This window comes from Colius striatus, chromosome 10, assembly GCF_028858725.1.
Source record: "Colius striatus isolate bColStr4 chromosome 10, bColStr4.1.hap1, whole genome shotgun sequence".
NCBI classification, from domain to species: domain Eukaryota; kingdom Metazoa; phylum Chordata; class Aves; order Coliiformes; family Coliidae; genus Colius; species Colius striatus.
In genome coordinates, this window is record NC_084768.1 from 13,438,496 (window position 1) to 13,722,332 (window position 283,837).

At 37.3% G+C, this 283,837-nt stretch overlaps 1 protein-coding gene across 1 annotated transcript; it reads left to right on the plus strand.

Annotated features, from left to right (window-relative positions):
* Positions 1–3,551: 3,551 nt before the first annotated feature.
* Positions 3,552–220,655, plus strand: ST6GALNAC3 (ST6 N-acetylgalactosaminide alpha-2,6-sialyltransferase 3). Its single transcript, XM_062003958.1, has 5 exons — positions 3,552–3,631; positions 103,253–103,447; positions 151,321–151,730; positions 218,773–218,880; positions 220,469–220,655. The coding sequence occupies exons 1-5, from the start codon at positions 3,614–3,616 to the stop codon at positions 220,653–220,655; spliced, it is 918 nt and encodes a 305-aa protein (XP_061859942.1). The 5' UTR covers positions 3,552–3,613.
* The last annotated feature ends 63,182 nt before the right edge of the window (positions 220,656–283,837 follow it).

Genomic DNA, 283,837 nt, shown 5'->3' on the forward strand with positions numbered 1-283,837 from the left:
GTTCAACAGTTAGTGAGAAAATGATAGCTTTCAGACTTTCTCTAAGCATGCCTTTCTAAAATACAGAGTGTGAAATTAACTAACTTAATGTTTAAGTCTGTTACCGATTTGTGAGGTTTGTGATTTGAAGTTGTTATTATAGGCGAAAGTACAGTTTCAGCAGTTACCTGATGTTCATTCACCTAACAAACCAGTGTGCAGTATTCATAGCTCAGCTTAGCCCAGCATAACTAGCCATATTAGCAGCAAAAAGAAACTCTTACTTGAATGCTGCTATTATGTAGCTTTATTAATCTTTGCAAAGTAAGATTCAATCAACCTTCTGCACAAAGAATTGATTTATTATGGTAGAATTAATATTTAAGACCTAGAATTGAGAAGGATTGCTGCCCAACCAACCAGTTTTTCCTCAAGGTTGTACCTCCCTAGGAATGTGCTAGAAGGATTTGAACTGGATGGCAAATGTGCAAGGTCTTTTGTCTTTAGAATTAGAAATAATGACTTTGCGTGGTCTGTCCTGATGACTCAGACTTGAAAGCCAGTTTCATACTGCCTTTGACATCCCCCCCAGGCACGAACAACCATGCTGAGTTTGAAAAGAAAGTTGCAGACATGACTGAAATTTGTGTGAACTACATTTGACCTAAAGTGGATTTCAAGAACATTTTAAGCTCAAGTGAAACATTTCACTATGCTCATGAGAAAGATGTGCTTGCAATGTTTGTTTTCTTTATCACTGAGTCGATGCATTTCTCCATGTAGCTTCTATGTGGTGAAATTAACTCAGCCTGGGCTTTCTGCTGCAGTTTATGGTGATCTCAACTAGAGTCACCCATTCAGTACTTGTCCCCAGGGCCAAATAAAGTGAAATCTCATATCCCTCCTTAAAGAAAAGTGCTTATTTATTGGAAAGGCAAAGGGTTTAGGTTTTCTCTGGTTTTGGAAGAGAAAAAAAATCAAGCTTCATCTTCATTTGCAGGGCACAGAGTTTTACATGGCTTCCTGACAAGCACCAGCAGAGCATTTTCTGAAAAAACTGCTGCTGTAACAAGATCTGTGTCTCTGCACACTATGAGCAAATCATGGGCACTTTGAGCACTTTTGGTATTCCAGAAAATCTATTTGACTGAATTTCACTAAGAAAATTTAGATAGGCTTTCTTTAGCTGCCTGTTGGACAATCTAAGAAATTATTTTTGTTATGCCCTTAAAAAGATGTCATACAAGCATCCCAGCAAGCAGGTGAATGTGAGGTGGTTGGATTGTGGCGACTGGCTGAGGGAGGAAGGGAATGATGACTGCTGCTGGAGTGAAGTAACAATGAAGTGTCTTTAAGATAAATGTCCTTTTACGAAAAGTCTAAAAGTTAAAGGTCACCATACTTTGTCTGAAGTGGTGTTTAGAAACAAAGCATATCAGAGAAATGCTTACAAGAAGACACTTGCTCACGTCTCTGCCTTTCCTGAAGGAATGTAATTCCCTAAAAATCCTCCATGTTTTGGACATATTGAAATGGTTGACCTTTTCAGGACACTTTCTCCCCAGTCTTATTCCTTTTGTTCTTTACAGAGTTGGTAAGGCAGGTGGTGGGAAGAGGATGGAATGTTTTTCATTTGTCTTGAATGGGAAATTTTTCCTATGTCCACCAGACAAATGAAAGGCATAGTTTTAGTCCCAGAAAAACTAGATGTTTCACTGATAGAAATAGATTTTTTTTTTAATTTGGGGAAGAAAGTAAAATTGAGCATCTTAATCATTAAAAAACAGAGCTTTGTTACAGAACTGCTTCTGAGTAACTAATCTTTACAGAGGTATAAACTGCAATTTGAAATGATGTAACATTGATTGGTGGTAGCTTCTAATAATAAAAGACTGTAGGTCCCTCTTTCACAAGCTTCTTCCACTGATATTTTTTGTTTAGATGTTTCGTTGTTAGACAACTCATAGTTAGAAGTTTCAATAAGAGGTTTTTTAATTAGTCTCCCCAACAACACTACAGGTTTCAGCTCAAGAGCTTTAACTTGTGGCTGTAGTTGAGCAAAAAGGTGACTTTCCAGTGGTGAGAGCTGCTGAGGAGCTTGCAGAACCTATGTAAAACTGTGGTGTCCTGAGTGGTAGTGCAAAGGCCAAACAAAAATTGGCATCATCTTTGGAAGAGCACAGGGAGGCAGCCAAGCAGTGTCAGATGGAAAAAGCCTTTCCCAGTATTCTTCGTATTCTAATCTTTCCCAGTATTCTTCGTATTCTAATCTTGGGAATGATTGGCATCTGCACAGAATGAGGACAGCTAATTCCTTTAGTTTCCACCTACTGTCTTGTTGGATTGTGTCTGGATAGGAGAGCCTTGCCAGACAGGGACAACATAGGTTATGAAAAAAGCTGCACAGTACTAGCCCCTTCTGTATTATATTATATATATATATATTATATATATAGTATATATATTAGGAGCTCTGTGGTAAGCAGTTTCAGAACATTGACTAGAGTGTATTGACTGCATCTAAACAGATATCTTGAGTTACTACAGAGGATGGAGACATTCACTACAAGGAATTTATTAAGGGCATGGGAAAGCTTCGGTGTGTATTAAAGCAGCAGGAGTGAAGCAATGGAGCACACAAGGAACACAGGGAAGGTGCCAAGTACAGAAAATTAAAAGGGTTCCAAGATGTAGCGACGAAAAGTATAGGGAAGTGTAAAAGGGGGAGAAAGAGACTGTAGGAGAAGAGACAAATATGAAGCAACACCTTTATAATATATAGAATATGATATGTAAGAGAAGAATTTTATGAGATAATGTAAAGTGAAAGATTTCTTCAATAGCTGAATGTATTAATCTGCAGTTATTCCCACTGCAGAGTAAGAAAGTACAAAGAAAGTCCAGAGTGCCTTTATCAGACTTGTACAAACAAAAAACCCCAAACAAACCAACCTACGCTTTTCATTCCCTGTCTTGTATACCAGCCCTTTACACAAAAAGGGATGCACAGCACAACACAAGCACCTCTGGTGGGATATTTGTGCTAGTTGCTGATTAGCTTTCCTAGGGAAGCACCTGCAGCCTTCAGACAAAGGGAACTCTGCTGTACAATGAAAAGGGCTGAACACAGTATGATATTTCACAACTAATAAGCAGTGTAAAGATTTTTAGAGCCCAAATAAAAGTGAAAGTTCGGACTTTTCTGACCAGCTAGCACCATCTCCTGAGAGCCTTTAGAGAGTTGCATGGGGATTAATTATAAACATACTGCTTGATTTCCAACGTTTGCAAAATGTGCAAGGTACAGATTGCCATTTGTACGCACAGTATTGCGCGAGAGCGTCCTGGAGCTTACAAAAATACATGCTGGAGCCATGAATCAAATTCGGTCATGTGACAGAGGGGAGGTACTGGGCTGGCTCCCAGCCAGTGGTAGGAGCTGATGGGTGGAACAAACGGGGCATAAAAAGACTAATATGACTAACGGATCCTGGATGCGTGGTACCCTTATTTGGATCTACAGGAATGTAGACTTTAGCAGTTCTGCAGCTCACCAGCCTCTTGCCTGACACTGGAACTGCTGCTCACAAAGTAGAATCCTGCTGCTCTGTGGTAGGAAGGATAGAGAAAGAACATGGCCTGCATTTTGAAGGTAAATCGCTGTCTGTTGCTTGAATGCATTGTTAGAGAGCCCCTTGCTGCTCAGAGGCATGGATTCGGTATGGTCCTTTTGCATCTTTATTGTCTTTTCGAATACTAGCTTTGTTTGGCGAAACGGATAGGGAGAGCTTCTGCAAGGTACAGCTGTGCTCTGCTTCCCTCTGCCATTCTTTTCCTCTTTCCCTGCATTGTCAGAACTGTGAGCTAGCGGGAAGGGAACTGTGCAGTGAATAATAGGAGGGGGGTGAGGGGCTCTGATTTGTCTGAGCTGACTTTGTTTGAGTGGAATTCCTCCAGGAGCAATAGCATATGGGCAACAGACTTTCAGTACAAAGGACAAGACAGGGGAAACTATTTTCTTTTTCTGACCGTGCAGTATTTACTGCTTTTAAAGCAAAGGTTGCAGATGTACACGGCTGTCCCAGTTGCTCCTTAAGCACACACTCCCCTGCTGAATTTACCCAAGATCCACGTGCCCCACACAATTATACTTAATATTTAGTTGCATTTGCTAATTAAGCAACCTATTTGATAGAGGGTTCCCCCCCTTCACGCCAGCAAATACCACTGTAAACTTACCATGTGATCATATGGTTTCTTCAGCTGCTTTCCTCACCGAGATAAAAGTGTTTACAGTGAGCATGTCACGGAGATGGAGGGGAGCATCACTAGCACTAAGTATTGAATGGAAGGGGAGGAGGCGGAAGTGCAGTCAGTTGAGAACAAACAGCGTTTGTTTCCTTGCACTGTTGTCACTTGCAGGGAGTGACACTCCTGTGCCTGGCTTGAAAGTGATTTGTTTCAGATTCCTTTGCTATTTGCCTTGCTCCTTTCTGTGTATATTTTTAATACATTTGCACTCTGTTCCTTTTACTAAATAAAAATGATCTGTGAATGCTTTGTTATTTTTAGTCTGGTTAACAAAGGGTTGATTATGCCAAACTTCTAGATGGCCTCTCACAGCAGTTGCCTTCAGTATATCAGCAAAGTGGATAAATTGCAAAGCTTTAAAGCAATAGCCAAATAAAAAACATCCCTGTGTGTCCTTGAATCCAGTTCTTTTAACTTTTTTGTGTTCAACATTAAAAATAACCTTTTATTTGGCTACAGCATTTTCCCTTTTCATTCACTACTGGTGGGTCTGTGGTACTTGGGACATTCTTTGAGTTTTCTGAGCATGTAGAGTGTGGCAGCTCATATTAATAATTATGGAAAAGTCTACCTCAAGTGTAGAAACTTCGTTAAACTATCAGATTCTGCTTGGAGATGATAGTAACAAAATCCTCTAATCAGACAGCACTGACACAATTGAGAGTGAAGTTGTGTCTTACAATTAGGAGATAGGAGCGCTGTGAAAGGAGTCTGGTTTCACAATGATAAGCATGTGCACTCCTTTTTAAACAGTACATGAATGACTTAGTTTGAATCTGCAAGTGATACAGAACACAATTTCTTCACTTGTTTTTGACTATGTGGAGACATCATGTGCAAAATCTTCCCTCTGGCCCTAACAGCTAAATAAGAATATTCTTCTACAAGAAAATGTTTATGTCTCTTTCCCCTTTCCAGTTGTTTCCTTACATAGTGTGGTGACACAGCCTTCCACAAGCATGACTTCTGCAGGGTTTTTCTTTTAGAGTTTGAATTATAACACAATAAACACTTTCCCTTTGCTCAGACTTGGAGCTCCATTTGGTTGTAATTCTGATGATTGGATCGATACGTAAGTTGATATTCCTTGACAGAGAGCCCTCTGCCAGCTTAATTCTTAATCTTGTTATTACAGGCAGGTGTAAGGATAAAAAGTGAAAGAGATATGTGAAGATTAGTTTTGCAGGCTGGACTTCTGAAGGCAGACATCCCAGAAGAGTAATTTAAATGTCTAGATAAGACACTTTACGGTATATAAGTTTTTATTTAATATAATACCTGTTGGTACTCCTCAAACTTTTACCATAACAAGGAAATTCAGAATATGCATGTGTTTTGATGTGACACCAGGCTAATTCCTTCCTGAAATTACAAACCTGTTCGCTACACCCTCCTCCTTTCTCTTAGGTTTGTTCTGATTCTTTTGTTTGTTCAGTCAGTAGCCTAGATGAAACATAAAATAAATGAATAAATCTGTACCATAGGTATATATTTTAACTACGTGATGGCAGAGCAGATGGTAAGCCAGAACAACCATGAGCCCTTGTCACTTCAGCCCTGAGTGCCTCTGTGGCTCTGCCTTGTGGCTTGCCCTGCCACTGCTCCTAGATTTTAAAATTCAACTTCTCTTCGCACTCATTTCTCTCCCTCATGAAGATATTGGGACTTGTGGAATGTTGGAGTTCTCTATGAGAGTTTAATATAAATGAGATTGGATAGAGAGTTCTGTAAAGTGCTAAGAACAGAGGTGGCTATTAATTATTAACTGGAGTTACTTACAGTGTTTAAGAATGTGTCAGAAAAAGTGTACAACCTTCAGATACCAAGACCTCTTTTTACTATGACTGCTACAAGAAAAAAATCTCTCTGTGTAACCCTTGCAGAAATGCCTGGGAAGGTGATTCTGCCTAGGGCACTTGCCTTTCTCTGTGGTGTTTGTTGTGCTCTCTCCCTAGATAAGACTGGCAGGGCTGTCAGTGATCATGGCTTCAGAAACTTTGTCCCACTACTGACTGGGAGACATTCTCATTAAAACCAGTGAAACTCTCCTGAGCCATTCTCTCTTCTGTTGAGGAAATTCAGAGAAAGAGGCGAGTCCTAAGATGCAGGATGTGTTTTTCTTTTTTCCATCATGTCTTTAAAAACTGTGTCAGAATAGCTGAGTGAAGTGTTGACATTCTTTGGAAGCAAACAGTTGATCTTAGGCTTGTTACTATGGTAGCTACATGCCACCTTGCTGATTACCAGATTAGCAGTGATTAACTATTTGTGTAGTCAGTATTATCGCTAAAGATGTTGAACTCCCTAACTTTCACCTTTTCCCTTTCACTGACCCTATAAAATGATGACAAATGTTATTAAATAAATTATTTCAAAGAAACAGTAGCTTTTGCATAATTGAAAAATGATACTTCAACGTACTTGCTGTCTTGCAATAAATACAGCATGACTGATAACAATACTCTGCGAAGTGTTGGTACTCTTCACTGAGGACTGGACCATGATATTTTAGAGCAAATAGAACTGGGAACTTAGTTCATGTATGCTGCACTTTGCAGGGGATTATGCCTTCCTGTATTTTCAAACTCTTCTTTTTCAATGTATGTTTAGAATAAGATGGTGGAGATGGATCATGTTGGTATCATAGTACAATTTTAACTGTATAGACTTCATGTGGCAGAATTAGATCAGAAAAAAAACAAACCTTGTGCAATGGGCCCATACAGTGAGGACTAAGTGTGACATCTAGAAAGAGGTTTCCTTCTGTTTTGCGTGCTGGGTATTTACGGTGAACAAAAGAGATTTAATGTACCTATAGGCTTGATGTGACCTTCTACCAGCAGAGAACACAAGTGAGTTGAAGTTTTCAGTGAAATTCTGTGCTCGAAATGGTATTATTTATATAATGTGAGACAATGTTCTTATTACCACAACTGATTGTGAGTTCTTCTCTCAAAATAAGCAGGTGACCAACTAAAATCCATAGCTTCTTGAATATGTGTTTTTTCTAATGCAAAGACTGAAAGAACTGCTTTGCAAAATGTAATTTGTAAGTTTTAGACAAACAAAATTCCTCAGCACATCTTGTCAGTTTTCTGCAGGATGCTTTCAAAGTTGACCATGTGTGTGTTCACCTACAATTATATTGCATGTTCCCCTCCCTGGTTATCTCAGCTGGTTTAATTAAGTCTATAGGTTGCATTTTCCTCTTAATTCACATGCTAAACTGGTTCTGGCAGGAATTTTCTTTGAGAGTTGTCTGAGTGTTCAATGGCCTGCATCTGATTTGGGTCTTCAGACACTGCAGTAATCCAGATAACATTACTATCTGTAGACATTTTCTCCATCTGCACTTTTGAGACTAAAGTAGCAAAGTTGATCTCATGATATTAAAGTTTCCACCCTGGCACGTAACTGTTCAGAGTGGAGAGGCAGAAGGTCTAAAAGGATCTAGTCCTGGTGTTTGGATGCTTGTCATTCTGGATATATACTTTTTAACCCATCAGAACATCATCAAAAGCGCATTCCTTGTTGCAGTTCAGCTCTGTTTCCAGGGTAGGCTTTGTGTCTCACCATAATTTCAGTTGCTTCTAGAGATTTGCAGGATGCAGGGCCTTCCATAGAGATGATCTCTATATGCTGCTTGGATTAGGTCCAAGGTAACTCATATACTGCTTGGCTGTTCAATTGACTGCAACAATGTTTATGCATGGCATCCATCCATTCTCCTGTGCTGAGAATTGTACTTGGGTCCTGTTTGATTTTCATGCTGTATTCCTTCCTCTGATGTGACAAGAGACAGAGAGATCCTAGGGAAAGGAAACAAAGATGACTTCCTCTCCTCATGGGAGGATGCCCATCTGATGGATTTATTTCCCAGAAATGTCTAAATTTGCTGCAAGTTCACAGTAATGCAAGCTTCTCAGACTGTCTCAATCTGATGGTTAACAGTTTTGTGGGCTGCAGCATTTCTAGTGTGACTGGAATAATTCTTAGGAGTTTGGAGTTATATCTCTAGGGATGGAAGGTGAATACACAAAGGTGCCCCTTATGAGGTATGCGCAAATGAGTTGGGAATTAATAGGCAGATAAAACAAGGAGGTAGAGAAGAATTAGGATTTCTGAGGCACTAACTCTGTTTCTTGTTGGATCACTCTACCCTCTTTGCTGAGGTTGTTTAGCACTGACAAACAAAACTAGCAAAACTCCATAGTTAGTTTTCTCTGATGCTCCTTCTATGTTGGATATTTCTATTTAAAATAGATTTCTTAAAATCATTCTGTTTCTGACTAAAAGACTTTTGTTGCTCTACGTTGTTTACCTCTAAATAGCTCCAAAGTGAATGAAGTTGCATTAATGAATCTGGCAATGTGCAGAGCTAGGATTTGCTGTAACATGGTCCAGTGGTGTTCAATTACCATGTAAGATTGTTATGGAGTGTAGTACACGGAAATTTGTAATATGTCTTTTATTATGTTGGCTTCTTGAAGATTTAAGGAAAATTAAATTCTAAGTAGTATAAAAACACGTTTCATTCTTGGTTGCAATGATCTTAAACTAATTATACTTCAAGGAAAATATACTAGCCCCCTCCCAAGTGGAAGGAGATGGCAGTCTAATCCTACAAGAAGACTTACTGTGGTTGAATGAATTTGATATTGATGCTCAAGTAGCTAAACCAAGACAATCTCCAGTGTAAGCATACTTCAGTTGGTTTAAAACTGGTTTCCTGTCTGAATTCATTAGAGGTGTAAAAACTAAAATCTCAAAACCAGCATCAAATTAGGAGTTCTCTCATATTTAAAAGTTTTACATTTAAGTAGTCCTGTGATAAAGCAGTAATGGGGGAAAGCTTTTTGTTTTGCAGTTTGTCTTTAAGCAATGAAGCATGTGTCATCCAGATGTTTTAGACTTCCTTCCCTGCCAGGGATATGCAGTTGCTGTGCACATTATCACAGTTACGGAATTGCATATTAAAGGTAATCTTCTCAAAATTCAGCCCCTTTGCAGACTTGTGTGTGAGCTTCAGTGGTTTGTCTTGTTTATTTTTTTCAGGGTTTGTTTTGACATGTCATGAATGCCAGAAAACTTGGCATGTCTAGTATGACATAAAGCATCATAGGAACCAGCAAATTCTTATACATTGACATAACATATCAAAGCCCTTGAGATATAGCACAGATGTGCTCTTATTTCTAGTGAGATGGCAGCCAAAAGGAAAGTGTGTTTTGTGACAGTAGCTAAACACTCATGATTAACTTAAGGGGGACTGGAAAACAGCTTAACAGATCATAGAATGGTAGGGGTTGGAAGGGACCTTTAGAGATCATCTAGTCCAACCCTCCTGGCAGAAGCAGGTCCACCTAGATCAGGTTGCAGAGAAACACATCCAGGCAGGTCTCGAAGACCTCCAGAGAAGGAGACTCCACACTCTCCCTGGGCAGCCTGTTCCACTATTCCTTCACCCTCACAGTGAAATAGGTTTTTTTACGTTTAAGTGGAACTTTTTGTGTTCCAGCTTCACCCCATTACCCCTTGTCCTGTGGTTAGATACAACAGAAAAAACAGATGCCCTAAACTCCTGACACCCACTATTTAGATATTTGTAAATATTAATGAGATCCTTCCTCAATCTCCTAGATCCCATTTTCTATTTTATATTTTACTTTTTAGGTTTTTGTCATAATTACGATAACAGCGGAGCAGTTAATTTGAAAAGGCAAAGCTTTCAGAATTGTTTTCTGTTTCTGTGCCATGTTTCTGGCATTATCTGTGCACCTTCCACAAGTGTAGTGCTGGACATGGTGATCTGTCCAAGTTTTGTTCTTTCATCTTTTCCCAAAGAAGCAGTATCTGTGTGGCAGGTTCAATTTCATTTTTTAAGATGGATTTTGTGTGTGTGTAACTTAAAAGAGGAGAAATTTTTAATGTATTTGTTAGAAAAGGAAATGTCAAATGCTCTCACATGGAATGAGAGGTGAATGTCTTCATCTTCCTGGTGGATATCAGCTGAATATATTTTTTGGACCAACCTCCTCCCCAGAGCAGCTTTTACTGTGAAATCAAGAGCTCTTATTTTTGCAAGAAAAATAAAAAAATATTGACTGTCAATTTATTTTAGATTTTTAGTTTTACTTTCAGATATTAAACTGATGATTTATTTTGTGGTTGTTATCCATGATGCTTTCCTAATACTTTCCTCTGCCTATCAATTGCTCTCCATCCAAGGTCTGATTCATAGCATAGAAGGTTAGAAGTGTGCAGATACATAACAAAGAAGAGGTAGAGATGTATTTTATCTTGCTAGCATTGAAGACATCTGTCAGACCTCTCTCCAGGGGAATTGATCTTTGTGGGGATCTGTAAACAAAGTGAGTAAAGGTGCTCTATTTATGGGATGCATTCCCAAGAAATCGGGCAAAATGCTGTCTTAAGCCTTGTCATCTCTTAAGCTGAGGGAGTAGTTGTCTCATTGTTGTGAGCATCAAATACCCCTGTGGGATGAATTCACCATTCCTGTTGAAGGAAAAACTGCATCTACTGCATTTTGTGTGGTAGTTCTTGTAAATAACCCAAGCCCTGCTGGGATAAGAAAGAGCACCCTTTTCCTGTGCTTTCATTGGTTTCTGCAGAATGGGAACTTTGACTAAAAAAGGACAAGGCATAACTGTAATGGATGTTGTATTCCTGAATCTGAGGACAGAATAAAACATGGTTGGATGAGGTATGAATTGCTGCATGTCATCTCAGAAAAAGTTAAATGTTAAACTGAATATTCTCTGCACTCCTCTCTCCCCCTTCAGGAACACTCAATGTTTATGCAAATATTGCCTTTATACTGTTACAAATAAGATTTTGATAGTAGTGTTACAAGTTCTATGGAGTAAGATATGCTTCTACTGATAGATTCATATGCTTTTCAGCAGCCATATAGCTATATTATTTTTCTTTATTTTAAAAAAAATCAGTCAACCAACTTAAATTATGTTCCCAGTACAAAGTTTATATAAATGGAATATGTATTTAAAATTACAGTTATTTTACTTCTGATAATTTTAGCAGAAGCATCTGATGATTAGGGGATTGAGTAAATTTTGGTGATAACACCAAGCTGGGCAGGGGTGTAGACCTGCTTGAGAGAGGAAAGCTTCTTCAGAGGGACCTAGACAAGCTGGATCTATGGGCCAATGCCAATCACGTGAGGTTTAGCAATGTCAAGTGCCAGGTCCTGCACTTGGGCCACAACAACCCCAGACAATGCTACGGGCTTGGGGCAGAGGGGCTTGAGAGTTGTCTTGCAGAAAAGGACTTGGGGATGTAAATCAACAGCAGCTGAACGTGAGCCAACAGGGTGCCCAGGTTGCCAGGAAGGCCAACGGCATCTTGGCTTGTATCATAGTGTGACCAGCAGGGCCAAGGAAGTGATTTGTCCCCCAGTTCTTGTCACTGATGAGGCTGCACCTCAACTACTGTGTTCAGTTCTGGGCCCCTCACTACAAGAAGGACGTTGAGGTGCTGGAGCAAGTCCAGAGACTGGCAACAAAGCTGGTGAAGAGTCTAGAGAATAGATATTATGAGGAGTAGCTGAAGGAACTGGGGGTGTTTAGTCTGAAGAAGAGGAGGCTGAGAGCAGATGTGATCACTCTAAAACTACCTGAAGGGGAGTTGTAGTGAGGTGGAGGTCAATCTCTTCTCTATAGTAATGAATTACAGGACCCAGGGAAATGGGCTCATATTGTGCCAGGGGAGGTTTAGATGGGACATTAGGACAACCAAGAAGGTTGTTAAGCATTGGAACGGGCTGCCTAGGGAAAAGATGGAGTCACCTTCCCTAGAGATATTCAAAAGACACTTAGATGAGGTGCTGAGGGATATGGTTTAGTTTAGTAATGGGCCTGGCAGTGTGAGATTAGTGGTTGGACTTAATGACTTTAAAGGTCTCTTTCAACTGTAATGAATCTGTGATCTGGAAAACATGGTAATTCTCCATTTATATATTTGAAATTGGATAAAATACCATGTTGGATATTATACATTATATCTCTTCTAATGAGGCATTCCTTGTATGTTGGTTTGGTGTAGGAGTAGATATCTTCTGTCTCTTTATAAAATTCTTTTCCTTAAAATTATATATAATCTCACCACGAGCAAAAGTTTGCCCAGTCTTTGACAAAGGAAATGCCCTCGAGAGCATGTAACAGCGGGAGATATCACTCCATGAGTTTTGAAGTTTTAATTCTAAATAGGAAAAGCCAGAAGCCAAATACCACTTTTTTTTTTCTTACAAGCTTCACAACCTTTTGTTAATCATCACTTTTTAGTTTCTTCCAAATGTATTGTTTACTTAAATTTGAACTTAATTTTCTTTTTGCAATGATGGGATAATGCTACATTTAATAAACAATAATGTGTATTTATTAGCTCTTAAATATACATATTGATATTATTACAAACCCGTTGAGGCCAGTAGAAGGCTACCTGGAGTACTTTGAATAATTATTATATTATTTTACATTAGATTATGAAATTATGTACTTGTGATTTATGCATGTACTCCTCTAAATTCCTAAGATCTGTCCTTTCTTCATGAGTGGAAGTCACTGTAGTTTTTGATTAATCCAAAAAGCCTATAAGGCTTTCTTTCATGTTTTGAAGAGTTATTCTGCTGTGGGATGTAGTTACACTAGAATAATGTTCCTATACAATTTTGTTTGTTCCATTTTGGCAGAGGAATACAGATTTTAATTCCATTTCATGTGTCTGCACTGAGCCTTATGTGATTATCAAAATTCACCAGTTTTACTAAACTTTTCTAGTTTAACTCTCTTGACTGTGTGCATTAAGTTATTTACAAGTTACTGTATGTCAACTCATCTATTGTACTTTTCCTGTGTTTGCATTTGTCTGTGGCATGATAGTCGGGTAGTAATTTACTGTTAACAGAAGAGAGCTTTCTATTGGTACTTCTTACATGGAGGCCAAATAAAAGCCTTTGCATTTTAAAAGATGGGATGGAGGATTAGACTGACTCATTCTCCTGTGGGATCTGAGAGCTGTGGAATGTATAATGTGGGGGAAAAAGTGGTTGAAGACATGTCTTTTGTAATTGATATATGGTAAGTTTGCCAAAAGAAAACCTTCTGTAACTTTTTCCCCCCTATATGATTAATGAGAGAATTTCAGACAGCTGTCTCTGCATGTGTCTCCTTCATATTTTTTCATTTCCTTCTAGAAGGCATAAAGATATTTTTACAGAAAATACAGTTTTACCCTACTGAATGTTTTTTCTTGGATAGGGAAATGAAAAAAGAGTCACTGAACATTCCAAACGAGAAAAAAAATGAGATCTTTAGTAGCAGTTCTTGAACTATATCCTTACTTTAGCGTGCATATTCTCCCAGGCAGCACTAGCTGTTCTGCAGTTCACAACTTTTGCTATGAAATACAATTCATGCTGTGTTTTTCCTTTGTGTTTTCTGCCGCTTGCTCACTCATATTTCATTAAACCAATTAAGGTGTCTTAGTGGTTTTACCAAGTCACTTCAGATGAAACTGGAGAACTGTGGACCTTGAAATGCCATAGAATTGTTTCCCATCTAACCACACATCCTCTTGAGAATACGAAATATAGACTCTCCTGTCTGCAACCACTGCCTTAACCCTGAGAACAAACCCAAATATATAATCCAAGAGGTAGATAGTGTCTAGCCTCGGAGACTGGGGCCTCTGACAGGCCACCTACAGCCATTCTCTTTCCCCTCTGTTCTGCCAGCATAGCTATATGTGGGGCTGTGGTAAGACAAGTGGAAAATAGAACTGGATTAGAATAACTGTTTTTGCTTTCCAGGCAAAGATTCTGAAGATTTAATTAGTTTGTGAGTATTGACAAGATTGCATTGAGTGTGGCTGAGGAGGTGGTGCAAGCGTGAGAGAGTAGCCTACAAGGTCTCAGGACATCTTTACGTGGGTAATACTAACAAAAAACTCTGTGGTAGTAGCAGCTCAAACTGTTGTCTGCCCTTCAATAGGAGGAGATGGCTTGCCAATGTATAGGCAATAAGCTGCCCTTTACATGCAAAGAGGCGCTATATGGGAAGTTCTGCAACAAAAATGCAGCCTTGTTATTTGCCTGCCCCAAGTGAGCAAGTCCCCTTGTCCAGTCAGATAAATTTGTACCTTCTGAGTGTTGGAATATGGCTTTAGCATGCCTAGAATGGAAAAAGGGAGTTGTTTCCTACACCACCGAGTTCTAATGGACATGGTTGTTGATCCTGGACACATAGGCACCTCTATAACCTTTCCTAGCTTGGATCAGCTGAGTGATCTGCATGCTATCTAGCTTTGCTGCTTTTGAAGACTATCCCTGGGCCATTTACCTGCCTGTGTATGCCATCACCTCCTCATTTGCAGTCCTGCACTCCAGGTATCACAAAATATTTGTATTGCTTAACTTCTGCATTTGACTACAGATAAGTCTGAATTATTTAGGAAGCAACAATGTAGTCTAATAACACTTACCTGTAGTTTTAGGTAGTAATTGTGTAGGTTTAGGCCTTTCAGCCCTCTGTTTCTTCAGATGTAGTCTCATATTCAGCATATGAGTATATCCCTAAAGTGTTCTTGGTCCTTTTCTGCTTCCTAATTCTGCAGATGACAGATTTTATTTCTCTGGCTGTATCCTACAGATTATTTTTTTAAATTAAAACTATGAAAACCCATAATTGTATCAGTCAGATTTTAAAGAAGCCACTGTATTTCAGTTTGTTGTATAATGTGGACAAATAAGACTAGACAAAATTTTCTCTTGCTGGAGCCTTTGAGAGCAAGAGGTAATGGTGACTGCACTGTAGTTGTTCTTTACTGAAAGAATACTACTGAATGTGTGTCAAAGAATATTAAAATTGCATTTAGTCTTGCATCTTACTGGCCTCTGAAGATATTTTGGTTTTTGTTATTTTACTAAATGCCATCAGTACTCTAAATATGACCACATGTCTAGAAGGCAGTGTGTTAGTTTACCTGCTGTCTCCTGGGGGTGCTTGTACTTTTGAGGTACATGAGGTGAAGCTCAGCTGGCATTTTATTAAAGCTTTGCTTGCATGGCTTTCTTTGCCTTCTGGTGTGTCTAGTATTTCAGATGAGGGTTGGAAAACTAATGTTTCTCAAAATTCAACTTTCAGTATTTGCTAAAACCAATGTTACGCTTGATGGCGCTTACCAATTAACCAGAAGATTGACTGTACTTTTTTCCCCACTGAGGTCTTGCATGAGACCTTATTACTACTTGCCATTCATTGATTCCAGTGGGAGAAGCCGTCTTTGGTGTACTTATTCTGAATGCAAAGTGCAAGAGCTATTAGAACTACAGACTCCTATTTTACCTTTTACATCTGATCATCGGTTTCAAATCTGCCTGAGGCCATTGCAATGAGGAACAACTGTACAGTGAAAAGTGCATCCCCCAAAAGGCAGATACACAAGTCTTAGACACGTGGAAATGGATTATAGCTGCTTTTTAGCTTCAAAATCTGCAGGAAAACTTATCAGTGACACTGAAAAAAAGGAATTTTACTTGCTTTTTTGATTTGTTTTTTTCTTCTGTCTGTTTGCCAAATCTTGCTCTCAAAGGGAGTTCCTCAGCCCCTTGTGAATAAGTCCAGAGAGTTGAATTTCTTTCTGTGCCTCAAGGCAAGGTACCATGGCTTGTCACAATCTGCTAATGACACCATTAAGCCACTGTTACTGTATTTATAAAGTGTCTTGTGAACCATTGAATGAAAATGCTCTAAAGCAATTTGTGGGAAAATGTAATCCATTTGTGGAAATAAATATCATTTTTAGATGGAAAATGGCAAACTTATCTGTAGTTTAGATAAAACTGTGGGAAGTCTACTGGGGGAAGGGGGTGTAAAACTGAAGTATAATGAAAACCTAAACATCCAATTGATTTTAAAACTATTTACTGGGAGGAAACACATTTATTTTCTTGTATCAAATGAAAAATAAGTTTTGAAATTGTTGTTCATTCTTCATGGTCTATGTTTCTAGCAGCCTGAGATGTGTGATGACTACTCATGTGTTTCTTCACTCAGTAAGGAGTTTTATAAACAACTCTGCACTTTAGTAATTGTTAATTATATTGTTTATCAGTATTTTATCACAAACAGCAACAAAAAGGCTGTTTTCATCAGTTTTGCTTTGTTCTTCAGTACTTGGAAAATTCTCATCCAAATGACGTTGGTAGAATTGCTTTCCTTATATAGTACTACCATTGCTTTACCTCATCTTTCCACCATCTGTAGTTGGAAAAACCTGAGATTATAGATTCTGTGTCGAATCATGTGTGTGGTATTCTGCATGACTGGAAAAGATAGAGCTGTTTTGCAGGCTTCTGTAAATATTAGACAAACAAAGTACGGAGGTTCTCCTCCCCTTCTACTCTGCCCTGGTGAGGCCTCATCTGGAGTCCTGTGTCCAGAAATGCTGGGACAGGAAACTGCTGGAGAGAGTCCAGCACAGGGCCACCAAGATGATCAGGAGACTGGAGCATCATCCTTATGAGGAAAGGCTGTGGGAACTAGGGCTGTTTAGTCTGGAGAAGAGGAGACTGAGGGGGAATCTCATTAATACAAGTATTTAAAAGGTATATGTCAGGAGGATGAGGCTTTTTTTCTGTATTGTCCAGTGATAGAACTAGGACTAGTGGAACACAAAAAATTCCACTTAAATCTAAGGAAAAACTTCTTTCCTGTAAGGGTAACAGAGCCCTGGCACAGGCTAGGGAAGGTGTGGAGTCTCCTCTGTTTTCAAAACCTGCCTGGATGCTTTTCTGTGTGACCTGATCTAGGCGGACCTGGTTTGGCAGACAGTTGGACTAAATGATCTCTAAAGGGTCCCTTCCAACCCGCACCATTCTGGGGGTGAATATAATGAGTATCTGATTCACTGCCTAGGTGGTATGCCTTAATATGCTCTTGAGTAAAAAGTATAAACTATTTTTGTGCTTTAATAGGTTTGTTTCCTTTCAGGAATGTAAAACTGTTTCTAAATGAGGTGAAAAAGGTATTAAAAACTTCACAGAATAAGCCAGATTTTGCTGATCTTGCCTGAAAAGTTCCCTTCTGATATTCCATTTATGTAATTGCTAACTATGACAATAACTTAATTATTATGATTAATATACAGTATTGTTATGTGTATATATATATATATATATATATAATGTACTTGCCTAATAGTTTCTTTGGTTTTGTATTTTTATTAGTCATCTATTTGCCATGAGGTCTATGACAAAAGGTAATGAAACATTATAATAAGGGCTGTATCCAAAGCTGTGGAAGTAATTAAACTTTATTGATGTCATTTCTTTGAAATATAATAGGAGATGCAAAGGACTAATTCAAAGCAGATGTAGGCAATGCAGGCTTTGAAATGCTAGGCTGCAAATAGATAAGTATTACCATTATTTAAATACGAAGTTATATGAAACTGTCTTCTGAAGCCTGAGTCTGGAGATCAGACCTAATAATAGACACTTGGATTAAGTTTTGATAAGGTGTGTCACTTCTGTTTCCTAATTTACTACTCTGCCAGTCAGAAATGAAATCCCAGAGTGCTGTCTGCATCTTATCAAACAGCTGCAGTAGAACTGGGAATTACCCAGGGCTATCCCTGAAGGTATTCTATGATGGTCATTTAATAATCAGCTGTGATAAAACCTCAGTTGGATGTTACAGGAAAAACTACATTAATAATTATTGTGTTTAGAAATATTACTTGATAAGGCTTAAGATCTCTTATTTCTTTTTACTGTAATATTCCTACGAATTTTAAAGTCTCAGTTCTACATTGGGACCTTAAATCAGACTTACTTCTGCAGTAAACAGGAAAACATATGGGTTGCTGTATGAAGGACTAAATATAAAATTTGCATTAAAAACTGGGTAAGAAAAGTTAGTTTTTGGAGCACACATGCTTTATTTCTTTGCAGAACTAATGCAAAGAGGAGAGCCTTAGACATAAATCTGAAATTTTGTTTTCTTACTCTTTAGTGCTTGAGAATTGTTTATTTCTTCCCACACACCTAATGATTCTAAATAAAAAAAATAAGATGTCAAGTATCTCAACTGACTAACTGCTCTGTCAGACTCCTGAATATCTAGATGTAAGTACATCCTTTCTTTCCAATGCCCACAATGGGGGAAAAATCTGGGAGAGAGCTGTGAAACACAACCTTCCCTCTCTGAATTTGGCTGATGAGAGGGAAGGTGCTGGTGGGCTGAGTGTAGTGGTAGGAACAAAGAAGGAAGCAGGCTGCACGTGGATGGGGAGATAGACTTTTCCAAATGTGATTAGCCATATACAGACTAGAAGATGGAATCATAGAATGGTAGGGGTTGGAAGGGACCTTTAGAGATCATCTGGTCCAACCCTGCCACCAAAGCAGGTCCACTTAGATCAGGACACACAGGAACCTGTCCAGGTGGATCTTGAAGACTTCCAGAGAGGAGACTCCACACCCTCCATGGGCAGCCTGTGCCAGGGCTCTATCCCCCTCACAGTGAAATAGTTTTTTCTTGGTTTAAATGGAATTTTTTGTGTTTTGGCTTCCTCCCATTACCCCTTGTCCTGTCACCAGATACAATAGAAAAAAGAACCTCTTGACATCCCCTGTTTATATACTTGTGAATATTAATGAGATCCCCCACACACACCCCCTCTCCTCTTCTCCAAACTAAACTGCCCCAGTTACCACAGTCTTTCCTCATAAGCAAGATGCTCCAGTCTCCTGATCATCTTGGTCGCCCTGTGCTGGACTCTCTCCAGCATCTCCCTGTCCCTCTTGACCTGAGGAGTCTAGAACTGGACACAGGACTCCAGATGAGGCCTCACCAGGGCAGAGCAGAGGGAGATCAGAACCTCCCTCCAGCTGTTGTCCACACTCTTCTTGATGCATCCCAGGATACCACTGGCCTTCTTGGCCATGAGGGCACATTTCTGGCTCATGGTTCATTTATTATCAACCAGGACTTCCAGGACTCCAACTCTCTGCAGAGCTGCTCTCCGGCAGGTCAGTCCCCAGCCTGTGCTGGTGCATGGGGTTGTTCCTTCCCAGATGCAGGACTCTGCACTTGTCCTTGTTGAACCTCATGAGGTTCCTCTCTGCCCAACTCTCAAGGTGTTCGAGATCCCACTGAATGGCTGCACAGCCTTCTGGTAAAGATGTCTACCATTAGGAAGAAATAACAGAATGGTAGTTTGGACTTCTTTTTCTGTTTTAATTTCATTGTTACCGAAGCACTAAGCAAGTGTGGGTAAGCAGAGTGAGATTTACTGCAGAACTGCAAGAGGGACTGCACTTTCCATGTTTTCTCAGGGTTAATTTGCATCTTAGACTGTTGGTAATTCATGCCATGGGTGGGGATTTTATGGCAGCACATGCATAATGCAATAGGCTGCCTCACTGGGTGCTTCTGATTTCCTAGTGAGAGAACGGAAAAGTTGGCTTCTCCTTTCTGTATTATAACACTAGATTTGTTTGTTTGTTTTATGTGTGTTGGCTGACAAAAAAGGATCCAAACAATTTTTCTGTTTGTTTTTTGTTCTGCTGAGAGAAACATTGTTCCATGAGAGCTGGCTGTGGGAGGGCTGCTTGTATGACATCAATTGATTGCCTCCCAAGCTGTGCCCATGCTAAGGGATCTGCCTGCAGCAGTGCTCCCTTGCCATAGGCACAGGACTATGGTGGTGCTGCTGCCTCTCTGAAAGCCAACAGTAGATTGTGCTGGCTGAATGATTGAGGTGCCTGAAGGCATTTCTTGTAATGATATCCTGTCATTTGGCATAATTAAGGCCTCTCTTCAAAGAAGAGGCCTATAACTACTGTACAGATTTTTAGAACTTGTCTCTCCTCTGGTAAATATAGATGCTCAATGGAGATCAGAGCTTGTCCCTGTCCTTTTTCCTGCCACAGGTGAAGAGTATCCTCGTTCCCTAGAACAAATAGCAAATATGTCTCTGTGTGTATGGGAAGATGGGGGGTATGTGTAGGCTTTCTTTCTATAGGCACTAAAATTCAAAGTGAAAAATCCCAAACTCTGAGGTTTTTCCTTTGCAAAGAATAGTGGGAGGCAGGTAACCACCCACTAATGTCCTAGTTCTTAGAAAAGCAAAAATTTACGAGGACAGTAAGGCTTGCTTAGCCTGGAAATGCAAGCCCTAGGAAGTCACTTCTAGCAGTCTTCTACCTCCAGAAGGGTTGGAGAAGATGGAGACAAGCTTTCCTCAGAGGAGCAGAGTGGAAATCTGCAGCCACAAGTTGCAACAAGGGAAACTCCAACTGAATATAAAGAGAAAAAAATTACACCAAGACTGGAATAATTCTGGCATAGGAGTGTGGCATAAACAGCCTTGGAAACGTTAGAAACTCAAGAAGACAAAGTCCTGAGCGACCTGACGTGATTTTGAAATTAGGCCTGCTTTAGGCAGGAGGTTTGACTATGTGATCTCCAGAGGTGTCCCAGTCTTAATTATTCTGTGATTTCTACAATGCTGCTGCTGTTATTCATAATGTTAATTGTAGTGCACCATATGTAGCAGTTTTATTGAAATGTGTCTAATAGCTGTGTTAACAGAATCATCCTCACCTGTGGGCAGGTCAGACATTTTTGGTTCTCTCTTTAATCTTGCTGAGGTGGCATAATGTTACATCCAGAAGGTAAAAACATTGGAAGTTTAATTATTTTAAGTGTAGAGGGGTAGATTGAAGAGCTGGAAATAGTGTCCCTTCAGTCATGAAGTAGAGGAACGATTTACCCATTGGCTTAGGGCATGAATAAATTACTGATTGGTTGACCTGAATGTAGCGTTCTTGATCCTTTGTTAAGGTCTCTGCAATTAAGTGCAGACTTCTCTGGAAAGGAACTGCAGTTTGCAACACCCTTAAGAAAGCCTGAAGGATTGTATTTGGCAGCAAACTTGAATGTGGCAGGCTTTTTTTTCTTTCTTTCATTCTTAGAGCCTAAATTTAATTTGTTCATGCATAATGTACTCAGTTGAGAATATTCTCAAGTGCTGGAGTGTAACTCTTTTTTTTTTTTTCTGCCTGTGTTAAACTAGAGAGAAAAATCTACCTAAACAGATATGCATCTACCAATTTGATGTTTGTGAGGTAGTGAGTGCAAACATGCTCTGACTCTTTTCAGCTCTTTTTGCAGTCCATTGACTCATCTTGCCCTGTTTTTTCCCAAAGACTCTATTTAAAACCTATATTCAGGGTTATTAACCTTTTCACCAAGAGAGTAAACTTTGTATAAATACACAGGAGACACTACCTGGAGTGAGGTTTATAGCTTACTACCGGTATGAAAATTCCATGATTTCTTTTCAGTATTAAAATAAGTTAATGTTTGAGACATATGCCTTAAACAAGTTTTTCACATCTTTCCTTGTTTCTCAAGGATTATAGTGCAGGCACTGCAAACTTTGAGTTCTGTGCAACCAAACTGTGCATGCTAAGACTGCTATTTGCATTTTACATTATTTTTGCTGGAATGATACAATGTACAATGTTGCTCACAGGCTACATCTGCTAGATGCTACAGGCTACATCTGTCTTATAGGTTTTGGAGGAGTTAAGAGAAATGCTTAGCTTTGTTCTCATCTTCCATTTTTCTTGAGTATGATGCAAATGTAGGGTTTTCATTTGTTTTGGGGTTTTTTTTTGTTTCTTTTTTAATATACTATTTGTTCACCATAGGTTAAAATCAACTGTCTGCTAAAATGCTTTCTGATAAAGTTATTCTAGAATGTTTGTAGGAAGCAACAGTCAGTCCAATGGTGCCTGCAAAGTTCATCCTAACATATTATGGTCACGATTCTTTACTTCAATGTGGTTTTGGTCCTCCTGCTAGCAGTACTTATTTGTCATCTAGAAAGGTTCAAATGGCCATCATCCATCTAATACGTTGCCATGTTTCATCTTTTTGAATTTGAGGCTAATCTTAGTCCAGGTTCTCATAGAAACTGTATAAATGGTGGATGTCATAGACTTTGGATCCTCTGACTCGTGAAGTAAATGATATATGTTTGCTTTGGTATAAAGATGGAAACAAATGCACAAGTTCTGGAGTTTATTGCAAGCATCCCACAGCCCCATAATCAACTTTATTACGGGGAACATTATTGCAAGCCTACTATCAGTGGCAAAAGTGCACAACTTAAAATAAATTGCTGTTTTCAAGACTAGCCTGGAATTGTGTGTATTTGCATACATGTCTGTGTTCTGGCGGGCAGAAGGTATAGGCAAGCGTAACTACTGACTTTGTATCTCGTATCATCTGTCTTTCTGAATATAGTTTCTGGCTTTTCAATACTTTTACTGATTCCTATTTTTTTCCCTAAGATATTGTCTGAATGCAATATATTTACTTTTTTTTGAGTTTGATAGACTGGAGGCCGTAAGTGGATTACTACACATAACTAGAACAGAGCTTAATTTTCAGCAGTTCAGACTTCCATATTCAAAAGAAACAAAAGATTTCAACTTTTTCAACTGGTTAGTCTGTTTTCCACCTTATTGTAAATAAACAGCCCTTTCTGCCAGTATTTTGGTTTAGTTGTTGTTACTGTGCTTAGCAGATCAGATTTTTTTCTTCTCTGGCCTAAGGTAAAACTCCCTGTTGGGTTCTCTCCTCTGGAGCAGCGGCCAGAGATTGAGATATGCTGGTTTTCCTCTCTTCTGATATCTCATTTTAGTAAACAAAATAAAGGACATCCAAAACAGCTCTGTTGCCTTTATTAACTTACACAATACCATTGTCTCTTTAAGCACTTTGCAGTACTTTAAGGAATAATTACTAAAAAAAAAAAGCTGACAAAATAATAAGCACAGACTGGACACAGAATAATGTCCTGTAGTAAATCCAGCTTATTGTCTCATGTTTGATTTTTGTCTAAGCAATGTGGTATAATTTGCCATTAAGCACAAGTCTGCAAAGACAGTATCTCAGAAGGGTCTTTTTGAATAATCTGCTGCTTTCTGAACCATCTACTTAAATTTAGAATCTAAGAAAATAGGAATCTGCAGATATTTTATTTATTTTTTTTTTAAGTATAAAGTTTGGTTTTGTTGTTTTTTTCCACTGCAAATGATATAACAACAGAAACCTCTGATCACCCACAAGAATTCAAAATCTTAATGTCTTCTATTGGAATTTTTTCTTGTTTAGGCTTTGGTATATTTATATGAAACCTGTGCATGGACAGCTCTGCCTGCACTCAAATGGGATTAATTAGTCAGCTTTCTATAAGGCTATGTCTGTACAGCCTACAAGAAAGGATTTTACTTCTTTCTTCAGCACTGCTTTTTACAGGAGTATCATAGTAGAGCAGCTACAATAAAAAAAAAAAAAAAGATTGCTACTCTGATGAATCAAAATTGTTGAATCGTCAGGATTGTCTCACTGTAGCAATGGCTTGCCAGGGCAGATATATGAAGGATTCTTTAGTTCAGTAATGGCACTACTGGGAGTCCTGGTTTAGGAAATTTGATTGCCTTAAGCATTTTACTAGCTGTACAGGAGTCTGAAGCCAATTTATGTTGTTGTGTTGCTTTTGAAGTAAACTGTGTTCTACAGAAGACAGAGGGATTTTTTTTCTTCTTTCTAATGGGAGAAGAATAGGGAGAGAATGGTGCTGGGACAGAGAAATAAGTACAGCAAGTATTTTGAGCAGTACTGAATCACACTGCAGAGGTGTTGAAAACAGGCTTGATCACTTCTATAAACCAGACATATTTCCATGGTATAAAGGATGCAGCACAGAGCTCCTTAAAATTTAGAAGATGATAAACTTTGTTGTTTTACATATTTTATCTGCTGTCAATAACCAGATTTCTGGTTAAAGTAGCACTACATTAACATCAACATCATCTGTTGTTAAGAAACAACAGAATTGAATTCTGCAGGGCTACTGCCCTTATGGAAGCTCCAAAGTAACAAGCTAATGCTCTGCACAGCATTTCCAAGGAAAACAAAACAAGGCATAGCTTAATTGAAATAAGATGTAGTAACAAAGTTATACGTCAAGGCCAAGGTGGTGGTCAGTAGTCAGGAAATGTAGCAGTGGTTTCACCTGCATCTTTTATTCAGAGACATAAATGACATTTGAATAAAGAAGAATCAAATTATTGTGTGCAAATCATCATTTTACAAAACATAAAATAAAGTTTTAATTCTGCCTTCCTTGGTAGAGAAAAATGGTTTTCCTGGTTAATTTTTTAAGCTGATGAAAGTGCTGGTACCTAGAGCTTTTAACTGTAATTTAAGTGTCCTATTTAAAAGGCACTGCACAAACTCCCTTTCGCACATTGAATCCAAAACACTGCTCATTGCTAAGTCATAAATACATTGTAGAAACAGCAGGTAAGCTTTGAAAAATCTGCAAGGGAAACTAGCAAGCCTTAAGGTAGTTGCAAAAGTTCAAAGACATGAAAGAACCATCCCCCGTATTTTAGAGGATCCTTCAAAGACCAAGACAAAGCAGGAATTTTACTCTGGAAGTCCCCAAGGGCACGGTGCTCTCATGATGTTTCTCTGACCCTGCTGTTCAGTTCTGCTAGATATCCAAATGCACATCCTCTCTAACCTTTTCTGTCTTATCTCAGGATAGCCTATAAATTGTTAATACATTCATCATGAGCCATGAAGTAGTTACTGCATAGAAGACTGGTGCTGTTTCAACAGCTGTGAAAATGTGTTTGTTTTGAGAGCTGCATAACTCAGAATAAATGTTTCATTAAATGTGTTATGAATGATGTATTTAACTAGAGCAGGTCAATAATCCTTAGAATTAAATTTAGTGGGTTTTTTTATTAAAGATTGCCTATTTCAGTGGTGAATAGTTTAGTAAGCATGGGGTGCTATAGACAAATGCTTCACACTGTCTGTTATGAGTGCTTTATTAAATAACTCGTCAATAGCTGCATTTACCAAGTGAACTTAATTTATTGTATTTATTTTTTCTAAGGGTTTCACAGTTCATTATAAATGATTTATTGAGCATATGTAAACCAGTTCAGTAAGCTATGTTCTGTCTCTTAAAATGAATGCATTGCTGGTAGGGCTTGCTAACTCTGTAAATTGTGTGAGCATTACTTAAGTTACTGAAATGTCATAAGAAAAAAATTATGCACAACTCCTTAAAACATTCAGTCTGTAGAATATGGTACTTTCTGTAGTTCACACTTGCTGGTAAAAGCAGTTTGTGGGGATTTGTCCTATGCGCTCTAGTATTGTTTTCTTAGACAACAACAATTAATTCAGCAGTGCATGTGGAAAAGATGACTATAAAACCTACTTCAGAGGAACCATCCATCCAGGAAAACAACAATATGTGGCACTATGACATTTTGAAAGTTATCCTGCTTTGTATTCTAGCCTAAGAATGGGTACTTGATATTTTTTAAGACTGTGATTTGAAGGCGGGTTTCTACCTTTTTTCCATTTCACTTTTTGTATAGCATGCCTGTCAGCAAAGAAAACAAATTTTCTGCTTTAGTGACTGGAGCAGTCTTTAGTAAGAGAAAAAATAAATGTGGCATATTTCTACATTAAAGCTGATCTTTGTGGTTGTTGCTAATATTACGGATAGTTGGGCTGTGAATATCTGAAAGGGATAGTTTGTTTGGCAAACAAACTGGTGAATGGAATAAGAACTTAGAATCATAGAATGGTAGGGGTTGGAAGGGACCTTTAGAGATCATCTAGTCCACCCCCCCTGCAGAAGCAGGGTCACCTAGATCAGGTCGCACAGGAACATGTCCAGGCGGGTCTTGAAGACCTCCAAGGAAGGAGACTCCACAACCCCTCTGGGCAGCCTGTGCCAGGGCTCCCTCACCTGAACAGAGAAATAATTTTTTCTTATGTTTAAGTGGAACTTTTAGTGTTCCAGCTTCATCCCATTACCCCTTGTCGTGCTACTATCTACTATAGAAAAAAGGGATAGTAACAGGACAAGGGGTAATGGGATGAAGCTGGAACTTGGAGCAGAGAAACTATAGACAGAAACACAAGGAGAAAATGTGACTGGGAGCTGCCTGATGTCTGGTTTGGGCCAAGGTCCTTATTCCTTTCTAGCACTCATGGCTTTCTGTTTTCTTTTCCAGCAGTGTCACGAATTAACATATTCAGTTTTCACTGTCCTTTGCTGACCCTCAAACTATTTTGATTCTCAACCAGTTGGTCCCATCACTGTGTCAGTGTACCCTTGTCTCGCTGTGGAGGCTAACTGGATCTGATTAAAGCCCTGTGAATAGGATTTTGTATGTGGGGCTGGCATCTGCAATAGAACTTTTAAGCATGCTGTGGATGCAAAAAGCATTTTTGTGGACATCATAAAACTCACTGAAAGGCTTTGACTGAGTCAACGATAAGGGACTACAGAGCCAAGTCTGGATATTTTTAAGCAGTCTGTAAAACAGGAAAAAAAAAATCACACTTCTGTTTTGATTGTTGTTCTGCAAAGTGATGGTATATCACATATTCATATAATTGGAAAGCTTAGCTGAAAGTACCTTCAGAATGTGCATCTGTGTGTGGATTGTCCCTCTGGTTGTTTTGTTTTTCTTTTTATTTTTTTTTTAATGAAACCCAAAACATGGTGAAAATTCATTCAGAGTTATAGTATGGAAACATAAACAAATGTCAAAATACTTTAAGGACTATATCTGAAGCGAGCATACAAAATTGGAAGTGTAAGGTGCTATATTGTGTGCATGACAGAAGAAATAAGAGTACATATGAAAAACATTTTCTCTTTAATTGTGCCTTGGGAGAAGGAGGCAGCATACAATTACAGTGTTGAAGGCATCATGTGTTGCACTGTTACCATTACTGAGGAAATGGACAAGCAGGAAGTTGCTCACTCCTTCAGATAAAAGTGAAGATACTTCTCTTGTCAGGTTGTGTTAGAATACAAAGCACGAGTAGTCATAATGGGTCCATTTCTGAACACCAATTGGTGCTCAAAAAGTGGTTTTCAATCTAGAAATTTAAGTTAAATAATGAAGTGTTAGAGATTTTTGCCTTCATTCTGTGGTTTTTAAAAAAACAAACCAACCCTCTCATAATTGCATCAACTGATCACTGTGTGTTTGCAGGAGCTTCTTCAGCAGCTTTTGATCTCCTTTTAATTTTCCTCCTGGTTTTTTTGCACTTCCCACTAGTGTGCAGTTGCTATACAGTGTTGCTAGTACAAATTTTCTACACTCTTTGTAAAACTAATGATTCTAGACTGTGATGTCCTGAAATCTACATACAGAAAAGTGCTTAAAGTACAGTAACATTGCAGAAGACTGGATTTCTCTTCTAAGTTAATGAGTTAGCTCAAGCATGGAGGAGAAGAAATACTGTCTCTCACACTGACTTCTGAATTCTGTTTTAGCTGTGATGTGATGCTCACTCTCTTTGTGGCTCTTTAAGCACAAAAGAAATTACTAGACCTGCATTAGTCATAATTTGAATTAATCCATGATATCCTATTCCACTCCTGGTACGCTAAAACAAAATGTCCAGCTTTACAGAGAGTCTGGTACCAAGTCTGGCAATACAAGTGAAAGGCTGGCTTGTTCTGTCCTGATTCCCTTCCCCCTGCCCCTCCCACTGGAACATAAAGGCTGTGGTAGGTGACTCGAGTGCATTCATAGTCTTTAGGACCCTTTATTTTATTCCAACATGTCAATTACTGACTGAATAGCTCAGTAATTTGGTTTATTATGGTCCAACATTAATTCTGTCTCTTCTCCTCCCAGCTATTTTCTACTGCTGTTCACAAAATCTCTTTTCTCTCTGATTCAACAAATGGATATGCAAACCACTGAAATAATTTTCTCTTTGGACAGTGACAAGACAAATACTGTGAACGATGCATTGGCCATGACAAGTATAAGCTTGAGCCAGAACTCACAAAAGTCAATGAAAAGAAGCTTATTGACTGGACTGGATCTTAACTCGATCCTCTTGCTAGCAGAAAAGGGAATGAAATCAATGAGATAAGAAGTCATGCTTGTGTGATATTGCATGAAAAAAATATTTGTGCCTAATATATTAGGAAGTTTGTCAGTTTATGTTATCAGCAGTCTTAACACTACTGTGTGTGCATTATATTCTTCTCAATGCCTTGACATTATTTGTGTTAGATTTCATCTTGTACCTACTATAACATTCCTATTTGCAACAGACCTTGTAGCTGTTTGCATTTTCAGTTTGATTTTTCAGTCGTCCTGTTCTTTCCCTTGATCTCATTTGTATATTAGTTGCCACATTTCTATCAAAACCAGACAAACAAGCAAAACACTCTAATGTGAATCCTACTTTTTTAGTGTGGGAATTAACAAGGTTGGTGACTACTTGGAGAAAAGGCTTTTTGATTCCTTGTGGCAGAGACCACGCAGGAGCATGGTGAGCATCCATCATGTGAAAGCTCTTGGGTCCAATTCCATACAGTATAATGGTAAAATCGACATTGTTCTTGTCTGTCTAGATGTGTATCTGTGTCACAGCAGCTTCCCTTCTCCTATGGAATGGCCCAGCAGATGATTGGCAGTGGTGTTGGTCTTTTTGAGGTGTGTAGGATGTGTCTCAAAGCAACTGCAATCTCTGGTTTTTGTTGGTTTGGTCTTCGATTTGTGTGGTTTTTTGCGGGGGGATGGAGGGGGATGTTGAGTTGTTTTTTAACTCTTCAGTAATATGAGCCATTTTTGCTAGAAAGTCTTGGTAGCAGATAATGGATGGAAGAAGATTTGAGGGAGCAGGGAGAACAGGTTTGGTTTTTTCCTTCTTTGTGAACCTGCTTCTGCCAGGCATACATCCCTTGCTGTCAGAAGAGCCAGAATTCAGGCTCTGAATCTTACAAATACAGAATATTGACTGAAAAGACTGATCAGTTTCAGAGACTGCTCAATGGATATATATTTTTTGTGGTTACTACTGTTCTCCCCTAGGGAGTCTGGTTAGAGACATAAGGAGGTGCCTGAGATAGTGGCTATCCAAACCCAGCATGCACTGTTAATCAGGCAGCTGACGAGATGCCACATCCTGACTGCTGCCAGATGTTTGTCTCTGTACAGATTTTCAAGCTGCGAAGCCCAGTCCCTGCCAGACTGATAAGACCAGGCATAAAATATTGGAGATGGCATCACGTTGGCCCAAAGGGCAACATTTCAAAAGCTTGTCATACTCAAGATTGTAAAACCTTTTTGCAGAATTGCTGGTATTCAGTCTCATTTTTGAAAGCAGTTTAAGCATATGTGCACACAATAAGACATATACGCTTGGTACCTGATTTCTATTTCTTTGATATCAGAGAGAATTTAGGTCATAGGAGTCTGTGTGTTCTTTTATAAGGATCCCAAGGCCTCTCAGTTGCTTTTCAAGTATCTTACCTGAAGTGGTGTTTATTTTGAAGGAGATAGTTTAAACAGGTACTTGTGGATATGATGTCGCATTTTACAACTGCTGTGTGGGGTGCTCTGAGCAGTGGGATACGAGTCCTCCCGTTCCCACTTCTGTGCAGGTGCTTCAGGGCTATGAGCAAGGTATTGATCCGTGATTCTACTCCTTTGCTTGTCCAATACGATGCTTCAAATGAAAGGAAAACTTCTGAATATCATTGTAATAAGGATGTAAAGTTACTAATGCACAGGTAAGACTGACTTTGAAAGGTGAGGCCAAAAGCCTACTTGGCACAAATAAAAGACCCAGGCAAGAATCAGACAATGCTTCCCCTGCTGTCTTCCAGCTCCCAGCAATTTGGGAGGGGAGGCCTCCTGAGTCAGCAGTGGTTTCTGATTACTCCATAGCCCTCAATGAACTTTCATGAACTTGTGCAGTCTCCTTGTGAACCCATGGTGTTTTATAATGTACTGTGATAAGGAGTGCTATAGCTTAAATAAGCCATGTGCACAGAAAACACCTCTAACTTGATGCCCCTTGTTTCTTTTCTTGAAAGGGACAATGACATCTTACCCCTCCTGAGCCTCTCCATACCACTCCGAGTACTATTTCCCCTGCTCCTTGGGGAAAGAATATACTCAGCGTAGTCTTAGTGCAGTGTAGAGAAACCTACTGTTACTGGAAGGGAAGTTCCTCTTTCTGTAAAAGAGTTTGGAAACTCTTGAGTGTGAAAAACTGCACTATACCATTCTGTATGATCAAATATGGCACTCATCTGGATAACATCTCTAGATATAATGCAGATGTTATGTTTAAGGAGATTGTTCCTCTTTAAAGCCACAACTGTTGTCATTAGGCATGAAGTTCGTTTGTTGCTGTGTTAGTAACCTGTGTTCTGATTACCTGAGCTGGGAGATGGGAACTCCTGCATTTTAATCCTTATTCAGGTTGTTTTCCCAAAGGTGAGTCAATATGCTTGTATTCACTTGTTTCATTTTTAACAAACTTAAAATACTGTTTAAAGAATAGTATTCTCTTTTACCATGAGTATCAACCAGACAGCATTTTGTGAAGATTTAAAGCATTCCTTCAGTATTTTTTTTATTTTAAAATGTTAGTATTTTTGATAATGCTGATGTCAATTTGCATGTGTGACTGCATTAAGAAGACTTTGCAGTAAGCAGCAGAGCACTGCAAAGGCAATATATATTACATGTAAATATTAGTGAATACTTTAAAAGGTATCATTCCGTTGAACACTTTTGCAAGTAGTGTTTGCAACCTTCAAGCTGTCTCTTCAAGTTTCATTTTCACTAGGAAGATGAAATTGTGGTATCTAATGGTTTAGATGCTTCAGTGTTGGATATAAATGAAGAGATAAACAACAATATCTGTTGCATGTGAGCAGTGGTTCATAGCCTCCTGTTGTCTAGAAAATTCTATGATTTGAATGCCATGGGAGATGTAAGTTTATTAAAATATAGCTCTAGACCAAAGAGGGACATCATGTGTTCCTATCTCTGGATGGGGTCAAATGATTTCACAGTTTTTGTTATCTTCTGTCCTTACTGGAGGACAATGCTGAGCTGAAAATAAACAACCCCAAACCCACCAAAAATCCCCAATGTAAAATACCCAAAGCCCAAACAAATGTCTGAGTAGTTCTGAGAATACATGGTCCAAGATCAGTGCAGTTAATAGCTTTTGTCCATCTGAAAATCTCTTTCACAGGAGTCTTTTCAGAATGGCATAGTTTTAAATAGTATAGGATGTATTAAAGTTTTTCTATTACTTAGGTGTTTAAACTTGTCATTGCAAAGTCTAACCTAGATTTCTCATTTTTTGCCTTCTCCAAAGCTTTTCTCTGCACCACATAAAATAGGTGTTCAAGAAAAGCTGCTCATTAACCTGACCCTGCAATGCAGGTCCCTTTTGGAGAGTTCTGGAGGTGACACAGGTTTTCTGATGAGGACTGGTCAGCAGGATTCTGTTTTGTACTGTAAAAAAACCCATAAGGAGCACAATAGGCTTTATTGTTTTGCTTTCACGTGGTAAGCAGAAAAAATTCCATGCTGATAATCCAGGAGCCTTTGCATATGTTGTGCTTGGAGTTCAAATCTTTTCTTTGTTGCAGTGAGTGGTTCTTGAACTATCCTTTTTTTTCCATCAGAAAAACTTAGATATCAGTAAGTGGGTGTTGCCTCTCAAAAGCACATATAAGTAATTAACTGTAATTTGTAGATTTGACTGGGGCTGTGGGTTTGGTGGATGTGGCATTGTTTCTATACTGTGCATAAGAATTGTTAAAGGGCCAGTTAGGACACTTCTAAATAAGTGGGATTTTTCAGTTACCTCATTCAGTTCACTTTCCAGGACAGGGAATCCTTAAAGATGCTCAGAGCACTACAAAAAAAAAATCCAGTAGCTGATGTTCTGTTAACAGTCCTATTAGTTACTCTGATTTCTGAAGCTATGGTCAGCATGAGATGTACAATATCCATGAGGATTTGCAGGTCAGCTGGAGCTTCGTATTCAGAGAAACTGAGCGGAGATTGTTCAGAGCGGTTCACAGAGTGGTCTTTAATCCTTCATGTGAAACAGAATCGGAAGGTTTTACATTCCTGCTGCAGCAGGAAGGAAAATGAAGTAATGCGTATTACTTTAATTTACTATAATGTGTCTTACTTGTAAGCCTTACATTGCTTCCAGCCATTTGTAACGCCAGGGGAGACCTGTCTGTAACAGCAGCTATTTTCTGTCTGAGTAGAAATTTCATAACTCTGTAGAATACTGGGTATAATTCTGTTAGTCTTGACATGATGTCAGAGAAGGTCATGATGAAGCTTATGATCACTGCAATAAACATTCACTTATAGCTCCAAGATGGCTGATTTATCTTTTTTGTCTGCAAAATCTCAGTTTTGTTGTTTCAAGTCAAACTCTCTAAGTAGTTTGTTGCATATAGGATTTGGAAGGAGGCTGATTTCCAGATAACTTTTGTATTTCCACTTGGCAGCTTTAATACAACTTTTGTCCTAACCAGATCTTAAGCTTTCTCTGTAATTCTTAACAATGAATGTTTCATTCTTTGGAGCCTTCCAACTTCCATTCAGTTTCACTGACCTAGATTTTGATGTTTGGGATTGATTGCTGGGATGAGCTAAGCTGCTGTCTACTAAAGCCTTAATTTCCCTCTTTTTGATTTCTTAACTCCTTATTTAGAGTATTGCCAGGAGAAACAAATTCAGATGTTTTTAAACATCAATTTTCTTTCCTGGGGAAGTGATCCACCTTGGATTTTGCTTAGAAAATAAACAAAGGTGTAAGCTGAATTTGCTGAGGCAGCAAACCTACAAGAGGTGTGACAGCTCTGTGCCTTGTGCTGCAGGAGACCGGAGGCCAGGGAAACTGTTTTTCAGGCAGTCGGGATGTTAATGGGTGACAGTGTTGCTCCTGGGCTCTAAAAATGTTAGAGGAAAAAGCAGTGGGTGCTTCCTGTGTTATGCTGTCAGTCTCCAAAGTCCTAGAGGAATGTTATTGTGGATTTGGAGACATTGCAAAGGTGCTATGTGTTTAAGAGGGGTTTTTTTCTTCCCCCTTTTTAATTTTCTTTCTCCCTCCTGCTTCTTTTCCTACTGTTGAAGCTGTGAAGGGAATGGAAACACTCAGCAGCTGGAAGTAACAGTCACAAACTGACTTATGTGGGAAACCTCTGCATTTCTTCCTTTTTTACCTTTTCTTTAGTGTGTTTTTTGTTGTCTTTTGTCTCGAGCTGTAAGCAAAAGCAGGAAGCCATTTTCAGAGGTATATTAAAATATTGCTATGGCTCTCAGGTGAATAAATACCTCTGCAAATAAAATTTGAAGGTTCTGATGCCATGATTTACAGTTTGGTAAATGCATTGAATTTCTGGCTTGTGGAAAAAAGCAAGATGATAAATTCAGTAACAAAAAAAGGAGAAGTTTCACTGCTTCTGTCAGAAATAATTTACATATGCCCTTATCTCCTTCTCAGTGTTCATATAGTGAACACTAAACATAAATAGTACCATGGCCTGGCAGAGAGGTGTGTAGTAAAGGAGGAAGGATATGTGTACGAGAGAAAGATAGGTAAATGCTTTAACTGATGCCAGCCCACTTCAGGCTTACAAGACTGGAGATGTGGATGCAGAGGAAGAACTGTTAATGGGTTAACGCTTGCACACATGCTCCATTAGGATTCATTCCTTTTCAGGACTAGGATCTTAGTGCCTTGGCTTATGGCCAGCAGTGCCAGCAGTTATCGGAAGATTTAATGAAATTTCATGTTATTAAGTAGGAGTCTGGAAAGGCAGAGTGGGCCTGGCATATGGAGACACTTGTAAAATAGATAACATCTTTTGTTATAAATAACTCTTAATGCACTTTGGTGTTTATGTGTAGTACTTTCTCTCTGGGATTCCCGCTGGTGACAGACGTGCCCATATCACAGCATATTCTGGGAAATATGCATTATTTTTCATCGGATCTAATCTGTGTACACTCTTGACTGTAGCTGATCATTATTCTCCATGTTCATTCTGATATAGAAGAGCCTATGCTCTGTTGCAGTTGTCTTCCATGTAATTTTTATGGTTGGCCTCTTGAATGAAAGGGTGACTGCAGTAATTTTGTTTCTTGATCTGGTTTCATTGCCTTTTTACGAAGTTGAATGTTGACAATCACAGAACTTGCATTTTTTTCTAAACCTTTCTTAACCCTGTTACCAGTGTTTTGTAGCAGGACGGCCTGTTTAACTCTGTTGAGGATAATTAAAGCAGAGTTGGAAGTACTGCTGTTTCCTATTGGTTTCGTGAACAGTTTTTCCTTCTTAAAAACTTTCTCCTGTAGAAGTTCCTTGAAGCACAAGGCAGAAATAAGGTGGTTACCATTCAATAGGACAATTTAGCATTCTAGTTCACTGTCCTAAGAATTTTCATAAGATACAAGGAATGGTTACTTGTCACTCGTCTTTCACTTTTAATGGACAGTAATGTTTCTAACAACAGTAGATTCTCAATCACATCAAGGTTTTTTTTAGTTTTATTGTCAGTACAAATGCAGAATTAATCACATGAAAAATTATTTTCTGGTATCTGAAAAGAGACAGAAGGCATATATTTTTGTAAATAATACTAATAAAGTGCTGGAAACATACTAACCTGACTTCAGGTCTCTATTAAGTGTCTGCATAGGGAAGGCGGTCGTCAGTTTGGTGAAGTCTTGTGATGTGATTTAGAGACTCCTGCTAATAGTGTTTAACGGTGGGATGGCAGTAAACTTTTGAATGACAGTCTGTTGCTAAAGATTAGATGTTTGCTGGGTCCTAATTCTGCTGCATTTCAATTGTTTCTCTATTCATATGATAATCAGTCTACTCACAGTTGCTAATTATTACCACTGTTGTTTAAAGAATATAGAGAGCAAAAGCATGTCTGTGGCCAGACGCTTTTAGAGATGTAAGCAGTAAGATGATAAAGCTCATAAAATTCACAGTCCATCGTGTGCAGGATAATGATTAGAAAGCAGCTATGCCTTTCTTGTCAACCTTCTAGCTAAAAGGAGAAAAAGTCTGTGTTTGTAAGCAACGTGCTAGCATTTTAACTGAGAGATGAATGTCAGCATTTCCATAAATCTCCAATTTAGAAAATTAAAATACTAGGGGGACCATAAAGGGCTGAAGCTGATGTCTAGTTTCAGTTCTGTGCTGCTACAGAAGACAGACTGTCAAGGACGTTCAGTTTAATTGCTAGGGGAAGGCAAGCACAAAATTAAAAGAATGACTAAGGCAAGCAATGAGGGTTTCATGTTCTGTGTGAATACAACTTGTAAACTCCTTTCCTCTCCCTTTCTTCTTTCATCCTTCTACCTTTGCTTTTGGTGTTCCCTTCTGCCTCAGTCCCTGTTTGCTTTTACCCACTCTTCATCAGTAGCTCTGAGTCTGCTCTACTTTTGGTAATTATGGCAGCTTTAGCGGATGACATGAGCATTTTCCCTAGTAAATCTGGCTTCACTCTGGCTGCTTGCATTTGTGGCTTTTAATGAGCACCTGTCAATTTGAAATCTGTGGCATTAGTCAGTACGTTACCTCCGGGTAAGTGTCTGTGATGCCTTTCAGTTTTCATCTCCTCTGTGCCAAATGATGCTTTCCTCCTGACATTCCACTGTAAATAGGTCATTATTTTCTGGAAATTTCTCGTTGCAAACTGTCTTATTTGAAGATGGACAATGAAAAGCAGACCAAGTCCTCTTGCTTGCCCACCTTTCACAGTTCTAGTGATGTTTTTCAGTTTTCTCCTGTCAGCTTGAAAGTGCTGGCTGATATTTTCTTACTATTTTTATTAGGGTCTGGTATGTGTCAGTGTTGCAGCCTGGAGGAGCCATCACTCCTGCAAAGCTGAGGAGGGAAACACTAGAGGAAACTGCATTTATGAGACAAGATAAGGAATAGATTATTTTGCACTGATTTGGCCTTGATTCTTCCTGCTTATGTGTCCATGAGAATAGAAATCCAGTGAAACAGGTTGGAAGAAAAAAAATTACATGTCAGAAACAGGCGAAGTTCCGAGGTGATAAGAGGGAATGTAATTATGTTGTTACGGACTTGAAACACCATCTTAGCTGTTTCCCCCTCGCACACGGCGTGACGTCGGGCAATTTTCACACGAGAGGGCGCTCTTGGAATTTTAAAAGAAACAATGCTCTATTAGGGTCTTTTTTACATGCCCATGCATTTCATTATGTCATTTTCAAAGCTGTCCCGACTTCCTGAGGTTCTGTCTCAGAACCTTGTAAAGTTGCGTCTCCCTTCTATATTTACCTTCACATTGATGAATACAAATAACTCTTCATGTTACAACTTTTAACCCCTAAATCCTGTTGGTGAGAGGAGGTGGTTTTGTTTAAAACAAATCTACATGACGTAACCATGAAGGTTTTGATAAGGGCAATATAAATAGAGGGTGTTCCCTCTCTAAGTACGATGTAATATTTGAATAGTGTCAGTCAGAAGTAGGACCTAGTTTTAGTTTACTGATAAAGCAAATACTTGTATTGGGAACATAATACTACATTCCTAGTACCTGGAGAAAAGCATCTGCTTTTAGGCTAATGTAGAGGGAAAAAAACCCAAACCATAAACCAGAATCTTCACAGAAAATCACAGAGGGAAGGCTGTTCTGAAAGGGAATTTTTATTTTATTTTATTTTTTTACATACACTAGAAGCATATTCAGCTGATATCCTAGTCTGGGGTACAGTCAAAACAGAGTAGGAAATCTGGCCTCTAGTTGAAGAGCTTGCAATGCAATAATGAAGTATAGTGATATATTTGTAAGAGGTGGGAATGCCATTTCCTGCTGAGTTCAACTTAATTGTTGTCAGTTCTGTAATAACATTTGAATGCTCACTAGCCTGGTTTCCATTCAAACTGGATGAGGTGAAGCTGAAAGTCAGTGTAGGTCATTAGTATCACCTTTTGATATCTGATTTCCATGGTAAGAAGTGTTCAGTGTTGCTGAGAGAATGCCAACTTTCTGGTAAAACAAATGTGTTAAATCTGGTTCTGGCTTTTTGGAGCTTCTGAGAGCAGGTACTTTGCGATTCTGCTGAAATGCAAACACTCTTCACTGTGAGTTTCTTACCTACACTGTTTTTAAAGGGAGAACATGTGCTAAGCAGAGCATGAACAATAATGAAACAGATGTTAATGCATTAGTTTTGGAATAAAGTATGAATCTGGGCCTCTTGTGGGTATTGAGACAGGCAATATATTTATTTTAATGTCCGGGCATGCAAATTTGTGCTCTTGCCTTTTAGGACAAGAAATTGTGACAGGAGTCAGTCTCATCATCACTTACCTTTTGAGTGAACTATTCTTTGTATTGCAAAATTACCATGTAAACAGCCATAAATAATCACATTGCTAACTGCTTATAGCTGCAGAGTCCTGGTAAGTTTGAGGATGTTTTTCAGTGTCTATAAAAATGAATGATTACTTTTAGTAAGGCATTTAACATTCAACCTCTGTTTTTCCCTAGTAATGAATTCTGTGGCCTAGTAAGCTAATGTGTTAAAGAGTATTTGCTGTTAATTCATTTGTTTTGCCACTTGTCTTCTGTCTTTCAGAGTCAGTGACTCTAAAATAATCTTTGGATATTTAATAGAAGTATATTTCAGTTTTGCTCTTTTCATGCTCTTAATCGAAACCATATGAGTCCAGTCTTAGATCTCCTTATAAACCAGCTAATCCCAAGTTTCTCAATTGATTATATATATTCCAGTCATAGAAATCCAATTCTTCTGTTTGTTCTATAATGGGGACATCAGAACTGACTTAGTACCGTTTACTCTCAGTTTAATAACATCTTAATACTTTCAATAGTTGCCATTTCTTACACAGTGTAAATTGATCATTTTATTTATTTTTAATCAGTAATCCACTGTGAACGGGAACTTTAAAATCCAGGATTTTGGGGTAGTGGGGTGTTTTGCCCTCTGTGCTTGTAGTTAACCTGGAAGCTTGCAAAAATAGTTAGAATTACTCTTTTCTGCATCTGTTATGCTCCTCAAAATTTCCCTTCATCTTGATGGGGACTGTTGAGTTTGCGATTGAAGCTTCTGTAGTACCTGGCCATCTTTGCTTAATCTTAATAATTAGATTCGATATTCACATGTTGCTGCTCTACTCTTAACTTAAACTAGCGTTCTTCACTTTTCAGTGGAGGGTTTTTTTGATGAGGAGGAGACAGAAGGTTTGTCAGCTTCTTGATCTGTCAGATCAAAGTAGATCTTGCTAAAAAGCAGCTTACCTTTTCCTGTTTGTTTTATATTATCTGCTTTTCACCATGAAATGCACCAGTTTTCTTTAGTTTCACATTTCCTAAATCTTTATTTTCTGATCTGAGGCCTAGGCAAGAGCAATACAGGAGAAACAATCAAAATGTTAATGTGATTTTAAATTACTTTAAGTCCAGCCCTAGTGCTCTCTTCCTAGAGAATGACCTTCATTTTTGTCTCTGCTGGGAAGAAATTTTCCTTAGGCAACTCTCTGCCATAGTATGCCACCGGTTTTTAAGCAGAATTCCCCATTGATTTCTTCAGGGAGTTCCACTTAAAATGCGACATCACGGCAGAGCTCAGTCTAGTTACATATATCAAATGAAAGGATGCAGTTCACATGCATTCTTGAATCCCGTGTCTAAGCTCCAGTGGCCACTAGAGGGAATGAGAGATCCCAGACTGTTGTCATTTCAAAAGAACCCTTTTTTTCCCCATTAGTTTTAGATTCATCTCTAAGAAACAATTGCTAATCTATATTAGCTCATCTTTTTAATGATAACAACATTAAGCATAAATGTTTGTAATTCTCAACTCCACTGTGTATTTTCTAGCTTTTCAACAAGAAATCAGGTTGATCCTGCAAAAAGACTTCCAAATAATCTGATTAAAGAGATGCTTTTTTTTTCCCCCCCATCTCAGAGAACACTAGAGCTACTGGCAAAATATTGGATTAGTGTTGAAAACTGTCGAGGCCTTCATTTATAATACTGTCAGACTGTTTATGCCAGCCACTAATGACTACAGAAGAGTAGGCATTTTATGTAACTGAGAAATCTAAATTACATTCCAGACAGGTTGACACTGATGCTCCAAAGTGCAGGTTTGCAAGATGATAATTCCTAATCTCAATAGAAAAGAGATGTCAAATTCAATTTTACTGAGGGACTGAGTGTAATTTGCCTTTTAACTCTAGTATGCTACAGAAACAATTGACTTGATTTGGCTTTAAAGTGTTTTCTCTTCACTTTTTGTTCTGCTGGTACATAAGCATACTGTACCAAAACTTATGTGTTCCTTTGAGTTTCTAGTTACTCATTCTCTGTTAAGTGTGACTTAATCTAACATAAGCTCAATATTTTCTGTTGTTTGTCTGTCATTAGTCCTCAAGATGCATTAGGAATTGAGCATGGCAATTTTTCAAATATATTGGTGCTCCAGGAAATGAGGACTTCTTTGGAGGGGTGTGGGGGGTGGTGAAAGTATGATTTAGACTTGCAAAATAGTTAGTAGGATGGAAAAATCCACACTTTTTGGATTGAAATGTATAAGATTCAGTAAAGCCTCTGTCTTCCCTTGTTTGAAGAAACTGAGGAAGGTTAGAGTAACTTAGGGTCCTATGTTTGTTTCCATAGAAGTTAGCAGAACCACATGTGTGACTGTGAATTGCAAGACAGGCCATTCATCAGTGTGAAATTTGTCCTTCACTTATCCAGAATGATATTACGCTAAGTGGTTTAGGATCCTAAAAAAAAATAATCTGATGTTATGTTCTGCAACATCTGTTGAGGTTCATACAAATTCTAGTCCCAAATTCCTTCAAAGAACAGACATTCTAAGCATATAACACAGCTAACACAACAAATAGAAAGCTTGTTTTAATGACTATTTGAACAGAGGAGGAGTGATATCATGGAGAAAGTCCCAACACAAAGTCCCAATAATGAGAGGTTTTTGGGATGTTTTGATAGCAGCTGGTATAATCATGAAAAGTGGTGAGTGTGCTGTTCCAGCCTTTTCAAGATGAATAATGTTACCCTTAAAAAGAGGTTCAGGGATGAATTTACTGATAAAACAAGCTTTTATGAGGTCTTCAGGATAAACAGTACTTACTGGAACTGGACCAAATGATCTAGAAGAAATATGTGTATGCCCTAAAATAAATAACTTTGGGCTGTCTTATGACTTTCAAAATGCATAGTAATTGAAGAAGAATAGACCTTAGATATATTTTGTCCTGATATAACTCACCTAACCTCAGTATTTGCACAGTATATGTTTGTATCACTTTTGAATATTAACATGATCCAAACTGTTACCCTGTGCAAACATTTACTAAGGCAGTGTGAAGTATAGTCTGAGTTTGATGGAACTTAAAATGCCAATTAAAAATGATGACTTATTTAATGCCAACAGGCCATACCCTGCAGTGCTTACTCAAGCAAAATTCTAATTGACTCCAGTGGGAGGTTTGCTGAAGTAAAAACAATGAAGTGAGGAAGAGGCATAAGCAGAAGTACGACCTCAAATACTACTCCAGGCATCTTAAGGGGAAGCATTTTGTATTCCTTGGCACCAATGAGGAACCCACCTCACTTACAGACAGAGATTGGAAGGGCAGGGATTTCTCTGCATATCCAGAACTCCCTGCATTGATAACTCCCTTTAGGGAATGATTTTGGCATAAGCCCGCTTTTCATTGAAAACTGAAGATTTAATAACAGTGAAGTAACTCAGGAGTTTGTATGTATTTTTTCCGAATGGGCATGGGATGGTGAAATGGGGGGTAGAAGGGGAAACGGCTTTAAAAATTACCCAGAAAAAAAATGTAGTAAGAATATTTTTCCATTTGAAATGTCCTCATGTAGAAATTTTCTCCCGATTTTGTAAAGTAAAAGCCCATAAATATTTCAATTAGAGACAAGATGTCTAAACAAAACATGAAGTTTCAAAGAAACAAACAAAATTTTCATCTCGACTGAGCTTTATTTAGGGGCCTTATGATTCTTCATGTCCTGCTCCCAGCAGACAGAAAACCTATTCTTTTCATCTGAGCAGTAAAGTATAAGGAACATCATCCAAGTGATTGTTATTGTGTTTGTTGTCCTTCTTGCCATTGTTTGACTGTTACTTTTATGTGCTTTTAAAACTCAAAATAAACTGCCTAGGCAAGTTCTGGGTTGCTACTACTTGAGATGTGTTCGCTAGACAGACAAGTTGGATTTCCTCTGGCTTCATCACTGGATTTATTCCTAAATGCTTTTGACAGTACTGAAAACCCTGGAGAGAAAACCTGATTGATTATTATTGACTGATAGATTAGTTGGTTTGTCTGGGTTTTTGTAGGTAGTAAGATTCTTTGTATTCAGTGTGTATTTATAAATGACAGTTGTTTTAGTTACCATTATTTTTAATAATTTTAGTAGTCTTCTTCCACAATTTTACTACTACTACATTTGGATCAGCAGAACAACTTTATTACACAATGGGAGGCATAGTAAGACATCAAACCAGCAATACTTCCACAAGTTTTAAAATATAAACCAGAACAGTTTAATAGATTTGACTTTTTATGTGTTTGTAAATGATAAACGTTTAAATGTTGCTGACAAATCAATTTGTAATAGATTATATACCTCTCTAGTAACTTCTGTTTTAGCTTCTCAACTTTATTCTCAGACAACAGAAATGTCTAAGAATGAGAAGGAAATGGAAATTCAGCTGATATGGTCCTTTTGAAGAACTTTGCTTTTTATTGCCAGAAATACTGTCTTTTTTACTAATTTACTAGATCATTGTGTGCAAGTGATGTCTTGCTCAGATTTACTGTCTTTGTGACTTTGTTTAAAAAAGGCTCTTGAATTTTGGTAATTATCTTAAGGGATAATTAAATAATCCATATATTGAATAAATACATTCCTGTTTAAGAGCAGTAATTGTTCCAGTGGCAGAGATGTCAGCTGTTGTTTTAGTAGCAGAGGATTTAACCGGTGAGCATGGGAGTATCAAAGGAACAAGATTGTTAAAGGCACATGTTCAGTGCAGGTTCATTTTTTATCCTTTCTAGTCTCTATACAAGAGGAAAAATGGCAACTCTACATTGGAAGGCTAAGCATTAAATTTAGAGAAGGAGCAACCATAAATAACAATTCTGTTTTTCTATATGACATCTCCAACTCGGTGGTACCTTTGTAGCACAAAGAGTATTGAAGCTATCTGAAGCCCATTTACCTTTGATAAATCTTGGGGTTTTTCCTCCTCTTTGTGATCTTGTTCTTTAAATGATAGATATTTAAGAGGAGTGTTCAGTTGATTTAGAGCTCTTTACTCAATGCCATCTGAGACTAGGTTTAAATCACTGGAAAATTTTGCATTAGATTTTGACATCAACAGTGCTGTATTTTGTAAGAATTATACTCTAGTAAGACTTTGTCCTAGATCACTGCTAAAAATGAGAAATGTGTAGTTACTATAAATTATGGCTTTTTTTTAGCAGTATGACACAACTCCATTGTGACTAGGACAATCATCATACTACCGTATATCATAGTAACAGTAATAAATAAACTGGACAATAGCTTTATATAGATTGTGCTTAAAACATCATTTTCATACTGATGTGCCCCAACTCCAAGAGAGCTGCTTTAAATGAAGCCAAAGATTTTCTGAAAATTATGCAAGTCTGTAACATTTACCTGGCTATGTTTACATTTTAGGATTTAATGTGCTTAAAAGCTAGCAATTTTTAGAAGGATACCTAAAAGTTGGCAGATGAATCCTATGATTATAAAGAACTGGTTTTAAATTAGTAATTCATTAGTAATTCAAATAGCCGTGTCTTAAAGGAAGAGGAATAGCAAGGCACTAATTGCATACAGGCCTGTAACTTGGATTTAACTTGAGGATGGTAGTTTTGTGCTGTCACGAATGCGTTCATTTAACATGGAGTTGTTGGGAGAGTTGACGGCTATTTAGGTACCTCATAATCAGGGAATGTTTCATGTAACAGATCTGGTTTTGTAGATCAATTTTTCTATTGGATTTTTGCATTATGTATCTGGAAATGTAATTTATCGTATGAAGAACTGATTTAAATAGACTTTCAGTCCTTGGCCAACTTTGATCTGTCTCTGACTTAAAATCTAACCAGCTTTATCTATCTTTTTTTTAACATGGATGTGTAATAGTTTCAAGTGCTTAAAAAAACACAGTGATTTCAATATTCTCTTTCTCCTGATCTTTTTGTTGGTTCCTGCAATTCATCAGTGCAGGTCAAATGATGAAAATTATGCAGATTTTTTTTTAATTATTATTTTTTAATGCTTGAGTTCAGCATAAACTACATGAGACTTTTTACCTTTAGCAATAGTCTTTAATTGCCCTGGTTTCCACTATATTTGTGGAGATTGTGTTGGAATGCATATTCAAAGACACATGGATGTCTGCAGTGCTTGGGTACTTCTGCTGATATTGAACACCCCTATGATCACAAAATCAAGAGCATTCATAAGTGTGTTCCAGATCAGGAGTATATGTTTCTGGTGGCACAAAATATATCCTGTTAAAACATACACTTTCTCTAACTGTATATTGTGGAAGGTCTTATGGCCACTCAGTTAGGAAACTGTATCTAAAAGCCACTTGTAAGTTACCACATGAACAGTCCAGCCCAGCTAATCGCTCGAGAGCCTTTGGCTTCCAGAATATCTGTAAAATATTATCTAAGCTAAACCCAAAGATTATTGGCCAATATTTTACAAATACTTTTTTTTTTTCCTTCTGAAAGTTTGCTTATTGGTAAACGTCTTGTGTATGGCCCTTAAAAAGATGTATTTGTTAACAAAAAAGCCTTTAAATGAGTTCGCTCTCATGAAATGTAGCCTATTTCCAAGACCTATGCCAAGTGAAACATATCCTACTAATAATGACTGTAGGGAGAACAAACAAATAGAAGATTGAATTGTGCTTGTGGCAGTCATTCATCAAAAAGGAGGATTCACATGGAATTTATTCTCATTGTTACTTTTACACTCTGGACACTGGCGACTGTTCTATTCTGCCCTGGTTGTGCAGTCTTGCTGTTTGATCTTTCATGTTGAGCATCCTTTTATGTTTCTTAAGAGATTAGCAATTTTTGTATTCTAGATTTGTTCAATTTAAAGAAGAATAATTATATTTGCTTCATAGTAACTATGTCATCTAATCCATATTAAACACTGCAACTATACATGTAGACTAGTTTCCAAGGAAACAGCATCCCTTCCCCTGCCCCTGAACCCCTCCTGGAAATTTTGAAAGTATCTCACTTTAATCACACCCTGTTGTTGCCACCCTAATCCTGAACTCAGATTCACAACAAAATTACAGCTTTTTAAATGTTTGCCATGCCATTGTGAAGTTTACCATGCGTTTCAAATGATTTAAGATACTTAAATGTTATTGGAACAAATTGCTGCCTTCATTATGATAGACGACAGATGAGTACATTATACTACTTAGTCTCAGCTTCTTTAACTAAAATACTGTGATTGTTTTCTATCCAGTAGTTCTGTAATTACTCTTTCTTTATGTTCACTGTAAGAATAAAGATGACTTTTTTATCTCTTTAAATGGCACAATCAATAAAATTCTTAGGCATTGTTGGGAATATGATCATATATTTAATTCATTTATACATTAATGGGAGTAGTATAGTGGTTTAAGCTGGGTAAAGTTTGTCAAACATACTTTGTTACCTTCTTGCTACCTCTCCCTTTTTTACCTTCTTGATTATTTTGACAGATTTCTTGTACTAAATTTCAAGAAGATTAGTATATTTACTGGATTGTTGATAGGACCTAAGCTTGGAATTCTGAGGAGTATGAAATACCTAACTCTTTTGTTGCTAGATCTCCACTTAATGGGTAATGGTGTAAAATTTGATACCTCTGTTAAAGGATCAACTAAGGTTTAAATTAATATGTGTTGTTATGAAGTTCTCCCTCTGGGGCTCACAAAGATCAGAAACAGTGTTGCTGCAATTTCACAGGAGAAGAGTGTCTGCAAGAATCCACTGCCTATGTATTGTTCAACTTGCTTCCAACTATGCGGTTTTGCTGCATGTGCTGGGTGGATGTTCCAGTGATCAGATCTCAAGTGTGAGAGGTAGTCTGCTCCAAGCAGTAATACTTTCATTGATATGTTGACCAAATTCATGTTAATTTCAGATCAATTGCAAGTAAACCAGAACATTTTGTATATTGCACTGTCTTTTGTAAGAGATAGTAAAGACTTGGTTGGGTGTTACTGACACAAGAACATGTTTAAGAGAACTGTGATCTGAAATGGCTGCTGACCCAGACAGGAATTGTAAAAAAAATATTTATTCAAATGTCTTCATATTTCTAATGAAGTGTTTGGAGTAACTGCTACATGCTGGGGCAAAATGTCAGCATTCCATATATGTAGGATGAGATATCTTTTTGAAGATAAGTATTTAATGACATACTGCTGGTAAAAATACAAAATAAAAATATGAGTACTTTGCTTTTGAAGGAGCTGTCACTAAGGTAATGCATCTGCATACAGATGCAGGCAGAGTGGCTGCCCAAAGCAGTTGAATCTGGGACCGTTTGTTGCTACCACTCAGTGCAGGGGCTACACTGGGGCTGTTTTTCTGCTAGAGCCAGCTTCTAAGTGTGGAAGTGGACAGAGGATGTAAACAGGGAGTAGGATGTTGGGGAGAAGGGGATGTTGTTCTGGAGTGCTGAAATGATTCCATGTCATCAAAAGTGTTTTCATAGAAGAATTGGTGAAAAAAGAAAATGGGACTTAATGTGAGCATATGCTATAGAGATTATAGAATATGCTGATAAATACCAGATCTTAGCTGACAGAAATCTCCAGAAGTCTGACAAAGTTAAACAGACTTTTCCAGGGACTCTTTGCCATTGCTTTGAATTACTCTGAAGGAAATTACTTAAAGAGCTTGGAGAAGTGAGATGGTAAAGAATGTAGTGCAGCAATAATTGATCCTTCTGGTTTATTAGGTTGTGTTCCTGTTGTGGAAGTTTTGTCAATAACAATAACACTGTAGAGATGTCTGTCTGCAGTTAGTCTGTAGCTAGATCAAACATTTCATGGAGTTCTAGCTACATGATTTCTCCTTGAAGAAGGTGATGTATTATTTAATTTGTAACTAAGTCCTAGGACAGCTTGAAGTACAGCACTGTTATTTTTCTTTGCTATTCCAGGCAAAAGTCTACTGGTTACGTACAGCACAAGTCTAAGCTTGCATAACATTGATAATGATTTTGGAATATTTTCAGAGCAGAATTAAACATGTAACTCTTAAATTTGATTTGAAAGTGCAGAGTGTTTGAGGGAGACTTCAATATAGTGTTTACTGAACTCATACATATAGTCCTTAGAGTAATTTTCTTTGTATTTTAGAACTGTGAAAATGTAATTGTTTTTAAATAGCAGTCTAGCACAAGGAAAATACTTCTGCAGTAGATACCACGATTACAACACTCCCTCTTGTTTCCCTAGTGGTAATAAAGGTCTATTTGCCTGGATCCAGTGCTGAGGTTCTTTGTGTGTTAGGTCACAGTAAGGAAGCAGTCTTACTCAAGTTTGTTCTGTATAATTACTCGTATACTGGACAGATAAATTGATCCTGTGTTGACATTCTAAATGTTTCAGCAACCCTATATAAAAATCTGTTATTGCAATTCTTAAGCTAGCCTTTCTGCATTAGTAACGTTGTGCAATGAAGTCTATGATGGTTTCCTTTACTATCCTTCATACAGTGAATTAAACCTTGAGTTCTAAGTATCTGATTGTGCTGACCTTCGCTTCAAGGAGGCTTTTATTTAAGCTTCCATCAGACAAGAAACATCATCAATAAAAATAAAATAAACGCCTAGTCTTGCATTCTCTGCTTACTTGAACAGAAGTGTTCATAAATGTATAGCTCTTAGTTTGGCAAATACAGGAAGTCTCTCTACTACATTTACATTAAAAAAATTACTGCAGTGAGGATCATTCCAATTCAAAAGAAAGTATTTGGTAGATGAGTTGGCAAGCTGAATGATTTTCTGTTGTTTAAAGGAGCTCTGCCAAAAGTTGCAGGGAAAATGCTTGTTGTCTATTTGTACCTTTTGAAATGACAAGATAGAGAAGACATTTGACTTCAGTAGAATTAAATATGAGATTGCCTTAGTGAAGAAACTGCCATATTCTGTGACCTCTGTCTTGAAAATGCAAGAGGAAGGGGGAAGAAATATGACAACCAATGGCAATTTGTGCTAAATTGTCTAATCAGGGATGCAGCCATCAAGTAAAGCTACTTTATGAAAGTCTCAAAGCCCTTATCTTGAAATGCCAGTATAGCGTAGATCATATAGCATATTCAATACATGCTCTGAATAGTCCAGGACAACACTAAGGAAAGTCATCCTAGAAATTAGGAGATACAAATATGATGATGGACCTGGAAGTTTTTCTCTCGCTATCAATCATGTAATCATGGTCCACTAGTGTTTTTATCAAAATTCTACTGTCTTAACCTACAGTTCTTGCAAGTGAGCTCCAGTGATTTGTGCTCAGTGCATCACATTCTCAGTAGAGTTGATACTTCATTTGTGCGGTGGAGGAGTGGGGCTTCTGGCCCAACATTTGTGCAATGCTAGTGACAGTAAAGCAAAGAAACCCTTTGAACTGTCTGCAATTTACATATTGCTTGTAGGAACTGGAGACTGGAGGTAATTATTTACACTTGTTTCAGATAAACTGTTTCTTGTCCTTCCTAAAGGGAATAATATTTACCTGCTTTTTCTGTACAGCCATCTATTTTTCTTATTATTCCACTTTCTAAAAAGGAAACGAGTAAGAAGGAGAGACCGACCTTCATTTTGCAAATGCTTGGGGTGAATGGACACCTGCATGATGTGGCTAAAGAGTGCACTCTTGTTATAACTCATAATCTACACCCAGAGTAATCAAAAGAAACCAGGTGGAAAAAAAATCAAGGCTGTTCTGAACTAGAGAAGATGATACAGTCCAGAGGAGAAAAACCTTCCCAGCAATTTCCCTGAAAAAGTCCTTTGCCATTTACAGTAAAGGAGATTTGGTTCTAATCTGCCATTGTGAGAGGTTTATTGTGGTTTTGTTCTTAATGAGAATTTAGTCTCACATTTGAATCTGGTTCAGAGATATTTCTGTGGTCACACTGGCAAAATACTTCGGGTAAAATAAAGTTTTTAGTCAATAGGATTACTTTTTTTATTAATGAAAACAAAGTAGGACATCTCTGTGAAAAGAGTTGATAAAAACCATGTTTTCTTAGATGTATTGTCCAATTCTGATGATGTTTATGCTTGAAACAGCTGAGAATTAATACCTGGCAGTAAATGCTAAATCTGTATGTGGTGACTGACAGATTAAGTACTAGGGATTCCAATAGAGATTAGACCACACATTCTGAAAGTGCAGATGTCAGTACTGTTTTACATCACAGTGCTGAGTTTAGCTGCCTTATGTTTCATATTAAAACAGGGGCTGTTATATCATCCTTTTAATTTTTTTTTTCTGTTTTTTGGCCTTTTTTTTTGCATGTCCCATTTTCTCGTGGATGAGTTGCTTCACACTGCTGCTTTTGGCACTGTTCAGCTTTGTGGAGATTGAGCGATTATTGACGTAACCAGAAGCATGAAAGGCAATATAAGGCTGTGAGCCCACTACATGAGTTAGGTAGGTGGCCTTTTGGTTGAGTCTGAGCGAGGAGGAGAAAGAACTAGAGGATTTGAGAGTGGGAGTTGAAGTGAGACAATTTAGTGGCAGAATAAAAGTAGGAAAGCAGAGATGGAAAATTAAATGAGACACATCTTTGGGAAAGTTAGGTCATATGTATCTGATACGTGTCAGAGCTGCCACCTTTCAGTTGGGTTGCTCATAGTTTGCTAGCACTCACATAGTTTACTAGATAATGTGTTTATATATTCATCTCAGATGCACTTTACACTTATGCCTGTGAATTCATGTAGAATAAGTAAAAGTCATAAAAGAAATACTGTCTGCCCAGAGGCCTTAAAATCTATGTGGAGAGAAGTGAGCTATGTGCATAAACCCAGAAAACTGAGAGACTTGAATTCTCTTTCACTAACTAAAAGCAAGATTGCAGCCAATTCTGAATAGAACTATGTGCATGTTAACTGATCACTGCTACTAAGGATTGCAGCAGGATCTACTGAATAGTAACAAACGCTGCTAAGAAGTATAGCAATATTATCAAGAAGAGACCTAGCCTTTGCAGCAAATACATCATTAGTAACTCTTGTTAGTTTTCACTGCACTCGAGGGCTGGAGTGTTGGCATAGTGCCTTTGGGGGACAAGCAGACTTGCATCGTCTCGTGAGTATTTACTGAGAAATTGGTAGCTTCTCTTGAAATAAGCTACTTTGCTCCAGTTTTGGGAGCTACTTTTGAATCTGTATGTACTAGAGGTATGGAATTATGAGTCCCTTGGCCTGTCTTTATCTTTCATTGAACCCTGAAAGAAATTAGGGGTAGCTTTGATTACACAGAGCTCTGTGTTAATATGATGATTATATCATATTTCATGCATCAGGGTTTCTACCAATTGCCTGCCAGGAATTAATTCCTTTTCTGCACACTGCCCCATTCCCCTCTCATTTTTCATTTCTGGTGAAAGCAGGGTTCCTTGTGAGTGTCAAAACCAGGTCACTGCTGGCATCTGGATAAGAAGTAAGTCAGGTCTCCGTAATCTCCAGGAAGCTGGCACAGAGAATTCCCTTGTGTGTCTCAGCAGTTATGTGCTTGCAGGCCTGTGATCATTTAGTTTTTCCCTATGACTTAGCCTGACAGGAGCTCTGGGAGCATTTAAACTTTGTGCTGCAGAGGTGTGGTTTGGCATATGGAACTCTGGACTTCCTCTGCTCATTAGTTCCTGATCACTGCAAAGGCTTCATATAATGTTAGTGCTTTGGCTTTTTCTTTTCCATAGTTGCAGTAGGCTAAGCATTTTACTTCCTATAACTCAAGTCTTTCAGCTTGGTATAGGTTATTTGGGTGAAACATAGTTGTGTATGATGTGGAGGTCAGACTAGATCAGAAAGGATCAGCTATGCCCTGGCCAACTAAGCCCTGGCTATCATAGAATCATAGGATGGTAGGGGTTGGAAGGGACCTTTAGAGATCATCTTATGCAAAATGTTTTACAAGTCTGACTCTCAGGTACCTGAAATTAGAATTAGCCCCCTATGTCCAACCATTATCATGGTTCCAAGTACAAGGTAAATGTTTTGCCTGTGTTTTCTCCAGACTGAGATGTCTTCAAGAAATTATTGTTTGCCACGTGACAGTAAAGAACAACTCTTCCAGCAACTTAAAATATTTGCCAACAGAGGGATTAAATTAGCAACCAAAGAGACTGAAAAAGCTATTGAACTTTTTCAAATAGAAAATGGTGCCTTACTCATTCCACATTTCTTCTGAAGTTGAGCTTTTCTTTCTTCCAGTGCTGCAGAAGCAATTTGGAATGGATGAGAACCAAATTGCTTGAAAAAGCAGGAGGATCCTCTAACACTGCAATAATATTAAAGGGATAGGAAGCATAACAGTTGCAGATTCTACATTAAAACCCTTAAACCTAGTCCTCTCTTGCAGTTGTGCTGCATGCAGAAGCTGGAACGTTTATTGGAAGCTACTTCTGTTTCAACTCATGCTCCTACCTAAACTCTTTTGTTTGGATATGTTTGGGAAGTATGGCAAGGAGATTTTGGGGTTTTTTTTCTCCTTTACTTGGCTTTTTCTCCTGTAACAAATGATATTTTAATATTATAAAACAGCTTTGGAAAAGACTTTATATTTCTGCACTTATGAGCTGCAGCATTTATTTAATCTAGTACTTAGAAAAGGAGATTTTAAAACTAGATAGCTGTAGTGCTATAAGCAAGTCCTTGGGATCTGGCCAGAGTTTTTGGTTTCCCCACAGCATTTACAAATACACAGAACAGATCTTTGCATGATTAATACTGTTTTTATCCAAGGCAGTGAAGTGCATTTTCTTGTAAACCTTCCATATTAGTGTGCTTTAGTAGTTAGAGATGTGAAAAAAAAAACCCCTGCAGATTGATGAGTAATGAACCATAGCTGCTTCAAGAACAGAAACGATAGGTGTCAGCTGGGACTGAAGTGGGATCTCTGGCACCCAAAGCATCATCTATGTAATTCAGGCAAGAGAGTAGTTCCTCTATCAGTAGAGACTTCTTATCACCAACTCCTGCCAACAGCAAAGGACAGAACTGCACTTGTGAGACCCCTGCTGCAAACAGAGGTGTAGTGGCACCTGTGATCCATAGCCTGCAGTGGTGATATACCGGCTGGCAAGACAATGTGCTACTCAGGTTTTATGCATCGAGCCCTGTCTGGAGTGGAATCACTGTACCTTGCCATGAATGCAGCTATAGTATCCTACTACAACACCCTCTCTTGGGAACCTGTCCTACCCATCTGTTTCATCTGAAATGGCAGTGCTGAAAAATGCATAATTCATTCTGTCTTAATTATACTTTTAAAATTTGACCATATATTTATATTATAAATGCAAGTCAAGGAAAGGCAAACCAAATTAATGCTTTAATGGTTGGAAACCCATCTGATTGTGAATGTGTTAATCTTTCAAAATTTAGTTTGTGTTGGGAACTGCCAGTGACTCAAATGTTACTTTTTAACCTTTTCTTTTTTATTTTAAACAAGTGTGAATCTTTCTTTCAGAAAAGAAGAAATCCTTAATAGAATACAATTTTAGAAAACTTTGTGATTTTCTTTTGTGGTCTGCTGATCAAGTCTGAAGAGTATATTTTGTCCTCCTCAGTGTTCCTAGTTATGTCTGAGTTTGTCATGAATAAATTTACTTTTTTTTTGTGAAATATGTCCCAATCCTCTGCAATTTGTTTATGAGCAAGTTAGTGTCTGTTAAACAAATGTAGCTTTGTTTCTGTCCAGTTTGCCTTGAATAACTGACTGTCTTCAAAGGTAGTTGAAGTTAGGACTTCTCCTTTAAGGAGACAGTTGATATTCAACATACGCCTTTAAACAAAGGAATGTCAATTTTTTCTTTTCCCCTTACTTTTCACTTCTGGTTTTGGTTTTGCTTCTTGCCCAGTATTAGAGTAGTTTTACAATGCCTATACATTTAGTCAGCAATCTGTAGGGCTCTTCCTACATTGTGCTAACATCTTTCCTTCTACTTAGTCTGAATACCATTATATGAGTTATTTCTGCTCACTGGGCTCACGTATCTTTTGTTATGCCTGAGGTCTGTGTAGCATCTATTGTTCATATTACAGAAGATGTGTGAATTAATATTTAGAGAATTTCTTTGCTCAGTGCTGATTTCACACTGATTATTCAGCTACCACCACATCTAATTGTGCCTGTGCCCTTACCTCACAGCTCTGGCAGGCAGGGAAGGAAGGTCTTTCTGTTCTTGAGAACATGTATTATTGGAAAGGAACATCATCTTGAAAAGATGCTGGATGTAAAACTGAGGAAATTTTTGTTGTTCATTATTTCTTTGATTCATTCTGGCATTTCACTTGATACGGGCATAAAACTATTTTAGTTGAAAATGTCATACTGAAGAGTTAATGTTACTATTGAGCTGCCCTATTTTGATGCTGCAAGGTTGTACTGGATGGGAAGTCAGTTATGTATATCTGTCTTTTTTCCTTGTCATTACTTTTTTTTTTTTTAAAAAAAGGTAACTCTCTAGTGATTTATGATCTTTTTCTACTAGAATGGTTTCCTGCCCTTGAACCAAACTTTTCACCTGCAAACACAACTAACTGCAAGACATTTCTTTTCAATCAGGTGCATATTTTTCCTCTGTTGATAGTGACCTTCACATGCACGGAACTAACTGTCCCTTTTATAGGAATGATCCTTCAAGCCCCATCTCACTGGTATCATGTTGTGTGATTGCCTTTTCATTCCCATAGTGCTTCAAGGTGGGATGATTGGTAATAAGCTTCTTGCTACCTCTGATGGCTGTATTAAGTTGAAAGAGATCTATTCTGGCTGTGTCTTTATTTTGCATCTGCTACATCTCTCATAGGAATACTTTCCTTGTTTTAGCATTGCTAGGAGCACCCATTCACTCATCTTAACTGAAGGCAGTGATTGTATTGTCTTTACTTTCTGAAACTTCAGGGTGTACATTTATTCTTTGGTGTTTTCGTGTATAATTATAAGCTCTGTATTTCCTTCTTTCTCATGATAAATTATTTTAGTTTGTCTGTCAGTAGCTTTGAATTATTTTCTTGTGCAATTCTCAGGAAACTTGCGTAGTGACACAGACTAATATTCATATTGCATTTAATTGTTTGGATTTTGTGTGTGTGTATGTCTCGTTCTCTGTACCTAGTGCTGTCTTTGCTTTGCAAACAGGGCATTACATTAATACTATATATGCAAAATGTTATTTTCTGAACCACTGATCCCTGTTGCTCTCAGCTTCAATATGGTGTATTATTTTCTTGTCTGGAAGCTGTGACATAATTATTCCCTTTACCCCAGTTAATGTACACGACCCATTATAGAAAACCATTGCTTTACTATCTTGGGTCCTTTTCTTCCCTGTTCTCATAGATCTTTGTATTAAGCTCGTCTGTGTTTTGTACTTGTGCATTTGCTTTTTGCTTGCTTTTTTACCTTCTGAGGTACTGGATAAATGCACTCTTAAGTCTGTACCACACATCATTTATCTTTGGATGGGTGTGACCTTACCAGCTTTGCATGTATTTATAGCTCTTAATGGAACTGCTGAGTATTCTTATTTGTTTCCTCTATTTTTATTTCCCTTTATTAATCTATTGCACATTATTTCATCTTTTGAAGGTTTCAAAATAGAATGACTTGGCTGTTTCATGTAGATTGGCAACCTACCACTCTACTTTTTCTTCAAATTCATGATTACACTTTATTGGTGTATGATGGACATTGTGGATTGAAAATGCTGATAAAATTTTAGAAAGATCTGCCTGATTTGTGCTGAAAAATCCAAATGCTTTTTGTAGCTTGTGGCAGCTATTGTCCATTGCAGATGATAACATGGCTGATCTTATTCTAGTTCTCTCTGTCTAGCTTCACTGCAATTTTTCATTGTGATCAAAAGGATTTCCAATTTCTAACTAAATTCTTTTCATGTCTCTCTGCTCAGGGACAGGACTCTGGTACATTGCCATGATCATTGTTTGCTCTTTCTATGTGTGTGCAGGAAGGGAGATTCAGTATTCTTCTGATATCAGGTATCTGAAGGAGCCAATTCCTTTCTGTCACCAAGTTCACTGCATGAAAATAAAAGGAGATGAAGCCAAGGAGTCTAACACTTGAGCGCTTTTCGTTTCTATTTGTGTATTATCCTATCTCATCAAGCACTTTTTAAATGCAGAGCTCTCTAGATGTTGCTTTATATGTGAACATGCCATAAAGTCTTCTATTGGGTAGCAGTATAATCATAAAACAGCAAGCTTAGGAAACTAGTTTGGGGGTTTTTTTTCTTTTATTCAGTTAATTCATGTGAAAATGAATTGGAAATAGATTGGTTACCTCATTAATGAACATTTGTATAATCCTTGGAGACTTGTGAATGAAAACCTTGATTGAACAGCAAAATTGATAGTAGTGATGGCTTTCTTTGTTCCCACTCAGCTTTATTATTGCAGCAGCACACTGAGCCGTTTCCCTTCCTTGTCTGTACTTGAGCGTTCCCTTCTCTGCACACAGTAGTGTCAACAGCTTGCATTTTTATAAAGGACATAAATATGTTGCTTGGCTAGACCAATAGTCCATGTAGCCCATTGCTCTGTTCCAATAGCAACAACACTCCCTTGTAATCCCAGCATCCACCATCACTGGTTTAGGGATATTGAGACACCTTCCTGCCTCTTTTCTTTATTGTCTGATCATGGACAGATCTTGGCAATAATTTCTTCTCCTTTTACTGTAAAATACATTGGTTGAAGCTTATCACTACTGAACTGATTTACTATCTGTTTGCCTATGCACCTGCTCTTAAACAATTTACCTCCTTTTGTATTTGATATAATTTGCAATGCTTGCTTACTTACGACCATTGAGTACTTAAAAAGTCAAATATTCTTCTGCCTTTTATCTATCACTGATATCCCACTTAACAGTATTGATCTGAATTCCACAGAACTACTGGATGTGTTCCTGTGTGACCTGATATAGGTGGACTTGCTTTGGCAGGTGGGGTTGATCTCTAGGGATCCCTTCCAACCCCTACCATTCTTTGATTCTGTGTTGTACATAGGTTAATTTCTAGAAAGATCCAAGGTTTCCCTCACGATTCACCTGAGCATAAGTTTGGATTCTGTTCCAGTGTCTTTGTCCACTTCTCTTGGCTGTGCCCCAGGATGCCTGAGAGAGTCCTGCCTGTAGGCTGTGCCCTGCCCTGTCCCTTTTTGTCATTTGTTCCCAGGCATTAGCATCCCCTGTGCTACACACTGAGCTCTCACTGATTTCAGCTTCAGCTCTTCCTTGGATTGAAGGCTGAGGTGACCCTATTGATTACAGAAGCTGTTCTTCAAGGGTCCTTGTGCCCTGCTAAATGAGGTCCAAGACATCTTCCATAACAATCACAGCATATAATGGAAGATAAACAGCTTTAGCTGGAAAATATGGTCCAAGGTGTGAGTTCAGTGTGCAGAGGCCCTGATCACAGTGCAGCAGACAGGGAGAGGAAACTGTTTAACTGTTTCCTCTGCCTTCCTTTACTAAACGTTACTTGTCTGCATGACCCTTATTTGCTGCTGAGCAGGACTAAGTATAGGTCTTCCTCTTGTGACCATGGAAAGAAATGGGAGATGCTGGTTTTAGTACAGATTTATTTCCTTCATAATCTTTTTCCATTCTTCAAATTTTAAAGTTAGTTATTCTTAAAGATGATTACCAATTCATGTAATTAGTCTCTCACCTTAAAGCTCACCTCAGATCTGTTTCCTTTTCTTTTTTCTTTCTTTGGTCAAAAACAGATAGATTGAGTTATGCTGTGGTTTTCATCTTCACATCCTCAAAGAATCTCAGTTGATCAGAGATGAGCTTTGTTTTCGTTCTGGAAATAGATTAAATTTGTTTTAATCAAGCAACTTCGATTTCATTGTTCCTTCTTTTGATCTTAAGAGAGCACTTTTCTGTAATTCAAGTTTGTCTGAACTCTGTGGTTCCCCAGGGCATATGTGTAAGCTTGTATGACAGAATTACACTTATCACTGACGCTTTCTTGGCCAGAGCTTGTTTCTAAAAATCCCTGTTCTGAATAGTGCGAGTGTTGTGGGTATTGTGACTTAGTGCCCTTCTAGATAGGTGTTCTTTCTAATTATAAGTAGTATCCTCAACAGTGTGTTAGAAATAAACTGGAGTTGTCTTCATTCTCACTGAAGACACTTCCTCTTTAACCTTACCTTGTTGAGTAAGTATCTGTGTTTCATAAAGATGTCTTAGTTTAAAAGCCTAATTGCTTGTGGCCACAGAATTTGCATATAATTGCAAGCACGCAAATGTTATTGATAATTTTCTGGATTTCTTCTATTACATGCACTACATGAAGTTTTATATTTTAAAGGTACTATCTTTATATTCTGCATTGCAGAGTGAAGGTCTCTCATAATGTCATTATGCTAAGATTTTATCTATCTAAATTGAGATAGTGGTAAAATTGTTTTACTACAGAACCTTAAAAAGCTTAATTAAGGACAAGAAGCTTAATCAACTCCTGTTCAAATTGGTCTTCAAACAAGAGCAAGGACTGCAGTGCTTGTTCCAGTGGACTTAACAGCAAACTTTGTATACGTATGTCCATTACAAAATAGATGTAAATGGTAAAGTTATAATACAAATTTCTTAGCGAAATTCTTCTCACAGCTACACAAACATTGGACAACTTCAAAACACATTTAGACTGTTTTGAGGTGTTTTGTTTTTTTAAGTGGGGGGGAGTTAGGCTTGATAAAGAAAAAAATCAGTTTATGCCTACTAAGGAATATTTGCTGACGTGAATCATTTGGTTCCGTGCTAGCATTTAATACTGAAAACATTATTTTCATATTTGACATACAGCTTGTTTATGTTGTCAGAAGAATTACAAGCCATCCCTCCTGTTCTCTCTCCATATGACAACTTGAGCATTCCAGTGCATGCATGCAAAGACAGGCTTTGGTTTGTATTATTGCTACTGTATGCAACCTTGAAAACTGCAGTTTTGGGTGTATTTTTTTTGTTACCGTTTCTGTGAAAAATTTCAGAAATTCTGACAGAAATAAGATGAGCCAAAAAGAGGCCAAGTGTGGTTGAAATGATCTTATTACAACTGAAAGCTGTGAAGATCTGGCTCAACTGAATCATGTGGGCAGGTGTTAGAGGATGATTGTTTTTCTTCAGTATTTGACCTCTGGGGAAAGGCAGAGCAAGGAATGGCAGATTGGGAGTACTGGAAAGAGAAGGAAGATGTTTTACTTCATTTCTATTAGACAAGACTTTGTAGGCCTCAAAGCTGCGTGGAGTCCTGAAGATTGTGAAGTGATGGTCAGATGAACTGAAAGTGTTAATAGACTTAACTGCCAGTAGGGTTTCTGAAAGAAAAGCTGCAGTGAACATTGCAAGGCAAGGATAAAGTTAAGTTCTGCAGGGTGTAACAATAGCTTCTTTCTGTTGTTGTTGTTGGACAGAAGGGGACCTAATAGAAACAAAGAGAGCAATACAAGCTTTGGAGAAACTAGAAAATAAATTTGCCGCAGCTTTTTGGGGGGAGTTGAATAATTTTTTAGTAGCTTTGGGAAGGAAAAATCTTCCAAACTGAAATAATAGGTACCCAAATTAGTTTTTACTGATGTGCACACAACACCAGAATGTGCTTTGGAAATATATAAGAAGTAGCTTTAAGACACCGAAAAGGTTTCTTGAGAGGGAAGAATCAAAGATGACCCTCTGATTATGGGCCCAAGTGTTACAGCTGTGGTGATTATTTACAGAAATATTCTACAGTGTTAACCAAGATCTCGTGATTATTTCTCACACATGTACTGTGGATTCAGAGAACAAGATGAGCAAATCCTTGTTTTTCTCAGCAGAAATGTCAGGGAACAAACATTGTCTGTAAACTAACTAAAAGGAACTTGATGTTTTTTTTTGTTTTGTTTTTAGATAAGTCTTTGTGATTTATTCTGCATGCCTGTATATGTCCCTCTGCAGCATCATTTTTTCCTAAAATTACAAATAGCAAAGTCATAAAACTGGAAAATGTGTTCAAACACACATTATTCTACTTGTACATTTTATTGCCTTCCATTTTCCTCCACTAATATTCACACTGCAAAGAAAGATATTACATTAGTTCATTGATTGTATGCAACTGAGGTTTTCAGGATGTGGAAGTTAAAGGTAATCTAGAACTGGTTTGTAGACCATCGTAACATTATTTCAAGAAATTTGTGTATAATAAAGGTCAACAATGCACTAGAAATCATGTTTAATTTTTCTTTAAAGTTTAAAAATATGTAGTGCTTATTCATCAATTAGCAGCAGGAGGGCAAATTATAGTTACATTAAACTATGCTTGTTATATAAATCACAAATCTTGTTAGCAAAGAATTAACATCATAACTAGTAATTTAAAAACTGCCTTTAGCTCTGAATAAGGATTGGCTAAAGCCATATTTTAATGGTATTGGAAAAGTAAAAATAGATCTTTCTAGAAAGAGCGTTTCTGGTGGTAGTGGAATTAATTATCTACTCTTTTATGAAGTAGTAGTGTGTCTTTCTTAGCTTTAGTTGTGAAATGTTAATGTGTTATATAAAGGACTGGTTATCTGGCCCTGATTCTAGATAAAACCTTTTTTTTTTTTTTTTAAATATTGGAAAGACTTGGGTAAATCACCAAAATAGATATCTGTTTTCCTAACTTCGATTGGCTGTTTGGATACAGATGCATGAAAACTGTATGGCTCCTCAGGTTCAGATTAATAATAAGGAAGTCAAAGAGATTTTTTTATTATTTTTTTTTCTCCAGCATATCAAGTGTGTTTCCAGGACAACAGACAAATTGTTCACTTGCACGGTCCAAGACTTTACTCCTGCTGACTAATGAAGTAGAACAAGACATAGAAGAAAAATACACCTTTCTCATTGGTTTTCTGTATCACATTAATTTTCTTGTGGATTCTTTTAGCATACTGACAACTTTAAAATGGAGCCTGTGAAAACAGTAAAATGTGGTTTGCAATGTGTATTGGGTTTTGCTTTTGGGTTTTGGTGTGTAAGGTTATTTTGGGTTTACTTTTTCTTTTTTCCTGGCGGTGCAGGAGAGTAGTGTTATGTATGTCATTAATGCAAGTTAAAGGCAGTCTACTTATGCTGAAGACAGTCCCCTCCTCCCATATTTCTTTTGTGATTACACTCGGTCAATCTCCTTTTCTTGCTGACCTCATGCCTGTCCTCTTCTCACAGTAGACTGGGAAATGTTACATGAAAATCACCTTCATGTTCAAAAATAGTTTATTTTAGTGTGAGTTTTGACGTACAGCATCCTCTCTTATCCTGCTACTTCAGTCAATTCGTGCTGTTATGTTCTGTGAGGTCTTCTGTGGTGGTAGTTTTGGTCTGTGAGAAATATGGTATGCAAGTATTTTGTTGCTCTTTTGTAATAATGCTACTAATTACTACGTGAAGCCTCTTCCTAATTTCCTGCAGTTAGACTTGATCAAAGACTGATATAAGCAAACATTATGGCTGGACATCTATGTTTATTTAAACTCTTATAGCTTAAAGAACTCAATTAGAAGAGAAGAACACATAATGATTGTGTGCAATGCAAAAGAATAAAATAATTTCCACAACCTCTTTAATTTTTTAGATGCTTTCCATTTGGTTAACAGATGTGTTGTTCTGTGCTTCTTCAAGCTATTTTGAATTCTCTTTATACATTTTTAATGTTTCTGTAAGCCACAACGTGTAGGCATTAGATACAAAATTCAAATTCATGTACTTGATGTTTTAAAGAAAGAACCCATATTTTTCATGTCTGTCTTTTTGTTGTTGGTTTTGCTTTACCTGCTTGTTTTGTTGTTTGGAAGGTGTTTAATGTAGCCTTTGTAGGGATGAGAAATAGCTGCGAAGAGAAATTAACCTTTCTCTATCAGGAATAAAGAGGTTCATAACAGACTAGCATTTGTTGGATTTAGTTTGAGACGCCGAAACTAAAAAACCTCTCCAATATTGTATCAGTCCCATACAGCCATAATGTGCTGCATAGGATATATGGTATTCCAGTGCAGAAACTATATTCAGAGTAGATCCTTCAACAAAAAAATTAGATATTTAAATTATGTTATTATCCCTGGCACTTTCTTGTGTACGTGACTGTGATGTATCAAGTCAGCTTTTTGGTATGATTCTGTGGGATGCAACAGAGCTTTCCTGAAATTCTATACCAGACAGAACTGATAATCTTGAAAAAAACTCTAGGTATTTAGCTGCTAATGTAAGTGGATTTTGAATACTGAATTAAGTTTTAAGAGAACTTTGATGTATTTGTTAAAATTGTTTATCTGGTTTCGTTTATGGAAGATGTATTTAAACTCTTTTTCTATACTGAGTGTCCCAGACAGATGTGGCTTTTACGTTAAGAGTTAGTGGGATCTTAACTCCCCCAAAACTTCACAAAAGTGGCAAAAATACTTCCTGTGTATTCTGCAGCGACAGTTAGGTGCAATGGTAACATAATGGAGTGAAAATTAAAGACAACAGAATCATAGCATCAAAAAAAATTAATGAAACAACTTGTGATATTTAATGTTCACGCTACAGATCTCTTTCGCCTTTGTGCTCCTTCTCCCTAGGCTGCAGTAGTATTTTTATTTCCTGTCCCCAGACTTCCTGGGCTGGGCATGCAGTCTTATGGTCTGCGCCCCAAGAGGGGATTATTAGGAGAAAGTTGCAAAGTCTTCTGCAAAATAATGATTTGGTTTGCAGTGTAGAAATATTCTGGCCTTGCTATATTTGTTTTCTGTGAATTTATTCCCTTCTGCCGTACTGCACATGCATGCATGTCTACTGCACCACTAACTAAGAATTTTATAAGCAACTGATCCTTGACTAAATTGAATTGGAATTACTAAATTATTTCATCATAATAATAATAATTTAATAATAAAAACTTTGGACCAAGAATTTGAAGCTAATTCACAGAGACACAAAATGAAACTTTGATATTAAAATGTTTTTCTGGAGTGGAGTTCTTTTATTTGCTAGACATTTGCTGACTATTATTTTTATAATTATCTTTGAATGTTAAAGCAAATGTTGATAAAACTTCCTCATTCAAGGAAAAAAATTCTTCCCTCCTGAGGTTTTTAACTCAAGATCATTTCTGAAATATTATTGGTCTTGCATTCCTACAGTGTGCTTCATCTTTTGCAACAAACTTTTGTTGTCTTGTCTTTTGTTTTCGGTTGGTGAACAAGACCTAAAGCTAAGCATAGGACTTAATCCCACAGACCCTCCCTGGAGATTGTTCCAAGGGTTTACATTAGGCCTCTGGTTGTGCAGATGGGGTGCAGTGAATGAGTCTGTTCTGAAGGAACATCAGCCTCCATTGCTCTCACGTGCTTTTCAGTCACATGGCTCTCAGCAGTCATCAGATTATATTGATTTTTTTTTTCCAAGTTTCTCACCTTTCACCATGTGACTGTTACTAGAACATCTAATAATGTGGAACGTGGTTGATGAGGCCTCGCTAGAGCTGTTATTGTGATGTAGTTGATGAGGGTAGATTTTTTTTTATTGCTAACTTTTCATACAGACGTACTCTGTCTGGGGTATATTCTTTTTTACTTACCTTTTTCTTTCTTCCCTTTCTTAATCCTTTTTTCAGAGACACAAAAACTTTGAACAGAGACTCCTTTGTGTGGTGTGTGTAGTGCTTTGGGGTTCTTTAGATTGTTTTCATCTAGTCATACTAGCTAAAGGAGAAAATGAATTTGAGATAGTTAAATTGATTTGAGAGCAGCCTGAAAACATAGAGGAAACAAGTGACTTTTGTGGTTTGCTTTTTTTTTTTCTTTTTTTGGTGGACAGTCTCTTCTCCCAGGATATGTATGTGAGTTTCTTCACACTTTTGAACTACGTTATAGCTAAATTTACTGACCATATTAGCCACGGGAATAAGTTGACCTCATAGATCGTTACGACACTGTTATTTATGATCCCACATTAAGAAAATGAGGCAAGGAAGTTGAAATGATTTCTGGTTACTGGTCTGCAGGTTAGGCTCACTGTCCCTGGAAAAGGACTACTGGCTAGAAGACACCCAGTGATGCTTTCTTTTAAAAATCCATGTTTAATTCTCATAAAGGGTATTAAAGCCTTTTTATATTTGCTGGGTTTAAAAAAAAAAAAAAAAAGGAAAGCATAGCAGATTATTCGTGCACATATATTATAGCTGCTTTGACATTTATGATTTCTGTGCTGATAGATGAATGATTTCTGTGGAAGTAAATCAATTGCACCAAAACTAGTAGTACAAAGCATCAGGATCTCCCTAATCTAAAAGAAAAGAGGTTTTGAAATATTTTTTGAATATTTTTTTTGAAAGATTTGCTGGAATTTTTGGTTCTACAAATTGCAACTTGGTGTTTGGTGTAAACAGTCATTCAAATTTCAAGGAGTTGCCAGCTTAAGAACAGGAGATTAAGAAACTCCGTGACTTCTTCCCAGACATTTAAGATTCACTTCTAATTCACCCAGCTTAATATTGTTATATAAATTTCATGTCATCTTTCAGTTAAACGATTCTAATTTGTTGCAGTGTTTTCATGCCAGCAGAAAGGAAAGATTTGTTATTCTTATAAAAATAATTTTCTTGAGAAATGTATATTTTAAAATATTTCCTTGCAATCACATCCTTACAAAACACAAAGGTAAAGCAGGTGTAGAAAGAATGTGCTAAGCGTCATAGATTTCTGAGGTTAGTATTTTAGGTTACTCAGTGATTAATTTCAGGATTGGGAGTCAGGAGAAAACATTATTATATATTATGACAGAGTTTGAAGGAAAGGTATTTAAAGAGATTTTGAAAAATCTATACCAGCGCTTTGGCTGAAAAATTTTGCTTTCATGCCACTATTTTAATAGCAAAACATTTACTTTGTTTCACTTGGCCCCCTGTGGATTCCCAAATGATTATTCTATCTTCCCTAACTGTGAAATAACATGAAATACTATTATTATAACCATCTACTGTTACAAAGCACCAGTGACTAATATGTAAACCAAAGTGTACAGTGAATTTATAGGATACACCACTCTTAAATCTATAAGCTCGATACAACCTTAGAGGAATCTGTCTCTTAAGACAACAGTGGAATTAAACTGTATAAAAAAGTACCTAAATCTTTGAGGTTCATCTTTATCTATTCTGACCCAACTGCTGAATTTGGAATAGGCTTTATCAGACCAATATATTTCCTACTTTGGGAAGGGCTGTACTGAACAGTGAGATTCAGTTACTTCAGCATAGGTGCCTAATGCCATTTCACATGTTCTGGAACCACAAAAGCATGTACACGCTGGTAGGTATGATGCAACCTTCCTCCGAAGTCAGCTAAAGATTAAGGCTTGTAAAATGGTGGTAGCCATATCTATGACCTACAGCTAATTTGTCTGGAGTATTTGTCAGAAAAAAGATCTTAGATTCTTAACGAGAAATAGCTGACTGAAAAAATCAAAGCTAATCATTCAGCTTTGGTCCAGTTGTAACAATGGGCAATGCTCATCTGCGAAGAAGAAAACCAAATTTTTATTTCTTCTATGAAAGAGGGAAGAAAATGGTGTAAGGAAAAAGAAAGGCCTTTAATAATTATTTTCAAAACAGACATTTTCCTCTTAGCATGGGTTTTTTTTTTTTTTGTTTATTTACCTTTCCTTAAGGTCTCCTGTATTGAAACAGGAGCTATGGGAAGGGAAAAGCAGTCCCCATGGAAATCAATAGGAGCTCTCCTGCTGATTTCAAGGAAGAAAGCTTTGATCACTGTATATATAAACTGCTACCTAGAATTAAGAAGTCTGTCCCTTGCTCTAAAATGTGCCCTCATGGCATATTTTCATTGCTTCTGTTCCCATAAAACTGGGGGCTTTCAGATGAAACCTTTGTAACTATATCTTGCTCTTTATAGAATTGACATTCCTATGCCACCTTTTGTCAGATAATGTTTCTTCTCATAATTTTTATATCTGCTTTCCCTCAAAGTATGCTGATTTTGACCACTTGATTGACTAGTTTCTTCATTACAGGGATGGCTGGATTTCAATATGCTATAAGAATAGAGTCTCTAAAAGCAATTGAGGTAAAGATAAATAATGCATATGTAGTATTTATGTTGTTCTCTTAGAAGACCGTGCAATGATGCAAAGTTTTACTAGTAAGAATCTTCAATGTTGATGATTAGGAAAATACTTGACTATCTGACATACATATTTAATTATGGGTTTTTAAACCCTATGTATTCTGTGTCTTATAGATTTCTTCAAAATGAGTGTGGCAGCTTTCAGAAAATTTTGTTTACAATCACATTGTTTTCAGACTTAACCTTCTGCAAAATCTGTTGACTCGTTAAAAGTGATGGCAGTACAGCTTTCTTCTATATCTTGTTCTTGTGAGTGTGCCCTCATTGGTAGAAATATGGTAGTTTCTGAAGGGAGCAGACACAAAAAGCATTGAGCTGCCTTGTGTTGGTACTGTTATTTGCAACCTTTAATTCAAAGATGTTGCAGTAAAAGAGTGATACCATCAGCTCAAGTAGCATTTTTCTTATTCCCTCCTTAAAAGTGTCATTGACCTGTGGAGAAACTGTGGGATGACCAGGCAGTTGCAATACAACATATTCAAAGGCCAGAGTAGTAAAACATAATATTAAATGTCAATGAATACATTTAGGCATTAAGATTCAGAAAAGGTACTTTGTTTTCAAGACTTAGATTGAAGAGCACAGAAAGCAGCACACAGATCTATGGCAGAGACACAGATCAATGGGGGATGCTTTTAAAAAATATATAGGTCTAAAAATCTTTAAAAAAGTCTTTTGGAAAATTGTGTGAGTTAGTAATTAATTTTGCATTGACTGGTTGTAAAATAGACACAATTAGGGGAGTGTCTTCAGCCCTCAGGTGATTAAAATTCAGGAACTGGAACAGGTATGAATACAAGGCCATTATCCTATCACCACTGGAGTGAGCAGAAATGCTATTCCTGTGCACATTGTCCTCACAACAGCAGAGAGCTTGTGGAAGGCAATTACCAGTTACAGAACTGGAGCACAGTTCCATTTTTACTGAAACCTCCCAGAGTATTATATTCTGAGCCAGGGATTATGGATATGAGCCGGTTTTATTCACTAAAAAATAGCAAAAATAGTCCTCCATTCTTTTTTTATTATTATTATTTAATAAAAGGGCCTCTTTTGTATGTTATTTAATGCTCAAAACGTGCTAAGTACAATTTTATAAACATGTAGCCATCAAAGGGATTATTTGATGATGATAGATCTTGACACAGGGGGTAAAAATAGCAACAGTACGAGAAAAGGTTTTCAAACTACTTGTTTTTGTTGTTGTTTTGTTTGGATTTTTTTAGGGTAGTAGATAGTAAACACTTTATCTGTTAAGCAGCGACCTACGCCTCAGTATTTAAATGAGGTCCAGACTTTCTTAAAGTTTGACAAAAGAAGAGCCAAAGTTCAGGTTTGGGTGATATTTCTGGATCAATGTCAACAGTGCAACATCCTAGTTAAACATGAGGCTAACTTTTGGCAATACTGCTTCTTCAGTAGTAAAAGAGTTTGCAATTTTCTCAGAAGTGAATGATAGCCAAATTTTGTTGGTTGAGGTCTTAAATGTGATCTTTTCAACTTCCAATGCCATTTCTTTCTCAGATTCACAGATATAATGCCACCTTCTTTCTTAAACTCAAGAAATTTCTTCTTGATTTTTTTCTAAGGAGCACCCTTGAGTAGGAACAGATGGCACCTGATACTTTCAAACACGAGGGCCTTTTCTAGAAGTGATTTTTATCTGTGACTCTTTTTGTATTTTAAGCATTTAGTTTTACAATTTAGATAGCATATAGATTATGTCCATTACCTCAGGATCCACTGCATGACCACACTGTCCAAACCACTGTATGGGTTTTTGCAAAGCTATGGTTGTTCCTTTGAAGTTTATTACTATACCTTGCTATCTGTTTTGGCAGAATGGAAAATCATATGTCATATAACACAGGTGAATATTTAATTTGTTTTGATTTATGCTGTTTTCAGAGCTTTTGTAATCTTTTCTCAATCTAATTTTACCTTCACTATCTAAAGCCATACAGCTCAGTAACAGTTGTGCCTGTACTAAATGGCTGAGTTAAAAGGCAGTATTAATACTTGGGCAACTCACAGGGGTATATGCACATGTTCTTCTATTTGGATTGCGTTAAATGAATTTTCAGAACCATATGGCAACGTACCTTAACTATTCTTTCTGAGATAGTCTAACTGTTGCAGCCTTCTGTTCTAATTAGTTACATCTTCTGAGCTTTACCAATTCACTGGAAAAACTGCACGCTTAATATTGCTTAAATTTTACACAGTTGCCTTTTGTTCTTCTGGGTGTATTTTAATACCGTGTGTGTGAAATGCAGATAGCTTCTTAGTTACTTGCTTTACTTTTACTATCTCCCCAGACAATACATCACTATTTTGAAACAGTTTCCATTGTTTATTACAGTCAAAAGCAGTTCTGCTAAACTGCTGGGATTTGATAGGTTGTAGAAGTCATAAAAATATGTGTCCTTTGAAACCAGATTTCACTGCAGAACTACAGTGAAATACATTTGCTATGTCCATTCCACCCCATTAGGGCAGGAGGAAGTGGAACACAATGTTTCAAAGAGGAGTGTGTTAGCCCAACATTTCCAGATGTTTAAATATTTTCCTGGAATATATTCTTCTTCAAGAACTTTGTGCTACATAAATGAATTGGCCATTTATTTAACTACTTTTTAAAGGTGATCAAATAATTCTCACAATACAAATAATCACTGGGTTTTGTAAACTTTTATTTTGCTCTTGTACCTTTTGTCTTGCAGTGGCATCACAGCAGCATATTCTAGACTACTTAGCTGTACTGCTTTATGCACTTTTCATTAGCAACTGGAATAAGAATGGTATAGTTTGTACTATTCAGCCTGTGAAAGGTGGAACTGCGTCTGCATCACATGTAAATTTTAACTTGCCTCTTAAATGGGAATATTAAACTTATTGGTTTTATTATCTGAAACAGTTCACAGAATGGAAGAAGCACAAGAAGTTGTTTGGCATGTGCTTATGAACACTACTAACTTTTTTTACAAATTAGTAGGCTCTTTGTGTTTGTGCATAGAAGAGAGGAAAATACCTACCATAGGACCTTTTCATCAGTAAAAAGAGAAACTCCATTCTCTTGTTCCCAAAGGCACTGTGCAAGTAGAATAATATAAGCTGTAATATCAAATCAATCACATTTACATTTCAAAAGCATCCTTCATAAAAGTGCCCCAGAGGGCTGTATCCAGCTAATAAAAACACAAATAAAATAAAATATTTAGCAAGCCATATCAAGCACAGGTAGGTTGTGCATAGTTTGTAAGCCTGACCTTAAAAATGGACAGCAGTTCAGATTTTTTTCAAAGAAAATTTTAAAAAGAAAAAATCCAATGTCTGTAGCTTAGGGACCAAAACATACAAACACACAGTGCAGGGAATCCATAATCGCTGCTCATGGATCAGAGAGGAAAGCCACTGAGGCTAAGCAGATACCAGGCTGAACAAGAGAGAAAAATGGTCATGTGGGCATGAAAAACCATAACACTGTACAGAAAAGCAGACGTTAAAACATAAGCATAAGATAAAAAACATAAGCACTTCTTAATTGATTGTTTGATACAGGAATAAAGATCAGACACTCAAAATAGAAACATTTTCTTAAAATCTATTCCTAGATTGCCCCGAGTTGCACTTCCAGTTATGCTTTGAAAATAGATGAACAAAATTTGGAGATTTATGTCTAAAAAAGGCAAAGACAGGTGGCCTTAGATGGCCTTTGAGCCAAGAATGTTTTAAACTGGCCTTTTACCATAAACACTTTTATGCTATCACTTTTCTTTAGCTTCAAAAAGGTTCTATTCAAAGCGTTTAAAACAGGGCAGACCTGCACACTTGGGTGTACTGTTACTGTTTCTCATCAGCTTTTTTGGAATCTTTTGAGTTACTCTCCAGGAAACTTTATTGAAACTTTCAAAAGTATTTTTAAGCAGTACTTTTTCCCTTTCTTTTTGCTCTTAGATATTGTTCTGAATGGGACTAAAACTATTGCTGCCAATGGGGAAACAATAGTTGCCCTTCATCTGGGAAACTGTTATGAAACAGAGATGCTCTTTAACAGAAGAGATGGTAGAGTGATAGCAGCTTCTACTTCAAAGATAAGGAAGCACAGGGTGCATGTGGGCAGAAGGTTTCATTGCCTATGATTTTATGGAGGCTTGGATAAATGGACGAGAGAAGGTAGAAAGAGTCGAAGAGCAGTGAGAGAGGGCTGTATTTAAAGCATCAAATGGAGTCACAAAATTCTTGTCAGTCTCATCCAGAGGAAAAGCCAAAAAATCGTTTTGGAAGGAATGTCAACTAGAAAGAAGTTTGGCACTGTGTGAGTAAAGAAAATACTTCTTCATACCTTAATTTCTGTCATCTTCAAGACCACTCTGGGATGTTTTTGTATTTTGTTTTTCTTTGAAGCTTTGGGTTTTGGTTGTTTTTTTTTTGTTAGGAGACAGAATTGCATGAGATACTTCTGTCATAAATTTCTCATCCCGATAAAAATAAACAGCAGGATTCTGGAGTTGGTTAATGAATTCTGACAACAAGGATTATCAGAAATACGAGTTCTGTGAATTTGCTCTCACATCTTAGGGTTGTTATAAGCAAAAATCTTACAATTTCTCCATGGAAGCATTTTTCCTTTCCTCATAATAGATAATGCACTTATATAAAAGCCTTAGTAGTCTCGTCTGACTTGTGCTGGACTGTGGTAAGCCCTGAACTTGACTGCTCTATGCAGATGATGCCACTGGAACTTGTTTTATGGTGGCCAGTGTTGAACAGATATTGCACCACTAATAGAAGTCTGAGTGCTTTACTTGTGACCTTATTCAGGTATTGAAACACCTTTACATTGACTCATTTATCTTATGGACATATCGTTATCAGCCTCTTAACGAATCTTTCTGTCCTCGAAACCAACAGACTATCTAAAGTGAATTTCTTAATGAAGAAAAACTCATTCCATCAGTACTGGAATTCATACAAACCAGTGCCTTCGGATAGAGATCTTATGTAATTGTATGCTTCCCTCTCTCCTTCCACATCTCAGTATCTCTTGTTTTTCTGGCTGTTTCCCCTCAGCCTTAATGAAATTGTATCACCTTGCAGTACCTATGATTTGTTTTGATTTTTTTTTCTCTCCCCTGTGTTTATGTCTTTTCCTTAGCGGCAGAGTGCTCTCAAATCAGTACTATGACGGATCCTGAGCTGTAGGAGCCCCAGGTTGCTGCTAGTCTGTGTGTGTTGGTAGGGGCCAGAAGTGCAGTTAGTGTCAATAGCTTTTGAGTATGTCCTGTGAAATTTTCATGAAACTTGTAAGGAAATATGATTACTGAATGTGGTGAGTGGACAGGGAGGATACAGTTATGTGTGACTTCCTTTCTTAGAATAGTAAGCTAAAAATAACAAAAGAGATGGCAGGTGCTGGAACAGTAATAGGATGCTGCTTACCACTTCTACTGGCCCATCAGCTGAATCTCATGTGTAAGTGCAGACTCAATTGGTTCCTATTGTTTCATGCAAGTGTGAAGTGCCTTCTGTATTAGCCAAGGTTGTAGTGCCAGACCTGTTTTTATACCTGATGGTTTCATGGAAAGGGCAGGGCTAGGTAGGACTAATGAGTTTTCCTTGTATTTACATTTACCCTGATTGCCTAAATATAATGACATATCCACTAATCAGCCAAGTAATTCTTCTCCTTCTTTCTGGGCATCCCTTCCTTCTCCCCTCTGCATTCTCCCGATGGTATCCTAAATTCGTACTTCAGCTTCTTTATTTCTGAAGCTAACTTTCAGCCTAGTTTGCTTTATAATCATTTTTGTTTTGTTTTGTTTTTGCATATACATGTGCAAATTCCCACTACACATTACTGGTGAACATGTACTTCACCCTCCTGAAGACAGTTTTCCATTTGTATGGTGACTTTGCCCCCAGGAATGCTCACCCTGTATATGTATGCCACTGTTACCAACTCAAACACTATTAGCAGCAGGGAGCTTTTACCCTGGAGTATTCTTTTAGTGGCCTATGGTATTCTAAATAACATCAACCTATAGCTTGCTTGCCATGTTTGTCTCCATGGTATTTGAAATGTTAAGGACCATTAGGTTTTTGTAGCAATTGAAATTTTTGCTGGAAGTGATCTTAAGTATTTTAAGCAATATAAGGATGGGTATAAATATAATAGCATTTTGAAGTTTTGTTTCATTTAAACTCTTGTCTGAATTCAATTAAAGTGAAATTCTAGCAAAGCATTTAATCAAATTTTTTCAACAATTCAGAGACAGCGCTTGGTTTTAGATGAGATTTGCGGAATGTAACAGCTTGTAAAGCCTTACTAAGGGTGAGGCGTAGACTTCACTGGCAATCTTCCTGTTCTTTGTACAAAATTCAATCACTCATTTTGAAACAATTCATTAGAACCAATTGATCAGAAATTATCTTCCACGAAAGACTGAGGGCTTTGTTTAAAACCAGTAAGAATATAAAAAAAATCCCAGAGTACAGTTGTGGTCTCTTGGTTTGCTTTGGGATTTTGTTTTGTTAGTTTATCTTGTCTAATAGGAATAGTATATCTCTTTGCACTTCCTTTATCATTTTTATCTCTTAGTATGTACTTTCAAACCACTGGAGTTTTGGAACAAATTTTGAAATAACAATGATGTAAAGTGGTGTTGGAAGGGATGCTACCTGAGTCAACTCATTGAAAGGTGATATCTTGAGAGTCAGCCTTCTCTACTTGCCTCTTGTTTGTGTAGATGAAGTGCTTCTATAGTACAAAAATACAAGTATTTCAGTCATGAGAGTTCCTGGTGTAGGGAGTTACAAGGCTATGAAATTGTCAGCGAGTTGGTCTTTGGCTTCTGAAATAGTTATTTTCTTACTTGCTGAAGGCTTTGTTTACTGACAAACTCAGGCCTTTATGAAGGAAAGGTTTCCTGAGGTATGAAGTATGTACATGTTTGAATAGCATGTTCTACCCATAGGTTGCTTTCCTTTTTGCTTAAAGTATTTTGTTCATGTGCATTCACTTGACACTTGCATCTAAATACTTTTGGAGCTCTGGGGAAAATATGATCAAGTGGATGGTGAAAACTCAAGATAGGTAGACATGGCCCAAACCTTGTCCTTGTTTGACACTTGCCCTCTGTATACTGTAGGCTTTTCTTGAGGAGAGAATGCAGGAGGGAAAATACTGGTACTATGTACCTCTGATAAAAGTTGAAGGGAAGAAATGTAAACCAAAAAGGTGTATGTTTTAAGGGTATGGAAACATATCTTTGGGTTTTGTTTTGGGTTGTTTTTTAATAAGGGATGCATTTGAAGTAATTTCTCTCAAGTAATGTGAAATAAATGAAAGGGAAATGAAAGGATATTAATTTCACAACTTGTTATCTTTTATCTGCTATCAATATCCAAGAGTTTCTCTGAAGAGTTGAAGTGTTAAGTGATTTAGAAGCCATGCTTCCTTTATTTGCCAGGTAGATATCAGTATTTATGAGAGAGATATTATCCTGCATGATAGATTTGTCACCCTCCTTTTTGCTGTTTATTTACAAATCAATAGTGTTACTGTAAAGCCAGCAATTCCTGGCCTTCCAAAACATAAACAGCATTTCCAATTTTTGTCTTTCTGCTGATAAACAACTGCGGGAAAGTTCCCAACAAATTTATAACAAGATGTTGTTTGAATTAAGTATTTTCAGACTCTGGGCCAAATTTGGTTCCAGTGAAGTGGTTAGAGTTTTGGCAGAAGTGTGCAAGGTCCATGATGATTCTGGCATGTGCAGTTACTCTGAACGTTGTATATATGGGCTCCAGGCAGAAGCTTAGGAGCAGTTCATGAGTCCAGATCAACGTTCAGCTTCAAAACAGTAGCTGCTTTGACCTGAATTCAAGTCACAAAGTTTAAGAAAAGGAGGACCCAGGATCCCTTATACATCTTCCATTTGAGATTGTTTCAATTTGCTAATGATTGCAGTGCAGAGGCAAATCTTGGTGTTCCTTGTCAGTCTGGAGTACGAGATTTACAGGTCAGTTATGGACGGGTCTACAGAGTTTGTCTTGGGTTTAAATGCAGATCAGTCTCTAATTTCTGTGGGGTGAACTTTTGACTTTATGAAATTTATTGCCTTTTGACTGCTCTATTTGTCAAGAAGCTAGAAAACAAGAAGCTCTGCTCTGTAGTTTTAGTTTAAAAGCAGTATGTGTCTACAAATATCTTATTTTGGCTGTCCTGGGAAGGGTGCATGGGGGTGCTTATTGTGATTAAATCCAGCATAGACAGTGGAGAATGCTGAAACGGGGCTTACGGTGGCTATAACTAGGCTGCAGGAGAGCTTGTGGGAATCGAGGTATGGTAACGTGCTAGCTTTTGCTGTGAAGGCAGATCATTCCCAAAGGCAGAATACGATAGTGCATCTTTAAGGCATATAAATGGCTTTGAAATTTCTAATCCCAGTCTGCTTGCTACAATTAAGTGCTATGTCAGGTTCAGCAGCACTCAAAGACCACTAATAGCACCTTTTATGCATAGCAGTGAACAGTTGTTGAAATGTTAGTAGGACTTCTTTATGAAGGATGTGCAATCTAGTCCCAATTCTATTTAAATCACAATATAGAAAACTAAGTGATATGTAGAAGAGAAGCAGTTGCAGGAATAGAGATGGCCTTCCTTATCAACAGATCAGATGAATCATCTTTGCTGGGGGGCTTGCTGTGGTAATGTGATTAATACTATTTAGCCTGAGAAATTGGTGCTGATACATCTGTTTAAGGGAAAAAAAAAAAAAGTCTACCACATCAAGAGTATGTTCCTGAGAATTTTCTCTATTTTCTTTTTTTTTCCTCATCTTAGACTCCAGCTAATGAATATGATACTGGTCCAAGAATACAGAACTTGTGCATACCAAGAAAGAGCTGGTATCTGGGTCACACAGCTGCAGTTTTTAGTACGTCCACAGGATTTAAATACAGCAAATAATGCTGCATAGCTGCACACCTTTACATTTGATGTTGCATTACCCCACATCATTGTATGCATTATATCCTTTTTTGATTTCTTTGTTTCCATTAGTAAATGGAATGTGGTGCTAGTATGCGTAGCCCACACTGCATGATACACCGTTTGCTTTTTGTTTTGTTTTTAGAACCTTAAGCAGAAATCATTGTATGGATTGTCTGTACTGCTGTTTGTATAGAACACTGCTTTTAATTTTTAAGTCTGCAGATCCAGAAACTATGAGAAAGTTTGTGACCTGTCAACAAAAAATGACATGAAAATTTCTTTGGTGGCAATAGAGAGGCTCTGTTCTGAAAAGAACTGAATAGAAGGACACTGCTTGCACTTGAGCAGTGATGACACTTAAAGAAATGCTGAGTCATTTCATAGGGATCCTCTTTCTAGGCTATGAAAATGACACAACACTTCATTGTCCTCTTCATTCTCCACATTTTAATTTACCAAAGTAAATTTACCACTTTGTTCATTCTCAGTGTAAACATGTACAGGAGACACTGCACAGGAACTAGTCTCCCACTGAGAAACAAACAGCATTACCTGCTCATCCCTGACATCACACCTTCCAAATATAGGATGCTTCAACTGTGCTTTCTCTAACATAACTGTTGTGGCATTAAAAGAAACTCTAATGCTTGTACCTTGTCTTTCAGACAGCTGATGACAGCAAAAAAAGGCCAAGTTTTTTTAATGTACCTCTTGACAAATAATAAATCAGTCTGAGCTCTCACCCAAAAATCCAGAAAAACACCTTTCCTTGAAACCTTTGAAAGCAGAAATTCTCCATCCATAAGCATGGAGGAGAAAATTTATGACTGTAATACTTCCCTTTTAATTTGAAAAACACCAGAACAACAGGATGAAGGGGTAGTGAGACAATATTCTCCTTCTCCTTGCAATCAATGACAGCAAGTTCACCCAACTGTATTTTCTGCTTCTATAAAAATTAATATCCCATTGATAAGTGGATCCCCAAGTATCAATATAGGCTGAGCATCTCCATTCAGATAAGTTCCCTGTCCCAGCAGTGCTTTCTTAGTCTTGCCTCAAATTCTGGCAGCTGAAGTGAATTAGTGATACAGATGACAAATAAATGAAGTCTCCCTGGCTTTCACACAGGGCCCTGACTTCTTGGAAATGGTCACTCAGCTCCAATGGGCACTTGCTGTCTCTTAGGACACGTGCAGTCCTTGTGGTACAATGAATAAAGGATTTGGAGACTAAGTGGTTGAAGCTCACAAATAGCAGCATTTCCTTCTTTTTCCCCATGAAACACACAAAAGTTCTCATTTTCTCTCTGATGTCTTGTAGCAAGTTTTCATGTTGTGCACATTCAGCTGTGTCCCTGAGGAGGGGCTGAGACACAAGGGACTGCAAATAACCGTTGTGCCCATTAATGTGCTTCAGCATGCTAGGCATTTACTGTAGTGACCACGTTAGGAGAACCTGCAAGGAGCAGAGGGAAGGCATGGCTTGTGTGTCACCTCTTCTCTGTACTAACTGGAGGGAACCTAATGGCATATGGAGAATGCTGGGAGAAAGTAATGAATTTGAAAGAAATGTCCTTGCTCTTAACCCAGTAAGTTTAGATCTAGGGCATGTTGTAGTAGCTGAGAAACAGAGCTAATGGCTACATAAATAGGTTGATACTTAGATTAGTGATCATGCTCTTAGACCAAACAGCTCAAGCAACTAAGGTTTAAACCTGATTTCTTCTGCATGGCACTATCTAACAATAAATAACAACATGCTGAAATCCTTTAACCTTAAAGAAAAGTTAAGTGTATACTTTTTGAGAGAAAAGGTAGAAAGGAGGCTTTGACAGGAGAAAAATAAGCAAAAAGGCAAAAATAAGACACAAGAGAATAAAACTGGAAAGCATGAAACAAAAGCAAAACCAAATCTGCTAATAAGAGAATTGTCAGACTGGAAAAGAAAGAGAGAACAAACAGAGAGCAAGATAGAACTAATGAGACAGGGGGGAAATCGGATTCAAAATGAAATCTAGTAATAAAAGAACTGTCAGACATAAAACAAGCCAATGTATGACAGAGAAAAAAGAGCCAAAGAGACAGAGCAATGCAATCTTTGAAGAATTAAAACAACCAGATGTGGCCTCCAATGGTAGTTTGAATAAAAAGTTGATACTACTCCTGATTTCTAATGAAAAGCAAACTCTAAAAAGCACATTTCTTTTATGCTCTAAGGAGAAAGGTTTTTTTGTTTTTTTTTAAATAAGAAAGTCTGCAGGAGAAATCAGTGGTGTTTGTATTACTCTTACAAGGCAGTTTTGTAGCTAAAGCTGTGCTGAAAGCCGTTAAACTAATGGATATTGTGGTTTGTATGCCGAACCTGGCGTGCTCAGACATTCACCTCTATCTGGATCTCTTAACCTATCTGTGTTAGTTTCCCTCATTTCAAAATACAGATTGGGTTTTTTTTTAATGTAATTGTACAGACATACCACTGAAACCAGAATAGAACAAAATTAAAAATATTTATAAAGGCCTTGCCCCTGGGAAGTATTTTTTACCTTGCCGGGCATTATAAGTACTTTTAAATGTAGTAAAGATCTTGACAGTGGAAGCTATTGAGGTAATCTGAGCTTTCTCTGAAGACAAAGGTGAAAAGAAATCAGTGGAAGGAGTGGACTATTTTACTCAGAACAAATTCATTGACTAGGGACCCAGGATTGAAAAAAGACCGTTTTATTAGGCTATCTCAGGAAATTCAGAAGTCAGCTTAAAATGCTTGTAATGTTGTGATTCTCAAGACTCCTTATGTCCAAAGGGCATATACACAAAAAAGTAAATGCACATATTGGCAGTGTAGTTTCTGGATAAGTACTGCCAGCTTCGCATCTATTCCTTACTTACTAGCAGCAATGTTATTGGTGATTGCCTGTGGAAACATCAGGTTAATACCATATCTTTACTTACTGAGTTTTGGACAAGATCTTAAAATGCGTCAACTGATATGTTTTCAGCATTTTTGTTCTTGAATCTTAGAATACTTGCTTTGTGTCCACTTAAGAGATTTGGGGGTATTTATGGAAGATGCACATTGTCATTGCTTTCTTTCACTTGTACAAAATACAAAGTTAGTTCTTTCTGTTTTGGGCAAACAGTGAGTTCTGGTCTGTGTTGATTTATCAGTGGTACTTACCAGTAGTTTTGCCACAGAGTCCCTTGCTTGATGTACTGTATTCCGCTTGATAACTGCTTATTTTATCTTGTTTCTTTTTGTTAGCTAGATGTCTAAAACTTCTCAATTAGAAATAAAAAAAAAACCATAAAAAAAGAATGTACATATTTATTTATGTAGAGGAATATCGATATTTACACAGTGTTGCTCTTTCTCAGAAATGAATTTTAGAGGGAAATATCAGAAATAACTGAATAGCTGATACAGGCAAACCATGTCGGCAGTTATGGACTGAATGCAAGATCAGGTTCACTGCAGAAAGACATCAGCCCATGTCTTCATGTGTACTTCAGTGACTCTTATAGGAAGCTCTTCAGGGTTATAGGGATGTCAAAATTACTTTTCCTATTCTATCTACTTTTAGTTTTGAGGATAACATAGAAGGATGTACTGGCTCCGTGGACACAACTTCACTTTTTTTTTTTCTTTTTCCTATTTTCTTTTCTTTAGAAGAAACTAATGCATTTTCTGTGTATGAGGAAACTGAACTTTTACAGTAGGATATTCTTGAAACAGTATTTCTAGCCACATGTATGTAGCTATGTGAAAGTCAGTGGGAAGGTGACATTTAGAGAACTCTTCTGAGAACAGTCAGGGTGACAGTAGGGAATGAATAATAGACGTGGTGCTTGCAGAGTTTTCTCTTGTGAGATTTGTCACGTCCTAAGTTATCACATTTGATTCACTGAAAGTAATAAGTTACCTCAAGGTACCTTACAGTTAGCCACAATTGTAGGTTGATCTTCCTGGAGTGCTGCTGCTTGGTTGAGTATTTTTTGGGGGAGGTAGTGGTGTAAATGTTCAGAATATTTGGTCAGCTGGAGAGAAAAATTTAGAAATGTAGGTTGAAGATATGATTCTATGAGATAAATGTTTGATTTTGGAGATGTTTTCTTGATCCTACTTGCAGTTTACAAGATGATGCTTTTCTACAGTATGTTCTTCAAGTGAAAGATTATTTTACAGAGCTTTCGAAAATGAGCTTGAACATAAGAAATTTCTTCTCCACACTAAAGTGCAGAAGATCTCAGACAATTCCTCAGATGAAATGCACATCATATTTGGAGATGAGGTTAATAATTTATATAACTGTATTAGAATTAAGCTACCTAGGGTTTCATGTGCATATAAGGCAACTGCATGCAGAATGATGCCTTAAGGATTAAACTTTTGATGGTGGCAATAAATAATGTAGAAAATTCAAATGTTGAATGCAGAGGAGACTTCAATCAGGCAGAGCCTTGCTGAGATTCCTTTTCACAATGCTCTGTTTGTATTCTTTCCACTGTGTTTCCTAAAACTAGTGGGCCTTCTCTTGAGAATTTCCTCAAGAACCAACAGTAGTCTTTGGTACAATTTAAAAAATGAGTACTCAACTTGAAGGCAAAATGAAATTGCAGGAGGATGGAACTCCATCAGGGTCAGGTCCCAAGGTGAACTTCAGTGCATTTCACTGAACAATTTCTATCCCAAGTTGTCATGTAAATGATAATATAATAGCAAAACTCTTGTGGGATTTTAAATCAATGGGACAAGAGTTAGACTACACATTTGTTGCATTTACTTTTATTTGTTTTAAAGAAGGAGCTCTTTTTATTAGATTCTTATCCAGCAAATAACACAGCTGCTTTAATAGGTAGTCCAACTAGAAAGTCGTATAAAATGTTAAAAGGAACATGCAAAGAGGAGAATTCAAAAGCTGAAACATCAAGCAGTGACTGAGTTGGTGAGCTGTGAAACCTTTAACTCTGTATCCTTTTGGATTTCTTTTGTAATGAAGTCATTATAACCTTCATCTACCTGTCAGCTATTTTTGTTAACAAGAGTTAACAGCTCATAGGAGCTCAAAGTTGGAGCTTCTATGTAGAAATATGAAATAGAATTATTTTGTGCTCCTAATGAGTAACCTGGGAAAAACTTGTGTTTGCATGATAGGTGGTGTTTCCCAAATCACATACGCTTTGATAGCACAGTTTCTGACTTTTTAATAAGTACATTTCTTAAGAACTCCTTTAGTCTATATCTGCAGAAATAAAACTGTTCGCTAGGATCTAGAAAACACTGTTACATGCTGGATCATTGTATAGGTAGGATCAGGAGACAGGCACTGATGGGAATGTAGAAGCCAGATCTTTCTTCCCTAGTGTCTGAGTCTAGTCAGTGCCATTCTAAGGGTTTTTAAGGTCTTTTTTCCCTTTCACCTTATGTAAGAGCCTCTGGGGGAGCCCTGTGCTTCTGTATAGGATTTAAACAGGTGTGCTACAAGTGTACCAAACCACTTTATTTGTAGTGGGGAATACTTAACAGCCATCAGTTAACTACCTCCTCAGCACAGTTACATGCAGACTCTTATGAGAAATATTTTGTCTTAGAAACAAAAGCACTCAACTGTAATGAAAGAAAACTTTATTAACCAGATTGAAGTTGATGAATGATGTCTCTTGCCTTCCCAGAATGTTGTGACAAAACTCAACACCCTTCAACCAGGAAATGGAGTGCTGGTGTCAGTGGTGTTGTCTTGCTGTTCTCTCTGAAGGGTCCCCAAGATACTCATAAAGCACAGTTGGGCTGTAATTGCACAGTGTAGAGTAAGGCTCTGCCTGCTCCATAGAATGGACAAAGTGCTTCCTAAAATTAGCAGTTTGCTCGTTTCATGTGTACGTTGCTGTCAAAGTCTCTTCTTTCAGTCTACCTTTAATCAATGCTCCATAGGAAGGGGACCATTCTGCCATGCCGGGGGCCTGAGGCAGATGGATCCCTCTGATCCTTCAGGAGTTTGCATTTCTGTGTTTGAGTAACATGTGAATGGCTGGGCAGAAAGGCAAGACTGTAGATCACTTGGGTAGCTGCTCCAGTCAGGCTTTACTTTTGCTGTTCATATCTAATACAGTGATTACAGTTATGGATAGATGCTGCTGCTTATCCAGTTAAAAGTTAATGTTACTTGCTTGTTTGTTATCCTGTAACTCTTGATGTGAAGAGTTCAAAGTTTAATGATTTATTCACGACTTTCTAAAAATGCTCTGAACTTACCTATTTGCTCGGCTGGCTGATTTTCTACCAACGTTAATCACTTTTTTTTTTGTCATTTAATTTCCTGTAACTGAAACAACAGATATGTTGAGACTGGCCCAGTGCGTGTTGCTCATTTAGATAATATTAAGTTGGTGTTATTTCTGTTGAAATACAAAGTCATTTACCATTCACATTCCTTTCCAAACAGTTATTATTGCTGTTTGGTTGTTTCAGATACTAACTTTCTTTCCTGGTGTGGGAGTGTAACCCTTGTAACACAATGTACCACAAACAAACAAAAAAAAAAACCCACCAAACCCTACAGGCAGAAAAGGCTAAATGTGAAGATCTGACCTTTCAAAAAATCTACCTATAGGCCATAGCTGACTGCAACTGCCATGAAAGATTCAGTTTTGCAAGTGCTGTGGTTAGGAAAAGACTAATGGCTTTGATTTGGAGAAGGATTTCTCTTCTATCTGAAGAGTGATAATAGCTGAAAAGCTGGGAAACAAACTCTAAGCACTTCACAGCAATACACTATTTGACTGTGAAAAGAAACTAAAGGGAGTATTCTTTCCAGTGATAGAAGCTGAAGAGACTGGGTGCTGTTGGAGTTTAAAAGCTTGTCTTTTGCACAAGAGTGCTGAAGTAACACGAATAGATTCACTGCACACAAGTGAAAACCAGACAGTTCAGAAACAGTGTTATGAAAAATGTGACTGAAATCCAACTGCAGAAAAAAAAATTAAAAGCCAGGCATCTGTGAAAGACTGGATATCCTCAGTCTTGGGACCAGAATCTGTATAAAGATTTAATAATTATAGATTGACAGTTCCTTATCTGAAGAATACATTTTTAAAATTTGGTTTACAAAATGGAAAGTGACATCTGTATAGGAAATAGTTGAGAAAGCTAGACATCTTAGTTTAATGGGATCCTGTGCAGGAATTAGTTGTATCAGACATACATATTCTCAGGCTGTATTAGTGGGAAAAGTATGTAGCTGGTATTTTATCACTACAATCAAAATCAGCAAAGGCTAAAAAGATGCCTCTGTTGTTTAGTTTGAGCTCTCTATGTGAGTTGAGGCATTCTTTTCAAGACCCAAAATATGGTCTGGGCTTGCAAGAATGATGCTATTCCACTCAGTGTAGGTGGACTTACTGAATGACAGCACTCAAAGACCAGTGCAGCCTTTTAAACAGATAATCGTGTTGCTGATGAGAACATTTGACAGCCTTCAAGCTGTTGCAAAACAATGGAAACTGTGCCACAGAGTTCAAGCAATATAGGCTACTCCTGTGAAATCGCTATACGCAGAGCATGGGCCGATCAATGAAGCTATGGCATTGCTTCCCGTGGGAAAGAACTCTCCAGAGGCAAGCCATTGGGAACAGAACAAAATGCCAGTTAAATAGAAGATGTGAGAGTTCAAATTAAAGCAGGCTGTTCAGACAGATCACTGGTGCAGTGGCAGAGGAAGGAGGCTTGCAGACAAGGAGCCAGTTTCGTGCATATTCCAAGAATGTTGCTGGTGGAAATTTGTTTAGGGTTCTGTGTGAGGACAGAGCACGTGGGAAACCTGAAGCAGCACAGACTAAAAGGCGAACTGCAGTCCTCACGAGTTTTGTGCTGTCCAGGGAAGCTATAAGATTCATGGGAGCAAGCTTACTACAGTATTTAAGGACAGTTATGTTTCTTATTTACCTCTCAAGTAAAAACCCAGACTAGCTATGCAAGTCAGTAGTGTTCCTTCACCACAGGAAGCACCCAAGTCTGGTGAGGTGTTAGAAGCCAGATGTGCTGTTTCTTGAGTCAGTAGTTAGACAGTTTAGCCACTAGTTTAGAAAATGTGAAGGTCCCTGGTAATAGAAGCTTGGTTTGATATAACCGTGCCTTATGCTGAATATTGTTGATGAAGCAGGAAGAGAACTAGGAATAAAGTCTTCTTAAAATAGAAGGCTTATTTTTTCAGTTTGCAGAAGGGTGTCTGAGGTCCAGAGTGGAACGTATTTTGAAGGCTCATGTTACAGGACACACCTGTACATCCTTACAGTCCACAGGTCATCTGCAAATTGACAGTCTTCTCTGTGATTCTCCATTCTGTGGTCTATGTATTTGGTAAAAACTCTAAAATATTAAGGGATAGCTGCAGGTGGGTAGATTGGATCATAGAAATACTATACTTGATTTTTTTCCAGTATATCTAATCCTTCTGTATAATGAAATACAGCGGACTTATTTTTAGATTTAGACGCTTCACCCCACAAATCCACTCTAAATGTAATAGTCTAGTTACTCTAGTTAGGTTGTGAGTAGCAGAACACAATGACACTGCATTACTCATCCAGAATGGCATCATGTAAAGATATTAAAATGTGATTACTTGACTAGACCCTTGGTTCTGCAGTCTTCCAGGCATCTCAGTTAAGTCACCTGTAGCTCAGTATTATTCATGCTTGTTTTTTATCCCATTTGCTTTCCCACATTTTTGCTTCTTTATCACTGTTGAAATCTCATATGAGCCTATGTGTGCACTCAGGATCACTAGGGCAGAAATATTCAACATGCTGGGTGTAGAACACAATCCAGTATCACAGCAGAGACATGGATGCTGACATAATTGTAATTTGAGAAGTGCAGGTACACAATTCATTCTCTACCTCCAAAAAAAATCCCAAACCTCCTCCTTTTAGTGAATTTTATTGAGAATTATTGACTGCAATGTAGGCTGAAATCCTGATTCAGTGTTCTTTGGTGAGAAAATTACAGCAAGTTATCTCACCATCTGTGATACTCATGTGGACTCCTCCAGGAATGGCACAGTTGTTATCAGTCAAATTGCTTTATCAGACAGACCTCTGCACTATCAGAAGACTGTGTTCACAGGACAAAAATAGAGAAAAATTATATAATGCATTACTCTCCCCTTTTCCTTCCTAGGATGCTTAGGTCCTTGATTTACTACTGTCTAGGAAGACAGGTTTGCTGAATTCATGTGTGTAAAACACTTGAGATGCACATTCTGTATGATACACTCACAAAGTGCTTTCGCTCAGTGATGCCCTTCTGTGGTTGTACCAATCAGAAATGTAAGTCTGTACGTTGTAATCCTTTAAGATAGCTTTCTCAATCTTTTGGGCCAAGGAATAATCAGACACCATTTCTGGAACCTGCCAAGCCACTCGGGAGCAAACAATTTCCTATGCATTAAATGGGTACTTTCAAGATGCTGTTGTTAAAATCTTAAAACAAAATGTTAATTGAAAAGTATCAGATTCTTGCATGCCCCTGTCTCTTTCCCTTTTTTTAAAAAGGAGTTTAACAATGGAAATATTTGTCAAGCCAGCTAGCCAAAGCCTGGGAATGCAGAACAGTTGTCTCTAGTGAATCTTCTCTGTTTTTCTTTTGTTAATTAAATATTCAACATTGTAGCATCCTCATTTCTCACTTGTTTGAACTGGATCAGCTTCCATTCTCAGAACATTTCAATGCACAAATTCATTGTAATCACATTGCTGCCTTGAGGATGTATTTGAACACATCCCTGGGAATAGAAGCTGTGTGATTATATCCACATGTGTTATATGTCCCCAAATTTCAGCACTATTTTTTAAAAATCTTTTTTCACCTCCACCCCATGCCTGGCTTTTTATATAAGCCTCCCATACACCAAAACCTCAGGTGATGTATTTTGCCCTTCATCTCAAGGGAGATGCCAGAATAGCATGTTTGTCTAACAGTGTATTTTTGCCTGTTTATCAATTTGTAACTTTTACCTTTTATATAAGAGATAATACAGTCTAATAAAGGTCAGTGACCTACTAAAGTTCTAGTATGTGTATCTTTCAGCCTCTCATTTAGCTTGTGGGATTTTAAAACCTTAATTGTTGCTTCATCTTGAACTGAATTGTTTTCACACTGATGAAAATCCAGAATAGTTCAATTGACGTGAATTGTAATACATCACATTAGCTGGTGCATATAAAGAGAAAAACAGGCTCTGTCAGTGTGGTCTGATTGTGGAACTATTTATCTTACATTATTTAACAAATATTTGCATTTACTAGCTTTGTTGCACTAAAGTGTCTTCTGAAGTAAGTTTGAGGTATGCATGTTTAATGGCATGTAGGGTACTTGTAACTTCAACTAGTTGTGTCTGATGAGATACTGAGAGAGTTTTATATAATTTCTTTACAAGATCAGTGATATTTGAGTAAGCAAGTTTTTCTCCATGAGTGGTGATCTAATTTGCCCTTTATCTTCCCTATATGTTCCCTCTCACCTGCTCTCTTGCTGTATTCTTGGAATGCAAGACGGCAAACAATTTGTCAGTTCTGGAGCTATGTGCACATGCTGGTCAGCCAGTAAAATGTCAAGCAGAACATTGAATGCCTGAGTTGTGCCTGTCTGACCTCAAGTATTGGTGCTGATTGGATCAGCTGCTGTTTTTTCTCTTGTTGAATTTAGTTACCTCTGAGATTAGAAACCAGCCTAAACACTCTATTTCTGTGTAAATTTGCAAATGCAAATTGCTTTGAGCAACCTGGTCTAGTGGAAGGAGGGGGGAGTGGAACTAAGGGTTCCAACTAGTTACGAGGGGCAGAAAGGAGGGATAGCAGACAAGTCACATTCAAGTGATTAACAAAAAAACCCCAAACCCTGAACAAAAATCCCTCCACCCAAAACTCCAATGTTGACATTTTTTTCAGCATCAAGTTCTTGTATTAAAGATGTTTCCTTCCTGTAGATCTCACTTCTCATGTTACAGTAAACTAGTTAATCCTTATATATTTGCAACAAATGGAATTAAAATTGTGTAACATGCATTCACTTTTGGCAACAATTCAAGAAAAAATCCTTTTTGACTTGGAAGGATTAAATTCCATCTTAGTTGCTTTAAATTGTTTTGCTGGCCATGCTACTCAATGTAGTTACAACCATGATTCCTGTATGGCCCTGGATTTGTTACAGAATTTAGTAAAGCCAGAATGGATCCAGAATTAGAGTATTCGAACCTACTTTATGAATTAAATCTTTAAGGGCCTTTGCTGTTACATTGTACTTAAGTAGTACAAAGAAAATATTCTTAGTAAGTTGGATCGTGTCTTACTGTTCCTTACAAAACAAAGATGCCCAGAAATGCTCACAAGTGCTTGTGAAGAACAGGTAGGGAATTTTCTCTTGTCCTCAAGTTTGTAGAATAGTGAGAAAAAATTCATACATTAGAAGTTGTTATATCTGACTTTATTATTTATTTTAAAATTGTGTTGTGCAAGAACCACAAGGAAATAACTAGAAAAACAGTCACAATTTAAGTTTTATTGGAAGTAACACTTAAGCAGCCATAGTGCTTATCTACCTGTGTCTGTCCAGTCCTGTTCTTCCAATAACTTCTGTGTTTTCTGATGATCTCAGAACTACTTACATTATTAAAAGTTTTGTGAATGTTAGTGGCCACTTAGAAGGGAAGGATCCAAAGTTAAAATCCCAGGTGAAGGAAAGGCAGGCAAAGCTGAGCTGTAATGTACACTCAGCAGCAGCTGCCAGCTAATCAACGCATATATAATTTGTTAATAACTACAGTGGATGTGTCTCTGGCCTGGGGAGAGTGTCTTAGAGGATGTAGTTTCATTATTTCCATTATTCATGGAACATCTTGTAACCCTAAATGATGTACAAGCAGTGAGATGATGGAAAACTCATCTCTGTTTGATCATAAACTGCAGAAACCTCCAGGGACTAATGAGTAGAATATTGCTTCATACTGTCGCCTAGGACCAATGACAAACAAAGTCCACAGCTAGATGCAGATGAAAAATCGTCCATCTGTACACTGACTATCTTTGATCTGACGTTACAATTAATTAATCGCAAAGGGTGAGTGGTGTATGTCTGCCTGCACATGTGTATGCATACATGGACGTCTTAACTCTGGTACTTGTTTCTCTAATTGACAATCAACATGAAAAGTGAGAGAATGCCTTACTTCCATTAGCAATGTTATTATTGCTGTTGTATTCTGAACAAGTGTGCTGTTTGTAGTGATACAAAATCTTTCCCATGAGACTCTCCTGTTTAACTATCCTCCTTTTGTTTGAAATAAAAGACACTTTAAATTTCCTTTTCCTTTTACTTCTACCTCCTTCAGATGTTAAAGAATATGGTATCCTATTAATTCTGCTTGGAGGAATTAATTCCGCTCTCATAGGACCATAAACACATCTTAAACTGTGCGTGTGTTGGATGGCATCCTCCTTTGTTCTCTTTGTTGCTGTGTGAAAAACTATTCTACTACTAGAAAATGAAACATGCCTACAATATTTTTATCACAATGTCTAAATGACCAGATAGAAAAACAGTGCATCAAGAAGAAACAAGAACAGAGCTGTAGAATGGTTTGGGTTGGAAGAGACCTTAAAGTTCCACCCTCCCTACCAAGGACAGGGATACCTTCTACTGGACCAAGTTGCTCAAAGCCTCATCCAACTGGGCCTTGAGTACTTCAAGGGATGGGGCATCCACAGCCTCTCAGGCAATCTGTTCCAATGCCTCACTACCCTCCCAGTGAGGAATTCCTTACTAATATCTAGTCTAAATCTACCTTCTTTCTGTTTAGAATATCAACCTTTGTCCTGTCACTATATACTCTTGTAAAAAAATCCCTCTCTAGCTTTCTTGTAGCCCCCTTTTGGTACTGGAAGGCTGCTATGAGGTGTCCCTGGAGCCTTCTGTCCTCCAGGCTGAACAGCCCCAAGTGTCTTCACAGGAGAGATGTCCCAGCCGTCTGATCATCTCTGTGGCCCTCCTCTGGACTCACTCCAGAGCTGAATGCAGTATTTGAATAAGGGCCCATTGTTTTACAGCAGTAATATGCTACTCTCCAATACCTTTTATGTCTGGATTCCAGTTCTCCTACCACTTCTGTTGAAAGATGACATAGAGAATAAATCTGTATGGTCAGCTCTGGATGATCAAAACAGGCAAAAATCAAAGAAAAAAGCAAGAGGACATGAGTTTAAAAGAAAAGGAAAGAAAGGGGGAGGTATGGACAATGAGTTTTGTAACCTCATCTGAAAGCCTTAGTTTCAAGTTTCTTTATAGTGAGCAATCAAAGTGTGCTCTCAGCAATGTGTGGCTTTTAGTGGAACAGTGAGCTAAGATGTCTTTCAGAAGTTGGGATGAATATTCTTATTCTTTTGAAAAATTTAATGTCAAATTTCTGTAGTGGCCACTTACTGTACCTGCAGATTTCTGGATGTATGCAGGGTCCTAGAGTCTGTTGCCAGTGGAGTCTAGACAGAGATTGATCTTCCACCCATGGAGGTTTTTCTTCTCAAAAAGCAACTGTGCAACAGAAATAAGATATTTTCAGATTCCTCTGACTCTTTGTCTCTTGCTCTCTTCTCATTTCTTGGTGCCTCATGTTTATCCTTACTAATAAAAAAAGAGAAAATCAATTTCACTCCACTAGATTTCAGAGAGGAATAGCAGAAGAATGGGTGGATTTTTTTGGTGTGGTTTATTCTTGAATTTTTGTTATAAAAGAACTCTAGACCTTACTGAATGACAGACTAAATACTTTTGGCTGTGGATCAATGGCCGTACTGCAAGGTCTTTCTTCTACTGACCCTCTAGTGCACACATTTAAATTCAGCACATTTACCATTTGCTAAATAGTCTGTCAGAAACATGTAGTATTTCCCAAAGAAAAAAGTATTCTTGCTTGGTCTTATAAGCTGTCATAAAGTTATAGCTAAGCAGTACTGTTTATTATATTCAGTTACTCAATGTGTTCCACTAGACAGGAGTTAAAACTAACTTTCAAGAAATGAGAAGAAATGGGAAGAAGGTTATTTTTCTGTCTTCCATCCACCCTTTCCTTGTTTAGTCATTGTATCATAAATGTACATCCATTCAGTGTGATCTTTAGTGGTCTTGGGATGCATAATTCTAGGCTTTTCACTTTTGTGCTTTTGTGCTACATAGTGGCTGTGGTAAAAGCCTCAGTGTTATAAAATGCACTACAGGAATCATCATGTGAGAGAGTAGCATCATAGAGCAGAAGGGGACTTTCTATCCCTCCATGCCTACAAAAGTGTTCCCAAGAGTCTATGTGTGCATGAAAGCAATTCTTTCTTCTCTTTAGCTCTTGAAATAGAACATTTTAGTAGGATCTCAGTATATTATAAAGAGATTTTATGGTTAAGAGCATCATCCATCACGACTGAAAACATTTTGCAGTCTATTAGTCAGTGCAATGTGACATACAGTTCATCAGAAAGCACAGTGACTAATTTCCATTGAAAATTTATATGTAAATACAAGATTCTGGTCTTGACTACTTCACATTCCTTGTTTAGTGGATGCTATTGCTGCCATGAAAACCTTAAAATTAAATTTTTAAACCTAAGACCTAGGAATTAGATAGCTTTTTGGGACAGATCTAATACAGAATCTGTAGAAATGGATTCCATGTGGTGGAAAGGTGAGGAAAAATGACAAACCTGTGTTTAAGCGTTTTATTTGTTTTCCTTACTGTACTTATTTTCTGCCAGCTGCTGCATAGGGTTAAAAATTTGCTCAAGGCCAAGCAGAATAGGTTACAAATGAAATAACTTGTAAGATATGTTCTTTATATGGGACTCTATGTGTGTTTGAGTCAGTCCTTCTCATCTTGAACTTCTAAAATTCAGAAATTTCTACTAATATACACTAGTAATATCTTCTAATATCCATGTGGTCATGTTAAGCAATAATGCAAACTTTATACAACAACAGCAATCTACTTAGATTGTTTTTTTCTTCTCTTTCTTGCAGCACTCCAGAATGTTGAAGTTTCAATATATTAATGTAGAATCTAAGTCTAGTAACTAGAAGTTCAAGGTTCACATCTGCTTAGACTAATATTCCTGGACTATTGCCTATTAATTATTCTCTCACAATAGCTTTTCAAGCAAGTATCATGGGTCAGGATGATTTATACTTCCTTGAAATGAATATAATTAATAGATAATTTTACTATTGTACTTTCTAAAAAGATGATAAAGTTCAACAATAATGGACTCTACTATGGATTTTTCTATCTATTAATATCATTATAGATCAAATTTGGCAATCAAATTATATCATAGATGGGTATTAAAAAGCTTTGATGAAATGCTAATTTAAAAAAAATCTCATTCCAGTACTCTTGTAATTGTGCTGCATAGGAGGAGAGAATAAAATGAATCAAACCTAATTTATTCATTACTTGACAATAGCATAATTAAAAAAATCAGATTTTGCTTTTGTACTGATGTGATTACTTTACCTGGCTTGAATCTTAGATAGTTCAAGTAACTGACAAATTTTGAGCTGCTTTGCATTTTGATCAGATCGGTTTTGAATTTGTGTCTCAGAGGACTTTTATTGTATCATTTCTTACCCTCTGATGCAATTTTTAATGGGCTTCTCTTTCAGCTTATTGACCTTCTTGATTCTTAAAGCAGCTTTGTTTGCACTTGTACTGGGTTTACAATGTGGTTAAAGCAAGAGCAAACCATTTGCCCCTGTATAATAGAATAACTACATTTCACCTGAGTCAGCAATGTATCTTGCTGTGGCATGCTTTTACTGCAGGTGGTGAATGATGACTTTTAAGGTCTTTATTTTTTCCATGATGCAGAGATTTTTGAACTGAGCTGGTATACCAGGACTGGTTGTTTAATTGCTGGCTTTTGTTTGTTTGTTTTTATTTTCTTGAATAGTTGGTTTGTCAAAACCTCTCTGATTCTCCCTTCTTCTAGGTGTCCGTGCAACAAAATAGTTGTACAGTAATGTATCCATTACTTTCCTATGTATAAATGTCATGTATGCAATCCTGTGGTCAGGGAAGATGGAGAAAACTCTGAGATTTTTAGCTATTGCAGAGCTTTCCTGTAGACTTCAGTATTCTTTGGATCACCAAAAAGAAATACTTTCAGTGTAAGAGAGGAAGCTGCGTTACTTTTCCATTTCTGTGAGCATCCAATAACAGGAAGAGACAAAATTGAAAGATGTGGCAAATGTCTTTCTGTACTTATTATTATTCAAACTGGTTTTATCATCCTCAGTTTTATGATGTCACAAAATCTTTTTTTCCTTTCACTTTAAAGATACGTGTCCCCTGCTGTCTCTTTGAGGTGACAGTATGAGGCTTTTAAGAGTTGACAGCTCTGGTGCTCAATAAAAAAGACAGAAGGATGAAATAAAATGTGCATAGTTGACTTCATCCTCTAATGCTTTGTACACTTTTACCCTTCAGTGGACAACATATGACATTCTTTCTTACAATCTAGGTCAAAATTTGAAAGACTACGTCATTTAGTGTGAAATTCCTCTTAACTCTCTTTAAAAGCATAGTGAATATTCTTATATTAAATGACCTGACTCTGTTGGGTTCTCTGTCATGACATGGTCTATGTATAATATGTGTACTTGAGGTACTTCCTAAGTAATGTGAATTAAGACTGGCTGTTACAAACTGTTTTTGAAGACTTAAAAATAGATAGAGATTCTGTTTTCAAGACCCATTTCTGTAACTTCTCTGTTGGAAAAGTGAGAGCACTTTCCAGAAATTTGACCCTAGTTTCCAGCTGCTGCAGTCTCTTCTGTCTTGCCTGGCATTACTGACCCATACTTTTCTGAAAGTCTTTTTATAAAACTTTCTGGCAATCATTTGGCTCCTACAGTTAATACCAAACCTATAGTTACAGAAGACTTCAAGAATGTTCTGTGATGTCAAAAAAAACGAAACCCAAATAAACAACAAAAAAATTAAATAAGCCTTAGAAAAGGAATCAAGCAGCTATTGTGCTTGATATACTGACAACTCATCAACTGGAATGACATAGGACTCGTGGGTATGCTGATCACTCACAAGATGATCAGGACTCAATGAAATCTTTTAGTTCAGGGAAGTTTTATAGTTGATACATGCACATTAGTGAGATCCCTTTTGAAAGGCTGAGTGCAATACCTATGGTCATGGAAGATGACCTGAATGCAGAACAGGTATTGAGAAGTTAGTGTATCATAAGAATGGAGGACCTCCTTATTGGAAGATAACAAGAATTTGGTTTAGTTGGCTTGCTAAAGTTAGTTGAGAGGAGATACATCAAAGGTATCAATAGGTAAAACACCGTCTACTGTCTAGGCAAATACAATATGAAAAGGTGATGCCCTAATAATCTGCCCCCCCACCCCCAAATTCTTTCCCTATAGCATTACATACTTCCAGCTATCTACTTCTTGTCATAGATTGAAGATTGGTAACAAGAAGTTGCTGAAGCAAAGGCACAGCACAGCAAAAAAGAGAAAGTTTTTAAAGGTTTTATTTTGAGGATTACAATATATAAGAATAGTCAGAGTGTATAAAATTAGATGTAGGAGGTAATAAACTTTCAGGCAAGAAGAAATAGACTAAGACCAGCAGAAACGTGACTGGTGACATTTGTGGTGGATGCTAAATAATTAAGAATGAGAAATTGAAAATATCAGGATTTAATGTTTTGGAACATTAACATCTGAAGTTGGATTTTCTAGTCAAAAAGGTCATTGGAGTCCCAACAGACCTAGGATTTAAACTGTATTTTCTAGTGCTATGGGGTTAGTTACATGTGCAGAAGCAAGGAAATCACAGAGAAATATTCTGATTGCTCACATACTCTGTTTTTGATTTAATGAAACAAAATATAAAAAAAAAATCTCGTGGAAAAGGAAGGGCATCATTAATTTGGCATCTAAAATCAAATGAAAAAAGATCAGCCGATTAGTGATGCGAATTTTGGTTCTTTAGGTTCTTCAGTAATTTGTGAATGTCACATTATATAACACTTGCAATGAATAAACTTGGAAATGCAATCAGGATAGATCTTTGTGTTCCTCCCTTGACTAGTGGACAACTTGTCTCATTAATCTATGTAGCAGTGTTAGATTAAACAAACAGCATTATTTGTTGAGATTTATGGCTAAAAGATCTAGAGGTTCACTGAGAAAATTTTGTGTTTCTTTTTTCAGAGCACTGAGATAATTTTTATGACTTGTAGTGATTTGAACAGATCATAAACTCTCCTGACTTGTAATGACTGTGCAAACTACTACAAACCTAAATATTCTAATAGAGAATGTGGGCACCATGAAGGGTGGTCAGGCACGTGTGGCCACAGGACAGTGCAGTACTCTGTCCTATTCACAATCATTCTTTTATTGGTAACAACTGTTTAAGCAGGAGTGGGGTAAAGTTAGAGGAAAAAAACTGGTGACTTTGATCTGAAAATGAAGACCTCTGAGAAAAATAATGGAAAATATTGAAAATAGATGAAACAGTAAATGTGAGAGTAACATTACTTCATTCATTATATATGCTTTTTTGAATGGCATAGCTCCTAGAAACTCCAACATTAAAAGTAGTGCTTCATTTTTAGAAATAACTGAGCATAATTCTGGTTCTAAATGAACTTTAGGAAAACTCAGTTTTGCCTGGTAATTCCAAAGAGTTTTGGAGTACATTATTTAATTTCACTAGTGTCTCTGGCAGCTTCCCTGATGGAAAGGAAAACACCCTTTTGCAACCTCTGGGACACTGTGATTAATTCCTTAGGATCTGATTGGCCTTATTCAACTGCTTTAGATTAGAATGATGTTAAAGAGAACTGAAAATAAATGGCATCTGGTCTGTTCCTACGGAAAGCTTATGGGCAAAACCTGCTTCCTTCATCAACAGCAAAACTGAAGATGAGAACTTATTTTTCATGTCCAGGTCAAGGCTTGCAGTTGACAATTAAGTAAGTTTCCTTATGATTCTAAGCCACAAAGATCCACCATATGATCCCACAAATGTCGATAAAAGCACTAAGGAGCTGAGTTTGATGATGCCAGACTTAAGTGAAAGTTGAGGGAACTTGAGTTTATGAACTCAGTAACTGATACACAAAGGCACTGGGAAGGAACAAAAATAAATTTTTATAATGATTTTTTTTTACTCTTAATTTTCTAATTTAATTGTGCTTTCTCTTGCTGTCCTTTAAATCAATGAGTGATGTCTTTATATGGAGGAGGAACAGGATTCAACAGTTGTTTTTGTTCAGTGCAAGTAGCTAGATACACTGACATAGAACAGAGCAACCAGAACCAGATAATGTCTTTGGCTAAACTACTTGGTGAAAGTACTTACTTCTGGTTGGGTCAAGCTTTGCTTTTGTTTTAAAACAATACGTCTTGGTGGATGATTGGGTGCTTTTACAAACAATAAAAATGAGGAAGAGAGTAGCAGTGACTTTCCCAAGGGCAGGCTACTGAACAAGAGCCATCTGCGTTCATCCTGTAGTAGAGGTGCATCCTTCGTATCACAAGACCAACTTATCTTCTACAGAACAGTCTGCAGTCTGTATGAGAGAGTGTTGCCACTGTAATTTTAGTTTGCAACCATAAAAACCTAAGCTCTATTGGCATATTTTGGGATTTTTTTTACCACTTTTCTTTGTTTCTTGAATACAAATAATTAAAATGTGCATGAAGGGAATAGAGGATTGGAATAATTTCTGGCACCTGACAGTCCTATATTTCACAGACTAAAGGATGGAAAACAGTGCTAGGTGCACACTTGTATCATATTTTTATCAAAATGTCTGGATCAGCTCTGGTAGAGTGGCTAGCAGTGATTTCTTTTAAGTTTAAGAAAGCCACAAATAGGATATGTTTGCCTTTTCACATTTAGCACTTTTAGTTTCTAATATAGATTCATGTCCAAATGTGTTTTTATCTAACTTTTCTTAGACAGAGATTGATAATCTTCTGTATGAATTTTCAATCGGGTTTTCCTTGTGCGTGTACTAGTTCAATGTGCGTTTTCACATGAAACACAAATCTTTTTAAGCAAAAATGAAAGCACAGAAAGTCCAAATCAGTTCAATTACACTTGCAGATTAAAATAAAATTGTAATAGATACCTATTGTATCAAAATACTAACTCTATGAATTTTTTATTTGCTTTAAAAATGTAAATCTTGGATTTGATTAGATTAGCTCTGGAGTAATCTACGCTGAATAAATCTGTCTTCCTTTCTTGTGATTTGTCAGTGTTTATAGTAGGTTTGTACACACAGCTTTCACCATTATTTTCTAGGCAATAAAAGCAGTCATGCAGAAAAGCCACCCATAAATGTCAGAAAACAGAGATATTTTGTTGCATTCCAAGGGCTTTGAAGGTCAAGTTCAATTCATTTAGCTCACCCAGTGTGAGAGAAGTGATATGATGATAGAATGTGTGTTTGGGTAGGATATATATGTTACTGTCCCTATACTATTCTATCAGGATATCACATCAGTGAGAGATTAAACTTTTTTTGTTACTGTCCCTGTACTATTTTATCAGGATAACGGATCAGTAAAAGATTAAACTTTACTGCTTAGAAGAATTTCTTTTGGAAAACTATCAATTTTTATGATTTCCTCTAGCTCCTATTGAGATATTCTGCAGAAATAATGAATCCAAATAGTTTATCGGTTTTAACACAATGGAGATTGTCTCCTGATTGTGGCTTTTGTGTGTGCTATTCTACTGCAGGTATGCCATTCAACTGGGTATATTCACAAAATAGGTCTCAGATCAGGAATTTTCTTGGAAAGATGGAATTGTATTTTGCTGCTTTCTGTTGAAAGCTAGTTCACATAAAATTATTTTCCTAATTTCTGGAAGTGAGAGGTCGGAAAACAAGGCAAAGACTGTCCACTGTGGATTTGTCAGAACACCTAAGTCTATTCTGCTGTGTCCTGTCAGTCCTTTCTACAACCTCAGTGCTTTATGGACACTTTTTTTTGTTCTTGTTTTTTATAAATATATATGTATAAAGAGAAGACATGATCAATAAAGCTCATAATTAAACTGAGGCCACTGCTTTGATCAGTGCATTTATTGAGTTTCAGTGCCCTGATTTAAGGACCTCTCTAGTCAACTGAAGGATATGTCATCAACTTCTGGAGCAGTATCTGAGCAGTCATTATGTTCTGTAACTATAAAGCTGCATATTGTTTGCTATTTGCAACTTTTGATAACCTCTTGGTCATGTTAGCCAAGGATGAATAATGAAAAGATTCCTATGTGCACACGGAATACAACTGTACTCAATGGGCAAGAAATTTTAAGTTCCTGATGGTTTGCAAGATTTTCCCATAATTCCATCAGTAGAAGTGAGTAAAACAGGATCAGATCATGCCAATACTTGAAAGGAAAGTCTCTGCCAAAAGTGCACAGGCCATTTGCCTGTTTGTGCTGGTGCAGACGCTGCATTTCTCAGTGCAACTTCTCCCACAAATAAGATTTAAAATGTAGGCCTGTCTTCTATTTTTCATTTGGATCATAAAGTTGTTGGATCTGCTGCTGTGAGTGTGTAGTGTGTGATACAGTTGATCTGCATCCTAGATGGAAAGCTTTATGCTATGGTTCTGTGATAATAATATGCTTGTTAATGTATACTATATAAAAAGTGTCTTGCTGAGTTACGCAGACCTTTTCCCAAACCAACCTTCTGAAAACCCACCCTAGCACTGAACTAAAATGTATATCCTACAGATAGTGTGCTGCTCTTGCACTGGTAAATGGACTCAATAGTTAGAATGAACCGTAATGCAATCATGCCAGCAAATAGTATCCTTCACATGCCTCCATTTGCTCAAAAGTTTGCTACCCTGAAGGGTTTTGTGTCACCAAAATAATTTCACATCTACATCTAAATCCTGGATTTCAAGATCTCTTCAGTGATGACACTGCCATGCTGGTGTCTAGCTTCTTTATCAATCTTTTTTTTTTTGGTCTCCCAAAGACCTTTTTTCTAAGTTTTTAATAGAGAAAAAACTTAGAGAAAATGTTCCTGTTATAAAATAGCTGGTCTCAGCCTAGACTTCTCTCTAATTCAGTCTTGTATTTTATCAGATATGAATGATAGTGCCTATTGATATGTTACCCCAGAAGCAGATAATATTTGAAGGCATTGAATAAAATATTTTACACTTCCAGTGACATAAATGGCAACTATGTATGGATGAGATAGGCTAGAATTGGTTTATCCAAAGAAAAGAGAGAGATTTCTGTAATTTTTGTGTCTGATGAAGTGAAAGGGCCTTGCCAGTTCAGAGACCAGATTTACTTGGTTTATGTAAAAGGCTGTTCATAGAGGCTGCTCTTGCCTGCTGCCAACCCAGAACAAGATGTTTACAGCTGTGCTGGGGAGACTCTTGGTCAAATGCTAAAAGATGAGGGGGAAAAAAAAAAAAAACCACCAAAAAAAAAAAAAAAGCTGCATAACTCAAGGAACAAAAGACCTCCTTCAGGCTATCTGAAGAGCATCATCTCCACTTAAGAGTCCCTTCTTTCTAATTCACAGTGGTCCTCTCTTTTTTTCTGGTAAGACCAGCATGAAAAAACTTGTCTTTCTGCTCTGAATTTGGACGTTTGCCTGGTTACTGTGAAGGAGGTCTCTAACCTTTATATTCAGTACTTGTATCTTGTATCTCAGAGCAGAGCCAACCATTCAGCCAGATCTTGAAAGAGCCCATATGCTATCTTACACTAAACAGTGTTTGCATTCCTGCCACTGGAACAAGACATTAATCTGTACCGTGTTTGGGTGCACTGGCTGTCTTAGGATGCCTAACACAAGACTAAAATGAATCATGACCACCTGCTCCTGTCTTCCTTTTCATGCTTCTGAATAGCAGGTGTGCTGCTTACACTCTGTAAGGCAGAGCATCCAGAGTAACTTTCCAAAATTGCTGACCCTCCCACAGAACAGAAAGGATGAAGCTGTTGTGAAGGAACGGAGAAGAGTCTAGCCAAGTGACAGATAGGGGAAGATCTCTTTTGTCATCCAGTGTTAGCTGGCCTTTAGAAAGAACCTGAGGCATGGGGCCAATTTTTGTTAGCTTCAAGTCCAGCATGGCAGTCACAGATCTTTATAGAGGAAAATTCAATGAAAGAAGTTTGGGCTTCTCCATATGGTGGTAGGCAATTACATTTCACTTGTGTGAATTTCTATTATGCAGTTTTCGCTCTGTAGCACAAACTTTCCCCTGCAGGTAGAAGTGAGCTGCAGGCAAGTGAAGGATTCCAGTAAAAGGCATTTTCTTCTCAGATATGCAGCCTGAGAATACAAGGAATATGGAATAGTTACAACATCTTATTTAGCTTCATTTCTTCTGCCTCTGGGCTGCTGACATACATGTGATTTTATTTGTCTGATTTTTTTTCCCCCCCTTATCTAGAAGTAGTACTTCCAGAGGTTACATCCCCATGTAGTGTTTGCTAAACATCTAGGTATGTGATTAACATCCATTCCTCCTGCTGTATACCAAATGCCCTGATGATTTTAATGCCAGAAGTAGGAATTGAATTTATCTCACTTTCACTTTAGAAGCTATCACATTCTTTTTCTTGTCGGTTTTTGAAAAAAGAAATTGAGTATTTCAGATGTTTCATATAAAATAACAAAGAAATGCAATAGGTTTTTAATAACTATATGTCTTTTTTAAGTATAGAAATATGCAGATAGTGGGGCTTTTTGTTCAGAAATTCATCAAAATGTTGGCAGTTCTAGGGTGTCTTTCAGAATGGTTGTGAAAAGCACTCAGGGATTTATCCATACGATGTTGCCTATCATTAATCTTTATTTCTATAGATGAGAAATATGTCACCTATGTGAGATATATCTGGTAGGGTAAGAGTTAATATTTGCATATGGGTGGTTTTTTCTTTGCACTTTTTCTCAGATGGTGAAATAGCCACAACCAGGTGGTGCTTCAATAAGTAGTAACAATCAAATGCCAGGTTGAAACATCACAAATTCTTGTACCAACAGTTCTATTATAACAAAGTGTATGTCAGCCTATGTGTGTCTGGCCTATGTATGGCTGTATGTCAGCCTATGTGCGACTTGCCAAGGTATTGATAAGAAGAGCTGGGCAATAATCCAGAGCAAAAAACAAAACAAAACACCGTTAAAGAGCTGAACTGCAGAGATTTTTTTTTTTTAATACTACTTTATCATGTAGAGACTACATTAGTATTTATATAAAGTGCATCTGTAGCTACTGATGACGTCCACACTAGGGGTGAAGGACATCAATGAATCAATAACAGCGGTTATAGATTAAATATTCTTAACAGATCTTATAGAATGAAAAATCAACAACCTCATTTGAAGTGTGCTTCTCTGCCATGGGCATTTTAATGAGTAGAGGTTGTTTGCTTACGGAACCCCAGGCCAGAAGTAGACTGCTGAAGGAAATACAAATTCAGTTTGAGTAAGCAGGAAAGGAGTGGGAGAAACAATCACTTTAGGATATGGAGAACTCAAGTGCTGAAAAGCTTGAAATCACTTTGAGGGATAAAAATATCTTCAGACAAAAAAAAAAAAAGCTCAGTCTTATCAGTCTTTGAGTTTAGGGCAAGAGGGAATAGTGATACAGATTAATTCCTGAAATCTGCCAACGCTTTGTCTCAGAATCACTGGGACTTTTTGAATCTAGTTATTTCTTACGCATGATTTCTTACGCAAAAGGCTTCAACAATTTCTCCACGAAACTTTGAAATTCTTCACCTTATCTATTATTTCCTAAATAAAGGTACTATTTCTAATGGGAATGCTGTATGAAATAAAGTTTTGCAGTTATCTGAGACTAAATGACAATAGTGATAATTCTCCTATACATAGGCAGTGGAGGCTTTTAAAATAGATTGTTGCTGATACATCAATTCTTTAGACAATACTGTGGTGATTCATCATTTTATCCATTGCTTGGGTCTTACCTCAGTAAGGTCAGTGAACCTGAGTGCTCTCTGCAGATTTTTGGCTTTAATGAAGGAGATATTTGACTATGTTTTATTTTACTGTGAAAAACGCCATGTTGAGCTGTTATGAACCTGAATGCTCCACCATTTTTATTGGACTGCATTGTGAATAATGGTGAAAACTGAATTATGGAACAAGTTTTTAACAAATAACAACAATAAAAAAAAATGTACAATGAGCTGTGCTCTTGAGAGTTCTTCAGCTGCTTTAGCTACAAAAAATGCCAGAGCTCCCACAGAGCAAGTGTGCAAGAAGCAATGTGTCTTCTATTCATGCTTCCTCAAACATCACAAGCTATGAACATAATCCTGATTCAGGGTACATTCTTAGAAGAAATACTTTCCAGGCCATACAGAAAGCTAAAAGTCATATGTTTCTGTTATTGTATCTCTTCTATCTGTTTCTCTGTATGCTGTATTTCTTGCTTTGCTGCTTCATCACTGAATTTCATTTCTGCTCTAATCCCTTAGCTTCCTGGCAGCTTACCTTCCAGTTTAGCAAAGGTGCCCTTTGCCGGGGAAAAAAAAAATGTTTGCTTTAATCTTAATTTTACTGGTTTTTGAACACAAACCAGATCTTACTTCTGATATAACCCCTTACTTGCTTTGTTCTTTTATCCTGAGAGAGAAACACTGACAGCCGTCTCCTGTGGAGCCTTTGAACATATTCAGGTTAACTTTCACTTCTGGAGTAGAAGAAAGTAAATCTTCAGCTACCGATTTTATGCAAATGTTGTTTGACACCTGCCTGTTTCTGAAAGGATCTTTGCTATGTAGTCTTGCTCCCTCTTTGAAAACTTCTAGGACCCCTACCTGAGTATCCCACTAGCAGTTGTGTTAAAGGGAGGTTCAGGACAAAAGAAATAGCTGAAAGGCATATTTATTTTCAATACTACTGAAATCAGATACACTGAACTAGTGTGCTGAAAGAATTTAATTTTATCCTCTGTTGTAACAGAAAGCTCAAGAAGAAGAGGATGCTCAAGACTATAAAAGAGAAAATGAAATAGAACTATTTTTTACATATAGTGGTCTACAAAATGAAACAAATTCAGTAAGTGTAACCATTATTGTTTTCAATTGGGATTATACTTGAGTAAAAAATGTAAAACTCTGCATCAGTCCTATAATAAAAGTGCAGAGATATTAAAAAAGTGATTGAGTTATTCAGTATGCTTGTAAAGGCAGATATTGTGAAACTAATACAATATCACTGCATATTGTGTCATCCAAGAGATGCAGAACCCTCGTGTAGGTCTTTACCTTTGATTTGTCTTTCCCAGAGCTGTGCTATCATGTATCCATGAAAATAAAAGAAAAAAAAAGGAATACTTTAAAAAATAAATTTCTGGAAAAAAAAGGTTTATTTTCAAGTACTGTTTGGGACATGGAACTTCACTGGTTCCAAGCATTCTTTACTACAGTCCTCCATTTGTATATTTAACTTAGCAAATTCAGGCAGTTGGTTGTAATAAAAACAATAAACTTGAGTAACAACATAGTTCTAGAGTAAAAGTTTAGGAGTAGCTTCTCTTGACTTCTTTGTGATCTTAGGGGAGTTGCTTTCAGTCTCAGTTTATGCATCTGTGAAATAGGTTTTTACTGTTAATCTCACCAGGATGGGGATTTATTACTGCTTGTAAAGTGGTTTGATAGTCTGTGTCATATAATACATTCTGAGTAGTGGGGTGTTGCTCTTGGGCTAGAACGTAGAATAAAGATACTTAGTACATACCTCAGTAAAATTTACAACTTACGAAATCCTCTTATACTGAAAATATTTCCTTTATTCCTCCTTGCTAAACAACCATATACAATAAAAAGTATTTGAGTCTTACTATTCTATCAGGCATTATGAATTATAAAAAAATGGTCTTGTCATCTCACTCTTCTGAAAAGATTATGAAAGAAAAATGACTAAAACTTGTTCAGACTGGCAAGTTCTCACCAAATTGAAGCTAATGGATGACCCTGACATTGGTCAAGAGCAAAAACCAGATGATATGAAGGTTATAAGTAATGTTAGAGACCATGTTGATATAAATATATATACATACACATACCCATAAAAGTCTTATTGCTATTGTTTTATTTCCATGATGTTTTTCGTGACATTCTAACCAGCATAGTAGTTTGACACTCCTGGTTTTATTTAAATTCTTATTTTAACAAGGTAAATATAAACTGAAACCTTAGAATTCTGAATCATACCTACTGCTTATTTGTTTTGATATACACACTGGACAGAATGAGCCTGGTGTCTGAGAAAAAATGAAATCAAAACTGGAATAATATTATGGGGATTGAGTAAGAACAGTTAAGAAAAAACAGTTTAGATCTGTGTGTGCTGTCTGCCCAAGAGGGTCCCAGGTATTACAGTACATGTACTCTGAAGTATGTCAACTTTTAGCTCCTACTTTTTCCCTTTTTTCCTCTTCCTCTCCCTTTTCCTTTCCTTTTTCCCTTTCCCCCTTTCCCCTTCCTGTCCTCTCACCCTCTATGTTCTCTCCTTCCTTCTTCTCCTCTCCTTCCCTCACTCTTTTCTTGTTTAAGAAAACAAGAAATTGGTCAAACTTTTTTCCTTTCCTCCTGTAGTACAGTATATTTAAAGAGAATGAATATACAGATCAGATGGCATCCTATGAAAGATAAGAAATCTAGCTATGCAATCTGAATTCTTCTTGGGGCAGAGGCATCTTAGAACAGCTCCCTGTGGGAAGCACGTAAAGCTGATTGCAATATTTTCAACAAAATAAAGGAAGTAAGAAATGGTATTCAACAAACTAGGAAGACAAAATATGTGGAAATCAGGCAATGGCATCATACAGGGCAGTATTGCTGCTTCCTGCTGTGGATGTTTTGATTGAAGCATGCTCATGTAGTGGAATGGGACTCTAGATTCCCCTTTAAATATTTGCAGTATTTTAGTTTTGGTTTGCAATAAATAGTGTGACTAATTCACACTTCTCATTGCTTTATGATTATCACTTGCACTGCACATCTTGGCTGCTCTTAACACTTACAAGGCCCTGATATATAACTAAACATTTCCGACTCCATCTGGTACAAAGAAAAGTGACACAGAAGTGTTCCCAGCCAGTTTATTTCAATTTAATGTAAATGTATTATAATGCAGCTGATGAAAAGTGCAGTGACTTCCATGAATTCTGAAAGCTGTGATCGGGTTATGCCTGCTGTGCTGCCCTCTAAAGATTTTCTGGGTTTAATTTTACACTGCACAACCATTAACTGACTCAGATTCTTCACTGAATCACATTGCCACAATACTTCTCATCCTCTTCCCTTTCTCTTCACAGTGACTCATACACCTAAACTTTCTATCTCAGTCTTTCATCACTTTTATTTTATAAATTTTAGCACCCTAAAAAGCAAAGATGGGAATCTGGATGACCAGATTCAACCATCCAGCATTAAGTGTTTCTATATACTTATGTTGGCCCTTGGGAAAATAATTTATTTCCTCTCTATTTATTAATTAAGAATTAATTAAATTAATTAAGAATTTTTAAAAATTATTCAAAATGAGTGGAACATTATATTTCTTGTAAGTTTTTCTCCTGCAGATTGTGGGGTGGTTACTCAGGGGAAAAAGGAGATATCTTCCTGTAGTCATCAGTCCAAACAACTGGTTAGGTTAGAACGGAAAGCAAAGGCTTATTAAATGCAGACTTCAGAGCCATTACATATTAACAATGGAGATCATCTTGCCTGAGATAATAACGCCTCACTTTGTAAATTCATGAATGTATTATAAGGTAAAATGTTGCCCTGGCTTCACCAACCATTTATTCTAAAACATTTTAGGTTAGAATATGAGTCCTGTTGCAAAGGGATGTTTTAAAATTAATGCATGATAAATAAAATCTATACTCATCATTTTCTTCAGAATAAACTATGTGTGGTATGGCTGCAGATGGCATTTTCATTCCGTGTGTTTATCGTCTGTCATAGAGCACTGAGGATTTTGAATGGAGACATTGGTGTGGATGTTTACATAAAATTTTCATTCTAAATACAAATAAAATGTAAAACTCATAAATGCTTTTTGAAACTAAAAAAAAAAAAAGCTGACTTTTTTTTTGAGCAAGCTTGATTCATTTCCAACCAGTTCTCAAAGAGACTCTCAAAACTTCTGAAATGCAAATGTATTGAAACAAAATGATCCATTCATCTGTCTCCTTGTGCTCCTGCAGCAAGGTGACTACCATATGAATAATTTCACATAAAACTTTTAAAAAGTGTTTTTTCTTCATCCTAAAATCGGAGATATGTATATTTCTTTGTGGAAACCACTTCTTAATTGTAATAATTGATGTTCTTTACTCTTTTCATTACAGAGAAAGTCCATTGTTGCTGTGAGTTTCATTGCAGCGTTCCTTTGTCTGATCATCATTCGTCTCACAAATGAAGTAACTTTCCCTTTGATCCTGAACTGCTTTGGACAAACAAGTGTCAAATGGATACCATTTTCTAATGGACAAAGGCAGCCTCTGAGAACTCATTATGGATATATAAATGTGAAAACACAAGAGGTAAGATGTAGTATCAAGAGCAGAATGAAATGGACCAGTAGAATTTACTTTCTCTGATTCCACATAACTGCTTTTCTACCAACCTGCCTAGTGCAAAAATTAAAGCAAACAACATTTCTGAGCAAAGTGTCTTATTTTAAAATTGTTCTATCATTTAAGTGACCACTGATTTTTTAAAATTTCTGTCATGTTTGCAGTGGAAAGAGCAGTGAGATGGCCTCAAAGTCACGCTCGGTTGCAGTGAAAACTGATATTTCTAAAAGCAAGACAATTTATCAGATGAATTTCAAGCCTTTAGTTCCTTTGAGTCCTAAAAATGTTTAATTTTGCCTGGGATAGCCAAGGAAGAAGTAGTTTATTTGTGTTGGTGTGTGCATAGAAGAGGAAAAGAGAGTGATTTGTGAAATGAACATATATGAGAGTAGAAAATTTATAAAGCCAGAGGTTTACTAGATTTTTCTGAAAGGATTATATTAACACTTGGTAGCTTTTTGAGAGACAGGTATGTGTTTCCAGTGTGTATTTTAAAATGCTTTGGCCTGTATCTTCTTCGAGAAATAATTGCTGTGTGATAAAAATTCTTATGTGATAAAATTAGATTTTACTGGTTTCCTGCTTTAAACTTAGTTCTCACAATATCTAATGATGTTGTTGGGTTTTGGTGGTGGCTTTTCTCCAGACTTTTCCTCTCTCCTTCTCTCTTTGTATACTTTTTATAACAGATACAAACTTGCATAATAAGCTAACATTAAAAAAATTATCTCTTTCTAAAAATTGATTCTGATCAGTTATAGCATTGTCAGTCATCCAAAATACTATTAGACTTCCACTTACTGTTACTTATTTTTATTATAAAATTACGTTCAGGAATGAAATTCATTCACATAACAGCTTTTATTGTGAATGAAAATACTTTGCCACTTCATGATACTCAGTCCTCTAAGAGCATTAGTTATTATTTTACCTTTAGAGTGTTAAACATGAAAAATAGAATAAGAGAGAGGGCTGTAGTTTTCAGGAGAAAGCTTCTTTTAACCATCTGCAGCTTTCAATTGTCCGCGTAAGGTGCAGCACTGAGTATACTGGAGGCCAAAGTACATTATCTACAGAGCAGAAAAAGGACAATCACATAAAAGAAGTCTGTTTGAGTCAGTGCGAATCCTAGTCCCAGTGAAATGAATGGGAGCTGCTGTTGAGTTCAACAGGGTGCATATCTTAAATAAAAAAGGACCAGGAACTCACTAAAAATGTGAGGGCAGCATGCTCTGCATGTTCCCAGATTATTGCCACAGTGGCAGATGTGGAATCTGAATAGCTCGAAGTGCCATGGTCACTTGAGCACTATCAGTCTGAACTGATAACTGAAGAGGAGAGGAGCATGCTTATCCATTTTTATTCACTGTTCTCTTCATTAGAGATTAGCTGTAGCTTGTGGAAGCCTTAATTCATTCTTAAATTTGATAACACGTTGGGAAGTTCTAACGGTAAATGGAAATGAGTGTCCTGAAAGTTGGTGACCAGTATGTGATTAGTAAGACATTTAGCTCAGTGTAACTTAGGTCATGAAGGACTCCTTAAAGTTAGTAATTTTAATTGTTCTCCCCCTTGTATTTTCAGATTACATTAATATTTGCTAATTAAAATTATAATGAAGAAACAGAACATGACTTGCTAATTGTGAATACACTATCTTCTGACTTAATTATTCCCAGTGTGAGGGAAATTTTATTGTGCTGCCAATGTGAAAAGCTTTTACACAGCTCATATTCCTAACTCACACTCATAACTTTCTCTGATTACAATTTTTATAACACAGATTGCTTTATAAAATAAACGTTAGTGTACTATGTGTTAAAATGGTCAGCATTCTCAATTGTTCATAGAGATTAAAACCACAGATCTCTCATTTCTGTGTAAGTGCCAAAGACACTGAAATTCTGTTCATTTCATAGAATTCAGATATTATTTTCAACGTTTTTATGCTGCTGTGATATATAAGAGAAGTAGAAGGTCTAGTCTGTGAGTGGAACTAATGCCCTAAACAAATGTGGCCAAGGTTTCTGCAAAATGGGACACATGCTATCTCATCAATGGGCAGGGACCAAAAGGTGAGGAAACTAAACCATTGCTAATCAGAAAATGATGTGATGGAAGAGAAGATAGGAGAGAAGGCTTTTAATGTCATTAATTTGGCTTTCTTTTTCTCTTTTTGTGGGAAGAATCCTTACACACTTGTTGAATGTGTTCATAGTCTTCTAAAATATCCTTTGAAGACTATTGCCCCATTGGATCCTACATATCTCCTGCTGTCCAATAGCATTCCCTCCTCAGCCATTTCCAACATACCCTTCTTTTTCTTCACGTTTGTTCTCTGTTCTCCTTTACCTGTTTTGCTCGGGTTCTTCTCTGAGGCCCAGCTGCATGCAGCATTCCAGGGCTCTCTAGTCCCAACTTCTCAGTGTATGTAATTACTACATATACCAGGTCAACAAAACAGAGTAATTTGAGTAATCTGAATAATTTACCACCTACCCAGTCAATCATCTGATGTGACAGAGAAGCTAGAAAATCCAGATGAACTGTTACTCTACCTTTTCTGTCCCTCACTCGCACACTTACTTTCTGAGGAAAAGGGAAAACACAGGACATGAATCCATAGGCAAAAAAAAAGTTGAAGTTAGGAGGAGGTAATTTCTTTTAGAGTAAGGCTGAGTGGGATGAGACTTGAAAACCTTATGAGATGATGGAAAATCAATTACTTGGTGATTAAGGCTGAAGTGATCAATGATTTCTATTAAAGAAGATCAGGAAATATGGTGATATGAACGTCTGTGTTTATCTCAAGAGAAAAACAGCATCATGTACATTATTAGGTATGATCAGAATAATGCCGTAAAGACGTATTTCAAGGGTGTTGTGTATTTGACTGGGTAGTATAGTACTATGGAAATTTTATTATTAAAAAGTCTGAAAAAAACCAAACTGGATTGTATGGAAGTATTTAATATAAAGTGCAAAGAGAGACATAACTTAATCCCTAATTAAGGCTGTACATAATACAGGGTTGTTGCCATGGTTTCCTTGATTTGTAGCTATAGCAACAGCTTTGGAAAAACTGACTTTATGTACAGTAAACATACTATATTTGAAATATAAATAGATGCAAAGTGTTGTACTATATTGGCCTATTGTGTCTAGACATACTTTAGTTTGACTTTACAGATATTTCTGAAATAGATTATTCTTCACCTAGCAAATTTGCATCCAGTGTCTAACCCTCCTTCCCTTCAAGAGAAGATAATCCCTTAGTAGTCCTCCACAATGTGATCTCTTTTCCCTTTTCAATGTCCATGTCTGAGGAGACTCCTGAGATTCACAAGAGCCTATGGTTGCCTGTTTTGCGATATTACTCTCTTGCTCAAGTACATCAATTTTGACCTTTCATTGAAAAGGAGGTGGATGGGCAAGATGACCTTTCCATCCCTTATTTCCTCCACTTTGTGCTATGGATTTTTGAAAATAGGTCCCATGAAATCCATCTTTAAGAAATGCCATACCTATCATACGTTAGTTACTTTTATCCTATTCCTGATATTTTTGTCATAGAAAACATTACTTAGATATAACTCTATAGTGGTTACCTAATTGAAACTTATTATCATTTAGGTAAACTTCACCCCATACCCCAAGCTGATGTAATGATTGTTACTGTGTATCAAAAAGGAATAAGCAGATAAAAAGAAGCAGGTATAGAGAAATATAACCTTCCTCCTTCTTTCGTACCACTCCTACTCCACAAAGAGTTCTGGCAAAATTAATGAACATCATGTATTTAAATTGCAGCATTATGACATCAATTTAAAACCCATTAGCAGTTTGAAACTTTATGCTAGGCAAGTCTAATAGTGTTCTTGGATATTTGATTGTGCTTCCTGAAAGGTGAATATTGAATAGATTTTTAGTCTACCATCAGTATTAAAATAATATAGCATTTTCTTACATAAGTAAAATCTGAAATATAGCTGCAATAACACTTGAAACATAATTATAAGAAGTATATTCAAGTACTATACAAAGATTAAAACTGTTCTTGGAAAAGGGTAAGTTCTGAGATGACCTAAAATCCCTACATTAAACTGCAGCTGTGAGATCTAATGGCTTCATATGAAATGAATTTGAGGGAGAGAAGAGCCTTTGTGTCATGAACATCGAAGAATGTCACAGTATAGTGATGATCACTAGATAGAAAGAGCATGCATTATGGTAGTTAAGATTTTCTTTTTTTTAAGTCTTGCAAAAAAAAGTATCCTGATGTAATAGTCAAATACTGTGTTGATGTTAAAGAAATAAATTTGAATCATATTGTCACACACCATTTTGTCCCATAACCTGAACAAACTAATATGCAAGCATTAATTACTTGCCAGTTGTGGCATACAGTTACATATATGTATGAACATACATCTAAAGTCTTGTGGAGGTTTCCAGAAATGAAATAACCAAGATATGAACAGTGTTTTTGTGTAGTCTCTTTTTTTTTTTAAACAGACTAAAGTAATTGCATTAAAAACAACAGGATCTGAAATATAGAGGAAAACTAACGTGACATGGAGAAATGTAGGCTATATGATGTACTGTCTGTAACACAATGCACATACCACTCCAACAATAACTGAATCATAACAAGGACCCATACCAGTCATGAGAGATCATGTTCTTATAAAACTTAAATAACTAAATGAAAAAATGCACAAAGAAAGCAAAGACTGTGACTGATATTTTAGTATTAATTTCTATCCAGATATGGGAGGTAACAAAAAAATTTTAAAAGGACTGAAATTTTTATATGAAATACTAAAAATAAGTGAAGGTAGCGATCAACCTGGGAAGCTTCAAATTTCTCCACTGTTAGTAGTGAATGCAGAATGACACTTACTTGGAAGAGAAGCTTAGAGAATAGCACTGGGCTTCATGTCAAAACGGAAGGTAGCAGACTGAACTCGCATGGTGTATTCAGCTTACTTCAGAGATGTTTGTTTCATAGTCTTGTTGGGAAGAACTGGATCCTAGAGAGACTAAACAGCTACATCAACAGGAACTCACTGTGACAGAAAGTTGGTTTTGCATTAATTTCTGACACATTCATAACTTCCAACCTGTCTTTTCCTTGAGGATCTTTTTCATTATTACAGCTTAAGAATTCATAGGATATTTTGTTAAGAAAAGGTCATCTGTTTCATAGTCGTTTATCTTTTTGATCCCTTCTAAGACAATTTTATATCAGTTGTTCGGTTACATCATTTCTGCCTTAGTAATCATGTAATAATGATAACAATAATAATAATGGAAGTAAAAGTAAACATGCCATATAGTCTGGATGATTTTCTGCTTCTACTCTATAAATTTTCAGGAACAACTTTTCTTGGAAGCATTACAGAAGGATTGGTTACATAATGTTTTTAATGACAATCACATTGCTTCTTACACTTCTGAGAGAGATTTGTATGGTGGATTGCTGGCTCTTGTACCCCCATACCTCTGTGTTTGCTAACTGTAGCAGAGCTCCCATTTCTGGCTCTGGGAGCTGTAGGCACACACTTCAAAATATAATTTCTGCCAGGGACTCTAACCACCAAATAATCAACTCCAGGAGTGCATCTTATATTATAGAAATAGACCTCACTAGCCAACTTTTCACGAGAGTCCTGACTGCTCTCTTCCTTCTTCCAGACCCCTTTTTGCCTGGGAGAAGAGAGAACCATCAGAATAAGCTGCAAACTTCATATGAAAGCACTCACGCTGTTACAAACACACAGAAAAGGAGCACAGATGATGTGTGTCCTCAGCAGGGTAAACCTTGCCAGCTCAGCCTTTTTCCTTCTGTATATGTGGAATTAACTTTGATTTTTAAAGCTGCCACAACTCGGCATCTCATGAGGAAAAAGTCAAGTGCCAGGATAAATATATAAAGTATTCTATACAAAGGAATTAAATCTGTTCCACACAGAGCCTGAATGTGATGACTCAAGCAGTGCTGCCTGTGTGGCAGCTCTGCTTTTTTTTTTTTTAAAAAAAAAAAACAAGAAAAAAAGCTCAAGGAACTTGAAATTACTATCAGACACCGAGCTATGCCACCAAAAGTCAATCCCTAAAGGATCTAGACTGGTAGAAATAAATGTCTATGATGCACAGTCATGAGCTGGATTGATCTGTTAATCGGAGCTTATGGGTTATACCTGAAAAGGTGCCTGGAGTCATAGATTTGTCATCCACCTTGGTTGTATGGAATTTCCAGAGATTTCTCCCACTTTCTTGAGGATTTTTTTACTACTAGTGGAGGGGAGGTTTATATTAGATGTTAGACTCCCTATGAGAAGGTGTCAGATATGTCTTCCATCTGAGAAATGTGAACAGTGCCTCTCCAAATAAGAGACACAATACTGTAAAAATTGATGAAAGACCATTTGGAAACCAGAGACAAACCTAAGTTTTAGAGTTAGCCAGTTTAATGAAATCACAGAGAAGTAGAGGTTGGAAGGGACTTCTAGAGCTCATCCAGTCCAACCCCCTGCTAAAGCAGGTTCCCATCCATCAGGTCACACAGGAACGGGTCCAGGCAGGTTTGGAAATCTCCAGAGAAGGAGCCTCCACATCCTCCTTGGGCAGCCTGTGCCAGGACTTCTTCACAGAAAAAGGTTTTCCTTGTGTTTAAGTGGAACTTCCTGTGTTCCAGCTTGTGCTCATTACCTCTTGTCACTGGATACAGCAGAAAAAAGTGTCACTCCATCCTCCTGACATCCATCCTTTAGGTACTTGTGTTAATGAGGTCTCCCTTTAGTCTTCTCTAAACAGCCCTCAGTTCCCACAGCCTTTCCTCACAAGGAAGATGCTCCAGTCCCCTGATCATCTTGGTGACCCTGCACTGGACTCTCTCCAGCAGATCCCTGTCCCTCTTGAGCTGGAAAGCCCAGAACTGGATGCAGGACTCCAGATGAGGCCTCACCAGGTTAGAGTATAGGGGAAGGAGAGCCTCCTTTGACCTGCTGGCCACGCTCTTCTCGATGCACATCAGGATGTCAATGACCCTCTGCCATGAGGGCACATTACTGCTGTTCAGTTTGCTGTCAATCAGGACACCCAGGTAATAAACAAACTTCTATCAGTAAAGTCTGGTTTAGTTGAATGGCAGATGGGCCAGTCATCTTTGGACTGATAATGAAAAGAGCAGAGAGATTTGGTGTAATAACTTCTTGAATGAAACTAAACCACTGGGGAAGATAGGCAAGATAAGCTCACTGGTGTAATGAAAGTGAGGCTTGTGGTCAAGAGGAGGAAGGAATTTACTTATTCTCCATGAGAACTGAATTCTGTTAATCATGATGTGATTATAGATTTATAAGCAATAGTTGATAAAGGAAGCATGGGCTGGTTTGCATTAATAGCAAACAAGGTGTTGTCTTGGTGTCCTATTTCATCAGTTGGGAGAGCAGTAACCTATAACTTACTCACTGAATAGTCTCCCACTATTGCTTTTTAAAAATGAATATGTGTCCATCTTAAGAAGTTCAGAGTCACCCTCCAACATTTTGTCCCTGGAGTCTGTTTCTTACAGAGATTTACTTTGCAGCACAGTATTGCTAGTTTTGGATACAGTTTGTGGTGGTGTATAAAGTACACCACAGAGTAAAAAGAGCCAGTGAAAACGGAATTTTGCTCATGTAATTATTTCTACACAAGGGGTTTCTGCTGGCTATGGCAATCAGCGATTTTAGCTCTTTGAGCTCTTGCCCAGCATAGCTCTATTCTGGCAGAGTTGTGCAGCACTGAGCTGACCTGAGGCTATTAATACTTCCCTGCAGGGAAGGAGTGTGCCAGCCACACGCACACAGTCGCACATACATACGTGCATGGGTGCATACGTAAACACACGAGCTAGAAATTGCTCAAGGGACAGACTCTTAACACTGACAGTCGTGCCAATTATGAGTTAGTTTTAAAGCCACAACCATCTTCCTTGAAAGCCTTTGCTTTCCAAGTTTGCTCCTATGACCATCTGTCATAGCCTGCGTTTGGCAGCTTTAGGTTCTGCTGCAAAGCTCTGTGGATTGAATACATAGTTTTATGTTTTTATTGTTCTCCAAGTTGGTAGAAAGTTTCTACCACGAGAGCCTTTTCTCTTAGGCTTTTTGTTAGATGAAAATGTGAGCCTTAAATGCATTTTTGAGCTGTTAATCTGTGCTATCTGCTCTCAGACCAGGCTGGAACAGGTGGACTGATGTAACTGCTGCATAGAGAGAAATGAGCTCAGAGACTCTCTTAGAGCAGATGCAGATTGCACCAGCAATAATTGCTTTTCTTGGGATAGTCTCTCTTGTCTGGCTGAATATATTAATCCGTACTACTAAATGTGTATTATTTGGTCTGTAGGACGGCCTGTATGGCTGTTGTATACAAAAACCTCATATCCCTTACCATTATTGCTATGTGTGCATTTTAGAGCTCTACTTGATAGAGTTACAGTATCTGTAACAAGTAGCTACATTTTCTGTGGGTGTAGCTATAAATTTTGTGTATTCATCATAAGTAATTTTTAAATTACCCCTAAACTAATAAATTATATTACCACCAACATTGAAAAGTTCATGGTAAATCATGTCCATGGATCTGCACCCTTAAATGAAAACCAATTCAATCTGGGGAGGAGTGGGGAGAAAATGAAGTTCTGTGTTATTTTCAATATTTCCTCCATCTTTATTTTTACTTTTCTGAATTTGATATATTTTTCATATTCAGCTAGTTAGAGATTACAGTAACCTGTTGTTTCTTGTCACTTAGAAAAGCAGTTGGCATGTCTGTTAGATGAATAAATACAGTGTTAAATGGAATTCCAAAAACAAATGTAGAGGAATTGCTAGAGTAATTTTGGGATTGTCCACTCAATAGCAACAATTTATCCTCCACTTTTAGTCCCAACCCCAAGGGTACACATTACTGCCTTTACTTTGTTCATACCAGTTCTCATTTTCACAAGTAATAGCATCATTTTTTGAAGTACAGCTTCTTGAATTTGTCTTTAAAAGTCTCTTGTAGTTAGGACCGAGGATTTTGGATTTGAAGTGGATAGAAATGCCACAGATCAATATTTCTCCAGGGAGACAGAACCTGTTTGTTTCAGTTAGAGACTGCAAAGAACGCTCAAGAGCCTCGTAGTTATATTACACAACCCAAAATGTAAGTTGGTTTGGGCTGATTTCCCTGTTTCTAGTTCAGTGATGTTACAGCCCTCCTTCCCTTCTCCCTTCTTGAGCACTGGTGCCTAGGATGCTTGTTTGTAAAGAGAAAAAAAAAAGTTTCTGGAGTTTATTGAGTTGAAAAAGTATTTTTCTAAGCTTTTCTTCAGATGCCTCCTATGAAATGCCTGATGTACATGTACAGGAGTTGCCCTAAAGTAGTTCAGTGTACTGAAGGCTTAGATCAGCACTGGCAAATATCCTACAATAGAAATTAAACACCAAGGTGAAGGATAAATTTTGACCTTTTGGTAATAACAATAACCCTATATTTGATGACATACAGTATATTATGGAATTGATCAATCACTGACAATTTTGTTCTCAGATGTTTTTTATGTAATTAATTTTATTGATTTATTAACGTTTTCTAGCTTACAATACAATTTCTCATGTCATCTTATTTCAAGCATGTTAAGATTTGTGAAGTCTGTCATATTTCCTGTTAGCTCTTCCTTTTTAGATCCGGTGTTATCGAAAACTGCTGATTTTTTTTTTCTTCAGCCTCCTCTCTAATTTGGCTTACCCTTCACTGCCCAAAATTTCTTTCACTAGCTCATGAGATTACCTCTTCTCCAAAAATACACTACCATTTAGGACAGCTTTGAAGGCACAGTTTGGAGATTTAGACGATGAGAGGAAGAGAACAAGCAGAGGAACAGGCTGGAACTCTTACAAACTAGCCTTATTTTCTGTTCCTGCTGCAGATGAGGACCAAAATGCCCTTCACTTCTTCAAGTTCGTCATGTTTGTAAAGGATTCATGTTTTTGAAGAGCAAGTAATGGTTTTGGATAAAGTCACTTGTGGTCATGTTCATGAAGTAAAAAGAGGGCAGTCAGATTGACTGTCACATAGTGTTTGGAGATCTCGTATTTGTAATAGATTGTCACTTGTTAACACTGTATTACCGCTAGAACTTTATTGCCAGAAAAACAAGTCATATGATTTTTGGTATAATAGTAATGCTTTAATCTGATTGACAAAGGATGAGGCAATCCAGGTACTGTGACAGCAGTGTTGGCATGTATTATATAATGATACATAGCAACTTTCATAGACTGCCATTAATTTCTGCATGGATTCTGTCTGTCTTTGATAAGCATGTGTAAGCTCTAATAAATTATTTTGGAGCTGAGCACAAGAATCAAGGAGAAATAGACTTTTGTAGGTACGGAGGCTGGTGATAGCTGAAAATGAGAAGGCAAACCTGTCAGATAATTGTAGATGAGAATTAATTTTCATGCAATGGATGGGGGTGATACCGTTTCCTGTTTAAAATTGGTTGCCACCTCTGTTGGCTGCAACACAAGGTAAATTCTGTCAAGAAATCAAAAATATTTGTTACGTTCAGGCTGTTGATAGTCACACAGGAGCCAGCCTTGTGGAGCTTTCTCCACTTGCATTTAAATAGCTTGCTGCCATTCTGGTGGGTTTTATCCACTCTTCATTTCCTGGGGAAGAAATGACCTTCTGTGTGGTCATTTATCTGAATAGCACAGAAATAATTTTCTTCAAACCTAACTATTATCATAACAGAATCCTTAAAAAAAAATTACAGTGACACTTTGAGGTTTCTGAGATTAGTGTCTTCCTTTAAGGCTTCTATTTCCTCTGGTATTACTTCCAGTCCTGTTCACTGAAACTACAGTGCATATCTACCATGAATAGCATGAATAATGTATATGTTTTTTCTTCCAGTTTCAATGTGTGCTAAATAGCTGCATATACAAAAAAGAAAATCTAGAGCTGAAAAAAACCTCCTAATTCGCTACTTCTTTCCCTGCTAATATGTAATTGACCCATGTTCCACATTAATTAAAGCTTTAACCTGTCTACTTTTGTATTTCCAGGTCTTGGATCTTTTGCCCACATCCCTTGGAAAATCTAATAGTTCACAATTTTATTTTTTCCTGAGATATGGGAGGTATTACAACTGTTTATATATCTTTATTTACTGCTTCTTGAAGGATCTTAAATATTTCCACTTCACATTCTCTTCTTTGTTCCAGTGCATAGAGATATGTACAGTTCTACTTTGATCACCATGTTATCAAGCAAAACTCTTCCATCCACAGCAAAAACCCACCCTCTTCTCACTTTTCACTGTTCCAGTTTCCTAGGATTCAGCTGCAATGGAAGAGAGACATAACATGTTACCTCTATATCTAGATATCAAATTACCTGGGATTTATTTTTCCTAGAATGCCTTAGAAGTTTTTGCATTAGAGGAATTGCTTCATAGTTTCCCAAGATGATGTCCAGCTTCTTCCTTACCTCATACTTTTCTGCTCTCTCTGCAAATACCATTTATTTTTTCCTGAAGATTATTTGCAAGGATAAAACAGATTAACAAGGAAAAGATCACAAAGGTATATGTTGAATGAGGCCAAATAAAAAAGGTTTAGAACTAAAAAGCAAAGTGATTTTTTTTTACAATTTTCTTGGTTTTGGTTTGTGGTTTTGTTTCACTCCATGTGAAAATTCTTACAGTGGTTTGAGTTATTCTTGGAAATAGGATTTTTGGCCATCAGTTTTTTACATTCAGTCTGCAGTAGCATTCTTACAGTTTAAATATGTTTGTTCATTAGAGAAATTGCTTTCATAATGGAATGTACCAAATCTATTAAGAAATTAGTGATTCATTTTACATTTAAAACACCTGATTTGTATATACATTTGTACTTCTTGTACATTCAGATTAATTGTCCAATTATCTAGGACGTTATATTCTGAATTCCTGAAAATCAGTCCTTTTATCAGTCTTTAATAAATGCAAAAATGCCTCTAGTAATTTCCTTTCACTCAGCATGTCATTTTTCTTTGAAAAATCTAGTTTGTCTGGCAAGGTCTTTATAAACATAAATATCATTTTAGCAGCTATATATCAGTAACATGCATATTTCTATGTTAGATCTGACTGAGTAAATATTATTGCATAATACACCTTAAAATCTGTTTGATTTCTTAAATTGCTAGAGGATTCATGAATTTTTGTTGCTTTCCAATATAGGTATCTCTCTATATAACCATTAATTCTTTCTGGATGCAATGAAGTATTTGTCTACCTAAAGATGTTCTAGCTTACTACTACTTCTCTGTGTTTGAGCTAGGATAATCTTTAAAAGTATTATACTAAAATTATTCTATTATTTAATGATCTAGGTGATTTGAGTGGGCAAACGGGTTTCTAGATTGCTTGTTTAGGTTGCTCCCAGTATCACCGTAAGTGAAACCTCAGGTTCTTGTGCTTTGTGGAACCTATGTGTGTGTCTGCAGGAGCACCTTCCCATTCAGTAGATTTCACATTTCTCAGGTTCACATCCCAAATTCTGTCACCCTTTGCAAATCTGGTCGCAGCTTCCTGCAGTGGTTTAAGAGCAAAGGAGACTGAAATAAGGAGAGGAAATGTCTGCATATTGACAGCTGTTATACTCAACCCCATGTTTAGTGCTATTTAAAAATCCCATGTTTTTTCCCATCATAACCAAACTGGTTATGGTAATCAGCAGTATTCTTGACGTGAGCTTTGGTCCATAAATGGTTCTTGGAGGCTTGGAGTGTTACTTTCAGAAAAATGCTAATCTGGCAGTTTGGTACATTTAAGAGTCATCTGGAAATGCACCCTTTTGTGTAATATGCATTTGATTGTAACAATTATGGATGCTACTTAATGGTACCATCTTTAAACCTTCCAGTGTGATACTACCTAGAGAACCTGTTACTACTGAAATCATTATAGTTTTATAGAAATAAAATAGGTTGCTACTGAAATTACCCCCAGAATGTAATTGTAACTTCAGTTAAATTTTTCCCATGATATATTTTAAGTATATGTGTATTTCTTATTTTTATAGAAGTAGCATTTTTCTTTGCATGTATACGTTAGATTTTACTTCTCATTTTTAGTTGTGGTCAGAGATAACTTTAGTCCAATTTGCCTTTTATCTGATATTCTTCCATTCTTATTTCCCCTCTCACGGGAATGAATAAAACAATGTATTTGCTTCCTTGAGGCGTGCCTAGGATTGTTCAAATTAGCACAATGAAGAGCCCTATTTCATCAATACCTGAAATGGTTCAAGTCCTCTCAATTTCCCTTTGAAGGCTTCCTTGAAAAAAAAAAAAAAAAAAAAAAGCTTTTTAATTTTTGCCTGCATATCAATTCAGATATTTTTTTACAATCAAATCTCATGCTGTACTCAAAGGTTTCTTTATAGGCTTGTGATTCCCCATCTTCTTTGGTTCAGATGGCGTCTGATTAAAAAAAAAACACAAAAACCAAAAATGAACTCTCCTCGCTTGTTTACAGTCTATGAGGAACAGGTGAGCTCCTTTACCAGAACAGAAGATTTCTGCATTTCCCCAAGTTCCGTAGTGCAGCACACCATACTTCCATGCCTTTCATTTACGTTATCTCTGCATTGTTCTATCTCTTGGTAAAAAATGTGGTATTTCACCACTTTCAGAGGAACAGCCTGATATCCATTTACACTTGTAGCAACCTTTCTTTCTTTCAGCTCTCGATCTTACAATATAGATTTATTCAATGAAAGCTACAAAGTCCTTGTGTCTGTTTGTCAGATTCTCTCCCTGTAATCACAAAGCTGGGGCACAAAGTGAGTAGATGGCCACCAACCAGCACTTTTGTCACCAGCTATAGAATTAACACGATTACTGGACTCAGAGGAAAACCGTGCAGAAATATCTTTTATTTCCCATACTCTTATGTTTCTTGAGCTTTTTCCCCCTCTTCCTAAAGCAACAGACTGATTGAACAATACTAGCCTAATTTGATAATTATTGTTGCAAATTGGCCTTTGGAAATTCACGTATCCGTGTTTCTGAAAACTTACAAGAATAGGCTACATCTATATAAAATGTATTAATGTGTACTTGGACTCATTACTCCTATTGTGCTTAGAAGTAGGCTCCCCTTCCTCCTAAACAGAGAAAGCTTTTCAAAGTAAGAAGGACAATATCATTGATATGGTCTGGATAGTCCCATGGTTTTTTATTATTATGTTTAACAATTGCTTCTAAAGAGCCTGAGATACTAAAAGCTATTTGTTAGAAGCAAATGTTGGGACTGTTGTGCTTATGTCCTACTGTTGTGAAAATTGCCATGGGATTGTTACCTTTCACCCAGGTGGTCCCCACTGATGTGCAGAAGTGACCTTGATTTAATGTCTCATCTGGAGGCTGGCAGCTCTAACTGTGCAGCAACAGCCCCCAAATGCTCTGTTGCAGCATCAGCGATGGATAAAAGCCCATGGCTCAGTTAGAGATGTGCATCTCTGACCTTCTAGTGTAGAGGCAATAGTGCTGCCAGCTGTGTTATGCTGACAGGCAATGGACTTGTTTTGAAGTCCAGAAGTAAAGAAATTAAGGTAAACACAACACAGACTTCTTCTGTTGAAAACAAAAAAGTGGCAGTAAACACTAGATAATCTTACCTTCAGTTTTCAAATTGTTTTCCACATTCCTGGGAGTAATTTCCTTCATTAATGCAGTTCTGCAGCACATTCTGTTTAAATTTTATCCCAGAATGAGTTCTTTTAGCTGAATAAAAGCCTCTTGAAAAACCTGATTTATGTCACAGTCAAAGCATTAAATAGAGCAATTCTGGTTCAGTGGCAAAGTGGTGGGGTCAAGGTCTGCAGTCCACATATTCTAAGTGCTGTGCATGGATTTGCATGCACACAGCTTGCATTAGCACTAATACAATTTGTACATGTGGCTCCTGTGCAGTACCTCAGGAATCAAGTCCTCAACAGAGAAGATATTTACAGAACTCAAGCTCATGTCGGAAAACATGAACAGCTGTGCTCTGAACAGAAAACACATATCTAAAGTAAGACAAGCATACTGAAAATTATATCCTGGCAGTTAACATTTATATTTGTACACAGTGCTATGCAAAACTGAAAGGAAATATCATTCTTTATTACATTTTGCAGAGCTAACAGTAGAAAAACCTGTCATCAGAAAAGATTTTGCTGATTGTAAAATTTTTCTGCTGTACTTCTGTAGTGTGGGTACAAAAGAAATATAATTAATAAGTAAAAGCTATGTCACTGTGCTAATTATGTTTTACTAGCAGTGAGATGACCTCTTTCTGTTTTTGAATAGTCAGTTGAAATCATTCCTCTGGAACCTATATTTCATAGACTTTTAGATTTTACTATTTCCAATTTTCAGTTCTAATATCTGAGCACCTACTGGGCACAGAAGTGAGAACCTGAGAAAGGCTTTATTCATCCTTCCATTGTAGGATCCTTGTGTTTACTTGCATCATGTTTAGAGTTGATCTGTAGCTAAAGTCACATCAAGCTAAGACGACTTTGTAAAAAGAAATTTTAAATAATTTTAAATTTGACTGATGCCAGTGGCTCAGATTTCCCTCACTGTGCTTCCATGGAACTGATCTGTCAGTCTGAGCTTCAGTCCTGCAGGGTAATGCCTGGAAGGTCAGAGGTGTAACTTCGCTGATCTCCATGCACAGGGAGCGAATGGGGTTTTTGCAGGATACGTGATAATTCTACCTAATGAAATGGACCATGCTAAATACTTTGCCTTCACACACAGTTTTACATGTGGAGAGGTTTGAGGTAGGGAAGCTTTTTTCCAGTGACAGTAACATAAGAAGGAATCCATGCAGTTCTTTTTGAGTTCCAACTATCAGTCATGTTTTGCAGGTTAGGAAAGGGAGACCTTGGGATTGTCATTTACCAGAGACCACAGAGCAGGTCAGTAGTAGACCAGACCCCAGCTCAAGCTTCATGAGTCTCAGACCACTATTCTGACCCCTAGACTTTTATTTTGCTATGTTTGTGGGGCGGGGGACTTGTACATCCAGTGAATAATTTGTATTCCCAAAAGGAGAACTGGTGGGTGAAAGACATGAAAAGCAATTAAGAACAAAGTCTTGCTAAATACCTCTTAATTAGTTTACATAATGAATTTTGGAATATGGCTGCCTGTTAGACTCAAAATTTTGGATGCTTCTTTAATATGAATCTTTTATTTCTTAATGACGTATTTGTTGTTCAAGGGAAAACACATCATTTTCATAAGAGCTTGCTGGAAAAGCTTGTTTTCCCAGTAACTATCATGACATTATAATTAAAAAAGGAAAAACAGCATGGCTGCTGAAGTAGAGGATGGTATTCTGCTGCTGCCACTACTGCTATTTTAGTTCAACTGACTGAAATCCATCTGGTGGATAAGAAGATTCTGGCTCTGCCATAAACAACATAGGTGTCACACTCATGCTCTGGGCAGATTTCTTGGGTTTTTTGGTATGTGTTGTACCTTTGAAGCCAACATACTAGTAGGGTTGCAAAGTCAAATGGAAATGCCATAGTTTAAATTACCTGTCCATTTTGATTCAGACTTCTTTGTTGTATTCATGTCTGTGTATCGTGGAACAACTTCAGCCTCATTCATTGTCTAGATTTTACCATTTCTGGTGCTAGTGGGAAATATATAAAGAAAGTTTCTAGGACTGCTGCCTCATTTGCTGAAGAAATGGCAAAGTGTGAAGGAGGGAGCTGGGATGTTGCAGGAATGAAAGGCAAGGCTGTCATGGTTAAGCAGGAATGCTAACTAAGTTCTATTCCTACGTCTGTTACAGAATTTCTGTGTGATTCCTATCTAATCAAGCCACGTTTTTACTAGGTGTGTGTTGTTTACTTTCCAAATGCTTGATTTGAGACCCTCGGGTCTGATTTATGAAGCGCTGTTTTTTCACGGGTATAGCTCAAGTAAATGAAAATTATTTGAATATACAAATTGCTAAAGAATTCTAATTGCTCCAGGTTCTGTGTGTCAATATAGTGAGTGTATCCTTCTTAATTTAATCTATAATTTTCACCTTAATTTATCAGACCTCTTCTACTGAAGAGGGCTAATACAGGCTTTTCCTGTCTCTCTTCAGAATGGTATTTGAGAAGTGAAGTTCTACTATCTTATAAGTACTATATGACAGCCCAGGCAGAAATTAATAAGTCTCAGAGCAGGGTGTGAATACTGCTCAATAAATGAGGCATAGGGACACATTGACTAATAACAAGAAAACAAAGGCATTGAGTAGCTGCTCATTATGTCAGTCAATGCAGGCAGGGGTCCAGTGGGAAAAATAGTAGGTGGTCGGCTAATTAAAGACAGTATCATAATGTGTGCACACAAGGTTGCCCAATTAGGACTGCACAGTAACCTTAATTCTGACACTTCCCTAAATTTTCAATGCTTGATTTTACACATTTAATGTTCCCTAGCATATTTTTGGTGTATTTACATATATATGCTCCCCATTGCCTCCTTCATTGCCAAACTGTTAATTAGGTTGAACTATTGAGAAGTTCGGTTAGTTGGATAAACAGGGTTTTGCAATGAACCTTGGATATTATGCTGCAGAGCAGGGAACTTCAAGCTGTCAGCTTTGAAGGGTTTACATCAGTGGTGATGAATTTGTTTTCTTTGCTAAATTATTTTTAAGAAGTTAGTTATGTTTTCAGTGCAATCTCTTTTCTTACACGCTATGTTGTGTTATTTCTCGTTCTGCTTCTACATTTATTCTTCACGGCTTATTGATGATGGTGTGGATGAAATATCTTTTTAATGAGCATTTTATTCCTAAGACTCTTCTCCCTTGAGTGTGAGCAGTCTTTAGCTATGGCCCTCATTTTAGAAGATAATTTTATTTCATCCATTTCTGCTTTTGGAAAAATATTGTCTAGAGGCAGATATTTTGGTTCTAAAGTGCAGCTTTTTAATTGGCATTAATGCATCTACCCAGACAGAGCTGGTCAGCAAGGATGCTTCAGTGCAGCTGGATTGCGGGGAGTGGTTAGGATGTTTAGGCACATCTGCTGCTGAGGTAAGTATGTGTCATAGGTGCCCTCAAGTTCAAGAGCTGCAGTGTCAGGTGAAAGAGCTGCAGGGAACCATTAGTAGACTACGTATTATTAGAAGAGCAGAGGTGGAGATTGACAGATGGTTCCACTACCAGGTACAAGCCTCCAGTAAAACTGAAATGCCTTGGATCCTGATAACAACAACAACAAAAAAAAGCAGGGCTTCCCTTCATAACTCTCCTTCCAATGTGCCAATTACAAATGAGTATGAGGCATTAATGACAGTGGACATAGAAGAGCAAGGTCCAGAAGGGGAAAACTCAGCAAACAATTCACCACCAGCTGCTCCACCAGCAACAGGCAATGGGCACCATAAAAAGAAGCGATGAGTGCTTGTTGCAGGTGACTCATTCTGAAGAGGCACGGAGAGACCTATCTGTTGATTGGACAAAGAGTCCCGATAGGTGCTGCCTGCTGGGAGTCAAGATCTGTGATGGGGCTGAGTGCGTGCCACGTCTTGTCAGGGACATGGGCTACTGTCCCCTACTCCTCTTCCACGTGGAGATGAATGATGTAATGAGATACAGTATTTCCAGAATCAAGAAAGATTTTAAAACCCCGGGAGAGCAAGTGAAGGGTAGGGAGGCACAAATTATTTTCTCTTCCATCCTATCTAGCAGAAGAAAAGGAGGATTACCTAATGCAAAAATTACACAAGTTAACTCCTGGATAAGACATCTGTGCCAGCAAGAATGGAACCTTCTTTGGGGACTGTAATTTGATGGGCTAGAATGGAATACACTTCTCTTACCAGGGCACTGGAATATTTGGGAATAGGCTGGCCAACGTGATCAAGAGAGCTTTAAATTGAAGGATTTGGGGAGTAGAGGAAGAAATGGCAGAGAACAAGCCATCCCGTCTAACAGGCAAACAGGACAGGGCGGGAAATGCAATGATGACTTCTCTTCAGCCACACACCAAGATGAGATGCAGAAGGCTGACCACCCTGAGGGGGTATCAAATCAAGGAGGATCCTCTTGCATCAATCCAGGGAAAATTGTGTGTTTGAGTAAGCCCTTGCATTGCCTCTACACCAACACACAGAGCCTGGGGAATAAGCTGGAGGAATTGGAGATGAGGGTGCGGATGCGGGGCTATGACCTTATTGCGGTCACAGAGATGGTGGGACTACTCCCATGACTAGAGCACAGACATGGAGGCCTATGGATTGTTCAGGAAAGACAGGCTAACAAGGTGAGGAGGTGGAGTTGTTCTCCATGAGAGAGCAATTAGAGTGCATTGAGCTCTGTCTGGGTGAGGATGAGGGGCAGGTTGAATGTTTATGAGTGAAAATTAAGGAGCAGGGTAATATAGGTGATGCTGTATGGGAGTTTGCTATAGGCCACCTGATGAGACCTTCTACAAACAGCTGAAAGCTGCCTCAGGATCACAATGTCTGGTCCTCAAGGGGGCTCAATCTCTGTAATATTTGCTGGCAAAGCCACTCAGTCAAGCGCACACAGTCTAGGTGGTTCCTACAGAATGTTGATGACAACTTCCTGTCACAGGTGACTGAGGAACCAACAAGGAGGCCTGCGCTGCTGGACCTGGTGCTGACAAATAAGGAGGGTCTGATTGTTTAAGATCCTGTGTGGAAGAAGCAGGACACCAAGCAGGACCATGACCCTGGATTTCAGGCAAGCCAACTTTGGCCTCTTCAAAGACCTACTTGGAGGGATTTCATGGGATAGGATCCTAGATGGTAGAAGTACCCAAGAGAGCTGGTCATTCTTCAAGCACCAGTTCCTCCTAGCCCAGCATCAATATGGCCTCACAAGTAGAAAAGCAGGAAAAGGAGTCAGGAGGCCTCTATGAATAAACAAAGATCTGCTGGGATAACTCAGGGATAAAACAGCCATCTATGAGAGGTGGAAGCAGGGCCTGGTTTCTTGGGAAGAGTATAGAAACGTTGCCAGAGCATGCAGAGGTGCAACCAGGAAGGCTAAAGCCCTGTTAGAATTAAACCTGGTCCAGAAACTAAAGGAAAATAAGAAGCAATTTTTTTTCAGGTACATCAGCAGAAAAAGGAAGATTAGGGGGAATTTGGGCTCACTGCTGAACACAGAGGGTGCCCTGGTGACAGAGGATGCAGAGAAGACTGAACTACTGAATGTCTTCTTTGCTTTGGTCTTTACAGCCACGGCCGGCCCTTGGGAAGCCCAGTCCAGCAAGGATAGTAGGATGGCCTGGACAACAGAGAACTTGCCCTTGGTGGATAAAGAGGTTGAAGGCTTGTTGGGCAAACTTAACACTCAGAAGTCAATGGGTCCTGATGGGATGCATCAAAGAGTGCTGATGGAGCTGACTGCTGCTAAGCTACTCTCCATCATTTTTGAGAGTTCACAGAGGACAGGTGAAGTGCTGGAGGACTGTAGAAAAGACAGTGTCATCTGGAGTCCTGTATCCAGTTCTGGACTCCTCAGCTCAAGAGGGACAGGGAAGTGCTGGAGAGAGGCCAACACAGGGCCACCAAGATCATCAGGGGACTGGAACATCGTCCTTACGAGGAAAGGCTGTAGGAACTGGAGCTGTTTAGTCTAGAGAAGAGGAAACTGTGGGTTATCTCATTAATATTTACAGATATCTAAATGGTGGGTGTCAGGAGGTTGTATCTAGTGACAGGACAAGGAGCAATGAAATGAAGCTGGAACACAAAAAGTTACATTTAAACATAAGGAAAATCTATTTTACTGTGAGGATGGGGGAGCACTGGCACAGGCTGCCCAGGAGGATGTGGAGTCTCCTTCTCTGGAGGTATTCAAAATCCTCCTGGATATGTTCTTTTGTGACCTGATCTAGCCTGATGTGTTTTAGCAGGGGGATTGGACTAGATGGTCTTTAGAGGTCCCTTCCAACCCCTACCATTTGGTGATTCTATGGTTAACTTCTTGTGTGATTCTTGTGAATATCTGTGAAGAACAGTAGATGTAAACATGGAAAAATAGACCAGGACAGCAGAATGATGGAAGAAAAGTAAAGAAGGTTTATCCAGATATTGTCGTAAGCATGCAGATAAAATATGTCAATGCTGCCTTCAGTGGTGCTGCTCTCCTGAGCTGTGCCTCTACAATTGTACTGTAAGTGGTGTACTTGAAGTAGGATACTGTTACTCTGAAATATTTCCTTACCTGAATACAAATATGGCCAAAGGCTGAACGAGGGCTTCGTTTCATATGCTTCCTGGTTGAGTGAGATGCCTGGATATTTAAATGGCTGTTGTCAGATGCCATGGCCTCTTTACTTAGCTGTCAGAGCAATGGGGTGAAAGAGGGGATGTTAGAGTGTAAGGACGTCTGAGATAGAGCCACTTTCGACAGCATGTGTTCTTAAAGCCATGTCTTTTCCTCCCGTGTGTACCTTCACAGACTGTCCCTAAGAGCTTGCAGAGTTACGGTGGTCTCGTTTCCTTGTAAAGCTACATTCTTACTCATGCTAAATCTGTCTTCATATGAAAGGAACTGTTGGTGTTGTTAGATAGTCTTCAGCATTATTGCTAGTATTAAAATAAAACCACAAGTGTTAGGTTCAGGATTTGAAAGTCTGAAAAACTCAGACTTTTTTCATCTTGCTCTCTCTGCAAACTCGTAACTCAATTAATTTCTTTCTTTTTTCTAAGACCTGAAATAAAAAGCTCTTATCACGGGGAAAAGAGACTGAAGGAGTCTACACTATGTATCAAGCCATGCAAACATCATCTTTAAACCACCTTTTGTATTTTTTTCCAGAACCAAGACTTAGAGTCAAATGTGCTATAATTAAACACTGATGCACCAGAATGAAGGGATTTTTTAATTTTATTTTTTATTTTTCTTTTAAGAGAATGAATTGTAGTAGAGTAATGGAGCAAAAGAAGCACAGTATAACTTTGGTTTTATGACAGAAAATAAGCTGCAAGTGACCTTTTACTTGCAGTTACTTTTACTTGCATTTAGTGCTTATTATTTATTTTAATTTTCCATTGGAATTGTCTTTAGTTGCATCATTTTTCTTTTGATTATTTAACATTCAGGAATGGTGCATTAAAAAAATCTCTAAGATCATGAAAGCCTTTCACAAAACACCTAAAGTAGTAGTGAAAATAGATGACTAACTCTGAAATTATATTGACTCTTTTATTGCAGTTTTTATATCAATTTTACCAGACTTTTACAAAGCTTTCTATGCTTGTACAGCTCTTTCCTTTAGAAACTGTATAGAAATTATGTGACAATGAATTACATTTTAGCATAGCCTAAAATTATTGTTTTATCTCATATTGTGAAGTCCTTTTGAATCTTTTTTTTAAGACTTAGGTTGGTACAGGCTCTGACGTTCTTGGAATATATGTAAATTACAGAAGGTTTTCATATCTTTTCTTACTTTGAGCTCCATATCTGAATTTTGTGACATGTTTTTCCCTTTTTTAGTTAAGGATTTGTAGAGTTACATTTTTCTTTAGCACTCTGTTCATGTGAATTAAAACCAGAAGCACAAAGAACATAGATGATCAGATGAAAACAAATATGGATGACAGGTCAAGCCAAAGGACATATCCAGTATGTCCTTATAAGTACCCAGTACTTATCCAGAACTTAACAATATCTTCTGCTGCTACATTTAGCCTTCTTCAGGAAGCTGTTCTTGAAGTCCAAATGCTTTCACCTTACACCGTTTAAAACTTGGTATCTCAGGCTAATAGCATTTAAGTGCTTATATACCGACAGAAAAGACCTTCTGAGATCTTTCTTTGTGACACTTGTTTAGCTAAACACTTCAGTTGACGGCTAGCACCAGATACACTTGACAGGGACCTCATCCAAAACCAGATAAAGACATTGATTCTTCATGTGTTTTGGAATGGGTCCCAAAGCATCTAAGCATGTGCTAAATTCTGTATTGGCTGGATTACTCCAAATTGTCACAGATAAAATTTTAAAGGGAGATAGTCAATGGATGTACAGTGAAGGCAGTGAAGCTAAGAGACATTTATACTACATGAGGATATTCCCTCTCTTATATATTTTTTAATTTTTTTAAATCAATTTGCTTTTACTACAGAAATCCATGATTCTGGTTGATTTTCTGCTGTATTTTTCATCAACAGTAAACATCATTTTTGCAAATAACAGAGGTCAGGCTGCTTACTAAATTATTTCTAATGTGGTCCTACTCCAGTGGTTTCAAAATGTGATATCACTTGAAGATATACTGCACAGGTGTCTTAGTGTGTAGTTTATCATCACCTCCAAATCCTTTCCTTGTTCTGGGCATTGTACCATTCATTCCTTTCTTTTCTGATTTAGTCTGTATGATGTTTACTACCATTCCATCTCAGGAGCTCATACTTCACCACACCATTCTTTATGAACCTCCTTGTAAAACATAGATTTAATCTGTCAAAATAAACTTGGATATATGTGGTTTACATATTTTGATTCTTGGGTTAGTTCCCCAGAACATGGGCTGATATCTATACATAATTGTAAATTTAAAAAATGCTTCAAACAAACACCAATTGGACAAAGTAATAGAAGTCAATCTGTATAAACTGTTACCCATCATTCTTCATTGTTTCAGTGTAATTATTTACACTGTGGATACAGATAAGATGGTCCTTTTGGGTTTTGGCACTATAAGACTGTTGCTTAGTAATTTCATAGAGCTTACTGATACTTTGAACCAAAACTATGATTTCAGCTCTCCATAGTCCTGCATTTAAAAGCAGCCAGCTCAGATCAGCTCCTTTGAACCTGAATCTTCCTCTCCAACTTTCTGTACAGACAAAGCATATTGCTATGCAAACAATAAATAAATACATTTAGCAGAACCTGCCATATGTAGGGAAGATGATTTAATTTTTTTGGTAAATCTATGTGCTATTTGCACATCTAAGATGTACATTGCTGATTGTTAACAGAAAATGAATGTTAGATTGGAAATTACTTGACTATGTCTAAGAAAGGCCCACTGGCTAGCACAGCAGGTTGCAGTTGATTTGTTTCTCCTTAGCAGAAAATTTTAACCATACTTTTCTATTTTTACATTTGGTTGTTGTTGGATGCCCTGTTTCATTTTCTTTGTAATGGTAATAAATGGTATAAAAAAGGCTTAAGTGGTTCTAGTAGGTACCTGTATGGCACTGCACATTTGCTACACTAAAACCTTGAAATGTTCCTTTTATGGACATCCTTGTTTTCTTCTCTATGGAAAGATTTATAACCTGCTCTGCTTTCTGTCTTTCTCAATGCCATGCTTTCCCACTTTAGAAATCAATCTGTTGGACGAAGCACTATCAAATAATTTTTTGAGATCCAGAAAAAATATGTCCAGCCTTACACCTTCTCTTTGCTGAACAGAGAGAGGATTTCAAGCAGTTTTTTGTACACATACCCTTTACTTTCTGAAATTGTGTTTTATTTTCGAGTTTTGGTTGTTTTGTTAAAATAAAAAACTCTAGTGACTAGTATTTCCTGAAATATAGCTCGATTGGGGTTAATCAAGATATTTGCCTCTTTTTTTGGAAACTCTAGAGACAGTCCAGTCCAGTTTCCCTCCTCAAAGCAGAGTCCGACTGAGTAGATTACTCAAGGCTTTGCCCAATTCTGTTTGATTATCTCCATGGATGGCAGCTCCACAGCATCTCTGGACAACCTATTCCAGTGTTCTACCATCCTCACAGTACAGAAGTTTTTTAAATGCTTGAATAGAGTTTCCTGTATTTCTGTCATGTCCATCATATCTTGTCCTGTCACTGATCACCATTGAGGAGAGTCTGCTGCCACCTTCTTAACTCTTTCCCACCCCACCCTGGTATTTACACCAGATCCTTGAACAGGACAAAGTCTTGGTCTTGCCATTAAAAGGTATCAGTTCAGATTTGTTCTGCTGGGCTAGGATCCACAAGGTGTATGTTGGTAACTGTCTTTTAGATTTTGACTCGGTTTAGGCTTTGCTGTCCCTGTCTGCCTTCTGCTTTGTTCAACTTCTGTTCCCATTTCTCCTTCCCTCCATCTGTCTGTGGAGTCTTCCCATAGGAGAGACCAAATGTTACACAGTGTTAAAAAAAATACATAAAAAATGGATGTTGCCTCAAACTGCAATATTCTGAAGTCTGGTGAACATAAGCAAAAGCTCACTCCAGGAATAATGCTATTGATTGTAGAAGGCCTCTTCAGAAGGAAGTGCTACTTAAGGCCACACTATCAGGCTGAGAGTCCAAGGGAGTGAGAGCTATATGCTGTTTGTTATGCATTTGCTCCAAGACTGGAAACATTTATATTTCTTTGAGAAATAACTTGATACCAGAAGGAGTCTTGATGGCTGCTCCAGCAATTTAAAACTTCAGAAGTGGGTATGACTGCCCAAGATCAGACTCCTAAATTTGAAAATGCACAGACTCGACCTTCTCCAGTTCACACTGTTTATTCTGTCTTGACAGAGATTTTCACTACCCACCTACTTACCCTTCATCTATACTCTTACAATTACCCCTTTAACAATACCACTGATTTATATCAAAGCTCTTTTGAACAAGTTAATATTGGTTGAAAGGATATCTGCATTCGTTATTATTTCTCATATATCATACTTTTGGGGAACAGAATTGGTGTTTTTTGTGCTCAGCAACAAGGACAAAATAAAAAGTACAATTATAAACCAGAAGCAATATCTTCCCTCAGCACAGCAGTTTTGCAGCAGAAACTTGTGCAGATTCTTTACCTTCCTTTCTTTAGGTCTCTCTATAGTGGTTTACAATTCACAGGGCAGGCTTTTTATTTACACCACTGGCATAAATGGCTTACCCAGGATTTCAAGTTTATGATAGTATGAAAGGAGAATGACATCCTCTGTTCTTGTCCCTGGAAAAAAAAAAATAGTGGGCATTAGCAGATTTACACAAAGTTGGGATTTTTTTTTTTTCTTTTTGTAATTTCCAGTCATATAAATCTAGCTCTTTCTGGCATTATGAGTAATCCTGCTGAAGCAATAAGTAAATAAATATAACGGTAGTCCAAAGGTTGTGTCTTAGAGGAAAACTCAGCATCATTGTACTGAATAGAGTGACCTTGTGCTATTGAATTTAATATTTACAAGTGTAAAGTGAAAGTCAGCACAAAAAAAAATCTTAAGAGTCTGACTCTCATATCCCAGTGCCAATAATTACAGCACATTGGCTTTTACAATCTGTCTTTCCCAAGCTTTTGGTCTTTATTTTGCCTTATAACCTTTTCTTCCTATTGTAGCAGAGCCCCTCTGCTGTGTAGCTGTAAGTGGTTCTGTTCCCAGTGAGCTCTGTGTGACTGCAGTATTTGCTTCCTGTTTGGGAAATGGAGTATAGTGAGTGATCACTGTCAGAGAGCTGTTCAGCATTTAAATGTTTTGTATATATGGAGGCCAGTCTACATTTTTATAAGTTCAGATGTAGTGATGGATGTGGAAATCTACTGCAGCAGAATCTCTACATGTTGATTTCCATAACTGATGCATTTTCTTTGATGGCAAACTAAATGTCATTGATTCACAATGCCTCTTTGATGCATGGGGCATCAGAGATTACAACACTCAAGTTTTATCACGGGTTATTGTCATTGGAATTCCTTATCTGTTTTTTTTCAAGGGAGATGGTTACTTAGTTTTCATGTAAGAGCTTGGAATGAAGCAACGTATGAAATACACGTTTAATCTGTTTTATAGGTTGGTAGGCTCAGTCACTTAGCGGTATTTTTAAAGCATTCATAACTGTATTTTTCTTGGATAAATTATCAAGAATAGTAGCCACAAGCTAGTATTTCTTTACCATAGGACATATATGCTGCCTCTTCAGTAAACAAATGTATGTTTGTCTTCATGGGAGAATCTCACCAAGGAAATTTAGAGGACAGCAGGCTCAAGCTGTGTGTTCAGAAACTTTCTGCAGAAGGTTCCTTGAAGGCTTTATTGCCCTTGAGCAATTTCTAGTGTCTGATCCATTTTCCACTGGCAGCTATATATGAAGATGATGTTGACAATATGGCAAAGATTTCAGAAAAGCGACAGTGAAGAGCTGATCAGAAACATGTGCCTATCCTCAGATTGAATTTAAAAACAACATTTTTTTCACAGATAGAAATTCTCGTACTTGAAATATGCATTTAACACCCAGTCCGTGTAGACATATCACTATTTCAACTTGTGGAATGTGCATTAGGCAGTTTTTGACAAGTAACTCATATAAAATATTATTTATTTAAACGACCTTGAAAGGAGGGTCTAATTGCTTACCATTTGACAGTGCTTACAATAGAACAGAATTTGACATCCTTATGATGAGTGGTACTTTATTCTACAATTACTACTATTCTTTCTACTGGGGAAAAAAATAAAAAGGCTAGCAAGTTTAAACTTACCATACGCTAGGAAGAAATATAGCTTTTACACAAAGACAGCTTTATATATACTGTTGTTGAGAAGCAGGGGTTTGGCTTGCTAGGAATACTTCAGGTAATGTTTGAATAGATTTAGAGGAAAGAAACATGGATTGTAACTCTTCTGTTGCATTTAAGTAGAATTTCATCAGAAATCTTTAAAGGTGATGGTCTAGTAAATACTTCCATTTTAATTTAATTTCGCTGTAGCTTGGACTTGAAAGTCAGAAGTATATGACAGTGTTTTAAAACAGCCATTAATATTTAGCAAAATATGCTTGACTTTTTAGAAAGTTGGAAGTTATTATTCTGCTACTCCCTTATGGAGAATTAGTTTGTTTTCTTTTTACGGTTTTCTCTATCTGGGCATTAGAGTGTGTCAAACTGCAGGTTGCTTTACTAGTATATGAGTTACAGCCCCACAGATGTGGACACACACACACATCTGCCCAGCTACCTTTTTGCTAAAGGATACTTGAATAGCTACTTTTCCATGCAGTGCAGACCATACTGCTGAGCTAGAGACTGTTATTGTACAGCACAGAGTGACACTTTCTTTCTTTAGTATCACCCAAAAAGGCTAAGCTGTGAAGTGTTGTATGTGTATCAGCCTACTAAAACTCACTGAATCACAAAACATAGGATAATGAAGGACCTTGGGAGTTATCTGGTTTGTGATTGTGTCCCTGGAAAGATTGTTTATAACTGCATTTTACTATGCCGCTTGGTAGAAAGCTGCTTAAAGTCTAACCGAAATCTTCTTGCTACCACTCTGCTCATGTAGAACAGACGTGGAGAATCCCTTCAGCATGTTTTACATATTTGGAAACATCACATCTCCTCCATTTTCTATTCTCTTCTTTGCACTAACCCAGTTCTTCCATTGCTGGTTAAGTTTTCTAGGACATGGATTATTTTTTTTTTGCTTTTTTCTGGCCTTTCAGCAGCTGATCCAAATCTGTGCCGAAGTCAAATGCCCAGACTGAATTTATGATTGTTGCTGATGAATAGAGTGAAAAGATCATTTCAAAACCCGTTGTGTATGTGTCAGGATTATGTTTGCTTTTTTAGTTATTAAAACCTGTATTGATGATTTTGCTTCTGCTGAGCACACATTTGTGACTTGTAGCTCAGGAGATGACTACCATTGTCAGTGAAGGTTGCCCCATTTTAGAAAGTTAATGCATCAATTATATTAGCTAAATGTTTTTATTGCTGTCATCTGGCCAGCAGAATTAATGTATCTTTTTTGGAATAAAAGTCTATAGAAATCAAAGGTCATGCTCAAAATAAGATTATAGCCTCATAATCTCATTACTTGAAGTGGGAAGGGGGTGTTGAGATTAAAAAGAGAGAGAGATGGAACAAAGTATACACTGAAACTGATATTTGTTACAGAGTGAATGCAAAAGGAAGAAATTAGAGGAGACATGCCTGATTTGAACATCAAAACAGTGAAAATAGCATTCCAGTTCTATTTTTATTTCAAAACACGTCTGAGAAAAGGAATAAAGTAGATGGAGAAAAAAGGAGATTTCTAAGTGCTTTTCTTTTTAAAGTTTGTCCTAGTGAGAAACGAATGGCAGGGGATTTTATACCCCAAACAGCACTTATAAGTGCTTTTGTTTTTTCAATACAATCCACAGACTGAGAAAGGGAGAGGAGGAAACAGACAAGGTGCCCTGACACATCACTTCTAAGTGATTTCTGTCCCAAAAGTATTCAAAAGATTGATAGAAGATTTTTTTTTTCCATTGGATATTTATTTTGTTCGGTGACTTGGCAGAAATGAAGTGGGAAGATGAAGGGAAACTGTAGTGAATTTTATTTCCCAAGGTCAGGAGAACAAAAGTCAGTTTTTCTCATAGTTTTGCTTTGTTTTGTTTTTTCTTGATTTGATAGAGATGCAGTAAGGCTTCTTTTGAGGAAAGTAAAGATAAGACTAAAATTTGTTTGTGTTTTTTAACAGTGGTGATATCAAAAAAGACAGGAGAGTGGACTTATTCTTTCATCTTAGAACAAAATTCCATGAGCTTGTGATTAAAGGAAAAATAATCCAATAGTGTGTAAAAAAACCCAAACAGCTGACCTTAAGTATTTTGCAGCACCAGAACCTTAAACTGACATGTCTTGATGTGGAATCATGCCCCAAAAATTCTGCAAGGACAGAGTATTCTCAGAACTGAACTCAAACCTGAAGGTAGCTGCATACAGAAAATCTCTCCAAGCCTGAAGATTGTATCTAAAAAGCGTTGTTTGCTCTGTTCTAGAAGGTCAACTAACCTTCCACAACCTCCAAAGTGCAGGGACTGTCATTGTACAATGCACTTATGCTGTAACTGTGCCTTTTCAAAACCACAAATCATTCCTTCATAAATCTGTAAAAAATTTACTTACTATTAACCAACCTTTTCACTTCATGTTCAGGCAATACAATTTTGACATTACTATGGAATAAATGCATTGCACGTTTGCTAGGCCAAGCAGTCCAGACAGCTATCACCAGTTGGTTTCTTTACCAGAAATCTTCAGAAATTAAGCTTCTGATAAGATGTTCCAATTTCCAGGTGAAGTTTCAGCTTCATTCCTTAGCTGCAGGTAGGATCATTAGTAGTTAGTTTCCTCTCCTTGTTTCTCTTTTCAAGACAGTTGCAGATTTAGCTCTGTGTTCCCAAATGCTTTGTAAGAATAAAAAGCTCCAGCATTTGGCCTCTGAATTCCCCTGTATCATAGCCAATGAGCCAATTGGAGAAACCACAGAATGCTTCATGGTAAGAAAAACACTGTTATAAGGTGGAAATAATAAAAATAATGAAATAAAGCATGTCCTAAAGGTGCAGGTGTATGTAGGTTTCTGTATTGAGCAATGAAGTTCTAGTGTCCACATTAAAAATGCAGCATGACTGAAATTCAAGTTGACATATTTACAGATGTAAACATGTTTTCCTTGACACCAAGGTCAAACTAGATGTCTCTTTCATCCTGTGATGTGTCAAGGATTCCACTTTGCATCTTGAATGTTTCTGTAACACTTGGAAGTACCTATGGAACTGTGTTCCTGAGCTCCAGTATCATCAAGTCTCCTGTATTTGCATGTCCACTGTTAGTCTTCGGACAGTGCTCTAAATATGAATCAGTATCCACATCAGAGGCTCACAACAGTCAATTTATTTCTACAAAAAAAAAACCCAAAACCAAACCTTCAACCCTCCAAAGGAAGCAATATCAGAAGACATTTAAAACAAACTGATGAATTAAAAATATTCACTACAATCAGAAGATTTTTTTGTTTAATTATAAAGATTCTGAAGAACATGAAATGTCTCAGCATCATAATAAGTTTATCTTCCAAATTAGCTGATAATGTGAAAGGAAATAAAAACTAAAGACAAATGAAAGGCAGAAATAAGCTTCCAAAGGATTTCTCACAACCCTTCTCTGATCTCCTCTTCTGGATTCAGGATTTTTTACAACACAATCTTATTCTTGATATCATCAGGATGGAGGTTTTGGATTGGTGCCACAGGATCCTAGCCTGGGCATCAGCTACTGTGGAACTTCAGCTACTGAGGAGACATTTCATTATAAAAAGGGAGACACCTTGCAAGTCTATGGCTGAATATGTGCTAAGTGGTGGAGGTCGTAAGGGTTTTCATTTTGATTCATCACCTAAAGACGACCTAAATTTCTTTTCAAATTTGGCCTTATATATATCAACATTTGAGAGATGATAAGGCAATGCTCATGAAATCATGGAGGCATTTACAAAACTAATCTTGGCACTGAAGTGCAAACCAAAATGTTATCCAGCCATTGCCTGAGATCTGTTATTCACCATTTGAAAAGACCCCTCAAACAGCGCAAACCAAAAAACAAGAAGGAACTGGCTGTTAACAGTGACCCTGAAATATCTAGCCAGTAGTCTATTGTTTGCACACTGAATACAAGCCAAAGAGCTCTTGTCTGTGGAAGTATTAATACATGACTGTAGCTTTAGTTGTGAGGGTGATAGGAAGGATAACTGTCTCTGTTTGAAATGGCATGCTACAGAAAATTAGTGTTATGTTTTATGTATTTCTCATTGTGGGGCTCATCTTCCAAAGTATGTAGCTAATCCTAGTTAGGTAGCAAATCCCAAGTCAAATTGTCTCATGCATAAAGAAAGACAGTTTAGAAGGCAAGAGTCATTAGAGGGAAAGGATTTTTCATTTTGGTTATGAAATTTAATTTCTTTCCACTATCTTCTCTCCTTTGCCTCTGCAAAATATTGATATAGATTATAATTTCTGACAGTGATGTTGATTGTAGCATATAAGTAGTATCCAACAGCTGAAACAGATGGTGTAATATTGTGACGGGGCCTATCACACAGTGACAAGATTGGAAGGTGCTGCTGAAGGAGTGTATAATTTTGTATAAATGAGAATCTTGAGTCTGCACACTCCTGAAATTAGAGAAAGTGTTCGGATCTGAACACAAACTTCACAGCATCATCCCGGTTCTGGATTTCAGCAGTGACTGTTCAAGTGTGGCTGACTGTCAGCAGTGTGTGTGATCATAGAGATACAGATGAGAAGGAAACCCTTCCTCAGCAATATAGCAGAGTAGAAAACAAGCACATGGATTTTAACTCTGCCAGAAGATGGTTTTGTCTCATGTTGTTTCATGGCAGATCCTGCCTTTCCTATTTTGGAGTGCTTTCCATCTCTGCCATTAGTGATGACTACCATTTGACTCGGGTTTGCTTTGTCTTTAACAAAAGTGCCAGAGTATTTGAAAACTGGGGAAACTTTTTGTGAATGTCTATGCGCTGTTGGTTTACTTTTTCTCCAAAGCAGTTGGTTTTATTTTTTCTTGAAGTTTTTCCACTTGCTGATAGTGTTCAAAATAGCTTTGTGCCACTTGGGATCAACACATTTTTGGCAGCAAAACAAAGCACAGCATTAACTATTTTGTTTCAACAATAAAATGAAAAATAAATTAATAATTTTGGAAAATGATTAAAATTATTGGATAAGTAAGACTCTGGAATTAATTCCTGAGGTGTATTGGTTATCTCCACAGTTAATTACATTATGATTTAAAGTGCATGTTTGTGGAAGTAAACAGCAACATGTTTAATAGTTCCTGTATTGAGGTTGCCCAAATAACGTTTAATCCACTCCACGTCAAATGGTTTGTGGGTAAAAGAGTGTCTTGGGAATATCAAGGCCCAGCAAGATAACAGCTACACTCTTTACGTTTAACTTAACAGGTAAGAAGAAGAAGTGGTTTGTGTCTGGTCAGCTATCCATGAGAAGCAACTAGATGCTTTGCCCTTTCCAAATGTACTCTGAATAAGAATGAAACCATGCTACTTGTTTTGCCCATTAGATAGCATTATCTCTGTGGAATGCCAATTCATATCTCCTTGTGCTGTGTGTGGTTCTCACATATGGGATTTTAATAACCTTCATGCTGTGCTATGAATTCATAAGCAGGGCTGATAGAGGAAAAGCACCACAGGACTTTATTTTTTCATTATTGCTCTTTTCAAAAACAGGGTCTGCAGGATTTTTGCAAGGATCTTGTGACAGAACTAGCAATGGTTTTGCTGCTACGGTGGGGTTATTCCAAGGGGAGGGAATAAATACAGTATTCACTTGTGATATGTTTTTTCAGAATTGATTTTCATCATCCTATATTTCCTAGACACTATAATTCTAATGTATTACAGTTGGAGCTTTGCAGGTCTGATCATATGGGAATTTTGACCATTTTTCTAGAATGCAATGTGCATTTGATTTCTTGCAACATAAGTATTCTCCTAATCCCCACTGTGCCAAGCTGTGAAGTTACAGCTTACTGCCCAGTGGTCAGTAGTACCTGAGAGCAGTCTCAACTTCTGTTTTGGAAAAGATTTATTCATTCTGAATCAGTGGGGTTTAATTGGTTTTTTTTACCCCTCTCTGAATCCTACAGTCTATTAGAGTTACCACTCCTTCACCTTGGCCATGTTTCAGTACTGGTGGAAGTGTGACTGTTAGTACAGTTAAAGTAGTAACAAGAACTCACAGTATCAGTGTCAAGACATGATGTGATATATGTCACCTTGTGTTCATTGCTAACAGGCTATTGTGGTTTTGCCCTGACTGAGTGCCAGGTGCCCACCAAGTTGTAATATTACTCCCCCTTTGAAACTGGACAAGAGAGAGAGAGAAATATAACGAGAGGTCTGTGAGTCAAAATAAGGACAGGGAGATCACTCAGCTATTAGCACCATGGGCAAAACAGACTCAAATTGGGGAGAAAAGAGTTTGATTTATTAAGTAACCATCAGAACAGGGAGATGATAAATAAAACTGAATCTTAAAACACCTTCCCCCACCCCTCCCTCTTCCTAGGACTCTCCTTCCTTCCAGCAGCACAGGGGATGGAGTAATGTTCAGTTCATTGCAGATGGACTTTCCTGCTGCTGCTTCTCAGGGAAAGGCCTCATCACATTGCACAGCGTGGGGTCCCTCCCATGGGAGACAGTCTGTAAAGTTCATTACTATGCTTTGACATTATATGTCAAACATAGTTCATGACTATGTTCGAAAAAGCAGATCTTGAAGCCAGTTCTCATATGCAGATAAAGAAATGGTGCTGCATTGCCTGCCCATCTCCTGAGCTATGCTGGCTGGAGTGCACTTGCTGTTGTGATCTTTGGATTCTGGTCTTGTAATTATGTGTAATAATATTTTATCAGGAATAAGATTTATTAGGTGTAGGTCCTGTGCAGAATTATGATATGACATGCAGATCAAATCTTATCATCCCATTTTATTTTCAGGAATGTTTCCCTCGCTGTATTTTATATGTGATTTTATGTGTGACAGGTGGTAGAAAGAACCAAGAATAGACTAGAAAAAAGAGAGTATTTTTTCACTGGTTGTTCAACTTTCAATCTTTTGTTGTGTTTTTCGTTTGGATTCTTTTTTTTTTTTTGGCAGGATGGGCATAGGGGATGGGTCCCAGTGATTAATAGTTCTCACTATTAAAAGTATTTGGGGTTTTTTAATTAAAATTAATTTAAATTCCCCTTGGCTCTCAAAGTGATAGAATTATAGAGTTATTGAAAGAATAGATTGGAAAGAACTCCTGAAGTCCATCTTGTGCAACATCATTAAGGTTAGGTCAGATCTGTGCCTTATCAAGCTTTGGAATTTTCTAGTGATGGAGACTCCAGAATCTTCTGGGCACCTATTCCAATCTTTAATTGCCCTCTGTTACAAAGGTGCATTTCCTGAAAAGAGGGACCTTTTCTTATAGGACATATGCAGCCCGTTAGTATTCCTTCCTCAGCTCATCTCCCTTGGTCCTTTTCAGCCATAAGCAACACTGTGCATGTCTGAGACCATGTATAATGAGTTAGCTGTGAACACACGCATTTTTCTTCATATGCATCTGTAATCATATAGTAGCATGACTCAGAGAGAGAAGATGCCAAAACTTTCATATTTGCTTGGTAAATATTTTCTTATAATGAAATTAATACATCATCTGAAGTTTCCATATATATATATATAGATAACTTGCTGCATTTAGTTTTGTTAATTCGTATACATATGCTTTTTTAAAAGACACTACACAAACAACATAGAACTAACATGACTACAGAAAAGCTTTCCAATATATGCTGCTCATGGAAATGAAGAAATGCTATTTCTGTGCAAGTCAAGGTTCATTGCTGTTCTCTGGGCTTTTCCATCAATATTGGCTGTAACCTGGGTGGGCATTTCTTTTCAATGATTATTTTACAATTAGTTAACGACCTCACTATATTTTTTAAATTTATTTTTTTACCTAGCTGCAGACCTTCTTTGTGACAGTGAGGTGGAATAAGAGCTAGAAGTGCAACAGAGCAAGTAGCGTGGAGCAGCATTGTAGTGGAAAGAGGAGGGAAAGAGAAACACAGCCTCTTTCCTGTCAAAGGTAGTGTTAGTCTTCCATTGTCTTTTCCCGTGCTGGGCCATCAGTTGGCGTGTATTTCACATTTGTAGTGCCAGCAAGCCTAAGCAGTCACCAGGCGGATGCTATCAGAGGGCATCAAGTTTTCCTCACTACTGTCCTCAAGAACCTCTTTTGTCAGGATCATGATAGTCATTGCTTTATCAGTTGGAGTTACAGAGAAGCTGATGAGCTTTTGTGCTAACCTTTAATATTGCTTTTCACATTGTCAAACAATAAAGATTCTGCTGTCAATACAGTCCTTGGAAACATAAGGAATCACAAGGTTCATTAAAGTCGACTGGTTAAAAAAACAACCAACGGAACAAAACCCTACACAGAACCTGTGCACTCACAAGCAGGGGTGAAACGTAGAATCTGGCTTAACCCATCTGATGTCAACAAGAGCAGGGAGGATAAAATGTCCTCAGGAGGGAAGTAGTTTAAATAGTCACCAGATAGGTCCATATACCAAGACTGTCATCTGGACTTTGTGACTAGATAACTCACATCAAGAAAATACCCTGCATTCTTTTCACAGATTGAGCAGAATCATAGCTGAGAGGCTTCTGCTACTGCCCAGGCGGAGGAGGATTACCATGATCTTGTAACCACACAGAACATTTCTTTCTAAGCAATTTAATTGTATGGTCCCATACCTAAATTTATTCTTCCAACTAGAGAATGACTTGTTGAGGCCAGCCTTGCACAGACTCTTAGCCCAAGCTGGACATGTCACATGAGAAATTCCCCATCATTTCTCTTGCTGCAGAGCTGAATCTTTTTATGAATAGAAAGCATTTCCATCTATGGACTGAGAATCCAAATTTATTTTTCCAAAATCCAGATGTTAGGTGAAGTCTTTGTTCCAATGATGTCAGTGGGAGTTTTGTTTTTGACTGTAATAGAGGTTATGAATGTGCCATAGATTTTCCTAGAAAGTCAATATATAAGTACTTTGCAGTGGCATTTTTTTTCTTCAGATGGGTGGACTAAAAATTAATTTGTTTCTTAAAAATTTAAATGAGAGGTAGCAAAGCTATATGATCATAACTACCCATTTTGTAGACACTGTTGTTTCTGTCTTGCAACTGTATCATTGTCAGGTCAGATTATATAGTGGGAAAAAATGATAGGATTTATTATTTTCATTTTTTAATAATATATTGTTTGGTAATTGCTTCTAGCATGCTTTACTTCATAACTTACCACTTCTTTTGTGAGTGTGTTATTCACCACCTTCTCAGCACTTGATCTTGTTATGAGCTCCGTGATGATGATGTACAGACCTGTGCAATACCCTGTTGTCTTCAATAAGATTTGGTAGAGGCCACTGTGCTGAGGGGCTTTTCCTTAGCAAAGGCTTTTCAGTGAGGGGGAAACTGGGCTGGTGTGGCAGCTACACTGTCAAGCTCTGTGAGGAAGGAGAACTCATAATAGAATGATGTCTGAATTGTTTACAAATCATTTAACCTGGTAGTTCCCACTTGAGAGTGCTTTCAAAGTTATTGTAGGCAGTATTAGTCCATGATGCAAACTAGTGCCTGCAATGAAATCTGCACTGATTAAAATTTGGGTAGTGGACATATGCGCTGAGGCAATGATGTAAAAGGAACCAGAAGAGACTATATGTACATGATTTTTTTCATGTGAAACAGACCTTAAACTTCAGAATTTTTAAATATTCTGCTATGCTTCAACAACCAGAAAGGCCATAAAATAAATCTTCCTAATTATTTAAGAACTCTCCAATACAGTTTGAATTTCTGTCCTAACGCCCAGTGCCATAGTGTGTGAAAGTTCAGATATCAGAAAAATGGTGATTTAACCTTATGTCTTTCTGCAATTGAAATGATATAATTATCCTAGAATAAAAGATGGAAAACAATTTTGGTTTTGGACTAGGACCTTGTAAGCAAAGTTTAAACCTGAAATTACACTTTTACAGAAGATCTTAAATATTTGTAAAACTGATGCTTGTAACGTTGTACAGCAAATATTCCCAAGATACCAATGAGGGGAAAAGAAATTAATATGGCCAAAAGCAAGTATGTATTCTCTTTTAGTTAAGGCATCTTGCAATTAAAAACATTATACTTGGAAAGCTTCTTAAGGCTTATTTTGTCAAATTAAAAATGCTATTGATTTTAATGCTATTGTAGTAAACCTCATTGTTATTCCTGGCATGGATATTTTTTTTTTTAATTTTAGAAAAATGGATTATTAGCATTTTAGCTTATCACTTTCCTTCCATGCATACAAATAATTTGACAGGTAGACCACCAAGAGAGACAAAATTAAATAATAGGTCTAGACAGCTTGGAACCGAAATAAATTAGAGGTTAGGCTTATGGTCTGTTGGGTGAATTTTCTTGAAAAAACAAAGAATATAATGTAGTTTTTCTGACAGTTTTTACTGCTTACTTTGATATCATTTCCCCACATCAGGTCCCAGACAATTGACTTGAAATAAGATGTGAGCTTCTTATTAGAAGTCTCATAATTTGAGAGTGTAATTTTTTTCAAATATGTTTAAATTAGAGGCCTAACAGGCATTCCTACATCTGTGATTCAGCCAAGTAAGTTCCTAGATAATGGCCCATGATTAATGGTGAGTGCTGATAATAGGAGGTTATTAGAGAAGGCAAACTTGGAACAAATCTGCTGTGTACATTATATACTTTAGTACCATCTGTGGATATCTATAATAAATGCAAATTAAAGTCAACAGTTACAGAGTAACTGATGTTTTTGCACACGTGATGAAGAGTTCCATCAGCATAATCTTGTAGTAGACAACTTCACATTGAGGAATTCTCATTATTGTTTACAGATACTCAATATTATTTGAAAAGAAAAACACCAGCTTTTGTCAACAGAGTCCTTTTGGCCTTGGTTGCTGTCAAGGGTATCATTTTAAAGTCTGATCTCTAAGGAAGGTTACGTATTATTGGTTACCACTCTACTGCCAGACACAGTATGGGGTGTGGGAAGTTGTATTTGTCGTTTCATACTGTGGTTTATTCACTGTTCAATCGGTATCCTAGTAGTACCCCACCCTTTTATGTCTACTTGAGTTGTAGGTGACATCTCCTTATATTTTGTATTATTTGCTAAGAAAATATGCCTGTATAGAGAAATTAATCTTCTTTACTGCTACATACAAAAAACAGAAAAGAAATGCAATAGAGACAGAGAACTGCAGAAGATAAAGTGAACCTAAATATTATTATGCCAATTATTTACTGGATGGAGGGATGATGTTTTTGGCTGGTAGCAAATACACTGTTGCAAATACAATTTTGCAGTAAGGTAGCGAAGGAGTGTCATAGTGAAGATCAGCTGATTGTGTTGTGTTTAGAGTTGTTTGTGAAATTTGATGGCAAGTGTCTGGTTTAAGTTGTGTTTTTCCAGTAACCTTTGTGCACAAAATTCAAAAGTTATCCTGTGTTAACAAGGACAAGTGAGCAACTTGGCAGATGTTAAGATAAATGATTTATTGGATCCAACGTTTAGCAAGCAGCATTTGGTTGGAAGAGTTCTTGGCTTTTGAACTATTAAAAAGCCATGATATTTCAAAGGCTGTATATTTGCAAATGAGTGATAGATGGAGTGTAGCAGAAATTCTGACTATTTATGATCATCAGCTAAACCACTGGGAGTTAGGAGTACTCTAGAACTTATGTAAATTGTTTTGGTTTTCCATTTTAAACAATTGCAAAATGATTTTTTTTTGTAGGCTGTTATTCAAAGTGAATGTTATTTTAGTGCCTACCTTGGGAAGTTATTGTATAGAATGTACATTATGGAGTTTGTCTCACTCCCATAACAATTAGGCATTCCATCCTCAACTGTGCTTGACATGAACATTTCCACACCTGTTCTTGGACATATTTGTATTTTTATCCTGATATTTTATATGCCAAAGAAGGTTCTGCTTTTCTTCCCTTCCAATTCAGAGGTGTTAATTATGTGGATTTGGAACTGTAGACATCTGGAGACATACAGATGTCAGGGTTTCTGGTTCTGTAGTACTATGTGCTGGAGTGATGTATCTGTTTCCATCTGTTTTCTGCTTGGGCAGTTTAAAGAAAAAAAAGCTATTCTCTCTGCCTAGTGCTAAGTTATTTGATTGACATGTCTGATAAAGATTTCTTTGCAACAGTTAGTTTATACCTTAACAAATATCTACAGGTGTTTTGGTTCTTCTCCTTTCTAGATTTCATTGTTTATCTTACTTGTTATTGGTATTTTTTTTTCAAATTCTCTTTCCTTTTACACGTTTCTCTTTGAAACACTAAATAATATTCTACTTTTTTTATAACCTGTTTCAATTCTTCTCTGATTTTTTTTCTGTCCTTTCTTGTCTTTTAGTATTCTGCTTCCACTTATTTCCTTCTCTTTTTGCAACATGTCCATTTACATTAATAAGATATCACTCCTGCCATCCCACCTTGGGAAAGGAGAATTTACCAACTGAGATGCAAACTAAAATGCAACTTCTGTGGACCAAGAGTGCACACACAGGACAGGTCCTCACACATTCTTCAAGCAACGCCTCAGGGCAAAACTTTCTTCACCAGCCACTCTCTTAGTGTTCAAAGTCCCACAGGGCTGTTGACCATCAGTCCTCCAGTGCTCTGCCTCTGCTGGATCTTTCTGTTGTACTCAAAACACTGAATCTGGCAGCTTCCTTCCCTCATTAACCCTCTATGTAGAGACAGAACAGTTTCTCATGTGCTTTATTTAATCTATGACACCTTTCTACTTTTGAAAAGGAAAAAATGAAAGGGACTGTTCTGTTAATGTGAACTACCATGCTTTAACCTTTTCATCATACAGAAAAATGTTCAATTGAAGGAGCATTTTAGTTCCATTTTTTAAAAAAACTATTTAAATATGGTTTTTTAAAAAAAATATAAAGCTGTATTTTGATCAAGATGGACCTGGTTTTACTCAAATTATATTTGATGGGATTATATTTGACTTTTCAATTTTTGCTTTACATTGGAATAAAGCACTTTAAAAGATCTGGTCATATACTTGACTGTTATTCAGTTTTCTCACATATATTTGACATATTTATTTTTCTGCTCTCAATGTCATGAAATGTACTTGATTCTTGCCTTGTTTCAAAGCTGCGTATATTGTTCCCAATAGCAGCAGCAAAATCAACAACATTCTGATGAGCATTTGCTCTGCTGTATCTTGAAAGAGGTATGAGATGGCATGGAGTAGCTAGAGCTGTCTTGAAAGTGAGAAAGATGACACTGCATCACTTTACACTGTGGTTCATGTTCAGAAGGTTTGGATTTGTGAGGTTTTTTTTCCCTTTCCATGAGAAAGAAAGCTAAAATGTTTCAAAAATAGACTTGCCAAATGAACATTTTGATGGTATTGGAGACTGATATGCAAGTTTCAACCTCTGCCTGAAGTCTGAGCTTCCTTCCCTTTTCTATCTCTTTACCACTAACATTAGGATTCCACAAGACACTTGTTCAAGCAGAGGGCTGATACAGCCCTTTTAAGGAGCTATAACGTGAGCTGCAGATCAAAGAATAGCACTTCTGTAACAACTGGGTCAGCATATATAGAAAGAATTTCAGGGACGGTGATTTATTCAGTCTCTCACTGCAAGATTAGTCCTATTATGTGGCTCCTATGCATTCCAATTCATTCAGATTAAATAAAAACTTCTTGCTAGCACTTACGGACGTATCGGTGACAGTCATCTAAATAAAACATCCCAGTCACTTGATTCTTGGGAATAGTCTCATGAAAAGACAGATCATATTCTATTTATTTGGAAATGGGATGCATGTTGACATAGGACTTATTTTAAAATCATGTCAAAGTGTAGAAATCGTTATGAAATCTTAGCATTAAATTTTATGAAGACAGAGATGTTTCCTGGAGTGTGGTGCTTAGGACTAGGACTAAAATCAGCTGCTGAAAACTAAAACCCCACAACACTATACAGGAGGGAAGAGGGAACAACCACAAACTTTGGGTAGTCAGAGTTGTGTTTTTTATCGTTTTCATTGCATGATGTTTGTTATATAATGTGATTTATATACAGTGCTTCTCAGTGCTGTGTTACATTGATAGATAGCTCTCACAACTGCTATCTTTCTTTTCTTTAAAAGTTCAGAATTTGGTCTTAAAGAAGCCTGATAAGTCTTTCCTCCCAGTCAGGGACCTGAAGAAAGTGAGTAAGTGTAGATGAAGCTAGCTTGGTTTCATCATCACTGGAATGCAAAAAATTAAAATACATTTTTTGCTTGTAAAATAGAGAAATGCAATAAAAACAATGCCAGACAGTTAATGTCTCTCTTGTATCTTTCATTTCAAAGACCTCAAAAGAACATCAAGAAGAAAAAAGGCAAAGTCTATTCCCTATTGGCATCATTATAAATGCTGTATCCTCTAAAACTCTAAAGACATCTAAGAAGAGTAGAAGAATAAATGGCATTGAAATAAAGAAAGTCTCTCTGGAGCTTTGTTCAATCGGCTTTGTTAGAATTCACTCAAATAGGATGATTATAAGAAAAGATCTCATTTGTTTCAACATTAAAGGAACAAATTAATATGTGGTGAGCTGCTAATAATTGCCTCATTATGTAGTGAATGGGCATTGCATCCAATTTACAATATTACAATCATATTGTTAAAGTAACAATTGGGAAAGTTTAATCTGAATTTCCTAACTATCTGTGTGATTAGTTGTGGGATTCACAGAGTGCAGCAGCATTGGTGGTTGGAGCGAGCTCTCCAGCACACCACCAGCTTGTAGTGCTAGGAAGTCACAAGATAAATTCGGCTTTTCGTTAGTGTAAATTACATCTGTATAGGTCCTGAGCTCGATTTGGTCCAACTGAAAAGTGAGTCTGACAGTCTGTGCTAAGATGGGAGCTTGGCACATGACTGGTCTGTCAAGACATTGTTTTGTTGGACTCCACTGACTTATGCTGGAGTTTTGGCCAAGTGGTTAAGAGACATGGTCTGTGATCAGCCCTGTTTGGGGCTTCAGCAGACCTACAGGTCTATGATTGCAAAACTTGGTGATCCAGGATCTGTGCTATCAGGAAACCCATCCACCCAAATAGTCTTGGAGTTGGAACTTTAGTCTCTTGGTGGAGATATTTGAAATGGTGAGGGAGTTGTTTCAAATTGGAAAGTAACCAGAAATTTTCCAAATACTGAAATCCTCTGTGGAAGAGAATCACATTTTGTGACCTACTTCTAGTTAGATTTGCTTATGACCTTTTCTAATTCTGTCTGTTTTTGTTATTTAATGATTTGACCTTTGATTCTGCTAAGCCACTTCAGTGCTAAATGCAAAGATTTAATAACTAGAACTGTTTGATAAGTGACCTTTATTACACAGCTATTTCTTTTAGCTGGAGAAGCGGCACTGTTTTGCAAGTTCTAATTCACAGTTTTAATTATCTTTTCTATTGTCTGTAAGCTTGCACAGGAAACAGAAAGGTCAGACATTTCATTTTCTTTACTGATTAAAATATAAGTGCTCCTCAACAGTTACAATGTATCATTCAGGAAGAAGATGAAACAATTTGTCAGAATCATGCCCAGCTGCTCTGCTGAGGACTTCTACATCTTTCTGGTCAGCACCAAAATGAATAATTTTCTAGATGCAATAGTAGCTCAGCCCCCATGGTGTGTAGAGGTATAATATGTGTCAAAATATATGAAAAGAAAAGGTGAATGGTTCTCTTTATTTCCTTTAGCTCGTACACCTACAATGCAAGTGAATAGAAGATCTTGTGAAAGGTGTAGGTGAACCCTCAGTTGATGTTCTTCATCTGGAGAGCTCGAACAGTAACAGCATAGGTTTCTGTATAGTCCTGCCAATCTGTATCAATCCCATTTCTGCTGAACCATCTCTATAGATGAGAGGGCAACCTGGACTCATTTTTTATTTCTCCGATATACTGCTGCTGAGTTCGTGTTTAATTGTTATCCTGGTGTTTGTGCTGTAGATACCTGTAAACAGTGGGAAAGGGTATGGGGTGAGAAGGGTCAACAGCACATCACTCCAGCTTCTCAAGGGTCATAGGGGGAGCTGTCATCTGTGTATCTGTGTCCTAGTTCAATAGCAGAAGTAGCAAACAACTACTACCCAGGTGCTCCCCAATTCTAGCCCCTTGGCCACTCAAGTCCTTTTGCCTGAAGAGCTCCCGTGGTAGCCACAGGACAGAGGAGCTACATTTGAGCAGCTTTTGAGTCTTCAAGTGATGGGACAGCCATACCTGAGCTAGGGTGTAATAACAAACAGGAATGAGAACAATAACAAACATGTTGAATGAGAAAAAAGAGAAAGCTATTGTATGTCAATTACTGAAACTGCCCCTTTTGTCCATGACACTTATAAGGCAACACCACAACCATCTGGCCTGTCTCAGTAGGGGTGTTCAATGAATGTTGATGTGTATTTTCTCATATGAGGAAGATACAATGCAAAAAGATACTGAAGTCACTGGATGATTGTGGAGTATTGCATTGAAGGTTAAAGAGATTTGGCAGAAAATAAACACTCTTGTGTTCCAGCTTATCTTCAGATACCAGAGGGGTTGGAAGTGGCTGGGTTTAGATCCTGAGTGATACCCAATTTGATGCTATAAGTCTGGTTGCATTTGGTATGTTGAACTGTCATGATTAAGGGTGCAGAAATAGCATGATGCACCTTCAGTCCAATCATGTTCATGAACCAGTACAGCCATGCTTAAGGAGTTTTATTGTGTTCAGTGAGAACTCTCCCAACTAGATTAATGAATAGTGCAGTTTATTAAAACAACAGAAGTGCAGATTCTTTGGATTGCTGATGATAAATTCACTGTCTACAAAAGCACAGGCAAATATTAAGAATATGAATAACACGGCCAGAGATAAATGCCTTAAAGTATGAAATGACTCTATATAGATTTCTCTGTTTCCCAGGGAAGCTCTCGGTACATACCAGTGTTCAAATCTCACCCAATAGGTGTCTCTGGGAAGAGAGAGGTTCAGCCCATCAATTGATCCTAGAAGGCAGCGATGAGGTCCTCCTGACTCATTTGCAATAGTGTCTTCCCCAACATCCTTCCTCTCTTATAAGCCATACAAATATGTAAAGGGTGGATGTCAGGAGGATGGAGCCAGATTCTTCTCAGTGATGTCCAATGCCAGGACAAGGAGTGATGAGTATAAACTAGAACATAAGAGATTCCAAAGAAGTACAAGGAAGAATTTCTTCACTGTGAGGGTGATGGAGCACTGGAATGGGCTGCCCAGGTGGGTTGTTGAGTCTCCTTCTCTGGGGACATTCAAAACCCACCTGGACGAGTTCTTACGGAACCCACTCTAGATGACCCTGTTCTGGCAGGTGGGATGGACTAGATGGCTAGAAGTCCCTTCCAACCCTTGAGATTCTATGATTTTGTAATACTTATACTATTCATTTACTTTCAGGCGGAGCTTGAGTGACTCCAGTCATGTGTACCTTTGTTATAATTGGTGTAAAATTTCCTCACTTTGCTTTTAAAGGTATAGATTAGAAGAAATTCAGAGTACATGGTCAGTTGGATTGGTCACACCTTAGAGACAGGTAGCCTTTTTCACGGAGATGTGTTTTGGTGTTATAATGACCAAAGTTCACCAAATAACATGATTTTGACAAAAAAAAAATATTGTTGTCTCTGGGTAGCAGTGATGTAGTTTATCAGTTCCATAGCACCATCAAGTTCCCATCCCTGTGGTGATATTACAGAATCTGGCCGTGGCATCTTCACTCTGCTTGACCCTCCAGGCTGTTTCTGGATACCAGGCTTACCTGGTGTTGCCAAAATCTAAGGTTGCAGGTTATATTGCCTAGGGAACTGTTGTGGAACAGAACACATCCTGTGCATGAGCTGTATCTCACCCTGAAAGTTTCCTTAACACTATACCTGCTCTTAAAATGTGAATATAACTTTAGTTTTAATAAGTACAAGTAAGTCTCAATAAGTCATCTCTAGTAATAGTCCCTGATGGACTCTGTGGAATATCTGTCATGGGTGTCAGTCAGTGTTCTAACTCTCTCTGGGATCTCTGTTGGGAAATAGACATATTAAGACAAGTAAAATTTATCTGCATTGTAAAAAATATTTATTCTAAGATAAGGCTGGGAGAGGTTAAGCCTCTGCCTCTATGGAAGAAGAGTAGATTATATGTTGACCTAGTGCAAGCATTCAATATTATGAAAGCGTTTTATAAATTGGAACAAGATAAATGAATCACAACAAAAGAGCTAGAAAACTGGGGAACACAATTGCAGGAGTGAGTGTACTCAGCTTATTCAAGCAGAACAGTTACACTCAGTGAATAGAAAATGTGCAATGCATTTCTAACTAAGGTCAGAAAATCAAACAATTCCAAATTTAAGAGAGCAGCTCCATTTCAATGAAGACAGATATCGTGAAGGGGAAAAAAAATCAACAAAACAACACTAAGGTTGAGACAAATTTAAATGGGACCAGATTCTTGACCAAATTGTCTCTTCCTATAAAATAGTTTCATATTCAGCATTTGTTAGTTTGAAAGTTCACCCTGAAAGCTATAAATTAATCTACTGGGACTTTAACAATGCACTTCATGTTAGGATGTGAGTTATGCTTATGGATTTGTTTAGGTCACCCAGCCGTGTCCTCATAATGTATCTTAGAGGGGTTTTTTGTAACTAAGTGGTAAACAGAAAGACTGTTGTGTTCAGCTGCGTCTCCTGGGATTTCATCCCTGCTGTCAGGGAGCTATGCAGGACAGCTCTCTAAAACTTCAACAGCTATAAAAAATACATGATGTTCTGTGAGGGAAGCCTTGCCAATGCTTTTACATGCAGTCAGGCATTTTTAACTCTTGATGAAACAAAGAAAGAATGTGTTCATGAATCACTCACATAGAGAAATCCATCCAATCACAAGAATGAAATCAGTTCTTTGAAATTGTGAGATTTATTGCAGACATGTTTCAGGTTGCATGTTAGTCCAGTACAACATTTGTCACCTAAATATGAGACATTTTAACTGTTGCAATTTGGCCCTCTTCAGGTGTTTAGCTCTTGTCCTTGTATTATGCACCCTTATCAAAGGTACTTCGTGTTTTTTCAGCCAACATGTTCTGAGGTTATAGTGGTCAAATGTGGCCAGGGTATTCATGCACATCAGCTAAAAGAGGTGTGATCTTGAAGAGAAATAACCACGTGTCTGATCAAAAAAGCACCTAAAATTTTATTAGGCTAAATGTCTGAAGAACGTGAAGGAAGTTATTCCTAACAAACATTAAACTCAAATCAATGCTTCCCAATTGGGATCATGACAGAAGACCAAGTCTGTGTCAATACAAAAAATTGTACTGATCCGTAACCTGGACTGTGTTCTGTAGGATAATTTTCCTTTTTTGATGGATAGTTTTCATTTTATTTAGATATCTAACCAAACTTTTCATGCAACCCAACTTAAATACAAGGCATTTCATTTTAGTCTATTGGTACAAATGAACCAAGAGGCATTCAGTGTGACAAACAGAACATCAGATAGGTCCCTATATCTCTGTTAAATAACTGTTCTTATTTTCAATTCATACTGGAGGAGCAGTACCCTAGAGTGTGCTCAGATACCATCTTTGACCTCAGTTTGCCCGGGATTAAGTTCCTAGTTCATGTGTTACCAGTCCATCTGCCTCTCATTTTTCATGGATCATAATAATTCTCTGGAAAGAACAACATCTTTCTCTGTCTATATCTCCTTTCCAACTACAGGATTTTTATACAACTAGATTGCTTTTTAGAGTTATTTCTCATGTTTGACCCTTATCACAGAACAGATCTGGGAACTGTTCATTCAGACACAAAATCACAGCCTGTGTGTAGTTAAATTTCCTGCATTACTTTTTCTGTACTTTTTTCCCAATGCTGAAAACACCTTGTTAGAAGAGAAGAAAGCATTGATCTAAATATTGTTTTCTGCTACTTCTTTCTTTCATTGTTTTCTAGTAGAAAGAGTACCATTTAGAGGAAAAAAAAGGAATGATTATTTTTCTAGTTGACTTTGTAAGGTCAAGAACAAAGGAAAAGATTGGAACTGCCTGTTTTACTAAAATGGATTGCATTCAGAGCTTTGTATTGGTAGAGTTTTCTACCAGCTCTGCCACATGGGGATTTTTAGGTTTTTTGAAAAAAGAAACATTTGTTGGACAGTGCCCAGCTTTCTTTAAACTGAATTTTCACTCTTAGTGTTTTACAGAGAAGACTTGACATGGATTTTTGTTTTCTTTCTTTCAGCCTCTACAACTTGACTGTGACCTCTGTGCCATTGTTTCAAACTCTGGACAAATGGCTGGCCAGAAGGTGGGAGCCGAAATAGACAAGTCCTCCTGTATATGGAGGATGAACAATGCTCCCACAAAGGGCTATGAAGAGGATGTTGGGAAGAGGACAACCGTAAGAGTGGTCTCCCACACAAGTGTGCCTCTCCTACTCAAGAATCCTGAGTACTTCTTCAAAGAAACCAACAACACCGTTTACGTGATCTGGGGACCTTTTCGAAACATGAGGAAGGATGGAAATGGCATTGTGTACAACATGCTGAAGAAAACTGTTGACAGCTACCCGACTGCCAAAATCTATGTGACAACAGAAAAGCGTATGAGTTACTGTGATGCAGTATTTAAGAGGGAGACGGGAAAAGACCGGTAAGTCCTAAATGTAAAGAACAATTACAGTGTTTAAAAAAAGATACATGAGAAAAGTCCATGCTGGATGCCAGCTACTCAATGATTCTCAAGATATGTTTTTAATGGATTGTTATACGATTTTGACTGTTATAAGCAGTTGATGAGGCCGCAACTAGGCCCCATTTACCCCACCTACACTACCTTCTGTTCTTGCCATTTCTGTTGGCTTCAGTCCCCAAAATATTGGATGTCTTCCTGAAATGTTTTCAGAGCTGTGTGTTGTTTTCAGCTCAATTTGCTATTGATTAAATTGTCATTTTATTTGAAGAGGATAATCCTAAACAAACAACATTTCTAAATGCACAACCTCAAGATAACTCTGGATATTGTGTTTGCTGAGACTCACTGTGGCTTTTCTTCAAAGACAAACCTCAGGGTTGTGCATTACTTCTTTTTCTTGATGAAAATGGTTTTTCAGTGATACTGTAATAGATTCAGGGTTTTTACCAGAATTCTGTTGAAATTTTATTTTCCATGCCTGAGAGTATGACTTTATGCTGCTCAAGTGAGGACTGTAAGGAGATGAAGGTTTGAGGGCTACTGTTTTGGCTGGCACATTCAGAGCAGAAATTGGATTTGTGGAATTAAGACTGCAAATTGCAAGTTTTTGTAACTGAGCTGCAAAAACTGATCATCTGTATTTTGGCATAGAAGAGTACCTGTCATGCATACTCACCGGAGCTAACTAGGAAAGAGTTTCCAGTTCACTTCTGCACCTTAGCATTAATTTTTGAATTTGCACATCATGTATTTGCAGTTGTGAAGGACTGTAGCTATTCTGACCAAATTAAAAATACAGACATTCACAAACAGTTTAACCGAGTCCGAACTTGGACTTAGCTTTTGAAGAAGAGCTTATTCTCACACAGCCTTGATTCACTTTGTTATTAAACTGTCAAAACTTGATTAGGACTGATTTTTCTTTTTTAAAAAACTATTGAAACATAGGGAAGAACTTACCTCTCAGCTTGCTCACTATGTTACTACTTGTTGCACATGTTGCTACTGCAATTCTGGAGTTGAAAGGAGGTCCTATCTGTCATAAAGGGGTTAAGGTTATCATTGCTGCTTTAGTTTAACTGAACAAGCTGATGAACAGAGGCTGATAGAAAGACTACACGAGATCTGTTCTTCAGAAATGCTCTCTAATAATTCAAGTTGTTCAATTTTACATATTAATTTAGTTAAATATGATCATAGGTACATTATTGCATTGCTAAATGTAAATTTGTTTGAGTGTGACTCTTAACAGTCAGTCAGGTCATGGTGATGTTACAATACTTTATCAAAATCTTTTTTTGAGACTAGACTTTAGTATATCCTATCAAAAATTGTCATAATCCAATGTCAAAGTATCCTCATCTCCAGTCTAATCCATTCCTCTTCAGAAAATAAACACATCTCAAGGTTTTATTATTGTGCAATTAACACAATACAGATGCTTCTTTTCATGTCAAAGACAGATTGAACTTCTGTTCTCAAAGTGCTTGTGAACAAAGTTATTAAGCAGCCTAATGTCAGTGGCCCAATTTCTTTCTCCTTAATCCATTGCTAAAACTAAAAGTTTCACGTTGTGTACAGCGGCAACTTTTGAAGAGACTGCCACATGACTCACAAGCATCATGTTGCATTTGCTCTTGCCTCTCCTTAACACTCTGGAAAAAAACCCCACCATTTTTCACAATGGCAATTGGATAACATCCTTTTCATTTTCAGTCCTAGTTTTCCACATGAAATACTGAGTGGTGTTTTTAACACCATTTAGTGTACTTGTCAGCCAGAAACAAGAGAAACAATCGACATGTCACCAGCCAACACTTTCTGTATCACAAGAAAACATCTTGCAGTTTCCTACTAATCAGGGGACCTCAGTTTGGAAACTGTTTAATTTTCTGTAACATCTTCAATTCACAGGGCTCGTCTGCTGTTTCTAGGGAGAGTCATGAGGCTGTTAGAGGTATATGGCATTTGTGGAAGCAGTAAAGGGAGAGCACAAGAGATTTGTGGATGATGAAAATAGTTTTGTGCATTGTGCCAAACTATTATGATGTGGAGACAGACTCAGGTTCCTCAGCCAAATATTCCTTCAGTTCCTCAGAGAAACATCAACTCTTGCTTGCAATATTAGATTGAACAAAGGTCTGTTTCAGCATGTTCCCAGCAAAAATTCTGGAAGGAAACCAAGTTCAACTCATATTTTAAAAAGTACTGAGTGGATTGCAATTGTGTCTATTTTAGTTTAATCCTAAAATACTGTCCTGATGTACAATGTACCATAGTAATGTGTAGTAAGACTCCAACAGATTTCTAGTCTGTCAAGCCTCTAATGAGCTTTCTATTTCCAGTCTTTGATGTACCATATCTTTAGGTAATTAGTAGGACTTTTCAGTAGTTTCATCCTAGTGGAGCACAAGTTTTAAAGGATGTTATGAGACACAGCTAACAAGTATATGCTGCAGTCACTTCTCTGCTACAGAAAAGCTCTGGTGGGAGCTGACGTGGGAGCTTGATCAGGTTAAAAATCTTTATCTTTGGTATTGACAAATGGTTTATTATGGTTCATGGAAGAAACAAGAATTGCCTCTAAATAACATCCAACAAATAAAATTGTTTATTTTGCAAAGAAGCATTTTTTAACTCTACAGCAGTTCAAAACAGCCTCAGATATGGGCTGTCCACACAGGAGAATTAACCTCGCATGCAGTGTTATGAATCTGGGGGACATATGTTCTCTTTGAGAGTCTTCATTAGTGAAGCATCTGAGTTCAAGGTGGTGAATGCTCATTCATTTTGAATAATTGTTGTACATAAATAATATTCATTATCAGACGTTCACAATTTTTCATTAATGCATCTTACTTGGTACTTCCCTAGAGGGAGCATAAAGCTGGCAGCTTCTTCCTGTACTTCACTAATGTTTTGGTATATTATATGTATTGAGTCAAGTGAAAGGATTTAAAGTAACATTAGGTAATTACTAAATGTGTCATCTTTGTATGTACCTCAATCCAGATAAGTGGTTCTAAAGCCATCTATATCTTTTCCATGCATTAGAAATATAATGCAATGTGATATAACAACATTTAATTGGTAATAACAGAGAAAACTGTAGTCTTCATTAAAGCAGAAGAGATAATTCTGGTCTGATAAAGTGCACTGAACAGCCCTAAATAGGTTTTAATTAGCTGGCACCAAAGCTGCACCACCCTTAGGGAGGGTAAAATTAATGAAAACCAGCAGCAAATAGATCAATGCTACTGGATGTTATTGCCTTAGGTGAAGGTGATGAGGAAGAAAAGAGTGTCTTGTAAGGATCATTTAGAAAACAGTCTGCATTAAAAGTCACTTTCAAAAGGAATGCTAAAATAAATCTATGCTAATATCAGTGAAACAATCTAATGTCTTTCAAACTGCAGATTCCATTTGTGTTTATCCTACAAACATCTCAGGCTAACCACTCAGTATGTCCAAGTATTTCCTCTGATAGCACAGCTCCACATCCCTTCTCAGGACCAACCATGGGATCTGATTGCTCCTGTCCTACTGCACGTGGAGGATATTGAGTCCCAGCAAATAGCCAGTAACGCCTGTGCTGATACCACTCAAAGCTCAGCTTAGCATCGTGTTAGTAGTCACATCTCTTTTAAGCAGCTACCAAGAAAAGCCTGCTGAGCTTTGCTGACATTACATATTCTGAGTTCCTAAAAGTCATGTTAAGAGATCTGACATAATGTTCTGGAACCCAGCCAGTTTGGTAAGCAATTGACTTTTCACATACTCTGTCTTAACTCTGACAACATCCATCTCATACCCAAACAATTAATTTCAATTCAACAACATTTTATTGATGCAAGCATGTCTATAGGAGGCAGGTTCACTGAGACACATTTGCAGTCAGAGGGCTATTTCTGAAGAATTTTTGTTGATATCTTAGACAATTCTAGAGAAACTAAATTGCTTTTGTGCTTCCCTTCCAGAAGTTCTTACTTTCATCTGTTTGGGCCACATTGTGCTATGTGTTACGTTATGAGAAAGCTGTTTTAACATTTGAGTCAGAGAGATGGATAATATTATTCACTGACTTCCACTATCAAGATTCAAAATTTAAGGGTGCTCAACCTGTTATTTTTCTCAGTTCTGCTCACTAATTATTTATTACTTTGGCATTATACGAGATCTATATTATATCTCTGTCATTTAGAACTAGCAAATTATACTCATCTAAAGTTTGGATTGACACTGTCAGACAACTGCAGTCATCACAGCTTCACCTCAGCTAATATGTGGTTTCTGATGTATCTGACTAATCTAAACAAAGCTGTATTCTAGTAAAAGTGTCATTTAAATGAATAAATGAAATTAAATTCTCTGCGGCTCAAGTATCTGCAGCTTCTATTGTTTGGCAACGTCTGTGAATTGAGGCAGTAAAGCTGTCAGTGGCCAAAACATCAGTTTTATGCCATTTTCTGGTTGTTGGCTTGAATATTATAGTAATACTATTTTCACTTTTGCTCTTATTTACATATATGTATCAGTTTCCCTGCCAAGGCCATTCAGTGAAAACAGAAAATCTTAGCTAGGTAGTATTTGCAGAAAGCAGTTTTTCATTTGGAAACTGTGAACATTGACACTGAATCCATCTCAGAGAGTTAGGTTTTGGTTTTTGTGAAGTATCTTCCCATCAGTGCCTTGTACTAACATGCTTTTTTTTTGGGGTAAAAAAAGAAAGAGAAAATATATCTGGAAGATGAGTAAAAGTTAATTTTATTTTGAGTGGAAAATGACCACATTAGGGAATATTACTGTCTTTAAATTACAGAATTCTTGGAAGAAAATTATAGAAAAAACCAATTCATACTAACAGAGGAATTTTATGATGCCTGTTGAAACATTTTTAAGGACAGAAATGAATTGTAGTTTACATTTTGATATAGTCTTTGTCATGATGATGTAGTATCTGCTGCTGCAACAATAAAGTCAGCAGAAGTTCTTAAATACCTGTGAGCATCACAGCAAACCCCCAAATATGTGTTAGATATAGTAACTATTTGTCAAATTCTTGATGGTGAATTTTTCTTGCATGATTTCTTGGCACCTAAATTCCTTCACAAAATGCTAATGGATTTGTCCATCTTAATTCATATAGGGTTTCAATAGTTTCATTGTCAGCTAAGACTGCTTTATTACCTGAAAAAACAAGGGTCTAAAGTGTGAAACCTTAATGAAATAAATAGATTTTTCATTATAAAACACTTAAAATCTCAACATCTCTTGCTATTTGTGGTCAATCAATGGACAACTAACAACTGTTTTGGGGTTTATATTCACTCTTCCATCAACTGCTAAAACACCAGTTGTTCCTGAGTGTACTAGATTTATTCCCTGCTGCCCATTAGTAACTGCATTTATTTTTCTTTATGAAGATTTTCCTAATTAAGATGAACATTTTTCTCTATTAGGCAGATGGAACTCAATAGAAGTCATCTGTTTTTTATTAACATGCCAGTAAATGCTGTACAAAGCACCAGCGCTTTTGTTAAGAAACGCATGGCTCCTACTGTATTACACTAGTTACATAGTAAAGTGGAACTTTATTTAAAAATATCAATACTAAGTAATATTTTCCGATAAAACTGGCTGCATGTAGATTGGTATGGGCTCAGAGACCTATTGATTCTGTGGTGGTTGCTGACTTTAGCTATGGAGTGATTTCTTTTTACCTAATGATTTAAATCAAGAACTATATAATCAGAATCTACTTTATCTTTGTGGATTTTCACATTCTTTGAATTAATCCAGCACCTATTGCTTTTAATTTATCACATTTTCTTTAGGTACCACTGAATCTGTTTTCTGCCCCTGACAAACGCATATGTTAAATCTTTATACAGAGTTTGGTATTGTTCCAATTGCAGACACACCTTTTCTATCCTGTCCTTTAAACGTTCTTCCAATTTACGGTTCCGAGACTATTGCTGATATCCCTAGTGAGCAACACTGGGATTGCACATGAGGGTGAGATTTTGCTTCAACTTTTCTTGCATCCCGTGTACACCTTTTGAAAGGATTATGTAAGTCAGTGATTCATATGCTAGCAATCCTGGCAGCACTGCAGATCACAGAGGTTCCAGTATTGCTGCTGATATGAAGATATTTCATGGCTGAAAGGCAGAAGTCTTGGAGGGAAAAATTAGCAGAGGCATAGATATTGAATGAAGCCTTTGGTGTTCATAGAAGCTTCACTGGATCATCCCTGTTCAATATTTTTCATTTTTTGGATTACAGTTATAAAAATAGACCTTGATTTCCCTAAAGGTGCTTAACATTTTAGAAGAACAGAACAAATTTTTAGGAAGTCAAGAAATTAATCTATTTCTTTAACTCAACCTTGCTGACATTTGATATAGTGTCTTTAAAAACACAGAGAAGTTGCCATTGAAGTCTGTATTTTTCACCAGTTGTCACACAGCAATGCTTCTCTAAGAGATATTAAATAGATTGGAAAATAAATACAATGTTACTATTACTTTAGTATTCTACCTGTCAGTTACTGATAACTGTGGGTTCTCTAATGGAGGTTTCTTAAAATGCACTGAGCCGTATTTAGAGTGTTCAGCAAAAGACAACACACTGCAATCAAAATGTGGGAGATGCACTGGGAGATTTTATGTTATGCAGTTTGTTGCTCAAGTGAGGATAGCAACTTCAGTAGGCAGAGAGTAAAACACTACTGTGATTTGTTACTTCAGATCAGGGAGAATTACTGTACATCTGTCCACCCACTATCTAGTAAAACTTATTAGAGAAAACTTTTATAAGAAAAGGTATCTGAGAACTAATTTCAAATATTGCACTGAATGATGGCTAGAAAAGATTGTCTTCTCAAAGCCTTGGACAAATAGCCAACACAGCAAAAGAAAAACTCTTTGAAAAGTAGAAACATTTTAAGTTAAACTGATATTGGAGTATTTTACCTGAAAACATAGAAAGATTAGTAAACAAATGCTGCACTGAATATTTAATTGTTGAGAAGTCAAGCCTGCATGAAATCTCATATGTATAGGCAGGAAGAAAACTGGTAGAGTTTGGTGAAATGTTATGTCTCGTTAAATTTATCTGGAACTCATTGTTAACTAGGCACTTGCTCTGTGAACTTTTTTAGTAAGTATTTTTACCTACATGAAAAAAAAACCCATATGTTCTCTATCGTATTGTTTATATGTCTGTTATCATGTGTCTCATATAAAGAATTCAGACTGCAATTTCAGAGCAGTGAAACTGTACAGAGATAGATATATATGTGAGCACATGGATTTATAGCATAGGTCTTTGAAGCAAGAACTTTGATGTACCATTGGAATATGGAAAGAATCACTGGCTATGTCCTATACAGTTCGTATAATACTCAAGTTCTTTGAGCTTTTAACAGTGAAGCAACTGTGTGTTTAAAGTTACATGCACAAGAGCAGCATGCACAGTTTTTGTCAAGCATTTACATCTTCAATAGATTTTTAGAAGCTGTAAAAGTTTGGAAAAACATATCTACAACTGTGGGGATATATTGTGAACCTTGAGGAATGGCCTCAAACTGACATCTCAGATACTGATCAGCATTGTAGCTTAGTTTGGGTGTAAAAGGGAATACTTTCTTGTACAGATGTTAAAAGATTCAGGCATTCTGTTTTCAAGATTTTGTGAGCAATTCTGCTTTGTGGTGGCTTTCAGTATAGTTGGGACCACATACCAGAGACACCACTCGTTTCAGAACCTGAGCAACCCTATCCAGTACATTAGTATTCAGTAAACATGCAACTTCAATAGAAGAGGTTTCTAAATGCCCATATTTAGTCTTTGCAAGTTTACTATTTCTATCCTGTCTTTGGAGATTTCTTCTTTTTTTTTTTTTTAAATTTTTAAAAGTCAGTCATCCCAGCAAGCATATACTCTCTGCTATAATCATACTGGTTACAGAAAGGAAGCATGAACTCCCTGTCTAATAAAATTCTCTACGTGACTCATTAAAACTTTCAAAGAACAGCATTAGCTGCAAAACTTTTAAAATTGCTGAAGATGGTGTCACTAGTGTAGAATAAGACACAGAGAAAGGAAAGAACACAGTAACAGATGAAATCCTAAGAAACAAACAGCATGCTTTTATCTTAACAATAAAAACAAAGATAAATGTCAGAAGTCTGTGCTCAGTTCAGTTTGCTCTCCACATGTTGTTTCAGAGTTTTCCTTGAAGTACATTCATTAGAGATGCTAGTGCTTCTGTCTCCAAAGAGCATTTCCAAAAATATTGCAGATATCACTTAAGCCTCAAAATGCCTTTGTGAGGCAAGGAATATTTATCCTCTTTTTACAAATTGACTTCCTTGATAAAGGAATCTGGGGGAGAGAAGGAGCTGTTGCTCTACAGGAGTTCATGCCCATAGAACTTTTTGAATACTGTATACTTACTGTGAAAGCATTTAATTCTTACAGTGCTAATTTTGAGATGGAATGATCTGGAACTGCAAAATGGAACTGCTCTATAACCTGTTTTCAGCCAAACATGACAGATGTCCCAGCACTTCCTTCTAAGTGAAATTAGCAGTAATCTCCTGACATCTAACAATCAATCAAAATATTAGGAGAGAAAATTAAGAGTATTTGCACAACAGTATTCTTCTAAAAGAAGAATTTGTTTCCATTTTTTCAAATATTTTTTGTTTTCCTGTCCTGTGTCCATCCATCTTAACACTGTTGCCACATCTTCCTCTGGTCCGTTAAGATATGACTAGCATTTTTCATGTATAGGTTGGAGAATTCTGTCTTTGCTGGAGCTTAGCGGTTATGGGTTTCTCTCTCCCTCTCTCTCAGTGCTGCTCGGATTTTATATTAGTGATGGCACTGTTGAATTATGTTTTGTATTTGGAGTAGAAGCAAGCAGTGGTCCTTAACTCCTCTGGGCTTATTTCATGGTCTTAAATTGCCTTTACCTCCTCTCCCAAGGAAGCACAATGTTCAACAGAGTTGGATTTCTGATTCACCGTACAGATCCTGCCAGGGACTCTCAGCTGCAGTAGCATCTCAGAGCAGGTATTTTGGGTTTTGCTCATATGATATGAAGCTTCATTTCACTTAATATGTACTTTATGTACTGCTTAGACCCATCTAAGCACCAGTGGCTTCCTGCCAAACTACACGGCTTTACTTGGTTAGGAGAAAGGCAACGAATGGATGAGTACCTAAGACCAGTTCATTTCGGTGGGAAATGAGTATTTCAGCAATATTTCTGTATATGGTTTAAGATGGTACTTGGAGATTATATATTCAGGGAAGGCTTCCAAGCTTTTAATTCTGGATCACTTAAAAGTTTTCCTCTGAAGTAATAACCACTGATTTCCTATGTATTTGAACAGTTTTATGATAGCAGTAGCAAAAGCAGCTCCACGTTCTCCTTAAACTTCTGTCTATGAGATTGGCAAATAATATATGTATTTTCTCTATTTTTACTTTACATTTTTCTCTGAGGCTATCATATTGATTTCAAAACCATGTTCACCATTATACTGAAATGGTGGCATTAATACATTGGTCTTTGTGGTTAGATTATAATAGAAAGTTTCAAAATAATTGCCCACTATTATGAGAGATGGAAGTATGTATAGTGTAATATTGCTTGTAATGTAACCATTAAAATAACAATTATGTGATAATGAAAGGTCTCATTATGTTTAGTTTATCTTTACATACTGTTAATAGCTAATGAAAACAGGGAAGATTATATATAATTACATTTTACAATATTGTTGCACTTCCTGTAAAGAGAATATTTTGCATGGAATTGTAGGTTTGCATACTTCAGCAAAGTTTGTGTCCACTTTCTCTGTGCTTCAAAATAGGATTATTTTAAAAGCAATGGTTAGAAGTTCTTTTTTATCAAATGCAACAAATTTGTACATATAATCTTCTCAAAGAACATTATTTTAAACTACAAGAGGTAGTAAAATCCTGCAACATAGCTGCATTGCACAAAAGTGTTAAAATTAAGTTTAGGTCCTCCAGGTTTGATGCATTACAAAAATGAAGGTAGCTTGACACTAAGTCAGTTGGTAGAATACCATATCTCTTTAAGTGATTGAGGAATGTTAAATGTATGTGTTATCATCTGCAGCAGTTTTGTTTTAGTATTGTCAACAACTGATTAGCATAGTCAGGCACATGAGCAACTTCCTTATCTATTGTATCTAAAGGTGGGTCATGCAACAACATATGGAAAAAACACTGTTTTGACATGGATAGAGAAGCCCATCATTTGGTAAATTGGGATTTTGAGGTCAAAGTTAAAAATATTTATTTCAAAAACTCACAGGTATAGCTCCCAAATTATCTTAATGGCAAGAACATTAACGAGAATTAAGGCATTTGAGTAATGTAGTAAGATTGTCTTCCAATTTTCAATACTTTGTTTATTTTCTAAACGGAATGGCATGGTTCAGTGTTACCTTTAAATGCCAAACTCATGGAAGTGGGAATTATTTCACTTAATTTGACTTCAAAACAGAATTAAGAGGTATGAATGAAGCAGTTATGAATGAAGCAGTTATGAACTAGGCATTAAACACATAATTGCATTGATTTTTCTAGGTATTATACCAAATTACATCAATAGAAAATGTCTTTGGTCTAACAGTGTGATATTTAATTAGTTTATGTTAATTGCCTATATTTCAAAAACAAATGGCTTGATTTCTTTATTCAATGAATGACTTGGCCTTCTGCTCTTCCTCTACTGCCCTGTGTCAGCCTTTTGTTTTTTTATTGTGGATCACACTACCTTGAATGTACCTCCTGTTTTCGGCACAATCTCTTTTAAAATAGCTCACAGACCTGCAAGGTGTCTCATGAAGAACAGCCTTCCTCTCCATGCCCTTGCCCTTTCACTTGCTCTTTCATTTGAATCCTGAAGCAGAACACCTGAAAGTCTGACCTGGAACAGCAGATCCCTACTCAATACATCCAGTACTTAAAAAACAAAATGCCACAGTGGGATGCAGAAGCTGTCCGTGATTATTTATTGATGATTGTTGGTTACAGGAATTAAAACAGCAGGGAGCTCAGATTTTTATCAGAAACCAAGTGATTTTTCTGAACGCTTTTTATTGTAAAATATGAACATAATATAAGCCCGTTGTGCTCATGCTGTTAAATGCTAAGGTCTGGCATGACTTGCTGTATGAACAATACGTGTTCCCTGTTACACGTGTATGACGTGTATGTAGTTTTGTATATGCAAGCTTTAATAAAGGCTTGGAGCTCTTATATGGAAATTTCTATATATGTATATACACAAGCTATCACAAATGCTTCATATTGGTGTTCAAGTGTACCAAACACCCAACACAGTGTGATTTCAGCATGAAAAGCAAAAGGATCTGGTATGCAGTTGCCTGACTGGAGCTAGGACAGCTGTGTCATGAGCTTCCAGCACAAGTTGTTCACACAGAGACTCAATTCCTGTGTTCTATAGTGTAAACAATAAGCCAGGTCCATCTCTAAGTATTTTTCAGTTATGACACTAAAAGACAGCCAGGCTGGCAGTGCCTTTTAGGTCCTTGTATGCTACAGATATAATTTATTTGCTTTTAGTTTCTGTAACATCACCAGCTGCTAAGGGAATTGATGTTTAATACGTTTCTAAATAAGTAAAACTAAAGTATAAATAAATAATGCCTGGTTTATTAGTCCAGATGTTTTCAGTATTGTTAAAAGTGGTTTGATGACAGCCACCAGCACTGTCAGTGGAAAAAACCCTGACTTCTTGGTGATTATTATCATTATAATAAACCATAATTGAAAGATTACAAAATTGATTCTTTTAAAAATTAATGTTGCATGAGTGAGCAGGCTCTGTGGTGTTCAGATTGTTTCAGTGTTACTTGGAAGGAAAATAGCTTGTTTTATTTCCTGGCAGAAAACTGCTGATTTTCAAACAATCACATTAGAGAAAACAGTCCCAGAGGGTTACAGGAGACAACAGACCTAAGTCATTATGCTTTACCCTTTCCCGATGGGTTCAGAGAAGAGCCAGAAACAAAAGAAAGTTACATTCATTATTGAGAGAGCCTTGGGAAAATCTGTTTGGCCAAGCAATTTTGCATGAAACGAGTGAGGAAATATTTGACTACAAAGAACATAAACTCCTTCCATCAATATGCAATTTTCTGGATCCATTTGTCCAAATGATTATTAAGAGCAGTTTCTAAACTTGTGGTACTTTACAACTTAAAAGGGCTGCAAAAGCATTAACTAGTTAAATTGATGGAAGTATTTTTTTTTACTAAAGGAACAGATAAACAAGGACCAAAGACAGTTGTAAGACAGTTTAAAGTGCAAAGTATTGAAAACAGCAGGAAACCTGAGGACCTGGAATAGCAATCATACAGTACCATCCGTTCCAATCAGGAAAGTGGAAACCACAAATTTATCTTTGATGATTTCCTGTAAATATGCCCTTTGAGGACAGATTGCCCTGCCCAGTCTTGTGGAAAAAGCTCAGAGTTACATGTCTTCTTACTAAAACATATGGATCTCAGCAAGCCTCATGTCTCCATTTCTGAAGCCATTCCTCAGGTGGGAAAGTCAGAGCAAAAACACAGTTAAATATTGTTGCAAAAATGCTGGCTAGCATCCTTCAAATCTGGTCAATTTGACTGGAAAAGAGCTTTCAGAGGGGTTTTTTACTGTCAATTTTCTTCAGTAAGATCTGCCCAGTATCCTAAACCTCTGCTATGCCAGTGCAAGTGGTTTTACTCATGTTTTCATTCACTTCAGGGTACCATGTCTCACATTTTCCTAGGATGTAGCAATATAAATATCTTTGCTCCCCCTAAGTGTGTAGCAGTGTTTGCCAGGGACTGGGGAAGACATATTTGGGTCTCTCTCTGAGTACCCCCAGCTGTACACTCTACAAAAGACTATGTCTACTTTGTTAGCAAAATGGCTGTTCTGTGTTTTGGAGGTGGCTGGTAAAGACATAAGGGTCTGGTCTTTCTTCCTCACTAACTCTTTGTAACACTGCCTTTTCTGATGTGTTACTGGCCCTGAAGGTCTGGGACCTGAGCTGTTGCCAACAGTGTTGCATCTTGGTAGCTTGGGTGTTCCAGGCAGTGCCACGTCTCACATTTGTGAGACACAAACATCAAAGAAGCCCAAGAAACTGGGACTGTCTGTGACACATTCTTTTCCCATATATCTCCTGAAAAGAGCCAATACTATTCCATTGTAAAGCTGATGTTTATGCACCATTTCACATTGGCCAGATAGTTTTCAGTCTCTGAAGATCTGTGCTTGAATTTACAGTACACATATAATTACCACATATCATATGTATGCTCTTACTTGATGACAACCTCCTACTGGCCTTATGCAATGGTCTTCCCTGGTTGTAAAACTCATGCAGGGAGTCATTTGTCAGGTTGTGCACAGGTATCATCCTGCAAGTCTGTGGCAGAGATATGAAGATACCCTTCAATCAGGGTTCCCAAATGGCCCCTGATATGCTACCCTGAAAGTACAAGAGTGCATTTTTGCCTTTGGAAGTTCACGCTTATCTGGGAGGGAGTCCTGGATGACCAAGCGATGATTTATGTCAAGTGCATTTTTATAAACTAAAAGAAGCAGGACCTCCTAAGTGAAGTCACTAGAAATTGCATGTTTCTTAAAATTCTATATGACTAGACCCAGCTCTTGTGTCCTGGTATGCCTGTATTGCTCAGCTGAGCCTTGTGTAAAGATCACACTTTGCAGGAGGGAGAGGTGGTCATTAGATTTGGAAAAGAATCTTGCAAGAAATGTTGGAGCACTCCGCATCTGAACAGTTGCATTCCTGCCACTTTCCAGCAGTCAGCACTGCCTATCAAAGAAAATTGCTAAATAACTCTGCTACATCATTCTTCATTTGCATTAGAAATGGCTCTAAGCAATAACAGGATTACAGCCAAAAAGTACCAGCACTTTATCATTCATTTATTTGATTTAATATATAGAGGTACCTATTTGAAACAGCATTTACTTTTCTTGAGCTCATCATAAAACCCACTCTGAATGGAAGTGTTTAAGGTAATGATGACTCCGATTAATTCCCTTAGAACAGCATGACTGGAATCAGATACACTATTTCTCTTTTCATTAGGCATTTCTGAGCTGCTATGAGCGATCTTATAGCATGAGAGGAATTAAATTAGCTGAAGAAAACCTGATGAAAATAGTCTACAATATGCTGCTATTGGTCTTACTCAACGTGGTAAACTGAGAACTTGGGTGCCTTTGCAGTGGCATTCAGATAGTATTAATAGAACCTGATGCACACTTTCATTTCAGGAAAGATGAAAAAGCTGTGCTCGCTGCATGCTGAAGATTTCTCTTCATCTGCACTGTGAGTTGAACAGTGTTACAGGTTTCTCAGCCAGCCATTACCACCTTCTTCCCCTCTTCTTACTGCTACCAAATCCCTTTAAATCCAAGCCTAGTCTGAACATTAGCTGTTTAATCCAGTTTTCAATATTCACATCTCTCACCGTAGTCAGGAGGTCAGACGTTGTGTTGTGTTTTTGTTGCCAGACAGGAATGCTGCATGGGCTGCTGCATCAGCAACTGCAGGAGAGCTTCCTCTCTTCAAAATGAGGAAGGTGTTTCAGTTAGTTCTAGGAAATATGAGAGCTGACACGTAAGTTTTGCCAGTGTTTCGTTCTTGTTTACGTTTGTTGATAATTACAAATTGTTTAGAATCAGTGGACATGGCATAAGTATAGGCAAAAGCAGTTTCCAAAGCACCTCTTTGATCAAATAGGCTGCATTAGATCTGGAAATAAAATGGTTCCCTGAGTAATTAAGGCATCTTGATTTTTTTTTTTTCCCTACTGAAACATCTGGAATTCCTGTGAAATATCTAGAAAGCAGAATTGGGAACACTAGTGTAGGATGTTTTGATTAGTGGAAGAGGTAGAGATTTTCTGGTAACATTTGTCTAAATCTCTTCTGCTGTTTTTCCTGAACATGATTACGAAGTTCTGAATGATTGCTGGTGTTGCATGTATCTTAGTATTATAAAATGCTAGTGGTAGAAAATAAAAGATGTATATGCTGTGAATATACTGGAGACTGATTTTTTGCAGTGTATTTTGTCCATGTCCAAAAGTAATGTACTCCAGTGGCACAGCAGAACAATGAATTTAAATATCTAAATATTGTATTTTAAGCACAAAATATTGTTTCTAATGTTATGTTCCCACTGCCTATTCATTCTTTTTCAGACTATCACAAAGTATACTTTGAGAGGCATAACAATTTTGTGATTTGATCATTGCCTACCTTCCGTAACTACAGACAACAATTCATCTTGCATGTAAATGGCCATCTAGTAATAACAAATTTCTGTCCCTGTAAACTGGGATTAGATTTTTTTCTTGGCCTATGTGTAAATACTTGAATAATTTGAGTGTCCATAGAAATGATGGACTAATGTCATACAACAGAACCTGGTAAAAGCTTTCCAGTTCTGTGAGTTTGCAACCTACTCAGTTCAGTGTAACACTGCTATTGCAGGCTTTCACTTCTCTCCTGAGCAACAATTACTGGTCCAACTATTGTAAACTATGTATATGAAGCACTGCCATAGACTGGTGAAAGTTTGATGTTACATTAGTTTGTCTAATGTAGATTTGATTTTAAGTGTATGATATAAAAAACTGATATAATAAACCAATGTAGAGATTTATATTTAGTATTTTTTTTTACACTTTTTTGAATAAATCTGTAGGAGTAATGTATTCAAATCAGTCATTGATTTAAAAGTGAAAGACTCCAAAGTGTAACTCAGTCTCTGATGTGTGAAAGCCACGAATTTAAAGGAGTGGGTGGGAAAGCAATGTGATACAGAGAAACTCAGTTGAAAAACTTTGGAGAAAATACTGTTAAAAGTCAAAGTTAAAAAGTGTATGCTTTTTTGCTGAGGACTAAACCTATTGGTTTCAAATTAAAGGCTCACACAAAAGTTCTGTCTGCTATGTCTAATATGCAGAAATTGATTCTTCTATTTCCTGGGGGAGCCCTCTCTATTTAAAGTACAATTGAACTCCAAATTACCTTACAGTGTTGCAGTTTAAGAAGTTGTATCAGCCTAACGCTGAGCAGTACAGAGGGGGCTGCAGATGGCGTGCAGAAAGTTCAGACCTTTTTCACTTTGTTTCATGCCCTCTGAATGCTTGGTAGTCTGGTCAGCAGCCTTTCCCATTTTGTACTTAATAGATGCTTTCATTTCTTACAATGCTTTGCATGGCAGCATATCAGGAGAATTCAAAATGATACGGTTTGCTTTCATTCAGACTGGCTTTTGGGTTGGGTTTTCTTTCTTGTCTGATTCCTAAAAAAACACCTCTAATCACCCATGTAATATCAAGGCTAATACAATAGCTTGATTTTTGTTGTCATTTGAATAAACTTTCAGGAAAAAGAATTCTGCTGTACCATTACTTTATCTGTCAGAGGAAAATGTATTTATAAGCCTCTGTGTAGAAGATTATATAATGATAAATTGTATCTCCTCATGTGATCTGCACCATTGCAGATTATAAAAGTACCAGCCTTACAGAATCAGTTCTTAGCATTATTAGGAGTCATAACTTTAGTCGCCAGTTCTACAAAAGAGTCTGGCTGTAACTAACAAACCATGTGAATCTGTGTTTGTAATGACGATCTTGATATTTTCACATATCGGTTCAATAAAACATCTTCCACTCAGGGGAGACATTTGGGCAGGAATATCTCAGTGGCATCCTTGCCATTCCCATTACCATCACTACACACTCAGAGCAATATATGTTTTAAAAATTGATTGAGTGTGTACTTACAACATAGATCATGAGACATGTTTCTTTAATGGTGAGAAACTCCCAATGATGCATTCTGTGATCTGTAGCATTGATTTGGATTCCTTGATTTTAGTGCTTCAGAATACAGTCATAAAACTTTTAGACCCTTAATGTCATAGGGTACAGCTTCTTGAGACAGAATGCTAATGTAAAAGGATTTAGCTGCTACAGGCAAGAGCTCCCAACCCAGTAAAAACCAAAGGCTTGCATTAAACATAGTTAACTGTCTGAATTTGTATTCTCAAAATAGGAGATATAAAATACAGAGAACTTGAAATTACATAAGGTTGAGATGTAAAAGCTCTAATGCAGGTAGACTTTCAGTGCATTGCTTTGCCAGTGCGGAGGATAAACGTTTGGCTTAGGTGGTTCCCTCACCTCCCTTTAGGCAATTTTCAGTAAGTATGTCTGAAAAGTATTTTTCTGAAAGAGTTGTCTAAAGATACATGAAGCAAATTTTCTATCCCTTCTCTAGGTGCCTGACCTAGACGCTTGACTCTCCATTAGCAAAGGAAGGTGAGGTAAATAGTGATTGTGTCTTCTGCTTACGTGTTATCTCTTCTAATAGGTATGTGCACTTATTTAGCATACTGTGCACTTAGTACAAGGTTTTGGTAAAGGCATGGCAGAGGTGGCATCTTTCATTTGCTTAGTACAGCAGAAAGTTTGTCTGCCATATCATGCTCTTTTTAATCTGGTTGCAATCCTGGTCTGGCAACGTAAAACTGGGTCTGGAAATGAATTCCACTCTGGGACACAGGAGAATGACATGGAAGAGTGAAAAACTAGTATTTTGGCCAAATAGTCAATGGAGTGCCTTTTCCAAGGTACTTTTATAAGTGTAGGAATAGTAACTGTTAAGTATTTTTCCATGAAAGAGGTTATAGTGAGTAATATCAGGAAGCTTTTAATTGTTTTAGAGTCTTACAAACACCCTAGGTGTTGGATATAGAAGAATTATGACACATTTCACTGCAGTGACATTACTGTCCAAAGTTATCTGCAATCCTTCCAGTGCAAAAAATGAGTTTAGAAATGGCTGAAATTGCCTTGTTTTAGTTCTGTAGTAATGAAACTCAGCTGGGGCATTCAAGACAACAGTACTGTGGACTTAAGTATGTATGATTGGCAGTTTTAGCTGACTGGCTTTTCTTCTGAAATTGATCTCTCCCATTGATGCAATAACATTTGGTCTTCTCAGTTCTTAGAACATTGGTTGGACACAGACTATTTTTAACTAAATTTATGTTTTCTTTTTTTAAGAGAAATAGGAAAAGCTATTTGTATTTGCTTTGGGTAATGCCTTTTCTTTGTAAGAAGTGAACAAGTATCTGCACTGAGAGATGTGTGCTTGTTTAGGATCTCATATTAGAAGACTTTATTTCATCAGTAGGTTGGTAATTTGGCGACGGCAGTGTGGACAAAGCTTGCTTTCTGTGTGGCATGTTCTCTCCTGACCTTGACATTTTTATCCTGTGGGACTTCTAGAGCTGTAACTGGGTCATACTTATCTGTAGACAAGTTATGTGACTCTACCTAACACTTAATGTTGTTACCTGTTCCCTCATGGGATGTGGGACCAAAGGCAGAGCAGTGAACTCATGGGAGGAATGATAGAAACTTACTCCAATAAGATGTCTTAATCTAATGCTTCATTGTACTTACAGTGCCTGTTCAGACCTATGTCTCCGTGACTAACTTTTTGTGGCATCTGCCATCCATGAGGGAATTAACTTTCCTGTCTGTTGTAAGCAAATTTCAGCTCTGAATGTTCTTATTCCAAATGTTTCCTGCTGATCACCAGCACTAAAACTGGTAACGAGAATGTGCCCACTTGTCAGGCTGGGGCCTCAGGAACAGTTTACAGTAAATCCTTGTGGCATCACTGCCTTCTCTGCACATAGGCCCAGGACCTCCTACCACCCACACCTTCTCAGCATAGTGCTGTTGCTGGGTTGTGGCAGCCCGGTGGGTGACAGCTGCCTCACAGTAGTTGGGGACACTTGAATCTCCATCCCGTTCCCATGCTTGTGGGTGGTTCAGATGTTGTCACAGTAGTGTCGTAGTTGAATGAAGGTGATCCAGCTATAACAGAGTGTCTGTCATTGCTCCAACTGTTGAAAAGGTATTTATTCCCATGTGTGAATAACCTGGAGGGATCAGATTATTAGTTGTGCAAAGCAGATACAGTCAGTACAAGATGTGTGTCCAGGAGCCACTGCAAGGATGCTGACATTGAGAAGAGCTCCTTGGTGGTGTTTTAGGGACTGGCAGTTAGCTGCAGCAACTCAGAAGAATTTAGAGATGGTGAAAGGGTTGGAGAAGTTACCTGTCACATAGCTGTTAAGATTTTAGAAGTTCTGTTTGCATCTTCTTTAGAGAGCAATACTGAGCATACATCGTCTGTAGATTTTAGTCTGTCAGTTCATCTCCAAATGGAGCAAATGTTACCTTAATTGTAGTTCATTAGTTCCATCTGGTGCCAGGGTGGGGAATGGAGACCCTTTCTTACATTACAAAACACTGTATACCTTTCCTGCCAAGATACTCTAGTAGAGCCTGAGGCTAATTGTAAATGTAAAGATTTGGAACTGTTTCTCCATTGGTCTACCCACAGAAGAAGACTTGGCTACCTAGATTTGGCCACTGTCTAAAGAAAATAAGACCAATAGTGTATTATTTAAAGCAGTAGTATACCATATGCAAGGCCAGAGATGCTCTATGTGATACTCACATGATTGTGTAACTGTCTGCTTGGTTTTTTGGTTCCCTTTAATCGATAAAAATATGATTTCCCCCTAGTTCAAAGGAAATTGAATTTTCACATAGCAGGGGAAAACAAATGCCCTTCGGCATTGCTATCAGTGAATTGGGGCACCAGATGTCTTTTAAACAGGTCCAGCATATTGTCTCTCCATTTCCAAGTCTCTCTTTTATGCTTCTATTTATTGTAGGCAATTATACTTTGACCCAAAGACATAATCCTAGTGGAATTAAAAATCATGTGTCCTCTTTGTATAAAAAAGCTGACTCTGATTTTATGGAAAAGCAGTGTAGAGAATGAATCTAATGGGAAATTAGGCAGTAGTATTTGATGACTGTAAATGTATTTATTTATAACAGCTAATCTTGGTGGAAATGAAGAAATAAGATGAAATAATTAACTTTACTATTTATAAAAGAGTCTCTTTTATCCACTGTGAAATGCAGCCACCTCTAGGATGAAATGCAATGGCTGCTAAAGAGCATATAGACATTTAAGAATGAAAGGAAAGAACAAATGGGCACAGTAGGGAAAATGCAGCATGGGAGGAAAACTTTTTCATGAAAATGTTGCCTCTTTTTTTGTTGAAAATGTATTTTTAACTGTCTCTTGTAATTATTCAAACTGGAATTTGGTCGTAAAAGTAAAATGTCTGTGGCCTTGCAAGATGCACTGTGACATTTTTATAGCTTCAATACAGAAAAAGCCCTTACTTTACAGTAAGAAACAACACTTACTTTCTGAAAGATAAAGGGCTTAATTTTCCTCTCACAAAGATGTTTTACTGATGATTTCACTGGAGTTATTGCAGAGCAATGCAAGCACGGGAGGAATCAGGGCCATCACTCCAGCAGCACCAGGCCAGAGGTAGGAGTGCTGCCTACTGAATTAACAGCCCTTTTCATAAACCCAGGGAATGAAGGAGTAATAAAGAGGTTGGCTGGCTGTTGATGAATTCGCTGGCCGTGTGCACTGTATCCTGGAGCTCCAGTTAAACCTTTATATATCTCAAGAGAGGAAGGGAGCGAATGATATTGTAAAGAGCACTTTGCCAAATAAAATAGAAAGATCCCTGGGATTGTTGCACTATTACAAATGTCAGCACACAATTAGGAGTCAGTTTATATATATAAAATATTTTACTGAGCTTGTTGAGTGAAGTTTACAGTTTATAATAGGAGACCTATTGAAAGGTAAATTACTGCACCATCTGTGATACATGTACTAAAAAATTCCTGTGTTTAGATTAGATCACTACACTTAAATACAATATATGCTATTTAACATATAACTGTTACTCTCAAATCAATCCACATTCAACCATTATTATTTGACTAACGTGCTGAACTGAAAGTTGGAGGGAAACCAAGTCTTGGTAAATTGAAAAAAAGACAGCAAAGTGATTTTAGTATCTTAGCATCGTTGATTAAATGTGTGGAGCTAACTAAGAAAATAATCTGCGAGGAGAGATGTGATAGCGGTCACATTGTGTCATCGATTTATATTAAATGGTAGGGGAGAGAGAGAGGAAGAGAACTCTGAAATTTACTTTTCATTATGATATGAATTGATGTTCAGCTACTAAAATGAAATAGGTTTGCATAAGAGTTACGACTGTCAAAAACTATTTGAAATTTCATTCTGTGCAGAGAAATTAAAATTTTGAGTGATTATTTGAGTGAAAGATTTTCTCTTCTGAAGCAAGATTATAAACTCATAGCTTTCTCTTGTTACCAGATCTTTAGGTGAAAGTCTTACTGTTTCATCTCATCTCAAATGCTTTTTAAAGTGACTTGCTGAATTAATATCATATTAAATTCAAGACACTGTGGTGACAGAACAGTATGCTTGAGATTTTAACTGCTTATAAAGATTCAAACTTATAGGTCATACAGCTAATGTAAGTCAACCATCTGCATGTATACATACAAAAAATATTTATTTCGATTTATAAAAGCAGTATAATTAAGTACACTGGGCAGATGCACAATTAATTACATATTACAGTACAGTCTGATCTGATATCAGGTGCAGAACACTCGAAATTCAGAATCTCTTGACATTTTTCATTCATTTCCATAACAATCAGCCACTCAAACTACTCAGTTTTGGAGGAAATAATGACACCGGAAAAGGATTGAGTTTTATAGCTTGCTTTCAACATCCTGGGTTCAATTAAAATGGAAGAATACATTTTGAAATCGTAAGACTTGTCCTTTGAACTAGCATCTGCAGATGAACATATATGATTCCATAGGCATAAATTTCCCAGATAAGCTTAAATAAGGCTTGGAAAGCAGAGCAATTTTGATGGGTCTCACAGTTATGACTATGAGATTTCATAGCTATAGTACCTTACAGTATTTGAATATTGCTAAGTGATTGCTGTAGGAGTCAGGGGCTGCATTCTAGAAATAGAGAGTTTGCCGTACTGTTTTATCCTCTTAGAACTGTCAGAACAATCAGATAGTAAAATTCACCACAAGATCCTAATGGACATTAGAACTGTGGATCTGAATGACTCAGTCAATGAAGAGCTGTCAGATAGTGGTGCACCACAGAAAAGGCGTAGGTAAGCTTTTGTGCATTTAAAGCTTTTAGCCTGATTTTACACCGTTTGCAGCTATCATCTGTTTTAGAAGAAACAATAAAACAACAAAATTGCCACTTGATGACAGAATCAAATATTGTTTTGCATGTATATAATCAGATGTTGAGATAAAAGCCCAAAATGTGTGTGTTCTTTTGAATGAATGCCCACCAAAAGAAATGCCCTTGTGTTTTCTCTTCAGAAAGGGTTTCTAGACGTGTGGTAACAAGCTTTATATTTTTTCACTGACATGCAGGGTCACAGTTTCAGTCAGCTGTCTTACCTTTGAATCCCAAAGTGTGCTGGTTTTCTTGCTTTTTGAACTTTGTCTCTTTGGTGCACTGAAAAAGTATTGTTCAAAAAACCCACCAGATGCATATTCTTTGGAAATGGCACATGGACTCATCATCACATCTGCATTGATGCATACTGTAGAGCTTCTTCTCTGAGACCCTTTGTAACTTCTGGGCCATGAGCAGGAGCTTGTCTAAGGTGTCACTAAGTGTCTTAATCCCTTCATTCCCAGATATTTGAGGTTGGAGCTAAGCCTCCTAAGATTATAAGATTTGAGAAGGATAAACGTAGAATTTTATTACTTTATGCTCTTCTTGTTGGGCTTCCAGAGTGTATATTTTGCATTTGTTCTCTGAAATTGTGATGGCTAGAAAATTTCTTCAGTTTTAGCAAAAGTTGCACCTCCCATCTAGTCAACTGAATCCAGCAAGTGGAGCTCAAAGAATGGTAGATACTGTACAACTCAATAAAAATGTGATATCTCTCAGCCCTAGGGCCTTACCATTGAAGCAAAAGATATTTGGATCCAGTTTTCCTATATTTATGTGGATAGTTTACTGCGCTGTAGGGGATAAGACATCTTGGAAAGTGGTCTTGCTACATTTTTAATGTAACAGCTTGTATTTCATTAACTTTCCTTTTTTCACTGCAGAATCATTTGAGTTAAGGGTACTGCTGTCTTTTCCCCTAGACTTTTGGTAAAGGCAATGAGTGAGGCAGGCACCAGGCTGTTGAGAGATCCTTGAACTCTGCCAAAGGGTTATGCTCTTCAGGCATGACTATGTTAGTAAATTTGCTCCCCTAAGCTCACATCCCTTTCATCTTAACTATAGCCTCATGTACAATTTGCTTTACTGGCTCGCCACCAATGTAGTGTCCTGTGAGGCTGAGGAAGGTGTTACAATGACAGTGCAGCAAAGCAAATCACTTCAGTTGGAACAGTGCAAACTTCCCTGGAAAAAATGGGCTTTTAATAGCTTCAACAACATGGTGCCCTCTCCACTCTGCCACACCATTTATGAGTGATAATACATCATAGAAGAGACTGATAAATTTGTTACAGAGCTCAGCCATCTATACATTTCACCAGTAGTAGTTTCTTTCCTTTTATCAACTGAGCTGTGTTTACTGGCCTTGTGCTCAGATGACAATTTAAAGTAATACTAGACCATTACTTTTGGATTATGATCCAGGGACCTGATGAAAGAGAAGCTTTAGTGTTTAACCTTAGGAAGGGCAAATGCATACATGTCTGCAGTAAAAAACATATTACTGCATCACATCCTGATGACAAAAGAAACCGTAAACAAACATGAAACAGACTATATTATTTTTTACAGACTTTGCCAAGCCAAATGTAAAGGCCTGTGTAAGAGGCTCTTAAAAATCCTATTATTTTCTGGAAATCTTCAGATGCTCACTCTGGAACTGTACTGCTGAGATACTGGATTGGCAATGTCACTTTAGCATTACTGGGGAACCTTAGGGTAATGTTCCTTTCATACCTATGTTTCAGGATGAATTGGTCCTTTTGGATGACACTGGAGACCAGTTGAAACTGAAAACCAACCTTACATACTTTGAAAACAGAGCCTTAACTGGACTACATCTCAGTGGCTTACAGTGCTTGTACTGTCATTATCACACCTCTTTCTTGAATTTCAGCTAAGACAACCTACTGTAATTTTTATATATCTGTTCAAAGAGAGATACCTAAAAAAGACTATCTGAAGCTAGTACCTTAAGTCTCCATGTAGAAATCTAAAATATACTCCAGTTTTTCAAAGTACACATGCACTGGTTTCTGTACTTTGAAAACAGGACTTGTATTTCCATTTAGTGTCATTCAAAAATAAGATGAAAATTAGGATGATACTTACACAATAGAATGCATTGATTACCAGTACCTAGTGCTGGGTACTAAGCAGAAATACACTTTTAAACATCCATGTAATTAATTTGGAGATAATGTTTATTGATTGTGTAAAAAGTTCCTACAAGTCGATCTGAAATGTGTCATCCAAAGATGCATTGTTGTAAGTACAATAGTGATCTTTGCACTGTATGTGCAGTGAATGTGACAGATTTTGAGTGATCCCAATTGCATTATTTATGTATCAAGTCACCTGAGATTTCACAAAGATACTTTCTCTGGAGGACTGAAACCATGGCAAATAAAAACCTGGCAAATCTAGCCTTTGATAAGGTGACATGATGGGGAGATCTCTAGAGATTTCTTTACTTTCTTGTGCTCTTTCATCTCCAGCTACAGGTTATCTGGGCCACTCTCTCTACACAGGTTGGCACTGTTCTACTCCAGCTGCCCCCTCTCTGGAGTAATCTTTGCTTTCAAGCCTGTCAGACATGGTTTAGAAAAGAGTGACTGCAAGTGTGGCACGAAGAAGTGCTATGCAAATGCCAGTTAAAGTCTTGAAGGCATTGATTGATGCTGTTGGAGAGTTACCACTCTAAGTGTGCATTCAGTGCACCTAAAACTCTAAATTTTCTCTTTTCTCCCCAAGGTGGGGACTGTTCTGCAGCAGGCATTGCTACAGCAGAATTGTGGCTCAGGAGTTCTTCAGGCAAGTCAGGTTTAGATTTCCTTCCTTCCCTCCCCAAAGTATTCCTGAGAGCATGAATGTGAATGTTTACTTCCCTTACCTCCTTTACAGCTGGCTGTGTTCCTGTACCTTTCTAGATTTGGGGATATCCATGTTTAGTGCAGCTCTTCTTGTTAGGCTCTAGATGCATAGCCAAGAGCAAAGTAACAGCATTAATCTCCTCAATGAAAATGTATTTTGGGACATTTTTGCACATATGGTGAGGATTTTTTAACCTACATTACTCTATGTAACTTTGCAACTTAATTAATTAGGATTAGTGCAGTTTGTAACCAAGTCCAAGAATGATTGATGCGTGCCATATTAATTGCAACATTCACACGAGGCATGTCATATACACAGTCATTTTACAGCTGGATTTCACGTTGTGTTGCTCATAAGCACTTAATGGAAGGAATATTTTAGACTTGCAATCAGGGAAATTGTATTGCACAATATGCTTTATATGTTGTACACCCTGCTTAGATAATAACTCCTCCATCACTGATGCGTCCTCTCACTCCTCCCTCCTGGTTCGATAGTTGGCAAAGTAGTCCATTTCCAAAGGCTTTCCTTTGCTATAGAACAAGAGGTATAATTAAATTGTATCCCAGTAGTGAAGGTTTCTAATGATGATGAGCCAAAACTAATTGTATTGATTTGTTTATTACTGGCTTAGGAAGCTCATCAAACAAATGGACTGAAACTATTTCCATATTCTTATCTGTTTGGTAAATGAGAAACAAATAACACTTCCATATGTCTGTTGCATAGTGTCACGGCATTAATACTAATTCTGAAGAGAGAATCAAGCACAGTGAGAGGGGTTATCCCCATTAGAATGTTTCTACAGCAAAGAAATGCCACTTTTTTCCATGTTTCTGTCTTCAGATGAGCAAAATGAAGTTCATAGAATCATAGAATTGTTACAGTTGGAAAAGACCTTTAAGATCATTGAGTCCAATCACTAATCTAACGCTTTTTTTTCTTTCTTTTTTGATATAAATGTGCTGGCTAATGAGGTCTGTCTGTCTGCCTGCCAACAGGAGAGTGGCAGGCTCTGCCCAGAAAGTGTAAAACATTGGGGCAAAAGAAAGGATGCTGATTGTATGTTCTTGCCTTCATGCACATTTGTTCCTTGACCTCTGTATTAAACAAAGCTGGATTAATAATGTGAACTAAAAACTTTATGAATATTCATTTTAATTTTAAAAATCATTTACTTCACACTCTCACATTAACTCTGCAAACAGTCAAGCAATCACATCTGGTATAAATGTTTGCAGAAAGTAAATTTCAATACTCTATGTATGAGTTATGTAGGAGCAAAGTTTGAATTTTGAATGCCCAAAGATTCATGTTAATGCTCACCTAGTTGTGGGACAGACACAAGTTTCTCTGACCTATGTGAAAAAAAAGGTAATCACTTTTGTTACATAACAGCTTAAAAATGCTAGGCTTTTTATTACTAAATATTTGTGATCCTTAGAGCAAAAGGATCCCCAAGTTCATTTAAACAATGCTGGAGGTAGGGTAGTCATTCATTCACTTGGGTGTGTTTTACATCAGTCTCTTCATGTATGCAGTTGAGAACATCCAGAGCTAGGAAAAAGAACAAATTAATGGAATAAATTGTTACCTTAATTGAATTTGGGAGACTGATTGTGTGGATGCTGTGGGAATGTGGATTCCTCCACAGTGACACATTGACTTGGGGCGTGTTTTGCTCTTACAGTAATCCAAGAAAAGTAGCTACTCTGATGAATTAAGAGCCTGAATCTGCTTCCAGTGGAAGCAAAAGCAAGCCTTTTACTCTTAGGAGCTGGAAAATCTTAGTGAAAACTGCTATTTAAACATGTGTAACCATGCCACTCATTTTCTGAAATACAGCTAGCTTCCTCTTGCACTCAACTGTGTGTTTTCAATTACAAATGTTCACCACATCTCATATCTTTTATATGCTATAGCATGTGACACATTGTGGCAACGTTTGTTCAACTAGCAGGTTTTGGTCCAAAGAGGATTCAGTAAAGTTGGAGGGTGAATTACCCTTACATCCCTTGAGAAGCTGATCCTGTCAGCTTGGCAGAGCATTGCTCGAACTGCTGCACTGCATATTATGTCTAGACTGTGGATAAGTTAATAACACTAGAAGTAGAGCTAAAGGTAGAGGGAATTATACACCACAGTTATTAAACTTTGACCTTTATGATGCTTTAAAATCATAAAACATTTTAAAATAGCTACGCTACATCCAGGATAGCACTACTGTTGGGAAAACTGCCTCTCAATACAATGCACTGCATTTATATCAGCACCTCTCTTCACATTTCAATTTCTGTATGTAGTAGTTAAGGACTGGTATTGCTGCCAGTCTAGTTAGGTTGTCTATGGAGTTCTGCTCTTAGAGATGACATCCTATGTGCTGCAGTGTGAAGCATCACCTTCTGTTTGTTCTGTCTTTAGTACCCTCATTGCATAGCCGCAGTGCTCTACAGGCTTCAATATTAGCCTCACAGCCCTGGAGCTGGTGGATGGAAAGGGCACCAGCTATCACATTTTGTAAATGAGAAAACTGAGGCACTTTTTGTCAGGCACAGAGTCTTGTGTAATAAGCAAAAACAGAACTGAAGGGGTTTAAACTCCTACTCAAAAATCTACATTAGGAGATTTGGCTTTCTTCTGTATTCATTGGAGAGAAATCCTCTTTTCACAGCTATTGGAGTCCTTTTGAGAGTCATCAGGGAGAGAGGTGATTAAAAATAGAGGCCTACTTAGGGGCTCTGAGTTGCCTTGTGAAGTTTTCTCTCTTCAATGGCTATAGAAAGCCTGGGGAAAAGTGTCTCAATTAAGCTGTGTGACTATTCTCTCTCCCCATGCTGTGTCTTGTGCTCTAATTATAAGGCAGTCTGTTTTAGCTATTTGTTGAATTGTTATGGATAAGGAAGAAGCACGGGTGTCAGGGAATGAACAAATCAAACTCTAGACCTCTCATCTAAGCCCACCTGTCTAAAAAATATCTTAAAGGACAATGCTTTTCAGAGTCAGGATTTAGATTTCGCTCATTTTAAAGATCCAAGACCTTTTGCAAAATGTGAGCATTTCTAGGTTTAGATGTCATATATTATTGTCTTTCCTTGTACATGCAGGACTGAATAAGCACATGCTGGTCTCTGGGTGTCAGAATTCACCACCACCCATAATAAGTTGAGATTCATGGTGGAAAAAAAGGTGCTTTCCTCCGGCAACATGCATGGAGTGCTTTTTCCCAGTCTGTCTGAAAACCTGCCCATACATTAGTGCACACGCCATTGTTTTGTTTAATATTTACAAAACTTCCATGAGTTTTGCATTTAAAATGGTGGGTGTATCAGAGGTCTAGGGAGCACTAATGAGCCAGTCCTGAAGAAGCTATTTCTATATGTCATGTCATTTTGCTGAAGTTTGAGTTGAAAGCAAAACAATCTGTCAGTGACTTAGTATGCAGACATTTGCATGTGCCCTCCAGTTGCTAAGCTTTGCTCTGAAAGTCAGCTCCGTGGCCACTCCATGCATTAACAATACAAACTCTGAGAGCTTCTTTTTTTTTCTTTCACCTTGAAATAGTAAAAATATAAATGATGAGATTGGTCCCACAGGTACAAAGCACGTGCATTGAGTACTGGAATTCCAAAGCAGTAGGAGAAGCACTCAGAGCCGGGAAGGGAGCAGCCAGCAGTTGCAAGATCAGGTTTTCTGTGTGTAGTTAAAAGATCTAGTGTCACTTCGTTTCAGAGCTATTAGAAAAGCATAAAGCAAAACCTTCAAGTCTTTGAATAACACATTTGGATTTTTTGCTTTCACTGTTTTTATGCCTCTGAATTGCTTTCATGTTGCACAGATGTGAGTGCTGGAGTACAAAGCACTTCTCAGGAGTATATGGGGCTATTCGCTTTTCTCATTGTACCTCAGAAAAGAAGAAAGTGACAGCAGTGTCTCCTTGTTATACTGAGGAGCAAGAGAGAGAGGAGTTTGTCACCTGCCAAGGCTGTGTAGCAAAAACAACCCTCTCTGTGCTTCACTGGATAGCAGCAGATATTCCAGGGAGAATCCATCCTGTAGAAAGGACATCCCCATGGCTAAGATATGAGATTCTTATGGTGGTTATCCCACAAACACTTTGGGAAAGAAAACCCTTGGAGATGGGATTTACGATCAGCTTGTCAGGGCTCCCATTGGGTAAGGGGCACTTTTACCTCCCATTGCACTAGCAGCAAAGTAAATAATCACTTGAATGCTTTAGAAAATCCTTTCTTTTGACACTGGGATGTTTGTAAATATGCAAACAAAGAGGGATGAGAGTAGGAGCAGAAATGTCAAGGGATTTTATTTATGAAGCTATTGGCAAGTACTTTTTGCTTTGTTTACTCCCCTCTTCCCTTAAGGAGAAAATAGGTAATTCCAAGGATCTTTATGAAACCAACTGGAATTCTAATATAACACCAAAGCCCAGAATTTTATCTCTTAAAGTTCACTAAGATGGATATGCTGCACATGCGATAATGGAAGAGACTTGAGAAAATTACGTGAAAAAAACCCTGAACTCAAGGGCAATTAGAGATGGAAGAAAGTGTTTTAGAGATTAGATTGTTCTGAGAAGTAAAATGCTTCAAGTTCATGGAAACCTGTGAAATGAAATAATTAAAAGACAATACATATCCATTCTTCCTATCATAAAAAATTAATCATCTTCTGTCCATGTTATAGCTACTGCCAGTGAGAACAATTCAAATCTCTGTACCCTGCAGATGAAGAACCCAAAATTGTCTCTTCCTAAATATATCCTCATGGATAGCTCTAAAGCTGGATAGCCTCTTTGAGGCTCTCAGGTGCAGTTTGCATGGCTACAGTCACTGTACCAAGGCCAGCAATGTTTCAGCATGCTTGAGTGCCCATTCCCAGGGAGATCACAGTGAGTCTTGATGCAGACTGGGTAGCGAGGTGCATGAGGACAAGCCCGCGTTGGAGGTGACCTCTCCTCTTGCAAACCTGGGAGAATTCGCTTGCTTTCAGGGCAGCCTATGCAAAGCTGAAAACTGACTTTCCTAGTGAATCAGCCAGTGACAATTCTTTCCCCAGTTAGCTTTCACCGACTTTTTGTGCAAAAGAGCGAACACTAATGCTTTCTTCACCTTCCTGACGCAGAGGAGAAATCTTGGCCTCCAGTCACAGCCGCCTGGCTCTTTTCTCTTTATTTTCCTTCATACCCAGCCTTCTCCTGACGATTATCCAGCTTTGCTGTTATAGGTTGAATAATTCAGGTGGAATGAACTGTGAGTTGAAACAAGTAGACAGTGTTCCACCACTTGTCCCCTTAAGTTATTCACAAATTGTCTTGAAATAGGACCTTTGCTCTGAATCTTAAATGATTGCAGTGTTTCAGGTAGAGTTATGACAATGTAGTAAGCAGCTGTGTTCTGTTTCAAATACTCAGGCATGAAATACATTAACTTTTTTTCCTTGCTTGTATAACTGGATATGTATTTTTATTTTTAAGTGCTATTTTGGCCTGACACTAATGAGTAATGTCATTGCACTGGATTCTCTAAAGCTTTTTTTAAAAAAAATACATCTTCTGTGCACTTTATATTATTAGCTGCTCTCATTAGTTCCACCTGCAGTTCCGGTTACCTAGTTTGTGTTAAGCCAAGTTGCACATTCAAGTGTCATAGAGTCACTGTCTTATTTTCTAAAAATTTTAATTTTCCCCAAACTTCCATCAATAACATCTTTAAAACTCATTTGCAATGTAAATGACTCAAAGTATAATCCATCCTGCTGTGTTCCAGAACAGTTCCTTCTTATTTAATTGCCATAGACACTTTAGGTACTAATTAAACTTTATTGTTTATGATGATGCATTTCATTAATAGCTGTTATAAAAATTCTATGTTCCAGCAGATTTTTTGCATGTTAGTGCCATTAGTAGGGTAGAATTCAGAATTGGTTAGAAAGAGATCATAGAATCATAGAATGGTAGGGGTTGGAAGGGACTTTAGAGATCATCCAGTCCAACCCCCCTGCAGAAGCAGGTCCACCTAGATCAGGTCGCATAGGAACATGTCCAGGTGAGTCTTTAAGACCTCCAAGGAAGGAGACTTCACACCCTCCCTGGGCAGCCTGTGCAAGGGCTCCCTCACCTGAACAGTGAAATAGTTTTTTCCTACATTTAAATGGAAATTTTTTGTGTTCCAGCTTCATCCCATTACCCCTTGTCCTGTTGCTAGATATAATAGAAAAAAAGGGATGCCCCAATCTCCTGATACCCACCATTTAGATATTTGTAAATAATAATGAGATCATCTCAGAGGTTTCAAGATTGCACTTTTGTACCTGTGCAGTGGAACTGCCCTTGAGCGTGATCTTGAAAAAAGAGAATTTGGAGTTGAGAGTCTTTCCTTTCTTGTGTGTTGACATAAATTAAAGCTTCTTTAATTTCAATGAAGATACTGGAAATGTCAACACAGTCATTTGCAGAAGAAATGTTTCAGGTTACATGCTCACGTATGTGTTTATATATATTTGAATGATAAAGTGAACAATTGGAAAAGTTTGCAACATAGTTTTCACTAAAAATTTTTTAGACTCAGGAGCTACTAAGCCCATTCACTCAGAGACTGTAGTTAAAGATATTAAGGAAAACATAAGGATGAAGCTTTATCACTGGGTATAGGAAAGGAATGGGAAGTATCTGTGTTAGAGGGCACCTGAGTCACAGAGTAGATAATATGTAACTCAGATCTGTGATGAGGAAGGTATCTTAATTGCTGAATAGATGAGTTTTGCAGCTCCATATCCCAGGGATTCAAGGATAGAATCATTTATGTACAGAAGCTCTGAAGCCAGTCATTATGGGACCTCCCTGTTCCCACTGTTTCACTTCCCTCCACAATACCAGTATGGCCAATTTGCTTTAGTTCTACCTCTAGTGGTACTGAAATAGTGTCTGGCCTGTGCTGGATCACCCAGAGAAAATGGTGCAATGCAGTACTTCTGGTATTTGACAGCAGAGAAAGACACATTGATCCAAGTTACTTTTTACAGCAGAGCATGTTTGTACCGGGATTTTGTCCTAGTGAGGATGTTTGCTTCTCTGTGCAGAAAAGAGGCTCTATACATTCTTAGACCCCTGCACAAAAATCCTCAGGGATGAGAGCAATGATCATCCCTGGCTGTAATCTCTGCTGCTTCCTACACTGGAGGGAGTAGCACAGGCAGAGGTTTCCCTGGAGGACCCTCCCTTATTGTTGGATGGAATTACAACACATTCATTCCCAAATTTCAGCGGCACCTGCACCTGAGTAAACAGGCCTGCCAATCTCAGACATTATTTGTTAATGGAAACTGATCATTTCTTGCAAATACAACAGGTAAACTCCTCCTCTAACCTGCTTGGGCCAAGTAAAGGTAAAGAATACAGTCAAGTGAATAACTAATTTTGTATCCTCACTCATACACTGCTGCTCTGGACCTCAAATACTCACTAATGGCACATTCAGCATCATTGGCAAGATGCTAAACAATTGGCACAGTCTTAACAGGAAGTTTCTTTTTCTGAATCCAGACTAATTCTTTCAGCTTGAAGCTGTATTGAAGTGATTGTGTGAGTAGAGCAGCCCAGAGCTGGGCACTCTGCCAGTCTGCAGTAGGTAGAGTTCAGGATTTGTCCTGTAGATGAGCAATAGCTCTCCTTCACATCAGCCATGATGCAGCCTTTTCAGCTTGGAAGGAAACTTTAGTCTCCTAATGACTTGCAAGTCTAAGTTGGCTTTGTGATTAGGAAATTTTTTCTTTTGTGCCGTAGCAGAAAAAGAATCGAATAGATGTGATAATGGTATTGCATTCAGCATATAAAGATCATTGAATGTAAACGTGGAACAGAATGTACTTCTGTCTCACAGAAAATTGCATTTAGAACTTGTTGCTACTTCACTGCTTTTGTAATAATGCTTCAACCTCAGACCCAGGATCTCAACATAAATATGTTGGTGTTTCACACAAAGGAGTCAGAGAACATCTATTATCTCCCAAAAGCTGAGAAATTCTGGAAGGTGCATTAAAACATGATGGGCTGCTTCTTCTTGTGCCTCCCAGAAGGTCACAAAAGAGATTCATTTTGGAAGAACTAATTTTTGAAGAACACTTTATGTAACAGGATTATGTAATAAAGTTTTTTGCACATTCTGTCAAGGCCACAAATCTCCTGCAAGAGGAAAAAAGGGAGTGGTAGTGAGAAAATAAATGCTGTATTACAAGTTCAAAGTTTAGCATTGTCCAGAAGAGTTACTAAGCTTCACCACAAATTAATGATTGCTTTTCATTTGTCAGCCATTGTGTATAAAACACAGTGAAAATATAATTAAGGTTTGCACATCTAAATACCAAAAGTTAGATGCTCACTCCAGAGTTTAACCGCGATGAGATTTCCCAAGATACACCTGGCATTTCTGTTCCCATAACTGCAGGTTTTCCTTGTGAAAATCTTCCCCTTAATAAATAGCTTTAGTTTAAATGAATTCTGAGGTGTAGAAGCTTCATGGGTAGCTGCTGGGTATTCATTACTTTAGAAGGTCAGGCCACTGGGATAGACATTCCTTGCACTGTTTTATTACTCTGCAGACAAGGAGACAAGGAAATTGTTTGCACTTCACTCCTCTAGCTAAAGTTTAATATCTTTATTTTGCATTGCACTACTTTGTGCTACACAGGTGTATACTTCAGTCAGAAAAGCAGAGGAATAGTATTAATCAGCTGTATCTATTTTCTGAATATAGCACGATTCTTACTTTTCATGCAAAATAGCAGATAACTGATTACTGCTGTTTTACTTGAAAAATAGTAAATGAAAACCCAAAACTCATTTTGAATGGAAATTTAAGGATAAAAAAATGGATGATGACACAGCTTGTAGAGTTCTACTTTGGAAATTGTCTTCATGAACTTGTGGTGAAATTGAATTTTGGACTGTCAAAACTTCTCAGAAAATGGAAATCAAGTTCTGGTCCTGTTTTTTTGTTTCAGCACATCTTCCAAGAAAGACAGCTCATGGCATATGAGCTGTCCTGACTGTAGCTTTTACTTCTGGAAACTAGGTGTTCTACATCACTGTTGATATTACACAAAATTATTGTGCTGGGCAGTCTGCCTTATCCAAACACCATATCCCTCTGAAGCAGAGTTATTATTTTTGCTTGGCTTTGTAGATTTCAGCAGATTATTAGTGAAGATTTAGAGAGAAAAAGATCCAAACCTATTTTTGTCTTAATCCATCTATTCTGGAGTAAGATGTGTTTTAAAGATACCAGGACCGTATGTTATACATGCACATTATAGTTATAATTTAAGGTACAAAAAGATGCAACAACATAGTGAAACAGAGAGAGTTAAGCTGAGATACCAACATGCAGATGTCCTTATCCATTCATGTACCAAATAGGATCTCTTGTCCTTGAAGATGTGTCAGCTTGATCTAAGGCAACTTCCTAATCTGAAATCCTGTTCTCATCAATTCAAACCCCTTTCCTGTACAGAAGCTAGTTCCAGTTTCCCACACCAGCAATCCTCTGCCACCCCTCTTTGCTTGTAGTCACACTTCCAGCCTATTCCAATAACTTCCAGAAGAAGATTGTGCATGATACAGGTCCTTCTGACAGTAGCTTTTCTCTTTCTTTAAGGAACAAAGTGTCTCATCCTCTTCATGCCTCAAGCTACACGTATCTGGAGTCCCCTGATGCCTCCCAAAGGCAGTTCAGATGGGGTCAGTGGCTGAGCTGTTAGACTGACAGCAGAAACCAGACTTTTGTTTAGACAGCGTGAGAGGTGTGCAGTGATACACAGTAACCTCCTGAATGCAAATATGTGTGACATTTTCATTTTTGCAGTTTTCTGAGGAAGTAGCAAGCCAGGTCATTGTAATGAATTGGTAAACATCACACTGTATTATATATGAAATTCATCTCCTAGAGTTCAGAGGCAGGGTGTTAATGCAATACTCCCCACTATGATGTTTGCTTTGTGATATTGGTATGATGCTGTGTTCTAAAATGTTCATATCCCAGACATCCCATACCACTGTGTTATTAGCCTAAATCTATGAAGACAAAAAAGACCGGGAGGAAAGTTAATTTCACGTTTGGGTTTCAATTCTTATGCACTGTAACAGAATGCGAATAACCTCATTACTATACAATTTTTGTGTGTCACATAATGACCTCTGTACTAAAGACCAAAGTTTGCATAATTGAGGAGAGACTCACCTACAACAGTGTTGGAATTCATTAGCATAAGGCTGAAATAATGCTAAGACTATAGCATTTGGTGTCACCTATTTAAATTGATGCACTAGTTGTTTTCTTTACTTTGGACTTGATATACGCTCATGATGGGAACCGTAACTTGTCTCACAGAATCTAGCAAACAGTGAGTGATGGTCCTGTAACTCATCAGCCATTTACATAACGAATGGAAACAGTCTATTCTTATGTAGCTCTGCAGTTTCTTGCAAATATCAGTGAAGTACGTGTTACTTAATGGGCTTATTTTTATAGACGATGTATTCATATATTTATCTTGACTTTTAAGTGTTCATCCTTCATGCTAGGCTCTCTGTGGTAATTAAAATATACCATAAATCATATCCACTGTAATTACCAAAATACACTGTAATTATCTGTTGATCTTTTCTGCCTACTAAATAACTACTGGGATGTTTCAAAGCCGAGTTATTTTTGTATTCCTTGAGACAAACCTACTGCCAAATGTTGGTAATTCACTTAATATTGCAGCAGAGATCAGCTGTGGAGTGTTTCATATCTTATGCCTCTCCCACTGCCAATGTTTTGGCAATTCTATTGAGTATCATTTTGTTAAAAATCACTTTCCTGAATGACACCTGAATCCTGAATGCTGTTCCAGCTGGCAACAATATCCTGTGGTATGTAGTTATCGAGGATCACTCTGCAGGCAGCTATTCCTTTCATCCTGCACTTTGTCTTTACCATGACGGCAGACAGAAATTTTACATGAATTGAGGGAATTCAAACCTGAGTTGGAAAAAGGAACAACTCTTATCTGAAACCTGCAGGTAGTTAAATCTACTTCAGTGCATCTGCTCAGAATGAGAGTTGTGAGTCCAATGGTAATAAGCACAAATATACAGAAACAATCTGAAAAATGGCAAAACAGTTCTTCTTACCTTCATTGAAGATATAAGTATCCATGTATGTGTGTGTGTAATGTAGTTTTCATGAGCCTTGGGACAAATTCACCTGCCATTGCTTACTGCAATGTTTCCCAAGCTCTTCCCTTTTCACAAGTATTAATTCTAGCAAAACCACAGGCACCTTGCCAGATTTTTTAATATCACCAATTCCATGGTTGCATAAGAAATATGAAGATGCAATTTATTGAAGTGTTATACCAGAAATCGAGGTGAGCCCAAGTGGAATTACATAGGCATCAGGGTTAATTTTCTTATTCTTTATAGGAAAATATTACATCAGTTTCCTGCAAACTTGAATTTCCACTGGTAGTAATATATTGTAGCCATGGTTGTGTGTAATGTAGCAGTGGTAAAATCTTGTCTTCAGAGATTTATGCAAGTCATTATTTAAAAACAGAGATCTAGGAGTCACAGCTGGCTAATTAATCTGTACCGAGGAAACCTAAGTGCCTGGCCTTTCAGGCATCCCAGCAATGGGATGCAATCCCATCGAATTGTCACTTCTATGTGGTTTCTTTTTCTCACCCCTTTTTTACTGTATAAGTAAAAGGTGCTGAAACAATCAACTTACTGCAGACAGTTTTCAAATAATTGCGTGGATCTAGTTCAGAAATAGAAATTAATTAGAAATAATCAGTATACTTTTCTCCACTGGGGACTGAAGATTTGTTTTGCACAAACCTATCAGAAATGTAACCAGTCAGGTGTTACTTTCAGGTTGTATATGATACAAATTTACCACGACAATAATTCAGCCTTATTACCCAATATTACAGTGTTCTGCTTTTGGTCATGTCATGCGATTCCATGACATCTCTTACCATACTGCAGTTAATTTTAACAGCCTTATGGCCAGTCCTGAAAGATGATCAACTGGTAAAATAAGACCGAAACACCTGATTCTATTTATGTCAATATTATAGTAATTCATACTATCAGTAAATTGAAGAGGTATAACCATGTAACCATAATAGCTTGATTGGGAAAAATCATTTTCTCATAATGACTGACAGGGTGAGTAATAGTGTCCCCAGTTCCCTGTAAACAGAAATAGTAAGTAATCAAATAGCTCAAGTCCAACTAGCAGAATCTTTTGGTTCAAGATAATCCTTTGTAGGTTAATAAGCAATTAATTATTTTTACAGTCATGATAGCATGCACAGGAATAGTCTCATCTTCATTTGGTTGTAGCCTAAATGACACATAATTCCTGCCATGCCAAATAGGGGATATGCAGTTTACAGGAGTGGCTGAATGTCATTATACCCCTCGCAGCCCAGAATACAAGCTTTTTACTCTAAACACACTACTACCCACTATTTGTTTAGTTATCAGTAACTTTAGTGAAGAATTAAATGAATTATGGTCTTTAAAATGTACGTATCTGTAAACTGAGGTTATCAATCTCTCCATAAGCAGGAATTGCGATCTTTAGCAAAAAAGTATGTATGAGTTTTGAGTATGTATGCTAAGGTTTGAATTTCTAAAAGAGTTGCAGAGTGGTTTAGATCTAGGCATAATCACATAAAAAGGAAAATATAAAAAAAAAAAAAAAATCATGTCAGATCATTATTTTCTTCAGTGAAAACAAGTGCCAGAACTATAATGCTGAGTCCTAGACAGGGCAGAGAAGCTTTCCAGCCAGAGGATAAGGAGCTGAACTGAAACACAGGTAGCAAAACACAGATCTAGCAACAATTTTGTTGCTTTTTGGGCCTCTTTCTTCTGTATGTTTACACAAAGAAAGTTCCCTCTTTCCTGTAACTTCTTCCTCCCACCAGCAGAACTGGCATAGCCTCTGCAATGGCCTTACATGTCTAACGTATTTCAGTACATTCACCTTCCAGATGAAGGCAAATGTATTTACTGTCATCTATTCCCACAACTGTTTGGGAATACAATACCCTTGGATCAGTAGAGAAGAAACAGGCATCTTACACCAGTCAATTTCTATGGTGCAGAAAAGAAACATGCTGATGCTTTTAATCGGTTTTATGTCTAGTAAACTCAAATGACAACCCCTGAATAGTTGCTAGTTTTTAATCTTTAACTGAGCAGCATGTCTTGTTTATCTCACTCATTGCCAGTCTTTCCAGTATAAGACTGAGACAGTGTTATCTTGGTTCAAATGAATCAAATTATACGAATGGCTTCTGACTCAGAACTGTATGAAGACTGCTGTCATACCTATGCCAAGCGCAAGCCATAACCAACTGACTCATTTAAAGATAATTTTGGTTATATAATAAGATGCAAATGTTCATGTTTTTTCTTAGCTAATGCACAGTCTTAAGAATTTTTAAGGTGAAGTGTAGTACATCAGGCTTTCCTGTATTTGAGAACAAAATTATTAAGGTCTGTCTTCAGTTTTGTCAGCAAGAGTTGTCATTTGACCCAGAGCAGGTTTTTAACTTGCTATTCCTTAGTGCCAGACAAAAGGAAGAAAATACTTTTCTAAAGGTATTGACGGATTTGTAGGGTAGAAGTGAGAATAATGCTTATTCTCGTGGAGTCCTTTCAGGAATGTTGCTAGACTTTGTGCTAATTACAGTGACCATAACTATCAGTAGGGAGGAAAGAACTGATGGGTAACACTATCAGGTGTGAATAGCTTCCTTCTCAATCTACTTATCCTGGATTTAGTCCTATGTGTCGAAGTTGATAGGAGGAGATTTCCTAACCCATATGGGAATTGGATTCCGCTTCCCTTACAATCCGAGGCAAATTTACCTCAAACTGTGCTTCTAGTGTCCTACATTAGCATTTGTGAAGATTTCATTCCCACACTTATCCACATACCTTAATGACATTTTTACAATATCCTTCTCCTCTAGCATCCTGTGGGAAATTCTGTGTAGATATTGGTTAATGTTGATATCAGGGTTTATGTAAAGAATTCAACTGTAATAACACATTTTCTGAAAAAAAAGTCCACTTCTGTGAAACAAACTGGGATGCCTGTCTTTTCTAAAGTGCTAGAGGAATACTGATATGCTAGTGGCTGCCCAATCCGGGCAGATATATTGCCTTTTTAATAGTAAATCATGTTTCTAGCCTTTTATGAAATTTAGCTTTTATCTGATAATAGCTGGTCCTTCTGGTGGAAACCCAGTCCAGAGTGGCCTCATTGAGAAAAATGCTTAGCACAGTAATTGTGACTAAGATGACTGACCTACATTATATACATTCTTCTCTTTTTCTTCACTCTTTGCTCTGGACCATTTATGACAAGTCTTACGTAGCCCAGTGTAACCAATTTTGAGTGCAAAAGAGCAAGAAATGTCTGCAAATAGTAACTAGAAAATCTTTTACTAAAAGTAAATGTGTGCACAAATATTATTAAAACTCATAAAATAAACCATGAAGGGTCTTGATCTGTTAGTTTTAAATCATCTTGTGAAATTAAAATGTTTAAATTAATCTTCATGGAGACATGTACTGCAACTCCCAGAACTTGTTCCTGCCAGTGGATAGAGAATGCTTAAGATAACCTCTGGTTACATTTGTTTACTTTTTATTTGTGAAAAATGCAGGGAGGAAGGGTACAAAACTCTCAGGAGTTTACTTCGTGATTAACCATGACGTAATTGACAGAGGAAAACAGCAACAATTCATACAGCCAGTAATTAATCTCTGGCTTTATGGCCTCCATTTGCCAACTGTCTCCATATTTGACAGAGAGAATGACTTGCTGAATGTTTAATTTCCTCAGTGACAGCCAAGGTATGAAATCAGATTTGAAGATAAACATCTTCTGTGGCTTCTGCTTATAAAAAGAGTAGCCAATTAAGTATGCTTACTTAGTCCTTGCAAATATTTGCCATGGGATTGACATAGAAAATAGAACATTTTTTCCCTTTCTAAGTAGGAGCTCCACCTCACTAGCTGCTCACCCTCTGCAAAATGTGTGCAGGAGGATTCCCTGTTTCATGCACATGAACCATGGAAGTATTTTAGTTTTCTTCGTCTTTGGGTTTTTTTTTTCATCTGTGTTAAGGGCCAAATCACTGAGTTGCTGAGTATCTCCCATGAGGAGCTGCATACCCTAGAAGGATTCGAGCAGTTTGGCATATCCTAGGGGATGATTTGCACCTCTTGGGATTGTTAAAACAAGTCAGAGAATCAGCCAGTGAATGAATTCTTTCCAGAAAGATATTCTCCATATAGTGAGGGGAAAGGTTTTTACTTGCATGGTTTTCATGAACAGTCAGAGTTGCCTGTCTGACCCACACCACATACTGCTGATCTGCAGAAGATATCTTCTCCCCTCTCCTCTGCCCTGAAAATTTGAGATTCTGTCCACATGCTGCATCCTCTGGACAAGTCAAGCAATCTGCAGACCTACAGCTGCAGCCCAGAAATGAGAGAGGAGTTTTACCATAAAAAAGAAATTAAAGTAGTGTTCTACTCACCTGCATTTGATTTTTAAAGTAAACGCACTTGAGATGTCTCCCATTTAGTACTATAGAAAGGACAGTTTCTTGACACTCTTTCGTATAAAACAATCAGGAATGTGGACTGAGGCAGCTGTATATATAACAGGACTGTGCTTGTCAGAATCTTCTTTATTAAGTTGGAGTTGGTAAAGGAAATAGATCTATTTTTTTTTCTTTAAGCTTTAATGTGCTTTTGTTTTGAACTTGTCATTTTGATTTGCCTGTGAGCTTTGTTTTGATTTTCCTTGAAGATTTCTGGTAACAATAATTGTTTGCAACAGGAAGATTCATGTGAACTGACTTCCATTTTAGACTTCAATTCCTATAAAATGAAAGGGGATTGCAATGTGGATGTGAGCAGAGGACTGATGCTTCTGTACAATGCACTTCTGCTCCAACTGTAAATATATTTTCATGATTAATAAAAAGAGAGTAGAAGTCATTGTACTCTCTTAGGGTTTTATTGATGGCTGCTCCCCAGAATACTGAAAAGATGCTATCAATACCCTTGACACTCTGCTTAATCAAGATGTGACCCTCCAATGCAACCAGACAGCGTGCTTGCTTCAGAGATAGAACAATGCTACCAGTGAGGGGAGGGGCAGTTGTTGTTTTTGGTTGAGAGTTTTTTTGGCAATTTCATTAAAATGTGATCAGTGCCACTAAATAATATTTAATGCCACTAAAGTGCTGTTAGACAGAAATAGGAAATCAATCAGCTTGTTCTCTAGTTCAATGGCCTTCAGCCTTGTGAACTGCATAGGTACCTCAGGGGAGCAGGCTGCCCCTTGCAAAGCAGACAAAATCGGATCAATAATAGTATGTTCAGTTTTGTTTTTAAAATCGCTCTTGCTTGGAATGTGCTAACGGGCATATTCGATATCAGATATCTGGGCTTGGAACAAGAAGTTTTCAAGTGCACCCTTAATGTTTGCATCTTGCTAAGTACTTTTGTTCCGTAGGTGCTGCACATCAAAAACCAGAATCTTAAGAGTAGAGGTTCGCCGAGCAAGCTGGAAAGACTGTGTTTACTGTCATATATACAGCATGATCTTAGCCCAGTGATGGAATGAGTTAGACATGCTCCTTGATGTGCTTTACAGTTTGAACAGTAGGTAATCTCCATTGGTTCAGTGCATTCAGCCTCATTTGTGTGCAAAGGTGCATGGGTAAAAGGCGCCCTAAGAAATACTGTGGCAATTGAGATAGGTTAGTAGTTGAACTACACCCTGGCCTCAGTTACAACCGATCCCCAGTGGGTTAATGGAGTAGGATAGTTGCCTCTGAAGGATTTAAGATGATCCCATTAACTGCAGTGGATATTTGTTCACATTCCTTACCTGTAGGGGCAGGGAAAAGGGATTAGGATTGGTAGCCACTAGCAAAGGAGAGCTCTGCTCACTGTTTGTAATGTCTGCACAGGACTGGGGGAAAAAAGAGCCATTCTTTCAATTTAAAAAAAAAAAAAAATTAAAAATCCTAGTCAGAGACTTGTATCTTCCTTCAAAAAGTTCCTGTGAGTTTTCACATGAATTCAGACTATTTCAGACACTCCTGCTGGTTCTCGCCAGAATGCATTTCACTATTCCTTGCAGCCGTTTAATTCCAATGTAATTGCCTTTGAGATTTCTTTCCCATATTTTTTTCTGTGTAAGAAGCACTAAGCTATGTAGATAAGAGGCAATCTATACGTTCCATGTATAGAAGTAAATCAAAGAATATAACATAGATGGACAACAGCAAGAAAAAAGTGTAATTTAAAATACATTGCAATGTGAATCCCACTGAGTTGAAATACTTAATTTCCAAGAATTTCCTGGGGCAGGAATCATGAGGTCACTTTATTCTGCAGCAGTTATATCAGTCCACAAATTAAAATCTAATGAAACATGTTTGAAACAATTACACACACCTTTTCTGAATCCTTCAAACAACACATTTATGTAAGCTAACCAACAAGTAGCAATTCCTGCTGACAAATGCAAAAATAGTTAAACATGATGCTACATAATTATGCTGAAAATGTGGTTTTCCCCTCTGATCACATGAAGATGTCTTAACTTTCTGTCATCTATAGATGACAGATGGAAGAAATTAGTGAGTCCGTCCCTTTAGGATGCCATTCCCCTTGATATGGAATCTTACCCTATGCTATGTGTACTTTCAAACTTTTCAAATAGATCCTATATCCTAAATGACACATTAAAATATTCTTGCCAGGGCCCTTGAGCATTCACCCTGTTGGAACAGAGCCATGGACTACACAAACCACTGTACTAGACGTTTGGTCCCTGACAGGTAGATGTGGGAACCATTGAACATGACTTTAAAAAATGAGATAAAGGAATGATGGAAGCTCAGATCAGAAGGAGGATGGTGTTAGTGAGGGGGAATACCTTGCATCCCCAGCTCAGCCATATCTAATCTCTGCACTCCTCTGAAGAACAGCGAGATGTGCACTGCGTGCAGCTATAAGAGCTATTCAAACCATGCAGTATGAGCACATTGCTCTGTTTTGTGAATTTAGTTCCTCACACCATCTCCATCCCAGCATGAGAGAAGTCTATAAGCTCAGTGCAATTGTATCATAATTTGGATCTCTACAGGAGCCTGAACTCGCATCACCAGAATACATCACACCAATGCATGTGTCAATGCACAGTTACACATACACACAACAGTTCCAGGCCCATGGTGACATTTTTCAAACTAATATATTGACAGGAATGATAGGATATTTTTTAAGCATATCTAGCAGGAGAAGGAGCATTACAATGAGGAAAAAACCCCAGCAGAGCACTGACACCCAAGTACATTACTTAGTGTGCAGTTGCATTAATGAACCATTACTTCAAATCCCAGGTTTGCCAATAGTATCACTGTTCATTTTCAAGGCAGAATCATCCTGGATGTGAACAGAATGCCTGCATAATAGATAACTTCTCAATCCTCCCATATCATACATTTCCTTGAGCCCATTACAAAAGATTTATTTTTAAATTGGAATTATTTTTTTATAGCTGGACAGAATGAGACTGTTTGTTGAACAAATGGTGTTAAAATCCCCAAGGGTCTGACTTAGTTCAATAACGACCAAGACTACTGCCTGAGCCAGCTGATGCTCTTTTAATGAGCGCTGCTTGTCAGAGGATCATACCTCCAAGTTGCTGTATAAAATAACCGTTTTCCATGAGTTCATAAAGCAGTCTCTCTTTTGAAATGGATGAGGTGTTGTACCAATCTCTACAGCACAAAGCAGATACTTGTTTGAACTGAAAAGGGGAAAAAAAAAACAACCCAAAGCATATGACAGGGTTTGGGTTTTTCTTCTTTTTTTCTTTAGTTGTTTTCTCTTTCTACGACAGACACAACAAGCTCAATAGATTCAACAAGAAAAATGCTGAAATAGGAGCTTCAAAATGAATTTCAGCTTTGGCTTGAGTGAATTAATACAAGCATGACAGGTTACTTATTTAGCAAACTGAGTGGACAGTAAGATAAAGCCTTTTCATGTTACAAGACATCCCAAAAAGGCCTTTCCTTGTCCTTCATAAGGTTTTTCAAGGCAAATCAAGAAGAGACTCCCAGACAAATCAAAATGACAAGTTCAAAAAAAGTCATGTGAGTCATTATTTTAGAGGAAGATCATCCCCAGATCCAGCTCAAGCTTATTAATGTTGTTTTCTGACAAGCACAACCACTTTATGATTTTGCCAAGTCTGCGGACCTGATTGCTTTTAAACAAAACTGTAAACCGTACCATTTATCTACAGTACTACCACAACTGCGGATGGATTCAAAGCTAAGATCACACAGTAAAAGAACAGCATTTAGTAGCCCTGCCATCAACCTGTTCTTTTTAATATATGTGTTATTTATAGCTGCAGGTTAGATTATACCCTTGAATATCACATTTCCCACCAGAAAAAGCAATGAGTAATTGGGTACTGCAGGGTTTAATGTGCAATACTGAGTCATTTTGATTAGATCCCGTATTTTATCACTTGTACTATTAACATCCAAGATTTTTTTAAACTACAACACTCTAGACATGTGGTTTTAATATGAATTAAAGAAACTGGGTTCTAACGTACCCAAATACTTCAGAGATTTTTTTGTCCTTTGTGTATCAAACCATCCTAAGTCACTGATAAAATTCAGATTGTGCTTGTATCCAAACTCTCTCCTATGAAAAAGACCCACTGAATTTAATTCAAATTTGTCAGAGCCTTAAACAATGTAAGTAATGAATCTTTCAGACAGCTAATTCAAGCAGAACAGAAATAGAATCCGCTTAAACATTACTATTGCTTGGACTGAATCTTACCAGCTTGGATAGATCTGAAGATCCAAGTCTCAGTGGATGAGATCTGCAAATCCCAACTTTCACCACAGAAAAGGGAGAGGTGATGACTTGGTCTTTGTTTATTCATTGAAATTACTACCCTAGCTTACTTTCTGGACATAAACATAAATATATAATTCTATTTTCTTCTAAATGTAATTTTTACATCTTGTAAACCTTTCTCCATTTTGCAGATCTTACATCCAGGCTGATAAAATCATGAAGCAAGAATAATAATGATTACTTGCACAAAAAAAAAAAAATTGTGTATGTTAGAGATGTTGGTTGAATGTTTCACCTCTATTAACCTCTCTTCCAAACCAGCAGAGAAGTGGGAATATTTACTTATCATACAAATTCAAACTAACATGCTTTTCCTGTGAGCAAAAATACTCCCGAACTTTCTTTGCAAGAGTAAAATCTTCTGTGGTTTGCATATATTACCTTCACTGTAGTTTTTCAAATTATTTAGTAGTCTTAATATTGAGCAGATGCCAAGAAACATTCTCTTTGGTATTTAGTTTTTTACTTCAAAACTGGTTAAAACTTCTTCCTGTCTGTCCATTTCAAGTTGTCACAGATTTTCCTATAGTAAAATATGCTGCTGTGTTCTGTTACTGGCTCTATATATGATATTTAGCATGCTACTTCTCTGTACAGTTTCAGGCTACACAGAAAACAGCCTTTAGCATATTAGCTGTCTGTTTCACCTGAAGTAAATCCGGAGAGCATTTTAAAAGATTAAGTTTTCCCTTGTCACCTTTCTTGCTTGTACTGTAGATTATCTGTAGAGCTTTTTCCCCTTCATGTGTAAGCAGAGGCAGATACAGAGAAAAATGTGTTCTTCAAACCATGGAAACATTTTTTTCTCTGCTCTTCTATTAATGTCTGACTGAAATAAAAAGAAAAAAAATCTAAATAAATGAGTACAGGCTTCTTAACACCTGCAAAATGATTTTTAAACAGAGCTTTGGCTAACAAAAAAGGGATGTGAACATGTGTGTAATGGAGCCAGACTCACAGAGGAAAATGCTAATTTCTTATGTCTGTTACCTGTCAGGTTTCCTTAAAAGTCTAAATGCATGTGTTATCACTGATAATCAGCCTTACTTCCAAACAGACCAATCAGGCCTAATTTTCATAGGTAAATCCTATGAAAGTCCTTTCAAAGCCCAATTTCAAAACAAGATCTTGTGTTATCCAAGAGAGGCCATTATCAACTATATTTGTTTGCACCGAATGTAGCTTTGAATGATAGTAATGGTAAGAAATTGGACAAAATCTCTCATCCAACACTGAACAAGGAGTGATAACAGTGTGAGAAGTAGTACTAGTCCTAAAACTTGCCCTTCTTCTACAGTGGTTTTACACCAGGGATTTCGAGATGACATACATAGCCTCACAGTTGTGATTCTGATGAATTCTACAGTAAGATATTAGGAGTAGCATTCAGAGCAGGTAGCAATCATATTGCCCTATATATCATGATTAATCCAGGACAGAGAACAGATGGCATGAGAAGTAGATGGATTCCATGAATATGGAGTAGGTGGCAATTGTAGCTGGTCCAGGCTCAGACCTGGGAGAGTGGTATTGGTAAATCGTGATAAATGTGAAGTGGTTGTTTCTTAGGTATTACAGGCTACAGGAAGACAGAATGGAGTTGTCAGCTATCTGACAACTAATTTTTATACATGCAGGGGTTTTTTATGCCTGCTTTTATTCTGTGATATGTTGTTTCATTTGTTTGTTTGCTGCCAGGCATTCACTATGAGATTTTAGGATTCCAAATTTATGAAGACATGGCTTTGTGTGGGAAAGCCCTGTGAGACCAGCTAGGACTCACAGTTAAAGAAGATGAATTCACAACTAGTAGTGAATGTTTAAAGCCCTGGTTATTTTGAGTAAATGAACATAATCAAATGCATTTGACTTTCCTTTGAGTTTTGTCCCACAAAGTTAATTGTTTGATGTTGAAATTGTATTGATGATTCCCTTTCTGCTCTTTAGTTACAGGTTTAGGAAAAGGAGTGTTCTGAAAGCCAGTTAGGGGGGGAAAATACTCTAAAGGAAGTTGGGCTAGTAGTCTCCTGAGACACTCAGTGTATAGATTTCTTTGGCTTATGAAAGACTGATGTGTCACACCCTCATTCAGGATCAAGTCTGGCTTGTTTCTCAGACTTAGTGTCATATGCAGCAATAAGTCTACAGTGGAAGGATGACATGTTTCAATGGGGATGCCAAGGTATAAGCACGGATTAGTTCAACTGACCTTTCCTTGGCAGATGCCAGGAAAGTGTAAAATCACTCATCAAAATCCATGGGAATACATGTGGGAATTTTAGGATTTTATTCTTCTGCCTTTACAAATTAATGAATTAATTGCTGATCTTCATCCTCATATTGACTGTGATACTCTGTTTCCAGAAGAAACAAGAAGGGCGATGTTTCACAGTCTCCTGATTAGAAACTTTTGACTAGTTTTGTCTTCCTATTTTCTTAGGGAAGTTTATAGTTGCAACTAATACATATTTTAAGATGTAATAGGTATACACTTTTAGAAGATTTTTACTTCACTTTGCAGGAAAAGTAATGGGTTTCATAGTTCCTCCCAGAAAAGCTGTAAAATAATTTCTTTTTCATATCACAGATATAGTTGCAATATTAACAATATTTGCACTCTCTCTCTTCCAACTAATTTCCATCTTTTGTTAGAACTTGAGAAAATGCTATTGGTACTTTTTTTTTTTTCTTTCAGAAAGATTTTGTTTATTTCAGGTGAGGCTCAAGCTCATTTGTAAACACCATATATGTTTAAATTCAGATTCTATCCTGGCTTCAGCTGGAATAGAGTCATTTTCCTCCCTAGTAGCTGGTGCAGTGCTGTGTTGTGTATTTAGTATGAGTATAATGTTGATAACAAACTGATGTTTATATACACACTTAATGCCATTGATTCAGAATTAGATTTATCTTTTGTTGATTTGCTGCTTATTCTGGGCTTGATCCTATGACTCTGAAGTCAATGAGAGTACTGTTGGTGGTTTCAACGGGAGCAAGAGCAAGCTGTTTAGGTATCTCACATAGCTTCTGTGTGCTTCAGTTAACAGACCAGAATGCCTACTTTATTTACAGGCTTACTAATGGTTTACTTCATTTTACTTTCAGGAAGTACTTTGAACAGAAACCAAAAGATTGCTATTTATTTTGGAGCACTCGAAAATGTAAAAGCAACTTGATAATTCAGTACAATTTTGTGCAAATCCTAGTATTAACACTTGGGGCAGCTGAGGCCCTCTGTCCAAAAATCTGTTTGGACATGAGTATGGTGTAACATGAGACTAAAACCAAAAAGAGATGACAGGGAACATAAACAATTCTACACCTTCATTTTAAAAGTATTTTGGAAAAAGAGTACTTCAGATTGAAATGTTGGTTTGAGTTAGTTTTTTTTTTAACAAATAGGAGGAAAGAGATGGATAGATAATTTTCTAGAAGCAGCATTGACCTCGTCTTCTACCTGCTGCCACTGAATGAAAATCCCAAGTCTCCACCTAACACTGTCAAATATCTTTTCTGTCTCTCGTGATTATTTTTTAGCAAAGTTAAGCACCTAAGGTAATGTACTGAAAAGCTCTCACCATTATTTGCTTAGGGAGGAGTGCTTTCCTAGTGGTCTTGTCTCAAGTTGGCAATATTCTGTTGCGTTGTATAATATTTGAATTGAAGGGCTTTTTAACCACTGTTCAGGTAAATAACAATGTGGCACCAAGTAAAAGATACAAAGAGGTGAATTGAATTATATTTAATCATAGCTATGTCTGCTACTCAGGCTCCTGGAGTGGACTCCTGGAGTGGCAAAGCAATTATCATTACAACAATGATCTTTGTGTGTGGATACTAGGCATGCTTCAATCCGGACATGGAAAACATGGTGTTCCAGTAATTGTCTTTATAGTCACAGAGTCTTTTTAAAGGTATTTGCTTCTCTGTTATCAAAGTATCAGATTTTGCTCTCCTTAGTTGTATTTATTGTCCCAATTTCCTATTAATATGAAAAGCTTAGAAGCTCTCTGTCTAGACTCGTGAATGTGCATTCTCAGAGGATCAAGATACACATTCCTGGCTGGACTGTTTTAAGACACAGCCACTTCCAAACTGCCCAGTGCAAAGTCAGCTGTCTGATGTTGTGCTTCCAAAGTATATGTGTTGGACTAGACTGGTTATCTTGCTTGAAGCAGGTTAGAGACCTGCATCATGTGCTGCCAGAACTGAGAGATTAGTAACCTCCAGTTGTTTTGTGGTGATAAACAGAGCAGTAACATCATCTACCACACAGCTTGATTCAGGCAGTGTCTGACAGGCCGTAACATCACCTACCACATAGCTCGATTCAGATGGTGTCTGACAGGCTGCTGAACATGAATGAGGATAGTACATAAGCTCAACAAAGATTTACCAGAGCTGTAAAGACCCAGCTTTGTCCACCCAAGTCTTAGCTTTTCCGCTTGTTGGTAATATTTGCCCTTTTATACTCGTAGTGGTTTTGCTTGGGACAGGTTTTTGGTAGTGGGGGGAGCTACAGGGGTGGCTTCTTTAAAAAAAGAGCTGCCAGAAGCTTCCCCTGTAGCTGGCAGGGCAAATGACAGTCAGTTTTTAGACGGAACCCCACACTTAACACAGGCCTGGCCAATTAGTGATGGAGGTAACATCTCTGTGAATAACGTGTTTTAGAAGAAGTTGTGGTGCAGTTGCTAAACAGCAGCAGCAACAGGGAGTGAGAATGTGAAAACATCTGTGCAGACACCAAGGTCAGTGGAGAAGGAGGGGGAGGAGGGTGCTTAGGCACTGGAAAAAAGACTCACCTGTGACCTGTGGTGAGGACCATGGTGATGCAGCTGTGCCTCTGCAGTCCATGGAGGCCACTGGGAAGCAGAGATTCACTCGTAGCCCGTGGAGGAGGCCATGCTGGAACAGATGGATGCCTGAACGAGGCTGTAACTCTGTGGGAAGCCCACACTGGAGCAAGTTCCTGGCAGGACCTGTGAGTCCCTGGGGAGAGAGGAGCTCATGTCAGAGCAGGTTTGCTATCAGGACTTGTGACCCTATGAGAGACTCACACAGGAGCAGTTCGTACCTGAAGGGCTGTTCTTCAGGTATGTGACCCACATTGGGGCAGGGTGTGAGGAGCTGCCCCTGTGGCAGGCCCCATGCTGGAGCAGTTCATGAGGAACTGTAGCCCATGGGAAGGACCCACACTGTAGGAGATCATGAGGGACTGTCTCCCTTGGGGAGGGACCCCACGCTGTAGCAGTGGGAAGTGTGGGGAGGCCTCCCCCTGAGAAGAAGCAGCAGCAAAGTCCATCTGTAATGAACTGACCCCAACCCCCATCCCCCATCCCCTGCACAGTTGGACGAGAGGGAAGGGGAGTCCCAGCAAGAGGGAGGGGTGGGAGAAGGTGTTTCAAGATTCAGTTTTATTTCTCATCTCCCTCTTCTTACTGTTCCTTTAGTAAATCCAACCTTTTTCTCCCCAAGTTGAGTCTGTTTTGCCTGTGATGCTAGTTGCTGAGCAATCTCTCCATCCTTAACTCACAAACTACTCGTTATATTTCTCTCTCTCTCTCTCCTGTCCAGTTTAGGAGGGGGAGTGATATTATGAGTTAGTGTACACCTGGCTAAACCATCACAATACCTTGTATAGCACTGTGAGGTCTCATTTCCTTGCAGTATTAAACTACTTAGAAAGGAGCTTGTTGTCAATGGATATTTCAGTTCTACATTGTAGAGTAAAATGTATTTTTCCTATAGTTAATTTTCACACATTCCTGCAGTACAGAATTGCATTTCATGCAGTTTATGCACTAGTGAAATCAGTTATCAAGAAGAGATAATTTTGTATTTGTTCTGCTTTCAAGAACTCAGACTCAAAGGGAAACTCCGGGTATCTGTAGGAAAGTAAGTTTAAAAAGCCCTTCCTGAGAGAAGTGAGATTTGTCTTATGTGTTCATATACTGTGTTATTTGAGGACTGAGGGAGATAATATCTAGCATCTTTTCAAACACATCACTGTACAAAACACTCCAGCTGCTTCTTACACTCTCTATAAACACTGTTTAAATGTTATGGAGGCTGTCTAGTCTACATTGTAGTTTGCAAGTTAGAAACAGGGAACTAATTCCATAGTGTGTGAAATCAAGCATCATTTAGAACTAATCCTTTGCATGCACTTAAAAAATCCAAATAAAAATACAAAATACAGAAATATAAGGGTAAAACAAGAGCAAGGCATCACTCAAGGCCCAGAGAAGTGATAGTTCCTTATTTGAAGTGCCGTTCCCCGGTTACACTTGTACAACTAAATGGCAAACTTGAATGATCTCAACTGAAGATGTTTTCTCTTCTTCCTCCACCTAACTGTTGTTCTCACGTACTTACAAAAGCTTTCACTCTTGAATGATTGCTGAAATTTATTGTCCGAGTCATTTTAAGGAATGGTCTTCATAAAATAGTTTAATTTATTTTCCTTCCCCCTACCAGTACATTTTTATTTCTTACATTCTCTTAGGAACAAATTGAAGGAAAACAAAGTCATAATGTCACCACTAAAATCATTCAACATTTACAAAGAGTGATCCCCTAGCGTATAAAAGATAACTCATTTGTCTTGTCTTGGAAGCATTAGGAATACCTGTGTGCAATGTATGTCTATGGTGTCAATAAATCGGCTTAATTTCTGCATGTTATATACATCTGAAGAGATGCAAGATAAAGTATGTAAAAATGAATACTGCACAACAGAGGGCAATACTACACAGTATAAAGGATAATGAGATTACTCTAAAACAGCAAAGCCCTGAGCAATGCTAGTAAACCTATGAGGAGATATAAGGCATCTGCATTTTTTGATATGGTAATAATCTGTATATTCATGTAGTTTTCATGATAAATGAATATAAACTGTAATATGAGCAGTTCAAGAAGAAATTACCTGTTTATGGTGAATAATTTCCATATGAATGGTTTAGGGTTGTGGGTTTTCTTGCTTTGCTTTTCTGAGATCTGTACTTTCTTTCTAACCCTGGCTTCTTATCACAAACTTGCAGCCATGCAACCTGATCTCATCAGATCAAACAAGTTAGATGTAGTCAGATCTGGTCAATACTTAGATGAACAATTTCCAAGGTAATTCAAGAATGCGTTAGGAAACCGCTCCATATCAGTATTCCTCTCTTGCCAGCAATGAACAAGCATCTCCCATGCTGCTGGGGAAGTTTACTTGATACATGGTTCTTCACCCTGATCCTGAATTGTCCTTTATCATTGCCATGCTGTTAAACACCCTCCACATTCCCCCTCAAGCAGCTGCATTTGTCAGTGTGTATTCAATCTACCAAGAACCTTTTGGAATGGAAGGTTTCTACATAAGCAGTGGTGCCAACTCAGATCCTAGCCTTGATTTTAGTATATCCCATCAGAATGTTAATTTTGAGGTACCATTTAGATCAGCCTTTGTCTGGAGAGTACAGAACACTGTTTCCTTGTCAAAAATTCTTAGCAGAACCAAGAGAAGTACTGGCATACACTTGTCAGAAGGGCAAGATAAACTATAATTTCTATTAAAATGTTCTGTGAGATGGCTGCTTTTTTACCTTTGTACCGGTGATTGTAAGGCTTATCGGTCTTAACTGAGAGCTGGACCTGGACTTTGCATCTTGAGGTTTCCATTTGCTTTAACTCGAAGCTATTTGATGTAACATTTCTTGATCTGACTAAACAGATAAGACTTCTGTGTTTTCTCAGGTTTGTGAAGCAGCTATAGTTCTACCTCTTTTGGAGAAAATGCATGGGAAATCCATAGATGAGGACTGAATATTGTAATAGCTAAGAGTTGTGATAAAGGATACCAACTCACTTGTAATCATCAAGCTGTAAGATAGCATCATCACAAAAGGAAACAAGAGGATATCAAAACTATTGCCAGAGGAAAATACAGATGATGTACAAATAAACACAAAATATAAATGAAAGATATGAGTAGGCTTATGTGAGAAAGAGGAAGCCCAAGGTGAGAATCTCCTTTACTGTTTAATGCCATACTCCAAAGACAAATATTACAGCTAAATTTTCAAAGAAAAAGTCATGCTTTTCATCTGTATTTTTTCCTGAATAAATACAAAAACCATGGAACAACTTCCTCAGTGGAATGCCCATAACAAGACATGCAGCAAAACCCCACCGTTAATGTGATCGTGGTTGTGATTAGGTAATCACAATTTATTTTCTTTCTCTAAAAGAACCATAATCCATTATGAATGAAAACTGTGGTGCAATTATACAGGAACTGTATTTATAATAGAGAAATTTGTGATCCACAAAACTAGAATCTAGATGTGTCATTTTCAGAGACTTACAGTGGGCCCCATGTTAAGGGCACATATCTGAAAAAGGTATTTCTACCTGTATACCAGACAATATACCAGTCTCAGAGAGAAATTCAGCTCTGACAGAAGTGGTTTCAGTGACTTCAGTGAAGTCCTGCCTGACCACACCAGAGTGAATTAATGGACTCACTGCTATTAATTTGTGGATTCAGTCTCTATACTATGTCAAAATGCTGACACACGTGCTCTGAGAACTTCCAGTGAATGTATCTCTTTAGAGCAAATGTTAAAGTGTCAATCGTTCAAAATCTCTTGTATTTATATATAAAGCTGGGTAGGCAACCTGATTACTTATCAAAAGTATGTACACTTCCAGAAGGAACAAAGGAATTAAATATCTTTTTGATTATGTTTTCTTTCAGTTTGGAAGAAAGGGATATTTTCCTAAGCATTCTGGATACTTTGCAGTATGCACGTTTGTGCTATTTCCTTCTTCTGGTACCAAATAAGGATGCTCATTTCCAAAAGCTCTAAAGCATAGACAAGTTTGCCTATGACTTTAAAATTTTGATTTAGGTAAGAAAGTCCGATTTATACAAGCTTGGAGAGGTTTTATTAATGCCAAGCATATCTGAATATACCTGTCGTTTTACCTTTGCAGGATTTCACGTTGCCTAATACAATGTTTGTCATGGTTTTAATTTTTCTTTAAAAAGGATCTCTTTTATGTCTGCTATTTACCATCCTTGCCAGAGTCATTGAGCACAAGAAATTCAGTATCTACAAGATGCAGAAACAGCTTTCTTTCTCACACTTGTGTAATAGGTAAAGCACTCTGTGCTTTACCTATTCATACATAGGATTTTGATTTCATTTGAGATGAAAGGTGTAAACCTCAGGTCTGAAAACTAATAGAATTTCTGCATTTACCTGCTGATCCATAGCCTTTAGGTTAGATAGTGTGTCAGCCAGCAGTTGGCTTGTTGAATGAAGCAATACTTTAAAACTAAAAGGAAAAGATTTCTGTTTTATGTAGCCTGACACCAGATATGAAGGCAGATTTCTGGTGGCTTATTATTGGAAATATTTTCCAGTGTGTCTGATAAGCGAGAACGAACAAGCCTTAGGAAGTAGACCTAATCAGATAATGCTGACTCGCAGACCAGAAAAAAGAGAAGGAATGTAGTTTGCCTAAGTGCTATGCCTTCTCTTGTCAAGCCTGAGGACAAAACAACTAGCATAGTGGCAAGAAGTATTGTAGAGATCAGGGAGTAAACCTGGTGTTTTCCAAGTGTGGCTGTTGCATCTAAGCCTATTTACTTGTATATATTCATTGTATTACAGAAAGTTCACATCTAAATGCTTGAATGAGTTAGAGCTCTGGAGATGGGGCATATAAAAAGTCTGGGGAGAACATCAAACTGGGTCAGCTATTCATTTTTCAGTATGTCTAGGTATTCTTATTGGAACTTCAAAGGAATTTAAGATACAGACTTTGCAGAGGGTTCCCAGGAAGGATGAAGTGCTATATTCTGTGCAGACACTCAGTCCATGCACTCCTTCATGGAAATACATTTGAAGGCTGGGGATATTCATGGGAGGGGCAAATTCTCAGTATGATCTGAGAAGCATTCATGATTTTGCAGGATGGGGGAGAAAGGAAGGTCTTAGAGAAATCCTTAGAATGAGTGCCCAAGGAACTGAAGCAAAAACATTCCTTTGTTATTTCCATGCCTAGATACGAAGAGGCAGTTAACCACAGAGTGATATTTAATATAGCTTCATGTTCTTTCATTTCTTCAGATTGCATGTAGATAATAGATTATATCAAATGCAAACATAGTGCTGTATTAATATTGCATGACAAACATGCATACTTTTATTTGTTGCCCTACACACTTCTAAAAAAAAAAAACAAACCCTTATTGTCAGAAGATCCTCATAGCTCTAAGTTATTTTTGAAAACAGCTCAGCTCTTGCCTTTGTACCTTAAACATCTCTGCTCAGGGGAAAACGAATTTAATTGCATAAAACCTACTCTGCACTGATTTTTCCAAACAACTACTGTATGATTAAAGTTTTAAATCGACTGAGTTTCTCTATAAGTATATTCACATTCATACATGTCTGGAGTAAACATGCCATCTGGGGCTTCTGCTTTGTTTTCCTTACTGTATATTTGGAATTCGAAATAAGGTTTATTTTGTGAGGAAGAATCAATAAATCATTTCAGTTGTCCCAGACTTTGTATAACTAATTGTGATTAGTATAATGTCTTTGTTGGCAAGAGCTTATCAGGCAAATAGCATGAAGAGGAAAAGAAAAAGCCTCACAAGAAATGATGTTGTTTTGTAAAGCTAATTGTGACACTATCTCTGGTATTCTGTGTGATTGAACTCTTAATTTTTAATCTAGTATTCCTTCCAGCAATGTAGCTACTGATATTACCTGAGGTTCTCTGTAATGTAACTATATAACAGATTTTTGGCAGTTTTAATCTTTACAATTTGATGCCAAAAAAATGTAGTCTTGAGTCACCTACATTGTAACAAATAGGCTGTAATTTTTAGTTGTAACGGATTCCCTGGTTTTAATACTTGGTATATTAACTGTGATGTTCTGAACTTTGATGTCCGTGAAGCAGCAACATCCTTCTCTCATGTATGCTGTCAGGTCTGTGGCCTTCTAACAGTTGCTTGCCTCCAGAGCTTCATTGGCAACTTATCCAAGTTTTATCTAGCAGATACTGGGAATCATTGAAAAGATTATGTCATTAAGAGCCATATATTATGTAGAGGAGAAATCAAAGTATTATGATTATGTTCTAATAATTTGATTCAGTGGAGATACTAGATCTCTGAATTCTTAACCATACTCGATAACTGGGCATGGGTTTACACTGGCAGTGAGATGACTAGATGATTAGTCCAATAATTCTTAGGTTTACTGTCCTCAAAAAGCTGGATTGTGAAGGACTCAGAAAATTAACTAATTTGCTACTTCAGTTGATAGCAGGGAGGCCATAAAATTTCTCTTCTAGAGCATTTCACTGCCATTCTAATAAGCATGGAGATTTTTCTCCCAGCTTCCATCTGTACGATTACTCTCCTGCAGTCTCTTAAATGAATATGGGAAGAAAATACCGTGAAATCTTCCAGTGTTGAAGGAGCTATGCAGTGGGCTAGAAGGGGATCTACTCTGATCCACAGTTTCTCTTCCTATGAGCTCGTCTGTGTCAGTCTTCTCCTTTTCTGAATTTTTTTTCCCTAAAGGCTGCCCTCTGAGAGAAAAAAATGCACCATTCTTTATCTAGTCTACTGGATATGTCTGTCTGCAATCAAGGTGCTGCTTTCAGGGTAAATATTTGTGTCAGTGACTGCAGGCATCTGGTCTTCAGAAGACCTTGCTGCATAAATGCAGTGACTCTTGGTGAACAGAAGGGGAAAGACAAAACTAATATGGCATGTTTTGAGGATTTGGGACCCTGTATTTCAAGTAGAGCTTTAAGTAGACCTCAGCCTTTTCTGTCCACAATGTACATCAATGAGAGGTGCCCGTCAGAGAACCACTATGTAAACAAAGCAGTGAAGAAAGTAGGGGAAATTTCAGTAGATCAGAGGCTAAAATTATTTCCCTCTTTCTGGATAGACAGAGGTGAGTTAAATAAGGAAGGCAGTGAAAGACTGGAGATATTTGGATGAAATACAGAGAGTAAGCCAAACCCTAATATTGATACTGAACAGTAATATGATACCTATATGTCTGTGTGTTTCATTAAATTGTATGTCAAAAAAAAAGAAAAGGAAAGAGAAATATTTAGTTCCTTTTTACCTTAAGGAAAAATTAATCGGGAGAAAGTTACAGTAGTAAAAGTGAAGGCAACATCTGTGTTAATTAGCAGTTCATCTTCAAAGCTTGACTGATGGGTTACATTATGGCCTCTTGCATTTGAATTAAAATTCAGACCCACACAAGTTCTATTTTTACCTCCTCTTTTTCCATATCAGAATAATTTGTCTGGATTTAAGATTTCATTTTTTTGCTAAAAATATTGATGTTCCAAATTCTAAAATGAACTTTTGCTTTGTGCAAATAGGCAGTGTAAAGAAGAGCACTATGGCTCCAAGTTCAATTTCAGAGAATTTGGCTTTATAACACAATGCAGTGTTGTAGGAAGCTTCTATGGAACTGTACTAGAAGGTCTTGCAATTATTTTATTCCATTCTACCTGTTGTACTTTGTGGACAGACTTTCACATGCGTGTTAAATTACTAGTTATATGCATGCCTTAAATGTAAAGGATGGATTTCAGTATGCACGAGTTCACTGTGAGAACTGGGGATAAGAATATGTCTGTTCTTCAGATTATCTGTTTCTCTTGACTATTTGACAGCTCAGCTCTTGGGGTCAAGGGCTATCACATGTAGGTGTGTAGTGCCTTGCACAGTGAGGACTTGTACTACTGTAACATAAATAATCAGTCAGTAATTTAGCCCAAATTAGGAATTAATTTTAGAATGCCTGGAAAGGCTCTTATGAATACCATAGAGGAGAGACACGCTGTTGATAGAGGATTGTGCACCAATGAAAGTCTTATCTGTGGGGTTCGAGTTGTCTTTCTTCAGTGAATATTTTCTTTTCAGAAATGAAACTTCCCATTAATATTATGACTGGCCCTCCATAAGCTTTTTTTTTTTTTTTTTAATCAATGAGCATCCATGGTGGTAAAATGCAATGCTTTCAGGTACATGTGAAATATAGGCAGAAAAATGTAATATTGCCTTCCCTGCCATGTAGTTTACATACAAAGATGTAGTGTTTGAACTAACTCAATGACTGCAGATTGTAGAGAATTTAAAAGGATATCAGCTGATGTACATCAGTGTGGTTTCTATCAGTTGAGTATCTGGTCCAGTGTTCTCCCCACTCAAATGAAGGGAGTTAGGGAAAAATCTTGTACTAGCTGTTCTTTCTTTTTCACCATAGCAGTAAACCAAAATGGCTTTGTAAAAGCCTCTGCTCACACGCCAATGTCACAGACATACAATGTGCACCTTTAGAAAGCTGTCTCATCTGTTTTGCTTTAAACATTAAAAAAACCCAACAAGCTCACAACTAATAGAAAATGTTTATATGAAAAATTTAATCTGCTTTCAGGCAAGGTTAGATGAACTCCCTTCAGTATCTTGTCTTGACAAGGTAAGACCTAATCAAGAAATTTCTTTTGTGTTCACCTACAATAGATTTCACTAAAATATGCAGCTGGGAGAAGTAAGTGCCCTTTAATATCAAATGGAAAGGGTGAGAAAGCCTGCTTAATTAAATCTCTTTGGGGATCCTGGATTAACTGCAACTCTGTTTAGTTTACATACTCCCTGGAGAAAAATGTGCAAACCCAAGACAGCAACTATTGATTTAAATGTAGATTCAGGAAAAAGTCACTGTTGTCTTTTTTCCATTTGGCAGGCTTTTGAGTTTTGATTAATATTTTGTTATAAAAGATGAAAATCTAAAGCCTTCTATGCTTCCTTTCATGCTGTGGGAAAATGTTGAACCAGTGCACAACAAACTGGATACAGCTGCTGGTGAACAGGAAAGCACATAAAGCTGCTCTACTGAAAACCATGGCACAAGTTGTGGAACCTGTGTCAAGGTTTCAGCTCTCATTCCCTTTGTCACAGACATCAGAAATTGCAGTAAGCATAGGCCAATGGAAAGTTGAGAACAGTGCGATAGGAGTACACTGTGATGCCTCAACTAACTTGCAGGCTTGAGTACTCTCCAAGGAGAGATTTGGCATTCCCTCCCATTTACTTCAACTGCTGCAAGCATAAGTAGTTCTACTGTGGAGCAAATGCTATGTTGGCATAGACCAGAAGAGTTTTGTTTCCTAATAAACTCAGTCTTCCTAAGGACGGAGTGAATTTTGCTCAGGTGAGAATAGCTGTGTAAAGATGCCAAGAGCTTAGCCCTCAAATCTGCGTATGTGAATTTGGTTTCCCTTTGTTCCAAACATCATTGCATGGTTGAAATAGTTGAGAGTTCTGTGGATCCTCTTCTGATTTAAACATCTCTTTGCTCATCAGTGAAATCCAAGTGAAACTGGAGATATGTGTGATCTGGTGGATCAAGCTTGTTGATACTCATGCCGAAATTGTTCGACTTCAGATCCCAGGTGGCAACTGCAACCAGGGCACTTACAAAAGGTATTTTTTACTAATAGCTTGATCACATGCAATAGCATGGGCTGTGCCTCAGACCACAGTTTGTACTTGAGATTAGGGAAGGGAGTGGAAAAGGAAAAAAGATTGGGATTTACTGTTCTGTAAATAGTTTGCATCAAGAGCATAATTTGTGTCTGAAGGGTCAATGCAAACTGCAGAAGCCCAATAGGTGTAAAAAATTTAGCTAGCAAATCTTGTTCTCTACAGGAGATGCCATTCAACTTGAAAAGTTTAATACAGGTTTTCATGCAAGACCACCACCTCAAAATAATACTTGTATATGTATATATATGCTGTAAGGCAGGATTTACAAAGAGGACTCTTTGGTCTTCTTTTCAGTGTGCTTTGCAGCAAGCTGGACCTCTATTACTATTGATAAACAGGAGCTCTTCCCTTCTCTGAGCTCAGCAGCACAAGCAGCTGAAGAAGCCTTCTCTGCCTCTATGAAATAACTTCCTTCTCTTGTTGCCTGAGTTCATGACTGAGCTGAGATGCATCAGTCATGTCAAAGAATCAGAAATACAGAAACTACAGAAGTCCAGGCAGCAGAAGTCAATTTTTTAAGTTCTTTTTCTTTCCTTTGTTTCAGGTTTCCATGCCTATATTGAATAGAGTAGAGAAAGAAGTGAAAGAAATAAAAATATATGTACACAACACAGTTTGGAACTATATGCATAAACTATATACTTGAGCAGGTGCCACATGGATTTCAGTAATTGCAGTAACAGATAATTCCTTATTTCTAATATTGTTTTTGCTTACCTCACAAAAAATTGTAAATAATAATACAAAGAAGTTTGTAGGGGGTTTTGGTTTGTTTTGGGGTTTTTTTTGTTAGACACAGTTAAATACAAAGCTCTTATTTCTCTGTTCCCTATTCTGATCATCCAGCCGTCTCCTTCCTGACTAATTTTGTAGGCCATTTTAATATATTAATTGTTAGACTTTTTAAAAAATCAGATTGTGAAGGGAGATACTCATAGGCTAGTTTGTGACCTAGAGGTAGCCTTGCTGTGGGTTTGTAGCAAATTCAATGACAATGGACTCTTGTTCTCTGTGTTCCATTTGTGTACTATTAATATAGACAGAAAAACAATATTTCTGGAGGTTAATTAGACGGTATGCCACCTGTCTGCAGTTTGTTTTCAGAATTCACAGTAAGGATGATATAACAAGATTCTGGGCTGGAAGGAGTGCATCACTTCTCCATTCCCAGGTATATCTTGTTGGGCACAGTCACTGTCTGAATCTGCAATGTGGTTTGTCCTATTCATAGTACATTCCACTTGTTTAAGCTTTGCGTAAAACCATACATGATGGATAAGAAAACATCTGTCTATATACAAATGTTTCACTTTCCAGAATGGCCTGAAGCACCATGTGGGCTTTTGAATGTGTGAGACAGTCTGGTCACTGCTAGAGGGGCATGGGTGTTTATTATTAGATGTCCTGCATCATTGTGGAATGCAAAACAAGCACAAGTATGCACACACACACATATGAAAGAATGAATAATTGTCATAAGCAACTGCCTAACAGGTATCTTCATAATGCAGAAATGGCAACCATTTTTAGCAGGTGAAATCAATTCTCTGTGCTTGTATCTTCTGTCGCTCTCATTGAGCAATTTTTTCTGGAGAAAGTTTATAACTAAATTATTAGCAAAGAAGCACCGAGTCTTAGAGAAAACATAATTCAATCTAGGCTAGTGCCAATACTCTTCAGTATTTAGAGTCTTACCTTTCTCCTGTACCCAATGTACTATTTTCCTCTCAAGAAAACATGCTTTCTGGCATGAGAAGTATGTGTGCTCCTCAAAGGAGAGGAGGTTGGAAAATGAGCCTTGCTATTCTGTCAGAGGTGGGGCACTATTCTGTCAGGTCATTCTAATCTGTCATTTACAAATCTACTTTTGATATGAAGAGGAAGGCATAGATCAAACCTGTGACTTGAGGAATGTGAGCATTTAATTTGGCAAAGAATAATTTTTCAGCAGCGATAGTCATAGATCCTTCCTCAGAATAAAAGAGAATAAAATAAAAAAGGGAAGTTTCAGCCAAGTAAGTGCAATGGTAGCATTAATTTGGTTAGTGTAGAATTACCTAATAGATCACCATTTTGTGCTGGTAGATATTTTTTCCACAGTTTTAGTTGTAAAGAAACATACCATTATCCACCAATGCAAAAACCTATAGTAAACCAGGAAGAAAAAGATCTGGTTGTCTTTAACAAGTGAGTGCAGAGGAGATGTGTATCTTCTGCCCTCATTCCCAAGGGCCAGGCACAGAATGAATGGCAGAGAGCCAGGCAAAACCAGAGTGTACTGACCTCCTCCTAGAAGATTAACAGGATCTAGATGCACCCCAGATACAAGAAGTACCAGAGACATGTCTACCTGGACACGGTCCTTGAAAATGTTTCTATTTAATTTTAGTCATTGTTTTTACAAATCTTTCAGCATGCTGAAATGCTATCTCACATTTTGAAGCCTTTACTCTGTGAATTGAAGGTCTGTTATTTTGTTTCGATCAACACCTTTATTTATACTTATTTATTAATCAAAGGGCCTGACAAGCTGCTACAAATAAGGCTGCTGCTGATTCAGTAGTTTGGTCATCTGAGGATTAGAGTCTCTAAACAGCTTTTATGAATTTTTTTTTTTTTTGGTCAATTAATTGGCCTGAAGAATCTTGTCATTCCAATCTGTCATTTTTGAATTTTATTTTACTGTAATATTTTGAAATGAAGCAAAAAAGTAAGTGTCTAGTTAATGCTTTTGGCAAGCTCTCTCTTACTCAGCAGCTGCTTGAAGTCCTAAATTTCTTCATTTTTCATCTTAATTAACACTCCTAATTGACCTTCTGTGCTCTCTAATTTCTCCCAGTAAAGAATTAAAAAATAGGCTTCTAAATTATTTTCTGCAGTCAGATTGACATGAAATTACCAGTCTAAAGATCATCTCTTAACTAACTTTTTTTTTTTTCAGGATGGTTTTTTTTACAACTGAAATCCCCACTGGAAATTACAGTCCATTGAACCATAGAGCTAGAATTGATTGTGCACATAAAAAATCCTGTAACAATTGAACAAAGAAGAGTTTTCATGAATTCTGTGGTAAAAGAAGAAAGTGACAACAAAATGTCTACCTGATTTGAACTCACCTGCCCTTGATCATTAAGGAAATATTTTATGTTCCTCTATTTTCCCCAGATGAGAGAAGGAACTATTTTTTTCCTTCATTTAGCCTACATCAAAGCGTGGTTAGAGATGTCAAAGGAGATGAATTTCAGTCACCAACGTTTTTATGGAGCAATCTCTAGTCCATCTTCTTTATATCAATTTCTTAAGCTTTTTGTAGACTATTGGAAAGCTGAGGCCGAAGAACCCTGTCTAATTGCTTTTATTTTTAATTCAATTTTAATTAAAGCTTTATGTATCACACGTTACAATTCTAGCCATCCTAAATGTGTTTACCTCTTCCTTCTGAATAGAAAAGGACAGTCTCCTTTTTAAGGTGTTGAGAGAAATGTAGTCAACTCTTCATTCCGGAGTTTATAGAAAGCATAACTAAAAGTGCAAATTCTGTTTTGAGACTTGAAAGTTGTAAATAACTATTAATATGGAATTTACTTTTATATTCTGAGATTAAATAATGGCATTTTAAGTACTTAAAACTTCACTAAGAGCAAGATAGGCAAGCATATAGTTTGTTTCAAGCATGCTAATTAAGTTGATTCCATTGGTCTTTTCATGTGTTTAATTTTAAACATACGCCTATGTACTTTTCTGAAATGCTGGATGGTATTTAGCGGAATGAATTACATCCCAATAACTAAAATTTCTTTAAGAATCCTAATAATGTAGGAAATATGCAAAAGAAGCTTTCATTTTCAAGATCAACAGGCAAAGTAACTTTTTTGTGAGCTTTGCCTTTTTATTGCTGCATCCAGCTGTAAATCACATCTTGAAAGAAAACCATCTTTTTAAAAGCAGTTTTTGAAAAATAGTGCATTATTTTCTCCTGAGCTGTTGAGACAATTTCCTGCCTAGATCTGGTGCCCCATTAATTTTAGAATATAAGAAAAAGTCACTGTGAGCCATAGGGAACAATTTTGGATTTGCAGCACACAAATATATCACAATAGATTCGCCTATACTAGTTCTACAGATAATGTTTCAGAAACTCCTGATTTCCCTATTTAGGGATTAATATCCTTCCCTCAGATTTTTGTGGTAACATAGCCTTCTGCTACACGTAAACGGAGGATTCTTTTCAGTGTGTAAAATTTGAATGCAATTACAGTAACAAGAGGAACTCTTTCTAATGAGTCACAAAAAGCCTTGGCCAAAAATGTGTAGAACTCTCCTGTAGAGAAAGAAATTGAGTGCACAGTGTTAGCATAATAGCAAGGGCTGACACATTGCTCTGCACTACAGTTTTATGGGATGATATTTTAAAAGGTATTCAGAGATTTATGACTTTTTAGGGACAGCTAAAATTGTTTTCACATTTCTAATATTGCTTTCATTAGAATGTTGAAAGTATGTTTACAGTATCAGATTGAAATCTAAAGTGTTACCAAATCATCCAGAATCCCCACTGCTTAAGTATATTCCATTGTATCCCTATGTATCTTCAGAGGAAAAAATGTGAGGAAAGTAAGTGCTTTGTTTTAAAGTATGTAATCTGTATTCTGTCATGTACTTCATCTCCCAGGGAAGGTATCTGGGAACTCACTCCGCTGTTTTTATTTATCCTGCCAGTGTAGTATATAGATGAGAGGACTAAGGTCCAATGGTGTTAAAACAAGACATGAAATATTGATTAATTCTTTTTAAAAATTCTTTTTTTTCCTCCTGAGTATAGCAAATTTCAGATGCTACTGTCAATATAGTACTCTCCAATAAACCTCCATTATTGGAAGGGTCCTAATCCTCATGGTGTTCTTTTAAATGGTTATTATGTTTCTAAATAACTTTAAAAGCTCAAGGCTAGTGTTCTTATGCTGAAAGAGCAAAAAGAAAGTTAGAAGTAATGCAGCTTTTCATCATGGCAGAATGTTTCTCTCAAATAACATGAAGTGGATTGGGAATTCTCTTTGCTAGGCAGTGGCAGAACATTCTGTTTGAAGAAATGAAGATCGTAATGGGACAGATAAACAGATGTACAGTTTCATGGCCATAAACATGTCAAATAAAGAAGTACAACAGTAGTTGGTGGATACCTAATGAAACATGGGTATTTGACACCCTGCCTTTTGTTCCTCCGTGTCATTCTTCAGTACTAAGTTAACCTTTTATTTCTTGTTTCCAGAATGGTCCTTTACAAAAGCAACTAAACAGATACTTAGGAACTTTCCCAAGGAGAAAGACATTTCAGGAAAGGCAGGGATAGAAGTTCACATCAGCTAACCCATGAAGGATAATAAACATAGGCAAGGAAGAGAAGATGTAGCCTAAACTATCTTCAGTGTTCTTGAAGTACAATAAAACTCTCTAGGAGTTGAGGTAATCGCTTTTCACTAATTAAAAATAAGATTTGTTTAAACTGGAGTGTACTGGACCTTCTTTAGGAATGTAAAGCTCTTGGGGCTTTGCTCCTATTCATAATAAAAGGTATTCAACAGAGAAAGAATGTGAATCTCAGTCCTGTATGTGTTAGTTAAGTGTCATTATAAACGTTGTAGAACTAATTTTTCACCTGTCACTTTAGTATTTAGTCAAATTACAACAAGAAAGATCCAGGAAGCTCAGAGTCTGAGCTAAAAGCCACTGATTGGCAAATTTATTTGGGAGGCAGGATACCATAGTATATTCTTGCTCTGAACCAGGAAGAAACACCTGATGTTAGTTCTTGTGTCTCAGGAAAGCTGGGATTTATAGGCTGGATAAGTTTCTGTATGGGTTGACGTTTACAGGTTGTGTAAGTTGCTGTATAGGTTGGTTTTATTTTTTTTTTTCCACATGAAAGCTTTCCTTCTACCTCAGAGTGAAAATTTTTCAGAAGATCTTGTTGATGAGGGTAACTGGTTCACACATAGGCCTACTTGGGAGCTCTTTTGTAGAAAAACTTGATTGTGTGCAAACCTTAGGGTATTTTACCTTATGATGACTGCTCCCTGCTGTACCCAAAAGCTAAGAGCTAAAAGATGTGGCATAAAGCTAAATTATCCCTTCCTCTCACCCACACCCACCTCTCTCAAACTGAGCCAAAGTTGGGGCTCTATTAAGATGGTTTTATGACTTTTGTGATATCTTTCTTTGGAAATCAGACAAGCTATTCGTAATTTTAAGGCAATTATTTTCATTCATTTCAGCCAAACTGAAAGCAATACATGCACAAAGCTGAACTTCAACCAAGTTTTAAGCAGGGAGGGTTCAATGTGTTCTTATTACTTATGAGGTTTTAAAGTGGTGAGTCTTGCTTGCCCAGGTTATAATGGTTAGCTCTGTTGGCTCCCAATCCCCCACAAGTGAGCAGGATTTGGTCTGTAATTAATGCACACATTTGCTCACGTAGCCAATGTGTGAACCAAAGCCTTACACATGTCATTTGTTCTCACTCATGCAGGTAATATGTTTGGACTGACTTAATGCAATCAGCTATTTGAGCAAAGGTTATCAATCTGGGCTCTGTCCTCTTATGTTTTTCTCTCTGCTCTGTTATTTTAAAGAATGATAACAGAAACTTAGGTAAAGAGATCTGCACAGAATTTTGATTTTCAAAGCCTTTCAGTAGATTATTTTCTACCAAAATGTCCTTAAAAGTTTAATTGCTTTGTGAAATTTCAAGCTGAGGATAGCCCACTGCAGATTAAGATTTTTGCTTGTGGAAGGGGGTGATGCACGCTTACACAAACTCTGCCAGGAGTCTGCTTTTTTGGGAACTTTAATTTTGTACACTCTACTAATTGCTATCTTCTGGATGTAAAAACAAATTATTTTCTATCTTATGGAAGATGGATTGTTTGACTTCAGATGTTTAACACGGTGTTTTTTTCCGTGGACAGAAGCTTGAGTCCCCAAGCTGGGAAGAATGAGAGCTATAAATAATTCAAAATAATTGCATGGTTTTGACAGATTGTCAAGTTGTTTAATGCCTTTTGTCCCAGGTAATAGATTATATTTCTTTCATAAAGTGTTGATAATTTCTCACTGCGATTTGTTTTGTGTTTGTGTTTTCACAGAGTCCAGTCAGGTTCATATCTCAGTACGGGTTGGTTTACCTTAATTTTGGCTATGGATGCCTGCTATGGAGTTCACGTCTATGGGATGATAAATGACACCTACTGCAAGTAAGATCACAGGAAATTATTTTTATGCATCTACTATTCTGATGTGTTGTCAAAATGTCACACCTTATTTTAATATCATAAATAAAAAAAAAATCAGGCAGTCATTTTGCAGTGTTTTGTATTAACATGACACTATTGTCAGCATATTTAGTCCTGATATGGAATTTGCTGGTAATTTGCTTGGTAAAATAAAAACATTTTCAAACTCCAACATCAGATATCATAAAGAACTATTTTTAATCAAAGATCTTTTGCAGTTTCTGAATTAGCTGGAAACAAAGTATGTTCATAGTCTTTTGACAAAATGTACTTCTACTGATAAAATAAATCTATAGAGGAAATACTAATATATTAGTTCTGTGAATACCACATGCACCTGGAAGTGAAAGAAACTAATTAGCCCAGGATAGTTACCTGAAATTACATTTCACCACCATTGAGCAGCCTACTTGAACTTTCTAGGTTATATATAGCTTCTTTTGAGTAGTAGGGTGTTTCTAATTAGATAATAAAACAAGTCCTGTGAGTTTTATAACAGTAAACTGACATAAATTCCAACCAACTACTGTTAGTGACCTTACAGTGACAACGGATTAATCCTATTGTCAGAGTATAACTCTAAACACAAGTATTAAAAGTCCAAGTTAAATGCTTCAATTGACAGTATATGGCAGAAAAATATGGAATTAAACTATTCCTCATTCAGAAAAGCAGGAAATTACATGAACAAAGTTTGATACTAGTACAAATCTATTCCTCTATATCTAGACTGGTTCAGGTCTTGCATGTAACCAGTCCAGTGGGTCATCAGCTCTTAAAGTCTTTATACAGATCCTCACTCCCCATTCCGTGTTATTTCAGTGTGGGACTCATTCCTGGCAGACTCTAAAAAAAAGAAGAATTTGAGTCACATCTGTTTAATTAGGGTATCTTAACATTAAAAGCTGACTTTTTAGAACTTGCAGATCTCACTGATTGACTGAGTCATCCAGATGGAATGAACATATGTTGTTCTTTGTTTATGAAATCACAGTAGGTGCCCTCAGATGAGGGGTGATAGGACTAAAGTTGTCCTCACAGAGTTCAGCCAAACTGGCGTTGCATAGCCCTGATGTAAAATCAGTAAACAGCATGATAGTACTTCAGTTTGTTGAAGGCAGAGAAGGATGGGTTTCCTTAAAGGTGCAATTCTGACTGCATTACCTACTTATATATTAATTATTCTTATAAATGCCTTATTCAGTCAGTTCAAGAACCAGTTTTCAAGAGTTGCCACTATCCAGTGAGAAGACTTTGATTATGGATGGAGCTTTATGGATTGAGTTCTCCCAGGTTAAATGAAGTGTCCAGTAACCAAAGCCTATCAGCTTTTTACTGACTGATGAGATCAGTTTATGTTGAGAAATACACTTAGATTCATTTTCTGCAGGAAAACTCGTACAAATCATGCTGTAACGAAAACCCTTATACAATTTAGCAAAGGAGCTCAGGTGCTGACACACATAAAGGGCTTCAGATAATTCAAGTGCAATATATATTAATATTTTTCTTGGAAGTTATACTTAAGTGCATCTTTTTTTTTCTCTAGGTCAGAAGGCTTTCGTAAAGTTCCCTACCACTATTATGAGCCAGGAAGAGATGAGTGTGAGGAATACTTTCTGCATGAAAATGCTCCATATGGAGGCCATAGGTTTATCACAGAAAAGAAAGTATTTGCTAAATGGGCGAAGAAGCACGCAATAATATTTACACACCCCAACTGGACAGTGTCTTGATACTGGTTTTCTTAACTCTCCTGTAACAGCATATTACAAAAATGTCTCAGTTTACAATAATTTTGCTTACATCTGGCTGGCCTTTCTCAGCCTAGGTAACACTACACTAAAAAACTAGAAGACAAAGAGGGTGATGGCTCAGCTGATAAGCAAAATTAATCATCTATGGAAGGCAGACATGTTGTTTGGTATTTCTTAGGGTTTTAGTCCACACAGTGCACTTTATACTTTAACTGGATTTTACTTCAAGGCAGCAGCGGTTAAAGAAAGATGAGATTTCCTGTATATACAGGTGCACACAGAGAATGTGGTGGTCCTTCAAAACTTGTCCATAGATTTAGTTAATTAAAATTCAAGTTTGCAGCTCATTTGCAGTACTGATTTCATTTGTGGTATTAGTAGAAATTTTACACAAAAGAAACAAGAGGAAAACTATAAACTTCCAAGGTCTATGAGTAATTTTTAAAAACTCCACCTGAATACATTGATAAACGTGAGCACTTGCATATATGGTAAAATTAGAGATGAGATAAACATGGTTCTTGAACTGTACACAACTCTCTCATGAGAAGACAGTATTTACTCAAGGCTGATGATTCATTCCTAACTTACAAAATGCAGCTTCGTTCCCCCCTGGTCAAACTGACCACTTTGCTTGATGTGGTTTTTTACTTTTTGAGTCTGTTGTCCCATGGTTTAGCATCAGCAACACAGCGCTTAGCAAAGACTCTGTTTTGCAGCCCATGCTGAACCTTTGGCTGTTGTACCAAGCCTGCTGTCAGTACCCAAGCTGGTTAGGGCAAAGTTATCTCATGAACATCTCCATTTACTCCAGTTGTGCCTTTGAGTTTCTCCAACATCCAAATACCAGTATATTGATAGTATTTCCCATGCAGTCATCACAATTTATTTTAAATCTCCAATTTCTCCATTTCATGAAAATGGGAATAGTATATATCTACCTCACAAGGGAGTTGTGAGGATTGAGTCCATAAAGCACTTTCTTCATGAAGAACACTACAGGGCATTTATTCTTAACACAAATGGTACCTGTCATTTGTTATTTTCTGTTGGGTATTTGAAGAAAGTGACAGCATGTCTGGATCTTATGGTTAATTGTTCCATGCATCCTCTTTCCCACTGAGGATAATTTTTAACACAGTCCTCTCAGCTTGTATTGCTTCAGCTGGAGTTGAAAGAACTCAACACCTCACAGTATTATCTGTACATTTAAAGGCAGTTCAAGAATTTTAAAATCTACTCATCTCTAGTTGAAATGCATACTTCCAAGCTTACTGTCATGGAAAGTTTTCAACTGCAGCAGACTCATTTGTAATATGACCATAATTCAACTACACATGTGAGTTTTATTTAACTGTATTTAAATGAACGCTTTAAGTTTAGAGTGTGTCCTATGAATATTTTAACATCTGGAATGTCAGATTCAACACTGTAATAGTCAATACTGTGAACGTTTGAAAGAATTATGTGTGGAACATGACACACAGGGTTTACTCACACTACTTAAACATTGACCAACAGGAAACTTTGTATGTTTTTGTAAATCATGAAAAGGGGAAAGTAAAAGGCTATTTTTACATGTAAGTATTTGTATACTATTTCCTATTGTATATTTGTATATAAAAAAAAAATCTATATTTTATATGTTCATGACATATATTCTCTCATCAGCAGCTTCAACTCTTAGGATAGGGAGGAAATCTCTCCACCAGTGTTCCTCCTCATGATCATTAGTTTCTTGTTCCTGTTGGTAGGTGATGCCAGGGTATCATCTCTTGCCCCTTCTATTTTCTACTGTAAATGCAGCTTACTGGTTATATTTTTAGCATAGCTCAGCTTTCACTGCTTACTTTAGTTCTGTAAGTGCTGGTTGTCAAACAAAGGTTGGGGCTGTGCTTATGATCGTAGATAAATGTCTATATTCAAATACAGGCTGTGTCCCATGCTGCTTGTGTGACTTGATGTCTCACCTTCCTGTTTGGAAAAGGAGAAGGATAATATATTCCTACTCTCTGTCCTGACTGACTTTCTTGTAAGGTCTTGAGATGGATATTCTCATTTGCAGTATAACTGTATGATGCTTTGTGGAAGAGGTTACTGTGGAAGTGTAGTTGTGCTGGACAGACTTACACAAGAAGTGTATTCATGAAGCAAAATTTTTCTTCCCAACGAGCACAGCATAAGGATTCTGCCTGAGCTATGTTTACATGCAAGGCAATTTTTAAGCCTTGAGAAAGTTTTAAAGATAATTAAGACTTGCCAAATTGCCATAAATCTGTTCTAAAATATGTGCTTCATACTGAAGCTCCATGTAGAATGCTTGCATGCTCTATGAAACAATATCTTGTGCAAAGGCTAGTTAAGAAAAATACAACTCTAAGAACAGCAAAATGTACAGCAAAATTGAGAACATCATTAGAGTGCAGTTGTCACAGAGCAAAGTAGAAGTGTTGCTCCCTGCTTGGATTTACAGTAAGAGCAGATCCACTTTTAGAAACATTGCAGCAGGCTTCATTCACACTAGAGTAAATGAACATCAGTTCTCTTATTTAAATGAGCTTGTCTTTAGCATAAACTAAACACATATTTGCATGATTTTCATTATATGAGTAAGGAACTGTGACCACTGTGTTAAAGATGATGCTACAAAGAAATGACTGTTGAAATCTGTTAAAAATCAGCACTGTGGTACTGAAGAAAGAATCTCAGTACTTAACTGTGTAGTGAGACCTTGATGATTCACCTTCTGAAAGCAGTTAAGACATCAGCTGAGAATCATTTATTAATTCTTTAAAATAAAGCCTACTACAGTTTACCTGAATGTAATCAGGTCCTAATTGCTTATTCATTCAAGCAGTCCTATTTTAATCAACTAATCATGTGTATAAAACAAGCAGGGAGTTTACCTGACGTTTTCAAAATAGATCTTCACATCGCTGCCAATAGAAGAATACTCACAAATGATGTGGCCATTTTTTTGCTGTAAGTCAGCTAATTAGTCACCAAATGTTTTAATTTATAGTTTTTAAAAAATACACTTTTTGAAGAAATAAATAAAAAGCCATTTATTGTTTGCCTTGGTTTTAACAAATGTTTAAATTTTAGACCTTTCTATGTTTCATGTTGCATTACCTTCAGATTTTTTTTTAAAGGCGAAAAGATTTTAAATAGGAGCAGAAATTTTCCTAAGGAAAAAAAAAATACCAAAACTTGTTGACTGGCTAATTACTAATTCACAAGTAATTAACTGAATAAAAACCTGTTTTTTGTTTTTGGGGCTTTTTTGTTTGGTTGGTTTGTTTTTCCAAACAGACAGCAGATACGATCCCAGCTTTTCATCCCCGCTACATGTCCAGAGCCCATCCCTCTGCTTATACCAAAGCCTCCTCACAGGAAGAAAAAAGTAGTCTTTGTATCCAGCCAAATTCCCTTTCCATCTGGCTGGGAGGCTCCATCTGCAGACTGCTCGTATCAGTTACATCAGTGAGTGAGAAGGACTGGGGAAGAGTTCTACTTAGGAGCAGATGGTATTCCAACTTCTAAAAAATACCCCTAAAGTGCTTTAGGAGATGAGGACCTATTGATCTCTCCTGGAAATATTTTGCCAAAATATTCTATTTCTTCAAATGCCTTTAGTTCCTATGTAGAACTATTGTCCTATTCTCTCCATTAGGAATTATCAGCAATGGGAAAACATGCCCTTTACAAGCAAAAGTAGAGGCAGATTCTCTGTTTTGTGTATAAACATAGCCAGGGATGAAGAAGTCAGTCTGACACAAGTTATCTGAAGACTCACTGGTTTAGGAATCTCTGAGCACTCAATTCAAAACTAATGGAAGTCACTTTGCCAAGTTGATGCACCCATCCCAGTGACATCTTTGCACTTCTAGGTACTAAGGGAAACGGTGTTCTGCCTGAGAAGTACCATGTTCCCATAATGCATTGCATGGTTAATAAAGAGGAGCCCATCCAATGCTTGAAGGGCTGATGTGGATGGTCTTTATCCACTTGCTCATGGGCTAAGCAAAAGTAGGACCCCATGCAAAGATACTCAACCAGAGGACACGTCCAGGTAAGTAAGAATGATTCTATGATAATCACTTATATTTTATATAACTGGATGGTTCCCCTAGTGAGTAGAAAATCAGAAGCACTTTATATATTGATACTTATATTTTGCTGACTTTTTTTTTCTGCATGTGTTTCAGAAATTGCATGTTTCTTTAGTTGTGCTCAAGCAAGTCTGGGGTTTATGTATGATGAACCTTAGGCTACTCAGAAGAGTGAATTGTATTTAGTGCCAAAGGATCACATAAGAGCTGTTTGTGTCCATTGTGATGTACTGCATATGAGACAGACATGTATTTACTAAAAAAGGCCTGGTTTTCCTGACTAGGTATAGTTTTTTGAGGAGAAAGTGTTTCATTTTCAGCAGATGTGTCTCATTCTGTTCCTTGTTTTCTGAGAGGGTACAGAGGAAAGTGATTTAACCATGGGGGAGTGAAGTATGATATGATAAACAGCCAACCACCCCATTCATATATATTTTTCTGGCTATTGCTGTGATGTGTAGACACAGAGGAAAACAAGCTTTTTGTAAACTTTGTATTGCATGATCTACAGAAGTCTGTTCTGGATTGGATCCTCCTAGGCAAACCCTCTAGAAAGGAACTGAAGGAGAAAAAGATCTCTTCTCACTGAAAGGCAGGCCTTCTGTAGAAGTCATGCTAATCTGTGTGCTGCACCTGAGCCTGCTCTCTGAGCTTTCATAAGCTCTACACCCAGGTGCAGCTTTGGGCCCTGACCAGCCCCCTCTGATAAAGGGTATTCTCGTGCTGATTTAGGCAGCCTGTGAGTTGCATAGTCTGCCCTGATCTTTCTGTGTGTGGGGCTAGGCCAATGGTAATGCTTATACTCAGAGGTAGGAGTGATGAGTGTCAGAGCAAGGATGCTTTCTCAAGTCAGCAACTTGATCTTGTTTGGGGCGCAGTCCCACATCAGGTGCTGAATTCAGCTTATTTGAGTGTGGTGGGGAAGATATTGCTGGGTTTTGGGGTTTTTTTTAATAATAAATGGAAAAAGAGTCACCATTTTATGGTGTCTTTAGCAAATGACTTTGTATCTTTTTTACATTGCTTGCTGCTGTATCTGCGAATTCCTTAAGATATGCATTTGTCAGCATCTGCCACAGCAATTCTGATTTACTGGCCATAGATTGTAAACTTAAACTAATGCATGTTCTTACCATGTATTATGCATGATAGCATGTTACAAATTTTATCCTTGCACTATAATAAATAATGCAAGTTGTGTATAAACTTAGTTTAAGCATCGGAAGTAGTGATTTTCCTTTTATCTTACATGCATTGCCCAGAGCACTTTACTGGAGCTCTGTAAGTGCCATTAGCAGCTGAAAGCAAATAAATTGTTGAAATCAGTCGGACTATTTACTACATTTGACATTTTTTCACTGGAATATCAGAAACAGTTAAACTTGCTTTTGTGAACCTACGCTAGTGCTCACAGTCACAATTCTGTGTTCTGTTCTAAGGAAATCTCACATCCCAGTGCAACATCAGGAATGACTTCATTGACACAGACAGTGTCAAGTTGTTGGCAGAAAAGAGATTACAGATTTTTGAAATTTATGGGAGTATATTTTTATCAAGAATCACACATGTAAAAGATTTTTTTCATAGTATTGCTGCTGGAAATAGTATTTCTGAGGATGACCAGAGGGGGAAAAAAAAAAAGTGTGCCCAATGCTCTTTTGGCTATTCATCTCCTTGTACACAGACATGTACACACGTCTGCAAACACAGAGTGTCTATAGGGAAAGTCTTTTCTTTTTCCAGATGGTGGCAAGTAAGAGCAAGTAAGACTAATTTATATGGTAAATACAGGTTATATAGTACTTGTTGGTTCATGTTTATTCTGTATATTTCAAAAGCCTGTGTCTACATTAGAGATGAATTGGCTCAGCTGAATAAGATCTGTAGCCTGAAACTATTCGTGCTAAGGACCTGAACTCCACACCATGTACCAGGACCACTCTATCATGCAAACTAAAGCTTGTTAAGTGAGCCCACTATACTGCATTGTTCCACAAGAAAACGAAATTCCTGTTAGCCCTTTGTTGATTTCCCCCACCTCCTTTGAGGCTTCACATGGATTTTTTTTTTTTTTTGCTTGGGTATTTTCTTTCAAATATCAGGTCAAATCCCTCTTGTCAGATCATGGTAATCAAAGGCTCTTGAATTCTTCTAAAATTAGCACCTAAATGTGTTCTATAAGTCAGGAATGTGGTGTAGGTCAGAGTAATCCAGCATGGCTACAGCATGGAAAGTACTTAGTTTTATGAAGAATTAACTGTGATTCCACTTGTGCTTTCGTCATGAACACGCTGGATGCTTACTAATGCATGTATTGTTTTTATATACTGCCTCACACATAAAATTTCTCTTCATCCTTTTCCTATGATGTTTTTGTTCTTGTGGCCTTCCAGTTGTATCTGTATGTGTGCATAAGCACATGTATATACACTGTACAGACATTCTTCTGTTCTTAGACAGTTGATGCTATATGCTGCTAACAGAAACTTATTTAGAAAGTTCATGTTATGTTATTTATTATATGTATTCTTTGGTTGCCTTTTTGTAATGCTGATGTGTATTCATAGTAGATATCTCTGTGGGCTTTGAAAACTTTCATACTATTTATACTTATTTTAGATGTTCTGCCATGTGTTTCCTTGCTATATGCTACTTAGCTTTTGTTCTCATTTGGAGAATGTGCTTCTATGTACTTGCAAAATCGTTCCTGTGTTATTTTAAAATATGAATAAATGTGTATTGTTTTCTAATTGTCTGACAATTTATATATAATTTTGTGATAAACACTTTTATCCTTGTTTATGTATATTCTGCTATAGTAATGCCTGACAGTTCACTGAACTCAAAGAAACGAGGATCTCTGCTCTAGAAAGTATAATCTGCTGCTCACAAACATAAACTATGCCTAAATTATTTCTTAATTTCCTTTAGAGACATTTTAAGGCATATATCCTAAACATATCCAGTAATGTTGGATAAACTGTGCCATAAAACCTACACTTACAGTAACTCATGTTTTTATTTGTGTGTTAAAACCTACATTGCATGCACATAGAAATAGAGATTTGTAGGAAAGGCACATTGAATCCTTTCCATGAAGGCACATCCTTCAGGCACTCTCAAAGTGTAGCACTCAGAAGTCAAGTCATTGAAACCCCTTGGAGTGGACATTCAACACATACTTGAGAGCTGTGTAAGACTGAAAGGTTGCCAGAGAGGTCACATCTCAGGAAAGGTATGAACCTCTATTTGCAGCTGCAATGTTGACAAGAGTATGAGGACCACCTGCAAAACTTCTCTTTCATCACACAGTGGGCCCCGTGGTGCTGAGGAAAGGAACTGAGCCTCCTCTAATTTTCCTGGTTTATTTCACAGCTATGAACATGATTAAAAAGCAACAGGCTTCAATGTGTAAATTTTAATTGGGTCTGCATGTGCTGAATTAAATACACACAGACCAACTGTGAAAGGACTGGAGATTCCAGGTGTGTTTGTCAGCACCAGCATATACAATACAGCAACTGTTACCATCTAATATGTGGCCAGATTCAGGTACTCTTGTACTCAGGGCACAGAGATTTATTTCTTTTATGAACTGAGCTCTTTTGTCAGCTACCTCAATGAAGGTAAGGAAAATGAGAATTTCTGTGATAAGATTAAAACTAAATAAAGGGAAGAAATGCTGTTCACATGCTCAGCTTTGAGGGTCCTTCAAATTTGATATGCTGCCAAGGCACTTGTTAAGAATTTGTGTGTTATTTTTTCAGGTATACTCCCTGAATATACCACAGTGTTCCCTTAAAAATCATTAGAGCATGATCAGTGAATGCATATTAATGGCATGATGTAATCCATATTACATTTAATCATTCCTTCATGCAGGACAGTTGGCTTTGTATATTACTCTTGAAGTACACTCAATAGTACTGTTATTGGATTCAAATGAGAATATATTTGATTATTTGCCATAGAATCAGATACTTGGGTAAAAAAATAGTTTAATTGTTGAGTTATCTGCCTTAGATCTTTTTGAACCCTTATAGAATAGCCAGCCTGACATTTTTGTTCCTCTGACTTTACATTTGAATCTTATTTTATTAGTTTGCACCAGATTACCCAGTAATCCTTTTCAATTAGTCTCTGATCTTTTTATTACCAATTTCTTCCTTAATGACTGAGTCTTCTGCAAACCTTTGGGTTTTCTTCAAATTGTTGATAAAAATGTTAGCTAGAGTATGCCCAGGAAGCTATCCCAGCAGAATACCTATTCTGTCATCATTCTTCATTTAAAGTCACATTTTGAAATGTCAGTTAACCAGTTTTCAATTCGTTTAATGTGCGACATGTCAATTTTGTATTATCATGGTTTCTTAACTCAAATGTCACGAACACCTCATCAAATGTCATATAGAATCAAAGTATATCAAGAGTGTTGTGTTTTGTTCGTAGTCACAATTGGAAAAAAAGCCAGCAAATGTGTCTGACAGTATCTGTTTTCCATATTGCACATAGATTGGCATTTACCATATTTCTCCTCTTTAATTAGTTAGTAATTGAGTCCCTTGTCAGCCATTCTATTACTTTGCTCCAGATCAGTTTCAGACTGACAGGACTGTAATTATCTAGGTCATTAAGTTTATCCTTCTTAAAAATTAACATGACATAAGTTTCCTTCCAGCTTTCTGGAACTTTCCCAATTGTCCCAAGATTAGCAAAAAAAGAGTCATAACAATAGCGATTCCTCTGACAGCTCTTTAAGAACTCTTAGATAAAAATTAGCTGAAGTTTCCTATGCAAGTATTTCTTACTTCAGTAGCTTCTATTTAATGTTTTTCTTTGGGGTTGTTTTTTTGATGCCTGGTAGTTCATAAGCCTCATAGAGCATCACAAGTTGTCTGTCTTTTCCTTAAATACTAAACACAAATATTTATTGAACACTTCTTTCTTGTCCTCATTACTCTTAACAAATCTCCCACTTCACCCTGATAAAGAACTGATGTCATTCTCAGGATTCTAATGTGTTTGAAAAATATTGTCCTTAATTCTCTGGCTATAAATTTTTCCTTACAACTTGACTACACTCATTGGAGGAATTATTTATGTAATTCCTTACTTCTCTATTCAGTGTTATCAACTTTCTTTCTTCATGTCATTGATTTACAATTATGTAGATCCCTTAATTAACCCTTTGAGCTAGGTATTTTTAATCACAGCTTTCTCTTCTAATTTTGCTGCTATTAAATAAAATACTTCTATTTTCCAATTATCGATCAGTTCTTTCTCTTTGCTGATTCTCCTTTACAATAATTTTCAGTTTGGTAAAAAAGGTTGCACTATCCATATTACAGTGTGGCCTTCATTCTCTTTATGCCCATAAAGGGCAATCAAGCTATCATCATAGCTACTAATATTTAGTTATCAAGTCCCCTGATCTCTTTTAATTATTTATGAGATGAGATCTCACACAGAATTATCATTTTTTGAGAGTATCTCTTTTTGGTTTAAGAAATATTTATCTGTAAAATTCTCCAGAGGTTTTAGTACCAGCATCACAAAACCATAAGCATATGTCAGGCAGACTGAAATCTCAGATGATAGTAGAGCTCTTTTTGCTCCTACACATTACAGAAGGTGCAAAGGCATCCTGCTCTCTTCTATGACTTGATGATTTGCAGACAGGAGCTACTGTCCCATCTAGTATTTTATCCGTTAGAGTATTGATTCATTGCATTCAAGATCAGTTGCTTCTGAGCTGCTAGTGTCCTGAAAACAGCCTATGTCTTTTTTTTTTTTTTGCTGTAGAATTACACTTCCCATTTTCTCTACTTGATCTTTCCAAAATAGGTTATAATCATTGATTTTAATGTTCCACTTACACAGTTCTTCCCACCTAGTGTCAGTAATGCCAGCTACACTGAATTTGTAAGTAGGTAATTATGTTTCCTTTTGGTTTTTACACAGATTCTTTAGTATTGGTTTCTAGAAAATCTACTACTTTTATATTGTTGATTAAATTTGGTTTTGATATCTCAATTTCATGATGAATGAGGACTCATTTGAGTTTTCATTTAGTTCAGTTTGGGATTTGTACGTCAATTCTTCTTTTTAGCGCTCATTTTCGGTCTCTTCTGTAGCATGCTCTTTGCCATTCTTCTGAACAGGGAACCACCCAAACTGTGCTGTGCCTTTGTCTGCATCAAAAGACAGATCCTCCATCTTCAGAATCTTTTCTCCCGTCTTCCCTCATTTGCCAGTAAAGGATAATATCCTGGAGGATCATACAGGCATTTTTCTCCTTTAGCAATGTTCAGGATTCCCTGAACTTGTCCAAGATCTGAGAGAAGAGTCACTGGTACTTAACATGTAATCACTGATGATCCTTGCTCTCTGACACCGGATGGCTGTTCAATCTTAGACCTACCTTGAGTCCAGACTGAGCAGAAAAACTCTACTGCTACTTACTTTCCCTTTGCAAAAGTATTTACATTCACTTTTGTATCTCCAGCCTTTTCTCCAGGTTAATTTGGCTACATTTGATTCCCTAACTGTCCTTTTTTGAAAAAACACTTCTACCTCTGGAGTATTCTGAAATTTGGGCAACAGTGAAACAGAGATGAAGGAAAGCCGTCTGTTTTCAAATGAAAGTGTAGGCTGTTCTAACAAGGCTGCTTGGACCCTTCTTTTCATTGTTGTACAGAGAAAACAGCTCCATGAGCATCCCAGTGCCTGGGTTAGTAATTCCCATCTCTCTGGATTGGCAGAATTAGGGAACTACAATGTCTAGGTTCTGAGACAGAGTGTGAAATGTCAAAAGATGAAACAGATTAAGAACTAGCTCGTTTTCTAGTAAGATTGATGAAAATCTGCCTCTTTCTATGGGAGATTTAAATTACAATCAACTAGCATTCTTCACTGGAAAAAAGAAAAACATTCTACCAGAGAATTTCTGGTTACCTCTTCTTCTGTCCAGAAGTGAGCTATCTAAATTAATTGTCTTTGATGGGTGAGATCTGTCCTCATCTTGGTACAGATAAGGTATTGGTTATGATACATCTGGGTAGACTTGCACAACTTTTTAATTACAACAAAACCACTTATCACAAAGTAAACAGAGTGTAAGCTGTGTTTGGATTGCAGCTGTCTGGCCATGGAGTTTTATGACTTGCCCATTTAATAGATACGGTGAAATATTATCCTGCATTCTGTGACCACCTTTGCCTTCAGTGTATTCTTATAGTGCCTATAGTTCATCAAAAGCCTCTGCACAGACCTTGAAATTAAGCTAATCAAATCCATTTGATCTCACATGCTTTTTTTTTTCTCAACACTTTGGAAAAGATGTTCAGTGCATTGTTCTGACACAGTACAAGTTGCACTGCTTCATCTTAGGGATTTGATTGATGAAAGACACTTGATGTATGATGATGTCACCTAGCAAACTGTCTGATTGCTTCCTTGTCCTATGTATTAGTTCTGCAGAACTAGGAAGAGAACCAATGCAAACGTGTTCCCTGAAGGTGCTGCATAGAAAATGAAAATCCTCTAGCACTTAACTTTGCAGGATGTGTCCATGTGGTACAAGCACATGACATGCAGAAATACTCTTAGCAGCTCTGAATGAACAAAACTTCTCTGCACACAAATGGCATGCCATTTGTTACATTTTTGAAAGAAAAAAACATGGGAAAAAAATGACAGAGCACAGCCTCATAGCTCTTCTTAAATACCTGGTTTCTATGGCCTATGCTCTGATCAACAGGTTTAGTTACTTGGAATTGTGAATCACTTTTGGTACTGCTTTGATTAATTCACACACTTGCATACACACACAAAATGACATTATAAAAATCTCATAAACTAAAACATAATAGATCAAGTACTGCCATGTACTTGTTTTCTTAAAGCATTGTGGAAAGGAGACTGCAAGTTGATTTTTGTGTAACTAGCTGAAAGCTGTATAAAGTAAGCAACCTGAGATCAAATGATTGTAGAGGGAATTACCACGAACACGATCACTATTTTATTTTGTGTTATTTCTTCATGCTATCTACATGAAGATATTTATTCATCAGTACTTCAAAGATTCTTCCCAAAAAAAGTATGAAGCAGACTGAAAAAGAGTTTCCAAATGCAGTTTTGATCACCTGAAAAGAAGCATCAGGAATTTAAGAAAGGGAGGGGAAAGACTGAATATTTAAGCTAATGATATTGAGCCATGACGTCCCAAAACTTTGTGTCATATTTCTCATTGACATCAGTGTGAGCAATGACTTAATAAATCTTAGTGAAAAACTTAGGGGCTTTCCTTCATATCTCCAAAATGGTCATAAAACAGAAAAATGAGGCCAGTCTTTTCCTGGTGCTGAAGCCTTTGTTTTATCTGTCATGATACTTGAAATGGCAACCAGCCTTAGTGATGGTTCAAGTAAGTGTCAGAATGCATTTTTTTCAGGAAAAGGAGAGACAGGGAGTCAAACCATCATTTTTCAAGGTCAGCTTTGCAATCCTTGGGAATTTTAAAACTTAGAAAGTACCATATTAATTTGAGTGAATCAGTAGTGAATGGGATAATTTAATAGCACCTTCCGCTCTCAAGTATTTCTTTCCCTGAATAGATTATTAGACAGCAAGGGTTGAGGATACAAACCTTGAATCATGAAAGCACGTGTACTTGCTGAAGAGGTATTACAATGAACTATAAGCGCTAGTAATAGTTTAGGATCAAAAGGGCTGGTGACCTTTGGTTTTAAAAACATGCTTTAAATGTTATCATTCCACAGCACCATCTTCTCAGCTCTTTATCTCTTAAATGCTTTTGGACACACAGACCATGGGATTAATTATATACTGCAAGCAACAATTCATGAATATTTAACACGTTCATTTATACTTAATGAATAAATTTGCATTTTGACAGTGTTATTTAATGTGGTTTAAGGAAATACTGCTCATTACCTTTCAATTTTGTAGATTAGGAGAATGTAATTGGAATGATAAGGTAAAAGAGAGACTGCATGATTTCCATGCAATTGTTTGCAGTTTGCTTCTGCAGGTTTTTTATCTAAACCGCTCTGCTTGTTTTGTTTGGGGAAAGTTTCTGTTTGTTTCACTTATTTTGTCCTGGGCTGAGAGGTCAAGCTTGAAGAAGGGAAGCATATTCCTACCCAAAGTCTTGCCCTGAGAGAGCTTTCTTGGCCTAGGCACAGCTGAGAAGGATGGTGCCAGTGATATAGCACACTCTAAATCTCTTTACTCTTGTAAATCTCTAAATCTCACTGCCATCTCTACCTAACATCTCGCAGTAGCAGAAGCGGAAAGTTTCCAGGTGGTCATTGTCTAGGCCTGTTAAAGCTCACTATTGATCACAACCCTGAGTTCCTACAGATATATTTCACAAGACTTTTTGATTTTTTTTTCCTGAAGTCCTGGTTCATATGAGAATTCTCTAAAGGAAAAAAAAAACCACAAAAATACTTCAGTTGATCTCGTAGAGAAACCTCAGAACTGACCTATGTGTGTTTCAGTGGTTGGAAAGGAGAAATATGTAAGAAAAAAAAAAGACTTCTTTTTTTCTTTTTGAATTCTTAATTCTTAAATGTTTCATAACTTGCAGAAAGGTGAAACAGTGGGGAGGAGGAACAATTGGGGTTTTATTTGTTTCAGTAGACTTGATAAGAAAACTCTCTCCCATTTAAATTTCTAAAATTTTTGCTGTTGTTGATTTTCATAGGACTAAATACTCAACTTTTATACTTTCATATCTTTGCTTTACCTTTTAAGCATGTATTTAAGCAGCTCGTATGTTTCTTTAAGGCTAGAGATGCTTTAAAGATTTATTATAGTATAAATCAAAAGCTAAAATAATCAGAAGTAAAAAAACAAAATTGTGCGGAACTTGGTGGTCTCAGATATTTCTGTACCTGAACAATGTGCACACTGAAATAACCCACAAGTTTCCTGGGTTTAATATTAAGGGTTGATTTTCTAAAAACAGTTTCTCAAGTTGCTTACAATTCGCTGCTTTATCAAAGTACATGCATCATTTCTATTTGTCATTTTGAAGTGCCATATGGTGGCAGATACTAATACACAACATGTTGCCATAGCTCTCTCTGATCACTTTTGAAAATGACATAATTACCAAAATGGAGACTTGACCTTTCATTCCATTTTAATGGACTGTTTTCTGAGCACACTTCTAATCATAAAGAATTGCATGAAATGTTATTGTCAAAGTTGGCTGCATATATCTTGTCCAGGAAAGGAAGAATCTTCAGGGCAGATTCAGGCTATATACCAACTATCTGTTCATCCCCCAGAGTAATGATGTCTTGATTCTCAGAGGGGTCTCTGGAAATAACTTTGATATTAAGCAGAACCAAAGATTTGAAATGTAAAAACTGTGTTGATATCCTTCCCCTCTAGGCAGTGATGCATGAGCAAAGCTGGCCCATCTCTGACATGCTCCTTGTCCTGGGGGAATGCTCCCACACAATCTTAATAGAGGCAGATGTACTGGACAAAGCTTAGATCTGTATTGGTATTCTACTCCCTTGAATTTTTTGAGACTTGAAACCTTAGATACTGTTTTGACTGCATCCAGCAGGCCAAGAGGCCTATGATTTGTGCTCATGTTTCCAAACTCTCTGGGCCTCAGTGATGTTAAATCTTGGCACATCTGCACATCAAGAATTATGTTTCAGTCCATCAGTGACAATGTATTTCTGGTTTTAATATACCAAAAAAATGTAAGCTCCTGGTGGAATGCATGGGGCAAATCTAGGTGGATTTCCTGCACCATCTCCTTTTTCTTTCTTATGCAAAAGAAGGTATGTGCAGGTACCAAGGTCAGTTGTTTCCCAGAAGAGGCCTGCAACCATTTTTGTGTGTCTGGAGTTAGTGCTGACGGGTTATGTCACAGACTTGGATATGAAGATGCTTCAAAAGACAGCTGCAAAACTATCTATTCCATCTCATTGGGAAGAATAACTTTTAGTGCTTGGGAAGAGAGATTTTAACCCTGGTTACAGATTTTTGTTCCTGTTTTGTTTACAAAACTGATACTGTTGATAATTCACAAACTAAAGAAACCAGCATTCATTCTTTTGAGTAAGTATTTTGCTGCTTGTATTACCCTTTTAGTCTGGAATTTGATAGATTTCCTCTTTGGGTTTTTTTCCCTCAAATCTGTTTTCTGCCTGATGTGCAGAGTAGATCAGGACTTAACACACTGCCTTAACCATTTTGACAGTTGCAGTAAGTCCTAACATTTCTAAGAATGGCAGGATTGAGCCTTTACTATATTTCCCAAGATATTTGTTGCTGAAAACGTGTTGCTTGCCTCCATTTTTGATAAGGCATGAATGCAATACAAGTCCTATCTTTATAACTTTTCCCCACTGGGAAATCTTGAATTTGTGAATATAGTGGCTGATTATATGTATCCCAAAGCAGAAGTGCATAATTGAACAGCAACAACTGTCTCAGAATAATCTACTATTTCAAACAGTTGAAGGCCCCAGTGTGACACGTCATCAAGTATTTAAACTCCCTTCCTGTAATAAGTCTACATACTAACTAGATAAAAGGTATTAACTATGAGAACAGGAAAGAATCAGTTTAATTCCTCCCATGCCACACCTTTGAGTATGTCTACAATCATGTCTGATATGGGCACAACAGGCACTAGATTAGATAGCATCAGGCTCCAGTATACCTGTTGCTGGGTATACTTTTTTCCCCCCAATATTACATGTTTAAAGGACAGATAAAGCTTGTCTTCTTACTTTGGTGACTTAAATTTACTTGAGTGATGAACTCGATGGTATTTTACCTGGAAATGCATGAGAAATAGTAGATGAACCAGAAGTCTATATTTTTTCCTGGATTTTATTCTAGATTTATCTCTTTCTCTTGAATAAGTTTGCAAATTTTACTCAGATACTTGAGAAATCCAACATGTTTGGCTTGGATTTTCCAAAGCAGTGATACTCACATTCAAACTATACAAAATCAGTACATCAAACTACAGGAATCAAGCCTGAGGGAAACATTTAATTGAACTCAGACTCAGCCATGTTTCTTCTGTGGGCAAAGAGAGGTAACTTTTCTGAGAGACAGAAGGCACTCTCATTTGTATCCTGTGTCAAAAATCTTTAAGCACCATAGAAATCTTCCTCTCCAGAGCCTTCATCCTTCCACTAATATATTTCCTCTTAACAAGATACTGCTTGTGTGATATTATTTTTAACGAGAGTACTAAAAATCTCTTAATAAGAAAATGTTTGAATTAACAAGAACATTGCCATTGTTGTCCAGGATCAGCCTGACTTCATATACAGAGCTTCTGTGGACAGTTTTATAAATACCTTTATTAGGCCTGGGCAAGGATCCTCTGGAATCCCCACACTTTCAGGGAACAGCACAACTACTCTACTCAGGCTATTTGGAAAAATAACAGAGTAAAACTTTCAGCAGTAAATTCTGTATATTATCTCAACCTAGAAATGTTAACATCCGAACAAAGCAAGTGCTGATTTACAATGAAGTAACTAGACTTGCCCAAGCTTTTGAAGGTTATGTGACTGCATTTATTGATCTCATTTCACTGATATCAATAAAACCTGAAGCTTCTTGTTACCTTGTAAGGCCATTCATGTTATTGACTTCCAGATTCATTTGAATCTCCTGACTTTGATCTAGAAAGCTAAATAATCTGAGTGAATCCTCAGAAGAAGGTCTGTCTGATATGGTTGCTGTACTTAGTGATAGTGAAGGCATATAAGCCATAGCTGTATTACTAGTTCTGGGAGTAATGAGATCTGGTTAGCAATGGATTTGCCCTTAAAAGTTTGCGTTTCTCCATTGATTCAGCTTAAGATTCCCTGATGTCTCCTAAAATTTCTCATACTCTGTGATCTCTTATGTCTTCTGTCTTTTTCCACACTGCCCTTATCCTTTCTTGTGTCCCACTATGCATATTCTGCAGCAATAACTTGTGAAGTTAAGATTGCCTCAAAACTCCTTCTGATATTCTCTACCAACCTCTGCCCTGTCTGTTGGTCAAAAGAAAATATACCTCGGCTAGTTTAAAGTGTAGACTTCTAGTCCAGTTAATCAATGTATACTGCCTCACCTGCTTTCTAATTCCTCTCAGCCTCTGGGCAAACTGAAGAGAGAGACAATTTAAACTGCTGCTGCTTTTCCTTCCTTCACTAGTAGAAGCTTTCTCCTATTAACTGGTTGTTGAGCTTCATGAAACTCATGCCTGTATTTGAGACTTGTTTTTCAGTGAAGTTAGTTTTAAATTATCCAATGAAATCTGAGTTTACTAGGCAGAAGCAGACAAACTTGCAAACAAGCTTTGATCTCATTGGGACACTGGGGTTAGACAAAAATAAGGGGAAGATGGACACAGTGACTCACCACTCCTAAAGACATCTTGTTAGCTTTCAGGACCAGTTATGAGGGAGATTGCAACCAAAGGGGAAACAAGCAGAGATAGATGGGCTGAGGAGGAAGCAAGAGAATTTTGGTGAAACTGTTGGAGGATTGTATTGCATTTTGCTTTAAGTGTCTTTCTTGCTCCTAATCTAATCATAGTTCGTCATTTGTTTTTTTAAGAGGTTATCTAGGTGCCTGGAGAGCTGGAGGTGCCTAATTTTTGATGTATTAGTACTAAAACAGTGAATCAGAGACGTAAGACTAGATGTAAAGTGTGCAGGGAGATGATATGTAATAGAAAACTATGAGAAAAGATTTGGAGAGGTCTGGGTTGCCAGCTGATCTGGAGGAAAGGAAAGAAAAGAGCAGCCTGACCTTTCTGTGCTGCCCTTATGAGAGGTCAAAGGAATGAAACAATAATGGCAGCCTTCAGTCTTGAAAAGGGCAGCAGGAAGCGAAGGGCAGCAGTACAATTCAGCCACTGCTGTATATTCAATTAACATTTGCTACCCACAATTCAGTAATTTTTCACTGAGTAGGAGCCAGGATAAAAGCCATCCTACTTAGTGTCCATTTCACAAAGTGAAATCTAATTAGTAAAATGTTTAAAAGTTAATGAAGAATACACAATGTCAGAAAATATGTTCTAATGAAGTGCAGTCCTCTCACACAAGCACTTGTGGTGTCATAAAGTCTTATTATATAAGTAGTATCGTAGTGTTGATGCTAATAAAACACCATAAGTAAAGGACCAGGAGGAGTGCCTTGCAAAATGTCTAGCCATATCTTTAGAGGTAAAACTTTAATGTTGATGAAGGCTCCCTATAGACACATACATGAAACGATCTTATTAATTTCTGCGGTTTGTCTGCCATTCATATCTGTTACTGCAGAATATGGGACAATAAACCTGTGAAGATGTTTTATCTAGGCATGTGAGATACAAGCACTGCTTTACTTTCAGACTGCTGCTTTGACTTAGGCACAGTCTAGCTTGAGAGAACTCCCTGAGAAATTCCTGGGGAAAAGAAAAAAAAATCTGAGAATTGTCTGATGAGCTCCAGGAACCACTGAACTTCCCAAGGGGTCTAGCTGACAGAGTATCTATTTGACAGTGAAATGCTTGATGCTTAAATACAGAAGTCAGAATATTACATTTTGGGTGTTATAATATCTCCAGATGAAAATCTCTGATAAGAGACTAAAATTCAATATTATGTAATGTAATATTTTACCCCTACACAGTGAAATTTCAGCACATTTATCTCTGGAAGATTTTCCATGGAATATTATGCATCTGTGGGAGGTGCTTCAGAAAGGAAACGAGTATTGAAGCCTTTGAGTTTGCACATGGAGACTGAATCAAAAATTGTCAAGCAAAGAGGCCGACAAAGTTCGGTGGTTGCTTTTTTTACCTTTTAGACATAGGATATTTTCTTTTTTGAGATAAAGAAAAGTGGCTTGAATATGAAAAACAAATCTTTGAATCAGACAATGACAAACCTGAGGAAAAAAAGTACTGGGTGCAAAATTACTGCAGAGAACAAGGCCAGATTGTGTGTGGGAGTACATCAACATTGCTCTGTTGAAGCCAAACAGAAGATCTGGCCCTAAATGTTGAGTCCTACAGTGATCTTAGGTAGTTTCTTCCCAAACCTCTATTTTGCTGTCTCCAAGCTGGTTGATTGCACCTTGATAGAACCTAAATATTTTCATTTCAAACGTGTCCTCTTTTTACAGCAAATATTCATGAAAATTAATTTCAAGCTGTTGTTACGTCAAGATCTAAATACAAGTAATATCCAACCAGGACACAAGAAGTATAGTGCAAAGCCTTTTCTCATATATTTATCAGACACATTCTAAGAAACTACAGTAGGAAAGACATTCTCTACTATTTTGATCTATGAGCGATTGTATAAAAGATGAAGAATTTTAGAGGGACCTGCAGAATGATAGTTGTGTGACTTGAAGAGAAAGGAACAAAAGGATGTAGTTGGAAAAATTATATTTCTCTTAGAGGAAAAAAAAGTGCAAGAAAAAATCAATCTCCAGCAAATGAGCTAGATGTGATAGAAGAAAAGATGTAAAAGTAATCCCTGAAGAGTAGAATGTAGAAGAGGCTTTTCTAAAGGGTGTCTGAAAGGTAAGGAAAGAAACAGCTACCAGGCTTCTCTAGAGGAGTTATTCACAGCGAAATGCTGAAGAAAATTGAATATACTAGAGACTTGCTGTGGGGTATGTATTCAGGCTCAGATATATTCACATTTCAAAGCCTTTCCAAGAACAAGCCCTGTGAAGATTTTAGTACTAACTTGCTGTTCACCTGTATCAGCTACCACTGTTACCTTATTTCATACTCCCTGACCTAGGTTGGTTGTTTTTAAAATTGGCGGCTGTAGTTAAGGTGAAAATCCTGGTGGATTGATTAGGAATACCTTCTATTTCAAATGTTACTGGGTGAATTTGCCACTATAATATAATCTTATGACTGATTTTTATTTCAATTTCATACCCTTTTACACTGTGTTACATCAGAATCAGCCCATTTGCTGTGAGGTCGAGCTCACAGGGTATTTGCACCAATGACGGGTTCCTGTATCTTAGCAAGGGTTTCCATAGCAGAGTTTTGCCTAAACAAATAGCACTGGTGCTGGGCCAGCAGCGAGTGGGGGTTAAGGCATGTTGTGGAAACTTAAACTAGCACCAAACTACACCTTATTGCTCTCCGTTGAGTTAAATAGGAGCAGAATTAAATCATTCAGTGCTGTATTGCTGTAGATGCGCCTTCATATTTGAACACCTAGCAATTTTTATGCTGTCATTACATGCCTAAGTAGCAGTAATGCTAGATCTGTCATGTCAGATGGAAAACCGTGTTGAAAGCTTTCAGAAATCATGAAACAGTAAAAAGCAGAGACCCTTTTGCAGGGATGGGGTGGGTAGTATCTGGAGAATTATGCTGTATGTGAGTAATGCAACTGCCTGCCCCCTGCCGAGGGTTAGACTGGATTTGATAAGAAAGAACAAGATTTTAGACGTTTAGTTTTAGTTTTAAGGGTTATGTCAGGGAGGATTTTTGATATTGGAGTGGTTGATTTTTTTATTTTTGAGTCTTAGTTTACAGAGAACTAAGTAGTAGAACACTACTACTGATAGAAACACGATGTTGACAGCATTTGCTGTACTGAGAAACTCGGTGGAGTTCATATGGGACTTCATATTTTCCCATTTGCTGGACAAATATTTTGAACTGTTTTGTCATTTGGGTGGGATATGAAATTAGTAAAAGATAAACTCGTTGGATGAATGTATCCCCTTTTAAGACATTGTTAACACATTTTCTGGTGGCTTCCTTATGGGCCTTTAACATTTGAATGGTATAAATGGATATCTAAATCACATGGGATTACTCTTATTGCTTGAGTAGGTGCCCACAGTGCTTTTAATCAGGAAAAGTGGCTAGGTAGGGTCGGTTTATTCTCTTAAAGAAATGAGATACAGCTGTATAAAAGGAAAGGACATGGAGATATACAGGCAAAAGCTACAAACAGAAGAGCTTTCAGAGGAGCACAATATTGTTTGTGTTCATAAATATTAGATATGAAGTGGTGAACACTGCCTACCTATTCTCTTTGTTGGCTATATAGTAGGTGCATTTCATTTACAGATATTTACTTGTAATTGTTCTCTCTTCAGTGCCCCTCTAAGCTCCTCTTAGCCTTGCTTCTTACAGAGAATGTCATAGGTGGATATAAAAGTTTTTCTGACATAATGTATATTTGTGTGTGAATATACTTAGAGAGGGTCCATGAATACTAGTGTGATTGAGATTACATTTGTATGTAAGTAGAAATGCTCATCAGAAGAGGAAAGCAAAGAGCAATTTTACCTCGTTCCTGGTCTCTGAGGCAGGATGAGCACACTAAGAACAGCCATGACAAGTGTATTTTTAAAATCTTTTAACAACAGGCAATTCATTCATAAGGGCAGATTCTTGTTTGGTGTAAATGATGTACTTCATTCATTAATCTTGCTATGCTGATTTTCACTGAGAATCATCTCCATAATTTTGTGAGTACCATCCTTTATGTTTCATGCCCCGAGTGCCATCTCACAGGACAGTCAGACATGATGACAATGGATATGGTATAAATAGACAGAGATAGATCTCTGTAGGGATTGTTTTGAAAGAGCCAGATGGCAACAACCACATTTATTTTTTTTCCCAGCTTCACAAATATGCTTTGCAGTAGGGCTGTGCCTTTTCATTCCAAATGAACACAAATAATATCCCATATATCTTTTCTACATACATTCCGATTCTTCTGGGAGACATCTGTGGGCCCAATTATACAAAGTCCAAGCATCATTTTACAGACTTACCATCCGGGAAATGCAATGACATAACTAGATTGCTTATAACTGTAGGGTTTTTTTTTAATTGGCTTCCTGAAACATTTAAAAAAAGCCAGTGAGAAGCAGTTACTGATACTAACCCCATGCATACCACTGCTTTACATGAATAAGTCTCTGATTAATTCTGAGATCACAGGAAACACATCTTAGTCACCCTAAAAATGTAAACAACATTTCTGTATTCAAATTAACATCCGCATCACTCATTTAGTAGTACGTTGTCTCCTTCTTTTCTCTTTATATTCTTTCAACTTCTCTGTCATTTTTTCTTTTTTTGTTGATGTTACTTACAATTTCATCCCTTCTCCTTGATACTTCTTGTGCCCATGAGTAGGTGGTTATCAAAAAAGTAAAGTCAGTTTCTTTTCCCTTACTACAACTAACCAACAGAAAGAATTTCTATATGTAGTGAAGGTAGCACTACACTAGCCAAGGTACGTGTAGTTTTGTCCCTAAGAAGCATACATGCATCAACTGAGTCAAGGAATTCATTAACTGAGATGTACCCTCTATAAAATTCTGCATTCTGGATCTCTAAACTTCATATCAGACACAGGACCATATGTGTGCCTTTTCTGGTTTTGACAAGTTTCTACTAATTATCTTGAAGAATATCAGTACAGTTAGGATAAGTCTTTAGTATTGTTTGTCCTTTTTTACTTAACAAAAATTGCTATTTATGCTGCTATAATGCAGCAAGGAGGAACTTTCCAGTCCTAGATGCCTGTTGATCTGCCTCCTGCCTAATTCAGAACATGGAGGAGTTAAACCCAAATTCCTTTCAGTTGCCCTAGTGGTTGCTTACATTGACACTAAGGTGAGGCTACACAGCCAATTTTCAGAATGGAGTTTAAAGGTTACTCTAATCCTGCTGTGGGAGCTGCCTCTTCCCTATCTGTAAAGTACATTCTGAAATCTGTCATCACATTTGTGATGTTTGGTTTTCTCTCCTCCTTGCTGTGAGTTCCCTTTCCCTATTAATGAGAAGCCATGTAGGCAGGTAGAGAGATACTAAATGCAACAAGATGAAATCTACATTTCTCCAAGAAGGCAAAACACTGGCAAATTCAATCTCACACTCTCCCTTTCTTGGGCTCAGATTAAACACAACTGAAGAGGGACAATCTGACGTGGGTGGTAAATACAGGCCAACTTTGAGCCAACTCTGTCAGGTGATCACACTATCAGCTATCCAGTCTTTCATTATGTGATACTGGCCTGACTGTGGTATGTGATACACTGGAAATCCATTTCTTCTTGGTTTTAAGCTGTTGTCTGAATGGGAAAGTGAGTGATTTGGGTACTTTTTGTGTACTTTTATTTCTGCTTAAGGAAGGGTGAGGGCCATTTTTGATCCAACTCTGTCATACCTGATGAAAGTAAAATAGAAAAAGCAATAAACCTCTGTAAATACAATTTTCCAGATTACAGTGACAATGGTACTGATTACTGATAAGGGCAGTATTGTTTCTTGATAACTCTGTGAAGTGGAGTCACAAGCATTTTACTCCTTGGTCATCACTCACTTGAGAGTAACTTTTGGTAGAAATTTACGCTCAGTTGCATTCTGACCCATTTCCTGGTATTTCTGGTATATCAAACTGGCACCTTCAGCAGGTTTGCCTTTGTTCTTCGAATGGATTGTCATTTCAGAGATAAAAATTCCTTTATACAAATTTGAAGAATAGCAAACTCTGTGTGGCTTTTATATTCAAATTTGTTTACAGAATGCTATTTTGAAATAGCTGTTTAAGTCAATCTCTTTTTTGTTTTTTTAAATCTGATGATGCAGTCAGTAGTCTGTTCTATGCTTCGAGGTATATGTCTTTCCTTACGTTCATTATTCATGATGGTTCTGTAGTTATTCCTATGCTATGAGTATCTGCTGCATTAATTAAATATCATTTCATAAAATTGATAGACTGTGGCTGGCACAAGTTTATCTATAAAATTTTCAAAGAGAATATATCATGTAACCAGCTTGTAAGATAAGCTTATAAGTTTTAAAAATTATGCAGATTTATTATGCATTTCCTGTTTGCATTGCTCTATCACCCCCATTACTGGAGGGAGCACATGCCTGCAAACCAAGCCTAGATATCTAAAGTCTGCTGGAGCTAGTACTTGATTCTATTATATTGCTGAAAAAGCTACTGACATGCAGTGAGATCTCTTTAGGATTTCCTCCCCTGTGTGACCCCATGCATGGTTTTGGAGAAATAGGAATTTTTCAGTTATTATAATCATTGCATCCTAACCTAATTCCCTCTGCTAGTTCTAAAAAGGGAAACTTCTTTATTTCTTATGTCATATATTTGTAATGCAATTTCAGTGTCGCACACCTGTGTGTCCATGCAGGAACTATTTATGGTTTAAAGGTGCATAAACACAACAACACACAGAAAAAATGCAAATATTTTTTGAGATCTCTAGGGTTTCCATTTTATATAAACATACAGTGAAAAATTGTTGTTGCTATTATGGTGTAAGAATACAGATTAGGCAAAGCTTTTGAGAAAAAGCCATACACATTATTACAATAGCTTTTGTAATTGTTGGAAAGGAGGGGGAATCCCCCTCATCTGAAGAAGGCTTTGCATAGCTAAAGTTGGTCTATTTGTCCTTATTTCTTGTTTAACAAAAGATATGACCACTCCCTAATGTGTCAAACAAGTATTTTCATAAAAGCTGACTTTTGTTTTCTATTTATCAAGTTAAATTTCTTTATAGCCACCAGCTTTTTGTGTGTGTGTGAAAACTGTGACTGCACTGATAATAATGAACTAAAAACTACATAGCAAGGAGATTGTTATTATAGTGGACAACACTACAGAAACATGATGACTTCTTCACTATAAAAGTAAATTGCAGATGGTGGGAAGTGCTGTGATCATCTGATCACATTAATGTAGTAGTACACTAACTTGAAGATTGAAGGTCAGGAAGTTTACGTATCAGTGGTACTAAACTGAATTTGCAAAATGCAATATAAACCAGCAACCAGTGTCATAATTGATTGTCATTAAGAAACTAATTTAGCCAAAGAGAACTATTTCTAAGCAGTAGTGGAAAGCAGAAAACTATACACCTGTATGCAGTTTTACAACAACCTTGTCTTAGGGAATGTTTTCTTTGCCTGGTGCTGCTCTTCATGCAGATGCAGTTACAACAGCTCTTACTTATACATGTTGGTCACAGAAGTCTATCTATAACGATATCAGAAATAAAGGATCAGAGTAAATGATTAAACATTGATGGTTAGGAATTTGGTGTTTCGCACGAATTCTTATTTCACACAGCTTATTTTGTAGGTTGGGCTTTTATTTCCTAGACAAATGTATGCATAAACTAAGCAAACGGTGGCAGAAGATTGCCGCTATGTTGGCAGGTATGGTACTGGAGATTTACAGTCACCACAGGAGTGTGAGTTCTCAGCCTGTTTGCCTAAAGCCTATTGCTGTTGTGATCCTACTTGTTTTCTGAGCCTGGAGGAATTACAGTGTCTAGAAATATGCTCTGGGTTCTGTGAGCACACAAATTTACTTGACATTTCACAAACACTAGAATTTGTTAGGCTGTTCGTTGCTGGATATGAATTAGCTTTGATAACCTGTTCACTAACAGACATAAGAACGTATAAAGCAAAGAACAGGCCTTAATTAATTTGCTTTGCCCTGATCTGGTACTGCACTAGAAGACATGACAGAACCAGAGAGCATCGCAACTTCAGTACATTTGTGAGTTGGTACAGGGCGATAGTGACCAAAACATATTTGGCAAAGGATTACTTAATCCTTGGGATATTTTATCTCAAAAAGCTTAGAGCACCGGAAATCTGAAAAAGAGGAAATTGTCTTTGTTACATCTTGCTTTGATTCTCATTCTGCTTAGCACTCTTTGTCCAGACAGATACCTCCTGACTTTTTTCCAACTAGGTCTGCTTTTCAGACAGCTTCTCAAGCTAAGTGTTTAGGTAGACAAACAGCAGTTTTCAGAGCAAATCACTGGAGTAGATTGTTTTCCATGCAGGTTTCTTTCCAAAGTCTATTCAAGGACTTTACTACTAGGAAACTGTATTTCAGTGAGGAAGATGTGTGTACAGTTGAGATCGCACAATGACTCTCAAGTTTTCAGTGGTTTACATGGTTTCTATCTCCTGGCACAGTACGGATGGTTTAGTTCTAAATGGAGCTTGTAATGCAACAAGCAAGTGACAAAACATTTGCCTTTAGCTTACACTACAGAGATATCATCTTTCAAGTGGACAAGTCAGAAGTACTGATCTCAATGTCAGAGTACTTCTGAAAGATTTTTGCAGTTAGCAATGCTTCTACTAAATTTCATTTTTCTGCCTTAATGACCCAGCAATTAAGAGAACTTTAATTCTGTCCACTGTAATCTGAAAAACAGTGTGGCTGTCAATGAGCCTACAGCATTGCTTAGTTCATGACAGGTCGAGAATTTTAGACTATAAATACTATGCAGTGTTTTCCAGGGTTTACAATGCATCGTATGTGTATCCATGTCCAGATACCATGTTGCTGTTAATTTCTGAACTGATTTTAAGCTGAAGAAACTGGATCTCACCCTTTTTTGTTCTTTTAGCAGTCAAAATAGCAGCAAGTAAGAACTAGTGGTTAGAAATATTCCAGAAGTGCAACTTAATTATGTAGTCTAACAGTTTCAAAACAATATTTTGGAAGAATATATGCCTTTTTTAATTTCTCATTCTTGTCTTTAGTCCAAAGGATGTGATATTACTGGATATTTAGTACATTATTTTTGTGGTATAATGCTGCTTAGAAAGATCTGCAAGCTGTATAAATTCAATGGGAATATGCAAATGTCATGCAATATGACAGCCTGTGCTACAGTCGAAGAATGCAGACAGTGTATCTCAATTTTATAACAAGGTGGTTTGTGTTTTTTAATGAGGGCATTGGGCAGAGTAAGAAGGGTGTGACTTTTTTTCCTCTATGCAAATACATCTCTCATCTTCCTTATTCTAATCTCTTTGGATGAACTAGTTATAACAAAAGCCCTCAGAGTGCTTTGTGTTTTTTGAGCCTGCAATATTTTCACATCTGTCATCTGAGAAATCATTTTTCTTTTCATATAAGAGACTTTCTAACACTGCCAGAGCCTTCATCTTCCTGGCCTGTTACACTGCTTTTTCAGATCTATTCTATTTGTCCAGTAAGCAAAAGAACTCAGGTCTGTTATGTTTCCCAGTAATTCTTCTACAGACTGGAACACATCTTGCCTCAGAACGCTCCACTCATAACCCAGTGTACAGACACTACCACCTGCTTCCCTATTTCATCACTCATTGACAATTATATGACTCATGCATGCAAATTAGGGATGAACAAGTCTCATGAAATTCGAGTTTACCCAAACTTTCTAAACATTTTCTTATGTTTTCAGATGTACTTCAAGTTTGTGAGTCTGAGAGGCATGATTTGTATTTTTTTTAAACAGCATCTCAGTGATATCAGTCCAATTGTAAAGCATAGACGGTTTCCAAAAGCCAAGCAAGTAATGTGCTTGTCTTGTAAACAATACAGCCTAGTAGAACTAGACATGTAACAGTGCAGAAAGAGTTAGCTTTTACTGTCTGCCAAAAAAAAAGTCATAACAAATATTTTTCATATAAATATCCTCCAAGTAGTCAGAATTCAGGTGTTTATAAATTATTCCGGTTAGGAATGTGATACTGTAGTCTGATGTCAGGAAATGTTTAACTTCTTGAGGACTAGACCTGAGAGTCTGTCACATAGTGAGCACTGTTTGAGCTGATGTTTCCCACTCATCTTACTGAGTAGTTAATGGCAAGAATGAAGTGGATATTCCACTTAGCCCATTTCAGCATTCCTTCACCATGCATTGTGACCTTCAGAAATACACCTTTGCATTTTTAGCCATGTTGACAGATATATCTTGTCTCATAGTGTTTCTACCCTGCAACTTAGAAGTACCTATAGGTGTACATAAAGCAGCTTGGATACAAAATCTTAACCCCTCAGCATCACAGCAGAGATTCATAGATTGGTCACGGGCCACTTGATCAACACTATTCTGCTTCCAGATCCAATCTGCCACATCCATATAGTGTTGCTACCAGCCTTGGATTACCACTAAAATGGAGATCTGTCCTGTATTTCACTGTACAGAATTGACATGCTCCGACACAGTAATCAAAATTTCTGCAGGGTTGTTTTTTTTGTGAAAAGAGATTTATTTTCTTTGAGAGGAACCTCTAGGGAAAACAAGGTAAATCCTTGGTTAGCATGCTCTGCTAATACATTTAATTTAAAAGGTTACTGTAGAAAGTGTCTACTTGTAGACAGTCTACCACATAATAAAACCATATTTGAAACAGACAGATGGAGCTAAATGAACCAGGAAAACCTACAGCTCATTTAAAAAGGTCTAATGTAGCGTGAGATTAAAAAAAAAAAAAAAGAAAAGAAAAGAAAAGAAAAAAGAGGACACTCTATAGGATAATCATTATCCTGAATGTCTGCCCCAAGTGTATTGACTCTCTGAATGGCTATTTTTAGAATTTAGGAAATCACTTATAGCACCATAGTCAAGAAGATTCAAAATTAACTAGTCTGCCTTGATCCTTCTGTATAGTACCTGTATTTTTTAAATAGTGACTTCCTGTAATATTTGAAAGATAACCACACTGCAAAATGCACACACATTTTAAGAACTTTCAGAAAGTGTATGAGCAAGGGCTTTCTCTCTGAAGGAGAATGAGCACAGGGGCAGCCAGATGAATATGTACAGCTTGTAGAGAAAAAGCACAAGCGCCTCTCAGCAATTTCTGAGGAACAAGGAAGTTAACAAGAAAGAGAAATTTGATATAAACAGACTGTCTTACTCATACAAATGCTGAATACCAGTAATTAAAACATTTAAAAGATGGCACTGCATGTTAATGCTTCTTCAAAGACACTTTCTATTCTTCTCTAGTCTTGTGTAATATGCTTCATCTCTGGGGAGCTGAGAAGTTTGAGGAGAGGTGTTTGAAATCCTGCTCCTCCTTCTACAATGAATCTTTCCTTCCAGAGATGTTTAACCAATACTGTCTATTTGCCATAAACTAAACGATAGCCTAAACTTGATTATAGTAGCAATGCTCTTTTCTGTAACATCGTTTCAAAGCAGAGAACCCGAAGATACGTTTATTTATTACTTGGTGAACAAATATATTCTCAGCAGATGTCAGCTAAGGATAACATCCTGCTCTAATGGCAGTTTTTCATAGCATCTTTTTTTTCCCACTTTTCTTCATACTCACCATCTTGGATTTTCTGTTTGTTACTAGTTTCTGATGCATACATCTACACTAATAGAACAGGCTATGCTTTTAAAGCTACATTCTTAGTCATGCTTGGGTTGAAAGTGTAAAAACACTACCATTCCAGACAGAGACACCACTGATACGTTGCAGTCCAAAGAGAAGTGTAACGATTTAGACACTGATAAGACACAGTGATGTTTTACTTACATCAAAAGATGTAAGTATAGTTTGCATGCCAATGTAATACACCACTAATGTAAGTATGGTCTAAAACCTCTATAGCAGTGTCTTGGGCAAAGATGAGGGAAAGATGGAGAAAGTATATGTGAGAACAGAGACATCATTTATAGTATCATGACATTTTGTCTGCCAGGCGTGCTTAAGGAGTGATGGTATAAAGTGTCACTAACTTCATGGTGTATCTTTTTCAGGGGAGTTATTATACTGTATTTTTGCACTGTAGCACCCACAAGTCATCTGTAAATATATATATATATTCATATATTTAGGAAGCAATAAGCAGCTTGCATTTAAGAAGTAATGGAGTTCTGACTCTGAACAAGTAATACAAGGTTATGTTTACCTCAGAACACCTTAGGGGTCTTTTCTGCTTCTGTCTCTGTAATGTGCTTCTCCATAGCCTGTATGGTCCTCACTCCTAAGATTAAGAAGCCTATTCCTTCTAGACTGATAGCCCTCTTGGTCTCACAGTGATCTGAGGACTTACTTTCGGAAACTGACCCTTTATGGGAAAAGTATGCAGGACACTAATGTCTACTAACGAGTTTGTTCCATAGAGTAGTCAAAGTACGTAATAAAAAAAGTACCACAGTGCAAGATGGATATTTGATACACATTCTGAATAGCTTGATTTTCATTTTGTGTTGCTCTTAAACAGAAACCTTTTAAAGTCAGTAGGTCAAATTTCAACATCATCCCTTTCATTCTCAAAATTAATTTCCATACCAGGAAACCAATAGTCATAGCTCAAAGCCACTTTTCTCTACACATGTTCAAGTACTGGCCTTGGGCCTAAATGATCTATTGAATAATTTAGAACAAACTGGAACAATTTTATAGCCCCTTAGAGCAGTTTTCCAGCTGCTTTGAGCAGCCACAGCTGCATAAAGCAGCCAAAGCCAGTCCCAGAACCTGAACCAAATGCACACAGATTGCCAGTCACGTTGTTTAAGCCAAGAGTAAACCTATTTTTGTACATATTCATTACCATGATGTAAGCAAGCTTAGGGCAAAGACCTTGATGCAAATTCTGCCACTGCATAACTTTTGATTTCTTTATTTCCTGGCCTTATGAAGCCATTCATAAGGCACTGTGTCTTATGTCTTGTAAGTATCTATTTCTCAATTAGTTGATCCTATTTTCCTTGCCTTTTAAGGGCAAGTCTTCATTTATTTCTAACCATCTGCACCAAATGATAAGATATGGGCCCTGAGGCTCTTTCTTTAGTTGCACTCACTGCCATCCAAATTTAGATCCATATTTAAGCTTTGAGCTCTTTTGTGGGAATGTATGGCTAAGAACTGTGGTCTATTTAATAAATCCCTTATGAAACACAGAATGAAGTAGAAAGCTGTTGAACACAGATTGATTATTAGTTGAGCTTCAGACATATGTTTTAGAAACACTGCCATGACTTGGTGTGGAATGTTTCACTTTCCACAGTGCTTAAGGTAGAGCCACCAGTTAATGCATTGACCTGGGTAAGGTTGACAGGGCTATTCTCTGAATTTATGTCAGATTGCTAGTTATGTGGACAAGCAACACATCTGTATCCTTTACTAACACTTTCATAGGCTTTCTACCCTTATTTGTTGATTCTGGCTATCTAAAGGAAACCAAAACTTTAAAAATTATATACTGCTTTAATCAAACGTTACACTTCCATACAGGACAACTGAGGCTTACTTCCACAGCCTTCTTTGTTCCATCTGTTCCACATTTCTTTCCATTCACTTATATCCTCACTGTGATGTGTACAGCTGAAAATTAAGAAAGCCAAATAAATTATATCTGAATCCCAACGTGGGAATTTTGTAAGCTGCCTAATGGGTCTGGCACCTAATCTGTCTTGATAGGAGACAACTAACATTTAACATTTCTATTTGTGAAGACTAGCTACTTAAACTGCTTGAGTGTACCTTCAATTTTTGCATGCTACTTATTTTTCATTTATGTGTGTTCTTACAGATCTTCCTCTGTCTGTTTGTTGGCTGATAAATCTAGCTGTTACAGTCTTAGTGTAGACATCATTTATACCTAGAAAAGCATATCTGAAAATACATTACCTTTAAGTAGCGGGATCCATCACATCTGAGCTCCCATGTCTGATAGCCAAAAAGCTCCATTTCATTTCAGAAGAAAAATTGGATCTGTCAAGGTAAACAGAATGCATTATCTCCCTTTAATAACCATTTTTAAGCATGCTTCTGTATTACTTTTTTTCACAGCTGTATTGCAATAAGCCTTAGAGTAATTGCCAGTTCTTCTGTCTAATAGGTTCATTATTCTTTTGGCATAATTGCAGCCATTAAACGTCCAATTGTTAAATTTCCACTCCTACATTTACTTAGTGTTACATTTTATAATGGGGTATGTCATTACAGCACCCCAGTGGCTACAGCTGTTGTTCAAAGTGTTTCTGAAAGTCAATGAGACCTATTTGAGATATGTCTGTATTCTTGATTTTTCACAGATTCTCTCCACTGCACTATGTGTGTCGTCTTTTTTTAGCTTTTTCAAAGGTAGCTGCATTTAGATACCCTTTACTGGAAGTTTAAGAACCTGACCTATTCAAGAAGACATAAAGCTGTGACTTTAATATTTCTAAAGCACAGTTTTTTCACTTTTATGAAATGATTCATATATAACAAGGTGATGGAGCAAAGATTTAGCTAAGGGAAATTAACACTTATGGCTTAATAGCTTTTCCAGAGCACTGATTTATCTTTTGTCATGTTAAATTTGTTGGGCTACTTCTTTATTGTAAAAGAAACCTAGTTTCTAGTGTTAGCTACATTTGTTGTAATAAACCAATCTATTTAATGCCCCTTGCTTCATTACTTGACATTTCTAGAGAAGTTGATAAGGATGCTAGAGTTTTCTTCTTATTATTAAGAGAGGGACTTACTGATTTGAAATCTGACATTTGCACCCGATATGTAAGTTTACTAAAAATAAGTAAAAGCCCTTACAATTATCACTCTAATCATTAGTAATCCTCTTTCTGTCACAAATGGGACACTCATGATCAATATAATTTGTGTGTGCTATCTGGTTTCAATTAGTCTTTTTATAATGACACTGAAAAATGGTTTTGAGATACCTGTACTAATACTTGGATTAGTTCATGTTCCTGACAAGCATGAAGGAACTGTTTTGGATGTTGCTGGTACTGTCAATTTTCAGCCCCAATGAATTTCTTGAGAAAGCTGATACCCCATTCCCAATAATGCTGTTTGTGAGGTTATCCATCCTCTTTTCAGGATATAACTTCATGTCACTTTATAACTCTCGTAGGCACTTTGTCATTTTTTTTACTTAGATTTCAGACTCCTTCATGAGCATTTGATTAAAACTGCATTTGAAATGTATATCACATAAGGGTTTTTTACATACCACATTTTCATTCTTAACTTCATTATCAAGCCATATTTTTTTTTTCAGTGATTAACCTAAAAATTATAGCTTTTCATATCGGTACATGCAGTATTTCATATCTCTACCTCATACACTATAACAAAAATAATATGGTTTGGTGAGAAGGATATTGGAATTACAGAAAATAGATATTTGATTCAAGTACTTTTAAAGGGAAACATTTTTCTCATCCAAATTCCTTCTCATATTGTAGAACATACACTGAAGAGAGAAATAAAAATAAAAGAGGTCACAGAAAATTTTTTTTTAATTACTTTGGGTTTTTGCTTCCACAGAGAAGGGCAAAGAAAAGCTCTCCTGATCTCTACTTCTAGATTGCAGTTCAAATCTTCATCATTATCAAAGCAGAAAATTGTTACGACATCACGTCTGTGTACATGACATTTATCTGCTTGTTATAATCATGTTTTCAGTTCTGAGGTACTGGGTAATTAATTCTTTCACTGTCTGGCACTGGATTACAGTTACACTAGATATGCCAAGGTGTTGAAGGTGCCATTCAGATGTTCTGTTCTCTTGTGGGGGAGTTCTTTTTGAGCAAAGGAGATGTAGCAAATTTCTACTGCAAATGTCAGTTTTACAGTTACAGAACAGGCTTAACTTTCCAGGATCACTGAATTATAAAACTAATGGAGATACAAAAGCAGAGAGAAGAAAATCCACCAGTTAGTGAGCTCAAATAAAAGAGAAAAGAAATTTTACAATGTGATTGGGGTTAACATAAGCAAATACCAGAGAATATTTATTTATTTTTACCCTGTTTTTAGCTCTCTGGGGCATTAAGTAGAAGAAAATTAAACATCTTTATTCACAATCAAAGCCAAAACAGTTTCACCATCAGCAGATTATCAGTTTGAGAATTTCTGGATATTTCAATGAGATATATGATTCACATATAAATTGTAAGTCATGCTGCAAGCCATATAATTTAGTTAATAAATATAGTTTGCTTTTCACACAAGCTAGAAATATTTCCCGTTTGTGTTTTTCGTTAGTTACAAGTATCAGCATCTTCTCCCTTATACCGACAAACCGTCATGGCTGCAATAGCACTAGTGTGCAGAAATTATCTGTTGAGTAGTTTGATTCTTTCAGTGGCCTTTCAATGTCTGAGCCAACATCCATCAACGTTAACTGAGAAACTCATATCTATGGCTGGTTGGAGAATTATGTAGTTTAAAAAAAAAAAAGGTGAAGGTATAAAATTGCTAAGTTTTATTTAGCCGTTGGAATGAGTAAAACAAATTGCTAAAATAGGTTCTAGCATTTTTTTTTCACATAACAGAGGTAGCTGGTGTCCGTTGGTTAGTTACTTAATGAGAAGCTTATTAAGGTGGAAACATGTTGGGAACAATTGTAATCTGCCAAATAGAAAATTTGGATAAATTACTAATTTGGAGACTCATCTAAAAAGAAGATCCAGGAAATGGTGTCTGGAAAGATGAAGATCAGAGGTGCTGCAGTAGGATTGCATTTAGCTGCAGGACTGACTAATAAGGCTCCATGGTCATAGAAAGACCATCGTTTACTCCACTGTGCTTTAACCTAGGCAGTGGTGAGAAAACAAAGACAGCATGGTGTGATCTAACCCCAAGCAGCAACTAAGCACCAGACAGCCACCCACTTTTCCCCCTCAGTGAGATGGAGAGGAGAATTGAAAAGTAAAATTCCTGGGTAAAGAACAGTTGAAGAATTGGAACAAGATATTAATAATAACAGCAATAACCAAAGGAATCTTACAAAAAGAGAGAGAGAAGTAAACCCCATCAAGAAGGACAAATTATGCACAATGCAATTGCTCACCATCCACTGACTGATGCCTGAACAGGGATCTGTCCCTCCTGGCCAAGCCACCACTCGTCTAGATCTCTACATGGGACTGCACATGTAATAGCCCTTTGACTAGTTCAGGTCAGCTGCCCTGGCCATGCTCCCTCCCAGCTTCCTGTGCACCTCTTGGCTGGCAGAGTATGAGAAACTGAGAAGCCCTTGACTTAGGATAAGCACTACTCAGCAACTATAACATCAATGTGTTATCAATGTCACTCTCACGCTAAATCCAAAACACAGCACTATGCCAGCTACAAGGAAGAAAAGTAACAGTATCCCAGATGAAACCAGAACACAGTGAAGTGCATACAACATTCTTTTTTAGCACAAACCTGAACACATCTCTTATGCTGTTAAATTAAACAATACTTTCAGGAGTGTTTTAAAAAAATCTCTGTGAATTACATTTACCATGTGTATTTTCTATAAACTACATGAGTGGACATCTTTCAGTGGATGTTTTTAGAAAAGACTGATGAAATCACAAATATTCCTGTGAAGGGTCATTACCGAGTCCAGCAGACAAGGAGTTCAGTTATCATTCTGGCTGTCTAGAGAGGTTTCTAGAAAAAGTACCTTTTTTACCAGAGTATGTCTGGAAACTCTTATAGCAATGCCTTTATTCCACTTGTACACTTGTACACCAGAGATTGATGAAGTAACTGAATAAAGCCCGTGAGATTGTTTCAAGTTGATCAAAACCAACTAAGGAAAAAGAGACATTTTTTTTCTCCTTGTAAGCATAAGGTTTCATAAAAAGAATAGAGGTGAAGTAACTTGACATAGAAGGCCTTCACTGTTGTGTTCATTCATTATGTAATGTTAACTGCAGTACCCTGATCACTGGTTTTGGACTTTTTTTACAAGTGTAATCCATTCTGGAAAACTCAGCCTTTGAATATTGTATTTTCTTACCCTGTATTTCACCATCAGACAGGGAAGGGGATTGAAATCAAAATATGGAGCAAAGCAGAAAAACAAGCAAGCTGAGATTATGGTTCCTGATCAAGAAAACTGGGTACAGCCATGTTTGACTCCATTTAAAGGTTGAAATTTTAGGCTTCTTTTCTCAAATATCTACCTCATAATGATACCTTTTCTTCACTGAAAGCCCAGAAACCTGTCTAGCTGTTAAAAATTTAACTCTTCTTGGTGTCCTTTGAGAATAGCACACATATGTTCTCCATCAGATAATGATTACCAAAGCTCCAAAAACAGACTAGCACTTTCCCAATCCTGAATGGAATGATCTGCTTTGTTTTTTTAACTCTCAATAGAGTCAGATGTATGCTAAACTCAGCAAGGTTATCAGACAGAGTCTGCACACTCTGAAACACCTCATGGCTGGTTGTGCAGACCACAAATCTGCCCATGGTCTTTAGGCTTTTCGTAACACCTATAAGCAGTAGTAGATAGATTTATGAGATTGGGAGATTAGTTTGTAGCATAATCTGAAAAGTATCACGAGGCTTTTGCACTGGATTTTCACGCATGTATTTTAAAGTTCCTTTTTTTTCAAGGCCTTAGTGTACAATTCATAGGTCAAATTTCAGTGAAAAACAGGACCATTCACAAGGTAAATGTGAAAGCAAAGTCCTCCTAAGGGGAGGACCAGAGTGCTGTGTCTTTGGGGGTGAGTTTTGGATGGGGATTTGGAATATCTTTAACATCACAGATTCACAGAATGGTAGGGTTTGGAAGGGATGTCTAGAGATCATGAAGTACAATCCCCCCGCTGAAGCAGCTTCAGGTTTGCAGGAACGTGATCAGGTGGATTTTTAAAACCTTCAGAGTAGGAGACTCAACATCCTCTCTGGGCAGCCTATGCTTCATCACCCTCACAGAGAGTAGGCTCTATTCTGGACAAGCTCTGTGAAAGTATGAAGGCTTCTGTCTGTGGAAAGGCTTCTCCTCAGCTTTGTGGAAGAGGCCAATAATGCATATTTTTCTGCTACTAGTGCTCAAGTCAGTATTGAAAGGCGGAGTTGAGCCTACTTTCATGAGGGCAAATTAAGATACAGACAGCAGTGGTCTGGAAACGTGCTTCTGTGACACCGTTTTTAAAGCTTTAAGAGCCAAAGAAACCTGAAAAGGCTGGGCTTTAGCATTCTACTGGGGAGTTGGAGAGAAGTGCATGTGTATGCAGGCATTAGGTTAGCTGAATGTTAAAGTTGTGTAATAAGGTGTACTTGTTAATACAACTGAATTACATATCCATGGACCTAATAAAACCTTTCTGCTTTCTGTTCTGCATAAACACCATCAACCACGTTTCAACTATAAGATCATTAGTACTGGAGACTGAAAAAACAGAAGAAACATAGTTTAACTTTCACTTCCCAAATTATGGCTCTCGTTGACATTGTATTCAATGCAAATGAGGCCAATCCTTGTGTCCTCTAGACTGTTAGTTGAAAAAATGATCTCCTATGATTAGGCATTGAATGACTTTATATGCTATCACTGGTGTAGCCTGCGTAAGCCACAGTGAATCTGCTGTTGTTGGTATCTAAGTCATCCCAAAGTCATTATTACATTGACTTTTTCTGACTGTGACTGTGCTTTCATTCCTGCTGTTGTATCCTTTTCTTTTCTCCCAACAGTACACCAACATATCAGCTTGAGCTGGAAATAATAACATTTTAGATAGTTTATGACACAGCCTTAACCTTCTTTAATAGCAGTTTTATGTATTCAATATTCTGCTGCTCTAGCTGGCTTGCAGTCTTTCAGAAGCACTGGTCACTAAATAAAATAAAGTTCATATTTATTGCTATGTGTCATCTAAAAGCAATCACTCAAAACAAGAATTATAAGATCTCCTACAGATGAAAATGTTTTTGTGATGGAAGTTGGCAAGGCCAATCTGTTATCATGAGGCATGGAGAAGAAAGGCCAGTGTTCTTGACTGTTTAGTGAATGCACTTACTTTCTTTCTGCAATTTTCATTATGGCAAATTGTTTGACCTAGTGGAGAGACGACATCTCAAGGCTGGTATCATATTGTTTTCCTAGTATAATTCCATCACAGTCAGCAATGGATATGAATGGAAAAATGAGGCAGAAAGGTACAACAGTATAGAATGGTATGTTTTCGGATCAGTAATCAGTGTCTGCTTAAAATAAAACAGAAATAAATGAAATGAGATGCTTTGACTCCATTTTATTAAGGTGAAGTGAAGTTTTATTACTAGTGTTATGATCAAATGAAGGAAAACAGGGGTAGTGAGAGCTATTCACAGGAGAATAAAAGCAAGCAGCTAAAAATCTGTTATACTAACCTAACAATTCTTGACATTCTGTAAAGTCATTGAAATATGATTTTTCATCCAAAGCTAAAAAGTTTCTGTGATAGCATTAGTTAAATAAAGTAAAATGGAAGTCCTATATATTATGTGTATGTTACAGGAGACACGTATGTCTGATTTTCTTTAGGACACTGTAAAAGAAGAAAAATGCATTTTTTCTAATATAAGTTCTATAGAATAAATAGCAAAATAAGAACAAAAAAGGCAAAAATTACTTGCAGAATGGTAACTCCTACAGACAGAAGCACTGCTTTTTCCATTACCTTACCAAATCACTGCAGTGGCATTTAACTAAGTGTATATATTCCTTCATCTTTAAATGGATTTGTTTCTTTTTTGTTAGATTTTTAATGGAATGAAAATACCATGCCTTAGGTTATTATTTGTTGAATTTTTATAAGTAAAGATTATCATACAGTATAAACCAATCTGTGAAAGGAACACCAGCCCTTCATTTATACTTATGCAGCCCAATATTCACGTGTAGTTACACTGTGCCATGTTTCACAACACTGAAGAAGGAAAATAGACACAGGTTGATCCTGTAAACTTTTAAAGACATGAGCTGCTTGCTCCTGTGTTTAGTTCTGCAGAAGTTAGAGTGAATTATTATGCAACTAATACCACATGTGTACATGCAGGCAGATTCCAGTTAATAAATGGCATTATTCCTGTTATTTTCATAAGTTATATAAAAAAGATACTTATGTAGATACTTCTTCAAAAAATATAAATAACATTTTCTATGAGATGAGAAAAATAACAGTATTTAATCTGTTTTACTGTGAACCAAACTATATCATTTTGCTTTCTAAACTGTTTTAATTGTATTATCATTTTATCTTTATGTGGCTGTCGGCATGCATTGAAACCATGGTTATTAGTCATCTGAATATATACTGTCTTGTTTTTTTGGTGAGGCCTGAACCTAATTTACATGAAGTCTTGGGCACCTGTTGAACAATGAAACAAAACTCTTTAAAAAGATATGTTTAGTTGAGACTTATCCCCCATTTCCATCCCCATTTTAACATGGTCAAATGCAGATATAGTTAGCATAAGTTAGAATCAGATACCATAGTTACATATTTTCATTTTAGATCCTGGCATTGCAGGTGTAAGTGCTTACTTGTGTTGTAAGAGAATAGATAATTAATATAAACTTGTGTTTTACATGACAGTGACCTCTGGAATGAATCTCTACATAAGTACACACACATATATACATACACAAAGGACTGATCTTTCTGTGAATGTGAATGCCTTTCAGAATTTAATCAGCATAGATGCATAAGGGTTATGATAATCCTCAGTAGCTTTGCCAGCTCACTTTTGCAATACTCTTCAATCATGCACTCACAAACAAATACACTCACAAACACCCTAGATGCAGTGCTTTGCTTCACATGGCCTTTTTATTCACCAGGGATTTAGTTTCTTGAGAAATGCTGAGGGAAGTTAGACTATTCCAGTGGTAAATCTAGTGTTTAGTCTTGGTTTCATCAGGATGTGTACAGAGAGTAAGAAGATACGATAAAAAGACATCTACCTTGCCATATATTAGGTCACATTCAGTCTTAGTAGTAGTTCAGACTATGGCAAGCCAGCCGAGAGAAACTGGAGGAAATACTGCTGTGCCCTTTTTGTCAAATCCCTGGATTGATTTGTTTTTGACTAGTCCTGCAGCCAGAGGAGGCTGAACATAGAGTGAAAATTACTGCCTTGAAATGGGGAAGACTTAGTAAAATAAGGTTATTTTATTCAGTCACCGCTTGCCAGGATATTCCTTCAAAATATGGAATTTTTATTTGTATTTTACTTATGCTTTTCAGAACAAGGTGAATGTTTTATGGTTTGATACTATGACAAATTCTACTGTTTCACAATCTGTTTTTAAAAGATATTTCTGACTGACTTATGAATTACAAATCAACTCAATCTTTTTTTATTCTGTTTCATTTTTGAGATATATTGATAGTGATGAGTCATATGAAAAGGAACTCGCATATGTAAGTGGTTACTGGAATTGTTAATACATTCAGCAATAATTTGCCACAGTATTGGATAAAAATGTATTTATGGAAAAGATTTGTAAGGTCTCTGAGTGGGAGTTCAGTTTGAATAGACAGTGAAGACTCTCTTGCCATGTTTATCCCTTTTTTCTTCCAAAATTTTGGGAAGTCTGCTATAGCTAATTTGTAGAACACTTAACATCACTGTAAAATTACATTTTAAAAAAGGTTGGAGAGGGTTTTCCACTTTCAGAAAACTCTCAATTTAACACACTGGCAACTGGGATTTAATAAAGGAACCCATTTAAGGTACAAGAAGAAAATACCACTTCAAAGCTTCACTTAGGTTGCTTCAACTCCATTGACTTTAATGAAGTTAACTGACAGAAAGATGCTAATCCTGAAAAAATACACAACCTTGATCTCATATCATTAGATTATTACCAACTAAACTATTTAAAATCCAAATGTTATCTGTATTATTCCTACAGTTGTTTCCTACATATTCTTGGATTTAAGTTTGATGTAAGTAAATAACAAACTGCAGGCATTTAAATGGAGCCCTTAAGACTCCTACCTGTTTAAACTATGTACTATCTGAGTATATTGTGTAATTGAAGTAATAGTGAGAACAGAATTAAACTTACTGAGGTGTTTTTCTAGTCTTTATTAGGCTGTAGAGGCTGTGAATATGCCTTTCCAAAATGTTAATGTGAACTCCTTGTCATGGGCAATGGGCATAATCCAGATGACTGTGCAGTCTGCTAATTTACCATTATAGATTCCTATCTGAAAAGAGTCAGAGGGTTGAATGCTCAGCCTAGTCTAAAATCATTGTAAACAGTTATTGACAACATTTATCACATGTCTGAGGAGAAAATAGAGTGTCAAATGGAATAATTAAGCGTGGCTGCTCTTAAAACTTGTACATTTTGCAGAAAGGTATTTATTTTAAGAATCTAATCTAAAATAAATTGAAATTACTGCATATTCTGACAACCCCAAGTCTTAAACTTTCCAAAATTGGATTCAATTTTATCTTATCTAAGCTTCAAGAAAAATATTAGAGAGGCTATTTTAGCATACTATTTTATCTTCATATTTGAGAGGCTTTTTTGGATCAGTTCAATTTCTTCAAGAATGCATAGAAACTATTTTCACAATAATTCTGTTGTGAATATGTTGGTAATTGTGACAGCAAGCACTTGTGACTATATAGGAATGAATGACAAAGAATAGTCTGTGTTGTTTGTTTAAGTTACCATTGAGGACAGATGAACTGTCATAGCTTTGAGTGACAAAAGTCACGTCCACACTACTGAGATCCCAATTAGCTAACTTTGAACACAGTCCATTTGTCAGATTTTAGGTAGCTAGCGTTGCTGTTAGCTGGAAGCAAGAGACACTTCTCTACAGGGAAAGCTATTACTGGCACAACACATGGAAATATTCAATTGTTCTCTACAAGCTATAGCTTTTGTTTCATCAGCAAGTATGGCAGAAAACCCGGCCAAGCTTTCTGCCTATCAATTGTAGCACAGCTTGCTTTCATCTGATTTTGATAACCTCAGCAGAGACAGGTAGCAGTCTCTGGATTTTGACATTGCAAATTTAATGTAACTCAATGAAAACTCCTAAACAGATTAAAAGACTCTGATAAGTTACACCTTTTAAATTTTTCTTGATGCATTGTGTGACTACCCCAGGGCACAACATGAATATTAATAATAATGTATAAGGTAATACAAATCTGTCTGCCAAAACACACAATTTCCATTCTTTATCTCTGTTCTGTTTCCACTTGTTTTCTCTATCAACAGTAGTTGTTGAAGTACAGAAACTGATGTATGCCTAATCTTTCTCTATATTTAGATTTTTCAGGAAAATGTCCCTCAGTAATTTGTGTGAGCTTCTACAGAACTGTGACAGAAGCTGGTTACTAAAAAAAAAAAAATCACAGGATAGTCTTTTTTAAAAATAGATCAATAAATATATAGGTACTGCATTTCAACACAGTACTTAAAACATACACATTTTCGTAGTCTGATCTAGGTTTTAAAACCAGATTCAGACTACATTTTTGAAACAACACATTGTGGTAGTAATAATGGAAATACTAGAAAGATATTTCTTTCATAGAAAAAAAAGGGTTAGCGTGCATTAATTCAAAGGGTACTACTTTTCTTCTGTTTAACCATTTAATGTACATTCTCTGAGCCTGCATTTAACTTCTGCATTGGTTACTTAAGTCATTGCTTGTTTTACAAAGACCAGATCTTGAATGAGAGGAATACTGGCAGATGTTTTACTCTCACTGAGAGTGGCCCAATAGGCTGCACCCTGTTATCCAGACTAAAACGACAGTGATACCAAATATCTGTATATGTGTTGAGAGTCCATTCTTTCTCTTCCAAAAATCACTGTGGCAGAAACTGAGTTCTGTTGTGTCGTATCAGCTGTGGCCAAACTCTCTGCTTAGCACCTCAGGTTACTTTGCTGGGGATCATGTTAACACTTGTAACCTATTTAGTTTGTCTGTTCCTCAGGCCTTGTCCTCTTATTTGTTTACAAAGCACCTCTCTTAGGGTGCAATAGTTAAAGACATAATGAATATCTAAATACATGACATGAATCAGTTGAGCTCCAACTCACTTATAAGTCAGGGTCAGGGAGGAAGAAAAGGGGTATAATGCATAGATTTGAAATTCCATTTCTCATTTATTTGGTAGGATGTTCCTTATTTCAAGTAGGTGAGCTCACCTAACAAGAGTATGAACTTGTTCTCTTCCAGTGAAAGTACCATCTGTAGCTTTTGCCTCAAATGAGTGCAATATTTCACAAGTGAAACATATAATTCTCTATGTAGAAATTCCAGCAGGTTTTAGTTGCACTGGTACAGGATGCTCGTTAACAGTATGAATTGTATATCCAGATATATAAGATAGTTTGAAAATAGGAAATCTCCTAAAGATGGATGATGTTCAGAGAAATTGTCAGTGAGGTCTAAAAGGCAGGATCAATGCTACGAATGCAGTTGTGGAAGTTACCTAATTGAGGGGCCCTGATCTTTCTGTGTTTCCTAGTAATCTGAGTGGACCTAATCTCATCATTTGTATGACCAGGACACTTTTTTTTTTTCTTTAGTAACTTCCTCCCCTTACTGGTCAGTTCCTCAGAAAAAGCAGAACTAAACATTCCATTTGTCATTTAACAGTAGAATGTAATGATTATTCATTAAGTCTGAGGCACCTCTCTAACAGCAGTTTTGTCTGACTTGATCATATTTCACAGCCTTCTGGAAAGATTTACTAAGAGATCCTATTTTTCAAACTCCATACTCCAAATTTAATCTGGAATCTAGTTTCTGATACAGCTAAGTGAGACAGAAAGTCAGATGGAAGTTAAATAACACTGTCATATGTTCAGAAAGTTCATTAAGATGACATCCGTTTCCTGGCTTTTGTCAAGTTCCTCAAGCAAGTTCTCCTACTGCTGACAAATGAGATTTCATTTGCAGTCTCACCAAAGCCACAAGGAGAAGGATGATCACCTCATTGAACTGTGTTACAATATTCTACAACCCACAGTCAGTTGCTGTTCTGACTGCTTCAGCTATTCACTGTAAGCTTCAATTTGTTGTGCATGGCTGTCCCTTTGGACTTTCCAGTATGTTCTTTCTATAGAATAGCAGTGCTTCAAAGAATGTAAAGAACCTCTTAAGAGTAAAAATAATAAGAATGAAATTCTTCCTCCAAAAATCAAAGTCATGCTTTGTTATAATAACAAAGTAACATTTAAGAAGTTTTTTTAATGTGATTTATCTGTTTTGACTGGAATATAAAAGTGACAAATTTCTTATGAAATAATAAGCTATGAATATATTAAATATATTAAATATGTATTTTTTTACTTCCTTTTTACTACTTCACTGTTGTGGATAAAGCATGCTAGAATCCTGTTCATAGCAATATTTACTTGCACGCTGTTGTTAAGACAGTGATCATATCCAAGATAATTTCAATACATTTTTAATATGATTTTGTGAGACATATTTTGCTAAGTCTGTTGGTACAGTAAACTCTGAAGACATACGAAGTGGAATCCCACATGGATCTTTCTGATGTCTGATTGTTTAAGCATTTAACTATTGATTGAGATTGCAAAACAGATGGTAAAAATAAAAGAGTGGATGAGACCAAAAGGTTGGGAGGGTCTGCAAGGGGAAGATTAGAACTGAAAATGGTGATGATAAATTCAAAAAACATTCTGAAATCAGTAAGGTGACACATCTCTAGATGGAAACACCAACACGCTGTGAAGAGATTAGCTGTGCCAAATCACTGCACATAATTATCTAGCCATAAACTGAATAGGAATTACTACACAAATGTGATGCTGAATGAAGAAAGCAAATGCCAGTGTGAAGTGCGGAATGGGAATGTGATGTAATTATGCCATGATTTTTAGTACTGCTGGAGCTCTCCAGAACCATGGTGCTCCATTTGCAACCTCACACTTAAAGGTGTGGACAAATGAAGTTTAGAAATGAAAGGTTGATAGAATTGATTGCTTAAGAAGGCAGCTGAATGTAAGAATCATCCGCAAGAAATGTTACAATAAAAAGGAAGAAAGGTATCTGTTTGAAACACATAATGTTGTTCTGATGTTAGGAAGACCTCTTGATTTATAGGACGAAAGGCTAGGAGCAGGCTACCTCTAGAAGTTTAGCAAGCGTTCTCCAGAGGATTTTGGGAAAAGGAAAATAGTCTATTTCCAATTCTGTCTCAGAGCAAGGAGATCTCCCTCTGGAGCCTTGTCTAGCTCTATATCTTCATATTTCTCCATGTTCTGTGCTGTTTCCACTTCCGGGAATTAAAACAGTATAAACTGTCAGAGACATCTGACTTGATAAAAACTCTTATTTTATTCCCCAGCCAAGCTCAGGACATTTCTTTCAAATGCAGTTAAGTCAAATTTTATTGAAAACAGCAGTTCATTTAAACTTTTTCCCAGAGGTGAAGGTAGAATCTGGGGAAAACATGCTTGCCTCCCAGTGAGTCTGCCCTAGGAAAGGGTAGTAAAAGCTTTTGGCTTCTTCTGAGCTAGCCATATGGAAATAACGATCATCTTTGCCCATATTACCTTTTCTTATTTCTTTTTTTTACAGGCCAAAATTTATAAAAACCCAAAGAAAACCCACCTTGCAGGCAGCTCAGTCGTTTTTTGAATCATTAGTGAGGTAATTCTCCTGATAATTTTTTACCTGCTCTGATTTCTCATTAGTATGTTTTTTCTTTTTGATATCTTCAAAAATTCTTTCATTCACTGATTCTTCTTTAACTAAATTGACCTCAGTGCCCATTCAGTTGCTCTTATCTTTGTCCAGCTCTGCTCATTTATATATAATTCTCTCAATTTCCAGGACATCCTCACTGCCCTCCATTCTTTGAGTAGACATTTGGGAAGCTGTATTGACTGCTTGGCATTTTCCTTTATTCATCAGCAGGATTATATTGTATTTTGATACCTTTCAGGAGTCTTAGGGCTTCTTACATTTTTGTGTCAGAAGGCATTCTTGAACTTCAGTATCTACCTTTCTGTGAAGCCATTCTTTATCATGCACCAAAGGACTCATGGGCACTACCAGGGAGCATCTCTATTATTTAAAATCCATTCATAGTATGGAAATTGTAGTAATGAAAGTTAGATCCAGGATGAAAATTCTTTGTCTAGAATCTTTTATGACTCATTTAATTTTCATATTCAAACTCCATGAAGACCAGTTTTTTAATTATTTTTTGCCACCTTGCAAATACAAAGGAGCTATATCCAGGCCCTGTATAGTCTTCATGTATATTCAAGAACTATACCCAAGTCCTAGGAAACATTACTTATCTATAAAGAAGGTCAGGAGAGAGACAGTCCAAAACCACATTGTGGCTCATTGTAGCTGCCACTATTTTGTTGAAACGGGTAATTAGATTCAAGTTAAAGCAGTATGAAGAAATGGTCCTCAGTCATCTATCAAACAGGGAAAGTGTTAATCCCCTCTTGTATTTTTCAAATAAACAGAAATAAGAGAACAAAATGAACTAAGGTTGGTCCTTAATTTGCACTTTGGCCAGATTGATGTGTTTATATATATGGTTACTATAACTCTTACTGGATCACTCCATAATACATATGAATTCTTTGGCCATCTCTCAGTAGGGCTGAAATGTCTCTCAGATATTAGTCTATTCACACACCGTTCCCATTAAGCTACTGATAGTGCTTTCTAAACAGAAAAACTGAGTGCCAGTTATAAAAGTTGGTGGCAAATCCCAGGTCTACAAGAAACGTAACTAAATCAGAAAATTATGACACATCCAATATGTCATGTTACTTCAGATTATTGAGAGTTGAAATATCTGAAGATGGAATTAAATTAAATAGCTTTTTAAATATAACATTAAAAAAAGTAAATGGATGTGGTCACTATGGGTCCTGCTTCTGTCTCCACAAAACACATCAGGTGGCTTCTGCTGATAATTACGATGAGACTAAAAAAATGAAGGTTGGCAAAAAAACAGATTCTGAATGCTCTCCTCAACTTCGATTTGAAACATCACCTTCTTAGCACTTGCAGTCCCCTCTAATGAAACAATGTCAGTCAGTTCTGCAGAAAGCAGGACATAGCAGGCCCAGCTAATAAAACCTGGAATTTGTTGAGGCTGTAGATATAGAAGTTCATGACAGAGTGGTTTAGAGAGTAAAGTTTTGACTTGCCCTAAGGATCCATGAAAAGACAGGTAGCAAGAAAGGTGAAACTGTAAAATGCAGAGGTATATGTCTTCAAGTAGTGATGCAGTCATGGGTAGATGCAGATAAATGGAGCTACTCTACTTTTAATTTAGAATAATTTAATAATAGAGCTTTCTACACACCACATTTGTACTTACCATTTTACTATTGTTTGCCAAATTAACACATGTAGTACTTCTAGAAAGTGGGATTTTACAGCTGTTGCAGCCTTTGCTTGTAGGACAGTGGCCATATTATGAACTTGTCAGTCTTGAAAACACCTCTTGAAGCTTTTGATTTATGGAAGTTATTAGGCTGTAGAAATGTAAATAGACATACAAGGGGAAAAGTGTGAACTGTATTTTCTTCATTTACAAAAGCAAAGAAAGACTGGCAAACAGGACAGATACTGCCTTGTCTTATGGGAGGATCCATGAGTGCTGGATAAGGAAAGTAATACTCCATTATCCACTTTTAAACTAGCTCTGGGAAAATGTGTTATAGATAATATGGCCAGAAGGAGCTATGTAGATGAAAGCAGGAGATAGTGGGCAAAGGCTGAGAAAGTCAGCTCATAAGCCATGACATTTAGTGTTCAGAGAACTAAGCTGAGACTAGCAAATGCAGTAGAGCATGTTAAATAAGGTAAAAAGCATGTTAAATAGTTGTATGGAGTGAGGTGGACTTGCAATAATAAAAACTGCTGTGCCTTTGTGATCTCCTATAAAGCACTTCTTTCTTCAGATTATCAACTTTGTGTATTCATAGTTCTATTTGTAGAAATATGTCTTTATTGTGTGCTGTCGGTGTAACAGGAAAGAAATAACAGATATGTTTAAATGAACTATTTTATTTCTCTTTCTTTGTATTGTGGTGACACTTAGACCACAATCAAGCCCGACATGAGTGGGCAGTGGAAATTCAGATCTGCTCTCACATGTTTTATCTGTTCAGTCATACATATGACAGAAATATCAGGTGCCTTCCAATGAGAATTGATTCTTAGTATATTACAAATTCAGAATCTTCTAAGGCTAAATGTCGACCTCATGGGTTCCTGTTATTTTTAAATGCAAAAATTTTCATGTACAGTGGCATGGGGAGCAAGTGCAGAGATTACACTGAGTTTTACATCGTAAGAGTAAAGGGATGTAGAGACACTTTCCATGCAGTCTTTCAGATGCTCAGGCATGATGGAATGATGGAGCATAGAATCATATAATATGTGGATTATTTCAGTAGTGTCACAGGGAATCCTATACATCTGGATTTTGGGAGTTACCTGTTTCCCATCTTCAAGTGTTCCTGAAGATCCTTTCAGGAATTCCTGTCTTACTGCTCCCTAAGCCTTAGGCCTCTGTTATAGCACTCTACCTTGGCCACTCATTTTAACTATTAGATTTTTCTGTATTCTCAACCCTCCAGATGTTCAGCACACTGGAAGGAGATCCCAGGCAGGAAAAAAAAAAAAAAAAAAGGGAAATGATTAACTTACATTTCGCTGATTCTTAAAACTAGGTGAAGGAGTTGATTGAGGAGGGACACTCTCCTATCCATTCTCACAGCTATTTTTGACCTTTCTAGATCTATAACCTGTGAACTCTATAGATCACCCAGTGACTTGCTTCTAAGGAGCCAGGCTAGATGTTATACTTCATAGCCAGATTTCCTTCCTGGGGCCTGACAGGAGGTTCCAGATCAACACTCAGATTGACAAGGAATTGGGCTAATAAAATGATACTGTGCTAGATTGCTTAGTCACTAGATGAAGTTGAGACTGATTTATAGAAAAGTTGAACATGTGTTCTAGTACAGGAACAAGTAAAGTAGAGAACTCATTCCTGTATTAAAGCAAGATAACAACTGCGAAGATAGATACCTTTATTTTACAAGTCTCTGGAGTGGACCCTAAATCAATCCCACTAAGCAAATGGTGAATATTCTAACGTCTGATTAATGTGTAATCTGATGACTTTATAACTCTAAAAAACTTTAGGACCCACTTCTATGGGCAGGAAGGATTATGTTTTGACTTTGTCTTGGATTGCAGTCTACAGTTACTAGAGAATGATTGACAGCTTAGAAAATCAAGCCAGATTATTTTTTTTGTACACCCATACTTATGCCTGAGTATGTACTTCAATGCATGAAATTTAAGAAGAATCAAAAGCAGCCTGAGCACCATGTTGATCAGCTTGTATGCAGGTTCTATTCAAGAAAAAATCTTGCTTGGTTCAGAAAAATTGGGAAAGGATGGCATACCTGGCCAAACTATAATAATTTGTGTCTCTGGCTAGTCCACATGTGAAACTTTTAGGTATGTCTAGGATCTGAGTGCTGAGAAAAACAGGATTGGCAAATGTGTAAAAATTAAAACCAATTTCAAATGATTTGTTTTAAAGTAATTTATCAATATTTAGGGACCAAGAGTAGCTTCAGTCTGTTTGAAGATAACAGATCTAGGTTGGCTGAAGACTTTCAGCGGGCTTGGCTCTAAGCACATCAGCTAACCTTTAGATATAAACATGTCAGCTAAATTACAGAAAATAAAACATGTGTGTTTCTCCTTGCAGGATGAGGGCTTTTAATCATGGGTGAAACTACAAATTGTTTTATTACTGAATTGTTTTACAAGAAATTATGAAACCCCTTCAAGTACCAAAATGAGTTCATTTACAGCATGTATTAACTGCAGGAAACTTTGCTTTTTACACAAGGCTGGAACACCTCAAAAACATCTTAAGCCATTTCAGTAAACAGTGTAGAAAAGATCAAAAAATATCGCAGTTGCATGCCATTCTTCAGTCATTTTTAAGCTCACTGTTATTGCTTATTTATCAATACCTAGAAATAAGTGTTTCTAATAGATCTGCTGATAGATCCTGAACCAGAATGGCACAAATGGCACACAGTAATTAGACGGGGGGAGGCGGAATGAATCTGATGTTCTGCCAAAGCTCATTAAAATGGGTTGTGCACTCCAGTGCACAGAATATCAGTCATGACTGGTAACAGAGGAGCATACTACTAGCTGCATAGGGAGAAGCATGTGAAATTGTCTTTCTAAAACCTGAAATATTGGAGAAGAATGCAGAAGTAAAAGGAAGAGTGAGTCTTCTTTTAAAGGACTGAGATATTGCTGTTCCTGGCTATATGTTGGTTAACCAAAATGCCATTTTGCTTTGCCATTTAGTAGCAGGACAAAGATTTACTGCTCAGAGGTGCCAAGCCCACACTTGGTGTCTGTCCTGTCTAACCTGACTGGCATTTATTTGGCAAGGTGCACAACCTTCTTGGCAGATCTGGTGGTTTCCACTTGCTAATCATGTACTCTACATTCCTGTTCATTTATATTTGACAGCATAAAAAGATATGTGTGGTTCCTGGAGCTGCCATTTCTTGTTAGAACTGATTCAATTTTAGAAAGTGTTGACTTTGGGATAACTTTTGTGCATTCTTATTCAGCCTTACTTTCTAATGGCCAGTTCTGGACCCTCAATTATGTTTTTAATATGTAGATAACACACATCACCACTTCTTCCAGCACAAATTACTTGCTTGCAGCCTTGGCTTCGTTGTGTTGACTTTGGCCAGACAGAATGGCCCCCTACATGTGGTAGCAGAAGAGAGGGGAAAAATATTGTTGAATGCACAAACTCGCCCATGAAGCTTATTCTGCAAACAAATGTTCTGTAGTTCACAGAAAGGTAAAAAAGAGTGAAGCAGGGGCATATACAGGGAAAGAAAACCAAAAGCCTTAGCTGCATTTAGATACCCATCACTTTTTTAAAGTCAGTAAATATAAAATACTAAGAAATGGTGATAAATGAGAGCAGATGTAGACTTGAAAATAAAGATTACAGTAATCTATTTAGTAACCAATTAACAAAATCAGTGTAATGGAGCTTTTTGTTAAAAGAGCAAGAATATTTCCCTTCTGCTGAGTCCCATGTAACAGGAAGCTTCAGGGAGTTTGAAGGTTTCTACTTCAGTCATAGTATGTCAGGGCAGGAGGCCAAACGTCAGCACCTCTTCTGCACAGGTCTTGAGGGAGAACACAGATCTTTAAAGGTCTAACCTTATCTATTAAATACTTCTTTGGCCTTCATAAACTTTGTCTTAGCCCGTATAAGGTACTGTTATTCTGTAAATCCTATACCAAGCAAAATGCCATTCCCAATTATATAGGGGAGATGAAAGGATTTGTCTCCATTCAGATACTAGACGTTTAGTTTGAGCTGAAGAACTGAACAGAAATCTGTTGAGTCTTGGTTTGATTTTCTCTTAGTAAATGGTATTTTCCAGCAAAGTAGGTTGGTTCTCCTTGTTTCAATGTTGTCCCCACACCCTGTGGGTATATTATGCCCATACTACATGAAAAATATTAACCCTGTCCTTCACTTATTGATCAGAGACAATAAAACTTCCTAGATCCAAGTCCATGACATAATCCTAAAAAATTAGTGGAACAGCAAAGCTGATAACATGTTCTCAGTAGGAACGGGGGAATCCAGACTAAACACCTGTCAGCTACTCCTAATCCAAATCATGTACAAATGATCACATACTAACACATCAGTATAAGACTACATCCTATGGCGTGAGGTACTGATAGAAATGATGATAAAAACCAAGTCTTTGCTATTCTGGGGACAACAAAGAGCGAGATCTTCTCTAAGGTTCACTTTGGTAGTTGCTATGGAGTTGGTGGTGGCCTTACATGGATTAACATTTGCTGAGAATCTTGATGGGGTTCTCCTGTACTCAGTAATTTGGGACTGGAGGTTACAAATCGAAACAACCATGGAAATCATGGCTATATGGAAATTAAAGTTTTAAACATCTCTGCTTCTACTTACATTCTCATCAACAGACATAACTTCTTTTCATAGAATCACAGAATGGTAGGGTTGATCTGTGCCAATGGTTGGACAAGCCTTGCAAATGCATGAAAAAGTTTTCATGACGAAAGCCAGGGAATGGCAGAGAAAGGCCTTGAGAAAATTTTGAATTTTCAGGCTCTGTGGCATGTATATCTGGTGAAATGGAGGAGTTAGCTGTGCTATCAGCTTTGGGCTAAAAGATTATGGAGCTTTTATGATGCGCAGCATGAAGAATAGGTATCACTTGTTTAAGGCATTGTACAAATTCATAATTTAGAATGGCTGAAACCTACAATTGTTCTTAATACTAAATACACAAATTAATGCTAAAGCTTGGGAATATGTCCAGGCTTCTACAATGCTTCCTATATTTACATTCTTCCTCCTGCACAGAATTTCTCTTTGAAGATTGATGAACAGGTGTTAAGATGGGCCAGTAAAGAGGTTATAGAACATTAGTTGCTGCTTTGAAGTGTTATCTTTAGGGAAAGTAAATTAAAATATAAAGAAAGAAAGTAGCAAGTCTGCTCCTGAGGCAACAGATAAGACTTACTTGGAGAAGTTTCAACACTAAGTGACCCAGCAATTTACTGCTGCTGAGAAAGGCAGAAAGTAAGGTACACAGACAAAGTCCAGCCTCTTTCACAAGCAGCCATTCCTGAAGCAAGGGACGTATTTAGAGTGGACACCATTTTCCTAACAGGTTCTTCTGATGTGGGTAGTTCAGAGCTCTTACACCAGATCTTCACCAAAGGAATACTTTTTAATTATCAGAATCTGCAGGTGTTAGCTAGAGAGATGCTGTAGCTCTTCTGTACAATGTATGTGGAGGCCTGTCACACTCTGTATATGGTAAAACTTTTGTCCATTTAGGTATTTAAGAGTTGCTTACCTGAGTAAACTCTTAGGATGCTTGGTTGCACTGCAGTCCCACCTGGGACTGTACTTGCAACCTTGAAGTTTACACGGCAGGTAAGTGAAGCCTGGACAGAAGCAAGGAAATAAATCTTTCTCTCTGCTGAGTTCAGGACTAATTTTGCCATCAAATTGAATGGAACTAGAAAAATATTTTATCCAGTATATGTAACTCTGTCTCTTTTGGGTGGTTTTTTTTGGATCACGGGGCACTCTTGAGCTCAGTTGTATGGCATGACCTATTGAGAATCAAAGTGCTATTATTACAGGTGTCAGTTATTGTGATGAATTCCCAAGGTACATTCCAAGCTCCTGCTTCCCTTGTTAGCTTTTGGTCCTATTCAGTGATTTTTATTCCAGTTCTGGGGTTTCACATTTCATATTAATAAATGGTGGTTGTGAGACATTGGGCATTAATATCACAGTGGATAGGAGCTTTACTGACCCTGACATTTGATGATCATCTGCCTACATAAATCAGCTTGGTTAGTGGAAGGCTTTGTGATGTGTTTATTTCTGAACAACAACACAGGCCAAACAGATACATCAGTAAAGTGAAAGAAAGAAAATATATCAACAGGAGTCTGAACGGAAACCAAATACTGATGAGAATGAAACCTTATCTCAGGATGCAGGAGTTGGCATTCCCTGCTGCCAACAGCTTTCACAAACCAAAAAGGAGAGAAAAATGTTTTATAAAAATTAGAAAGAAGTTGGGAGACCCCCTTAGATAATGATCCACCTCCATGTAGCTGTCACTGAAAAAATAAACAGCAGGAATAAAAAACAATAAGTACTTATTCTTCAGTATGGCCAAGTGTCAGCCATAGGCCTTCAGTGAAATGAATGTGCTCTGTCTTGTGTAAATATATCTATTAACCGCTTGGAGCTGCACTATCAAAGAAAACCAGCTGAACAACAGAACAACAAAACAAAGAAGCTCTGAGGCCTTCACTGCCTACAGCAATATGCAGTTGAAGATGAATACTCTGCTCATTTCCATTCTGAACTAAACTCCATCTTCAATGCCATCAATATCATCAGTGTCATTACTGAAAGTGCTGCATGAGTTTGATGCAATAACTATTAATTAGATCATTTTGCCCTCCTTCAACAACAGCCCTAGTGCTTCAGTTTCTAATGGAGTTTATCTTATTATGTTTTGGTTTTGCTCAGGGCAGACCTTCTGAATTCTAAGTTACTGTAAGGTAATGGAAAGTACAGCAAAGGTTACAGAATACCCTTCATACTTTACCAGCTCATCTGCTTCACAACATTACACATCAGCAGCATAAACAACCAACTTAATAATGAAGAATGCTGACATTAAAATAGCACCCTACAATCACACACTCTTAAGTCTTTTCACTCCTCTTTTGGTGGTCAGCAAGGTGAACAAAATTGGGAATTTCAGATGAAAGCAAGAGAGCACAAACCAGTTAAAACTCTTCACTTTCAGTAGCAGGAACTATTAATCGTTAAAGCATCATTAGCTGTTCCATTTGTCTTATACCACAATGGTCATCCTGTGATACTTCCTCTGATACTTTTGGATTAGTCTAAATCTAATAGTTTCTTTTGTCAGCCTATAGGTATCTTTAGCATGTTATCTAACTTGACAGTTGAAGTCTCTCCACTGGTACATGAAACAGCAGAAAGTTAATTTGCCTTGTAGGAGCACAGGTTGCTGCATCATCACTTTGCGCGGGGAATAATGCACATCTGCCTGCACTGACATTGCCGTGGCTCCTGCCTCCTTTAGTTACTGGGTAGAGATAGGACAAGGAATGCTCGTCTTTTCTTATCTAGGTCTGTCTCATCTGCTCCTTCGTGTTTTCACAGTCCCCATCACAAATAGAGCTGAGCTGTTCTGCTTCAGCAAAATGAAAAAAGAAAAACTCAGGGTATCTTCTGAAAACCCAGCTCTTTTTGTCTGTTGCAGGAACCAGCCACAAAAAGGTTGCAAAATTTCCTGATATTCCCATCACTGTTCAGTTCCCTTTTCCTCAACTTTGGAGATGACACGTTGTCCACTGATGAACACGTAAACTGACGTTTGCTTATAATTTTGGAAGGGTACAATGGGTTTTCATTGACCAGTGCTATTTTAAACCTTGATGCTACTGTGCATGAGTTTCTGCTTCCTCACTCAAACAAATTATCAAAGTTTAAGAGCTAACCTATCAACCAAAGAAGTTTTAATCTGTATGATCACATACGTATATGTACGTATACACACACACACACACATTAATGTGTGTGTTAGAATCAGCTAGTCTATGAAATTTCTCTTTCCAGCCTCTGGATTTGGGTATATTTTGGAGGAAAGCACATTCTAGTAAAATTTAATTTCAGAAATTGGTGAGATATGCCAGTTTTACGTTTTTTAATGCAAAGGAAAGTTAGATGGAACCTAAGTTTTTTGAAACTGAAAAATGCTATGCCTCATATTTGGTTCCAGTTTCTACTTTTCAGATTTATCATAACCAGTAAGCCAACATATAACTAGATCACATAGCATCTGATCCAGCAACTTCTGTGTAAGCAAAACCCCCATTGACTCCCGCTGACTTAGGGGAAGCTTCTTATTGCTACTGATGATGAGTTTAAGTTGCTACAAGTGTGAAGCTTTAGGTCCAAATGTGCTGAGAGGCTTAAAAATATCCATGAACAGAGCTACTGATAATCAGTGTTGCTGAAATGTCAGAGAAGTAGCTCAAAAGTGTCATGATGCAGTTTCCTTATCACTGAAGTTATCCTTGAAATGGAAGAGAACTACAGGGGCTTTCATAATCTTTTTATAACATCATTATGGCCTCATCCCTTTAGAACACTTGATACTCTTGGCTCCCTGGAGTGGAACACGAATGAAGTGAGCACGTAGGATGCTTGGCAGTATCACACACTTGCAGTCCTGAAACCTTTGATTTGGAGGTTCTGTGAAAGTTTTACCTGAGTGATTTGTGAAGTAGATTCTAGGAAAGAGGCCTGAGGATTTAGGCCTATATGTCTCTTTGGTTTGGACTCACAGGTATTTAAAACTCCATTATTGGTTTAGTAAAGCTGTGTGAGAATTTGCTGAAAACTCTGTCTCCCTTGATTCTTAATGTCTACAGGATATTCCTTATGATAAATATTAATAATTTGCAAGGACATGGATGAATGCATTTTTATAATTATCAAAAAACAGACATACTGGTTCAGTGTTTAAAATTAATTATAGTCAGGAAACTAGCATTCCATAAGGGAATTACATTAACTCATCAGAGCAAGTTCATTTTGCCTTTCAATTTACCTTTGTTAAACTTTATTTACTGAATTTGTTTTTAACTTCTAAGCATTTAGTGAAATATCAGTTTTTGTAACTAGAGGGCTTTATTCCTAAATATTTGATTTTATGGGTATTTAATTTAAATCACCATATATTTAAACCTGTTACAAGTCCATAAATACAAATAAGAGAAAAATAATAACTAATTTTCAAAAATTTCCTTCAGTTGCACCTTTCCTTCTAGTGTGAGAATGGAAAATTAGCATTTAAAAAGTTTAGTTTGTTTTTTCCTCTGTAGATACTTCAGTTTACCATGTTATTGAAAGGCAAGAGTTGCCACAGACTAGCAGCAGTTAGACACTGCTGATTTCAGGGCCAATCAAACATCTCATCTCCTTCTCTGGTTCTTCTGTGTGTTACCATGAGGATCACATTTCACCCAAGAAATTTACTTCCTTGGCCATGTGGTCTTATCTGCAGTCTTTTTCACAGTGGGAATGATGATCTGATTACACTTAATTGTAGAAACTTCTGATAATTTGGAACCAGCAGTTTAACTAGTTTCATTGGGTAGCTCCCAGTGTTTCACCTGTACTTTGCTGATTTCTCTGTTGCCATGGGGACTAATTCTAGCTTCCTAAATCTGTAGCATTGAGACTGGTGTGGAGGTTACAGGTTACAGCTCTAATTGAGCTGGCAGTGGAAGGATCTTTGCCAACACCTATCTGCAAGAAGCTCCAACCTCCTCTGGTGCAAGAGAGTAACATGCAGTAGGGATGGGAAAGACTCAAGTAAAGGTTAATGTGTACTGGAGACCACGGGTATGGGAGGATGTTCTCTCAGCATTATTAATGTGAAGATAACGTAGGAAAGTAGTACAGGGAAAGTCTAAAATATCATAGAAGAGGGTTCTGGCAGTAAACATGTGGGAAGCAGGAAGCCAGGAGAGGGAGGAAGAGCTTGTACCACAGCTGCTCACATGATGATGGTTTTGACTATGGGCATTTTCTTTCTCTTTGCACAAGCGTATTCATTCTAATAATGCTGCTGTGCTTCTGTCTTACTCTTTCAGAACACTGGGGAAAATAATAAATTGTATAGCCTTTTGAGTATTCCTAAGAATTTTCCCTTTTTCTTCATGGTGATATGCTTTACTGCAAGGAGAGGAGGCACTTCTTCCTTACATCCCCTCAGTGATCACAGCATGGGAGAACAGCCTATAATGCTTCTGAAGAATTCTTCCTTCATAAAATCATGTAAAAATCCAAGCCTGGAGTAAAGTATTTTTTTAGTTGAAGCCCCCCTGTACCCCATGCAGACCACTGTGAAGGTCCTCAGACTCGTGAGTTTTCGGCTTAATGAGCAGCGAAGGATCTGCAGTGGTTCCACAGCTATCATCAACTCCAAAATCTTTGGCTGAATCGTAATCCAGCGTGTGTCTGGAAAGTTGTTTAGAAACTACAGCTCCCTCCAGAATCTGTTGCAGAGTCTCCAAAGGGTTCCTAATGTATAACACAATGGGATGGCATTTTAAGGACAGTTCTGCAAATACAAGCTCTCTGCTCTAATACATTCTATTTTAGAGTCTCCACCCAATCTCCCTAGTGTTTTAAAGATTGATTTGCTTCTATTAATAAAAATAGCATTGAAAGTGGGCACCCTTGACTAGTCTCCCTCGAAAGTCAAAATTGAGATAGTATTGTGACATTAGTATGCATCCTTGCTCAGAACAGTGTAACTGATGTAATATATTTACAGCAAATTTTAAGATTTCCATCATAGTAAAGAGAAACTGCCATTCAATCCAGTGAAACGCTTTCTCAGCGTCAAAAGATGCTATTACCACAGGACTGGCATAATTTTTCATCTTAAAGAGGATATTAAATAAGCACAGCAAATTCATGCAGGTGAGCCTACTGTACTAAACATAAAATAAACCCACGCATTGTTCAGGATGAATTATTTTAATGCTTATACTTTGAGTCAATTGGCCAATAACTTTGCCAATTTGTTAATACCTGCATTTAGGGATAAAATGGATCTATGTGATCCGTATTCCTATATGTTTTAGTCTGTTGTAACGTTACCTACATCAGCATGCTGTAGTCTGTGAGGTATCTGCTGGTCAGCACCTGGTTTGCATAGTCTAACATTACAAAGGCACAAAAAACAGCCAACATCAGCTTACTAAAAAGAAGAAAGGTGTTCCCTTTTTGAAATGTGAAGGCTAACCTTGTCTAATGATCACAAGATTTATGAACAATTCAATAGCAATAGACTAGAAAAGTGAAAGGTCAGTCCATATGTACACAAAGACTAAGCAGCTTTGAGTGAGATGAAAGATAAGACAAAGATCCAGCTTAGAACCAGAGCTGTATTTTCAAGACCAAACAGCAGGCTGAGAAGTAACAACCCTATACAGAAATATTTAGGTTTGACTTTAGGAATGTACTTTAATCACCCATGTTTGAATACATAGTTTCCCTCTTCAGAGATCTTGAGCTCCAAGCAGAGTGAGGCAGAGATGTTACTTCCCTTCACACCACTTCCTTGTCAAGATTTGGATGTGAGATTTCCCTTACATTTGATATGGTCAGAGAGCAGCCATTGCATACTATGTGTACTGTCTTCTATTTCCTTTGCTAAATCCTAATGAGCTGGCTTGAAATGCCAGCAGCCTGAGGCAGCCTTTAGACCTCAAAGCTTTCTTTTCTGTTTGTGTGAGTGAAACTGTGCAGATCAGACTTAGCACTTCTCTTAATATCTCTTTTGACTTCTTGACTGTCTGTGATGATGCCTAAGACCTTGTTTATCCCTGACATACCCCTTGAAGTGTTTCCCACCCTGCACTGTATCTGTATTTGCTGCATATACTCTTTCTGTCCCACTCTAATTTCCTCCCCCTCCTCTCTCATCTTCAAATATGTAAAGCTGCAAATAGGACACTCTTTCTTCTGCAAGTTATTTAATAATACCCAGCCTGTGAAACTAAAACTTACAGTACTGCATTTCTAATTAATCAAAAAGACATGCTGTAATAATATAGCTACAGATAAGTAGCCACTAACAATCACTTGCCAAGCAGACTCATCATTAGCCAGTTACATCATGGTGCTGGGTAGGTACCTCCTGGAGTATGTGCTAGGAAAGAGTAGCCAGGCAAGACCCAGTTCAGCTACTCAATGCTCAATGACTGGACAAGGGATAGTGGAAGGGAGTGAGGGAGGGAATGGGTGATTCTTGTTGAAGATTAGGGTTGGGAATTTGAGATAGGTTTGTGTCAGGTGTTAGTTTCTGATGTAATGTGTTGGGATAATCAGTACAGGGTAATTTGAAAGTATTGCCAGGTCATGGACTCCTGGACATTATTAGTTCAGCTTGGAATAGTTTTTTGTAGGCTCTTGTGCCTTGCTGGCTGGAGAGGTGAGGCAAAGGCTGAGCAAAGCCTCTCTAGAAGCTAAGAGAAGGAAACTGAAAACCAGAGTCAGACAATATGCCTCGCACTAGTAGAAACCGGCCCAGTTTCTCATGAATGAGCTTATGTATAGTCTATCTTTGCCTTTTGGGGAACAGTGAGGAAACTTTGTTTTTCTCAAGTGATTTATTAATTTCCAGTGTCTCCCATCAGCTTTTGATAACTGCTGATGTTAATTCAGGAGAGACTGTGAGGTTTTGTAACTTGTAGTAGCTAGAAACATGAAGAATCAGAGAGTCAAGTGATGGTCCAAGTCAGCATTTGTATGAGGTCACTTTGCACCTAGTTCTGTTTGAAACATCCTTAACTACAAGATGAGACGGGAGATGTTACTATCACAGCAATCCCCAAGTGATGATGAAAAATAAGAACTCTTAGTTTTGAGAAGTCAAGAAGATTCAGATTTCCAAGAGAAGCCCAACTTTAGGATTCATGGGCTTGTCTTGATTAAACCCCAGCCAGCAACTAAGCACCAAGCACCATGGTTGGATGGGGGAGAGGAGAAAAAATGAGAAAACTCTTGGGCTGAGATAAAGGCAGCTTAATAGGTAAAGCAAAACAAGGAGTTCATTTACCACTTCCCATTGTCAGGCAGGTGTTCAGCCATCTCCAGGACTCCATCACACCTAACGGTTACTTGGGAAAACAAACACTATCATTACAAACATCTCTCCCCTTCCTCCTTCTTCTCCTAGCTTAATATGCTGAGCATCACACCATATAGTCTAGGATATTGTTCTGGTCAGCTGGGGTCAGCTGTCCCAGCTGTGTCCCCTCCTGTCTTACTGTGCACCCCCAGCCTGCTGGGGTTGAGTGAGAAGTAGAAAAGGCCTTGGCTCTGTGTAAGCACTGCTTGGCAACAATGAAAACATCTCTGCAGTATCAGCATTGTTTCCAGCACAAATTCAAAACTTAGCCTCATACCATCTACTATGAGGAAAATTAATTCTACCTCAGCACAGGGCCTCTTATCCAAGCTACTAAATATTCATAGCTGTAAGGTTGAGTAAGCTGGAGTAAGCTGTAAGCTGGAGTTGGGTGAGCAGCATTCCTCACCTTCACTACACAACTATCTGCTGTAAACAGACGTGAAGCTACATGGATTTTGTGAGGACTGATGTGTAGACAATGTTTGAAGGTGAATAGTGCTTAGTATACAATTTTTTGAGTATCCGAAAGAAAGTGACAGTGTCAGTAGTTTCTTTGATTAAAATGATTGAGCCAGCTACACAAACAAGACTGCTAGATAATTCCTTCTCTCTTCACTTAGGAAGAAGGTCCAACACTGTCCACCCTTGCTTTCTAGCAGGATATCAAGTTATGTACAAAATCTCCAAAACCAGTGACTGAACAAGTATTGAGTAGTGATTACATTATTTTATACTAATGCACCATGTCTATTGTTTTCATTTCTCTGGTAAGCTTTTGTTCTTTACTTGAAACACAACCCACAGTGCTTCAACCTAGCAGGTTGCTAGTAACTCGGAGCTGACGTGCAGCTGGACCTGAGCTGCTCTGCACAGGCTCCAAGCTGGGCATTGTGAGCCAGCTTTATCCCAGAAGGCTTTAGTCACAGTAATGTGGTTCTGTGCCTGAGTTAATGTGCCAGTATAGACACGCTTTTGGATTCCAAGCTCCACATTTTCCAGACTGATATTACTTAGAAGCAATCATTTATCAATGGACAGAAACTGAACCCGCCAAAATGGAGTAACCATTGTTGGAAAGTGATTCGGGATTGTGACAGAGATGAAGCAGTGGGAGACTGAGCAGCAGAAACTCATACAAAGAGCAAGAACAGCTTGTGTCACGTTACCACCTGTTTCTGTGACATCTGAATTTATGGTCTAAACCATAAATGGCCTAAGGCCTCATTTATTTGAACATGGGACAGAAACAGCACATGCTCCACAGAGCTTAGCTTCACATTTCAAGTTCTGATCACAGGAAAACCTGAGCAAACCTCACAGAATTTGAGGGCTTTTGGTTACAAATAAAATTAGACACTTACCATAAAACCAAAAGCTATTGTAGAGTAAGAAAACACCAAAATAATCCCTTCTAAACTGAAATAAATCATAAACAAAAAGGAGAAATAAAGCAATTAGATAAATATGAGTATTGGATTAGAATGTTTTGGTCTCCGGAGAAATTCAGCAAAACAAAAGGCCAAATGCAATTTTCACCAAGGAGATCATCAGACAGTAAAAGTACTGCAGCAAAAACTGTCAGTATGTTCCTGGTGCTGTAGTTTATGGGAGAGAATAAATATATAATCATCACCTTGAATAAAATATTTACCAGGATTAGGAAAAAGTACAGGATTTTTTCAAAGTTCTGTCACTTGAATCAAAAGCACAAGGTAGGCAGTGGTGACAAAGGCTAGAGAATGTGATAACGAGTATTAATAGCAGTTCAAAGAAGGAGGATACAGCTGCTGCAGGAAATGTTGGATCCAGCTCTGCAGCTGAGCTGAACTTGGTCCCCTGCCCTGAAGTGTAAGAAAGAAAAATGAGTGGATATAGCTATGGATTTGCTCTAATCCATGATTTGAGGATGCCAGTAGACACACAAGGTATCTGTCCTGTATGAAACAGAGAAGACTTGTTTTCTGTATTAGTTTAGGAGTGACAAATATCAATAATGTGATAGAAATGTTTAAACAAGGACACAGCACACCACAGAGGAAGACAATCCATCTGTTTTAGCAGCAGGCTTGAAGCATTCAGTTAGGTATCTATTGCAGTGAAGAAACTCTCCTACTGTTTCAGGCTAGTTCCTGTAACGCTTATTCATCCTGGCTAGAAAAGTTGTCTAGAGTAGTTTGCAATACCAGATTTGGACACAGGAAATAATTTTACAGCCATTCTGTACTGTCTTAATTAACTAAGCAAGCCACGTATACATGGTCGCTATCTCCATACCTTAAAAATAACTGTACCCTGGGCAGTTATATCTTATGATATCTCATAATAGAAATCTACCATCATCTGAGTCTGCAAATGGCCAAAACCAACACTACATTTAACAGGCAGCTCACCTGAATGCAGAGACTCTCCTTCAGTTCCTGTCAACTTCCTGAGTACTCAGGACCTCTCAGCAGTGAGCTCAAATCCCCAAGACTTCATCTAGGTAGCTGTGTCTGGAGGATGCTGGGTAAATGGAAGAAAATCATATGTAACAAAGATGGCCACTACATCATTTCAGAAGCACACAAGACATGAGTATTAAATTGCTTTGACAGGGGTCACTGGCAGCTATTCTCACACTGTAGATTAACTGATTTATTGCTCTGGATTGGCATATATGCTTATATAGTGATATACTATGTGAATAGTAAAGATGGTTTCTATAAACTTGTAGATAAGAACAGTAACTGTTACCAAAGCAAGATATATATAGCTTGGCCACTGAAGGACTTTACTTGATCCTGTGACTATGTCTTTTCAGTTTGATGGTAATGGATCCCCTGTTGCCATAGTTGTTGTTCAGCCTGTCATCATAAGTGATGTTTGTGTTAGTAATAGCAGGAGAGTTTTTTATTGACTCTCTAATAATACATAAAGAACTGCAAACCAATCCATAATGAGCACTTATCCTTCTTTGCTTCCTTTCTTGCTCTAATGCTTCTTGTCTGATATTTGCTTGTTTGGGTTTTTTTTTTAAAGTTTAGAAATTCTGTTTCATTTAACACTTTGGCTTCCTGGTTGTATAGTTTT

What these genes read in the sequence shown, in the direction of transcription:
- ST6GALNAC3 (XM_062003958.1), top strand. An exon ending in AGGGAGACGGGAAAAGACCG is followed by an intron (nt 151,731 to 218,772) that starts GTAAGTCCTAAA and finishes GTGTTTTCACAG; the next exon opens with AGTCCAGTCAGGTTCATATC. An exon ending in ATAAATGACACCTACTGCAA is followed by an intron (nt 218,881 to 220,468) that starts GTAAGATCACAG and finishes TTTTTTCTCTAG; the next exon opens with GTCAGAAGGCTTTCGTAAAG.